Below are 247545 nucleotides of genomic sequence, written 5' to 3' on the forward strand. Positions count from 1 at the left end.
ACTCTGTTAGGGGAGACAACATCCTTCTAGAAAAGTCTACCGCATGACAGAATACAAGAAGCATTTTATCATGGAAAATAAGTCACCGTGGCAAAGAGGACAGGAACGTTTCAGTTGGTCCTATAAGGATGGGCAGGATGTTAGCTAGTAGAAGGGAAAGAACAACCAGGCCAACATAAAAAATTGGATCTCTGCTCTCTGAGAACTATGCCTATGTCTAAAAGTAAAAGATACTTGGGGATACAAATCAGCAACATGAGAGGAGCCTAAGGTTCAGGCCCTGGTATGAAAAAAAAAAAAAAAAAGCAAGAAGACAAAAGCCAGCTTGGAGGTGCATGTCTATAACCCCAGTAACTTGGGAGGCAGAGGCAGGAGGATGGCTGAGATCTCAAAGTTGGCCTGGTCTACTTAGTGAGTCCCACGCCAGGAGCGGCTACAAAACAAGACCTTGTCTCCAAACAACATTAAGGGATGAAAGGAGAGAGGAGAAGAGGGAAAGAGGCTATAGAAGGAGAGGAAGGGAAAAATTCCTTCCTAGAGCCCGCCAGGGTGATTCTGTCCTCTAGTCCTGTGATGCCGCCTCCTCCTCTCAGGAGCCTGAGGCAGGAAGATCACAAATGCAGGGCATCCCTGAACAGCTTAGGAGACCTTGTCTCAAAAATACAAAACAAAACAAAACAAAACAAAACAAAACAAAACAAAACAAAACAAAACAAAACAAAAGAGTCTCAGCTGTGGTTTTCTTGCCTGGTTCATGTGAGGCCTTGGGTCAACCTCGAACTCCTGGTTCATCTTCAACACTAGCGGCACTGGGTTTATAATTCCAGCGGGGCATGTCTGTAATGGTGTATCCAGACAGGATTAACTGAGGGAAGGGAAAGGCACTCTGAATGTGAACAGTACAGTCACAGGCGCAAGCATCTTACACTGCTCACGAAGGGAAAAAAGCAAAATCTAGATGAGCATCGCCATTCATTCACCTTTGCCTGCTTCCTGACCATGGATACAAGGCCACCTCACACTCCTGCTGCTGTGCTGTCCCTGCCGAGACGGACTACACTGAAAGAGGAAGTGAAATCTGGACGACGGAAGTCAGGGAGGAAACAGAAATGCAGGGACATCTGGAGAGGTTATCTCACGGTTATCTGGTAAAAACAGCTGCCAGCAATTATCCTGTTTTACAGAAAGGAGAGATACCATGACGTCGACATTCCTTTTCTGCGTCTGGAAAAGTGTCTGGCCACAAGAAAGGAATTTCTCCTTTGATCCCAGTCTCGGGATCCCCTTAAGGCTGATAGGAAGATAAGTCCACCAAACAATGAAATCGCTGGAAGTAGCGCTGGAAAGCCCTAAGTACCAGAAAGCCTTGTGCAGTTGCTCAGTTGCAGAGGCAACGCCACAGAGCCCATCGACTGAATAAACTTCCTAATCCTCCACTCCATTTCTGCTGGTGAGCGGGGCAGCTTCCCTCTGTCAAAAAACACCTTAAACCATGAGACAAGCTAACCCTTCCTTATACTTTTGGTTGTGAGCCTAGCCTTTAACGGCTGAGCTAACCCTTCCTTAAGTTGCTTTCTTCAGGTAAATGTTATTATACCAACAAGAAAAGTAAATCACCCCAGAACAACAGCGACAATGACAGAAGACTGAGAACAAGGAGGAGGGAGGAGAGGGAGAAGGAAGAGAAAGGGGGGAGGAGGGGGAAAAGGAGGAAAAGGAGGGAGATGAAGAGAGAAGGAGGGGAAGGAGAGGAGGAAGGAGAGGAGGAGGAGGAGGGGGAAAAGGAAGAAGAGAGGGAGGAAGAAGAAAAAGCAGAAGGAGGAGGAAGAAGAAGAGGGAGAGGAAGATAAAGAAGGGAAGGGATAGGAAAAGGAGATAGTAATTCCTGACCTAGAACCCAGAATAGTCCAGGGAGCCGGGCTTAGGATTGAAGGCCACTTCTAAGTTGTACCTTCTGCATGGCCTTCAGCCCTTGCTTAACATCCTGATCAGTTTTCTCATCTGTAGAATGTGCTAATAATAACTGTGACTTGAGACTTTAGGGATAAATTGATGAAAAAAATGTCAGTGGCAGCCTGTCATTGGACCTTATAACATGAAAGGGAAAGCATTTTTAAAGCGGGTGCAGTTTGTGACATGATCCACCCAAGCCCAGTGACCTGAGTTTGGTCCCTGGGACCCACATGGTAGGAGAACTCCCACAAATTGCCCTCTGATTTCCACACACACACAGACCATGTATGTTTGTACATACACATGCAATAAATAAATAAATGTAATTAAAACAAAAGTTAAGCAGGAAAGTCTTTGCAGGTATAGCATCTGTGTCAGTTACCTGTCTTGTTTCCGTGACTACAGCCATTCAGGAAGGAAGGGTTTTATTGGGACTTGCAAACTGAGGGTATAGTCCATCACAGCGGGGAATGCATGATGGGAGGGAGAGGCAGCTGGGGAGAGATGCCTGCTGGTGTGCGGCTCACTTTCTCCTTTGCAGCCACTCCAGAGCCCCAGCCCACAGTTAAGATGGGTCTCCTCACCGCAACCTAATCTAGGCATGCTGTCATTCATGGGCTTGTCTCCTACGTGAATCTAGGTTCTGTCAAGCTGATAATATTAAGTATCACAACCCCAGACCAGATGATGTCCAGGTATGTTGCATATGTTTATAAACACACTGTGACTGCAAAAGTCAAGCTACCATTCAGCACTCTGGGCCTGCCTCACAAGTCCAAGCATCCTTCCTTGAATGGGTACCCAGTCCCTGTCTCCTTGGTCTCTTTGGCATCCCTGCCTTTTTTCTTTAAACTTCCTTCTACCAGGTCCTGATGTCTTCCTGCCTGTGCCCACAGAGTCCCTATTTCTATATATTTCCACTATAGATAATGCGCCCTCCCCCCAGCTTATGAGATGACCGCATTGTTTGTTACATAAAAATTAGGGAACATCTCAGAACATAATGAACTCACTTTAAAATGTAACAAAATTGTCTGCAGGCAATGAGGAGGAGAATGAGGAACTGAGGATGAGAGTGCCTGGTCCCTCCTGTTCCCTGTACACACCAGGAGCTGATCTCTGTAGGTGCTCCAGAGTCAAGCCGAGTCACATAGTTACTGCATCATTACAAATCTTAGTTTCTTCACTGCTAATGTGAGAAAAACAGCAGTGTCTACTGTGTAAGATTATTGTGAGGGTTAAATTAAGTCAGTAATCTAAAATCCTCGGTGTCCCATATATTATAAAGATATTGGAGCTTGAGAGATGGCTCAGCAGTTAGGAGCACTTGCTGGGAAGTGGACCAAAGGACCCAAGTTTTGTTTCCAACACTCACGTCAGGTGTCCCACAGTCTCCAATAACTAACTCCAGCCCCAAGGGATCAAAAGCCCTCCTCTGGCTTCTGATAGCTCCCACATAATGTGGCATGCACTCACAGAGACACACAGACATACATTGAGAAATGTAGGGGCCCTACTGACAAGTGTCCATAGTTTCTGAACTTCCTCTTCCCTCTGTCCGATTAGCCAGTCCCATCAGACTGGAGAATTTTCATCAATAGGATGCCTCACTGGGCTTACTATCTGGGTTTGGGTCCTGATGCGCCCACCCTTTTCACAAAAGGAAACTACCTTGCTGAACGACTCCAGTTTTGTTCATATGTGACACACACATAAATAAAAATAAATCTTTTAAAAAGTTGTTAGTGTTCCTGTTTGGTGTTTGTGAGATTTTTGTTTTGTGATAAGGTCTCTTGTAGCCAAAGCTACTTCCTTGTCTTCTTGCATCTACCTCCCTCCTGCTGGGTTTACAGGCCGGCAGCGGCACTATTCTTACTATTATTGACATTGTTTCTACCTATCAACATTTTCATCCCCCAAAGAGGCCGAAACCTAAGAGGAAACACCTTTGTTGATAGCTGCAGTTTCCAAGACACCATGGTTAGTAGAATAGGAAAGCATAGGTGAGCTTCCAGGGGAAGTCCTGGGTGCTCTAACCTCATTAGGTCACGCCAGGCATCAGACTCCCTCCCAGAGTGAGGACTTTGCCCAGACATGCACCAGGGCATAGCAGAGAGGAGAGAGCTGCTGTGGGGACGGGGCAGGGGCAGTGGAAGTGACTCAGGTTTTTGAAAGTGAAAGAACAGGAATTCACCTGCCAGCTTGTCCTTAGGGCTGCCAGCCTTCTCTGACCTTCACCATGGCTATGCCCCGCAATGAGCAAGCTGGGACCCGCTTCTCTGTGACACACCTACTACCCTGCCTTTTGCCCTTCTAGGCATTGATTGCCCACAGGACTCTCCTTCCACCTGCCTCCCCACCTCTGATGTTCGTGTTGAGCAGATTGCTCCAGGGCAGAGTCCACAGGTGAAGGAGGCGCTCACGCACGGGGTGACTGAGCGGATTGCTGGGTGGGGTGACAGGATGCATGGCTTAGACTTTTCAAAAACTGCCTGGGAGTTCCACTGTTGACACCATCACCACATGACACAGGGAGAGCTGGCAGGATTAAAAGAAGTTTTCCATATGACTTAGCACCTTGTGTATCTACCGCTCCTCACTTCTGCTTCTGGGGATCCATCCATTAAACGGTTATCATTTTACAATACTGTACATGGCAGTGAAGAACTGAATTTTGTCATGCTGAATGAGTGTGTGTGTGTGTGTGTGTGTGTGTGTGTGTGTGTGTGTGTGTATACACATGTAAACTGTGTTAACATGAGGCAGGTATGTAGCTCAGGGGTAGAGTCCTTGCCTAGCAAGCTTGAGGCCCTGGGGTCCATTCTCAGAACAACAAAGTGTTTGACTATTACATTAAATATAAACTGGAAAAAGGCAGAGGTTTTGTTTTTGGATTTTTTGTTTGTTTGTTTGTTTGTTCGTTTTTGTTTTTTGAGACTGGGTTTCTCTGTATAGTCCTGGCTGTCCTGGAACTCACTTTGTAGACCAGGCTGGCCTCGAACTCAGAAATCCGCCTGCCTCTGCCTCCTGAGTGCTGGGATTAAAGGCATGCGCCACCACGCCCAGTGAGATTTTTTTTTAATAATGTTTTATATAAATTCTCTAAAGCTGGGTATAGTGGTGCACTTTTTAAATCTCAAGTCTCAAGCTCCAGGCCATCCTGGTCTATGCATTAAATTTCAGGTCAGCCAAGGGCTACATAATAAGATCTCTCTCTCTCTCTCTCCATATATATTACACATGTGTATATTTAAAGATTGTGTATATATGTCTATATATATGTATATATATGAATTCTCAAGAATTTATTTTGAATATATTCATCACTCAGGTCCTCCCAGATCCTACTCATTCAACTTCTTGCTGATTCTCTCTCTCTCTCTCTCTCTCTCTCTCTCTCTCCCTTTTCCTCTCTCTCTCTCTCTTTCTCTCTCTCCTCTCTCCTCCCCTCCCCTCCCCTGTATCCCTCCCCAGTTTCTGTTGCCTGCTATTCTTGCATGTGGAGCCTACCTAGGGTATGGTCGCTATACCTTGGGGTCCAACCATGACTTAACCTCTCCAGGTAGCTATCAACCCCAGTGGTTCCTCAGCTGGGTGTGACCTTCCTGTCCACCTCCCTACTCCACGCTGGTATTGTGTCTGCTTTGTCTCGCTCACTGTGGTGTGCAGGCTGTAAGTGTGGGAGAGCTTTTGTGGTGTTCTTGAGTGGATCCCTTGTCTGCTCAGTGTCTGAGGTATAGAGACTCAGTTAATATTCACTTAAAGAAGAAACAGGCCAGGCAGTAGTGGAGCACACCTTTAATCCTAGCACTTGGGAGGCAGAGGCAGGTGGATTTCTGAGTTTAAGGCCAGCCTGGTCTGCAGAGTGAGTTCCAGGACAGCCAGGGCTACATAGAGAAACCCTGTCTCAAAATAACAAAGAAGAAGAAGAAGAAGAAGAAGAAGAAGAAGAAGAAGAAGAAGAAGAAGAAGAAGAAGAAGAAGAAGAAGAAGAAGAAGAAGAAGAAGAAGAAGAAGAAGAAGAAGAAGAAGAAGAAGAAGAAGAAGAAGAAGAAGAAATAAAGGTTGCATGAGTGCATTAAATAATCCAGCATTTAAAAATAATCCACTAAAAATTATATACTTGCATACTGTGTGTGTGGCAAGTGCCTATACCTGCTGAGACATTTCCCAGGCTAGCCTGGAGTTTACTATGTAAACCAGACGCTGCTTCTGACTCCCGAGTACAACCAATCACCACTCCGGCAATTTTTTGTTTTTTCTAAATCCACTATTTTTTTTAAGGGATTCATTATACTTTTTTTAAAAAAGATTTATTTATTTATTATATGTAAGTACACTAGCTGTCTTCAGACACACCAGAAGAGGGAGTCAGATCTCGTTAGGGATGGTTGTGATCCACCATGTGGTTGCTGGGATTTGAACTCAGGACCTTCGGAAGAGCAGTCGGGTGCTCTTACCTGCTGAGCCATCTCACCAGCCCTAAATCCACTATTTTTGTAACACTGTCCACTATGTCTTAGTTAGAAGAAAATACTGAAACCTGCTGGAAAGGACCGGCCTGAAGATCCCCTCAGCTCTACAATGCGTGGTAATAGGACTTCCGTGGACAGTGGACTTCATTTAGCGTCATCTGATCTTAATTATCAGCTAATTAGTTCTCAGCCTGGAGCAGTTCTCCCTCCAACCAGGGAGACATTTGGAAACCCAAAGGGGTGTTTTTGGCGTCACAGTGATGAAGGAGGTTGTTGCTGGAATGTGAGGCTAAGGAGTCAGGGATGCCAGGCGACCCGCCAAAGACATGCTAATGAGCCTCCGGAAGAAACACCACCTGGGTGGCCAAATCCCAAGGGTTCTAATTGTGTCTCCGGGACTCCACCCCCGTACTGGTACAGACAGGGTTGTTACAGACAGGTCAGCAGAAGGTAATGGAGGCATCAGAAAACCAGGGAAAGGGTGGGAGGTGACGTGAAGGACTGCTGATAGGGATAGGCATCCCTGGGCTTGAAATAAACCCAGTCCGTGGCATCCTCGGATGCTCCCAGGGTGTTTAAAGGAGAAGCCACGCCAGACTAGGGCGTACTGAAAGCTGACGGTGGAAAGGAAAGATCCATGAGCCCTGCCAGGAAAATCCCAGGGTGGATCCCAGGTCAGAGGCCCAGACCTGACAGCTCCTCCACGCCTCCAAGAAAAAGTACAACAAATTCCGTTCCCCACGCTCCCCAAGGGGTGAAGGTGGTGCAGCCCAGGCCAAATCTGCGCCCCCCCCCCGGGCTCCGCGGTGTTGGAAGCCACCAGCGTGGGAAGGCCCAGCTGCATTTCCGCCCTGCACTGCGCTCGCACCTCCCAGCCCCTGCCCGCGCTACCATCTTACGGCCACTAGGTGGTGCCTGCGCTCTAGTGGCGCCTGTCTGGCGCCGGCGAGGGAGACAGATGGAACCAGAGTCCTAGGGTTCCGGGGACTGGAGGACAGCGCCGGCAGCTAAGGTAAGGATTCCTCGGGCGTGTCCCTAGAATGTCTGAGGCTGGGGTGGGTTGGCCGCCGCGCAACCTCGTTTGTGGTTTGCATTGATGACCAACGAGGACAGAGCGGCCACATGTGCTGTTGCCCCAAGAGGACCTGGAGCCCCGCTGTCCCAGAGCTGGGCCTAAGCTGAGCAGAACCCCAGGTCCCTGGCTCGCACTCAGACATCCTTCACGAGCCTGGGCCTCCGGAAGGCACGCCCAGCCCCCACACAGCAAGTCTTCAACACAGAAAGGTGGGACTGCTGTCCTAGGGTGCCTCCAGTTGAGCTGAGGGGAGAACAGGATCGCAGCACTTCTCAAACTTGGGCATGCATTGATTGTTGGTTAAGGGATAGTAAGGCATGCTGCTGTCTGGGTTCCATGCCTCCACCCCCACCCCGAGCCCCAGATGTAATTGGTTTGAGTTGGACGTGGGGAGCTTTTATTAAAAACTTCCCCCAGGGGATTCCAGCTTGCAGCCAGATTCAAGGGCTCTTTGACCAAAAGAGTTAGAGAAGACCCTATTACAAGCCCGGAAGGCTTCTCTTCCCTCCCCCTCCCTCTTGCCTTTTCAACCAGCAATTGCCTCTGCCTTTGGGCTGTCAAACTCAGTGTGACAAGCCAACACCCTACCCCAAAGGGTGGAACTCAGAAGTGCCAGAGAAAAGAGAGCCAATCAAATCATGTACAGTATGAAAGGGTTCCCCAAGTGGATAGGAGGAGAGAGGGGTTCTCCCCCACTCTAATCCCAGATGAGTGCAGGAGTGGATCCAGGCTGCACTCATCCTTCTGATCAATGGAGCCAAGCACACCCGGGGGCGGGGGGGGGGGGTGGACGACGACTTTGTAACTAGTAAAAAATGGCCCCGTGAATCTTATGTAACAGCCAAGTGTTAGCAGCAGGAGCCTGGACTCTCCAGAGCCAGCCCTCCCTTATTTGTGTCTTTAAATAAACTCACTCAATCACCCTCACTTTCAGTTTCCACATCTATGGAATGGGTACAGAGGTATAAAACTCTCAAGAGTTGCTATGGGAACGATTAAGACTGAAAGCCTGTGTTTACAGATAGTAGTTCTGTGCCAGGCACAGTTCATCCTGTGCACCATCACAACTCTTATCATAATCCACAGAGTAGCAGGTACTGTAGACAGAAGTAACCCATCTGGGAGCTAAGATACCCCACTTTGATGTCCCAAAAGCTGGGACTTAGGAACCAAAGGGCTTGCTGGAAGTTATCAACATGATCAGAGGCAGACTAGGAGCTAGGAATGTGGCTTTGTTGCTAGAGTGCTTGCTAAGTATACATGAGACCCTAGGTTCTCTCTCTCTCTCTCTCTCTCTCTCTCTCTCTGTCACACACACACACACACACACACACACACACACCACACATACACACACACACACACACACACACACACACACCAAGCAGATACCTAGTCCAGGGGTGAACCCATGGTCACGAGCATGACCCTTCCACTGAACTTCTTCAATCCATCAATGGAAATATAATCGTTATCCAGCACGTACTGTGTGCCAGGTAGGCTTCCTGACACAAACCATAAAATGTGGGCAAGACAGAGAGGGGTAAATCAGCCCTCTATGAACTCATACACAACAATGAAAACAGCTAGGAGTTCACGAGATCTACATTATATTTAACAAACTCAAAGACTTGCTAAATTGGATTGTGTCTCCCCAAATCAATACCCCTGGTACTTTGACAGTCATATTTGAACCTTTCAGAACATCAAAAATATTGTCGCCTGAGTTCAGTGTGTTAGTGCACACCTTTAATCCCAGCACTCAGAAGGCAGAAGCAGATGGTTCTCTAAGTTCGAGTCCAGTCTGGTCTACAATTTGAGTTCCAGAACAGCCAGGGCTACCCAGAGAAACCCTGTCTTGAAAAAAACAAAAACAAACAAAGAAAAGAAAAAGTTGTCAACCAATGTTCCTGTCCTGAGCTGAGGTCAAACAAGAAAAAGTTTTGTCATCTCTCTTCAGGTGTCCATCTGCAAACAATGGCTGGCTTCTATTCTAATAATGGCTTCCTATTCTATTCTATTTCTATTCTAATGGCTTCCCTTCTGGCTTTCGGGCTTTACTAGGGATACGAAAGTCACATGCGTTTTGTGCAAGGTGAACTTTACTGTCAATCTTGGTCTTTCCCTGGACCCGCAGTTTGTAGGAGGTCCCTTTCTTGTTATGCAGGGCAGCAGCAATGAGCTGCCTCTCTCAGGCAGCCATGTGATCAGAAGGGGAAACACCTACAGGCTCCGACGTGCCCTGTTGCTGAAGCTAGCACGTTCAACAGGTTGGGTGCAAGCAGTGTACCTCCAGCCTACAATATTTTCTGCTTCCAGTAGGTTTGTGGGTATTGAGGGCCATCATAATGTAGAGGCTATTTGCATAAACGAGTATCTGTTCTATGGTCTAATGGGTACCACAATTTTGTGTGTGTGTGTGTGTGTGTGTGTGTGTGTGTGTGTGTGTGTGTATGTGTTTGTACTTTTTCTTGGTGACTTGGCTGATAACAATGGTCCCTGATCCTGATGCTGCCTGATGTCCCTAAGCTCAGAAGTCAGTTATGTGTTTTGTGGTAGAATTCATGTTGGAAAATCTTTCTTCAGACAAAGGTTGTGGTGCTGTTGGTGGAGAAACAACATATATTAAATATGAAAGTAGACTGGTGGTGGACTTTACCTAGCATGTACAAGGCTCTGGGTTCCATCTTCAGCACTATATACACACAGATCTTTAAACAGGTAAACATAAAACAAGACTGTGCATTGACCTTGGGTATAGATAAAGTGCGAGATAAGGTGTCCTAGATACAAAGCACAAATGTGTAAAGGTCTGGAAGTGGCCAAGATCGGGGTAAGGTTAGAGATTTCTGCTGACCCAAGGGCCGGGGACTGTGGTGGTCAGAGGGAGCTACACTAAAATAGTAATATGCTGGAGGGAGCTTGGGTCAGGTGGCACTGTGTTTGGTGGCCAGATCTTATTTCATCCAATTAGCACAGTAATCCTGGCAGGCTGGCCAGGATCTTTTCCATCTTTGACAGGTTGATGTTATCAATGTCCTATGCTATGAAAAGAGTTGCTCACCTAGTGTGATGGCATATGCCTTTAATCCTAGCACTTTGGAGACAGAGGCAGGTAGATCTCTGTGAGTTTGAAACCAGCCTGGTTTACATAGCGAGCTCCAGGACAGCCAGGACTACATAGAGGTTCTGCCTCAAAAGTAGGTAGATAGGGGGCTGGAGAGATGGCTCAGTGGTTAATTCAGGAGGTCCTGAGTTCAATTCCAAGAACCATACAGTGGCTCATAACCATCTGTAATGGGATCAGATGCCCTCCTCTGGTGTGTCTGAAGACAGTGACAGTGTACTCATACATAAAAAAATAAATAGAGGATAGGTAGATAGATAGATAGATAGATAGATAGATAGATAGATAGATAGATAGATAGATAGATAGATAGATAGATAGAATAAATATTCAAAACTTACACAGCTGGGGTGCCTGGAGTTAGGATTTATGAGTTTAATCCTTGGCCTTAGGAGGCAAAGGCAACAAGGTCACAAGTTCAAAGGCAGCCTTAACTACGTAGGAAGTTAGGTAAACCTGGACCATATAGTGAAAAAATGTCATTAAAAAAATTTTTTTTTACTCTGGTAATAAGTAGCAATACCCTAACACACACATACACGTACACACACACACACACACACACACACACACACAAACACACACCACCTCACTCCCACCCCTACAGGCTGTCTTGCATAGTGTTCAGCAGACTTTTGGGGCAGATTTTAGGTACTTACTGCTGGTGGTTTGGTTTGGCTGGGACAGACATCAATGACTAAGCTGTAGCAAAGCCACCAAACATGAATGAGATTACCAGGGCCCCAAGCAGGAAACTCACATATATATATATATTTTTAATAAAAGTATTCCTCATATAAAGCTATCAGTGGCTCACTGCAAGCTTCTGTGATAACTGCCTCAGGCATGGGACACTGGCACACAGCTATGCCAACAGGAAAGGAGAAACTGTGATCCCAGATGTCCCTGAATTGCCTGGGCTTGGCATTTAGCACTCCCTTCCATGAGGAGCCAGGCCTGAGCCTGCCCTTTGTCCCTGATTATGACCCAGGAGTCAGCCAACCTTTTCTGTGAAGGTCATGACCTCGGCAAACCACATGACTCTAGCTGCAGTTATTCTGCCGCTGAAGGATGAATGTAGTTCCACTGAGGCGGGATGAGGAAGTGAGTCTAGCTGTGCTCCAGGAAAGCTTGAGAGTCGCTGAACTTTGCATTTAGTATAATTGAAAAGAAGGCTTTAAAAAAATTGCAGGGATCAGGCTGGAGAGATGGCTCAGTGGTTAAGAGTCCTGGCTGCTCTTCCAGCAGTCCAGAGTTCAATCCCCAGCAACCACACAGTGGCTCACAACTATTTGTAACAGAACCTGATACCCTCTTTTGGTGTGTCTGAAGACAGCTACAGTGTACTCATATAAATAAAATACATATTTTTTTTTAAAAATTGGGGGTCTGGGGTCTGGGCATGTTGGCTCATACCTATGATCATGATCTTTGCACCCAGAAAGCTGAAGCTGGAGGATCCTAAAAGTTGAAGACCAGCCTCAAAATCAAACAACGTGTGTGTGTGTGTGTGTGTGTGTGTGTGTGTGTGTGTGTGTGTGTGTGTGTGTTGTTAGGAACAAATTCAGTGATTTTCCTGTGCTAAACAAGCCCCCTACCACTGAGCTACCAATGTCCTCAAACCCCTTCCCCCGAGAGCCCTTACCCACAACCCCATTGTCATCAGATGCTTTCCCTGGCCCAAATTCCTGGGGTCAGGTGACCTTTCTGTTTCAGCTTCCTAAGTAGCAGGAACTGTAAGCATGTGTCATCCACCAGGTTGGCTTCATGGAGTTTTAAAAATACATCTTAAACTATTACCCTTTAATTTTTATTGTTTTTTTTTTTTAACCTTTGAGATGGAAAAAAAATCCTTCTGAGCTCACAGGCTGTCTGTATGAGGATGGGCAGTGTGCAGATATGAGTCGGGATATTTTGCAGGCTCTTGATCCAGAATTTTAAGGAGCTGAAAGGAAGAGGGAAGTGACCCAGTGAAGAGGCAAGGTCACCTAGGGTGTTTCCCCTGGAGTCTGCCATTGGCTTAAAGTTACTGCTAAGCCATCCTCTTGGACACATCTGGCCTGAGCAGCTGCTAGGCGTACTTTGTGGCTAGAAAATGACCTATGGCAGAAGGAAGTGGGAGGCACCACAACCTCTGGCTGCTCTGGAAGAAGGCACGAGCCAGCCGAAGCATCTGCCACACAGGGATGCTTCTCGTTGGCTAGGTACCTTGTAAGATGATTTGGGTGGCACTGGAGATGGTGAGCAGGATAGGAAGGGCTATCCCCGTCCACAATCTCCCTCCTGCTCTGCCTGCTTCAACAGCACCCTCAGGACACCTTTCTTGCAGGACCATGTGCTCTACCACACAGGCCTTTCTTTCACTTCCTGGGCTTAGCAATTTTTTCTTTCTGACGGCTGAGGGCAGTCAGTTAGTAGACGGCTCAGGAAAGTGCTAGAATGTTCTAGGACCTCACACATGTTAAGCAAGTGCTTACCCTCCCAGCCCTCTAGAATACCTCTGTGACACATGGCTTTTCTCCTTTTTAATTAAGACAATACTTTTCCAGTTGAGTGTTTAACAGGCAAGAGTAAATGTGGTTATTTAATAACATTGCTAAACTCATTACGATTTCCGCACAAGTCCCAGCACCTAAGCAAAACAAATGTAACCCAGACAATATCCTCCTCTTCAAACCCATGATGTGGAAACACTGTTTCAAGAACAACAGTAACAACTGAACTAACTCCCTTAAGAGGAACAATTTTAAAACATTGTTTCATCTTTATCTTTGCGGTTACAATCCACACAGGCCAAATGTTACTGAGATGTGAGTATAGAAGTATTACAAAGTTTCCTTTGAGATAATTAATAGGGGTGAGTGAACTCTGGCCTGAACACTGGAGTTCAGACTGGCATCTCTTTAGTCCCAGCACTGGGGAGGCAGAAGCAGGTGGATCTCTTGAGTTTGAGGCCAGCCTGGTCTACGAGGCCAGCCTGGTCTACAAGGCCAGCCTGGTCTACGAGGCCAGCCTGGTCTACAGAGCCAGTTCCTGGCCAGCCAAGGAAGGCTACACAGTGCAACCAGTCTCAAACAAGACAAAAACACTGGGCAAACCTAATGGCCTTGTGTAATCCTAGGGTTCTGGAGGTAGAGACCTGCACCAGGACAAGCTGCCTAGCTGGAATCAGCAAATTCCTGTTTTAACAAGAGATTTCACTTCAATAAAGTGTGGTGGTGGTGGTGGTGGTGGTGGTGGGTGATTCTGAAAGACACTTGAGTTCAACTTGGGTATGACATGCCATACAAGCACATGCATGAACCCCTGCACACGTTTGAACATGTATACCCATGTGTACATGAAAACCTCAATTAATGAATTAATCCATTGGAATTAAGGAATGATGGCCATGCCTGTAATCCCCATCCCAGGGAGGCAGAAACAGAAATACAGTGAGTTCGAGACCATCCAGGATGTATCAAGACCGCCAACACCCTGTCTCAGTTTTTTAAAAAGCAACAAGAGGGGCTGGAGAGATTGTTCAATAATTGTGAATACTGCACTTTCAGAGAAATCAGGGTCGATTCCCAGCACCCGTGGGCAGTTTATTACCACCTGCAACTCCCATCCCTGGGCATCCTAGGGCACCTGGCCCACACATGGTAGATAGAACCCAGACAGACCAAACACTAATACAATGAAATGAACGATTAAAAGAGCAACAAGAGCTGGGCGTGGTGGTGCACACCTTTAATCCCAGCACTTGGGAGGCAGAGGCAGGTGGATTTCTGAGTTTGAGGCTAGCCTGGTCTACAAAGTGAGTTCCAGGACAACCAAGGCTATACAGAGAAACCCTGTCTCAAAAAACAAACAAAACAAACAAACAAAAACAAAAAACAAACAAACAAAAAAGGGGGGGCAACAAGAGTCGGGCAGTAGTGGCGCATTCCTTTAATCCCAGCACTTGGGAGGCAGAGGCAGGCAGATTTCTGAGTTCGAGGCCAGCCTGGTCTACAGAGTGAGTTCCAGGACAGCCAGAGCTACACGGAGAAACCCTGTCTCGGAAAAACAAAACAAAACAAACAAACAAAAGAGCAACAAGAGCTTGGTGAAATTAATCTTTAGAAATTGTGTGTCATTTAAGGAATAAAGGATTAAATAGTAAGAAGGGCAGGGTAGTGTCTGGAGAGACTGCTCAGCAGCTTAGAGCGCTGGATGCTCTTGTAGGGGACCCGGGTTCAGTTCCTAGTGCCCACATTGCACATCACAACCATCTGTAACTCCAGTTCCAGGAAATCTGACACCATCTGTAAACAGTCTAACATCTGTAAGCATCAGGCAAGCCGTGCACAAACATGAGGCAAAACTGTTCATATGCCTAAAATAAATAATTTTAAAAAAAAACCTTTAAAATGATAACTGATATCAGTCTGCCAGGCTCCGGGTGTGGTGGTGTATGTCTTTTCACCTTCTTCTTTTTCTTTGTTATCGTTATTTTCTGGGTTTTTGTTTTGAGACAAGGTGCCACTATGTAGACCAGGCTGGCCTCAAACTCACAGAGATCCACCTACAACCACATCAGTTCTGATCTTCTTTCCCTCTCTCCCTGTCTCCCTCTCTCCAAGGTCCCCCATCCCTGCCCCATGGAAGCCTAGCCTGACCTTCCTTGAACTCAATCCTCTTACTTCATTTTTCTAAGTGCTAAGATTAGGCATGTGCCAGTTCACCTGCCTATTTAATTGCTACATAGTAACTGAGTGTGTTTATGAGACATGGTATACTGCTTCAATACTCATAGTATATGATGATTAAACCCTCTCTCTCTCTCTCTCTCTCTCTCTCTCTCTTCTCTCTCTCCTCTCTCTCTCTCTCTGTATGTGTGTGTGTGTGTGTGTGTGTGTGTGTGTGTGTGTCTGTGTGTCTGTGTGTGTGTGTGTGTCTGTGTGTATATGTGTGTCTGTGTGTGTGTAATTTTCATCATAAGTTCCAGATCAGAGTGGATTACACAGTGAGTCCCTGTCTGTAAACAGCTGAAGAGCAGACCCTGTCTGAACCATGGTCCAGTGATTAAGAGCACAACCTGCTCTTTTAGATCATGGAAGCTGGGTCCCAGCACCCAAGCCACAGGGCTTCTTGCAACTGCCTCTGACCCTAATCACCAAGAGGACCTGACGCTTCCAGATGGAGGCGGACTCACGTGTACACACACACATGCACATACATAGCAATAAAATAATAAAAATAAATCAAAGGCACACAAAATGAACAAACCAAAAGGTGTGTGTCCTGTGTAGCTCTATTTCTGTATCCACTCTACCCTTTCTCTGACCACCCTGCCCACCTCACCAAAAAACATGGTTTCATACCGTGCTAACCTTTTTTTTTTTCAGCTTCCATATTCAAGTGAGAACACATAATGTTTGTCTTTTAGTATCCAACTCATTTCACTTAACATAATATCCTCCAGGCTCATCCACACTGCCACAGCTTGTAAATTAATTCATTTCAACTGGCTCTCCTGTAGCCTAGACTGACTTTGACGTCATCATAACCCAGATCCTCTCAAGAATAGGAATTTCAGTTGCATCCCACTCACCCAACAAGTAGCAAGATTTTTGTTCTCTTTTGTGGCTGAATAATATTCTACCACATTTTCTTTTTTGGCTTTACTTCCTGTGTGTCTGCCCACATTTCATTCACGCACTTTTTCACTGGTGGACACCGGGTTGATCCCTTCGTATGGCTACCGTGAATGATGCTGTAGGAGTATAGATGTCTCTTCAGCATCTCATTTCCCTTTGTTTGGATATATACTCCAGGGAAAGTTTGCTGGATCGTCTGATAAGTCTATGCCAGGCCTCCATACTGTTTTTCATAGCGACTGTACTAATTTACATTCCCACCAGCAGCAAAAGAGTTTCCCTTTCTCTGCATCCTGCTGGCCACCCTTCTAAACACTTTGTGCGTACAATTCAGTCCGTCTTTATTGCAGCCATCGGGGTTAAAGACTATTTAAATGAGATACTGTCCCTAGCCCCATTTCACTTCTGAGCAAACCAGCTGAAGGGGGTAAAAACTGTGCTTAGAGTTACAGAGGGAGGGAGGGACAGGCCGGGGATAAACTCAGGTGGTCTTCCTCCAGAACTGCAGGTTAAACACTGTTAACCTCAACCACACCTTACCACTGCGCTCACACTGGGGATTAAATATAGGATCTCATGCATGCTAGGCAGGAACTCTCCAGCTGGATAGATAATAATAGATATAATAGATAAATAGATAGATAGATAGATAGATAGATAGATAGATAGATAGATAGATAGATAGATAGATAGATAGTTAATCTATCCCAACTGATTTTTAAACATTTCCTAAGATAGGCTCTTTGAGGCAGGCCTCAAATTTGGAATTCTCCTGACTTAGCTTCCCCAGCAGTTGAGATTATAGGGCTACGCCACCAGGCCAAGTTTCAAACCTAGGGCCTCGGAAATGCTTGCCCATGGTCTACTCCTGAGCCGATCGCCAGCCTGAGACTGTGTGCTTAGTCGCAGTACTACACTGCTTTTCACACAGCTGACAAAGAGAAAGGGGGAAGTGATTCATGAATAAATGAAGTAAAATGTGATTTTTAAAAGCATTCCCCCTCTCTCTGCCTTCCTGCCCTCTGGGAGTCTGGGCACAGGAAAGGCCTGGCTCGCCTCTGCCCTCCCCTTCACCTCTCTACCAATAAACTCTCTCCTTTCTTGCAACTGAAAAAAAAATACTCCTTTAAAAAAAAAACAAAAACAAAAACAAAAAAAAATTAAGCCAAGAGGTTGTGGCTCATGCCATTAATCCCAGCAGAGGCAGGTGAATCTCTGAGTTGGAGATCAGCCTAGTCTACAGGGTTAGCTCCAGGACAGCCAGGGCAAACCAGAGAAACCTGTCTTGAAAAAAACTACAGCAACAATAGTAATATAATTTTGTTTTGTTTTTGAAACAAGGTCTAACTATGTAATCCTGACTGTCCCAGAAGTCGCTATGTAGAAAATGGTGCTCTGGAACTTGGTATGTAGATCAACCAGGCTGGCCTCAAACTCAGAGATCTCTTTATCTCTGACTCCCAAGTGCTGGGATTAAAGGATTCACCATCATACCTGGCTATATGTTTTTATCTTTATTTTATTTCTTATCATCATTGCATCTGTGTGGTGGTGGCAGTGGCAGGGTCTATGTGGAGGTCAGAGGACAGTTGGCTCTCTCCTTCCACCATGTAAAGCAGAGGCTCAAACTCAGTCGCCAGGCTTGCATGGTGGGCCCTAGTAGAAGATGCTGAGCAGTCTTGCTGGTCCCTTTTCTTGCCTTTTTTGAGACAGGAACTCATATTGTGGCCCAGACTGGCTTTGAACTTGAGGTAGTAGTCATACCTCTGCCTCCCAAGAACTAGGATTACACTTGTGTGCCACCAGGCCAGCAAGGCCCCTTGGGTTTTTGTTTTGTTTTGTTTTTTCCCGGTCGCTCTATACCTGCTACCTCTTGGCTGTTGTGCTTTCTCCTGGAGCCTCCTAGAATAATTTCTCCCCTTTCCATCACAGCAATCCTGATTGACAGTTGGCGACAGGATGCCAGGTCTTCCTGGATCTTTGCTTCTGTCACTTGAACGTTGCCATTTCCTTCAGTTTGCTCTGTAACTCATCCTTGGCACCTTCCCCCAAGCGCAGGGCCTCCTTCTTCCTTTTTCTCTTCTCTTAAACTTACAATGTTGGTTTTGTTATTGATTTGTTCTTTCTTTCACGGTCATTTTGGGTCAGGGCAGATGACTGTGGCTGGGTCATGGATGTACTGAAGGCTCACTGCTTAGTCAAGTCAAAAGGGAGGCAAGGCTAGGGAGAGGCTCAGTGGGAGAACACCTGCCTGTTGTGTGCAAAGCATTGGTTTCAGTCCCCAGCACACTCCTCACCCTAAAATAGGAGAAGGAGCCATGCTTACCCATAAAGAAGAAATCCCTCCTGGTCCAAATCATACTAGGATGGAGGGTGGAGGTCCAGAATCTTTGCAAGCCGGGAGTGGAGCTTCTTCTGTGTACTTGGAGATAATCCAACAGAAAGGGATGAACCAATCCAACTTGACAGAGGTTGGTGACTAAGCCAGACCACAAACATTAAATCACAATGGGAGAGGGAACTGGGAAACAGCCTGAAACCCTTTCTGTGAACTCCGTCAGCACATTCCTCAACCTCCAAGCAGAAGGCCACATGGAAAGGCACATTCTAGTTTGAAGGCTGGTATTCACGGAAGCAAACCAAGGTGGGCAAGATAAATGACTTCATATCCAGGAGAGCCTAAGATATTTGCGTCCACTAAAGAGAGACCAGAACTGCAGCTCCCCGGGCGGAATTCCCCACCCCTCTGCCCATGGCAGACATGACTGGTCAATTACCGACCTAGTTCCTTCCTGTTACTCCAGGTACCAGCCTGAAAAAAAACCTCATGAGTATCCTGAAGGGGCTGGTGAGGTGACTCAGTAAGTCAGGTCCTGGCCATGCAAGTACAGAGATCCGAGCTTGGATCCCCACACCCTCATAAAAAGCCAGACATTTTGTGTGTGTGTGTGTGTGTGTGTGTGTGTGTGTGTGTGTGTGTGTGTGTGTGTGTGTGTGTGTGTGTGCGTGCATGCACATACACACAGTCCTGGGGTCTATGGAGATGGGCAGATCCCTGCAGTTTGCTTCAGGCTCCAAGTTCAGGGAAGACACTGTCTCAGTTAATTAAGTGGGGAAGGGCTGTGAAATGGCTCAGCAGGTAAAGGTGCTTGGACAGACCAAGTTTGAGGAGATAAATTCAACCCGGAAACCCTTGTAAAACATGGAAGGAGAGAACAGACTCCACAAGGCTGTCCTCTGACCTCCACATGGTGCCATGGCATGCCCCCTCCCACCCACCAATGATGTTGTTGTTGTTGTTGATGGTGATGGTGATGATGATGATAGTTAAGATTAAAAAAATAATAACAAGGTAGAGATTGGTGGAGGAAGAAGACCACCAAGGTGGAGCTCTGGTCTCAGCAAGCACACACGCAGACAAGCACTCCTGCCCACATAAGCTTGCACACACATGAGCACAGGCATGTAACACACAGGAAACAAAACAAAACAAAACAAAACAAAACAAAACAAAACAAAACAAAACAAAACAAAACAAAAAAGGTAAGGAGGCTGAAAAGGGAAAAGAGAGAGACTTCCTGGAATCCCTGGCCAGACCTCAGACTTGCCAGTGTTGCTTAACGAAGTTTGCAGAGTTCCCATTAGCCTGGCCAACGAGAGACAACCCAGGCTCTCAGAGGCGTCCCTTGGCACTGCTCTCGAGCATCTACCGTATTATTTCTGTCTGCCTATTATTTCCACGGCATTCATTAATACAGCCTGCCCGTCCGTTTGCTTTTCTCTTTTCTCATTGTCAAGTCTTGATTTGATTTCCAGGCCTTGCTTGGCCCGCTTTGTCTCGAGACACATCCTGTTCCTTCCTTAAGGACTTTGGCAGATTGGTAACAGAGGATGTTGTATGTGGGGCTTCCACTGGCGAATCACACATTTTAACCAAATGTGTAACGTCAAGCAGCGACTTCTTGCAATCAGGAAGTGCTTTGCTGGCTGAGGGTGTAGCCCAGAGTGTCAGCCCATCCTACGCAAAGCCCTGGGTTCTATCCCCAGCTCAGCATAAAAACCATGTCTGTAAAGGAGGTGGGAAGATTGCAAGTTCAGGGTCATCCCTGCCTGTGAGTTCAAAGCCAGCCTGGCCACATTAGACCCTGTCTCCAAAAAAGAGAAGAAGCAGTTTAATGTGATGTAGACTTCGTTCTGCTATAGAAAGGGCAGCGTTGCAGGAAATTGAAGGGGTCTTGTTGTTTTCTTTTCTGTTTATTTGTGAGCAAGTGAGTGTGGGTGTGCATGTGTACGCATGGATAAGCCACACCGTAGTGAGTAGGTCTGTTGCAAGGCTGGTTCTTCCCTTCCACCTTGTTGACCCAGGGTGTCTGTTGTTTTTGTTGTGGTGATGTGTACGCTAGGCTGCTTCCCATCTCTACCTTCGGCCTCCCGGTAGGACTGAGTGTACAGATGTGCACCCACCTTTGGCTTCTGGTTCTAGGGCTCAAATTCAGGACCTCAGACTAGCCTGGCAAATGCTTTTACAGAGCTATCTCACTGGCCATGCATGACAGTTTTAAGCTGTTTATGGCTGTTATCTTTCTGCTTGGACCTAGGTATGATGGGCAAGGGCTGCTTGTTTGTTTGTTTGTTTGTATGTTTTCGGTGTTGTTGTTTTGTTTTGTTTTGTTTTCAGTGGTAGGGATTGAACCTCAGGCCTCACACTTCCTAAGTTGGCTGCTGTTGAATATTGCGTTTGACTCACAAAAGAGCTAGCTAGCATTCTTAGCCAGGTATGGTGGTCTATTCTTATATTCCCAGGCTTTGGGGTGCGGAGGTCAGAGGATCTTGACTTCAAGGCTATTGTGTTCCGATACAGGGCAAGACCTTGTCTCAAAACAAAACAAAATCTAAAATACATAAATAACAGAGAATTTAAATTCCTATTATTTCGAAGCAAAAAGACTTTTGGATAACATTAGAAGGTGTTCAGAGGCTGGGGATGCAGGGCCCTGTAAGAGCATGTTGCTAGCATGCCTGAGGCCCCGCCTTCCATCCCTAGCACTGTATAAAAAGCACAAGCTACCACAGCTCTTCTTTTCGAATTCACGTTGAGAACCTCTGACCCAAAAGAAAAGGAAAAGCCACAGGGAGAACCTGAGTGTGTGGAGCTTCTGAGCCTCCTTGAGCGCCCTGAGAAGGAAGGTGGCCCCTTGGCCTAAGGGAGAGGTCCAGTCTAAGAAAGGAAACTTGGTTCTCACCCTGGGAAAGCTGCCAGTCCAATGGAAGAGGCACTGCTCCTAACCTCAGTGGGGGCTGGGGGTCTGATAGAGGAGAGTACACGCTTGGTCTGTGGTCCCTCTGCCAGTCAGCAGGCACGGTGGGAACTGGCATCAACCTAGCTCTACCGAACCTACGCGGATACATTTGGGGGCAGCTTCTGAAGAAGGACTCAGAGATTTTCTTTTTGTTTGCTTGTTTTGAAGCTCAATTTTTATTTTTAATTCTGGGTAGGTGTGTCTGTGTCAGCCTGTGGGCGTGTGCCTGTGAGTGTAGGTCTGACGCCGGAAGTGTCAGACCTCCCAAAGCTGGAGTTGCAGACTGTTGTAAACCTCCTGATATGGGTGCATGCTGGGAACCACACTCTAGTCCCCCGGGAGAACAGCAAGTGCTCTAAACCACTGAGCCATCTCTTCAGCTTCAAATTTGCTTATTTTTTAATAGAACACACACACACACACAGAGTTTTATTGCCTTATTTGGAGACAGGGTCTCCTTGGTTGGGCTGTCCTGGAACTTAACTGTATGGACCAGATTGGCCTCCAGCTCACAGGGATCTGCCAGCCTATGCTTCTTGAGTGCTGGGATTAAAAGTACCTGGCCTTATTTACCTTTTTAAAGATTGATTGATTTTGTGTGTGTGTGTGTGTGTGTGTGAGAGAGAGAGAGAGAGAGAGAGACTAATGCGCATGGGCTTATATGAGTTTATCTGTACTACATTTGTGCAGGAGTCCAGTATGTATGTGTTTTTAAAATTATTAAAAACAGTTTAAATGTACCGAATTGATGCAATAGTCCAGAGTTCTGTTTCAATATCTTACATTACTATAGTTCAGTTATCTTACAATTAGCCAACAATGACATCATGTGTGGTATATTTGTTACAAACTAGTATTAATACTCTCATCGGAACGGAAATGGTACAATGGTACAGGACTAAAACACATCCTCTCTAACCCCAAGGCCACACACTGACTGACTCGTTTGTTGTGGTTCTGACGACTAAACCCAGGTCTCATGCATGATAGGTGAGTGTTCTAACCACTGAGATACATGCCCCTTCCTTGCCCTTGGAAAGAGTTTTTAAAATGTATCGATGGGGGTGGGTGGGTATGGGGGACTTTTGGTATAGCATTGGAAATGTAAATGAGCTAAATACCTAATAAAAAATGGAAAGAAAAAAAAATAAAAATAAAAATAAAATGTATCGATGTTCAGAATCCCTGTAGGGCTGGTTCATATCCCAGATCCACCTCCTGCTGGCTGGCTGTGCTCCTAAGCAGGGCAGGTTGCTTCATCTCCTGATTTGCTTTTCTCAGCTAAAGAAGAGAACCAACATTGCCACATGCCACTGAAGCTCCTTGGGCGCTGTGCACATGATAAGCATCACTCCTCGCCAGCCTTACTCTGGCCTGAGCATCCCTTCCTGTTTCCCTTCTAAGGTAACAGGGCTCTCGTGACAGTGGATCAGCGGCTCCCTGGTCACCTCCTCTTCCTTCCCGTCCAGAATTCTCACCCACCTCCTGCCTCTCATAGCATCCTTCTGACAGAGTGTCTTCTCCTTGTGCCCCGCCAGCCGTCAGTTCACATGATTCCTTATCCTTACCCCCTCCAACCCACCAGACCCTCCCCTTCTGCTGTGACAAGCAGCATGTCCCCTTTCCCTCCTTGGAGCAGGCAGAGTCACTGACACACTCCTACCTTGCATTACCTAACCACCTCAGACCCTGTGACAGGCAGGGCTGCAGGCCTGCCCTGGGCAAGGCTCTCCCTCCCCTCTCATCTCTCTCTCTCCTGCCTGCCAGCACTGACCTCCTGGTACAAGCCTGTGGGGCTTGGCACCTGTGGTGAGCTTTGACAAGACAAAGACTCTGTGTCACTTCCATTAATTATGTTTGCGTGTGGCTATGAATTTTCTGATGGTAAAAATGGATGTCACAAAATTTACAATTTTAGCTTCTATTGAGGTGGCTCTCTTGCCTGAACCCGGGGAGTCGTCTGTACTGGGTATGTGTTCTGTGTCAGAGCTGTGTTGCTACCTGCTTGAAGCGATGATGTTTTTCTAATTTTTTTTTTGGTGTTTTGAAAGAGGGTCTCCCCCCAACTCCCCGAGCTAGGATTAGGGGTATGTATCACCATACCCCACTTCAGCAACCGAGTGTTTTTTCCATGTATTTATTTTCCATTTGAATTACATATTTAGAGACATGGCAGTTCATATCCTTTGCTCCTGTTTTATGGTGTGTGTGTGCGTGTGTGTGTTATGCATACATGTGTGGGTGTGTGCACATGTTTGTGTGTATGTGCATGCATATGGAGGCTAGGGGTTGACTGCAGGTGTTTGTCCAATCCTCACCTTCTTTTAGATTTATTTATGTTATGTGTATGAGTATTTTATGTGCGTGTAGCGGGTGTGTGTGTGTGTGTGAACACCACGTATATATCCAGTGCCCACAGAGATGAAAGAGGGATCCGATTTCTAAGAACTAGAGTTACAGATGGTTTCGAGCCACCACATGGATACTGTGACCCAAACCTGGGTCCTCCACAAGAGCAACAAGCATTCTTAACTCCCAAGCCATCCATCTTTACAGCCTTTTTATTTGAGACAGTGTCTCTGACTGACCCTGGAGCTCCCTGGAGCTAGATACGGTGGGGTAAATGCCAGACCAGCTTTTGCTTAGATCCTGGGGACCTACAATCTCATTCTTACAGGGCAAGCACTTAACCAAAAGAGCCACCTCCTCCTCAGCTACATTTGCCCGAGTTTTTTTTGTTTGTTTGTTTTTGTTTTTTTTTTTCCGAGACAGGGTTTCTCTGTGTAGCCCTGGCTGTCCTGGAACTCACTCTGTAGACCAGGCTGGCCTCGAACTCAGAAATCCACCTGCCTCTGCCTCCCACGTGCTAGGATTAAAGGTGTGCGCCACCACGCCCAGCCATTTGCCCGAGTTTTAATCCAGCTGGGTGTTCTGCCATGTGGCTATCAGTTCCTTGTCAGAGGTGTGAACCCATTCTTAGAGTTGCCTTTGCAATTTCTGTCATTTGAAACATACAGTTTTGTTTGTTTGTTTGTTTTTTAATTTGTTGTACTTGACTATTTTTGCTTATTTTGAGACAGGGTCTAACTCTGTAGCCATTGATGGCTTGCCAGGAACTCACTGTGTAGCCTAGGCATGCCTCAAGCTTTCCTTAGTCTTCCTGCCTTAGCTTTCCAGGGGCTGAGATTACAAGTATGTGTGCTACCACAGCAGGCTCAGAAGGTTTTGTTTTGTTTTATAGGCATTGTTTCTCTGGGTAGCTCTGGCTGTCCTAGAACTCACCCCATAGACAAGGCTGGCCTCAGACTCAGAGATCCGCCTGCCTCTGCCTCCTTCCTGCGTGCTAAAAGCATGTGATATCACACCTGGCTTAGAAGTTTTCAATTTTGATGAAGCTTCAATTCATCTGTTCTCTTCTTTTGCTGTCTGTGCTTTCAGTGTCATGTTTAAGAAGTCATCCCTGGCCAGGCAGTGGTGGCACAAGCCTTTAATTCCAGCACTTGGGAGGCAGAGGCAGGTGGATTTCTGAGTTCGAGGCCAGCCTGGTCTACAGAGTAAGTTCCAGGACAGCCAGAGCTACACAGAGAAACCCTGTCTCGAAAAACCAAAAGAAAAAAAAAAAAAAAAAAAAGTCATCCCCAAGTGTCAGGCCATGAAAACTTTTCCCATAATCTCCTTTGAGAGTTGTAGTTCCTGCGGTAGGATGCAGGCCTTTGATGTATCTGAGCTCATTTCTATGCATGATTAGCAATCAGGGCCCAGCATCAGTCTTTAGTGTGTGAATGTCCAGTTGCCAAATCATTTGTTGAAGAGCCCATCCCTTCTCAGAAGTTCTGGCATCATCCTGAAGTAGGTTGATCAAACCTGCAAGGGTTAGTTTCTAGGGTTGCTCTTTTGCTCTATTGGTCTAGGTAGCTTCCTCTACATCACTACCACAGTGTCTAAAGAATTGTGGTTCTGTAGTACATTCTGAAGTTGGAGGATACACATGAGCCTTCCAATTTCCTATCTTGATTATTTCAGCCACCAACTCCTCTTCTTGGATTCCTTATGAATTCTGGTATGAAATCTCTGTTTTTGCCAGACACGAGTGGGGCTAGTACACCTATATCCTCAGTACTTAAGAAACTAAGCCTGCAAGATTGGAATCCGAGGCCAACCTGGAAGCAAGAATCTGTCTTAAAATCAAAACTGAAAGGCATGGACATGTAGCTCAGGGGTACAGCACTTTCCTAGCAGGTACAAGGCCCTGGTTTGGAGCCTCAGAACTGTAAATCAAAGTAAAACATTATGCCTAGTGTCTTTTTTTAAAAAAAGATTTATTTATATGAGTACACTGTAGCTGTCTTCAGACACACCAGAAAAGGGCGTCAGATCTCATTACAGGTGGTTGTGAGCCACCATGTGGTTGCTGGGAATTGAACTCGGGACCTCTGGAAGTGCTAGCAGTCAGTACTCTTACCCGCTGAGCCATCTCTCCAGCCCTATGCCTAGTATCTTTATGAGACTCCATCTGTAGATCACTGGAAGTCAGATTGGTATCACATATCAAGTCTTCAGTGCCTGGAACATGGGATCTTTCCATTTCTTTCTGGGGTGGTGGTGGTGGTGGTGGTGGTGTGTGTGTATAGGCACACATAGACCAAGAGGAGGATGCCAGGTGCCATGATCTATCATTCACGTTGAAAAAGGAGGTCACTTCCTTTTGTGGGTGGCAGTGAACATGGCCAGAGTGGCATGAAGGCCTTGGGCACATTTCCGGGGTACCAGGTGATGGGGTACTGTTTGTCCACCCTGAAATGCCACACTCCACCATTGTACCGAATACGCATCTTTGCACTCACCTGTATGTTAGCCAAGTCCCGATGCTGGTATTTGTTGTCCCAGCCAAATAAGATAAAGTCATCAGGAGAGATGGTGGAGTCGGTGTAGGTGGGCTGGCGTTTGAGAAGCTGCTGTCTGTTAAGAGCTTCAGTCTCTGGCTGCGCTAGGACTCCCAGCATGGCATACACATGGACAGTGAGTACCGGACCAACCATTGCTGGCACCATCACGCCAAGACATGGGTGTCCAGCACAGTGTGCACTCACTCTGTGATCCAGATCATGAAGGTGAAAGAGATGGCAGCTACCCTGTGCTGCGGGGCCAGCCCTCCAGCAGTTTCAGGACTCCAAGATCAAGTTCTCATTGCCTCATCTGTGATGCAAGCGCAAGCTTCACCTTATACCAAGAGGTCAACGGCTTCTTCTACACTCAGAGACCTGCTGGATAAAACTCCAGAGAGAGAAGAGAAAGGGGAGGAAGAGGAGGAGGGGGAGACGGAGGAGGAGGGAGGGGGAGGAGGGAGAAGGGGAAGAGGAGGAGGCAGAAAGGAAGAGGGAGAGGAAGGAAAGAAGGAAAACTGTGTTCAGTTGGGGGACTGGAGAAATGGCTCAGCAGTTAAGAGCACTGACTCTTCTTCCTGAGTTCAATTCCCAACAACCACTTGGTGGCTCATAACCATCTGTGATGGGATCTGATGCCCTCTTCTGGTGTGTCTGAAGACAGCTACAGTGCACTCACATACATAGAATAAATTAAAAACAAAAAAAACAAAACAAAACTGTATTTAGTGGATTCATGTGTGTTTCCCAGCTACTTAGGAGACTAGGACCTTTTGAACCATGAGTTCAAGACCAACCTACCTACAGAGTAAATAAATTCTCATTCATTACCCCCGCCCTCATACACACACACACACACACACACACTTTCCTCCTTTTACTCTTCTCCTAGTGCTGGGAATAGAATCCTGGTACTTAGAAATGCTAGACAAGTGTTCTTCTACACAGTCACACCTCCAGCAACCCAGCTACTCTCTTTTTCAATGGGGGAGGGGGTGTAGTGTGTGTGTGTGTGTGTGTGTGTGTGTGTGTGTAGTGTGTGTGTGGTGGGGTGGGGTGGGATATGGACACCAGAGAACGAACTGTAGAGGGGTCTGTTCCATCCCATGGGTCTGGGGGATTGAACTTGGGTCCTCAGGCTTGGCAGCAAGTGCCTTTATCTGCTGAGCCATCTCAGTGGCCCCCTTCCCTATCTCTGGCAAAAAAAAAAAAAAAGGCAAAAATTCCAAGCTTGAGTTCATTTATTTTCTGAGGTTGTCCTGGCCACTCACTCTGCTCTGATTGTAAGAAACAGCCTGGGGATTTCTCTTCCTGGGTTAGGAATAGAGAGCATAACACTGCCTCAGGTAGACCCAGCAAAGGGACTGCAGAGGCCCATCCCTGCTGTAGGCCTAACCAGGCTATCTCTCTCCAGCACGTGGCATGACAACAGTCAGAGCCCGGAAGCCTCTAGATCCCCCACCCCCACCTAAGTCCCCATCATGGAGACCTCCCACCTGCCACAGGCACTGTGCGTTAGAGAACAGAGGAAGGAGCAGAACCAGGTCACCTGTACCCCTCCTCTGTTTGATGACCGCTCTGGGGACAGAGTCGAAGGACAGTGCTTCCAGCGCCTGTGCCTGGGAGGTGTCCTCTTGTGTCTCCAGTCTGCGGCTCAGTGACAACAGACACTCTTCCAGTTATTTTCCAAGCCTTGGGTTTATTTTGCTTCTTGTTTTTCAGGCCTGTGGGACACTTACACGGCACAGACACACACAGCCTGCTCTGTGGCACTCCTGACGATTGCAGAATCCGTGGGATCCAGAGTCTGAGACAGCGTCTGTCTCCTTTCCTACCTCTTCCTCTCAGGTAGGTCTGCTGACATCTTCCCAGCTGGAAGCCCCCTCTGCCACTGCCACAGGGCCCAGCTCCCAAGCTGCCCGTTCCACCTCAGCTGCAGCTACTGCCAGCCCCAGCCAACACCCATTCCCATCTCCATGGCAACCGAAACCCAGTTCCCATCCCTGCCTTTCTACTTCAGAAAGGAAAGCTGTGACCCGTCTCCTGTCTGTTCTCCTGCTCTCTTTCTTTGCTGTCTTTTTGGCTGGCCTAGAGCCCACTATATGGACTGGGCTGGCCTCATATTTGTGCCATTTCTCCCACCTGGTTTCCTGAGTGACAAGAATACAGTCATAAGCCACCATGGATGGCTTTTATTTCCTTGTTGATTGTTTTTGGTTTTTTTTTGTTTTGTTTTGTTTTGTTTTTGTTTTTGTTTTTTGGTTTTTTGGTTTTTTGGTTTTTTTCCGAGACAGTCCCAGTTGTCCTGGAACACGATATGTAGACCACGCTGGCCTCGAACTCACAGACATCTGTTTACCACTACCTCCTGAATTCTTTCAGTTTTTATATGGTGAAGGATGGCTTTGTGCTTTGCCAGCCCAGAGCAGGGTGAGGACTTTTGTTACAATGTTCCCATGGTGCTAACTTGCAGCATGGGGTACCTGGTAACTTACCTTCTTGTCTGGAGAGGCCAAAGGTTGCCTGGAAATACATCGTCATTGTATATCATCTTTGAAAGTGAGCCCCTCCCCCACCCCAGGAACCCATGCTTTTTAGGTTGTTTGAGCGAGATCCGTTAAATAAATGCGCACTCCTGGTATTAGGTAGATTTGAGCTCTTTGGCTTGCATTAAGCTTGTAGAACCTTGATGTGTGGTGTAGAGGGCCTGGGAAAGCCTTTTCCTCAGGCGCAGCCTTGGTGTCACAAATGTCCTTATTACCTTTGTACTCCAGCACACGCTCAGGTGCCCCACATGGTGCATGTGGGTGTCAGAGGACAGTTTACAGGAGTTGGCTTTCCTTCTGCCAGTGGATTGTGAGGACCAGACTCAGGTGCCTTTACCCGCTGTGGTCCCCAATTGTCCTCCCACTTTCACATATGAACTGTGACATGCACCCCCGTTCACGTACATATACATCATGCATGAGTGCACACACTTACACACACACACACACACACACTAAATCCTTTTTTGTTTGTTTTTGAGACAAGGCTTCTCTACATAGCTCTGAAACTCACTGTGGAGGCCAGACTGGTCTTGAACCCACTGCCTCTGCCTCATAAATGCTGGGATTAAAGGTGGGCACCATCATACCAGGCTCTAAATACTTAACAATCAATAAATAGGAAAGGAAAGAAATAATAGAAAAAAGAAAGGAAAGGAAAAGAAGTGGGGGAACTGGGAGATTGCCCAGTGGCTAGGGTCACTTGTTGCTCTTGTGGACCAATCTAGGTTCAGTTTCCAGCAGCCACGGGGAGTAGACATACATCTTCTAACCTCTGCAGGGGGTAGGAATGCATGTGGTGCACATACATACATACATACAATCAAAAGATACACACAAAATAAAACACATGCATCAACAGTGTTATTATTATTATTATTATTATTATTATTATTATTTAAAACAAAACAAGACAGAACCCAGTGCAGACTTTGGGAGCACTCACTCACCTAGCATACACATGGCCCTGAGTTCTCTCTCTAGTACTGAGAAAGGAACATTGATGCTGAACCCTCTCCATCCTTTAGTGCACTGAGCACTTTACTTTTATTTATTTATTTATTTATTTATTTATTTATTTATTTATTTATTTATTTATTTTTGTATTCAATTCGTCTTCGCATACAATGTCTCCTCAGATGACTTCCTCTCCTGGCATCTGGGACTGTTGTCATGAGATGGGCATCTGGCCTTTGTCTTGGTCCCTAACACTAGAGAACTTAAAGCCTTGGGGTTTCCTGACCGATTGGCATTTGTTATTCTAATGACCCCTCCCCAATCAAACCTCGTTATGCTAATAGACCCAAGGTGAGGCCCCTTCCGAGTCCCTTGCTCTGCCATTCGCTTAAGAATGGAGAGATTAGAGGCTTGAAACTTTCTAGAGCAGTTCTCTCCCTCTCTCTGGGAAGGATAGAGGAGTGCTGGCAGCCTAAGAGAGTTAGAGACCTTGGGGTGAACTGACTGAGCGCCGGCTGGCCCAGAAGAAAACAAGGCTCTGCTCCCTGCCTCACCCCACCTGCCTGGTGCTGCATCTCTCCTATTTGGCTGTTGCTGACTTGTATCCTTTATTTAAAAAATTGGCAAATGGAAGAAGAGTAGCTCCCTGTGATTCAGGAGGCTGTTTAGCCAACCAGCCAACCTGAAGGGTGTCTTAGTTAGGGTTTCTATGGCTATGAAGAGACACCGTGACCACAGCAACTCTTGTAAAGGAAAGCATGTAATTGGGGCTGGGTTACAGTTCAGAGGTTTAGTCTATTATCGGCATGGCGGGAAACATGGAGGGCATGCAGGTGTGATGCTGGAAAGGTAGCTGAGTGTTCTACATCTTGATCCGCAGGCATAAGGGAACCATGGGTCACGCTGGGCATAGCTTGAGCATATGAGACATCAAAGCCCACTCCAGGGACACACTTCCTCCAACAAGGCCACACCTACTCCAACAAGGCCACACCCACTCCAACAAGGCCACACCTCCTAAAAATGCCACTCTCCATGGCCAAGCATTCATATACATGAGTGTGAATCCCAAAGATTCAAGGGGAAAGACTACCAACGCCAATCATCATGGCCATATTAATTAAACCAAGCTTTTCCATCCATGTACTTGGGCTGCAACACCCTAAGGTGGGGTTCAAGCAGTCAGCTTTTGGGAGGCTGGGAAGATGGCTCAGCAGCTAAAAGCACTTGAAGGCTTTTCCAGAGGTCCTAAGTTTAATTCCCAGGAACCTCATGGTGGCTCACAGCCATCTGTAATGGGATCTAATTTCCCTTTCTGATGTGCATGAAGACAGAACACTCATATGCATAAAATGCATGAATAAATAAATCTTTTTTAAAAGAGAGGGTCAGCATTGGATGTGGGGAAGATAAAGTTGTTATAGTTCAGAAGTAAGGGGTTTTCTGATTGGGGGATTTGGCAGGCAAATAGGCGGAGTTAGAAATATAATAAGGTGGTCTTAATACGTAGTCATAACAACAGGTAGCCATAACAACGTTTTGAAACAAAGGTAGGGTTTCAAGATGATTATAACAACTTTTTGAAAAAAAGACATGATTGTTGTTTCCTGGAACAGGCAGTATAGAACCATTTGTAGTTAAGGTTGCAGATGGGGCATAACCAAATCCTTGAGAAAAGAAATAAGCAGGAATGAACCAAATTTGTCTTTGCTAAAAGATAGCTTTCAAGTCTAAGATGGAGGCAATCTGGTTCATCGTAGGGTTTCTTTGTGTAGCCCTTCTGGCTGTCCTGAAGTTCACTATGTTGACCAGGCTAGCCTCAGATTTAAAGAGATTGGCCTGTCTCGGTCTCAACTGAGTACTGGCTTAAAGGCATGCGCCACTGGCTTCCCCTGAACATTTGCTAGAAGTCTCTGTCTTTTCGGTGCTGAATACTATTGCATTTTGATGTTTATATATTTAGAGACAGGATTGCTACATAAACCAGGCTACCCTCAAACTTGCATGGGTCCTGTCTCTGCTTCCCAAGTGCTGGGATTACAGGGCTGTAAACCATGCCAGCCCTACTCCATGTTAGAAGTACTATATATAATTTGTTTACCTATTCATTTCTAGGTGTTCACTTGGAGTGCTTCCATTTCTTTCTCTAAAAAATAATTAGACTTAATTTTTTTTTGTTGTTGTTTTGTTTTGGTTTTTTGTTTTGTTTTGTTTTTAGAGACAGGGTTTCTCTGTGTAGCCCTAGCTGTCCTAGAACTCACTCTGTAGACTAGGCTGGCCTCGAACTCAGAAATACACCTGCCTCTGCCTTCCAAGTGCTAGGATTAAAAGTGTGTGCCACCACTGCCCGGCTTGACTTAATATTTTTATGTGTTTGAGTGTTTTGCCTGTATGTTTGTATTCATATCATATGTGAACTTGGTGGCCAAGAAGAGGACTTTAAATCCCTTGGGACCAGAGTTACAGATGGTTGCAAGTCATTGTGTAGGTTCTAAGAGTCCTGCAGGAACAAGTGCTCTTAACTGATGAACCAACTCCCCATCCCTCTCTTTGTTTTCTTGAGACAGAACTTGTGACTTGGGTCACAGTTCTCTGGGATGTGTGTAACTTTTTGAAGTACAGATGGTCTCTGGGATCGAGCCTTCAACCTGTGGGCTCTCATGCCAACTGTAGGTAGTCACTCTCGGAACTGAATTGCATCGTAGGCACCAGCTGGTGTTGGAGAATTGGTTGGCATGGGAAATGCACGTACACACATTTGCTATTGGATGGATAAGGGTTCTCTGGGTAGAAACATTTGGGGGAGGGTGCATTTTGGCAAGAAGGCATTTTTAAAAATTAACTAACTTATTTCTGGCCCTACCTGTGCTCCTGACAGTGTAGATAAGGAAGAGACATGCGTAAAGTACTGAATTGGCTATTGGTATAGTATTTTGCTTTAAAAAAAAAAAAGAAGGGAAAAAAAGTGTGTGTGTGTGTGTGTGTGTGTGTGTGTGTGTGTGTGTGTGTGTGTGCGCAGGGAAAATAGTGTGAGCGCACCTCCAACCGGGAGACAATGTTTGTCTAAACTTGGGTCTTTGTCTCTATAGCATGCCACCCCCAACCCCTGCTGTCCAAGTGAGGAGGTGGGGCTTTTTAAGTCAGTTGTGATGTGCTTTTGAGCACAACATGGGGGGAAGAGACCCCACAGTCTGTTTAGCTCTCCTCATGAAAAATACAAGCTGGGTTTTGACTGAATGACAAAAGGCAAGCTTCGGAGGGAGCCAGGAAGCATAGTAAAGACCGTGACTCTCTGCAAATGTGCACAGCCCAAACAGCTCTTTCCAGTCTGGAAAAAATGAAGAGATGTGTCTGTGTCTGTGCGAAGCCAGCCAAGGCTCGGCCCCTCCTCCCGGGCTCCTGCCCCACCCCCACCTTCTGGCAAAGCCTCCCACCCTACCCCAGACGTGCAGTCATAGCTTTCATCCTGTGTGACTTGTAGTTGCCCAGGAAATAACATTGCCCAGGCTCTGGGGACATGCACTAGCCACTCCCAGGCCGCTTTCCGGGATATCTGTCTGGGTGGGGTTTGCCTGGCATCCCTGACCTTGGCTAAGGCTGGCTCTCGGCAGGGTTGTGTGGAAGGTGAAGTTGGTTCCGTCTTCTCTATGGTTTACTTTCTGCTCCCGCCTACCCCCTTTTCCCTTCCTCCTTTGCCTTTGAAACAACCTTTATCTCATTTCTACTTCTGTGCATTGGTGCTTGGAAGGAGACGAGCCAAAGGTGAGAGTGTAAAAGCATTCACAGTGAGTAAAAGTGGGCTGAGAAGGCTCCCATCCAGACGGGGAAGCAAACTTGGTCGGTGCTGCATCTCTATATTGGAGAGTCCTGTAAGGTCTGGTTCAGCACCGAGTGTAGGCATTACATTTGCATAACGATTACTGTGCTCTTTGGATGGTCGTCCCAGGGATGGTAGATTAATAAGGCACCAAGGCACCCAGGCCCCTGGAAATGACAAATCCAACCTGAGTGCTGGGTTCTGGGTGCTGCGAAGAGCCCTGGAATTGGGATCAGGGATTTTAATTGGTTGAAGGTTGAATAGGAAATGTCTGTGTTCCTCCCTGATGGAACCACAGCTCCTAGTTCAAGCCTCTTCAGACAGGTAACTGTGTGTCAGTGGGTGCATGTGTGAAAGAGCCGATAACCCTAGGTACTTTTCTTCCTTAGACTTCAGTTTCCTGTATAATAAAATTTAAAACTGGGCATGGTAATATATGCCTATAATCTTAGCCAGTGGGTGATTGAAGCAAGAAAATCGGAAGTTCAAGGTCATCTACGACTTTGAGGGATGAAGGTTGGCTTGGACATACTGAGATGCTGTCACAATAATAGTGCAAAGTGGGTGTGTCATATGGCTCAAGGAACTATGTTGATAACCCTCAGGAAGCGAAGGCAGAGGGATCCAGGAGTTGAAGGCCAGCCTCATCTCCGTGTGCTAGTGGGGTGCAGTAGTAGAAGAAAATGCCCAGGCGGGCATGGTGGTGCACGCCTTTAATCCCAGCACTTGGGAGGCAGAGGCAGGCGGATTTCTGAGTTCGAGGCCAGACTGGGGTACAGAGTGAGTACCAGGACAGCCAGGGCTATACAGAGAAACCCTGTCTCGGAAAAGAAAGAAAGAGAGAGAGAGAGAGAGAGAGAGAGAGAGAGAGAGAGAGAGAGAGAGAGAGAGGAAAGAAAGAGAGAAAGAGAGAAAGAAAGGAAGAAAGAAAGAAAGAAAGAAAGAAAGAAAGAAAGAAAGAAAGAAAGAAAAAAGGAAAGAAAGAAAGAAAAAAGGAAAGAAAGAGAAAGAAAGAAAGAAAATGCCCGAATGTCCTTTGTAAATGGGATCTTAATAGTCAGTTTGTCTTAGAGTCTGCTTTTGTTTGGTTGCATCAAGGTTTCCTGCATCTTCTGCTGGCCTTGACCTTACTAGGAACCAGGAATGACCTTGAACTCCTGAGTTTCTTGCCTCTGTTTCCCAAGTGCTGGAATTAGAAGATTTTCACACCTTGCTTCTATGATGTGTGTGTGTGTTTGTGTTTGTTTGTGCACGTGCTACTATAGAACAGATCTCACAATCCTGCCCCTGCCCCTGCCCCTGCCCCTTGAGTGTCAGGCATGACAGTTGCGACTGTTGGGCCACCATGCCTGACTCAGAAGAGATATTTTTTTTTTATTGAGGAGTTGGGGTTTCAACACAAGGTTTCTCTGTGTAGCCTTGGCCGTCCTGGAATTCACTCTGTAGAGCAGGCTGGCCTCCAATGCAGAGATCCACATGTCTCTGCCTCCCAAGTGCTAGAATTGAAGGTGTGAGCCACCACCACCCTGCTGAGAGAGGTTTTTTAAAATGCTTTTAGCTAAGTGTTTTTTTAACTTGAGAATGTTCTCAGCCTTGGCTGATGACCACTACCATGCTGGCTCTAGACCTGGACCCAGAAACCCCCCCCCCCAATCCCTCCCAGGTAGAACTTGCCTTAGCTAAAGCAATAGAATGTCCTCAAATGCTGGAGGACCCACCCTCCAGGTCTTTCTCAGCACCATCTCCCTACCTGATAGACTCTTCTTCCCTCTTCCCTATCCTGTCCCAGTGTATCGTTCAGTCTAGGATACAATCTCAGCTCCCTACTGCCTTTTAGACCCAGCTTCCCTTGGGTCCTCTCTGCTTCCTCTTCCAGAGTGCTTACTCTGCTGAATGGTCTTGCTGATTGCCTGTCAGCCTTCTTTGTAAACTGTGGGCCCCTGAGGACAAGCTAATTCCCTACCCCCACCCCACCCCCCTCTTCTGCTGTATTGCAGATTGAGCCTAGGGCCTTGCTTGTGCTGGGCCAGCAGGCTACCTGGAGAGCTATGTCCACAGCCCTTCCTTTTACTTCTCTTATTTTGAGACAGGGTCTCACTAAGTTGTCCAGGCTAGCCCCATACTTCTGATCCTTTTACCTTCATAGCTAGAATTATATTTGTAAACCATCAGGCCTAGCTTTTTAATTTTGGCATTGCATGGGATTAAACTCAGGCCTCGTGCATGCTAGGCAAACGTACCACTGAGCTACTACACCATTGCTGCAAGTTCCACTGCAGATCACAAGGCCGGGTAATAAAAAGTGTCCCCCAAACACATTTCGAATGCATATAGTTGGGAAATGGACAGTGGGAGGCTAGAGTCATAGAGATGGCATTTACTGAAGTATGAGAACCCAGCACATGTACCAAAGTGGCCTGCACACACACCGGAACTGTAACACCTGTGTGCACACACCCAGACATGCCTGCACACGAACCAGGACTGTAGTACCCTCGCGAACATACCCAGACATGCCTTCGTGCTCCCTGCTGAAGGCAGACGCTTGTGCAACATACTCTCCCTTGCTCTGAAATTTCATTCCTTGTCATCTCCCACTTATCTCTCTCATTCCTTAATACACAGAGTTTGGCAAAGCTAGAACAGCCTACCCGGCAGTACAACGGTAGCAAGTAATGACAACAAAGAAATAGATCACCCTGGCCTACTTGCCTATGGTTTTGCCTCATCCTCCTGGAAATCAGAACTCTGCCTCTACCTGCCTCTGCCTCCCCAGTGCTGGGATGGATGCATGCACCAGCCTACCCAATCTTATACCTTCTTTTTTTTTTTTTTTTTTTTTTTTTTTTTAATTAGGATCTCCCTATGAAACCTAGGCTGCTAGGAACTCATTATATAACTCAGGCCAGCCACTACTCAGGAGCCACCTGTCCTCCTCCCACTGTGTGTTTCACCACAGTATACCACTGAAGCTCCTACTGTGTGCACTGCCACAGTATACCACTGTACTTCCTACTGTGTGCACCACCACAATATACCACTGTACCTTCATACTGTATGTATTGTCACAGTATACCACTGTAGTGCCTACTTTGTGCACCAGCACGGTATACCACTGTAGTACCTACTGTGTGCACCAGCACGGTATACCACTGTAGCTCATACTTGTGCTCATTCATAGTCTCTCTCTCTCTCTCTCTCTCTCTCTCTCTCTCTCTCTCTCTCTCTCTCTCTCTCTCTCTCCCTGTTCTGCACTTTAAGTCCCAGCATCATTCTATTATAAAAACAAAGGATGGGCCGGGTGTGGTGGTGCACGCCTTTAATCCCAGCACTCAGGAGGCAGAGGCAGGTGGATTTCTGAGTTCGAGGCCAGCCTGGTCTACAGAGTGAGTTCCAGGACACCAGGACAGCCAGGGCTACACAGAGAAAACCCTATCTCGAAAAAACAACAACAACAACAACAAAAACAAAACAAAACAAAAACCCAAAGGATGGAACAGACAAACAAAACTTATTCTAGCTGCGTGTAGGTGGCACACACATATAATAACAGCATTCAGGAGGGGAGACAGAGGAAGGGGGAGCTCTGAGAGTTTAAGATCAGTCTTCTTTATATAGTGAGTTCCAGGCCAGCCAGAGTTACTTGGTGAGACCCTGTCTCAGAAACAACAACAAAACCCCCTTATTTTTATGATGTATACAGTTCAAGAAAACACCTGAATTTTTAAAAACTGAATATTGAGGCCAGAAGTATAGCTAGCATATATGAGGGCGAAACTTTGATCCTAATTATCTTTAAAGAGGAGGAGGAGGAAGGGGGAGGGGCAAAAGGAGGGGGAGGGGAGGAGAAAGCAGCTAACACTTTAATATGTTATTCCCCAAACTCTTTGCTTTGGTTTCCCTATTTACTCTCTCAGCTATGGGAAACCTTTTTTTTTTTCTTTCTTGAAACACATTCGTTTTCTTTTAAAAAATAGCCTGAGTCCTGTTGTGATGGTACATAGCTGTAATCCTCGACCTCTGAGGCAGGAGGATCTTGAGTTTAAGGCCAGCCTGGGTTGTGCAGCAAGAAAGATTTTTTGTCAAAAGAACAAAGGCAGAGCAGAGAGGGAAAAAAAAGTCAGCTCTTGGAATGTAGAAGGCGAGAAGGCGTCACTTGGCCCTCCTCTGTGCAGACAGATCTTATGGACGTTCAGAGTTGACTCTGGTCTGGTCAGCCAGCTGATGCTCTACCTGAAAGGAAGTGTTCGGAGCTGGCTTGGAAGAGGAAGGGTGCGAGGACGAGTTGGGTATCCTTGGTTAGCACCCACTGGTAAAGACAGTGTGAGGTCAAAACCACAGAGGCAGGAGCTTCATGGGTGAGATGGCGATAGGAGCCGGGCCTTTTCAGCTTGCTGCTGAGGACCTCACACAGCAGGGAGTTTTATTTGGCTCCCTGCTGGCCTCTCCCCTTGTATTCTCTGACTCCCTGAAGTCCTGCAGACCCAGCATCTAGGCTAGGCTCCAAATGGTAGGGTATTCCAGGGCATGCAGACTGCTATAGAGTTTGGTTTGGCACATCATGCCAGCCTTGGGAATTTCTTTCATTCAGCTCTGTTCCCCAACTGGGAGATGTTGTGTGCAGTCTTGCTCTGCTTTTGGGAGGAGATGGAGAATCTGGCAGCATAGCGCTTCCACCCTTCCATAGTGACAGTCAGTTCTTGGCTCAGAGGTCACTGCCCATCTTAGGTTTCTATTGTTCTGCTAGACTTCGTGACCGAGGGTTTATTTCACCTTACAACTCTATTTCACCTTACAACTCTGAGGTAACACCCCTTCCCTGAGGGAAGTCAGGGCAGGAACTCAAGGCAGGTACCTACAGACAGGAACAGAGACCAAGGAAGAACACTGCTTGCTAGCTTGCTTCCTGAGGCTTTCTCAGTCTGCTTTCTTATCCAATCCAGGACTGCTTGCCTAAGGCCCATGTCATCTCCAGTGAGCTAGACCCTCCAAAGTCAATCATTAATCAAGAAAATGCCCTGCACGATCGCTTTCAGGCAATCTGATGGAAGAAGCATTTTCTCAGTTAAGATTTCCTCTTCTGCTGGGCATGTTGTACCCGTTAGTCCCAGAACTCAGCAGGCAGAAGCATTCTGCATGAGGTCAGCCCAGTCTACAAGATGATTTCCAGGCCAGCCAAGGCTACATAGTAAGACCCTGACTCAAAATAGATAGATAGATAGATAGATAGATAGATAGATAGATAGATAGATAGAGAGAGAGAGAGAGAGAGAGAGAGAAGGAAGGCAGGAAGGCAGGAAAGAGGAAAGGAAAGGAAAGGAAGGGTAGGGAAGGGAAGGGAAGGGAAGGGAAGGGAAGGGAAGGGAAGGGAAGGAAAGGAAAGGAAAGGAAAGGAAAGGAAAGGAAAGGAAAGGAAAGGAAAGGAAAGGAAAGGAAAGGAAAGGAAAGGAAAGGAAAGGAAAGGAAAGGAAAGGAAAGGAAAGGAAAGGAAAGGAAAGGAAAAGGAAAGAAAGAAAGGAAGGAGGAGAGAGAGAGAAAGAAAGAAAGAAAGAAAGAAAGAAAGAAAGAAAGAAAGAAAGAAAGAAAGAAAGAGAGAAAGAAAGAAAGAAAGAGACAGAGAGAGAAAGAAAGAAGAAAGGAAGGAAGAAGAAAGGAAGGAAGGAAGAAAGAAAGAAAGAAAATAGATAGAGCTGGGCAGTGGTGGTACATGCCTTTAGTCCCAGCACTTGGGAGGCAGAGGCAGGCGGATCTCTGTGAATTCAAGGCCAGCCTGATCTACATAGTGAGTTCCAGGATAGCCAGGGCTACACAGAGAAACCCTGTATCAAAAAAAAAAAAGATAATGTAGATATAGATAGATAGATAGATAGATAGATAGATAGATAGATAGATAGATAGATAGATAAATAGATAGACAGATATAGACAGATATAGACAGACAGACAGATAGATGGTAGATAGATATATAGATGATAGATTGATGGATACATACATACATATATACATACATAAGATTCCCTTCTTACATATGTCTATGTCCAGTTGTCATAACCCAACCAGCACACTGCCTTTGCTGAGAGTACTGCAGCACTCTGTCTTTTATATCCCTTCCTTCCCTCTCCCTCCAGAACATTTACATGGCCTGCTGGATCCCTAAGGGCATCTGAGGCCTCTTGACCTCTGTCTGGGAGGAATACCTTCTGTCCCTAAGGCCCCTGGTGCTTGTATATCCTGTCTTCCATCCCCCCTCGCAGCTGATGTGTCTGGCCTTGTAGTAGAGACCTGTCTCTCTCTTCTTTGAGAGGAAAGTTGCCATTAGAAGAAGCAGCAGAAGGCCACAGGGTAAGAAGCAGGCAAGGACTTGCCCCTAGCTGCCCAAATGGCACACACCCACTTCAGCAGTAACCTTCTGGGAACTGTGCCCACGCCGTGCCCCCTCCCGCCCCGCTTTCATTAGTGATTTTCAAAGGGGAAGTTTCAGCCAGCCAGAAGGGAGCAGATGGCGGGGCCTCAGGCCTCCTGCAGCGTGAATGATTTGGGGGAGTCGAGGCTTTCCCCATGGTGAGTTCCTCAGGTTCCCCCAACCCCCACGCACCTCCATCTCTCAGGCTTGTTGAGTTGAAGCTCCTGTCAGTCACCCTGGTGATTGACAGCTCTTCTCCCTGCCCTCCTTTCACAAACAGGGAAGCTGGAACAGAGGTAAAAGGGGGCTTTTTTTTTTTTCAAGCACTTTGGGAAAGAATGAGCAATGGAAAAAGGAAATTGGGAGCTTGGGGGAGTTTACAGCAGCCCAGCGCTGCAGTTTGAAATAGGAGCTGGGAATCCATATGTTTGGGAAAGGAAAGAACGGGGCAGCCACAGGCGCAGAGCTTCAAGGGTATGTGCGGAAATGGCTCTGGGAAAGGGGGCAGGGAAGCCCACGTGGGTCTCCCTTTATCAGACCCAGATGTTCGTTCAGGCAGCAGCTCTCAAGATGCCTGTGAAAGGGTCTAGGGCCTGCTGGGCTGGACTGTGTTTTCTTAACTACCAAGCAGCACGTGAAGTCAGTGGCTGGGCGCTTTCCACTGTGCACTCAATGACTCCCTGGGGTCCCGCTGGGGTCTGTGCCATACCAATTAAGCAGAGGCCTGGCTGCCTAGGAGCTGGGCTTAGAAGTGGATAGTGCGGGGCTCCCAGGGTAATGACATGGCCCCTAGCAACCACAGGCTGCTCAAACCAACCGCCTCAGCTGCCTCTTGCCTCCAACTTATCTTGTAATTGGAATTGGGATCCCAAGGTTCAACTCGATTCTGTGTTGTGTCAATGACTTAGCCACTCTGAGCTTCAGTTTTGCTGTCTTTAAAGTGTGTGTGTGTGTGTGTGAGAGAGGGGGGGGGGCTGTGTCTGTGTGTATCTGTATCACTGGTGAGGTGTTTATAAAATATGTGTGAGAAAGGCTTTTTATAATAAATAAACATTGTATTAAAAGTATTCATCATAGGAGGTCATGATGACCTGAGCCTGTAGTTGCAATTTTTGGGGGAGACCAAAGCCAGAGGTCACTGAGCTCAGGAATCTGCAGCCAGTCTGGGCTCCCATCTCCAAACTTAGGTGGTTCAGTGGTTATCAACACTGGTTGCTCCTCTGACCCAGGTTTGATTCCCAGCACCCACATGGTGGCTCACAAGTATCTATAATTCCATTTCCAGGGGAATTGATACCCAGTCTGGCCTCCATATGGTGCACAGAGTTACATGCAAACAAAGCACCCAAACACATACATAAACTTTTTTTTTTAATTAAATTATTTGGAGATGGGCATGGTGGTGCATACTTTTAATCCAAGCACTCAGGAGGCAGAGACAGGTGGATTTCTATGAGTGGGAGTGGGAGGCCAGCCTGGTCTACAAGCCCAGTTCCAGGATAGCCAAGGCTATTACACAGAGAAACCTTGTCTCCAAAGAAAATTTAAATTATTTGGTACATCTTAAATTTTACACAGGATATAGGGCCAGTGAAATGGTTCAGCTGGTAAAAAGCCCTTGCCACCAATCCCCAGAACCCACATCATGGAAGGAGAGAGCCAACTCCCCAAAAATTGTCCTCTGATCTTCACACAGACACACACAGACACACACACACACAACCAGATAAACAAACAAACAAACAAAAGGAATTTAATTATCAGATTATCAACTATGCTCAAGTATGGCTGAACCTATAATGTAGCTTCAACTATTATTAACCTGTCCATTTCATTAGTGTCTCTGCCCACTTCCTTTATCTCTGGGCTATTTTGAAGCAACTCCCTAATATTCTATTGTCTTATCCCATTTTCAAAGTCATATGGCTTTGTGCTTGTCTTCCAAGGAAAGGGTATATGGCACTGAGAACACCAGAGCTCTATCCTTACCTGTGGCTTCAGGGGAGCCAGGGCTCTGTTTTCCATCGGGTTGAGCTAAGTAGGAGACTCCAGCCTCTTTCTAAGGTTCCTAATGAAGGGAAACCAGATTCAAATCCTATCTCTACTGCATAGTGCACGTGTCTCAGTTCCTCTAATTCCCAGTTGTTGAATGGATTATACAGTAGCCAGCCGTGGTGGTGCATATCAGTAATTCCAGGACTTAGAAGGCAGAAAAAAGAAAATCGTAAGTTTAAGGCTAGCCTCAGCTAGATCATAACTTTGGGCCAGCCTGGGCTACATGAGACCTTGAGTCAAAAATAAAAGAGAAGCATCTAATGAGGGCTGAGTTGTGATCTGATCTAGAGGTATAACAGTATGTCTTTGGGAGTTGTTTTATTGCTGTTTCTTTAATAGACTAATAATAGTTAACTTTTCCCCTTGAACCTATGATGTATCTAGTAGATTTTGGCCACTTCAGTATTGTCAGGTAGGGGTTCCATAACATGAAGTGGACCTTGAATTCAATCGAGTGGTTGGTTCCTACCACAGCATTTATACACTACTGCATCAATACATCTTATAAGGCAGTTGCTGTTACAGGTCACAGGGTTTGTGGCTGAGTAATACTCATGGTGACGTTCTGCCCTCTTCCTGGCACAGTGAGCAACAATGGAGCTTCTAGTTGGGCACCAGCTCAATTTCTCAAATGTTCTGTGGCAGCAATTATGTCTTCGGTAATAGAAAGATTGCCATCAGATTACAGAGAGTGACCAATAGCCTCATCAATAGGCTATGATGTTCTTGAGGGGTGCTGATGGAACTCCTCTGGTCCTAACCCCAGACCGAGCACTGAAGGTTTTACCTGGTGCCATGAGACGTCTTGTTGGGCATTCTCTCAAACATTATATGGTGACTCCATTTAAATACTTTTCATGTTTCAAAAGCGTCCATTCGGCTTTTCAAATGGCCTTTCCTGTTAGTTGTCCCTTCCCATATTGCCTCCTGACTTCTTTACCCTCCCCAAACCCCTTTCCTATTTAAAAGAAGGAGCCTTAGCAATTTCTCCCCAGGCCACAACTGCAGCTATGTAAGTCTGCCTGCATTCCCGAAAAGCATGCTTTTCTGAACACGTTGGGCTTCCTTACTCTTTCTCTAAGTCCTCCCTCACCGACATGTGTGTGCTTGCCTGCCATGTGTCTCACCTCCATGGCATAGAGCTTTTCCATTTTCTTCTCCAGACTCCTCCTCTGGGCAGCCTCTGAGGTTCATGGCTGACCTGCCCTCAGGGTTTTTTACGCTAATAAGATTATTCTTGAACTCCCAAAAATATAATTAAAAAAAAAAAAGTAAAGGGTTAAGGTGGTAACCAGCAGGATTCATTTGGTAGAAAGTGACAGAAAATTCAACACAAAATGTCTTTGAGCAAAATGTGTCAGCCGGGAACTCATTTTAAGAAGGGGTGTAGAGGCAGGCATGGTGGTCCATGCCTTTAATACCAGAACTCAAGAGGCAGAGACAGGCAGAAGAGGCTAGCCTGGTCTTCACGGTGAGCTCCAGGACAGCCAGTGCTGTGTATAAAGATCCTGAGAAAGAAGAGAGAGGAGAGAGAGAGAGAGAGAGAGAGAGAGAGAGAGAGAGAGAGAGAGAGAGAGAGAGAGAGAGAGAGAGAGAGGATATTTTGGTGGAATACTTACTTAATGTTCCTGAAATCCCCAGGTTCTAGGTTCTATTCAAAACAAAACAAGGGCTGGTGGCAAGATGGCTCAGCGGGTAAGAGCATTGACTGTTCTTTAGAAGGTCCTGGGTTCAATTCCCAGCACCCACATGACAACTTCTCTGTAAACCTGGCAGTGGTGGCACATGGCTTTAATCCCAGCACTCGGGAGGCAGAGGCAGGCGGATTTCTGAGTTCAAGGCCAGCCTGGTCTACAGAGTGAGTTCCAGGACAGCAAGGACTACACAGAGAAACTCTTGTCTCCAAAAAGACAAAAAACAAAAACAAAAACAAAACAAAAAACAAAACAAACCTTCCATGGGTGGATTCTGGGTTCAGATGCTTTTTTTCAGAACTTGAATTCTTATTTTCATTTTCTTTCTTTCTTTCTTTATTCTTTTTTTTTCTTTCTTTCTTTCTTTCTTTTTTTTTTTTTTTTTTTTTTGGTTTTTGAGGCAGGGTTTTTCTGTATATCCCTGGCTGTCCTGGAACTCACTTTGTACTGGCCTTGAACTCAGAAATTCACCTGCCTCTGCCTCCCAAGTGCTGGGATTAAAGGCGTGTGGTGGCACACATCTTTATTCTTATTTTTATTTTCTTGTCTACTAATTCTAGTCTTGGGCAACTGTAACAAGATGACAGCATCAGTTTTAGGATGTGTGTGCCCTTTCAGGTTTCAGCTACAGAGGGGTTTTCTTTTGCAAGAGTTCTAGAGAAAGGCTCATTGACCATGACTAGGTCCCATGACCTTCAACAAAAATGAAACCCATTTAATGTACGTTGGTTAGGTTTACTGGCTCTTCCTGACTGAGAGACTGAGGGGGGATGGGTGTATAGGTGTATAGATATGTTACAACTTAAACGTCCCTTCCAAAACTCATGTTAATTGTATTTATTCATTATGTATGTATGTATGTATGTATGTATGTATGTATGTATGTATGTATGTATGTATCTACCTACCTATCTATTTATTTTTGTGGTGCTGGGAATGAAAATTAGGACTTCATTCATGGTGGGCAAGTTCACTGCCGCTGAGTCACATTTGCATTTCCAACATGTTGAAGTTTAGTTGCTACTGTGACACTTTTAAGAGGTATGACTTTGAAGAGGTGATAAGGGCTCTGTCCTCCTAATGGATTATCAGGGGAGTGGCTTAGTTATGAAGGCTTGGGCATGATGATATTTTTAGTTTTAGCACTCAGGAGGCAAAGGTGGGTGGATCTTTGTAAGTTCAAAGCCACCAGCCAAGACTACATAGTGAGTTCAAGGCCAGCCTGGTCTACATAATATAAAAAGCAAGCATTAGACCAACCAGGGCTACATACTAAGACTCTATCTCAAAAAAAAAAAAAAAAAAAAAAGTAACTTTAATGGGGGTTTTCCTATCTCCCCTGCCCTTGTCTGCCCACCAGTGATCTTACCACAGCACAGAGGCCCTTCTCAGAGCCTTAGTCTTGGGCCTTTCATCCTGCAGAATCAAGAGCCAAACAATCAAACAGATAAATAAATACCCTTCCTATTGTTTATAAGTTGCCTAGTGCTGGGCAGTGGTGTTGCACGCCTTTAATCCCAACACTTGGGAGGCAGAGGCAGGCGGATTTCTGAGTTCGAGGCCAGCCTGGTCTACAAAGTGAGTTTCAGGACAGCCAGCAGGGCTATACAGAGAAACCCTGTCTAGAATAAAAAAAGTTGCCTAGTCTATGGCACTCTGTTACCCAGACAGCTATCAGAATGCAAGTGGGTGGGTATAGCCATCTAAGATGGAGATGCCTAATAGCTCCTCATGAAACACCACCTGTCCTTGCTCACCTTTGTCACTTTGTCACTTTATCACTTTGCTTTGTATTTCAAAGCTGTGTCTGTCACCCTGGTTGGCCTGGTCCCCATTCTCTCTTTCAGCCTCTCCAGTGGTGGCGCAGAGAGGTGTGCCAAGGAGCCCAGCTCATAGTTAGTCACATGGCATTGCTGTAACAACTGCCTGGCAAAACCAGCTGAAAGGAAGGTTCTTTTATCAATTGTTTTTGTCTTGTAATACTGAGGATTGAACCTAGGGCCTCACACATGCTAGGTAAGAGCTTTACCACCTACATCCACCCCGAGTCTAGGAAGCATTCATTTTATTCATAAGTTATAGTTCATAGTCAGCTGTCTCCATGACTATTGGCCTGAGTAGCATGGTGAAGGAGACTGCTCACCTCAAGGAGACCAGAAAGCAGACAGACAGACAGGACAGGTCAAGGCCAAGATATAACTTTGAAAGGCACTTTCCCTGGGACCTCTTTCTGAAGCTGGCACCACCTTGGACAGTTCCACATCCTCACTAATCATCAAGGTATTGTGGGGAGGGGGAAGGACATTCCAAACAGAACAAGCGAACAAGTTCCGGTATGGTGGTGCACACTTGTAGGCTCCCGTCTCTCCTTCCGTTCACCCCCCCCCCAAAGATTATCAAGTCTGTTGAAACTTTGAATCCATCAGTGAATTTAACAATCGATTACACACACCCATCATAATCCACTTGCCCCTGGAAATGCCCTCTCATGGAAATGACTTGGAGCTGGGCTTCATTAGCCCAGCAGGTGTTCCTCTATTCAGGCAAGTTGACACTGAACATTACCCATCATGGGCATGGAGCACTCTGATCCTCTGATCCATCCTATCAGCCAGCCCCGCCGGTCTTTCCATTTTGCAGGAAGGAACTCAGAGCACAGATCTGTCATACAAAGGACAGTGGGGACTTAGCCGGCAGTCACCCAGAGCTAGAGCTGGTTCAGAATTCCCTGCAGATCTGATGGGATCTACAAGGCCTGACTTTGGGTTTAGGGTAGTTGCCAGGGTGTGTTCCTAAGTAAGCAGTCTGGGTTGGTCACAGTCGGTCATGTCAAAGTCCCATTGTTGATACCCTGACAGGTAGTAAGGGGAAGAGCTGGTGTATAGGCAGGACACTGTCACCCCAGAAACACCCCCTCATGACTGGCTCCTTTTATTCCAAGTACCGAACTTGGCTTTCCTTGTGGAGTGGGGGAGGGGCTTGCCAAATAAAACAAGCAAACAGGCTGTGGTGTGGTTGGTGGTGAGCACCAGTGGGCCTAGGTGTACTCTTGCGGAAGAAGCAGCAGGGAGGGGGTGAGTCGTGAGTTTATAAGGAGACTCTGTCCAAAAGTACACAAAAGAGGAGGAGGAGACAGAGTTGCCTTCTGCTGGCTCCCAAGAGAACATTGTCCTGAAGCCAAGAGCATCCTTTGCCAGAAGGTGGGAGGTTAGATGGAGGTGGTTCGCACAGAGCTTAAAACATCCTCCCAACTATGTTTGAAATCTCCAAAGAACCGTTCAGAAAAGCCAGCATCCCTCTTCTATATCCAGGATCTGAACACATAGAGAAAGAAGACTAAGGGATGGGAGCGAGCCAAAGTACACCTTAACAACCACTGACCTAGCGTGGAGAAGGGAGTGTGCTGTGAGTGCAAAATTAGCCTCTTAGATGAGAAGGATGGAGCTGAGATCATTCCAGAGGTTCCCCAAGTTCTCCAGAAACTCAGAGAAAATCTTCCACTGCCATATATGGGAACTTGAGATGGAAAGTGTGTCTAGGGAAACCCCTTTATCGTGGGAATCAGAAGCAGTGAGCAGTGGCTGGAGTATGTTGTTAATCTTTCTGCCCATTATGAAGATGGGACCAGGAATATCCTCTCCCTACCGAGGAGGTGGGGAGGGTTCAAGGATGATCTTGTGTCCCACATCTGGGTGGGTGGGAAGGCAGGCAAGGCCCAGGGAAGGCTGACTGTTTTTGTGTCCAGTTCAGTTCCTAGCAGGTGGCCTTGCCTCTCTCCAGGCATGAAGCCCGGGGCCCCAGAGTCCTCTCAGCTTGTGTGTTGCTCTTCTCTCCAGCTGTAAAAATTCAGGAGAATGTGGGTGTATAGCTGCTTTCTGGTTTCTTGGCTGCTTCCCAGTCTGTGTTCTCCCACTTGGGGGGTAGAGGAACGGCAGACTTCCTTTTCATGGTGGTGAGTGCCACCCTGTCCCAACCCCCATGCCCTGTTCCTGCAGAGCCTGGCTCAAAGTTCAAAGCTGAGATGGCTCTGTTGAGTAATTCAGGGACACTGCCCGCCCGCCCGCCTGCCATGTAAGGGGTGAGTCGCACTCCTACACGGGCATTTGCGGAGCATCTGTTGCCCTGTGTTTTGTGGCGTATAGCCTGGGAACAGACTAGCCACCCCAGCTGACCGCAGTGGGCCTGCGCTTCCTTCCTTTCTCCGCTGCCCCTGGGCTCTCTGGGTCTCACACACAGCTCTGTGCTGGGCAGGTTTCAGATCCACTCCCAGGCCACTCGGCGTTGACTGCATCTGGATTCACACCAACCCCTTCCTCCCGGGAGTTCAGAGTGTTCTTGGAAGGGAGCCTGGGAAGGGAAAGGCCTTCCCCAGCATTCCCCAGCCAGGGGTTGGCTGACAGCACAGAGCAGAGCTGCCAGGAGCTCTGCAGTCAGACGGGGGATGAGTTCAAATCCCTGGGTGACCTTGGCCGAGCTGCTCTCTCCACATCAGTTTCCTCATGTCTTAAAAATGTGACAGTAACAAGACCCGCCTCCTGGGACTGTCATGGGAATTTAACGAAATGCTAATTGGCCCACACTGCCCCTGCATCTGGCCAGTGGGAGTGTTTGAGAACGGGTACCCTTGATCTTCATGGAGCAATTCCTTGCTTCCCAGGGGTGTGGTCACAGGGAAGAGAGTGAAGATGCCCTCCTCTGCCCCTCACCGTCCCAGACCTACCATCGCGTTTCTAACCTGACCAGGATTCAGTTCTAAACAAGGAGTCTTGCTTCCGGTCTCTTAGAGCTCCTTTGCCTTGTGTGCTGGCGCTTCGAAGACCTCAACTGCTTGGAGCCATTAAGTATGGGGGGGGGGGGCGAAGAAGCTGAAGAGTCTGGCCCATAGTGCGTTCTGGAAGGTTTCCTGAGCTCTCGGCAGTCATTTCTGCTCCTGCGTTCTCCCTCCCAATTGTTCTCCCTCACTTGATTTCTTCTTTCCATCCTCCCTGTTTTCCTTTTCACCTTCTTTTTCCAGAACCCCCACCCCCGTCCGCTAAATGGAGATTGCATCCTTTTCCTTTCCTTGTAATATCCAAGCTGCTAGACCATCCCTTGAGAGCCCTTCACCCAGCTCAGAGAAGCGATTCCTCTTTCAAATTGAGTCTGTCCCCTGACTCATTCATTAAAATGCATAGGGCGTGTGAGCAAACTGCATAATGACTCTGCTAAGGAAGGCTGGGAGGCAGGCAGAGCTGCCAACCGCCAAGGCAAATACTTGCCCCCAGCTGCGAACCAGGCTCATTGGCTGTCATGCCCTGCCCGGGAAAGTTGGGGGGGGGGGCCGCCGTTCATCTCCAGTAAACCAGCCAAGCCCTGGAGAGCCTCAGCCTGGCTCAGGCTGTCGTCTTGGAAGCTGTGTTGTCAAGGAGAGTCCAGCCTGTGACCTTTTCTCAACCTTCCTCCACCCCCCACTTCACTTGTTTCATCCATTCATTCGTTTATTTTAGAAACAGTGTCTTGTTTTATGGTACAAGCTGGTCTTGAACTCAAGATCCTCCTGTCTCGACTCTTGAGTGCTGGGATTATACGATTGCATCATTACTTACATATTTTTAAAATATTTACTTCTTTCAGTTATGCGCATCTTTCTCTCTCTCTCTCTCTCTCTCTCTCTCTCTCTCTCTCTCTCTCTCTCTCTCTGTGTGTGTGTGTGTGTGTGTGAGTGTGAGTGTGGGTGTCTATAGAGGCCAGTTTGATTCCCTGGAGCCAAAGTCACTACTGGTGGTTATGACCCACACAATGTGGATGCTGGAAACCAAACTCTGGTGATCAATGGCAATAGAGGTTATTTTGTAACCATTGAGTCATTTCTTCAATCCCTTACATATATATTTCAATAATGTAAGTAATAGGCAATGCATTCTTCTTATTGTTGTTCTGGTACTAGTAAGAACATGCTTCCTTTTATTTTAAATTTTATTTTATGTGTATTTGTGCATTTATGTCAGTGCACCAAGTGGATGCAGGACCCAAGGGAGCCAGAAGGTGTTGGATCTCCTGGAAACATGAATCACAGAAAGGTGTGAGCTGCCATTCGGGTCCCAGGAACTACAGCCAGGTCCTCTGAAAGAGCAGCCAGTGCTCTTAACCCCCAAGCCATCTCTCCAGCCTGAGAGTGCGTGTTCTTATCATGAGAAGACAAACAGCAGTGGAGTTGGCAAGCTGCCTCAGTGGGTAAAGGTACTTGCTGCCAAGGCTTGCAGCCTGATTTCGATTCCCAGAACCCAGAGAATAGAAGTCGAAAACCAACTCCCACATGTTGACCTCTGACCTCCACCCAGGTGCACACACTCGTACACACACACACACACACACACACACACACACACACACACACACACAGACAGACACAGTTCTCAGCAAAACCACCAGTGCCCACCTTGGCTATCTCTATGCATCCCTATGTCTAACAGATGTCTCACATCTACCCACCAAGGCAACCCTCCTCCCCCTCATGCACACTGTGAACCTCATTCTTTGAAAAGAGCCCTACTGGCTTTCTTAGAAAGCAGACAGGCCAAACAGATTGCTTCCTGCATACAGATTGAAATTAGTTTCCCAAGGCGTGTGCCCTTTCTTTCTGCAGGCTTCCTATGAGGAAGATACCAAAATCCATTGTTTCTTGTGGCTTCCTTGGGCACCAGGTCCATTTGTGATCCACTTTTAGATTCTGGACCTAGGAATTTGCCAATTCATAAAACTTGGGTAAGAACCTTTTTAGTTGGCTGTGTGACCCTGGGAAAATCACAGACTTCTCTGGATTGCAGAACGAGACTAATAATCATAGCATTTCTTTCAATGAGTTGTTGCCAAGGCCTGATATGGGATTATCCATATAAGGCCTAATCACAGCCTTTGGCAAGATACAGTATCATCATCATCATCACCACCATCATCATTCTTGTCGATTTATTAAGTGCCTACTATTTCCAGCACTGTCCTTGGTCCTGGGGGTGAAGCAATGAAGGGGTTAGGCAAGGCATCAAAGGGTTTCTCTTCTAGTGTGGGTGTATTGCACCTTTGGCTTTATTTATACTTACTGGTTGGTTGTTTGGTTGGTTGTCTGGTTGGTTGGTTGGTTGGTTGGTTGATTGGTTTTGTTTTTTTTTGAGACGGGCTGTCTTTGTATAGTCCTGGCTGTCTAGCTCTTTAGACCAGTCTGGCCTTAAACTTACAGAAATCCTCCTGCCTCTGCCTTCTCCACCATGACCCTGCACCTTTGGTTTTAATAAAGCATTTGTTGCTTCCCAGGTGCCACATGATTCTCACTGGTGCATTTTACTGAATAATGGGCAAGACAGTGAGTGGCTGCTGTTGTACAAATAGGAAGTAGAGTTTCCACTGTTAAGCTAAGGGAGGCAGTTAGACGCTGACCAGGGGGTCTTCCTGGCTCTGGTCCTCTCCAGATAGGCACAGAGGATCGTTTTGGGTACAGAAGCAGCTCCCAGAGCCATGCAAGCCAGGGCCCAGCAGAATCAAAAGATGTTCCTTGCTTGCCTCAGAACCCCACCTCATCTTGCTCATGAAGACTGTCCATTGGCAAGAACTGTCAATAAGATCCTGTGGTCGGGGCTAACTTTGAAGGTCTGGAGGAACCTTTCTTGCAAAGAGAACCAGGGGGGCAGTGTCTCTGGAACAGCAGGCAGCTGGCTCCCTGAGAACTCTGCCCCCTGGCTGACCAGAACAGGAGAGAGAATGGCTAGGGCCACAGGCTCTAGCCACTGCATGATTCCTCATGGCTTCTGCTGGAGGGAACCCCACTGTCCACACCAGCATCCCCCTTCTGCAGTGCCGGGCAGGATGAGACTGGCCCTGGCTGAGAGTCCCACTCAGGGGAAGTGAAAGTCCTGCCCAAGGGAAGTGGCCGGGGGCAAGTCTGGCAAAGGCCAGGGTCAAATACTATCAAGAGAGCGGTGTCCTGAGCATGATCAGGCTAAGGCTTTCCTGACCCATTGCAGTAAAACTCACCCTACCCCCTGACCTCAGGAGACAATTCGGAAGCTTCATAGCATTTTGTAGCTGATGAAGGACCAGCGGCTTCTCCATCACTAGGGTCAAGTTTACCCAGTTCAGAGATGCACAGTCCCTGTTCCCTTTCTACCCTTTTTTTTTTTCTTACCTTTCTTGGTCCTTCAAGCCAATCCAAGAGTAAGGTATTCTTTTTGTTGTTGTTGGGGTTTTTATTTGTTTTTGGTTTTTTTCCTGTCTCATTTTTATTGAACCCAAATGTTCATTATGTCTGACCCTTGACAGCCTTCCATTTTTTGTTGAGCCCTGCACCATTCATATCAGGTCATTTGGCTTTGGCTGTATTTATCTGTGTGCTTGGAATCTGCTGAGCCCACTGCAGATTTCCCCCACCCCCACCCCTCTACTACCTTGCCTGTCCTACCCATCCTTAATCTTGCCATTCCTTCGCTTTTATTTCATACATTTCCCAAAAAGAAATAGGGTTTTGGGTTTTTTTTTGTTTTTGTTTTTGTTGTTTGTTTTTTCTCACTTCAAAGAACACCCTGTTACATGTAGCCCTCCAGAACCTACAGGTAGCTTTCTGGAACCTACACGAAGAGTTCTGGAACGCACTGCTTCCCTTATACTTTTCGGCTGGTAGCCTTCACGCGTGCTGTTGTGTATAGCTGTGCTCCAGAGTTTGTCTCTGCAGCTGGGTTGCTGTGCTTTCTCTCGAGTTCCATGCAGAGTTTCCCTCCCACCCATGGACTGTTGGGCTGTTACCAGCTTTCCCATCACACTGGATGAGGTGATCTGGATCTCTTCATACAGGTCTTCTGGAGAAACCAGAAATGTACCCATTCACCATTCCAACAGCCATGACCTTGATGATGACCTGTATCCCTTCATTGCTGGATAGTCTTCCCCACTGGAAGGATGCAAATGGAAACTCACTGTGTTCACTTGGAGCTTATGTACTGTCCAAAGGTGTTTTACAGCTGTGGGTAGTTCGGCGGGGCCCTTGAGGATCGAATGAAACACAGTATACCTCTGAAGTCTCCCCCAGTTAGCACTGCATTATCCTCTTATTTAACCTGATTCCCCATTATCCACTATAGTGCCTGGTAGCTCATTATCATCATAAAAACAACAATAACACAGTAATTATAGATAACATTTATTCAGTTAACTGAGTGCCAGGTACTATGCTAAACAGCACCTCTTCCTTTATGATTATAATATCACTCACCCATTCATAAACCCTAGAAGGTAGGTTCCATGTCATTTCACATTTTGTAGATAGGGATGGAAGTGAAGACTCTGCCCCAAAATCACAGAAGTAGTAAATGATGACGTCGGAGTCTACACCTGACACTGAAGCTCTTAATACCACATCATAGCTGCCCAATAAAATCCTTTTTCAAATCTTTAGTTAAGTTTTCTATATTTGTTTTTAATTTATTTAGGGGCAGGGTTTTATAATGTAGCCTTGGGTGCCTTGGAATTATGTAGACCAGACTGGCTTCAGACTCACAGATCTGCCTTCCCTTGTCTCCCAAGTGCTCGTATTGAAGGTGTGCTCCATACGTATCTGTGTGTATGCATATATGTGGCGGGGTGCATGTGAAGACAGGAAGAAGGCATCAGATTCCCTGTAGCTGGATAAAGGTGGGTGCTGGAAACTAAACTCAGGTTCTCCGCAAGAGCAGCAAGTGCTGTTAACTCCAGAGCCTTCTCTCCAGCCTCCCCGCCCCCCAGTAATTTCTTTAATGAAGTTTCTTCTGTCCAGAACCTTAGGAAGTACTTTTGGCTTTTTTGACTTTATAACTCATCAATTATGGTTTTTTGTTTTTGTTTGTTTGCTTTTTTGTTTTGTTTTTCAAGGCAGGGTTTCTCTGGCTGTCCTGGAACTCACTCTGTAGACCCGCCTGGCCTTGAACTCAGAAATCCCCCTGCCTCTGCCTCCCAAGTGCTGGGATTAAAGGCATGCACCACCACTGCCGGGCATCAATTATATTTTAAATGTATCCATGTTTTGCTTACGAACAAAGCTTAAAGTAATTTTAATATCTTTAAATGTAACTCACGTAAGTCATAATTAGTTACGCTTTCTCAGTAAGCACTGTGCTGACTTGAGAACTCACCATGAGAGAGAACTAACCTACAGATTGTTCTCAAATGTCAAGAGGTGTTCACAGTTCCTTCTTTATCAAAAAAACAAAACAAAACAAAAAAAAACAAAAACAAAAAACCTATATCCTGTTACTATATTTTTTTCTGGCATTATTCACACTTACTACCCCTAGCACATCATCTAAGTAACATGTTATTGTGTCTATTACTGACCTGTATAACTCTGTCATACGATGTTCATTTACTAACCCCATGTGTTCATGATGCCTGGCACACAGGCTGCCCCAAATGTTTGTGGGATGTCTGAAATCCGAGAGTGAATGAATGAATGAAATGAACAGGAAACCGAACAAGTCGTGACATTTGCTTTCGTATTCAGATTTTGTGCTTTTTTTTTGTTAAAAAAAATAATTTTTTTTTTAGCTGACTAGGTTTTCATATTTCAGACATTCCTTTAGACTGGTCAAGAAGCTGAGAAACCGTGATTTCGTACCTATTGTGTGCCTAAGAGATCAAACAGGCATAACCTGGACACCCAAATCAATGCTTTACTGTCGTTTCCTTTATCTCTTATAAAGCAACAGTGGGCGGCCTGCTTCATCAAGTATAGACTCTGGCAAAAAAGCAGAACGCCTTTGTTTTCTAAACAAAAAAACTCCTGGCAGCTCTCATATAGCTGTCTGGATCAGCCTTGGGTATTCCAACTCAAGGCACCCATTACACACACAAAACATCTGATATTTGTGTAACAGGTCCTTAACCCCTGGCCGTGGTGCTTATTGCCGAAGGGGCGGTGGTGCACTAGATAGCTGCAGAACTCAGTAACTTCCCTCCCCGTGAAACAGTCTGTGGCTCAGTTCTCAAAGCTGGGCCAAACAAGTAATTATAGCTTCCCTCTGTGGTGTGCAGGGCAGGAGGCTGATTTAATAAAGGAAGCCTGCTGTCTGTCTCCAGCCTGCTTGTGACTCATGGAACCCGGGAGTCCCGGCAGCACTACCCGAAGAGGGTGGTGAGCGGCTGGGGGTGGGAGGTAAAGGGGTAGCCAGCTCAGCTAGCCAGAGCCCCAAGAATGAGGAAACTCCCCGCTTGGCGGGTAGGAACCAGCAGCTGGAGCCAGAGGAAGTGAGGCTGGGACAGAGCAAGCAGCTGCTGCTTCTCCCCGGAAAGAAGGCTCGTGCCATGTGGACATCTACAATAAAATGGGTTAGTGGTTTTTATATTCAGAATCGGGGCGGAGGGGGCACAATCAGATTGCCTCTGTTAGGGGTGGCTGCCTGCCTGCCTGACTCTATGTGATATGCCAGTGGCCTTGGTTTCTCTGGAGGTCTGGGTGGATGGAGTCTGGATTGATCCTGGATGTTAATTTGGTTTCTCACTTTGGCAGGGAGGTGGCTAATGAGGTGTTCACAGCCGCAGAGACAGTGGGAGGGGGTGGTTTTAGCTGCTCGTGGGCTGACAGCTGCTTTGGAGAGGATTTGGATGCCACCTCCGATAGGTCACCACAGGTCATCTTATCCTTCCTACGGTCTCCAGCAGCTTCTTCCTCCTTTGCTGACAATCAGCCAGACAGGCAACTTGACCTCCTCTGTCTCCTGCTGGCCCTGCCGGCAGGGAGATTCCAGAGTCATCCCTCCCTCCCTCCCTATCCTTCCCGCTGAGTCACCACACCTCCCGGTCAGGTGATCCTCCCCTGGGCCCTTCTGAGAGCACCTTGACCTATATTCCGAACTCCGTGACGGTAGATTGTAATTGTCCCGAGACAAGGCCCGCCAGGCAGCGGGCACGGTGCCCTGGTAGCCCCGGCTGCAGACAGACGCCCCGGGCAGCGGGAGGGGCGCTCCCTCCCCCGGAAGCCAGCAGCGAGAGGCCTGGAAATGGAAAGTTAAGAGGCTGGAGGCTGTGTGCAGGCGGGTGGCAGAGGAGGGTGGTGGCAAGCTGAGTCAGCTGGGAAAGCCGACAGCTAGCCACTGGGAGCTGCAGGCTCACCCCTGCCCCTCCCCAACCCCCTCTCTGAGGGATGCCAGCTCAAGGCCAGATGCGGGACAAACGCCATTGTGGCTGGCGACATGACCGCCCACCCGAAGGGGAGAAGTGAGTTAAGATGTCAATAACGGGACAAACCTTGATGTTTCATCTGGTCAGTCAGCCTAGGAAAACACACACAGGGGGCAAGCTGTCATCCCTACGTTACCCACAGAATGGCCTCTACGTGTCTTGTGTATGGGTTCTTTGTGCAATCCTGTGCAGTCTTTGTGTCTTCTGAAAGAGAGGGCAGTGGGGGTGCTGTGGGAAAAGGGACTGAGAGAGGAGTCAGAGTCAAACTTGAAGCCCCGTCCCCGGGCATAGTGCCTGAAAAAGGTGACCAATAGCCAAAGATCACAGTCCCCTTTGAGTTGGAAAGAGCTCTGAATTCAGAGGCATTCTTAAAATCTCCCTTCAACAGCCAGCAGTACTGTGTGTGACCTTACAAAGTTAAGTCCATCAGTCCAGTGGGGATTTTAGTAGACTGCTTCTACTGAATCTCAGGGTCCACATTAAATCCGATGACTAGAGTAAGGTTTATTCGTTATGTATAAGGGTGCATACCTGAGCCCGCACTTGGTGGTACAGGCTAGGAATCTCAGGTAACTGGTAGGCTGAGGCAGGGTGATCAAAACTTCAAAACCAGCCTGGGCAACTTAGTGAGACCTTTTGTTCAAAATAAAAAGCAAAATAAACAAGTAAAAAATAAATAAATAAATAAATAAATAAATAAATAAATAAATAAATAAATAAATAAAATGAGGAAGGGCTAGAGAGATAGCTAAGAAGCTAAGCATTGGCTGCTTTTCCAAAGGGACACAGATTTGATTCCCAGTAACCACTTAACATTACATCATTTCCAAAGGTGTTTCTTCAGGCCTCTGGGATACCAGGTACATGCACGAGGCATAGACATACGTGTAGACAAAAATGCCCAAACACATAAATCAACAAAAATAAATAAGTAAATAATAAAAGACAAAGAGCTGAGATCCAGGTATGGTGGATTGCACCTATAACTCCAGTACTTGGGAATTAGAGTCGGGGAATCAGAAATTCACAGTAATCTTCAGCTACATGAGGCGAAAATCTGAGGCTAGCCAGGGCTGCGTGAAACTGTCTCAGGAAGGGATGGGGGAGGGAACAAGAGGCGGAGTCACCGCTGACTTTAGGGTTATCTACCTTATCAAGCAGACAGCCCCACAAGTTAGTCTTACTTGTTTTATTCCCTTATATAAGAAAAGATACATGTTTATCATAGTTTAGGTAAAAGCCTGCAGATGAGGCACACTTTTCAATGTTGCTTTTGCTTGTTTCTCCCCTCCCAGGCTCAAAGCCAGAATGATACTAAGTAAGCTCTCCATTACCAAGCAACGCCCTTAACCCCAGCACAGTTTTCATTTATATTTAGACAAGGTTTCCTGTCTGTAGGTTTCAGGCTGGGATTGAACTCACAATGAGCTTGACCTTGCACTTTGGTTCTTCCTATCTCCAATTCTCCAGTGCTGGGGTGACAAGCACAAAAAGTAGGGTTGCACCACAATACCTGGTTTATAACATGTTCAGAATCAGACCCAGGGTTTCTTGCATGCTAAGGCAGCACTCTTAGCAACTAAGCTATACCCCCCGCCTCCAGCTTCTTTTTGTTTTTTAAAGATATATTTATTTTTCTTTTAGTGTCTGAATGTTTGCCTGCATATGTGTGTGTGTGTGTGTGTGTGTGTGTGTGTGTGGTATGTACCATGTGTATGTTTGGTGCCTGAGGGGGTCAGAAGAAGGTATCAGATCCGATCCCTTGGAACTGGAGTTACAGATGGTTGTAAGCTACCCATGTACTTCCTGGAACGTAAAACCCTTCCTGATCCTCTGCAAGAGCAGCAAGGACTCTTAGCCACTGAGGCATCTTTCCATTTGTAAGTAAGGATGTGAATTTTAGACGTACCGCCTCAAACACAGTGTGTGCTGGATGGTAGGTGCTGGTTACCTGGATTGAAGGGAGGAAGGGAGGAAAATATCAGGACACCATGCCAGAAGCCCAGGGTCCTTCCGCTGCGTGTCTTCTTTCTAAGATCACAGTTCATTGTTGTTGTTGTTGTTGTTGTTTAGTTTAAAGATTGCTGGGCTGGTGAGAGGGCTCAGTAAGTGTCTAAAAGAGTTAGGATTCTAGTGCCATGATAAAACACCACAGCCAAAGCAGTTTCGGGGAAAAAAGGATTTATTTCATCTGTTTGTTTGTTTTTCAAGACAGGGTTTCTCTCTGAAGCCCTGGCTGTCATTCATAGAGCTCCCTTTGCCTCTGCTTCCCAAGTGCTGGGATTAAAAGTGTACGACACCACTGCCCGGCTGGTTTATTCTATTGTATACTTGCACATCACAGTCCATCCCGGAAGGCAGTCAGGGCAGCTCCCCGAGGCAGGAACCTTGAGGCAGGAGCTGAAGCAGACACCCTGGAAGAGCGCTGTCTTGCCTCTTGCTGCTTATTCAACCTGTCTCCTTAGAGCAGCCAGGACAGCCAGCCCAGGGTGGTATCACTGGACCCTGAGGGAATGGACCCTCCCACATCAATCACCAGTCAAGAAAACACCCCATAGATTTTTCCACAGGCCAATCCATCAGGGTCATCTTCTCAGCTGAGGTTTCTTCTTCCCAAATGACTGTCGCTTGTGTCAAGTTGACATAAAAACCAGCCAGTGTGGTAGCTATAGTGGCTTGGTGCCAAGGCCGATGACCTGAGTTTGATCCCTGGAATCCAGATGGTAGAAGAGAAACGTCTCCCAAAAGTAGTCCTCTGACCTCCACCCCCACCGTTTGCACAAAATAAATAAATAGTAAATAGCCTAAATTTTAATTTAATTTAAATAATTTAATATAAGAATTATGCAAATTTAATACAAAAATGAAAAATTTCAGGGGAATGCAGGGTCTTATACATGCTAAGTAGGTTAAGTAACTTCTCTGTCACTGGACTGCAACCTGAAGTTGGCTTGTTTATTTTTGGACATAGGATCTTGCTCATATAAGTCTGGCTGCTGGTACTCATACAACCCAACAGCCCCATCTTCCCATGTCCTGGGATTATGGGTATGGGTTAGTATGCTCAACAAATAATCTCTGTCTGTTATATAATTTTTTATGCCCTTTCCTAAAGCCAGTCCCCAGTATAGTCTGTACTTCACACCTCCCCAAGACACCCCATGCTTGTTGGAGATTCATGCACAGCAATGCCAATGCTAGTGGTTTAAAGGGCCATGATACTTTCTCATTAGCACCATCCTGCCTTCCTGATGTGATGTTTGTAGAAAGACTCATGCATAGGCCAGGCAAGGACAACATTCTAAAGAATGAAAGCTTGGAGAGGGTGGGGTTCAATATCTATGGAACTGTTGGGCTAATGCCAGTGGACTTCTAGAGTGTACTCTGATACTACAGAGAGCTCTGTAGTTCCCAGGCGGCCTGGATCTGGCTGTCTCTGGATGCTGAACAATGGAGAAGTGGTGGTTTCTGATCTGGAGCTGTCAATCATCCTGGCTGGTCTTCACTGATGCAGTGCATAGTTTCTGCTTTGTTGTCTTAGTTTGTGTTTCCATGGCTGTAAAGAGACACCATGACCAAGGCTACTCTTACGAAGGACAATGTTTAATTGGGTCTGGCTTACTGGTTCTGAGGTTCCATCCGTTATCATCATGGTGGCGTCATCCAGGCAAGCTTGGGCTGGAGGAGCTGAGAGTTTTACACCTTGTTCTGAAGGTTATCTCGGGCAGCTAGGAGGAGTGTCTCCAAACTCACCCTCACACTGACATAACTCCTCCAACAAAGCCACACCTCCTCCAACAAGGTCACGCCCACTCCAACAAGGTCACACCCACTCTAAAAAGGCCACACCTCCTAATGGTGCCCCTCCCCCGGCCAAGCATTCAAACCACCACTCTTGTCAGCTTTTATATCTTTTTTGTCCAATCTCTCCCACATGCCATTCAAATGTAGAACCACAGTAGCTGCCTCCCTAGCAGTTCATATAATTTATTAAGTCCTAGTTTGTCTGCATGTAGGATAAGTAGCAGGTGATTTTTGGCCTATTTCTTACGTTTAGTGATTGGAAGGGACCAAAACCACCCTGTTCACCTGTGGGTTCCCATTTTTGAGTCCCCTGTCTCTGATGATGTTCATAACAATTGCTATTGTTTCCATTGTTATTCAATTTTTGTTTTGTCTTTTAAAAGGTTCTCTCTGTGTTGCCTGCCCTGGCTGTCCTGGAATTCCATATTTAGAACAGGGTGGCCTTAAATCACAGCGATCATTCCATCTGTGCCTCCTGAGTGCAGGGTTAAAGGCCTATGTCACCACCCTGGGTTAAGGGTTTCGCTTTTAAAACAGTTTATTTTGAATTTTGGTCTTTGGGACAGGGTGTAGTCCTGGCTTCCCTGGAACTTGCTCTGTAGACCAGGCTGGCCTCAAACTCACAGAGATTTGCTTGTCTCTCCCTCCCCGGTGCTGGTATTAAATGCAAGCACCAGCACACCTGGCTTAATGAAGCAGGTTCTATTGTTTGAACTCCATCTCGCTGCTTAAGCCTACCTTGGTTTTCTACCTTTGGTCATCTTAACTCAGCCTCCTGAGAGCTGGGGTTACAGGTGTACATGATCAAGCGTGACACTAAAGCAGTTCCATTGGACACTGAGCCGTGGCACATGCCTGTAATCCTAGCATTTGGAAGCTGAGGCAAGAGAAGCACAAATCCGATGCCAGCATGGCCTACACAGTGAGACTGTCTCCAAACACCCTAAGGGATAAAATAAGGGCGTAGCTTGGTCGTTCACTTTTCCAGCGTGAGCAACCCAGCGTGGAAAGAAGGAAAAGAATGACTGGCAAGACAGAGAGTGCTTCATGATCACAGCAGTGAAGCGACTCTATGCCCATCTGTCCCAGACTCTGGTTCACATGGACTGAGGAGGGCCCGCAGAGCCCCCGTCCGTGGCAGATGACCAAGGCTCAGGGAAGGGAAAGCCGCCTTGGGAGTTCGCTCTGTACACAGCACGTTGTTTAGCTGTTCTTACTTAATTCTCAAAGTGTCCTGTAGCTAGCGTTAGCCCCACATTTTCAGGCAGACAGCTAAGGTGAGGGCACCTGCTAAGTTATCCAGCAGGTAGGACTGGAGATGGGACCGGAGTGTTCTGATCTGTTTGATCTGAATGATTTTATTTTTGCTTCTGATCACAGTTAGGGTGTGCTGGCTCTCGGCTGTGATCATAGCACTTGGGAGGCTCATGTAGGAGAATCATAGCGGATCTCTTAAGTGTTCAAGGTCTGCCTGGTCTCCACAGTGTGTTTCAGAACAGCCAGGGTTGTGTAGAAAGATCCTATCTCAAAACACCAAAAGTAAATAAATAAAATAAAAAATGATTTTTATTTATTTTGAATAGGAATTATATTTGCTTGCTTTAAAATTTGAAAAGATGACAGGAAGATATCTCCCCAGACCCACTCCAGTTATCTAATGCTACTTTTTGCAAGCAATCATAGGTCGTTGTTGTTCACAGTTTATAAATTCAATTAAAATATCATTCACCTTCCTCATCCTCCAACCCTCCTTATGCCTGCCTCTCAAAATCGGGTCATTTTTTTTCTTTCTTTCTTCTTATTATATATGGTGGTGGTGGTGGTGGTGGTGGTGTGTGAAACTATAGAGGCTAGAGGGATGGCTGCTTTTCCTGAGAACCAGGTTTCAGTTGCTAATACCCACATGGCAGCTCACAGTGGTCTCTGTCTCCAGTTGGAGGGAATCTGCCCTTTCTTCTGTCCTCCATGGGCTCCTGCACACATGAGCACATGCATACACCCAGGCACACACACATATGCTAAAAATTAAAATAAATATTAAAAACATACAGCTAGGTATAATTGTGCACACCTTTAATCCTAGTATTCAGGAGACAGAGGCAAGCAGATCTCTATGAGTTTAAGGTTAGCCTTGTCTACACAGATAGTTTGAGGCCAGCCAAGGCTATATACTGAGTCCCTGTCTTTAAAAAGAAAAAAGAAAAGAAAACAGGCAGTGGGAGGGAAGAAGCACACATATTTATTTATTTATTTGTGTGTGTGTGTGTGTGTGTGTGTGTGTGTGTGTGTGTGGTGTGAGCATGTATGGGTATGTGGGTATATGTACTGGGTGCATGCTCTTGTGGAGGACAAAGGGGGACATCTGGTGTAATTTTTTGTCAGTCTATCCCCTGGAGGCAGTGTTTCTCACTGAACCTCAGGCTCTTCTCTTGGTTAGGCTACTGGCTGTTCAGCAAGCTCTCAGGATGCAGTAGTCTCCATCCCACAGCACTGAGGTTACAAATGTGCATGCCCCTACCCCTGCACATGCACATACCCCTGTTTTTTTATGTGGGTGCTGATACCTACACTGGAAATCTTGTGTGATTGTGACTCTGTAGGGGTAGCTCACAACTTTGGCTGTATTTTGCTCTCATTTATTTTATTGTATTGGGTGGGTGTTTTTTGTTTTTGTTTTGTCTTTTTTTTTTTTTTTTAGACAAGAGTCTCTCTCTGTGGTCTTGGCTGTCCTGGAACTCAATATGTATACCAGACTGGCCTTGAACTCAAGAGATCTGTCTGCCTCTGCCTTCTGGGTGTATCACCATGCCAGTCTACTTTTTTTATCCATCCATCCATCTGTGTATGTATCTATCTATCATCTATCCATCGTCTATCTATCATCTATCCATCTATCTACTTATCTTTAAGATCTCATAGTCCAAACTGGCCCAGAACCTGTTGTGTCTCCCAAGCTGGCTGGAAACTTTCAATCCTCCCACGTTAGTCTCTAAAGTACTGGGATTCCAGGCATGGTCCACTGCAACTGCCTTAGCTCACAATTTTTTTTTTGTTTTTTTTTGTTTTTTTTTTTGTTTTTTTTTTTTTCTTTCGAGACAGGGTTTCTCTGTGTAGCCCTGGCTGTCCTGGAACTCACTCTGTAGACCAGGCTGGCCTTGAACTCAGAAATTCGCCTGCCTCTGCCTCCCAAGTGCTGGGATTAAAGGTGTGCGCCACCACGCCCGGCTAGCTCACAATTTTTAAGAGAATAGGTTTGAGGTTCTGCTAAAAAGGCCATGTCCAAAGGGACTGGGGGTCTCCCTCAATGTCTCGTTCAATGCCTGCCATATGTGAAAGAGGGTCTTGCTTAGCCTGCGCTGGGCCTGAGTTTGAACCCTAGCAGCAGCAGAAGCAACAGCAACAATGACAACGACAACGACAACAACAACAAACAACAAAGCAATGCAGGAAGTTTCATAAGTGCAACTATCTCAAAGAAAGGTCATCTCTTGAATTCTAAAGTCTTTTGATATATTAGGCTCTGGGTTTTAAGTTTCAACCGGCAATGTCTGTCACTGGTTTCAGCAGAACTCAGCAGTTCTAAATGGGGAGTTTTCTTTGTGTTGAAGTGATCTTACGGTTCCTTGCTGTCCATGGGTGTCACATATTCATCCATACTAGCCTGAGGATTCTTCAGTCACGTTTATCTGGCTGAGCTTCCTGCTATGCTGGGTTAGGACACTGGAACCACAGGTTCTGGCTTTCTGAGCATTGTGCTTGGGAAATGAAGCAGAGTCCTCCAAGTGTGACTTTGAAGAACTCAAGCATAGTCAAAAAGCATAAACACCAACAGAATAGCACAGTAAATAACCACTGCCCAAAGGATGGCTGGGGGTGGTACTATACAGTAGTTAGGAACATCCTTTGCATATTCTGCAAATCGTATCTCAGTTTGGAGACAGGATCTCACTATGAAGCCACCCATCCATGTTTGCTCCAGGGGAAGGAAGAGAGGCTCACAGTCTAGGTAAAGATATTCTAGGTAAAGAAATGCAGGCCACAGCATGTGTGTGGGACAGCTCTGTGTATCACCCTTTACCCCTACCTCTCCCCCGGTGCTAGAGATATAGTGTAGTATTTGGGGAAAAAAGGAAGGAAGGAGCCATCCCATTGTTGGTTCTTCAAACTAACTGCTGCTGCTGCTGGTGCTAGTGCTGCTGCTTCTGCTGTTTCCTCCTCCTCCTCCTCCTCCTCTTCTTCTTTTTCTTCTTCTTCTTCTTCTTCTTCTTCTTCTCCTCCTCCTCCTCCTCCTCTCCTCCTTCTTCTTCTGCCTCCTCCTTCTCCTCCTCTTTCTTCTTTGTTTTGTTTTTTAAGACAGGGTTTGTCTGTGTAAACCTGGCTGTCCTAGAACTCACTCTGTAGACTATGCTGGCCTCAGACTCAGGGATCTGCCTGTTTCTGCCTCCCAAGTGCTGGGATTAAAAGAATGGGTCATCACTGCCTGGCTGTAAAACTCTTTGACATCTTCTTTTAAAAAGTATTTTTAGGGTGCTGGAGAGATGGCTCAGTGGTTAAGAGCACTGATTGCTCTTCTGAAGGTCCTGAGTTCAAATCCCAGCAACCACATGGTCTCTCACAACCATCTATAACAAGATCTGACTCCCTCTTCTGGAGTGTCTGAAGACAGCTACAGTGTATTTACATATAAGTAAATAAATCTTTTTTAAAAATTATTTTTATGGGCATCGGTGTTTTGCCTGCATGTATGTCTATGTGAGAGTCTCAGATCCTCTGCAACTGGAATTGCAGATAGTTATGAGCTACCATTTGTGCTCTGAGAGTTGAACCCAGGTCCCCCAAAAGGTCTTAACCACCAAGTCATCTCCCCTGTCTGGAGCTGTGTAAATTTATTGCAAAAGATATGTACACAGCTGGACCTAGTGATATTGAAAGACCCCACCATAAGGCTTAGCAAGCTAGCTGCAGTAACGCCATTTTGCAAGGCATGAAAAAGTACCAGAGCTGAGTTCTCAAAAGCTACAAGGAAGTTCAGTTAAAGATTAACAGCTAAAAATCAAGGCTGAATAATACTAGGACAAGGGCCAAACAGGATACCGATGGTACCCACCTGGGCCCCGGCTCAAGGCCAAGAACAGATGATACCCACCTGGGCCCCGGCTCAGGGCCAAGAACAGATGGTTCCCAGACTCAGCTCGCTTCTCGCTTCTGTACCCACGCTTTTTGCTCCCCAGCCCCAGCCCTATAAAAAGGGTAAGAACTCCACACTCGGCGCGCCAGTCCTCCGATAGACTGAGTCGCCCGGGTACCCGTGTTCCCAATAAAGCCTCTTGCTGTTTGCATCCGAATCGTGGGCTCGCTGATTCTTGGGAAGGTCTCCTCAGATTAATTGACTACCCACCTCGGGAGTCTTTCATTTGGAGGTCCCACCGAGATTAGGAGACCCCTGCCCAGGGACCACCGACCCCCGCCGGGAGGTAAGCTGGCCAGCGGTCGTTTCGTGTCTGTCTCTGTCTCCGTGCGTGTGTGTGTGTGCCGGCATCTAATGTTTGCGCCTGCGTCTGTACTAGTTAGCTAACTAGATCTGTATCTGGCGGGTCCGCGGAAGAACTGACGAGTTCGTATTCCCGGCCGCAGCCCTGGGAGACGTCTCAGAGGCATCGGGGGCCATCTTTGTGGCCCAATCTGTATCTGAGAACCCGACCCGTCTCGGACTCTTTAGAGCCTCTCCTTTGACCGAGGGATACGTGGTTCTGTTGGGCGGCGAGGGGCCGAAACGCTCCCCTCCCCCATCTGAATTTTTGCTTTCGGTTTTACGCCGAAACCGCGCCGCGCGTCTGATTTGTTTGTTGATTGTTGTTCTTTTGTTCTTCGTTAGTTTTCTCCTGTCTTTAAGTGTTTTCGAGATCATGGGACAGACCGTAACTACCCCCCCTGAGTCTAACCTTGCAGCACTGGGGAGATGTCCAGCGCATTGCATCCAATCAGTCTGTGGATGTCAGGAAGAGGCGCTGGGTTACTTTCTGTTCCGCCGAATGGCCAACTTTCAATGTGGGATGGCCTCAGGATGGTGCTTTTAATTTGGGTATTATCTCTCAGGTCAAGTCTAGAGTGTTTTGTCCTGGTCCCCACGGACACCCGGATCAGGTCCCATATATCGTCACCTGGGAGGCACTCTCCAAAACCCCCTCCTTTACCGACAGCTCCCGTCCTCCCGCCCGGTCCTTCTGCGCAACCTCCGTCCCGATCTGCCCTTTACCCCGCCCTTACCCCCTCTATAAAGCCCAAACCTCCTAAGCCCCAGGTTCTCCCTGATAGCGGCGGACCTCTCATTGACCTTCTCACAGAGGACCCCCCGCCGTACGGAGCACAACCTTCCTCCTCTGCCAGAGAGGACGATGAAAAAGAGGCGGCCGCCACCTCCGAGGTTCCCCCCCCTTCTCCCATGGTGTCTCGACTGCGGGGAAGGAGGGACCCTCCCGCAGCGGACTCCACCTCCTCCCAGGCATTCCCACTCCGTATGGGGGGAGATGGCCAGCTTCAGTACTGGCCGTTTTCCTCCTCTGACTTAAAAATAATAACCCTTCCTTTTCTGAAGACCCAGGTAAATTGACGGCTTTGATTGAGTCCGTCCTCATCACCCACCAGCCCACCTGGGACGACTGTCAGCAGTTGTTGGGGACCCTGCTGACCGGAGAAGAAAAGCAGCGGGTGCTCCTAGAGGCTAGAAAGGCAGTCCGGGGCAATGATGGACGCCCCACTCAGTTGCCTAATGAAGTCAATGCTGCTTTTCCCCTTGAACGCCCCGATTGGGATTACACCACTACAGAAGGTAGGAACCACCTAGTCCTCTATCGCCAGTTGCTCTTAGCGGGTCTCCAAAACGCGGGCAGAAGCCCCACCAATTTGGCCAAGGTAAAAGGGATAACCCAGGGACCTAATGAGTCTCCCTCAGCCTTTTTAGAGAGACTCAAGGAGGCATATCGCAGGTACACTCCTTATGACCCTGAGGACCCAGGGCAAGAAACCAATGTGTCTATGTCATTCATCTGGCAGTCTGCCCCGGATATCGGGCGAAAGTTAGAGCGGTTAAAAGATTTAAAGAGCAAGACCTTAGGAGACTTAGTGAGGGAAGCTGAAAAGATCTTTAATAAGCGAGAAACCCCGGAAGAAAGAGAGGAACGTATCAGGAGAGAAACAGAGGAAAAGGAAGAACGCCGTAGGGCAGAGGATGAGCAGAGAGAGAAAGAAAGGGACCGCAGGAGACATAGAGAGATGAGCAAGCTCTTGGCCACTGTAGTTAGTGGACAGAGACAGGATAGACAGGGGGGAGAGCGAAGGAGGCCCCAACTTGATAAGGACCAATGCGCCTACTGCAAAGAAAAAGGACACTGGGCTAAGGACTGCCCAAAGAAGCCACGAGGACCCCGAGGACCGAGGCCCCAGACCTCCCTCCTAACCTTAGGTGACTAGGGAGGTCAGGGTCAGGAGCCCCCCCCTGAACCCAGGATAACCCTCAAAGTCGGGGGGCAACCCGTCACCTTCCTGGTAGATACTGGGGCCCAACACTCCGTGCTGACCCAAAATCCTGGACCCCTAAGTGACAAGTCTGCCTGGGTCCAAGGGGCTACTGGAGGAAAGCGGTATCGCTGGACCACGGATCGCAAAGTACATCTAGCTACCGGTAAGGTCACCCACTCTTTCCTCCATGTACCAGACTGCCCCTATCCTCTGCTAGGAAGAGACTTGCTGACTAAACTCAAAGCCCAGATCCACTTCGAGGGATCAGGAGCTCAGGTTGTGGGACCAATGGGACAGCCCCTGCAAGTGCTGACCCTAAACATAGAAGATGAGTATCGGCTACATGAGACCTCAACAGAGCCGGATGTTTCTCTAGGGTCCACCTGGCTTTCTGATTTTCCCCAGGCCTGGGCGGAAACTGGGGGCATGGGACTGGCAGTTCGCCAAGCGCCTCTGATTATACCTCTGAAGGCAAGCTAACTATGGGACAGCCGCTAGTCATCCTGGCCCCCCATGCAGTAGAGGCACTGGTCAAGCAACCCCCTGACCGCTGGCTATCCAATGCCCGCATGACCCACTACCAGGCAATGCTCCTAGACACTGACCGAGTTCAGTTCGGACCAGTGGTGGCCCTCAATCCTGCCACCTTGCTCCCTCTACCGGAGAAAGGAGCCCCCCATGATTGCCTCGAGATCTTGGCTGAAACGCATAGAACCAGACCGGATCTCACCGACCAGCCCATCCCAGACGCCGACCACACCTGGTATACCGATGGGAGCAGCTTTTTGCAAGAAGGACAGCGAAAGGCTGGGGCAGCAGTGACGACAGAGACCGAGGTAATCTGGGCGAGGGCCCTGCCAGCTGGAACGTCAGCCCAGCGAGCCGAACTGATCGCACTCACCCAAGCCCTGAAAATGGCAGAAGGTAAGAAGCTAAATGTTTATACTGATAGCCGCTATGCCTTCGCTACGGCCCATGTTCATGGGAAAATATATAGGAGACGGGGGTTGCTGACCTCAGAAGGCAAGGAAATCAAAAACAAAAGCGAGATCCTAGCCTTGCTGAAAGCCCTCTTTTTGCCAAAGAGGCTCAGTATTATCCATTGCCCGGGACACCAAAAAGGGAACAGTGCTGAAGCCAGGGGCAACCAAATGGCGGATCAAGCAGCCAGGGAGGCAGCCATGAGAGAGAGCGCAGAAACGTCCACGCTCTTAATAGAGGATTCGTCCCCGTATACTCCCAGCTACTTCCACTACACAGAGACTGACAAAAAAGACCTTCTGAGACTGGGAGCCGTATACGATGAGGACAAAAAGTATTGGGTCCTGCAGGGAAAACCTGTAATGCCTGACCAATTCACCTTTGAGCTCTTAGATTCCCTACATCGGCTCACCCACCTCAGCTATCAGAAGATGAAGGCACTCCTTGACCGGGAAGAGAGCCCCTACTACATGTTAAATCGGGATAGAACTCTCCAGCACGTAACGGAATCCTGTACAGCTTGTGCTCGAGTAAATGCTAGTAAAGCCAAAATCGGAGCAAGGGTGCGAGCGCGGGGACACCGACCCGGCACCCATTGGGAAATCGATTTTACCGAAGTGAAGCCAGGGCTGTATGGATATAAGTATCTCCTGGTGTTTGTGGACACATTCTCTGGCTGGGTAGAAGCATTTCCAACCAAGCGTGAAACTGCCAGGGTTGTAACCAAGAAGCTGCTTGAAGAAATTTTTCCAAGATTCGGGATGCCCCAGGTATTGGGGACAGATAATGGGCCTGCCTTCATCTCCCAGGTAAGTCAGACAGTGGCCGATTTGTTGGGGATCGATTGGAAACTGCATTGTGCTTATAGACCCCAGAGTTCAGGTCAGGTAGAAAGAATGAATAGAACAATCAAGGAGACTTTGACCAAATTAACGCTTGCAGCTGGCACTAGAGACTGGGTACTCCTACTCCCCCTGGCCCTCTACCGAGCCCGGAATACTCCGGGCCCACATGGACTTACTCCGTATGAAATTCTGTATGGGGCACCCCCGCCCCTTGTCAATTTTCATGATCCTGAAATGTCAAAGTTAACTAATAGTCCCTCTCTCCAAGCTCACTTACAGGCCCTCCAAGCAGTACAACGAGAGGTCTGGAAGCCACTGGCCGCTGCTTATCAGGACCAGCTGGATCAGCCAGTGATACCACACCCCTTCCGTGTCGGTGACGCCGTGTGGGTACGCCGACACCAGACTAAGAACCTAGAACCCCGCTGGAAAGGACCCTACACCGTCCTGCTGACCACCCCCACCGCTCTCAAAGTAAAATTGTTCGAATCAGGACAAGGGTGGTTTGAGGGACTGTTTAACAGGTCCCCATGGTTCACGACCTTGATATCCACCATTATGGGCCCCTTGATAATACTTTTATTAATCCTACTCCTCGGACCCTGTACTCTCAACCGCTTGGTCCAGTTTGTAAAAGACAGAATTTCGGTGGTGCAGGCCCTGGTTTTGACCCAACAGTATCACCAACTCAAATCAATGGATCCAGAAGCAGTGGAATCACGTGAATAAAAGATTTTATTCAGTTTCCAGAAAGAGGGGGGAATGAAAGACCCCACCATAAGGCTTAGCAAGCTAGCTGCAGTAACGCCATTTTGCAAGGCATGAAAAAGTACCAGAGCTGAGTTCTCAAAAGCTACAAGGAAGTTCAGTTAAAGATTAACAGCTAAAAATCAAGGCTGAATAATACTAGGACAAGGGCCAAACAGGATACCGATGGTACCCACCTGGGCCCCGGCTCAAGGCCAAGAACAGATGATACCCACCTGGGCCCCGGCTCAGGGCCAAGAACAGATGGTTCCCAGACTCAGCTCGCTTCTCGCTTCTGTACCCACGCTTTTTGCTCCCCAGCCCCAGCCCTATAAAAAGGGTAAGAACTCCACACTCGGCGCGCCAGTCCTCCGATAGACTGAGTCGCCCGGGTACCCGTGTTCCCAATAAAGCCTCTTGCTGTTTGCATCCGAATCGTGGGCTCGCTGATTCTTGGGAAGGTCTCCTCAGATTAATTGACTACCCACCTCGGGAGTCTTTCAATATAGACCTGTGATCCCAGCTGTTTGGAAGGTTGAAACAGGTTTGGGAAGGCTGATTGGACTAGAACACGGTCCAGACCAGGCTGTGCAGTTTACTGAGATCCTGTCCCATCATTGGAAGCAGGGAGAGGTCTGTAGGGGCCTATGAAATGGTGCAGCAGGTAAATGTGCTTGCCACCAAGCCTGACAACCCGAGTTCCATCCAACCTGGGGAACTGTGGTGACAAGAGAAAAGCCAGCTCTTGCAAGTTGTCCTGTGACCACCTCTTTACAACAAAATAAAAGGGTATGCACACCTACACACACCCCAAAATATATGCATGCATACATAGGTACATACATACATACATATGTATATACACACATACATACATACAAATGCAATAAACATGTACTCACCACCACCACTCAGAAAGCTTACTGAAACTTTTCGGACATAATAGTCACCTTGTCACCTGGGCTTGGGTAGGACAAGTTCATTTGTTTAACAAACATTTACCAAGTACGTACTGTGATTCTGAGTTCTGTAACATGGCAATGAACAAATAGAAATGTTTATGCCCTGGAGCTCCTGTTCCAGAGGAGGGAGAGGGATCAGAAAGAGCAATAATAAAAAGACAATCCTGGAACTCAGCCTCCTCTCTCCACAGCACTGAGACCTGAGTGCTGGGGTGCAAGAAACTGGCTGCGGGTGGTTTGGTTTCAGGAGAGATCAAACACAGCAGCTTGCATTGCACAAGCTAGGTGAGGGTGCAGCCCTGAGCTAAGCCCCACCTCTCTGCTGTGTGGTTAATGATGCAGCTTGGAGAAGTGAGGAGGAGTTGGGCCTGTTAGGAATTGTGCTGTTATCTGGGGACAAGCAGAGAGCGGTTCCAAGCCCCGAAATCTGACTATGGTAACAGCCTCAGAAAAGCACACAAGGCGGGAAGCCTGAGAGTTGCCGCCTTCTTTTCCTTCCTTCCCTTTTATTTGCTTTTGTTATTATTGCTTGAGTTGTTTTTAGGAGTTGGCTTAGCAGTGAAAATCACTGTCTTTTCTTCCAGAGGACCTGGGTTCAATTCCCAGCACTCACATGTAGCTAGCTAGCCTTCTGTGATTTTCATTCCAATGGAACTATCTATCAGTTTCTTCTGGTCTCTATGGGCCCTGCATGGACTTGACGCCCAATCATACATGCAAGCAAAACATCCATATGCATAAAATAAAAATAAATATTCATGCTGGCCTGGAACTCACTATGGAGCCCAGGCTGGCCTGGAAATTGCTTATTTGGTTTGCTTTGCTGGATTTGTTTGTTTGTTTTCCAGGGGAGGGGGTGTTCAAGTCAGGATTTCACTCTACAGCTCTGGCTGTCCTGGGACTCACTATGTAGACTAGGCTGACCTAAAGCTTACAGAGATCTGCCCACCTTGGCATCCTGAGTGCTGGGATTAAAGTTGTGTGTTGCTTGCCCTTAAACTCACAGAGATCCTTCTGTTTCAGTTTTTCACGTGTTGGAATTACAGGCATGTGTGTCCACCATGAAGTTTTCTTCTCAACAGCACATGAAAACAGCAGTGTTCATGACAACATCTTCTCCATCTTGGAGACTGGATGGTTCCCTCTGTATTCTTGACTTATCTTTGTCCCTAAAACCTCACTTCTTCCACCAGGCATGGTGGCGCACGCCTTTAATCCCAGCACTTGGGAGGCAGAGGCAGGCGTATTTCTGAGTTCGAGGCCAGCCTGGTCTACAGAGTGAGTTCCAGGACAGCCAGGGACACACAGAGAAACCCTGTCTCGAAAAGAACAAAAACAAAAAAAAAAACAACAACAACAACAACAAAAACCCTCACTTCTTCTGAAAAGCTTCTGTGGCCATACACTTTAGACCAGAGTGACAAGCATAAATGTTCATAGGGAATAAACAAAGTGGACCCGAGCAAGTGTTTTGCTATAGGGACACGTGGGCCGTGACATTTGTAGAGTATATACTTCTGCTTGGCTCCAAGATGGTAATGAACACAGTGGAAGACCTCAATGTTACTGAATCTCTAAAAATTTAGGCGTCTAAACTGTTAGGTAAAACATTTTGGCTTTTAAATGTTGGCAAGTCAGGAGTGCAGGTAAATTTATAGTCTTTGACAAGAACAAATAATTTTTGCATAGTGAGGGCCATGTGTAAAAAGATAAACAAAGACCTACGGTGGCATGTGCCTCTAGTCGTAGCTCCTGAGAGGTAGAGGCAAGAGAATCTTAAGCTTTATGGCCAGCCTGCTACATGAGGAGACCCTACCTATCTCACAAGACAAGAAGAGTAGAGCAAAGTCAGCCCGCCGCCAAGGCTCTGTGTCATCTGCTTAGTCCTGGGTTATTTTGGAGAAAGTAGCAGTATCTGAGTCATCTTGGCAGACTGGGAAAGATGTGCCACTGTGGGTAAGCCCCTCCGCCCAGAGCTCCGATTTCCTCTTCTGCAGACTGGGATGCACTCAAGGGTTCCCAACAGATGTCCATCTAAGTCCAGCACAGCTTCAGAAATGCTCTCTGGAGCTGGGGAGTGGCGGAGGGACCCCGAGGCTTGCAGAACGACAGCTGAGCCTTTGTTCTGTTTTCCTCCCTGGGATTTTTCTTTGCTTTTTCTGTTTAAAATCCTGGACTTCTGCCAAAAGTTTAAAAATAAAATCTGAGAAGTGTGTTTTCGTAAAGTTTGACGATCTGCGTTAGCTGCACAGCTCCACTGTAAGGTGTTACCAGCTTTTCTCCGTTTGTCTAAAGCTGCTTGTTTGCTCCCAGTTGTCACTGGGTCTCTACAGATAAAGGAGTCGTCCTCAGACATTACAGGGAGGGCCTACGGTACAGTTGAGTGTTAGAGCAAGGGCAAAGACAGGATGTACGCCCACATATACAGGCATACATGCACCCATGTGCATATACCACACACACCATGTGCATACACTACACACACCATATACACATGCATCCTTGCACAAACATAAACATGTGCACACAGACACACACAGAGAATTATAGAAAGATTCTGATACATTAGTTTATCAGATTTTGTTTTTACATCTCTTTTTTACATTTGTTTGTTTATTTATTTTTGAGAGGTCTCATCATGTAGCCCTGGCTGTCCTAGAACATCCTATGTAGACAAGGCTGGCCATGAACTCACAGAGATCTGCCTGTTTCTGCCTCCCTGGCTCCCCAGTGCTGGGATTAAAGGCATGCAACTAATATGCCTAGCCTTTTTTTTTTCCGGTGAACAGATATGTTCTTATTTCTAGTGTTATAGTCCTTATGAATAATGTAATCATATCTGCTACCGAAAAGCTTTCCTGGCCATTTATGGTGATGTAGCTATAGTTCCTGTTACTTAAGAGGCTTAAATCCAGGAGTTTGGGGCCAGTTTAGGAAACAGCAAAACCCTGTCAAAACAAACAAATAAAACCCACCATCAACAAAAGAAAAACAAACTCACTAGCAACAGAGCCTTGTTGAGTGTGTATGACTTCATAAAGCCCACCGACATTGCCCAGGGACCTCCAACCTCCAGTCACTCAGCTCAACTGACACGAATCTGAGTACAACTAATTCATTTCAAAGTGTTATCTTTGAGGTCAGATGTAGTGGCCCCTAGCCTATAATCCCGGCACTTAGTAGGCCCACAGCAGGAGCATCTGAAGTTCAAGGCTCATCTAGATTACACGTTTAAAAAAAAGAGCTCTAATTCGTTGATGACAGTATATGATGATTATGTAGAAGATTCAAAATAATAACCACAAAAAAAGGCAATTTTGTCTTTTTGTTGTCAAGGCAATTTTGTCTTTTTGTCGTCGTCGTTGTTGTGATAATAGAGAAACTAAGTCTGAGTGAGGTCCAGGCTAGCCTGGACCACTGAGACTGGTCCACCATGTGTTCCTCAGGCTCCCTCTAAGGTTGCTGGTAACTTTGAGAAGTCAGGTGGCCTGAGGACTCCTGTTTGAAGCTGTCTTCAGATCCTCTAGCAAACTGCTTTCAACTCTGGCTTTCCAGAGCTTCTTAGCTACAGAAATTGCCTTGAATGGAGGCTGCTAACACACAGCTCTTATTGTTCGCTGCCCTAATCTCAACCGATCAGAGGATCCGTGAATTTAAATTGCCCTTTCGAATGACCTGGATTTTTTTTTCCAGTGGGAATAAAAGAACTTCAGATGTGGAATGGAATCTGTTGATTTTCTAATGTTCCTGCTGAGTTTCTCCTGATGTAAAGAAACCTGGTTTTCCACACCTACTTTAAGGGGTTCAGGGTCCCTAGTGGGACTATGTGTGGAGACAATGCAACACAATTATTGATTACAGGACTTTTTTTTTTTTTTAACTTAGCACCTTGCTGAGGAATAATAAGCTAAGGCTGGGTGAGGGAAGCCTACCCAGTACCTTTCTCCAGCTGCTAATCTCCTAGCATGTAGCAGCCCTAGGTAGGGCAGGGCGATGCAATTTGCTTTCCAAATTATTACCTTCCATTTCATCCAGTATCTTAATTAATGTGCTACACACAGAGACAAGGGTCTCACTATTTAGCCCTGGATAGTCTGTAGCCTGTTATTTCAACCAGGCTGGTCTCAAACTTACAGAGTTCCATCTGCCTCTGTTTCCCAAGTGCTAGGATTACGGTGTGAGCTATCATTCCTGCCTGAGATACCCCTATACCACCATCGTAACTTTAAGGAATGTCCTTTGTCCTGTTGGTTGCAGTTGGGTCTTCACTGTAGTTTAGTTTCTTCCCTTGTGAGTGGATGGTAACATCAGGGGCTCAATGAACTGAAGAAGCCTAACCTCACATCCAGCAAACCCAAATTCCAGCCCAGTTTTCTTTCCCACTTTTATAAAACACTGCTGTTGGGTTTTCCTTTAAGTTCATCTCCAAGACAGAAGACTACTAATTTTCACTTGCACACTCTAGTACTTTCAGGGAATACTTATAAGCGTGTTTATGAGGAGCAGCGAGGCAGACAGCATAGGCGCTATTCTCACTTCCAGCGCGAGAAAACTTGCTGAGCAGTTAGTCAGTGACAGCTTGCGCTGTGGTTCAGCTAATGGTCTTTTCATCCTATAGCCTTTGCATTGCATTGCAATCCTCTGGCCTTTGGGGATTTGTTAGTTTGTTTATTGTTGTTTTGAGACAGGGTCCCACTGTAGGAACAGATAGGCCTGGCTGGCCTCTGAACTCAACCTTTGGCTAAGGCTAGCCTAGCAAAGCCTGAGACCCGTGATCTTCCTGCTCTGAGCTGAGGGATACCACAGCAGATTTGTCATTTGACCCTGCCACTCAGAACAGGAGAGTGGCTTCCAGTTTCTTTCCTTTGAAAGTCATTTCCTCCCTCCTGCCTCCCCCCTACCCAACTCCCTTTTGTCCTTTAGAATCAGGGTCTCATTCCGTAGCTCAGGCTGGCCTGAAGATCACAATCCTCCTGTTTGAATCCCGGGATGATAGACTTGCTTCATCTTGTGGAACACGTGGGACAAGGGTTCTGCCTGCCACTCAGCGACAGCCCTAAAGCGGCCTAGAGTAGTATTTTTCTCTCTTGTCTGCACAAGCCACTACATGCAGAGTTTTAACATCCTTATGACAAGGCCCATCACCCCTAGGTGTGGGTAGGGCATGAGTAAGGACAATTTTCAAGGTTCTCTGGAGATGTTATTATGCAGTGTCTTCATCTGTCTTCTGTTGCCATGGCAAAACATCTAACACCAGGTAATTTAATTTATGTAGAGATTTCTGTAGCTCAGGGTCCTGGAGGCCAAAGGCACAGCACTAGCCTACTTTGCCAACTAGCAAAGGTCCTCTTATATCATGATGTGGTGGTGGACATCACATAGAACAAATAAATTGGTCCATGTCTTTCTTGTAAAAACATCAACACTGTCATGGGGGGGTCATCCCTAAAACCTCATTTCATCCTACTTTTTTTGTTTGGTTGTTTTCCTTTTTGTTTTTCGAGACAGGGTTTCTCTGTATAGCCCTGGCTGTCCTGGAACTCACTCTGTAACCCAGGCTGGCCTTAAACTCAGAAATCCACCTGCCTCTGCCTCCCAAGTGCTGGGATTAAAGGTGTGCGCCACCATTGCCTGGCTCAACCAAATGTTCTTAACCACTGAGCCATCTCTCTAGCCTTTGTTGTTTTGTTTTTTGTTTGTTTGTTTGTTTTGTTTTGTTTTGTTTTGTTTTTGTTTGGTTTTGGTTTTTGGTTTTTTTAAGACAGGGCTTCTCTGTGTAGTCCTGGCTGTTGTGGAACTTGCAATGTAGACTAGGTTGGCCTCAAACTCAAAGAGATTAATTACCACTACCACCCTTCAAGAACTTTCAATAGAAGTGTCCAGTGTCTAGAGCTTGTTAAATGTCGGATATTTAGTTTTCCCTGATTCTGTGTCCAGAACATCAAACACGTTAGGCTTGTGCTGTGCCACCCAGACATCTCTCCAGCTCAGTGGCAGCAACGGCTGCTTCTGCTAGAACACTACCCATGTCTTAAGGAACAACTCATTCTGTGTAAAATACACATTTATGGAGCACCCGGGTACTGGGAATACTGTGAGAAACCACACCGGACCTGTTTATGCCTCCAGCTAATTTCTTTCTAGTAGATAGAGACAAATAATAAACAGATAATTAGGATGTGATAAGTATAACAAGGGACTAGGGCAAAGGAAGGCTAGTACCAAGTTCCTCCTAAGACCCAGGAGGTGGAGGAGGGGCGTCTAACGCTTCTGTAAACAAAGGAAAGCAGAGGAAATAGGTGGAGAGGCCCAGAGGAGACAGGCTGTGTACCTAAGGAACAGAAAAGACACAGGCTACTCTCCGTTATCTAGAAAGAGATTGGCAGATTGTGAGAAGTGGTAGCCCGACCTTTCTTATCATTTACACAAATGACTCAGTGTGTCCTTGCCAAACAATACACACTCTGCAAAGGAAGAGCACGAAGAAGCATCCTTCAGGAATCAGGGTACTGTGTGGCAGACAAGGACAATGTCGCCTTACTAGCCTAAGATTGCTGCTTATGAGAGACGTTTCGACATTAGGCTAAAGGGGAAAAATGCATTAGAAACTTGATACTCAGAGGATTTTGTCTAATCCCTTAGTCTTTTATCCTCTTGCCAACCATCACTTGAGAATAAGCTGTTAGTGTATAGGTCTATGAAAATACATGCTACCAAGCGTTGGGAGTATACCTCAGTGGTAGAGCACCTGCCTAGCACATATAAGACCCTGGGTTAAATTGTCAGCACTGAAAATAAAAAGTAGAATCCAGATTGTCAGTGAGGCAAACTGGCCCTAGACGTTAGGTCCTCTGATATAGATGTAGGTGATATAGATATATAGATGTAGATATAGATGATATAGATATATATCATCTATATGTACATATATGTGTATACATTCTCTCTGTGTATGTGTATATATATGCATATATATATTCCCCCCTCTCTCTATATATATATGTGTGTATATATATGTGTGTGTGTATATATATATATATATATATATATACACATCACCCCCACCAAGTTTTCCCATATCCTAGACTGATCTAAACTCCAAATGTAGTCAAAGTTTATTTTGGGCTTATTACCTGCCCCAAATTTCCAAGTGCTAGGATTATAATAGGCACATATCACTGTACCCAGTTTATGTAATGCTGGGGAATCTAACCTAGGGCTTCATGAATGCTAGACAAATACTCTACCAACTCAGCTATATTACTGGCCCCCTCAGGTATTCCTCCATCTCTGTCTTCTTCTACCTGTTTTTCTGTATTTCTGTGTCTCCATCTCTCTCAATCTCTCTGTGGTGAAAGCGGTTTTGGTAGTAGGGTCTCATGTATATGTAGCTCAGGCTGGCCCTTAACTTGCTAAGTAATTGAGGCTGCCTTTGAACTTCTGCTCCTCTCTCCTCTATCTCCCAAGTGCTGAGGTCACAAGCATGCACCTCCATATCCTGCTACATTGTAGTCAAGATAGCCCTTCTTTTTTGGGGGGGGGGTTCAAGACAGGGCTTCTCTGTGTAGCCCTGGTTGTCCTGGAACTCACTCTGTAGACCAGGCTGGCCTCGAACTCAGAAATCCGCCTGCCTCTGCCTCCCCAGTGCTGGGATTAAAGGCGTGTGCTACTACCGCCTGGCTTTTTTTTTTTTTTTTTTTTTTTGATAGCCCTTCTTAATCTACTCCATTCTAGAAAAAAATCCTGAAAGGACACCAATGGGACTTTTGGCTGTTTTCTTTAAAAGTTTATATTGTATCTTTTTAAATGTTTGTCTTGCCTGCATGTATGTCTGTGCACCACTTGTGTGCCCGGTGCCTACAGAGACAGAAGAGAGCATCGGATTCACTGGGACTGGAGTTATAGGAAGTTGTGAAGTACCATGTGGGTGCTGGAAACTGAACCTAAGTCCTTGGGAAGAACAGCCAGTGTTTGCTTGCTTGCTTTCTCTCTCTCTCTCTCTTTCTTTCTTTCTTTCTTTCTTTCTTTCTTTCTTTCTTTCTTTCTTTCTTTCTTTCTTTCTTTCTTTCTTTCTTTCTTTCTTTCTTGGGAAGAACAGCCAGTGCTTGCTTGCTTGCTTGCTTGCTTGCTTCCTTCCTTCCTTCCTTCCTTCCTTCCTTCCTTCCTTCCTTCCTTCCTTCCTTCCTTTCTTTCTTTCTTTCTTTCTTTCTTTCTTTCTTTCTTTCTTTCTTTCTTTCTTTCTCTTTCCTTCCCTCTCTCTCTCTCTCTCTCTCTCTCTCTCTCTCTCTCTCTCTCTGTCTTTCTTTCTTTGTCTCTTTGAGATAGGGTTTCTTTGTGTAACCCTGGATGTCCTGGAACACACTTTGTAGGTCAGGCTGGCTTTGAACTCAGAGATCTGCCTGCCTATGCCTCTCTAGTGCTGGGATTAAAGGCATGCATGTGACACCACTGCTCCGCTCTGAATATATGTTTCTAATCAGCTGCTTTGTATTATAGTCATTTTACTTTTAGGGGAAAAAAAAAGTCCTGGGTTTATATGTTTGTCTATTATTGAGACAGGTTCTCATATAACCCAAGCTGTCCTCAAACTTGCCATGTAGCCAGGATAACTTTGAATTTCTCATCCTTCTGTCCTCCTGGCTGCATCTTAAGAGTGTTGCAATGGCAGGCACGTGCCACAATGCCTAGCTGTATTAGGCAGTAGGGTTCTGGTCGAGGGCCCTGTGCAAACCAGGCAAGCATTCTACCAGAAAAATAAATTCAGTTTCCTTTAGACTTTTGCTTTGTTTGTTTGTCTATTTAAGAGCTGTCACTATGTAGCTCTAGATGGCCTATCTAGAACTTATTATGTAAACCAGGCTGGCCTTGAACTCACAGAGATCCTGCTGTCTCTGCCTCCAGAGTGCTGGGATTAAAGGCCTGTGCCACCAGGACCAGCTCCATCAGCTCTGGACCAAGTGGGTTAGATCACTTATGTTGTTAGTGATGACTCTTACCAAAATTAACTTCCAGGATGAATGAGCTGGTGTTTGCCTGCTTCATAAGATTATTTGCCATGAGGTCAGAGGACAGCATCTGTCATGCCCATGGTTATATCCCTGGCACCTAGTACTGCATCTGAATTACTAATAGTTGTGTTGAATGCATTCATTTCTCAAATTTCAGCCCTATTTTATACATCTAAATTCCTCTCTAGATGTAAATGCAACTTTTCCAACAGGAAATATATGACCCAAGAAGTATGTATGTGGTCTTAGTTGAAGCAAACTGCATAGGCAGGGAATTGGATACTCAGGGACATTTTATCAATGAAAGCAACCAAACTTCATTTTCCTGAAGACCTTCTAAGGGTAGGTAGGACAAGCAGCTGTTTATAGAAACTCAGAGTGTGAAATTTGAACTGTCACGCAGGATGAGGCTTTGAAGTGTATTCCTAGATAGAGGAAGGGATAAATCTAAATAAAGCTTAAGTGTTCTAAGATCTGTTCCTGATCAAATGGGTCTCTGAGCAAGAACCAGAAAAGCATCTCTCTGGCTGGACACGGCTTTTGGGTGTTGTTATTATCTTTCCACTCTAGACTAGAAAATAGCAACGCTAACTGTGCATGCTGGGTAATATGCTTAATCTACAGCTAAAAGTTTGTCTGCCCTCTGCTAGCTTATAAAAAAGCCTGGAAACAAAGTCCAAAGAGCTTTCTAGTGATATCCTTCAGTTCTGTCTAAGAAAAGCCCCGAGTTCCTCACTGAGTCAAGGCAATTTTACAACTCCCAGGGAGCTACTGGGAAATGAATGTTTAGTCACTGATGAGTCAACCAGACCCCTTTTTGGGTTCTTTCCCTGGCATAGAAGAATATGTGACTTGCTTTAGTTTAACAGATAGACATGATGTTATCTCCTATAATATAATGGAATAATATATTCAAGTTAGGACTCTACATAAAATATATATGAAGCATACTTTTATCATTAGTCAGTACTTATTATTAAGTAAAAGTACAATTTTTTTTTTGTCTTTTTGGGAGCTTTGGGATTTTGTTGTTGTTTTAAAATTTTTATTTATTTTATGTATATGAATGTTTTGGTACCTGTGGAGGTCAGAAGAGGAAGTCAGATCTCCTGAAACTAGAGTTATAAATGGTTCTAAGTCACTTTGTGGGTACTGAGAATTGAACCATGATCCTTGTTGGAAGAACCGCAAGTGCTCTTAACCTGCTGAGACAGGATTTGTCTGTAATCCAGGATGGCCTCAAACTAACTGCAATCATCCTGCCCCAGCCTCCTGTGGGTTCCAGGCTGCTTTTACCTGTGAGCATGAGACTTCTGGAGCCCATCTTTGGACGATGTACCAGGACTTTAGTTCGTTTGTTTTTTATAGCTGGGTAATGGATTGTATATACATTACCTCCATTTGTCTTTCCATCAGGTAGTGGGTGGTTGGATTATTTCCACTTTGGGATTATGTGAGTAAGTCTGCTGTGGACACTTGTGAACAGGTTTCTTGAGGGTATTTTTAATTTCTTCTGTATTGCAGGGGTCACATCATAGCTGTGTTTGGCTTTGGAAAGACATGTTTGGCAGAGTGGCTGCATCATTTACATTTCTACCAGCAGCATAAGCCATGCTGGTTTCTCCAGTGCTCCTGGCTCTCTTTATGATCATAGCCATTCTAGTGGGCGAACGTGGTTTTTATTTGCATCTCTCCATCATTAGGCGTATTTCTATGTGCACATTGGCTGTTTGTGTATATTTTTGGAGAAATGTGTATCCAGATATTCTCACCACTTTCCAATTCGGTTTCTGTATTCCAGGCATCCTCAAACTCACTATGTATGGAAGAGAGTCCTGGAGGTTCCTCCTCCTCCTCCTCCTCCTCCTCCTCTTCCTCCTCCTCCTCCTTCTTCTTCTTGTCTTGCTAATTGTTTCCATGGAATCACTAGTTAGATTTAATCATCCCACCACTTGGGTTTAAGGAAGAACTTCCAAAACTCACCCATATTTGCCAATACTAAAACAAACCTGAGCTGGGGGTGTTGCTCAGTGGTATATTACCTGCCCAGAGTGTATAAGGCCTTGGCTGTGACAGGGTTTCTCTATTTAGCACTGGTTGTCCTGGAATTTGCTATATAGATGAGGTTGGCCTCAAACTCACAGAGACCCTCCTGCCTTTCCCAAAAACCGTATTCCTTACTCCCATCAGCTTCTTCCAAATTACAGGTTTATCTCTTATACGCAGCATGGTCCATTAGGGTTCTTGGGTAGTTTGAGGTAGGGTCAACTTTCTTCTGTGAACCACACATGGTAGGGTTTATTTCTGGGCTTCTTGCTCTTTTCTGTTGATCCTTACATCACTACCACACTCTTTGTTTGTTTGTTTTTCGAGACAGGGTTTCTCTGTAGAGCCCTGGCTGTCCTGGAACTCACTTTGTAGACCAGGCTGGCCTCAAACTCAGAAATTCGCCTGCCTCTGCCTCCAGAGTGCTGGGATTAAAGGTGTGCGCCACCACGCCCGGCACTACCACACTCTTAATTACTATATCTTTAGAGAAAGTTTTGAAATCAGGAGTCTGGATTCTCTAACTTTCTTTCCTTTCACTGTTCCGCCTATTCCATAGTATGGAATATGACCTGTCTCAGGTCATATTTGCTTCTAGTCTGTTTTTCCTGCCAGGTTCTTAGCAAACTGTAGAAGGTAAAATCATTAGAGTCATGTGTAATAGTAGAAGACCTTCCTTGTCCCCTATTAGTGACACTGAGAAATTTATGTTTATTAATAAGCTCCGGGCATTGTTTCTGGGCAGGTTTTGAGCCTATTCTAACCTGACAATGCTGGCATGACCTACTTCCCAGCCATGTGGCCCAGTACCTGCCATCTTGGTCTGCCCCTGGCCTTCTTCTTTATTCCTGTGTGGAGACTCCTTGGCTACCAATTGAGACCCTCCCCCTGGCTGGGGGTGGGGGGCAGAAATTCCCCCCTTTTCCTCTCCTGCCCACTATCTGATGATCTTCTCTTACTGACCAACCAGAAGATGATGGCAGGAGAACAAGGTTTTACAAAATAGGGAGTCAGGAAATACTTCATAATCATGACAATACCAAACTCCCAACTGCCACCCGATCTCATTAGCAATTGAATACATAGTGCACCAAAACATCCCCCAACACTGGGGCCTGGGGCTTTAGCAGCTCTGACTTCAGGGATATTATCTTTAGATAAGCCAGGTATATTCTAGCCAAGATGTAGTCACTTTTCTCTTAACCTATAGAACATTGTTGGGGGTTGGGTATGGAGGCTCACACCTGTGCTTAGGAAACAGTACTTAGGAATCAGAAATTCAATCATCGTTAGTTATAGAGTGAATTTGAGTATAGCCTGGGTCAAGAGCATCTCTGTTTCAAAGAACTAAAAATTTGTGTGTGTGTTTGGGGGGGGGGGAACCCAGCTTTCTTGCTTCTGTAGGCAACTTTCCCAATATATTTCTCCCAGCAATGTAAGATCTGTCTTAGATCTATGTGTCTCTCAATCTTCGTTTCTATGGCAGAATGGGGCCCATCCCTGTACTCGAGCACTGGGGCGCTGGAAACATGGGCATCTCTTCTCAGGGTTTAGTAAAGGAAGTTCTAAACCTGCGTTTTCAAGTTTCCAGTGTGAGTGTTTCGGTTTACTCCAGAGTGAACGGGTCCTGGAAGGAGTTGCTAATGAAATCAGTTATATGTTTTTTCTTTGTCATTTACATTTGGGGAGGGTCAAGTCAGAGAAACCGGAAGTCTGATATGGAAGAGGTACATCTAGAGGATAATCGCTTTTCAAACTTACAGAAGAAGCTCACCAATTTGCATGGTGAGATTGTCTTTTGGAGACCTAAATTGAAATGTCGCTGTAGGAAATTCTACCTTCTAAGGTGTCAAACTAGTTACGCACTCCTTCAAAATAAAGGATTTTATAAACATAGAATAGGAAACTCAAGCTGAAGGCTGGATGCAGTGTAATGGTTTAGAAGTGTAGGTGTTGAGACCAGATAGTTCTGTGTTTAAATATTTCTGTCAATGACGCTGTAACCATGACAAATTCCAAACCTTCTTTGTGTATAAAATGGGAAAAAAGAATCCTTTCCTCATTGAGCAGTTTTAATGTCTCTCTCTCTCTCTCTCACACACACACACACACACACACACACACACACACACACACACACACACACAGTGTCACTGCATGGGCTTCCTGGCAATTTGGATCACTGTGTCCATCGCTGTGAGGCCTTTTTGCTTTGAGACACTGCTTAGGAATGTAGCTGTTCCTTCTTTTGAGTGGGAAGGGGTTCCTGTCCGGATCCCTTTTGACCACTACTTGGCTTTGGACATTCATGGCCTGATAAGAACGTTTTTTACTAGATTTTGATGTTGTTCGTGAGATGGCTCATTGCTAACATCAAGAGACCATGTTGTTTCACAATCATCCTCTGCTATATTTTGGGGGGAGTTCATCCCAGAAAGATCACTGACAGTACCACCAGGATTTAGTAAATAGGTGACCCTAGTTGTGATCTCAGCACTTGGGAGATAAAGGTGAGAAAGACTACAAATTCAAGGCTAGCCTCGCATACATAGCATAGCAAAAACCTGTTTCAAAAAACTAAACCAGAACAAACAAACAAAATCCAGACCAACACCACATTGAAAACCAGTCACTGAATAGCCAAACTAGGTATGAGTAGAACCTGTTGAAAAAGTTGTGGAGAGGGTGAACCCCATCAAAAGTTAATAAAATCCTGAAACCTTGATAGTTTAAGGCCAGCAAGGTAGGTGGTTCAGTCAGGTAAACATGATTTCTGACATGAGGTGGCTTCCCAGGTAGGAAAGAAGTGACATCCTGAGCTGGCTGTCCTGTGACTGCTACACACATGTAAGCTAATGTACACAAGTATACGCACACAAATATGTGTAGTGAGTTTTTTTTAAATTTGAACTTTAAGTTCACATATCATCAAAACACCAAAAAAGTAAATTAAAAAAAAAAAAAAAAAGCAAAACCAAAAAACACCAAAAGGAACTTGTTTGGTAAAAAGCATTGCAAAGTGTCAGCCTTACTGTGATGGAGACATAGAAAAACAGCCATAGGGATCGTGGGGGCTTTTATTACGGGAATAAATTCTACACATTTTTGAGGGCACTCACAGATTGTGAGCACAGTAATGTTGATAATTATTGATGTTTCTTAATTACTAGCTATACATAATTACCAGAAAGCTGTGTTCAAGAGACCATGAGTTTTCCATCAGATCATGGGAAGGAAAGTTTTCCTTTTCAAGTAGCTGAAAATTTTCATCTATATGGAGTAACTTTTGCAATGCCAGATAAATGGTACTGGCCTTAAATTTGACTCAAATTAAGTTCGCAAAATAGAACACAATACAAATAAGCAATGTAGGGAGTTGAGAGTTCCAAGGGCGTGACTGCGCATCTTAATTCTCCTTCAGTGAGGTTCTCGTTACTAAGTATCCTTTAGAGTAAGCACAGCTGTAATTGTAACCTTTCTGGCACCTTTTTCTCCCAGCTCCATCAGTATCTCAGCTAGGAGAACCATCTATTCTGGAGGTCATGAGTTCTCTCATTTAAAGAATGAGATTGCTTAGGTAGAAGATGTAGCTCTCGGTAGTGCCTGGTTAGCATGGGGAAGACCCTTTAAAATATTGGCTTCCGTGTTGACTCAGTTGGCAAGAGTGCTTGAGGCCCTACTTTGGCCACCAGAATCCACATGTTGAAAAGACAGAACTGAATTCTGCAAGTTGTTCTCTGACCATCACATACCCCCTCTCCCATAAAGAGATGTATATAACATTTTAATTAAAAAATTAACCAGTTCATCATGTATACCGCAACCGATTCTGGTTATGTACAAACCAGGTTGACAGTGTTCCTATATGGAACCTCAAATTCAGGAGATTTTGGTCCACTAAAGGATGCATGGTAAGTCTCACCCACACTGGATTTGAAAACACTAAGCAGCTTTGAACGAACATAGAGAGGTAGGTTTACCGAAGTTCAAACCTTCAGCATTTTGTCTATCTTGAACCTGAATAGTGATTTAAAAAATTAATTAGGTTATAAGGTCACTTCTGGGTCTGAAAGTAGAGGCTGATGGAATTTTAGAGCCGGAACGCTTTTAGAAGATCTGTCCAGCCTCTTCGTTATACAGAAGAGAAGACCAAGGCCCTGGGATACTTCGCGACAATGTAGGTCAGTCAGTTAATTAGTGACAGAAGGAACTCCTGTGTCCCAGCGCCTTCTGAAGACAGTGGTTTTCAAGTGCATTCTCAATTCCTGAACCAGCTTAGCACACCTGTCATTTATTTATGCAGTCCCTCTTTCGTTTCCCTTCCCCTTTCTAATGGCGATCCGGTACGTGAGCCCTGAACCTGGGGCAGTCTTCCCACTCGAGGCACGCTGTCGCGTAGATCAGGACTCGGTCCGGGCGCCTTTTCCGCAGCAGGTGCTCCGCACCTAGCTTTCTTTAATCGCTGCATCATCGGCGGCGGCCTTCGCCGGGCTCCCGGTTTTCACAGTACACCGCGTGTACCCGGGGACGTGGAGAGCACGGAGGACGTGGTGGGTCAGAGCCACGCCGCTCAGAAGGGCTTCCAGAGCCCACGGGAGTGACCTCGGCGCCGACCCCGCAAGGCCTCGGGCAGCCGGGGCGTGCCCGCGGGGCCTGACGTGGCGGGGCCTGACGTGGCGGCGGGGGAGCGGGTTCTGCACTGCCCCACGCTCCGGCCAGAGGGCGCCCGGCCCCAGCCCTTCCCCGCCCCGAGGCCGCCCTGGGCTGCGCGTGGAACCGCGCGGACCGCCCCGGAGCAGGGTAGCAACCCCGCCTCCTGCTGCCCTCCGTCGGAGGTCGGGCCAGGCGGAGGGGCGCGGAGCCGCGTGGGTATCCTCCTTTCTTGGGCAGCCCTAGCCGGACCGAGCGACGACCCGAGCTGCACCGGTCACGGCCGCCCCTGTGCGCCCGGGCCAATCAGCGGCGCGGTCACAGATATGCAAATGAGGCGCCGGTTGCTGCGGGAGTGCCGCTCGCAGGGGCTGGTGGGGTCGCGCTGGGGGAGTGAACCGGGCCAATCAGGCGGGTGCGTGGCGCGCGGGGGGGGGGCGGGGGCGGCGCCCCTGCTCGCCTCCCTCCTTCGCTCCCGGCCGGGCGCTGACAGGGGGGCCTGGCCGAGCAGCCGGTAAGTGCCGCCGCTCGGCGCTGCCGCCCGCCTCCTCCGGCGTGGGGAGGACACCCGGGGCGCAGCGGGACAGCAAACATTGCTCAACTGGTGGAGACTGGCGGGGGAGGGTCTGGTAGCCCGGTGGTCGCTGGAGGCCGCCCCCGCCCGGCCGGCCGCGCGTGTCAGTGTAAGAGGGCGAGGCGGGGGGCGGCGGGGAGTCTTAGCGGTGGCGGTGAGTACATGCGCCTCCCCCCACCCACCCGGGGACCGGGCTCCCCGCTCTTAAGGGGCGGATGATTGGGGCTAGGGGCCGGGGAGGGGGGCGCTGCCCGCACGTGCAGCCGGGCACACCGGGGCCCGCCCGCCCGCCTGTCATGGCTGCAGCGGTGCCCTCGCCCCTAGTCCGGTACCCCGGGTCGGGACCCGCCGCTGCGCCTGTTGCTTGGGCCGGAGGTGAACCCCGGTGGGTCGGGCGCTGCTCCTGGCCTCCCCCAGGGTCGATCCCCGCCTAGGCGCGGGCTTCCCTCGTCTGGCAGCCTTGTCCCCCGCCCGGTGTCTCGCCTCGGTTACTCGTGACAGGGCGTCCCGCGCGAACAGTGGGGTCCCGGGAGCACAGCACGCCCTCAGCACTACCCTGAGCTTTGCCTCTGGGTCCCCTTTACCGCCTTCCCCCACGCCCGGGAGGCCACCTTGAGGGCCTCTCCGCGTCTGCAGCGGGTCCCCGCCTGCCAGTGCTGCTGCTTTCTCGGAGTCTGTCAGGGTGTGGGACGTGTTGGGTGGTTCCAAGGCTCTCCTCGCGGACATCCATCCCGAAGCCAAGCACGGACCCGGAAAGCCTGTGTGTCTTCCTGGCCTGTCACAGCTGCCAGCTCATAGAGTGATTTGCTTGTTCCTTTTTTGGTTTTGGTTTGCCTGGTAAAAAGGGAAAGCAAAAACTTTTCAGGACAAAGTAGATGCGAATTAAAGTTGTGACACAGTCGAGGTATTAACAGTGCTGCACGGTTACTTTTCTGGGGAGCTTGCTCCTGACCCTAAGGTGACTTTTATCCATTTACCTGATCTTGCCCTATGCAATAAAGTTTATTAATAAAAACCACCATCACACTGGGTTGGAGAGATGGCTCAGAGGTTAAGAGCACTTACTGCTGTGTTTGTACCAGAGTTCAGATCCCAGCACCCAAATCAGGCAGTTCACAGACATGTGTAACTCCAGATCGATGTTGATTTGTGGACACCTGCACATGCAAGTGTACACACACACACACACACACACACACACACACACAAATAAATATTTTAAATATTTTTAAAGTTTTATTTTATGCATATGGGTATTTTGCCCGCACAGACACAGATAGATAGATAGATAAATAGATAGATAGATAGATAGATAGATAGATAGATAGATAGATAGATAGATATGCTCGTGCAGCCTTGCCCCCTGTCTGCTGTCTCACTTTGGTTACTTGTGACAGGGCGTCCCGCAAGAGCAGTGGGGTCACTGGAGCACAGCATGCCCTGGAACTGGAATTACAGACAGTTGTAAGCTGCCATGTGGGTGCTAGGAACCTGGCTCCTCTAGAGCAACAAAAAGTACTCCTAACCCCTGAGCCACTAGAATTACTATTGGGAGTTAGTTTTCCAGTTTTGATGCCACTTTTTATGACTTCAGTTCTCTAGTCCTTTGGCTTATGATTTGAACAGAAAATAGGGATTGTTTTATGTAATGTTACTCTACCTAAATATAACTGTACAATCGTTTTTGAGAGAACCAGGAAGTCTGCAAACACGTGCATACACAGAATACAAACTTTAGAGGATTTCCCATTTGGAGAATCGGACAATGTTTTCAGCTAAAGGATGCCCACAGTGTTTCTCTTGAATTTACAACACTTGAATTTAGATAACCCCTTTTGCTAACAACAGGTAGCATAGAGCCTTAGGCTGGATGTTGGATAAACGTTTCATGATATTAACCTATTCCTCTGAGCATCTTAACCTATGTTTTATGTTCCAAAAGACTTCTGTTTCTAATGTGGCTTTAAGAATTCACACTAGCCGGGCAGTGGTGGCGCACGCCTTTAGTCCCAGCACTTGGGAGCCAGAGGCAGGCAGATTTCTGAGTTTGAGGCCAGCCTGGACTACAAAGTGAGTTCCAGGATAGCCAGGACTACTCGAAAAAACCAAAAAAATAAAAAATAAATAAAAAGGAATTCACACTAGCTACAGTGAACAGAACTTTAATTTTTCTCACTGACTTTAGTAATTCACTGGTTTGTAAGTGGTGGCATGGGCCTGTAATCTTAGCACTGGAAGGCAGAGGCAGCAGGGTCTCTGTAGATGAAGTGGGTTCCAGCCTAACTAGGACTACATAGCAAGACCTTGACTCAAAACCAAACAACCCCAAAATTTCCATTAATTTCCAAAGTATTGTCATGTGTCCTTTTAGTTTCCTTTGAACTACAGACTATGTAACAGGGACATGAAATGCAATAGGGAACGAATTCAGAAGTAGTTAATAGTAACTTTATCATACTGGAATAATAAATATCTAGGGAAAGTGGATAGTGTAGTAAAAAGACATGTCGCCCCACCCCCACCCCCAGCTCTCCCACATACCATCCTGTGATTGAGTAGAAGATGGTGTTTTAAAGGCTATTAGAAAATACCAGGGAGCTGGGGTGCCAGTAAAGTCCTTTTCTTGGAGGACTTGTTGGGGAGAATGAGTTTATTCTGTCTTAACTAGCTGTGTGACTATAGTTAGGTGTCTTGACTCCTGTCATCTCTAGTTTCTTGGATGCCACAAGTAGTAGCATAAACGATTAACTCTCAGAACTCAGGTGGTAGAGACAGGTGGATCTCTGAGTTTGAGGCCAGCTTGTTCTACATAGGAGTTCTAGGTCAGCCAGGGATACATGATGAGATCCTAAATCAAGAACAAAGAAAAAGCCGTTTCCCCTAGCTTTAGAAGTTTAGGATTCTGTGTATCTCATGACATCTATCATCTGAAAACACACACATACATACACACAAACACACAAGCAGAGAAAGCATTTTGTGTTAAGAAAAGGCAAAGGTTTAAAAACAGATAGTATAGTTGGTTTTCTCACACACACAATTTTTTTTTTTTGAAAGAAAACTCTTGCGTCAGTAGGTATGCATCAAGGTAAGAAAGTATTACCTTTAGCTGGACGCGGTGGTGCACGCCTTTAGTCCCAGCACTTGGGAGGCAGAGGCAGGCGGATTTCTGAGTTCAAAGCCAGCTTGGTCTACAAAGTGAGTTCCAGGACAGCCAGGGCTACAGAGAAACCCTGTCTCGAAAAACAAACAAGCAACCAACAACAACAAAAAGTATTACCTTTGATAAAAACTATAGAAAAACATTATGATGAATGAAATAACAGAATTTTCACCTTAGAAGTGTCTTGGGTGACTTTTATCTCAACTTCAATGCTCACCCAAACAGGATCTTACTATCTGTCTGTCTGTCTACCTGTCTGTCTACCTATCTATCTGTCCTAGAACTCTCTAAGTAGACCAGGCTGCCTCAAATTCACAGAGATCTGCCTACCTCTGCCTCCCAAGACCTGGAATTAAAGACATTCGATACTATACCCAGCTTCAACTCTTCATTTAAAGCAATTGAATGCACTGTAATAGAAGTTGTGTCCTGGGTGGTGGCGCATACCTGTAATCTCAGTGTTGGGGAGACAGAGGCAGGCATACTTCTGAGTCTGAGGCCAGTCTGGTCAACAGAACAAGTTTCAGGGCAGCCAGGGCTACACAGAGAAACCCTGTCTCAAAAAGAAAATGAAACAACTCCCCCCCCCCACCAAACCAAAATATAGCAAATCAATAAATCAATAAATTGGCAATTTGTATGTCCTACTTGTGTATGTGAGTACATGTATAAAACTGAGGTTTTCTATATTATCCAAACTAAGTTCAAACCCATGATTTGCTTGAAATAACTGGCAGTAGTGTCGTGTGCCAATGTGCCAGGTTTCCTACAGATTGTGTGTGTCTGTAGTGCTAGAGATCAGATGGGCCTTTTACATACAACACATGTACTGTACCACTGAACTGTTATTTCCTAACTCAGTCTCCTCTTAATTTTTCATGTTTTGAGACAGGGTTTCTCTATGTGCTGGAATTTGCAAGATCCACTTTACCTTTGTCTCATAAGTGCTGGAATTAAAGGTTTATGCTACCATGCCCAGATAATAAGATACATCTTTAAAAGATACATTTTTATTATTTCATTTGTTACAGAATCTCAATATGTAATCTTGGCTATGGGGGAAACTCATTATATAGACCAGACCGTCTTGAACTCTTCTTTCTGCCTCCCAAGTGCTGGGATTAGAGGCCCAGGATCATGCTCATTGTGTGTGTTTAACTTTTAATTTTTACTTGGTGAGTATGAGTGTTTTGCCTATATGTTTGTATGTGTACCATATGGCTGGTTGGTGCCTGTGGAGGTCAGAAAGCATTGAATCTCCTAGAACTGGGCTTGTGGGTGATTGTGAGATATAATGTGTGTGCTGAGACTCCAGGTGCTCTGAAGGGCAGCAAGGGATCCACAGTCATCTCTCTATCCCCTTTAAACGATTTTAGGTTACATGTATGAGGATTTTTCCTTTATGTATATTGGGGTACCATATGTGACATGGTAGCATAGGTGTCTAGAAGAGGGAGTCACATCCCCTGGAACACTGAACTACCCTGAGGATGCTGGGAGCTGAATCCAGGTCTTAAATTGCTGCAAGTGCTGTTAACTACTAAGCCATGCATCTCTCTAATGCTAAGATTTTTTTAAAAAATTTTTTTGTTTTGTTTTGTTGTTTTGTTGTTGTTGTTTTTTCAAGACAGGGTTTCTCTGTGTAGCCCTGGCTGTCCTGGAACTCACTCTGTAGACCAGGCTGGCCTCGAACTCAGAAATCTGCCTGCCTCTGCCTCCCAAGTGCTGGGATTAAGTGTGCCACCACTGCCCAGTGCTAAGATATTTTTTAAAAGGAAATAAAAATAGCTGAAGTATTTGATCTAGTGGAGATTTATTTTTTCAGGTAACATATAATAATTAAAAGTATATAGATAAGAATATAGAAAATGAGGCAGTTGGTCAGAGTAAAAGTATGTTGATGAGTGTTTGAAAGGTTTAAAAGAGAAATTGAAGAAGAAGAAAGTTATCAACATTTTACAGAAAGATTTGAACCCTTTAAAGTTTTTAAATTATAGCCTCAGCACAGAAGATAGATTACTTACATGATACAAGATTTAGCCTTTTTACACGAACGTCACCAATGAGAGTTGCTGGTTAACTATCTTTATAACTATTTTTGAGAACTTGGTACCTCTGTTTACTTCCTTACAGGGGAGGACAGAAGATGGCTTCATGTTATAGCTTTCCACCTCTTGGAACTTAACCTGTGTTGAATACTCAGGTTTGAATCTACCTTATAAACAGAATCATCTCTTGTTATTGTGACTCTTGAGACTTCTTCCTATTATACATCCTCATTATACAAGTGTTTCACTTGCTGGATGCACCACGCATGACCTCTTGACTTTGTGGTAGCTGTAAGTTTTCAGGAACGTTTTTGTTCCTCCTTTTTAGAAACAAATGGCACTGGGAGAAAGGGGGAATGGGGGGCTGCTGCTGTGTCTGTCCTTTCCATGCCAGTGGATTTGTGTCCACTCACTCATGCAGCAGGTTTATTGTTCTCCCTTAATTCACCGAATTATCACATTAAGCAATAATATACTAAGTGACTCTTGCCTTCATGAGACCTACAGTCTAGTAGTGGTACATCATTGTAAAATGAAAATTGTTTTGGTGAACCCAGTGAAGAAAAACATTGTTACGAGACATGGTTATAAAGGATCTTAGCGTTTGTAGTTACAGAGTGTTCCAGGTAGTGGCAGTTAACTTAAGCCATTAAAAATGAGGAGCCAGAGGATAAAAAGAGAAGAAACTTTCTATGAGAAGGAAAAATGTGCTTGACGATTATGAGAAAAAAAAATTCTTTTTTTTTTCTTTTCTTTAAATACTGTTTTGGAGCCAGGTGTGGTAGCATATTCCTGTAATCCCAGAGCTTGGGATGTGGGGACAGGAAGATCCAGAATTCGTGGCTAGTTTTGACTCCATAGAAAGTTTGAGACCAGCCTGGGATGCTACATACGTGAGACCTTATTTTAGAAAGTCACTTTGAAAATGTGTTTGTTGGAGGAAGGCAGTAATGAAAGCAATGACATTGTGTGACTAGTTGTTGAAGTGAAGCAGCCTGGTGGCTGCTACTGTGGTAGCCGGTGTATAAAGATGCTGTAAAGTAAAAGGCTATACACCTTCTAAGTGTGTTATAAGTGTTCTTTACTGATGCATGTATTTGAGAGAAATGGAACAGCTGATAAACTTTGGGGTGGGGCAGGTCGGGAAGTTTCTTGATGTTAGGAAAGGCATCAACAATCGTTTCATTGTCGATTTCTGGCTTAAGGAACAAGATGATGGTGTGTGATTTGCTGAGATGAAGATGATGAGTGGAAGAAAGGGTTTGGCCAGAAATTGAGTTTCGAACATCATCTGCAGACCAGTGCTTCAGAAGGTTGAGTCTGCCTTTATGTGAATGGCAGGTGCATAGGGACAGGTCTAATGTATGTGTGAGACTGCAGTAAGAGCCCATAAAGGGTTGGTTTGGGTTTTTTGTTTTGTTTTGGTTTGGTTTTTTTGTTTGTTTTGGTTTGGTTTTTGTTTTTTCTGTTGCTTGTTTTTGAGATTTGTATATTAAGACAGTCTCATCTGACTGGCCTGGAACTCATTATGTAGACCAGACTGACCTTGAATTCACTGTTTTAGCTTCTTGAATGTTAGGGTTACAGGTTTGCACTACCACACTTGGCTTTTTCAGAGAGTATGTTTTGTAGAAAGAAGAAGCAACATTCATACTTATATTAAAACTTGATAACTAGGGCCTGGGGACATGGCTTAGCAGTTAAGAGCACTTACTACTCTGCCAATGTAGTTTGGATTCTAGTACTTACATCAGGCAGCTCACAAATGCCTGCAACACCAGCACCAAAGGAGGCTGGCCCACTTCTGGCCTCCACGGGCACTTGCATATACACGTGCGCACACACACACACACACACACACACACACACACACACACACACAGAGAGAGAGAGAGAGAGAGAGAGAGAGAGAGAGAGAGAGAGAGAGAGAGAGAGAGAGAGAGAGAAAGAGAGAAAGAGAGAAAGAGAAAGAGAGAGAAAGCTAAATATATCCTAAAATAAATTCTTTTTAAAGAATCATAACTAAGATGATCTCTAACAAATATACTATAGTTCTTGAATGCTTGCTTTAAAAAAAAAATATATATATATATATATATTTTTTTTTTTCTGAGATAGCATTTCTCTGTGTAGCCCTGGCTGTCCTGGAACTCACTGTATAGACCAGGCTGGCCTTGATCTCAGAGACCTTCCTGCTTCTGCCTCCCTAGTGCTGGGATAAAAGACATGTGCAACCATCACCCAGCTGAACATTCTTTAAAAATTTAAATTATAAGATTATATTAAATATGAAGTTTTGAGGGCTCAGTGGATAAAAGCACTGACCACCAAAACTAAGAACTTGGATTCAGGCCTCCAGAAGGACAGACTCTTGTGAGTCACCTTTTGCTTTCCATCCTTGCCTAAAGTATAAGGTGGACAGCAATAAATGAATACTTGAACTTCTAACCTCCATACTTGTACATGTGAGTATGCACACACACACACACACACACACACACACACACACACACACACACACACACGTATGAACATACACATATACATCAATGATTAATAAAATTATTATGAGAATGTTTAAATGTTATAGCAGTCCTGTGAAAAATTTATTATTTGTGTGTGTGTGTGTGTGTGTGTGTGTGTGTGTGTACATGTGTACCTTTGGAGATCAGAGTACAGCTTTGTGGAGTTAATTCTTTCATTACACCTTTATATGCAAGCCCACCAAAGAGATTTCAGACTAGATTTGACATCCCTCTTCAGCTTTCCAGTTGAACCAACTCTGAGATACAGAAAAATTGCTTTGCTTTAGGTCTAGGTATTAGGGAAAACTTTGAGCTATTTTTTAATTTAATGCTTCCTCTGTTTATCTAATATACAGTATATTTACTGGTTTTATCTAATATACAGTATATTTACTGGTTTTATGTTGGTGAAAGTATCTTAAAATCAGCAGTATGAAGCCATTGGGAAGTCCGACTGTAGCCCAAGCTGTTTGCCCTTTTTTGTTGAGTGACATCCATTTCTGTTATTTACAAATGTTCCTGCATACTTCACCATATTACTTTGTTGTTGTTTTGCTGTTTTGAGCTTGGCCCTGGAACTCACTCTGCAAGCTAACTTGGCTCAAACTCCTGACACTCTTCCTATCTCAGCCACCCATGCCTACAATTACAGACAGGAGGCACTCGGCCTAGCTCAGTTAGGTTTTTAAAAACGATTTTTGTTAAATTATGACAGATGTGCAGAAAAGCATATAAATCACATATATACAAGTCTGTGTTTATTACAAGGTAAACACATCTCTGTAACTACCACCCAGGTTAAAAAAAATAGAACATTATCATTAGCAGTCCGGAAACTCCCTGCATAGGCCTTTCTAATTACCACCCCCTTTCTGTCTTTCCAGAGGGGGCCATTATCCTGACTTCTGTAACCATAGACTAGTTTTGCCCGGTTTTGAACTTTATTAAGTGGAATGATATACTATATATTTCCTTTCATAGTATTTATGTGATTCATATGTCCATATAGAACAGTTCTGTATATATTTTCATTGTGTTTATTCTGATAGACACAGTTTTAGTTTTGGACTATAATTTATCATACAGATATATGAGCATTTATGTATTATAATGAATGTGCACATATGGGTATGTTTTTCTTTCTTTTTCTTTTTTTCTTTCTTTTTATTTTATTTTATTTTATTTTATTTTTTTGGTTTTTCAAGACAGGGTTTCTCTTTGTAGCCCTGGCTGTCCTGGAACTCACTCTGTAGCCCTGGCTGTCCTCGAACTCAGAAATCTGCCTGCCTCTGCCTTCCTAGTGCTGGGATTAAAGGCATGCACCACCACTGCCCAGTGGGTTTGTATTTCTAAGAGTGGAAAACTTGCTTACAGATACGTGCTTGCTCAGCTGTCAGTAATACCGTCTTGGATTCCAAATTTGTTCTAATTTACACATATAAAAATGCATAAAAGCACTAGTTATCAACTCAGTTATATGGATTTATTGACCTACTAATGCATTTAGTAAGTCTTCATTATCTTCAGAGGTTAATATTGATCATAGATTTGTTTATTTACATACATTTATTTTACATATATGTAAGCTACTGGTAGTTGTAAGCCACAACTAAACCTGGGTCTTCTATAGAGTGGTAAGAACTTTTAACTGCTGAGCCATATCTGCAGCCTGACACCTTGTCTTTAAAAGTTTTTTATTTTATTTTATTTTATTTTTTAAAATAAGTCAGGTGTAGGGTCGCATGCCTTTAGTCTAAGTAGTCAAAGGCAGGAAGATCTCTGTGAGTTGAGGCCAGCCTGGTCTACAAACTAAGTTCCCGGATAACCAGAGCTAGCTACACAGAGAAACCTTGAATTCCAAAAACAAACAAAAAAAAAAAAATTAAAAAAAAAAAAAAGAAAGAAAGAAAAAAGAAAAAGAAAAAAAAGGTTTTAAAACTGGAGATTAGCAGGCAGAATTTCCAGAGCTATTGACGGGACGTATCTATCCTGAAAGCAGGCAGCTCAGTCAGTCTTCTGTCAAAGCATAGGCCAGAAACTGCAGGAAGGCCACTGAGGCCTTGATGCTGGCTGCCTCAAAGAAGCATGAAGTCGGGCTTTATATCTTTAGTAAGAAATACATCTTAGAACAATCATTTATAGTATTTCAAGAAAAATGTAATTTCTCGAAGATTTGAATGTGAAATGGCCTTTTAGAGGTTGTTTGAAGACCTGACACGGTTTTGAAATGCTAAGTGAATTTGGTAGACACAATGAAGTCCTGAATAGAACTTGAATGTCTTAAATTACTTCAAGAAAACTCCAAGAAGGAAAATCCATGGCAGTGTGGTGTCAGAAGAACCAAAGGAGTTTCTACGAAGAGAAGTGGTCAAGTGGACTGGCCCTAGAACACATTTCAGCAGTTTTCTTTGTGGGTTGACCATTGTGGTAGCCACACCAGAGATGAACTACTCAGCTAATCTTCCTGTTTTCGTACTCCCTTGTGAGTGGTGTAGATCACCAGAATCCCAAGAAGCTTAAATGTAAAGCATGAAGCATTTACATAGTGTCTTACTTGGATGATCTAACAGCCCTCCTAATACGGTCACCCTTCCCCATCTTTCAGAGAAGAAACCGAGCTCCACAGTGATGCTCCTAGGATTCCAGAGCAAAGTCAGTGATGCAGCTATGGCTCCAGTCATGCTAGCCAGTTCCCAGAGGACACAGAGCCATCATTCAGCACAGTGTGGCTCACGTCCCTAAGCCCAGCACTTGGGAGATGAAGGCAGGATGTCTACCATCAGTTAGAGCCTGGGCTGTGGAGTGAGTTTCTACAGAGACCCTGTCTCAGAAAGCCAAAACAAACCCCACAAGACGGCTGCACTACAGGCTGTTATGTAGAGTTGTTGATGGAAAGTGTTCTTCTGATAAGGGGTTTTTGTGAATTTATATCGGATCATTGGGCTTTTTTTTTCATGTCATAAAATATCCATAACTGTTTTCCATCTGTATTCCTCAGGCTTCTCTGAGAGTAACAGGGCTTATAGAATGAGTCTCTCTCCGTATTAAAAAGGGGACTTATTAGAATGGCTTACAGGCTGCAATCCAGCTAGTCCAACAATGGCTGCCTATGAGTGGAAAGGCCAAGAATCCAGTGGTTGTCCAGTCTACAAGGCAGGATGTCTCAGCTGGTCTTTATTATATGCTGGGGCCCCAAAGGAGTGTGCTACAGTGCCAGTCAAGAAATGGACTTGATAGCAAGGCGTGAGCAAGCAGGCCAAGCAAAAGTGTCCTTCTTCCATGTCCTTATATAGGCTTCCAGCAGATGCGTGGCCCAGATTAAAGGTGTGTCTTCCCATGTCAAGATCTGGATTGGATGCTGGTCTAACTACTTCAAATTAAGCAAAAATCTCTCACAGGTTTTGAACTTTAGTTAATTCCAGATCTAGTCAAGTTGACAACCTAGAATTGCCATCACCCCACCTTAACAAATCATTTAGATTTTTTTTATTAAGATATAGATTTTTAAAGTTTTATGTGTATGAGTGTTTTGCCTGTTGCATGTTTGTGCACTATGTTTATACCTGGTTCCTGTGGAGGTCAGAAGAGGGCAGCAGATCTCCTGGAACAATTCAAAGTCACAGATGGTTGTAAGCCACCATGTGTGTGCCACGAACCAAACCTGGGACCCTTGCAAGAGCAACAAGCTCTTAGCTGCTGAGATACCTCTTCAGCTCATGACACTATTTATTTTTTATACCTTCACCTTCATTACACTGTATGTGTGGAGGCCAGAGGATAACTCGTAGCAGTTCTGGCATTAATGAATTTCTGAAAGTATGTACTGACTACGGGCCAAGAATTTATAATAGATAGTAGGAATGAAAAGACCTGCTCGTCCTGTTTAGTAGAAAGGACAGACAAGCAGAATGAGAACGAGAACACTGTGTGTAAGATACTGGATCCTAGGATGAAACTCGGATCATCAACCTTGGCAGTATGTGCCTCTCCCTGCTGGGTGAGCTTGCCTGCTTCCATTTAAATCATTTTTGTTTTGCTTTTAAGAAGGGGTCCTGTGTTGCCCTGGGTGGCCTCACTTGAATTTTTGATCCCTCTCCCTCTGCCTCCCAAGTGCTGGTTTTGTGGTACAGGGTAACAATGTTTAAATATATGTATCAGTAGGGGCCCTATAAAGCCAGGAGAGTGATATACTGTTGTTCGAACAAATGCTTTTGAATCTCAGCATTTGAGATAATTGCTTAAAGATCAACAAATTTTGTTATAAACACTGGCATTATTGAATTTCTGAAAGTATGTATTTACTATAGGCCAAGAATTTATAATAGATAGTAGGAATGAAAAGACCTGCTCGTCCTGTTTAGTAGAAAGGACAGACAAGCAGAATGAGACCGAGAACACTGTGTGTAAGATAGAGAATATATGAAGTTAATGCATGCGCTCTCTCACTCTCTCTCTCTCTCTCTCTCTCTCTCTCTCTCTCTCTCTGTGTGTGTGTGTGTGTGTGTGTGTGTGTGTGTGTGTGTGTGTGTAAAACCTTGCAAAAAACAGTATCCAAGTTTAGTCTTAAAGATATTTAAAATATCAGGGGTAGAGTGGTGATTAGACATGCATGCAAGCAGCACACTCATAGACAGAAGAACACATTATACGCGGTGAGTTCAGTGCAGCCGTGATGCTATTTCAGGAGCGCATGAGAAAATTCTGACTTACCCTTCTAGCTCTCCAGGCCGTGAGAGGCTATAGTTACCGAGTCACTGCGCTTTAGGACAGTGAGTATATTCTGTCTAAATTCTGTCACCTGTGACTTAGACGGTCAAATGAGGGGACGGACTGAGGGATTTATCAGGTAAGAGCATGGCAGTGAAGATTTGAACGCAATGACTGACTTGTATTTAACAGATAGTCTTTCTGAACTTTTGGTGGAATCTATTTTTGTTGCCATTGTTGTTATGAGGCAGGGTCTTACAGTGGCTTGAATGTAATTTCTATTTAATTTTTTTGAACCCATCCCTCTATTTAATTTTTTGTTTGTTTGTTTTGGTTTTATGGAGCCAGGGTTTCTCTTTGTAGCCCTGGCTGTCCTGGAACTCTATCAGGCTGGTCTCAAACTCAGAAATCTGCCTGCTTTTGCCTCTCGAGTTCCAGGATTAAAGGAACATACTACCACAAACTGATGAGTCCAATTTAAAATTTTTTTTTAATTTTACTTTTTTTTTTCATTTTTTATTAGGTATTTAGTAATTTTACTTTTTTTAAATGTGGATTTATACTTGAATCTGTATGTGTGCCTGAGAAGATCAGAAGAGGGCATCAGATCCTGTAGACCAGTTAGGAGCCACCTTCACATGGTGTTACTGAAACTTGAGTCCTCTGGAAAAGTAGGATGAACTCTTGATCTCCGAGCCATCGTTCTCTGACCAGGAGTGAATCTTACATTTGACATTAATTAATGTGTTTGTTTGTTGCTCTTGACCTCGTGACGTATGTTTTCTGAGACACTTTCACTAGTTAACTCAGACTGGCTGGCAACTTGCTACCTTCTCACTGCCCCCCCACCAAGTGCTACTTATAATGATAATGATGTGTGTGTGAGAGAGAGAGAAAGAGAGAGAGAGAGAGAGAGGGAGAAAGAGAGAGAGAGAAAGAGAGAGAGAGTATTGGTGCATTGGTGCCACGTCACACGCATGAGGAGGTCAGAGGTCAGCTTCTAGAACCCATTCTCCCCATCCATTATGTGGTTTCTGGTACTGAATTCAAGTCAAGTGGCATGGTATCAAGTGCCCTTTATTTGTTGAGCCATCTCTCAGGGCCACTTTTGAATTAAAGAGTTGAAATTATAAGTAAAGTAGATTATTATCAATATTTCAGGGATACATAGAACAGTTATATAGTTCTAGAACATAACGAATTGTGTTTTGTAGAGGGAAAAAACGATCACACTGTCCAAGTCCTGACACTCATCCTTTACCATGGTGCTAAGTTCATGACTCCATCTTTTTCTTTAAAAAAAATTTTAATGTGTAGAAGGCTTTTGCCTGCGTATACGCATTTGCATAGGACATCGGATCCCGTCCTGGACTTACAGATGCTTGTGAACCACCATGTGGTGCTGGGAACAGAATTGGAGTTAAGAGCATGTGTTGTTCTTTCAGAGGACTCAAGTGTGGCTTCCAGCACTCACACAAGGCAGCTTACTGCCCCTGGGATCCAATGTCCTGTTCTGGCTCCTTGTGTACTCTGCATGTAAGGATACACAGACCTCCATACATGCACACTTAAGACTATTTTTAAGCCAGGCACTGGTGGCGCACGCCTTTAATCCCAGCACTTGGGAGGCAGAGGCAGGCGGATTTCTGAGTTCAAGGCCAGTCTGGTCTACCGAGTGAGTTCCAGAACAGCCGGGGCTACACAGAGAAAACCTGTCTTGAAAAAAAAAAATTTTTTTTAAAGTTCTTGTCTTTCATCTAGTTTGGAGAGTTTTTAGTCACTTTGTGTCCCCTTTCCATGGTTGCTATTAGCTCCCTCAGCATATTTAACAGATATTATTAATTATTTGTCTGCTATATTCAGTAACTTTCTTAGGGTCAAAATCTATGTCCCCGTCCCCCATACCCCCCCCCATGTGTGTGTGTGTGTGTGTGTGGTGTAACAGCAGACATATTCAGCATTTGATATTGCAAATCTGTAAATAAGATTATTTTACGTCTTGCTCCAAAATGTTCTGGAGACTGGGGTCATTCATTTCTGAGTCCTCTTTCTAAGCACCTATGAAGTGTCTGCATTTCTTCTGAGTGGTCACCGAAGTCTCCTCTTTAGCTTGGGTTCAGACTCCCATTTTCCATTGTTTCTCTTTTAGTGCTGTGGCTGAGTCCAGGTTCTCTTCCTTCATCTTAGACACCTTCCCACTGCTCTTTGCACGTGTTAACAGGGATCTCCTTTAATGATAAGGATTTGCTTTCTGTTTCTTAGTTGTAAACCCTTGGCTGGCTGTTTTCCAGGTTCCTGCTTGTTCTTTGTTGTTGTTTTTGGGGTTTCTTTTGTTGTTGTTGCTTTGTTTTGTTTTGTTTTGTTTTTTTGAGAAGGGTTTCTCTGTATAGTCCTGGCTGTCCTGGAACCTGCTTTTTCTTTGAAACATTGGAAAGAAGGGTATTGGAGGCTTCCTCCTGGGGCACTCTCTCTCTCCTTACCTGCCTTTTTAGTGAACCAACTAGCTTTGTGGCCAAAGCAAGTGGGAGTGACCAAGAGAGGAGAGCAGGCTGAGAGGGCAGAGAGCTGTTCAGGTGGGAGTGGGGGGACTATAGTGCAGTCAGAATGGGGAGTGCCACTTTCATTATGGGTGTAATACAGAGTCACTGAAGAACTTTAAGCGAAGTGACCCTGAATAACTTCCATGAGATCACACCTGCTGCTTACTGTGTTGAAACACAGCCAAGTAAATAACAAGGTTAGTGTCATAGCTATACATGGGAGAAGAAACCAAGTATTTGTTAGGTTATATGGGTTTGAGGTGGAGATATAATATATAACAGATATAAACTAGATACAAATATATATTTATAAATCTAAATAGATATAAATAAGACATATAATAGATATAAATTTGGAAATTACCAACATATGTGGCATTTAACTTCATGAGACTAGTTAAAAGTATCTTTAGAGTCAATAGAGACAGAAATGAAAAAAGATTAGAGTACCCCTAAGTACCCTCAACATTTAGAGGTGAGAGTATTCTCAAGTATTACCAACATCTAGGTCAATAGTTCTCAACTGGTGAATCAAGATCTCTTGGTAGGCGGTCTAACAGTCCTTTCATAGGGGTCTCCTAAGACCATCCTGCATATCAGATATTTACATTATGATTCACAACAGTAGCAAAATTACAGTTATGAAGTAGCGACAAAAATAATTTTATGATTCAGGTGTCACCACAACACAAGAAACTGTATTAAAGGGTTGCAACATTAGGAAGGTGCTCTAGAGGAAAGAATCATTTATAGAGTCTGAAACTGAACATTAAGGAAAAGGGAGAAAGTGAGTGAGTTTCTTGTTTGTCATTAAGCATTTAGGAGACTCCTCCCAAGTAGCTGTAACAAATCCTGGTGATAGATAATTGAGTAAAGAGTGAACAGTGAAGAGAGCATCAGTATGCCTTTGTTTGGGTCAATTTAAGAAGACAGTGGGGATTATGAACTAACCAGTACCCCGGAACTCTTGACTCTAGCTGCATATGTATCAAAAGATGGCCTAGTCGGCCATCACTGGAAAGAGAGGCCCATTGGACTTGCAAACTTTATATGCCCCAGTACAGGAGAACGCCAGGGCCAAAAAGTGGGAGTGGGTGGGTAGGGGAGTGTGGGGGAGGGTATGGGGGACTTTTGGGCTAGCATTGGAAATGTAAATGAGGAAAATACCTAAAAAATAAAAATAAAAAGACAGTGGGGCCGGGTAGGTGGCACACGCCTTTGATCCCAGCACTCGGGAGGCAAAGGCAGGTGGATTTCTGAGTTCGAGACCAGCCTGGTCTACAAAGTGAGTTCCAGGACATCCAGGGCTATACAGAGAAACCCTGTCTTGAAAAAAAAAAAACAAAAAAAGAAAAAGAAAAAAAAAAGAAGAAGACAGTGGGTGTAAAACTGATTTCAAGAGATAACGTGGGCATGGTGGCACATGTATATAATTTGGATACTCAGAAGGCTGAGGCATGATTGCCTGAGTTTAAGGTGGGCCAGAGTGGCTTAGATTCTGTCTCAAAAGTTTGAAAGAAAGAAAGAAAGAGAGAGAGAGAGACAGAGAGACAGAAAGAAAGAGAGAGAATTAGAAATGTGGTTATATTACATATATAGTAAGTCCCTGAGTTTATTCCCCATTAGCACACACATAATACTTGTTGGATTTTGTTTGTTTGTTTGGTTGGTTGGTTGGTTTTTCTTCTTTTTTGAGACAGAATGGCCAGGGGAAGGTATAGCCTAGAGTTCACTGTGCAGCCCAAATGGGGTTTGAAGCAATCCTGCCTCAGTTTTCTAGTGCTGGGATTATAGGTGTGAGCTCCCATGCTTAGGGGAAGAAATTCCAAAAACGTCTCTAATGGTTTAGGAGGTTCAGTTGGAATACTTCAGTTTGTAGGCTAGAGGCTGTTTTTGTGGAATATATGTATCTAGTCTAGCAGGTAAGATTCCCCAGGAAAGGAAAGAAGACCAAACTAAAAAGTAAATAGTAATATCTTTATGGGTAGAATACACGATCTTATATATGTTAATTCTTAATTCTGTGCACATTTTAGTAGTCCTTGTTGCCATTTAAAATGTCTAAACAATGTTGAGACAATATTGATTCCATTATTTGTATATTTACACATTTTCATGTAATATTCATTGTTCAAAACTCTGTGCTTCCTGTTTTGAATATAACATTGTAAGGGCTAGAGAAATAGTCCAGTGATTAAGAGCACTGCCTCCTTTCCCAGAGAACCTGAATTTAATTCCCAGGACCAGCATGGAGACTGCCTGGCCCTTAACTCCCGTGCCAGGGTATCCTGTCTTCTACCTTCTGCAGGCAGTACATGTATCTGGTGCACAAACATACATGTAGTTTAAACACATATGCACATAAATTCATAAAATGGTTTAAAATTATAAATTACATTTTAAGATACATAAAGTCTCTGTCGTGTGTTCTTAGTAATTGTAGTAAAGGTGACATCTTCCTTTGATGTGGAAAACATTTTAATATGTATTATAAGCTTAGTCATCCTATCAAGTACTTAGGACAGGTGGTAGGCTTTTTGTTGACTTTTTTGTTTTTATTTACTGCTACTAATAAGGAACCTTGTAAATGACAATACACTATCTTTTAGAGTTTTCTTTTATGGCAAAGTAAGACTCATTGTTTTTTTTGTGTGTGTGTGTGTGTGTGTGTGTGTGTGAACCAAATGCTGGTGTGTTTTTATTTGTTTTTTGTTGTTTTTTTTTTTTTGCAAGGTCTACCTGTGGAGCCCTGACTGCCTTAGAACTTACAGAGTTCTATCTGGTTTGGACTCCAGAATGCTGGGATAAATGTCTTTTTTTTTTAATTAAAAAATTAATTATTTATACATGTATGTGTCAGAACGTAGATTTGTGCGCATGAACTGCACTCAGAAGATGTTGTTGGATCCCTTGGAGCCAAAGTTAGAAACAGTTGTGAGCCCTCTGATGTAGGTGCTAGGAACCAAGCTGAGGTCCTCTGAAAGGGCAGTGCATGGCTCTTACCAGCCAAGTCATCTCTCTGGTGCCCCGTGGAGCAGAACCAATAAGCACACTTGAAGTCATTTAAAGATACAGAACTCTATTCAGGACTGCATCAGATGTCTAGCTCTTGGATTAGTGCGTGTCCCTCAGTCCACGCCCAAGTAGAAGAAGTTAGGTTTTATTCCTTCCTAGGCTAGAAAGGTCAGATGGATTAATAAAAAGGTAGAATACTTTGGATTTTTCCAGCAAGGTACCATGTCTCTAAGAATTAATTACTTTAGCCTTACTGCTCGACTGTGTGTGTGTGTGTTGGGGTGAGTTGTTGGGGTTTTTGTTTGTTTTTGCTAGAGTCTTATGTATTTCTAGCTGTCTTAGGATTTGCTCTGGGTGCTGGCCTTGGACTCACAAATATGTGTCTGCCTCTTGACTCTCTTGCATTAAGATTAAAATCATACACTACACCCAGCTCCACAGAGGGTTTCTTTCTAGCATAAAGAAGAATAAAGTTGTATTGTTTTAAAAAAAAACAGGAAAGCGGAGGCGAGAAAGAGGCTGCTGCCTGAAGTGATATGCTTAAGTAAACTTTATACTTGTATAACCTTATGAAGCCTTGTAGTGACTATACACCAATTAAATATATTTAAAATACTTTAGTGATACAGTTTACATACTATATGATTTAACTCATATAAATAATTTACCTCATTTGTAAAAATTTTATTACTTTCGTGTGTGTGTCTGGCTGTACATGTGTAAATAAGTATGGTGTGTATGTGTGCTTGCACTTGTACTGTGAAAGCAAGCGGCTTTATCTGCCAGGACATCTCTCTGGCCTCACTTCCCGCTCCCCCGAATCCTTTTAATTTTAAGGATGTATTTGTATATGTGTGTGTGTGTGTGTATGTATGTATGTATGTATGTATGTATGTATGTATGTATGTATGTATGTATGTCACATGTTTCATGTGCCCATGGAGGCCAAAATAGTGTCAGGTCAGAGTTTCTGGAGCTCATGAGAGCCACCCACTGTGAGTTCTGAGACCCAAGCACAGGTCTTCTGGAAGAGGACTGAGCACTCTTTCACCTGAGCCATCTTTCCAGAGCCTCTTCTTCCTTTTTGATGACAGAGTCTTTCTTTTTCAGTCTAGGCTGACTTCCAACCTAAGACTCCTTAGATTTGCAGGCGTACATCACCACACCCAGCCATGGTTTCTGGTAATCACAGAGTTGTTTAAATATCACTGGAACCAGTTTAGGCCATTTTCATCATCTCAAAAAGAAACTCCATAACCTATGGCCAGTATTCACTGCTCACCAGTCACACCACACACTCATCCTGCCTTCAGCTTTACAACCACTAATCTACTAATGGTCTCTATACATTTGTTAGGGAGATTGCAAGTTTGAGGCCAACTTGAGATACATATTAAAACTGTCTCAAAAAGAGGAGGCGGTGCAGAGTAAGCCTCTGTGATTGTAAGGTTTTCACAGTTATGAGCTGTGAGTCAATGTTTCATTTTTGTTAGATACTTAGTTTTGTAATGCTGGGAGTTGAACCTGGGTCCTTATACATCTTATAAAAGAATTCTACTGCAGCCCTTATTTTAATTTGAGACAAGATCTCAGCAAGTCATGTAGTCTGCTATGAACTCAATCTGTAGCCCAGGATGGCTGAATTGAATTCATGATTTTCCAGTTTCAGTCTATAAGTAACTGTGATTATAAGCCTATAAGATTATCAGGTCCTAGTGAAATAGATTCACTTCTTTTTATTACCTAATAATACTTCATTACACTGATATATCATGCTTTTATTTATCTACTTATCAATTGTTAGACAGCTGGTTATTTCCCCTTTTTAATACTGCAAATAAATACTGCACTGAGCATTGACATGCAAATTAGCATTGAAGTCTCTGCTTTCAATTCCACTGGGTATTTACTTAGTAGTGGAATTACTAAATGGTACAGAAATTCTATTTTCAAATTTTTGAGGACTTACCAGACTTTTCTACAGAAGCTACACCCCCATCACTAATGGCATGTTCAACTACTCTTTATTTTTTTGCTTAATGCCTCCTGCATTCAGGTATTTTCACCTCGTCTTCCTAATGGGTCAAGAAGGGATCTTTTATTGCTTTGGTTTATAGTTCAGTATAATTAATGAGGCTGGATTTTTTTTCATGTCATTACTAGAGATTTATATATCTTTGGAGAAGTATCCAGATTTTTTAAAAAAAAATTATTTGACCTATTTTCCTTTTTCTTCCTTCCTTTCTTTCTTTCTTTCTTTCTTTTCTTTTTTTTTTTTTTTTTGAGACAGGGTTTCCCTGTGTAGCCCTGGCTGTCCTGGAACTCACTCTGTAGACCAGGCTGGCCTCGAACCCAGAAATCCGCCTGCCTCTGCCTCCCAAGTGCTGGGATTAAAGGCATGTGCCACCACCGCCCGGCTTGACCTATTTTCTTACTAGAAACTTGTTAAAACTGCTTTATATGTTCTCGATATGTTTTTACATGTTTTACATATAAGTTCTTTTTTGTTTTGTTATATATATATGTATTTTTTTTAAAGATTTATTTATTTATTACTTGTATGAGTACACTGCTGCTGTCTTCAGACACACCAGAAGAGGGCATCGGATCCCATTACAGATGGTTGTGAGCCACCATGTGGTTGCTGGAAATTGAACTCAGGACCTCTGGAAGAGCAGTCAGTGCTCTTACCCGCTGAGCCATCTCTCCAACCCTGTTTTGTTATATTTTTTGAGACAGAATTTTTCTGTTGAGTAGCCCTGCCTACCCTGGAACTCGATCTGTAGACCCTGAACTCAAAGATCTGCCTGCCTCCACAGCTGCCTCCTTCTCTTCTTCTTCCTCTTCCTCCTCCTCCTTGTCCTCCTCTTTCTCTTCCTGCTCCTTTTCCTCCTTCTCCTCCGTCTCTTCTTCCTCCTCCTCCTCCCCCCTCTGCATGCTGGAATTAAAGATGTGTACCACCATTATCTGGCTGGATATACATTGTTTATCAGACACATCATTTATCCAAGTTTTCTTCTTTTCCCTATGGGTGGTTTGTCTGCTTGCTTACGACTTCCTGGTTTTGTTTGTTTGATGAGGTTTCCCTGCTCAGGTTGGCCTCCTGAAGAGCTACTATTGCAGACATGTGCCCAGGGGTCTCTTTAGTATCCCCTGGGTTATTTCTTCTCTTTCTCCTAGAACACATCTGAGAGCCAAGGGTCCCAAGAGGGTGGAATTTACATATTATTACTGGGGACAATGTGGACTATCTCTTTGGAAGATAATCTGGCAGCTGCTGAAGGTATCATTTGAAACACAAACTTTTGTTCTTACTTATTTTCCAAACAGTCTCTCAGCTGGCCTCGAACTTACAATCCTCCCTTCTCAGTATGGGAGTAGATGGGACTGTGTTTTTCAAAACCACCCTGGTTGTTTGTAGATTTTGATTTTGTTTTTTTGAGACAGAATCTCACCATGTAACTCTGGCTGTCCTGAAACTATATAGACTTAGAAAGATACTTCTGCCTCTGCCTCCTGAATGCTTAGATTACACATGTGTGCTATCATGCTTTGCCACATAGTGCCTGTATACTTTTCACATCAAAACTTTTCATTTTGCAGAAGTAAAAGCTAGGTTTTCATCTGACATGTACTGTAGATGTATTTTGCATCATCTATTGCCACATAGTGCCTGTATACTTTTCACATCAAAACTTTTCATTTTGCAGAAGTAAAAGCTAGGTTTTCATCTGACATGTACTGTAGATGTATTTTGCACCATCTATTATAGTATATTATAATCCTGTGAAATCCTAAAGTCACATAGTATTATGGTCTTTGTACAATTGTTTTATTGTATCTACTTTTCCTAAAATCAAGTTAAGGGTGAACAAATCACTGTTTGCTATTGCTTCCATTTCCCCTTATGATTTGTGCTTAGTGATTAATATTTTGTTATATGATTAAAGAACAGCTATAGTACCTATATTTTTTTGGTTTTGTATGTGTGTGTGTGTGTGTGTGTGTGTGTGTTTTAACCTCCTTAAACTTCTTCATTACACTCAATTTCTTCCCATGTTACAAGATAGTTTTTCCAGTTGGTTGGAATACAAAGTGCTTGTTTTTTGTTATGTTTTGAGACAAGGTTTTACACTTTAGTCCAGACTGTCCTTGAAAATTCGTTATATAGTCTAGATTGTCTTCACTGGATCTTTATGCCTAACCATCTAGGTGCTGGGAGTATAGGCATGCACTGCCAAATGTGGCTACATGCTGCTTATTAAAGCAAGAGATACCATTGTGACCAAGAATACATTAATATTTGGGCATAAGTTATTTACATTTGGTAGTTGAGCCAGGTGGTGGTGGCTTTAATCCCAGCACTCAGGAGGCAGAGATAGGAGGGTGTCTGTGATTTTTGAGGTCAGTCTGATCAATAGAGTGAGTTTCAGGATAGCCAAGGCTACACAGAGAAACCCTGTCTGAAACAAACAAACAAACAAACAAAACAAACAAACAAAACAAACAAAAGTTTGATAGCTATTACTTTTCAGAATTAAAAAAAATCTCAACAGTTGCACAGTTAGTAAAACTTTTATCTAAAGGTTGGGTTTTTCTTTTTTTCTCTTTTTGGTTTTCTGAGACAGGGTTTCTGTGTAGCCCTGGCTATCCTGGAACTCACTCTGTAGACCAGGCTGGCTTCAACTCACAGAGCTCCACCTGCCTCTGCCTCCCGAGTGTGGGTTTAAATGAGTGAGCCACCACAGCTCAGCTTATGCTTTATGTTTTTAAAGATTGTCTTAAAACCAGTTTATTATTTCTTTATCTCAGGCTCCTGTTTGTTTCTATGTAGCTTGAATTTCAGTATTTGCATAGTTTGGTTAATAAAATATGAAACATGCATAATCCTAATGATTTAAGCAGTTTCATTAGGGAAGGAGTAATAAACACAACTGACTATAGGAAGATGCTTGCATTCGCTTCACAGATACCTAAGTTATTTGGCTGCCAGGCTGGTTCTGTGCTAGAGAAGCAGCGGCACCGTGTGAACTGCATGAGGCTAGGTGCCAGCATAGTTTGCAGCAGATTCAGGCTAGTGCTGTCAGCTAACCAAACCAAATGAGTTTCACTTTATTCTGGGTCACCTTCTTGTGACATCCTGACAATTATGCTTCTGGGTTTTCTACATATACCCCATGGGATCTGGAGCAGGTGACCACAATCCCCTAACTAACCCAAGAATATCTGACACTAGCTCTCAAACACACACCATTTTGGAGGGCAGTGCCTAGATAACCTACTCACTGCATGGAGGTGCTGGGACTGTGAGACATTTTACCCTGGAGTGTGACATATATATATATATATTTTTTTTCCAAGTAAAGGGATGTGCACTTTTACCTGTAAATGAATAGTTGTGCCCCCCACAGGAGCCTGTTTTGTTCTGTACAGAATATTAATAACCTGTTTGCAATGACTTGTCACACACAAACTACTCTGTGTACGTTTTCTTGATAAAGGCTTAGTGAATACTTACTACTAAGTTTAAAATACTTTTGTTGTTATTTTCCTAGGATTCTGATGCTTCATGACATGCCATCATGTAGAGCAATAATGAACACTGGCCTATTTTGGACTAGCCGACAACCCTCAGAAATGATACCGTAATAACCTACCGCAGGGAAGCTGAGCATACTCTATTTGGAGTGGACAACTCAAATTGTCACGGGAGTTTCAAAATGACAGACCCAATGATGGACTTTTTTGATGATGCTAATCTCTTTGGCGAGACTTTAGAAGGCTTGTCGGATGATACATTTGTACAGCCCGGACCTGTCTCACTGGTTGATGAACTGAACTTGGGTGCAGAGTTTGAGCCTTTGCACATAGACTCACTAAACCATGTTCAAGGTACTCCAACACACCAGAAGATGGCAGATTTTGAACAGTTAAGTCAGTTTGACTCGATGAAGTTTCATCCAGTTAACCAATCTTTCGGCAGCCCAGTTGAACACGTGTTATCTCCACACTCTCAATTTAATTGCTCTCCAATTCATCCCCCAAACCAGCCCAATGGCTTGTTTCAAGATGTAGCAGATGGCAGTCCAATGTGGGGTCACCAGACAGCTACTGGCCTCGCTAATCAAAATGGATCCCCCTTTCACCAACCAGGACATTCACACTCTCTGCATCAAAACAAAAGCTTTGTGGCGCACCCTGACTTTGCCTTATTTCAGGCCAGTGAACATCAAACACAGTGTTCTTCCCTTCACTCACAACAAAGCAGAAGTAACCTTAACCCAGGGCAAAACTCTCTTGGCCAGGCTAAAAATTTTCTAGACGCTAATGTTTCCGGCGCACACAGAGTTAACGTTAACCACCTCGCCACTGCCCCCTCCTCACAGCAGACTCTTCCAGTGCAGTTTTCTCCGACTGCAAACCCTCCTGCACACTTCCTCAAGTGCAGCAGTCACCAGGAAGGCAACTATAACAGACCTTCTCCAAGTATGACTTCCTGCTCCGTGAGTAACTCGCAACAGTTCCCTTCACACTATTCCTTCTCCAGTGGTCACGTGTCACCAAGCAGTCTCCTGCAGTCATCTGCAGGTCTCGCTCCCGGTCATACAAATCAGGCTTTATCTGATTTTGCTGGAAGTAACTCCTTTTCTCCTCATAGGGGAATGAAGCAAGAACCCACTCAGCATCTCCTGAACCCCACTCCATCACTGAATTCAAATAATTTTCAAATTTTGCATTCGTCACATCCTCAGGGTAATTATAGCAACTCAAAATTATCGCCCGTGCACATGAACTTCCCAGATCCTGTTGACGCAGGACCTCCAGTGGGTCATTTCAATGACCACGCGGAAACTAATGGTTTCTCATCTTTAGAAGAGAATTTACTTCATCACGTAGACTCTCATGCAGAACCATTTGCAGGACTTGACCCTGAAGACCTCCTGCAGGAGGGTCTCCTCCCCCAATTTGACGAATCACCATTTGGACAAGATAATTCAAATCATGTTTTAGATCATGACCTGGATCGCCAGTTCACTTCGCATCTTGTATCGAGGCCTTCTGACATGGCTCAAACTCAGCTGCAATATCAGGCTCGGGGCTGGCCTTCCCCACTGTCTACCAACCATCAACATTTACATAGCAGAAATCATCTATGTTTACAGCGGCAGGTATGTAGCCCTCTGTTTTTACTTTGGCAGTGCAAGTGTGGGTCAGCTACTATGCAGTTCATTTTAAATGAGACCTTTCAAGAGTTCTTAAAGATCAAAGTTGTACTGAGCGTGCCTATTTCGACAGGTTTGTCTTGCTGTTGACTCTTACTGAAAAGCAATTCTTTTTATTTTGGAGCTGTGAGATTTAATATGTCTTACTGCTTTTGTGTTTACTTTATTATAAGACTGTCTTGTTAAAATTAAACCTTAGTATCAATAAGTAAGTAGGAAACAACAGTTTGGAGATATTTTAGTATGACTCTGATAGGCATAGAATTGATGTACAAGCCCAAACAGACTTATCAGTAACCTAACATCTCCTTGATCCCTGGGTAAAGTACACAGGAGGAAACTCAGAAAACAGGTCCTATGGAGCTCACCTCTGTGGGCTTATCACCTCTGTGCTCTTGGCTTTCAGCTGCCTGAGGCAGGGTTGCAAGTTTAGGTTGGTTTGGGTACTTTAGAGGAACTGTGGAAAAGCTAAACACATATCAAAGTCCAGAAAGTCACAATTGTAAAGCCAAGGTAATGTGGAACGTCAGTTAAAATTCAGTGTGTTGTAAAAATCATAAAATGTACATTTGTTTTACTTATTAGAAACAATTTTTGACTGTTCATGCTTTCAAAAAATGTTTTTGTTACATTTTTTAATCTCTGTGTGTGGATGTATATGAAAGCATTCAGGTGCTGGTCGAGGTTGGGACCATGGTTTCTCATTCTAGAAATGGATTCTGGTATCAAACTTGTCACCAGGCCTTGCAGCAAGTGCCCTTACCTACTGAGCCAGCTCACCAGTCCTGATGTCCATGCTCAATGCTGGCATATTTATGGGGAAATTAATAATGTGCATGACTTTTTAACTGATAGACTGTTGAGAAATATGACACAAACATAGCAAAAATAATACACCCAAAATACATTTTTAAATTTATTATTTTATTTTATATGTGTGAGTATTTTGCCTGTATGCATGTCTGTGTACCGTGTGCATGCCTGGTGCCCAACAAAGGACAGAAGAGATTGTTGGATCCCCCTTGGATTTCAGTTACAGATGGTTATGAATTGTCATGTGGGTGTTGGGAACTGAGCCAGGGTCATCTGGAAGAGTAGCCAGTAGCTTTTAACTGCTGAGCAATCTCTCCAGCCCCCAAAAGGTGTTTTATGTTTATAGCAGGGAACTGGAAATACCACACCTTATTATCATATACCAATTTAATGGATTACTATAAACACTAAAAAGATCTTGAAGGCTAACACTGAGAAAATGTTAATGATACCCCAGGAATAAGATATAACTCCAAATTATGATCATAGTAAGATAGTTCAGAGTGCAGGTAGTGGAACGTGACTGGATTAGACTCTTGGCTCCTCATACTTCAGAGGTCTAACTTTGAGCTAGTTATATAATTTCTGTATGTCTCTGTTTTTTCATCTTTTTTTCTTTTAGATTTATTTTATTTATAGCCAAGTGTGATGACTTACATTTTTAATCCCAGCACTGGGGAGGCAGAGGCAGGCAGATCTCTGAGTTTGAGCCCAGCCTGGTCTACAGAGCAAGTTCCAGGACAGCCAGGGCTGTGTGTGTGTGTGTGTGTGTGTGTGTGTCTGTGTGTCTGTGTGTGTGTGTGTGTGTGTGTGTCTGTCTGTGTGTCTGTCTGTCTGTCTACATCTGAGCTATACTCTCAGACCTCCTTTTAGTCTTCATTTCCAAAAAGATTTTATTTTGTTTTGTTTGAGTCAGGGTCTCTCTATGTCATCTTGGCTGGCATGTAACCCAGAAGTCAGAGATCTGTCTCTGTCTTCCAAGAGCTAAAATTAAAGGAGTGAGCTACCACATCTGGCTCAAGGTAGGTTCTTACTACATTGTTTAGGTTGGCTTTGAATTAACTCTGTAGTCCAAGCTGACACTAAGTTTATAGTCCTCGGCTCAGCCTTCCACATACCTGGGATTGCAAGCCTTCGCCACCAAGCCTGGCTTTGTTTTACTTCAAATAACATTTTCAACACATTAGTTTTTTTTTTTTGCATATGTTAATTATATATAATAGAAAGCTTTGTTGTAACCTTTTCATACACATAATGTGTATATGCATATAATGTAGTTTGATCATATTAACAAGCACTATAATAACTTCTTTTGTCTCCTCTTGATCCTCATCCTCTTTCCAATCAGCCTTCCTTTTGCTTTTGCTTGTGGTGTGACCTAATGATCTTCATCACAGTGGCTTACAGGAGTACGGGTGAGGGGCTGTTTATAGGGACCAGAAAGAACACCTTGCCAGTAGCTACAACAGTGATGGAAGTGTCTCTCCCTCCCCTAACTACTGCCTATAGATTCTCAGAGAGGGGCAGGACCTTGTGAACCTGTCCTGCTTCCATGACTGAATGTTGGTGATGGATCCAATCGTGTGCAGGTTTTGAAGAGGTGTGCAGAGCTGCAGTAGACACACTATGCCCAGGTGACACATTTCACAGCACTCTACCCCTGCCTTCCACTATGATGGTCTTTATGCCTCCTCTTGTGAAATGTCCTCTGAGCCTTGGTCCCGCCACTTCTGAGCCTTGGACTGGCCATACAGATATTCCAGTTAGAGCAAAGCATTCAATGTTCACGTACCCTCAACACTTTGACCAGTTAATTGCTGTCCGCCACAAAAATAATACTTCTCTGACATAAAGCTGACAGCAGCTGTAATCTAATGGCATAAATGTGATTATTTAGAAGGTACTTTGGTAGGCATATCATATCCACTTAGCAAAACAACAGTAATATCTTCTCCACTGGGCCTGTGGGTGGTCTTCCCAGGTGTAGTCTCTTTTGACGGGGTCTACAGTACCAGATGTGGGGCATCTCAAATCCAGTCCAGCAGGCTGGTTATCCTCATGACAGGCTTGTCCCTGCTGCACCAGTGGCACCAAATAATTTAGTGGCAGATAATAGTTTAGCAGACAGGATTCACAGCTGAGTAAACACTGCCCATGACAACTCTCTGAGCACTTTCTGCAGCTATGGTTCAAGTTCTGGAACCTGAGTATCAATGCACAGGCTTGGAAATGTCTAAGATGGACGTACTGAAGATATGCTTAGGTAGTCTTTAAAGGCACAGACCTAGCTCCATTCTACTTGTTGAGTGTAGGATATTGCTCCCTCTACTGGAGGGAGGGTCAAGCATGGAGAAATTCTCCAATGACAGAATTTAGTTTAGTCTATTGTTTGTATATAGTCTTTTACTAATTGCTTTGTCCAATGTAGAATTCAACTATCAACCATTAAACTTATTTACTTTCTTGCTTTGTTTTTCTAAGAAGGAAGTGTTTTGTTGTTTGTTGTTTTGTCTTCTGATTCATTTTTTTCTAAAGATGTTTCCAACTTTGAAAGTAAGGGCTCACTTTTGTAGATTTGCAAGTGATGTGGCCTCCTCCATTGCTAACATATAAACATACAGACATTCAAGAGAAATTCTTTTAAAACTCCATTTGTAAATCATTGTGGGCTGGAGAGATGACTCAGTGGTTAAGAGCACATATTGTTCTTGCAGAGGACCCTGGTTCAATTCCCAGCACCTATATCACACAGCTCACAACTGCCTATCACTCCAGCTCCAGGGGATCTAACATCCTTCTCTCTGCTCTCATATGCAGATATGTATACATACATAATAATTAAAATCATTTTTAAAACACATTTTCTTGTTCTGGACTGATAAGTTAGTGAAGTTTAAAAGCTACTAACCTTTTTTTTTTTTTTTTTTTTTTTGAGACAGGATTTCTCTGTGTAGTCCTGGCTGTTCTGGAGCTCACTTTGTAGACCAGGCTGGCCTCGAACTCAGAAATCTGCCTGCCTCTGCCTCCTGAGTGCTGGGATTAAAGGCGTGCACCACCATGCCCCGTGCTTTTTTATTTTTTGAAATGTATGTGTATAGGTGTTATACTTGTATATATATATCTGTACTGCTTGTATGCCAGGGGCCTAAGGAGGCTAGAATTGGGCATCAGATCCCTTGGAACTAGAGTTAGAGATGGTTATGAGTCCCTATATGGGTAGTGGGAATCAAACCTGGGTCTTCTGGAAGAACAGCTCCTGTTTTTAACCACTAAGCCACCTCCAGCTCTAGTGCTCTTAGTTTGTTTGTTGTTTTGTTTGTTTTGTTATTGTTGTTTTGGTTTAGCACAAGTTTCTCTGTGTAGCTCTGACTGTCCTGGAACTCACTCTGTAAACCAGGCTGGGATTAAAGGGGACCTCTGCCTCCTAAATGCTAGGATTGGGATTAAAGGTTTGCACCACGCCCAGCTTTCCTTTTCTCGCTCTTGCTCGCGTTCTCTCTCTCTCTCTCTCTCTCTCATTTTTAAAATCAGGTTTCATTAGCTCTATCTCTTGCAATAATTTTGTTTTGGATTAAACTAGCACATACTATTATAGCCATTTATGAGCGGTGTTATAGAATATGAGCGGTGTCCAATTTTCCTTTCTTGATCAAAGCTAATTCTGCCATAAGCCTGGTGATACAGGGCAGCGAGTTAAAGCTCTCGCTGTGCGTGGCTGCCCACCTGAGTCTGAAACAGACCCCTAAAGCAGTTCTCCACATGTGCTCTATAGTGAGCAGCTGTGTACACATCCCAACAAAGGAAGTTCTGAGACAAAGCTTATACTGTGGACAAGATTACTCTTTGATCTACTTCCTGAAAAGTCACTGTGGTGCTTCCCTCAAATGGACAAGACTGCTGAGAAAGCTGACTGTTTAAAGAGTATTTCTATGCTTTGCCTTTTCTCTTCCCTCAATGGTAGTCATGTGGACAAATGTCAACTAGCTTATCACAAGGTTTCACTATGTACCAAGGCTGGCCTGGAACTCTCTGTGTGGACAGGGTTGGTCTCACACTCACAGTGAGACCTGCCTCTGTCTCCTAAGTGCTAGGATTAAAGGCTTGTATGCCATCATGCTTAGTTGCTATTTGAAAAGGAGAAAAAGCTAAGGAAAGAGGCCTGCTTATAGATTAGTGGAGCAAAGGGGTAGGAGAAGCCATAGCGAGTGTTTCCAAGTGATTCTTTACAACATTGAAGCAGAAACAAAACATTCACCTTCATCTTTTGTTTTTGGAGAAAATAATTTGACAGACAAACACTCTAGGATTTTTAAGCTCTTTTATAACATATTTTGTTCTATTATAACAGTCTCTAGTTTTTGTCTTTGCAAAGTGAAAATGACATATAAGTTAAATTCACTGTACACATTCTATAGCAAAGTGATGTAGGGTGGCTTAACTGTCATTCGAAACAGGAAATGCTGGTTTAGATGTGCTTATATATGATGCTCTGTTAGCTTTTCTGATAATTTTTGTATTGTTTTATTTTGTTTTGTTTTTTTCAAGACAGGGTTTCTCTGTGTAGCTAGCTATGGCTGTCCTGGAACTCACTCCATAGACCAGGTTGGCCTCGAACTCAGAAATCCGCCTGCCTCTGCCTCCCAAATGCTGGGATTAAAGGCATGAGCCACCACTGCCTGGCTCTGATAATTTAACATTGCTTAACTTCTCAATGTTCTTCCCTCTTAAGCTACAGTGATACATACTATTTAAACACATGAAAAGTGAGATTGGACAGCCTGTGCAAGGCACTTTTGCTGTGTTTTGTTTTGCGGTTTGTTGTTTGTTTGTTTGTTTTAAGACAGGGTTTCTCTGTGTAGCCCTGGCTCCACTGGAACTCACTCTGTAGACCAGGATGACCTCTTAACTCAGGGAATCCTCCTGTCTCTGCTCCTACCCCTCCCCTCCCCAGTGCTGGGATTATTAAAGGTATGCACAGCCACATCTGGCTACAAGGCATATTTTTAAGATAATATTTTCTTAATAAATTTAATATAAGGTTGTTATAAACATTGATTATTTAAAAGACACATATGTAAAAAATATTGCTATGTGTGATACAGAATAGATATGGGATATGACCATGATTTCTCATACTCTAGAGATTGAGGCCAGAAGATTAGACTTCTCAGCAAGTTTGGAAAATTTAGTGACACTCTGTCTCTAAAAGCAAGAACAAGGAGTGAAGGAGCAGAGGAAGATAAGAATGAAATTGGAACTTGTGAGGTTGTTAGGAAAGATAACCACTGTTGACATTTTGTTATATAAGTAGCCAGTGAAGTCTGTTGTACAAACAGTGTTGCAATTTTAAGAAACAAAGTTAGAATCCAAGTGTCACTGTTGACACTTTGTTACGTAAGTATCCAGTGAGACAGATACCCTATAAAGTCCTCACTGGCCTGGAACTCACTTTACAAGCCTGGAAGCCCTCTACCTCCCACTTGCTACAGTCTTCCTGGCTCTGTCTTCTAAAGCCTACAATTAACCAAACAGCCACACCTCACAGCCTCCTGCTAAGAAAGTGTAATAGCTAACAGGACAGTGCTTGGCAAAAAGTTTAAGTGCTGTATCTAAATACTTGACATACATTTATCAACACATTGGGCCATCACAATGAACACTTCATTTGGATTTGATCCTTTGCTTTCATTTACATGAGAGGAAACTGAGGTTTGGAGAGGATAATGAACATCAAGGTACATAATAAACAGTTACTGTTAGTTCAACCCCTCCTAGTTTGATTCCATTATCACTTTGGGTAAGTATGTTAATGGTTACATACTATATAACAGTAATATGCTAATTTCCCCCTCTTCCCATTCAAAACTCGACATTACTAGTGCTGGGGAGATGACTCAGTGAGTAAGAGAACTTGCTGGGCAAGCATGAGGCCCTGAGAGCAGATTCCCAGCACCCAAAAGCCAGGTGTGCTGTTGCACTAACTCCTGCACTGTGTGGGACAGAGACAGGAGGATTGCTGGGACTTGCTAGTCAGTCAGTCCAGCCAAAAGATGCTGAGCTCCAAGTTCAGTGAGATACTGCCTTGAAGAAATAAGGTGGGGAGTGATAGAGGAAGTGGTCTAGTATGCTTTGGCCTCTTCCAGGGTGTAAGCACACCCCATCCCCCATCCCTAATCCCCCATACTGTTGAGAACCTCCAGCTATAGAAAACTATGGATTTCTTCAGGCAATGCTGGTAATAGATTATCCATTACCAGAGGGAGAACAATCCCAGGGCAAGACAAACAAAAAACTTAAAATATTGTATGTATGATAACACCAAATGTCCCAAAGGTAAACCCAATAATTATCTTCAGATGTTTGAAGGACTTCAGAGGCCAGAATAAAGCCTAGCAAGCAGAAATGAGATCATGGAAGAAGTTTCCAATAAAGCTCTTTTATTGAAAGTGGAGAAGTAGGATAGTAGCCCAGAATTCATTCTCTCTCTCTCTCTCTCTCTCTCTCTCTTTCTTTCTTTCTTTCTTGTTTTTTTTTTTTTTTTTTTTTTTGAGACAGGGTTTCTCTGTGTAACCCTGGCTGTCCTGGAACTCTCTTTGTAGACCAGGCTGGCCTTAAACTCAGAAATCCACCTGCCTCTGCCTCCCAAGTGCTGTGATTAAAGGCGTGCACCACCACGCCTGGCCTACCCAGAATTTTCCTAAGAGAATTTCTGTAGGTGGGTAATGGACTAACTTGTTTATTTCAACTCCTAAAATTCTATCACTGTAGTTTTAGAATATATTATTTAAATTGTCTATGTAGCTTCTGTGTAGCAATTATAATATTCTATTTTTTTAGTTAAAGTAGGGCATTTTAATCTAGAAGATTTGACAGGAATATCAAGCATTTATCCTCTAGCTGTAGATAAATTGCTAGACGATTTCTGTTTTGCACTTTGGCTTACTCAGACAATCAAGATTTTTAAACTATCTATTTTATAATAGTGAACTGTGACTGACGAGGCTTCTCTATTTGAGTAACCTGAAAGTATCATAAATGAAGAAGTGCTTTACTACGATGTGGTAGCAGTGCTGTAGGGAGAGACATCAAGTGCACAGCAGGAGCTTGCGCTACAGCTTTCAGTCAAGTGCACCCCAGGGAACTGTGTAGACCACATTGTGTGCATTTACTGTACAAGGAGTGCTTTATAATTCGTGGAAAAAGGACAGTCTGTGAACAGGTATTGGTTCCCCACTTGAATATGCATTTGTATATCCTCATTTCTATAGCTTCATATACCAACAGTAAGATGAGTTAGAAAGGCCATGACTTGCTTATTGTTACAACTTTCTTTCATAAATAAAAGTCTGTAGTGCTTTTACAGGTAACCAAAAATGAGAGCAACACCCTTCTATGTGAGACATTATATTCAAAACACTGTGTTACAGAGAACAGTTATAATTTATTACCTATAATGTGCAAGTATTTATACCATTTTTTTAAATATAAGGGACTTAGATAACTACAGATTTTGATATATTGGGGTTCTGGAAACCATCTTTTGTGGTTTCTACTTTATCTTGTGCTTTCTACAGCCTCTTGATGCTACTCATTACTGCTATGTTTCTTCATTCAGGAACTGGGCTTTAGTGACCAGGAAGATAAACTGGTCATCAGTCTTGCTATTTGCGAAGGAAAATAATAAATAATTTTTCTCTTTATCCTTAACAAGTTGAGTTTTTATTTTATTTTAAATATTTATCTATTGCTGGGCTTGGTGGCACACGCCTTTAATTCCAGCACTTGGGAGGCAGAGGCAGGTGAATTTCTGAATTCGAGGGCAGCCTGGTCTACAGAGTGAGTTCCAGGATAGCCAGGGCTATACAGAGAAACCCTTTCTCGAAACCCCCCCCCAAAAAAAAACCCCAAAACAAAACAACAACAACAAAAAACTCTCTCTCTCTCTCTCTCTCTCTCTCTTTCTCTCTCTCTCTCTATCTGTCTATCTATCTATCTCTATCTCTCTATCTATCTATTTATGTGTGTGCATGCATGCGTGCATTATTTGCCCACCCTAGGAAGCCAAAGGCATCAGATTTTGTCCTGGAGTTTGAGTTAGGTATGAGTGCTTGCAAGCTGCATGCTGTGGGTCTTGGGAGTAATACCCTCTTAAACACTAAGTCATATCTCTAGCTGACCATGTGCTAACAGAATGAACAGTTTGCTTAGTATTCTTAAAGAGACAGCAGGCTGAGCTATAATAAGGATACAGTCTACTTAATTTTAGAAAAAATCTCTTTAGAAGAATTTAATACTTTAAAATATATATGTATGTTTACACATGCACACACACACACATTAATTTGGAGTATAAGAAAGAAAGCTAAGCCAGGTGGTGGTGGCAAATCCCTTTTAGTCCTAGCAGCCTCAGAGGCAGGGGGACATCTGCGAGTTTGAGGCCAGCCTGGTCTACAGATTTAGTTTCAAGACAGCCAGGGCAATTACACAGAGAAACTCTGTCTAGGAAAAGACAAGAAGAAAGAGAAAAAGAAAGGAAAGGAAAAGGAGGAAGGAAGGAAGGAAGGAAGGAAGGAAGGAAGGAAGGAAGGAAGGAAGGAAGGAAGGAAGGAAGGAGGGAAATTAGTCTAATTAAATGAAGTAGTAAAAGAAGTTAAAAAAATTATCTTTCATCAGAATTTACTGTGTGGAATTGGAACTTCCCAACAAAATCAAGTTAACATCATTTTTATGAATATGTAAAATGTATGTATTATTTTAATTTAGGTAAGTAGCTCACAACTGCTTGTAACTTCAGCTCCAGAAGATCAGACATCTCAGGTCTTTGTGGTTACCTGCCGTCATGTATGTATACCTATACAGAAAGAAGCATAGTTAAAAATAACTCATTTTAAAATACTGAGCAGATTTGTTTATCTTTCCAAACTCAGTCTCTTTTTCTATACAGTGTGACTAACATTGGCACCAGTCATATAAAATTATGTTCTATATTGACAACTTGCTGCAAAAGAAATCAAGGAAAATACCCACTTACAATAGTTTAATATCCACAAGAAATGCAGCCAGGAAGGTAAACTATATCTGTGAGGGTAACTTCAGGACACACACACACACACACATAGGAGGAGGGGGAGGGGGAGGAGGAGGAGGAAGAGGATGAAAGAAATTGAAGAACGCACCAGCTGATCGGAAGATCGCCTCTGTGTGTCTAGAACTGATAGGGGGTGGTTTATATAGACATCTCACCAGTGGCTAAAAGCTCACAGATGTTTGCTTCAGCAGTTGAGGCTCTGCTTTAACTCCTACCAACTCAAGGAGCTTCTCTGAACTAGGCGTGGTGGCATGGAGGAGCTCTGTGAGTTCCAGGAAAGTCAGGGCTACATAGAGAGACCCTGTCTCAAAAATTAAAAGAAAGCAGCAGCTTCTCTATCCAAGGTTGAGAGCATCATAAATCTGTGGATATAAACACAAAGTGTTTATCCTTAGTTTATCATAGAGAGCAAGTAAAACTGCTTTTCTATTTCATCTCTCCTATGAGGATTAGGTAAGAAAGCAAGTCACAGCAACTTCTGAAGAGCATATGGAGAGAAGGGACCTTCATTACTATTGATCAGAGTGTCAGCTGCTGTGGCACTGTGGAAATCTCATAAAAAGAACAAAACAAAACTAGTTCGAGCTGTCATCTGACCCAGCTCTACTTCCCTGGGCATACACTCACAAGACTCCCACCACAGAGATGTTGTGACCATGTGGTCTTAAGTTGCTCCTCCTGTATTTCACCGTGAGGCTTGATGCTCGTTGTGGGGTTTGCATAGATGTCCTATTTAGCAAATTGTTGGCTACTCCCTTCTAGTCTTAATTGCTGCATCATGAGTAGTTACATCATGAGGGATAGTGAATTTGAGTATTTGTTTTCCTTTATCACAAGATAGGATATAAAGCTTTCATGAGGCTCTTGCTAAGCTGTACTCTGTGAATTAATTTTCAGATAGTAAACTAGGCTTGCAGGTTGGAGAGATGGCTTAGTGCTTAAGAGCACTGGCCACTCTTTCAGAGGATCAGAGTACAGTTTCCAGGATCCCACATGGTGGCTCACAGCGATCCTGAACTCCAGTCCTGTGGCTTCCAACACCCTTTTCTGGCCAGGTTTGTACAGACATGTATACAAACAAAACACCCATATTCATAAAATAAATCAATAAAATTCAGAAGCAAAACCCAAACAAAATAAACAAAGTTCTAAAAAGGAGGGGATATCTCTCCTTTCCATTAAGAGAGAGACAGAGACAAAGACAGACAGACAGACAGACAGGTTAGGCTTGCATTCCTAAACTCTATCCTCCATGCTCAGTCTTCCTCCCTGCTCTCCATGCTCTATGTTCTCTATCCCCCATGCTCTCTTCTCTCTCTCTTTCCTCTATTAGCTGCTGGTTTTTGGTTGAGAGTAATTTGTGTCTACAGTTGACTTTTGGTCTGGAGTTTATTTGATTTTGGTTTTGATCTGTGACTTTAGTTCATTAGTTGTAACTGTTTACTTTTCTTTTGTTTTAATAGGCCATCTGGATGAGTGTATTAGTAAATGATGCAATTAATTAGAAAATATTTTTTAACCTCTGGCCAGAAGTTAGTTGGAGACTTTCCCTCATATCTTACAGCAAAGGAGAAAGATATGTTTTGCTTTTAATAAGTAACATCAACAAAGTAGCTTAAAATTTTATATTGCACACACACACACACACACATTCACATACATCTTCCTCTTGCATCTCCTATTTCTGTTGTTGTTTTGAAACAGGGTCTCTCTATGTAGCCTTGGCCATCCTAGAACTTAGTATGTAGACCAGGCTAGCCTAGAACTCACAGAGATATGCCTGTCTCTGCCTCCTAAGTGCTGGGATTTAATGCAAGCATCAACACATCTGGCTGTAGTATGTTTCTTTTAATGCTGTGTGATACCAAATTGTGCTTAATATAATGGTTTAAAACAACACACTTTTTATCTCATTCTTTACTTGGGGCATGTGCCTTGTCTTTTTTCCTCCCTTCCTCTTTTATTTTGAGATATTTTTAAAATTATTTTGCTAGACCATATGTGTGAGCATGTGCATGCACATGTGTTGGATGGGTGCATCATATGGCATGGTGTGGATATACAAGACAAAGGACGACTGTGTGAGTTGGTTCTCTCCTTCCACCATGTGATTCTGGGGATTGGACTCGGGTGTTCAGGTCTGGCAACAAGTTCCTTTTAACTCACTGGGTCCTTTTACCAGTTCTTTTTTTTTTTTTTAAAGATTTATTTATTTATTATATGTGTGTACACTGTAGCTGTCTTCAGACACTCCAGAAGAGGGCATCAGATTTTTGTTACGATGGTTGTGAGCCACCATGTGGTTGCTGGGATCTGAACTCAGGACCTTTGGAAGAGCAGTCAGTGCTCTTAACTGCTGAGCCATCTCACCAGCCCCCTTTTACCAGTTCTTGAGATATTGTTTTTAAAGATAATTTAGATAATTGTAGATTCATATGCAATTTTTAAGAAAAAGATACAGAGAATTCCAGTGTGCATTTATACTCAGTTTCTACAATGGTAGTTTTTGTTTGTTTGTTTGTTTTGTTTGTTTAAGATATGGCCTTATATGGCCCAGGACGGCTTTGAACTCCTTCACGTCATCTTGTCTCTACCTCCAGAATGATGATCTTATAGGTTTGCATCATCATGCTTGGCTAATGGTAGCATCATAAAAGTACAATATAATAAAGCAGAGCTGGCTAATAGACACAGCCCATTAATTTTATAGACTGTCTCAGTTTAACATGCTATCTATGATTGATTGGGTGACTTACAGTGCTGGGGACCAAACTAAGGCCTGATGCATTTTTAGGCAAGTTCTCTACCACTAAAGCTGTGTTTCCAGCCTACGTCATGGATTTCTATAAAGCTTTAACATTTGTAAATGAATGAATAAATTCATTGACTTATCTATTTGTAGTCACTCATTACCACCAACATCCTTAAGAGCATGCTTGTTATAACCATACCTCTTTCTCCTGTCCCTCATCCTTAGCAACCACTAATCTGTTAATTAATCTATTATATAGTTTTGCTACTTCAAGGAAGTTATACAGGCTGGGCAGTGGTGGCACACATCTTTGATCCTAGCAATCAGGAGGCAGAAGCAGGCAGGTCTTTGTGAGTTAGGGGCCAGTCTGTTCTACAGAGTTAGTTCCAGGACAGCCAGGCTTACACAAAGAAACCCTGTCTCAAAAAGACAAGAAGAGGAAGAGGAGGAGGAGGAAAGAATAAGAATGTTGCACAAATGAAGTTATATAGTATGTATTTTTATAACCCAAATCACATAGTTTTTTTTTTTAAAGATTTATTTATTTATTATATATAAGTACACTGTAGCTGTCTTCAGACACACCAGAAGAGGGCGTCAGATCTCGTTACGGATGGTTGTGAGCCATCATGTGGTTGCTGGGATTTGAACTCCGGACCTTTGGAAGAGCAGTCGGGTGCTCTTACCCACTGAGCCATCTCACCAGCCCCTAAATCACATAGTTTTGATGGCTAACTTTTTTTTTTTTTTTGGCACCAACTCTACCTAAAAGTCCAAGATGTCTAACCCCTATCTGAAGAGAGGCAATCCTTTTAAAACATGAACTACTCTAGAAATCACAGACGGAGCAAAATTGATTGAATCCTGACCTTCCTCCTCTATCTGCCAGTTGCTTGGATTGTAGCCCAACATGGCCAACAAGGCCAAATTTCTTACACAAATTGTGTAACTCAGAATTAACATTTAAGGGTTAAAAAGGTATATAGCCTTTGACAAATTGATCCACCTCATCCACTCGTTCTTTTACCACATATCTTGTACCACATATCTTGTGGTATGTGTTGCTTCAGGTGCGTAGAACACAGTTCTCCAAAGAGCTCTCTTCCCTGATGTAAAACTTAAGCTTTTCCCCTTTGATTCTGCAGTGATCTTCTAGTCGAAATTTCCAAACTACTAGAGAACAAAATAGCCTCTGCTGAGTTGCCCTGCAGCCTTCCTAGTCTCCTGGTTTCTGTCACTATTGCAATGATGAAGTGCCATGCCCACAAGCAGCCTGGGGAGGAAAGGGTTATTTGGTCAGTCATCCAAAGAAGTCAGGACTGGAACTCACACAGGGCAGGAGCCTGGAGTCCGGAGCTGTGCAGAGCCCATGGAGGTGCTGCTTACTGACTTGCAAGTCCTGCCTTCTTATAGAACCCAGGACCCCCAGCCCAGGGACGGCACCACCCACAATGGGCTGGGCCCTCACTCATTAAGAAAATGCCTTACAGCTGTGGCTCTCAAGCTTCCTAATGCTGCAACCCTTTAATACAATTCCTGGTGGTGTGATGTCCCCCAACCATAAAATTACTTCATTGCTACTTCATAACCATAATTTTGCTACTATTATGAAGCATAATGTAAATATCTGATATGTGACCCCCAAGGGGGTTGTAGGTTGTAACCCACAGGGTTACAACTGCTGCTCTTCAGGGTTGTGACCAGCCTGATTTTATGGATGCATTTTCTCAATTAAGGGTCAGACAACTGTAGCTTGTGTCAAGTTGACATACAACTGGCTAGTACACCTCTAAATGCAATGAACGCATTCAGTAACCTTTTAGAATAAGTTTTCAAAAATTTTTGGACTAGGATCAATGTTAACTTCTGAACATATTCAGTAAATATTTCTGAACATGTATGGAAGGGCTTGAGAGAGATGGCAGGATTTCATCAGGGGTGATGGCTTGGTAGGTTAGAGCCCTCGATGTGCAAGTATGAGAGCTGGATTCCAATTCTCAGCACTCACAGTGTCTCTTTATAGCTCAGTGTGACTATTCTCACCTGTAACCCCAACAGAAACACATTTGGCAGGGCTTACTGGCTGTCAACTTTGTTGAAAAATGATGAGCTAAAGTTTTATTTTAAGGTAATAAGGCAGAACATGCTAGAGGACATCAGACATCTTCCTCTAACCTCTACAGATACATGCATGCACACATAAAAAGATAACACCAATGTCTGACAAAACACCAGTCTATTTTGTTTATAAAGAATGTTAGTTACTATTTTAAACTGATAGTTTATAATGAGATGATAGCTCAAACTTAAACACCCTCGTACACAGGCAAACCATGGAGAATGATGACTATGATCTATCAAGGAAAGGACTTAGCACTCAGGAGGTGGAGGCAGACAACTCTCTGAGTTTGAGATTAGCCTGGTCTACAGAGGCTACACAGAAAAACCCTTTCTTGAGAAACCACTCTCAGGCTGGCCTTGAACTCACAGAGATCCACCTGCTTCTGCTCTGGAGGGCTGGGATTGAGGTTGTATACCACTACGTGCAGTTACTTATTCTTTTTTATGTGTTTGTGTACCAGCATTATGTATGTATATTGTTTGTGGGATGTGCCCATGGAAACTAAAAGAGGGTGTTGAATTTTCTTTTTTTTTTTAAAAAAAGATTTATTTATTTATTTTATGTATATGAGTACACTATTAGGCACACCAGAAGAGGGCATCAGATCCCATTACAGATGGTTGTGACCCACCAGGTGGTTGCTGGGAATTGAACTCAGGACCTCTGGAAGAGTAGTCAGCGCTCTTAACCCTTAAGCCATGTCTCCAGCCCAGGTTGTTGAGTTTTCTGTAATTAGAGTGACAGACAATTGTGAGCCATCATGAGGTTGCTGGGAACTGAACCCAGGGCCTCTACAAGAGCACCAAGCACTTTTTTTGCTTGTTTGTTTTTGGTTTTGTTTTTTAAGACAGGGTCACTCTGTGTAGCCCGTGCTATCCTATAACTTGATCTGTAGACCAGACTGGCCTCAAACTCAGAGATCCTTCTGCCTCTCAGCCTCCTGAGTGCTAGGATTAAAGGCATGTACCATCACCACACAAGCACAACAGGCACTCAGCCTCATAACTTATTATTATTATTGTATAAGAATAGCTTCTTATGTTAAGGATGGGTTAATGGATTCAGAATTTTTTGAATTTATTCTTTTCAGCAAGTAATGAACTTGATAAGTTTTTGTGACTTAATGTAATACATACTCTTCATTGGACACATTTAAAAAGTGATAGAAACAGTATATGAGATATATATGGTAAGATATATAGGGTGACATGTATATATAGTTTTATAATATGCATGGCTTGTCAATGAAAAATTACAGGATTCTGGTATTGCAGTTAGCTGTACGTACTGTTCTTTCTCATCTCTCTTCTTCTTCCTTTGCTCCTTCTTTCCTCTTTTCCATCCTTACAAGTCCTTTGCCTTAGTCTTCTGAGGCACGCAGACTTTTATTTTTAAAGATAGGCCATGGAAAGAGTTACAGAGACAAAGTTCAGAGCAGAAACTGAAGGAATGACCAACCATCCAGAGACTGCCCCACCTGGGGATCCATCCCATAAACAACCACCAAACCCAGACACTATTGCAGATACCAACAAGAACTGGCTGACAGGAACCTGATATAGCTGTCTCCTGAGAGACTCTGCCAGTGCCTGACAAATACAGAAGTAGATGCTCACAGCCATCCATTGAATGGAGCACAGGATCCCCAATAAAGGAGCTAGAGAAAGGACCCAAGGAGCTGAAGGGGTTTGCAGCCCCATAGGATGAACAACAATGTGAACTAACCAGTTCCCCCAGAGCTCCCTGGGACTAAACCACCAATCAAAGAAAACACATGGTGGGACTCATGGCTCTATCTGCATATGTAGCAGAGGATGGCCTTGTCAGTCATCAATGGGAGGAGAGGCCCTTGGTCCTGTGAAGGTTCTATGCCCCAGTATAGGGGAATGTCAGAGCCAGAGAGCAGGAGTGGGTGAGTTGCGGAGCAGGTGGTGGGGTGGGGGGAGGGGATAGGGGATTTTCAGAGGGCAAACTAGGAAAGGGGATAACATTTGAAATATAAATAAAGAAAATATCTAATAAAAAATTTTAAAAAGATAGGCCTTACTACATAGAAGTTGACAGGGCTGGGACTTTTACATAGACCAGGCTAGTTACAAACCTGTCTTTCCTGCCTATACCTCCATGTGCTGAGATGATAAGTATGTACCAGCATCCTTGGTTCCTATCATTCTGTAATCCTTTATTGATTCTTTCATTCCCTCTGCATAAGGACTAGATATATTTATCATAACACATATCACTTGATTTAACAATTTTTATTATTTTCTATGTGTTTAATTTCCTTGCCGTAGTAAACTACTTGCTATTTTAGAATATAACTTAAAGTGTAATTATGCTGTCATCTCACAAGTACACAGGAGTCAAGAATGAAGCCAGCCTTAGCAGCCTCCTATCATCTTGTACCAGTATCATCTTATCCTCCCATCGGCTCAGACTTTAGATTTTCTCAGGTGCTTAAACTGTCTTCTCAGTTGCCTTAAACTGTCTGCTCGGTTGACTTGCTCAGATCAATAGACAGTGCCCAGGAGCTCACTGCATTTGGTGGAGAGCTTTTTAAAATTTCTCTTATTTCTTTTATGTTTTGTCCCCCATAGATTACTCTTCCAGTTGAGTCTGTATCCCTCCTTCACTTTCTCTCTTACAATTGCTTTGTGAAAGACACAGATTCCTTGAATAGTTTTTCCAAATCCCAGAATGCGCTGATTTGTCTGGATTTTACTGGTACATCTATCATGTTCTTTTCCTTTGATTTTTCTTTCCTAAAGTTGGGCAAAATACTGTTGTCTTTCATAAACACGTTTAAGACTACTTGCTTGAGCTACCACATTGATAATTAAAATATAGACACTACTTTAAAAAGTATTACTATATCACTATAAACTCAATGTTCTAACCCTAACAAGAAAAAAAAGCAATGTGATTGTTAGCTACTAGGGAAACCTGGATACTCCGATCACAAGATTAGCATTTGAACTTATAAATATGACAGTTCACAGATATGAAGAGAGGAAAGTGAAGTGATCGCTCCAGACAGAAGCTCTGACAATAAATCAACACAAAACGGAGGGAAATATTAGACATAAGTGTAATTTTTTTTCCTTGTTTAAAAGCATGTCTCAGCTGGGTGTGGGAGTGTGGCACACACCTGTATTTCGAGCTCTGAAGATGTCTAGGTAAGGCTAGCCTTGGCTAAAAATGAAAATGAGGACATCAGCTTACTGTTAACAACTAAAATCCCTTTACATTTTGGCACCAAGTTATTATGGAATATTTGCTTTATATATTTACCTTTTGTGGCTGGAGAAATTAATTAATTGGTTCTTTCTTTCATAATTTCACACTGGAGATTGAACCCAGGACATGAAGTACACTAAGCAAGGACCGTGCCACAGACCTCCAGAAAAACTGCAGTGTATTCAAGAAACTTTACCTTATCTCATGGAACAAAGATTGCAGATCCGATGTTCCATATCCGCAAATACTTTAAATGACGACATTTTCCCACATGATCCCACTGTAATCATGGGGGGCTACTACAGCAAAGGTTGTAGAGAGGAGGAGAACAAACTGTAACTGAGGGGAGTCTGAGAGGGTTTGATCAACGCAGACTGAGAAGTAGACAAAAATGATAACATTGTGTTAGTATTTTTATATAAATTGGAAAATTACTTCCACCTTATGGGGATATAATATAAAGTCTTAAATTCCAGTAACAGAAGAACTGCTTGATCACACACTATCCTACTGATAAGATTAATTGTTAAGCAGTTATAATGTTTCAGTAAGATAGTGGGGATTGCTAAGAAGCTTGTCAGAAAAGTTAGATGGCTTGGAAATTGTCCTTGATCTGTGACGAGAGCCCTAAGGGGAATAAGGGGAAGAAAGACAGCAGCAGGGGATTCACTCTGTGTGTGTGTGTGTGTGTGTGTGTGTGTGTGTGTGTGTAGAGTTCAAATATTGCCTTGCTCATGTTGATTAGGTTTTGAGTCATGTACCTAGGATCAACCCAGACTACTGTTTATTTAAGGTTCTAGTTCTAGTCTCCAGATCTTAGTGCTCACCATTTGAAACTCAGCATGAAAAGAATTACATTCACATACATTTTCTCTACTAGGTTTCCCATTTCTTTACCTTCTCTGATACCAGAGCTTGGTCCAGAAACCAGCTTTTGACTCTTCTTGCAGCTCAACCACATTGCATCCTTACCTAATTGATCTCTGCATCTTTAAAAGGGCATTGGAAAGAGTTTTGTTTTGTTTTGTTTTTTAAATCCATTCTAGCTTCATTATTACCAATCTGATATTTTGAGAAGACTGCTCATTTGTATTTGTTTTTTTAAGTTGATCTCTATAAATTACTATGATTGAATTATTTCCCATATAGCATAGCTAAAAAGCATGGTCTCTTTAAAGAGGATGTCTTGTCTTCTAATCTATGTCCCCCTATCCAGTAGCAATGAGATCTTTACATTTTTAAATTTTATTTTGTGTGTATGAGTATTCTGCGTGCATGCATGTGTGTGTACTGTGTACATTCCTAGTGCCTAGAAGCCAGAAGAGGACATTAGAGCTTTTAGAGGAACAGGCTGTTGTGAACTGCTAGGAACTAAGTCAGAGTCCTTTGGAAGAGGAGTCAGTGAGTGGAGCCAGCTTTTAAATGCTGAGCCATCTCTCTAGCTCCTCTCAGTGGGACCCTTAAGCAAGTCACTTCTTTCATACAAGTGTCCCTATCTATAAATTAATAATTAACAGCAGTACAGAACCTAAACTGATCAGTCTTAAATGTCAACTGGGTCAATGCATGTGAACTATTAGGAACTGAGAGAATAGTACTTGATGCCAAATAAGAAGTATTTTAGCTTATATCAATATTTTTGTGGTCATTTGCTCTTCTGTCCCTTCTGTCCTTCTTCTGTCCCCCTGTCCTTCTGTAACAACAGCCGTGTCTGTCCTCTCCAGTTTGCTACCTCCATCTCTTTGTTAATGTTATTACCTGTTTTTTTCTTCAGGATGAAATGAGTTAGTATCCACAAATACTTAGAACACTGCCTGGCACTAACTAATTACTAAGTGAGACTGGGGTTCCTCTGCCTTGACTCTGCTCTCAATGCTGTCCAGATTGGTTCTTCCAGGGCAGTTTGGAGAGTTTCATTTCTCTTGTAACCTTTAGTTTTCCCAACAGGAACTATGATAAAACACTGCTTTCACACCAATATCAGATGACTTTTAAGGAACAGCTGTAAAGGGGGCATTAATGCAAAGATAAAGCCTGGCAGTGGTGGCACACATCTTTGATTCCAGCACTTGGGAAACAGAAGCAGGTAGATCTCTGAGTTCTGGCTACAGAGCAAGTTTCAAAACAGCCAGAGCTATACAAAGAAAACCTTTCTTGAAAAAAAAAAGTAAAACAACAACAGAAAAATAAATTTGGGTTATGAAGTAGTGAAGTTTTAACTATTTAAAGACAGATATTGCTTACTAAGATAGTCTCTCTCTCTCACACACACACCTATATAAAACTTTTATCAATGATCAAATTCAAGAGTCAGGTGTGGTGGCATATGCCTCTAACCTCAGGCACGGTAAGGCAGAGGCAGGTGAATTTCTGTGGGTTCCAGGACAGCAGAAGTTGACTCTGTCTCAGACAAGGGAACAAAACCAAAACAAATTCAAGTCAATTTATTTATTTTAACAAGACATTAAATTTAAATTTCATCTGTCATAGGTTTAAAACAGAATATGAAGGGGAAAGGCCAAAGAGATTGAGATTTTTGCTGGAGAATCAATAGGTTCATGGAGATAATAAAAAGAGTTTTATTTCTCAATTTAAAAAGTAACAGTTGTTTGGTTATTGCTGTGAAAAGAGACTTAATTGTGAACTAGTCACTTGTGAAGTGGTCATTTGCATGACCTGCTCTTTAACCCTTTGTTTATTGGCAGCTACTTTTTGTAGTTTAAATGTTTTATTATAATTTTGTGAAGAAAAGTATTTTTCTCTGCTAAAAACTGCATTGGATTAAAAAAAAATATTCAGCCACATAAGGCCATTTCTCCACTGTCTTAGTTCCCAGATGTTTTAAAAAGAAAGAAAAGAAAAAAAAACCATACTTTCATGGGTATTTTTAATGCGTTACTGTAGGGAGCGGCAGATTGAGAGTTAACGCCTTTCAGAGGGAAGAACAGTCCATTGGGGGTTAAACTGCAGAGTCTAATGGAATAATAACTGGTAGCACCATCTGCTGGCCTACTTCCGCAGAAGGAGTCAGTATTTTTAACGACATCTCTAATATTCATGCTGATGCGTTTTGATGCTTTGTGCATTCATTTCTTTCTGTGCTTTGTTGGAATCTGCTTACAGCTATTGAGGCAAGAGCTCGTAGGAGGGCTTGCAGCCTTTATCCTAGCTAAAGAGGATGAACAGCAGACGTAAACTTGCCAAGGCAGGAATGTGTTGATAAATCAAAATGTGTATTTGTGGACGGCTGTGCATCTCTCGGTTGCAGCTTGCTAAATAGGCCATTTAGGAGTCTTCTTTCAATGCTTTTTCCTTGAGCACTGCCTGGGGTGGTGAAAAAGCAGAGGGCAAGCCTTTGTCTGACGCCAAAAATGTCTTCAGTGAAGAGGCCAAGAGGAAGGGTAAGTGAAGCCTGAATGAGTGGGAGGAGGAGGGGTTCTTTGGGCTAAAAGGCTAATGGGATTGAATAACCCTCCTCGTTACTGGCTGCTGCAGCGGCGGCAGGAGTCGCACTGCATCGCCATCTTGAGCTGGGTGCTGTTTTCTCAGCCTGGGCTATTTGTTGTCGTCTGTAGGCCTTAAGGTGGCATTTTAGAGACCGTGTCCTTCTGTCCCCAGTGCTGTGACACTGCTCTGACATCTTGATGAGGCAGGTATAGAAAAGACACCCAGTAGAACACACTGGAATCGGCATGAAAATGTGCTTGGAAATTCCTGGGTTTTTTCTCTGCTGTAGTCACAGTCATGTTTACGGGTAAGAACCTAGCAAAACTGATCTAAGCCTATATGGACGAATGTGTGTTTGGAGAGGAAATTCTTTTAAAATGCTCTTGGTCTGTTTCCTGTGAGACTGCTAAAATATTAATAATTGTAATATAAAACTGAAAAGCTTGCTTCTTTCTAAAATAGCTTGAGTAAAATTATAATAAAGACAAAAATCCACATTTAACTCTTTCATGAGAAAACTAAAACTTTCTTTGATTTTAGATAAGAGAATGCCTGTTTACTAACTAGCTAGCTATGCTGCTGCATTAAAATAATTTTGTGTTCTCTTTCTTGTCTTAAAACAGGGTTTTTCTTTTTCTAAGGAGAAGTGATTCTAAGTTACAATAGCTATTTTTTTAATTTATTAATTTTGAGTTTTGGAAGAAAGATGAAAGAAAAGACTTTCATCCTAAGTGTAAATAATAATCACAGGACAAAATCTGAAATAACCACATTTCTATGCATTAGGAGTATCAACCGATCTGTCTCCCCTTAACCTGTATTTGCAAGTAGCTGAGCTGTGCTCTGTCCTAACTTCCAGGTGAGCAGAGCCTCACTACCTTTGTTTGTGTCACTCACATGTCGGCTCTGTCATTTTACTGCTGTTTAACTTAAATTTTTCAGACATTATGTCAGTTTTTTAAAAATATACTTTGGTATATTCTATTTATAATTTTTCTTTTCTTTAGCCTCCATCTTCCAAGAAGAGTGATGGTTCTGGGACATACACTAAGCTGCAGAATACCCAGGTGAGGGTCATGTCTGAGAAGAAGCCACGAAAAAGGGTGGAATCAGAAAGCAAGCAAGAAAAGGCCAATCGTATAATATCAGAGGCCATAGCAAGAGCAAAGGAGCGAGGGGAACGTAATATCCCGCGAGTAATGAGCCCTGAGAACTTTCCTAGTGCTTCAGTCGAAGGGAAAGAAGAAAAGAGAGGTCGGAGGATGAAATCTAAGCCAAAAGACAGAGACAACAAAAAACCAAAAACGTATTCTAAGTTGAAAGAGAAGACAAAAATTGGGTAAGTTGATTATTAATTAAATGTAATGTTTTCCAGGTCCTGCTGAGGTCCAACCTCTTTCTGCTGTTGGTTTGAGTGTGGACTCCATTGCTGTCTACCGTGTGCATTTTATTTCCATTTTCAGTGAATTAGGTAATAGTCTAGGGTCTCCCAATATTACTTTTCTGTTAACACAGTGTTTTGTATTAATAAAACAAAATGTGCAAGGGAAAGGACTAAAAATTCACATTTTTTGTGACAGTTCATTAGTCACTTTCTTTAAAGACATTTGAAATTCTTCCACTATTTCTTTACTTCCAAGTGGCATTGTAACTCACATGGCATCTAATAGTTTAAAACATAATAGAGAGTATTTTCTCAGAAAACCCAACCGCTCAAAACTCTGGACTGTTGGTAGGGAGTTACAATAGGCGTTTACTGGTTTACTTTATGTCATAAAGAGGCCAGGTGTTAAATGCTCCAGGAGAATCCATAGAGCAAAGAAGTGCTCGCCTCTCCCAGTTGTCTGTTGAGTCTTATTATTCTATCTGTTGTAGTGTTAGGGATCGAATCCTCAGACTTAGTGTTTTGTCTTAAATTTTACAACTGAGGTTTTATACATGCTAGACAAACCCCTCAGTGCCAGAGCCGATTCTATGTGTTTTCATTTGACTGTGTGCACATTTTCAAAATATAAATATATGCAGGCTTTGTATGTAAAGTTGAGCATAATGTAAGGCCCTGCTAGCTCACGGTTGTTCTCACAGGACTAGTCATTTTTTGAAGCTTTCTGTAGAATTTTTCATAAAGTGCTTTATGTAAGCTAATGTAGGATTTTTGTTGTTCACTTACACAGAGAACAGAGAGAGAAGCCCTCTGACCAGAGACTCTTCATTTGCTTGCATTATTGCTGTTTAGTTACCAGCACATTGAACTCTTTATTTTCATCCCGATGTAGTCAAAACAAATGCAGTCTGTTCGTGTATAATGCATCAATAAATAATTATTATTGGTAATACACTATTTGCAGACAAAGTGGAATTCAAAGTTCAATTTCTACCCCTTTGTTTTTCTTTTTAAAAATATTGTCCTTATGTCAGCCATCTTCACAGACAGCATAAATTGTGCTGATATTCTTGATTTAGATTTATTTATTTATTTACTTTCTGTGTATGCCAGAGAGTATGCATGTACAGCCAGCTATGAGCCTCCATGCAGGTTCTGGGCACAGAACCCAGGTCCTCTCTAGGAGAAGTAAGTACTCTTGCCTGCAGAGTCATCTCTCTGGCCTTTATTCATTCATTTTTTAAGAGTTTTTGTTCATTTGTTTTTAATGAAAGTACCTGTTTTTCCAAAATTATATCTATTTTTAACTTAGGAAGCCTATACTTCACATTACTAGAAGTTAATATTATTAAGATTTTCTAATTTTAACTTGTTCAGAGATATGGACATAGAAATGTGCCATTAAGAAGGACAATACTTTGAAAACAGTGACATTAAAATTGGTAGAGAGCTTCAAAAGCTATAATAACTATTATTTGCTCTAAGTCTGAGGATAAAAGAGACCCAAGCACCTAGAGACAAGTAATACCAGACCTAAATTGGACTGATGAGAAAAATTGTAACTGTTTATAGAAAGTAAAGATGGGAATAACTAAGTCAAAGGGAAACATGGATTTTTAAAAATGTGAATTAGAATTGTTAGAAATCATAGTATTGCCATGGCTGTCTGGAAGGAGAATGGGTGGTTTCTTGGTGATGTTGTTGATGTCCGTTTTCATTTTTATTTTATGTTTGATACTGTCCTGGAGCCCATTATGTAGAAAAGACTGGCCTCAAACTTAGTGAAGTCCTTCTGCCTCTGGCTCCTCAGTTCTAGGATTACAGGCAATGCCACCTTATTTGGCTCTAACTCATTTTCTCAGAGTTGTTTGTTTGCTTGCTTGTTTTTAAGTAAGTATTTAAAATAAAATGTTTACTATATTACCAACTGCTTTAATACTTTTTTCTTTTTTTTTTTTTCTCCCTGCCCCTCAAGTATGCCAGTCTCTAGTAAGCAGAAAGGAATGGGCTACATTTCTCTGCCCATATCTCTGAACAAGTTAAAATTAGAAAATCTTAATATTAACTTCTAATAATGTGAAATATAGGCTTCCTAAGTTAAAATTTGGAGGCAATTGTATTGGAAGCATTGGTTTTTTTGTTTGGTTTTGGTTTTAGTTTTTTGTGTTTTGCTTACTCTCTGTCTTGGTTATAAATACATGTCAAGACATTAATTAGGTTGCTACAAGGAAAAAACTTGAAAATGTATGGGCTTTGCTGGATGTAACCCAAGCACTGTAATATGTGGCGTGTGTGTGTGTGTGTGTGTGTGTGTGTGTGTGTGTGTGTGTGTGTGCCCATGCACACGTGCATGTGACCCATGGACATCAGCTCTCTCTTCTCACCATACGGGTCCTAAAGTTCAAACTCAGTTACTATTCCTTGGTGGTAAGCAACTTTATCCACTGAACCATCTCCCCACTATGGACTATAAAATATATTAATGTGGACTGCAGAGTTCCTCTGTTAGCCAATGGGAATATTTCTTTATTGTGCCTTTAATAAGGCCGTTTATCGTTTCGAACTTGTTGATTCTCTGCACCATTATTTACTGCAGGGCTAGAGGTCAAGCCCCTCCTTGGTGTGCTAGGCAGGTGCTCTCCCACTGGACTGCATCCCAGCCCTAGTTTGGTTGGTGCTGTGGGGTTTCTGGTTGTTTTTGGAGGGGTGGCTCTTTGTTTTCTTGAGACAAAGTCTCACTGTGAAGGCCTGGTTGACCTGGAACCCACAGAAATCTGCCTCCCTCCACATCTCAAGTGCTGGTATTGGAGGGTTGCTGCACTGTGCCCAGCTCCCAGCCCTTGTTTTTAATTGTTATGTGAGAGTCATTTAGGTGAGGATCATTTCGTGTTAATTTAAGTAGCATTTTATGATACGTAAATATTTCCTTTTTTAAAAAAAATCAGATTTTCTATGAATTTTAGACTTGTTCTAGTAGTACCAGATTATTGATACCAATAATTTTGAGAACAGTATCTTAGTGCCTTCCCCATGCCCACAGGGTTAAGTATAAATGTAAAAAGCGCATTTGGAGGTTGGAAAGATGACTCAGTGGGTAAGCTTGGGCACTACTAAGTTGCAAGTGCTCTTTCCAGTCCCACATCAGGAGGCTCACAACTCTTGTCACTCTGCTCCAGAGGATCTAACGCCCTCTTCTGGCCTCTGTACACACAGCCCTCATATGTGCATAGACACGCACATATAATTTTAAAATAAATAAATCTTTTTTTTTTTCCGAGACTGGGGTGGGAGGTGGGGGTCTGTATAGCCCTGGCTGTCCTGGAACTCACTCTGTAGACCAGGCTGGCCTCAAACTCAGAAATCCGCCTGCCTCTGCCTCCCGAGTGCTGGGATTAAAGGCGTGTGCCACCACCGCCTGGCAAAATAAATAAATCTTAAAAAATTAAAAAGTACATTTGTAAACCATAATTTATTGATGATGTCCAGTCATAATTAATATTTATTTAATGTATACACGTGACTTGATATAAACTAGGAATATTACTCTGAAGAAAAATCATTGCTTTAGTGTGTTTGAAACTTTTTCTTTTATAGCTTGATGTGGTGTGTGTGTGTGTAGTGTATGTATTTACATAGGTGTGTGAGGGAGCATGTATCTACACATGGAGGCCAGAGGTTGTTGTCTGGTGTCCTCCTGAGCCACTCTCTGCCTTATTTTTGGAGACTAGGTTCTCATTGCACCTGGAGCTGGGTGACTTGGCCAGCCTGGCTGGCAGGGCGTGTCAGGGACTCACCTGTGTCTGCAGGTGAAGCTGCAGTGCCTGCTTTTACATGGGTACTAGGGAACAAATGTACGCCCTCGTGCTGTGCAGCAAGCACTCTAGCAACAGAACTGTCTTCTAAGTCTGCGCCCCAGATTGATGTTATTGATTTATATGTGTGTGTGGTAAGTGTCTGTGTGGTAGGTACGTTTGCATGTTGTGGTCACACATGTGCACGGCATGTGAAGGCAGGGTTGATGTCATGTAACTCTCCACTTTAAAGCAATTTTCTCACTGAATTCAAAATTTGCCAGTTCTGCTGGTCTAGCTAGCCAGATTGCTCCAGAGATGACCTGTTTTCTGCAGAGCTTAGGATTGCAGTCAAGCCCCTGCTCAGCCCTGCTTTTTAATGTGTAGCGACTGAAAAGACTCTGGGCCTCATTGTGTATGGCAGGCATCCACTGAACCATCTCCCACGACCCTCCGTTTATGTATGTTATGTGTGGCTGTGGAAGGTTATTGCAGCACACGAGTGCAGGTGCCCTCAGAGTTTAGAGGGCATCAGACACTAGAATTAGTGTTATAGGCTGTTGGGAGCCATCTGGTGAGGGTACTGGGAACCAAATCTGTCTTCTGCAAGAGCAGTTTTCTCTTAACTGTTGAGACTTCTCTCTAGCCCCTAGATTGATACTTTACTATATATATATAAGCGGTAGAACGTTCTTCTCAGAGCACTTAATATCATCACATTACATTTTTGTAAGTTTTTTTGATTTTGGAGCCAATTTCATTTAGTTACAAGCAGTGTAACCCTGTACAGATTCTTATCTGCTATCTTTAGAAGAAGGAATAATCGTATCTATGTCTCATTGTATCATTTTGAGGAGGAAACATGTTATCATTTAAAACAAACAAGATAATATCTAGAATATATGCAGTGATCAGCAGATGCAAGTTATTATGGTCTTCTGAAATCCTAAATAACATGCAGCTATTGAGGAAAGCTGGGGCTATACTACATAATCTTCATCGTCCACTACCTGGGTTCTCTCTTTCTCTCTCTCTCTTATGGCTTTGCCCCTAAGTAAGGTCAGCTTAAAACCAAACAGAAAACACTAGGGAGAAACAACAGCCACAAAACTGAGTTAGTGCCTTCTAGTTGTGTGAGTTTTTCTTTGGTGGTGCTGTGGATTGAACCCTGCGTCTCCCACACGCATGTGTGGTAGAAAGCTGAGCCGACAGAGCTGTCCTGGCAGCCCAGATGTTGCTGCTCTCTAAGGTCTTCTTCCTCAGTCAGGACTTCCTTACTGAGCAGTTAGCTGACTCAGCTTTTGATCTCGACACAGTCTCAAGAGTTGACTAAGTTCAGTTCCAACCTTGATGGTTGAGCTCTTTGGGTCTGGATTATTTATAGTTACTCTACTGGCAATAGGAATATGGTTTATTATGTGTTTGAAGTAGTTTTCTGTTTAGTTTTACAAAAATACTTAAATTTCGAGATACTTATCAAATTCAAATAGAAACTAAATTTGAGACATTACAGTAGAAAGCAGTAAGACGTTAAACTTCAATTTTTTATAGTCTTGTTGGTGTGATTGTGTGTGGTTTGATCTGGTTTGGTTTTGGTTCTAGGGGTCCACAGTGTCTTGTTTAATGCTGGCAAGGGCTCTCTACCAATCAGCTCTATCTCCAGCCTCTTTAGGACTTTTAAGAATTTGATAGCAGTCTTCTCTCCCCTTCTTTTCTCTCTGGCACTCCCTTGTCTCTCCCTCTCAATAAAACCTCTTCATGTGAAAAAATTTTTTTTGATAGCAGCTTGTGCTTCATAGAGAGACCCTATATGAAGACATGATAATATAATGATATGTGAACTATAATTTTTGTGGTTCAAAATTATAAGAATTTTGAAATGGTTTTATCTTCAAATATATAAAGGGCTGAATTAGTTGTTTGGCATGTGCTAACTAAAATGGTTATGGTATAAATGTGTTACACCTTCTTATACCAGTAAGATGCTGTGTAAAGGCAAGCAGAGAAGTATAGATTCTCCAGAGAGACAAACATTTCTTCAAGGTTTAGACAGTCTCATAACAATTTCTCTGCCTCTCCCGATTGACCCAAACACAGCAAAGGCTTTGCTGAAACATCTTATTTAAAGCCAGACACAAAGGCTTTAATATACATTTCACTACAAATGCTTTTCTAATGTTACTGTTTAAATCTAAATTCTAAACCTCAGGTGATGTGAAGCAGCAATTTTCAGAGCAAGTAGGTGAATGAGATACCTAAGAATAACAGTTACACTTTGCTCTTCCATGAAGTATTATGTCTTCACAAGGCTAGCCAGGTTTGTCTTTCTCAGAAAGGGGTGTCCTACTTCACTGACTGCAAACTCCTATTGACCATGAGGCATTCTCCTCTTGTGTGTCAGGAAGAATGAAATTAAAACGATCGCAAATTACTGAGAGAATTCTGGCTGTAGAGATGTTACATGTGCTTTTTGTTTAGTTTCCATTTACATGTGTGTGTGTGTGTGTGTGTGTTTAGTTTTTCGAGACAGGGTTTCTCTGTGTAGCTCTGGCTCTCCTGAACTCACTCTGTAGACCAGGCTGGCCTCGAACTCAGAAATCCGCCTATCTTTGCCTCCCAAGTGCTGGGATTAAAGGCGTGCGCCACCACGCCAGGCTTACATATATATTTTTAAGAGTTAAAAGTCAGCTCTGCTGTTAGTCAGTGCATGCTTTAACTAACCCCAGGTCTTAAGAGAAAGAGGCAGACAGATCTTTGAGTTCGAGACCAGACTCTTCTATATAGTGAGTTCCAGGACAGCAGTGCTACATAAAAGGATCCTTTCTCAAAAAATAAAAAGAAACTGGACTCAGACATATTGGATGATTATGTGGATTTTTTAATAGTTATTTATATGACACACTCTGAGTGGGGGAAAGCAACATTCAACTCTGAACAGGAAATAATAAAAAAATTAAAGTTACCAAAAGTTATACTACAATATCCTTTAACATATTTTGGGATACTGTTGTAACTAAGATAAAGAGTCCCATTTAAATCTTGCTTGCTTTTTCTTGATGAGATTAGACTGAGATCTTGAATTGACTTTTTTAGGCATGGGTACTGTGATCCATACTCACACCTTTAAGCTTGTGCTGAGAGAGAGAGAGAGGGAGAGAGAGAGAGGGGGGGGGGGTGTTTTTGTTTATCAAGTCTGGATTGGTTTCTCTGTGTAGCCCTGGATGTTGTAGAACTCTGTAAACCAGGCTGGCCTTGAACTCAGAAATCTGCTTGCTTTTCCAAGTGGTGCTAGGATTAAAGCATTGTGTCCACTGTGTCCAGCTAGAAAAATAAATATTTTTGATGCCTTTAAATATGGCCTCATTTCTTTTTCTTACCTGGCAAAAACAAAATATTGTAAAATAATATTTTTGCCTCTTTTCTATGCATAAAATTATGTGGGTAATTCTTGTTTTGCTTTGGGCTGATTGAGACAGGCTCTTGCTGTGTAGTTCTGGCCAGCCTTGAACTCATAGTCCTTCTGCTTCATCTTCCTACATGTCAGAATCACAGGCGTGATTCATTTATACCAAGTATGATGGGCGTATTAATTACAGCATATGCACTAATTGAATAAGATTCATTGTCTAATTATTGTAATGAGAGAATCAACAGGGGGCAGTTACAGCTTGACACAGTGTAGAGCTTAGCCTGTTAACAGTGTACAGTAATGAATGGGCTGGCTGTAAATGAGTGCATACATTACACTCAAAATCAAAGTACACACATCAGGGATAGACACTGGACTGAGAGCTAGTGAATCAGTTAATTTCATAACATCACTCCAAATTGCTCTTTTCTGTCAGAAACTGGATATTTTGAGATATTTGGTTGGTTTTGCCTGAATATCTCTTACAGCTTTTTGACATTAATAACAGATACTTTAAATACTGTTGTTGGGAGAGTGTCTCACCATGTGGCTGGTTGCTGTGTAGACCAAGCCGGCCTCACACTCGCAGAGAGCTACTTTGCTTCCTGAGTGCTGGGATTAAGGGCACTGGTTCCTTTAATATTTTTTAAAAATCAAAAATCACATAAAGAATTTATTAAGTTGTTTCATATTGCTATGTTACTTTATTTTGTGAATATTTCTCCTTGAATTCATTGTAGTTCAAGAATGCATTTACAAGCCGGGCGTGGTGGCGCACGCCTTTAATCCCAGCACTCGGGAGGCAGAGGCAGGCGGATTGCTGAGTCTACAAAGTGAGTTCCAGGACAGCCAGGGCTACACAGAGAAACCCTGTCTCGAAAAAACCAAAAAAAAAAAAAAAATGCATTTACAATGAAAACTTATTGTTATTTAATTACAGTTTTATTATTTGGTGCTGACCTCTCCCTGTCTGTTGGACTAGGACCTGCTTGGCCTGTCTTAGATAATTTTCTCAGAGTTAACAACCCATATAGGCAAATGAACTTTAAAATTTTAGTGTAGTATAAATAAAAAGAAGTTTAGCGTTGTCTTGACTCTTTATTCCTAATTTGCTGAGATAATAGAATCTTTTGGGGGAGTTATTTAAAGTGAGGGCTAGCTGGGCTGCTGCACATGCCTTCAATTCCAACCCCAAGAGTCTGAGATGTGAGGAGTGCAGGTCAGAGGCCAGCCCAGGCAACTCAGAGGGGTTCTGTCTCAAGATAACAAGTTTGACGGGGCTGTGACACAGCTTACTACAAGTGCTTGTGTGGAGCCTGCGTTCAATCCCACTATAGGATTGGAATCCACAAATCTGATCTTTCTTTTTGTTTTTGCTTGTTTTTATACATTTGTAGTAGTTCAGATTTTTTTTTTAAAGATTTATTTATTATTATATGTAAGTACACTGTAGCTGTCTTCAGACACTCCAGAAGAGAAAGTCAGATCTTGTTGCGGATGGTTGTGAGCCACCATGTGGTTGCTGGGATTTGAACTCTGGACCTTCGGAAGAGCAGTCGGGTGCTCTTACCCACTGAGCCATCTCACCAGCCCCAGTAGTTCAGATTTTTACTTTTTAATTTGAAATAATTTCAGGCTTGCAACATTAAGTTACAGTTTTTAGGCTTTTCTCTCAACTTCCTCAAATGTTGACATTTTATATAACCACAGCACAAGGGTTGAAAATAGGAAATAAACATTTGTACACTCCGATTAACTAATCCACAGGCTTCATTTGCAATATTGTGTTTTTACCTCCTTTTTAATATTCACTGGAGACAGGGTCTTGCTATGTAACCAGATTTGCTTTAAATTGCTTCCAGTCATCCTGCCTCTGTCTTCCAGGTATAAAAATCACAGTGACATTCTCTCTTTGACTCTCACTGTTCGGCCCTTCCTAAGCGTGCCTCTTTACTCTCTCCGCTACTTCTCCTTAGGAGAAGTAGAAGTACTTTATAAATAGACCGCTTTCTGCTCAAGCCTAGCCTATGCTAATCTAACACCATGCTAGTAACTCTTCCTCGTAGTAGTCCTATAGATGACCTTTTAGAACAGAAAGCTAACCAACCGCTTCCAGTGTTCCATGAAAGTAGCCATGGCTTTACATCTTCACACATATACATACATGCTCCAAACCTGCCTAGAATTAAAACAGTTAAGATGATGTCAACTATCAAAATAACTTTCTATGACACATGAAATTGTCATTTGTAGATAGAAAAGATATGTAATATTCTGGACTTAAACTTAGTAAGCTACTCTATCTGAAATATCTGCTACCACATCAAAGTTTTATTTTCCTTCGATGCCAGAGAGTGAATCTAGGGCCCTGTACATGGTCGACGAGCAGTCTTCTGTGGGGCTACGCTGCTCTTACAAAGTTAGACTTTCAAGTGGGATGTGGTAACGTATGTCTCCGAAGCCCAGCACCCAGGAGGCCAAGGCAGGATTCATACTAAATTCAAGGTAGCCTGGCCTTCACAGTCAGAACTTGTCTAAAAAAAAAGGCAATGAGAATTTGAAAAGGATTTTTGCCTGTGTAATTAGAAATTATCAGCAAGCTTATAAAATAAAATTGTATTTTAGTTCTATATTAAAAGAAAAATATAGGCTACATAAAATAAAATTTTAATTTATTTTTTAAGAGATCTATTTGTTTATGTGTATGGATGTTTTTGTCTGCATATACATCTATCTGTACATCAGAAGAGGGCATCTGATCCCATAGGACTACAGTTATATATGGTTGTAAGCTGCTGTGTGGTTGCTGGGAATTGAACTCAGGACCTCTGGAAGAGCAGCCAGCATACACTGAGCCATGTCTCCAACACTATAAAGTTAAATTCTAAAATCTTAGTTTCTTTTAAAGTAAAATTTTAAAAGTTTTTTTTTAATTTTTTTTTTGTCTTTTTAAAATTTATTTATTTTGAAACAGGGTCTCATTATGAAGTCTTGTCTGACCTAGAACTACCTGTGGTGTGAATATCTGGCCCCAAGGATGTCTGTCTGTCTTGTCTGTCTGTCTGTCTGATTTTTATGTGTACATGTGTTTATACATGTACATGCGTGCTTACAGAGGCCTGTGAAGAGTGTCGGCTCCTCCAAAACTGTGGTCCTCGGTGGTTGTGAGCCACCTGAAGTGGGTGCTGGTGACAAAACACAGGTCCTCTGCAAGAGCAGAAGTGCTGTCATTGCTAAACCATCTCTCCAGCTCCTTAGTTAAAGGTTTTCTTAAAAAAAAAATAAAAAGATTTATTTTTCTTATATACAGGTGCTTTGTCTGTGTGTATGGCTGCAGACCAGATGAGGCATCATATTGTGGGCCACCATGTTTTTGTCTGCATATACATCTATCTGTACATCAGAAGAGGGCAACTGATCCCACAGGACTACAGTTATAGATGGTTGTGAGCCACCATGTGGGTGCTGGGAATTGAACTCAGGATTTCTGGAAGAGCAACCAATGCTCTTAACTGCTGAGCTATCTCTCTAACCCCCTTAAGTAAATTTTAAAAAAGTAAAAAATTATATGTATGTGTGTGTGTGTGTGTGTATATATATATATATATATATATATATATAATTTTTTAAACCTTTGTTAGTGACACTTTTGTTTGTTTCCACTACCAAAAACAGTTGGTGTTAAGATGGAATTGGTAGTGCATAATGCTTAATAATGATTATTTAGATATTATTTACCTGTAAAAATCATTTTAAACAGCTAGTACTTTGAGAATCTTTTAAAATCTCTTATACTTTGGAAAATGGCTAATATTACCACTTGATAGTCATTTATAATTTAAAAAAATGATTAAATGTCTGTTTTGCTTTGCCCCAGGTTTTTTGTAGCTTTGATTGTTTGTTTGTTTGTTTGTCTTACATGTAGCTGTGCCTGGTCTGAAACTTACCATATAGCCCAGGCTGGCCTCACACTTACAGAGATCAGCTTGCCCTTTGCCTCCTAAGTGCTGAGATTAAAGGTGTGCACCACCTCTCCTGGTTCACTACGGTTTCTAGAGACTCATTAAATAAATATGAGGCTGCTGCTAACATTGTATATTATTTTGTAGCAAATATGTTATTTAGTTATGTTTGGTCATTTATTGTATGTATGTGAGCATGTGGGCTACAGCACGTGTATGGAGGTTGAGAACAATTCAAGAGATTCAGTCTGTCCTTCCACTGTGTGGCTCCCAGGGACTAAAGCCAGGTCGCTAGGCTTGTCAGCAAGTGGCCTTCATTCACTAAGCCATCTTGCTAGGACACATTTTTTTTTTCCTCAAATAAATAGAAGTATACTTAATGATTAAAAAGTATCATAAATGCATAATCAATACTTTTTGTTTTTACTGCTGCAACAGAGAATTGTGTTTTGTGCTTCATCACAGTGTACTGCAGTGCCGTAGCTCAGTCACAGTGCACTGCAGTGCGGTAGCTGTATCTTAGTGCAGTACAGTGAGGTAGCTGGATTGCAGTGCAGTGGCTCAGTCACAGTGCACTTCAGTGAGATAGCTTGGTCACAGTGCACCGGAGTCCAGTGGCTCTATCACAGTGTACTACAGTGAGGTAGTTCAGTCACAGTGCACTGCAGTGCAGTCGTTTGTCCACATCAGCACCATCTTGTGTGTCAATGCAAAGACCTTTTACATCAATATGCAACAGTAGTACTTCAGCTGCTCTGTCACCTCTGTAATGTCACATGGTTTGTGACTAGATTAAATGTAGATTTAACAACTTGAGAAGGACCAGTTTCCAGGGCTGGCAGGGAAAAGTGGACAGGGACTAAATCTCACTGAGATCCCATATTCAAAGGGGAGGTAAAAGGACAGGAGCTAGTAGCTACTCTTATTATTATTATTATTTATGTTCATTCTTTATTTGATGGGAATTAAAGTGTCACATGGTAATTACAGTTGAATAATTTGAACTGTGAATATAAGTTTTTTTTCAAGACATCAAAATATAAAAGTTAAATGCCTCTTAAATATAGATGATATCTTCTGAAGCTAGAAGTAGTATGCACTCAACCAGTTTTAAAAATCTATTTGGAACGTTAAACATGATAGAAGTAGAAAAAAAAATCTCTTATGTAGTCCTCTATGAAAGGAAATTGGGACAAGTTCCTGAAGACAGAAACCATTCCATCTCCAAGGGAGAATACACAGTGTAACTGTAGCTTCATAGAATGAATTGGGTAGTGTTCCTTCTGTTTCTATTTTGTGGAATTGTTTGAAGAGTATTGGTATTAGGTCTTCTTTGAAGGTCTGATAGAATTCTGCACTGAACCTATCTGGTCCTGGGTATTTTTTTGGTTGGGAGACTTTTAATGACTGCTTCTATTTCTTCCTTCCTTCCTTCCTTTCTTTCTTTCTTTTTTTTTTTTTTTTTTTTTGGTTTTTTGAGGCAGAGTTTCTCTGTACAGCCCTGGCTGTCCTGGAACTCACTCTGTAGACCAGGCTGGCCTCGAACTCAGAAATCTGCCTGCCTTTGCCTCCCAAGTGCTGGGATTAAAGGCATGCGCCACCATGCCCGGCACTTCTATTTCTTTAAGGGTTATGGGATTGTCTAGATGGTTTATCTGATCCTGATTTAACCTTGGTACTTGGTATCTGTCTAGAAAATTGTGCATTTCACTCAGATTCTCCAGTTTTGTTTAATATAGGCTTTTGTAGTAGGATCTGATGATTTTTGGATTTCCTCAGATTCTGTTGTTATATTTCCCTTTTCATTTCTGATTTTGTTTATTGGGATACTGTTTCTGTGCCCTCTGGTTAGTCTGGCTAAGGATTTATCTATCTTGTTGATTTTCTCAAAGAACCAGCTCCTGGTTTTGTTGATTCTTTGTATAGTTCTTTTTGTTTCTACTTGGTTGATTTTTTTCAGCCCCGAGTTTGATTTTTTTCCTGCCATCTACTCATTTTGGGTGTATTTACTTGTTTTTGTTCTAGAGCTTTCAGGTGTGCTCTTAAGCTGCTAGTGTATGCTCTCTCCAGTTTCTTTTTGGAGGCACTCAGAGCTTTGAATTTTCCTCTTAGCACTGCTTTCATTGTGTCTTGTAAGTTTGGGTATGTTGTACCTTCATTTTCATTAAATTCTAAAAAGTCTAACTTCTTTCTTTCTTTATTTCTTCCTTGATCAAGTTATCATTGAGTAGAGCATTGTTCAGCTTCCATATGTATGTGGGCTTTCTGTTGTTTTTGTTGCTGTTGAAGACCATCCTTAGTCCATGGTGATTTGATAGGATGCATGGAATTATTTCAATCTTCTTGTATCTGTTGAGACCTGTCTTGTGACTGATTACATGGTCAGTTTTGGAGAAGGTACCATGGGGTGCTGAGGAGAAGGTATATTCTTTTGTTTGAGGATGAAATGTTCTATAGATATCTGTTAAATCCATTTGGTCCATAACTTCTGTTAATTTCAATGTGTCTCTGTTTAGTTTGTGTTTTCATGATCTGTCCATTGATGAGAGTGGAGTGTTGAAGTCTCCTACTATTATTGTATGAGGTGCAATGTGTGCTTTGAGCTTTAATAATGTTTCTTTTATGAATGTGGGTGCCCTTGCATTTGGAGCATAGATGTTCAGAATTGAGAGGTTTTTTTCTTGGTAGATTTTTTTCCTTTGATAGTATGAAGTGTCCTTCTTTATCATTTTTGATAACTTTTCATTGAAAGTTGCTTTTATTCAATATTAGAATGGCTACTCCATCTTGTTTCTTGGGACTATTTGCTTGGAAAATTGTTTTCCAGCCCTTTACTCTGAGGTAGTGTCTGTCTTTGACACTGAGGTGCATTTCCTGTATGCAGCAAAATGCTAGGTCCTGTTTATAAATCCAGTCTGTTGGTCTATGTCTTTTTTATTGGGGAATTAAGTCCGTTGATGTTAAGAGATACTAAGGAATAGTGATTACTGCTTCCTGTTGTTTTTGATGTTATTTTTACGTTTGTGTGGTTATCTTCTTTTGGGTTTGATGAAAGAAGATTACTTTCCTGCTTTTTCTAGGGTGTAGTTTTCCTTCTTGTGTTGGCGTTTTCCATCTATTATCCTTTGTAGGGATGGATTTGGGGAAAGATATTCTGTAAATTTGGCTTTGTCATGGAAATCTTGGTTTCTCCATCTATGGTAATTGAGAGTTTTGTTGTATAGTAGCCTGGGCTGTCATTTGCATTCTCTTAGGGTTTGTATGACACCTGCCCAGGATCTTCTAGCTTTCATAGTCTCTGGTGAGAAGTCTGGTGTAATTCTGATAGGCCTGTTTTTATATGTTACTTGACCTTTTTCCCTTACTGCTTTTAATATTCTTTCTTTGTTTTGTGCATTTTGTGTTTTGACTATTATGAGGAGTTTCTTTTCTGGTCCTATCTATTTGGAGTTCTGTATGCTTCTTGTATGTTTATGGGCATCTCTTTTTTTTAGGTTAGGGAAGTTTTCTTCTATAATTTTGTTGAAGATATTCATTTACTGGCCCTTTAAGTTGGGAATCTTAACTCTCTTCCATAAGTATTATTCTTAGATTTGCTCTTCTCATTTTGTCCTGGATTTCCTGGATGTTTGTGGTTAGGAGCTTTTTGCATTTTGCATTTTCTTTGACTGTTGTGTTAATGTTTTCTATCGTATCTTTTGCACCTGTAAGTCTCTTGTATCCCTTGTATTTTGTTGGTAATGCTTACATGTGTGACTCCTGATCTCTTTCCAAGGTTTTCTATCTCCAGGATGTTTCCCTTTGTGATTTCTTTATTTGTTTCTACTTCCATTTTTAGATCCTAGATGATTTTGTTCAATTCCGTAACCTGTTTGGTTGTGTTTTCCTGTAATTCTTTAAGGGATTTTTGTGTTTCCTCTTTTAATGTCTTCTAGCTGTTTACCGGTGTTCTCCTGTACTTCTTTCTTTTTTTAAAGATTTACTTATTATATGTAAGTACACTGTAGCTATCTTCAGACACTCAAACGGCAGGATCCTGGAGACAGGAACTGATACAGAAGCCATGAAGGGTGCTTCTTACTGGCTTGCTCTTTGTGGCTTCCTCAGCCTGCTTTCTTTTAGGACCCAAGACCATGAGACCCTCAGATGGTAGCATCCACCATGTGCTGTGCCCTCCCCCACTGACCACTAACAGAGCAAATGCCGTACAGATAAATCTCATGGATGGCTTTCCTCAACTAAGGCTCCTTGCTTTCTGATAACTCTAGCTTGTATCACATTGACATATAAAGCTAGTCAGTACAAAGAAAGGGCAAGAGAGATCAGGCAATTTGCTCAATGTTGAGGGTATAATTCTCTGAATCTGTGATTTTTTTTTCATGCTCATAACTTCCAAAATTGGCTAAAAAAGCAAATTGTTAAGGATTTAGATCTATTTGATATATTTACTACATATGAAAACATTGGAAGAGTTTTTAGTTTTGGAAATAGAGATATCCCATTTTTGCTAGTTAGTAACATGACTTATGATTAATACGGTACTTTAATAATGGCACCGTTGAGACAGATAATGAAATCCAGAATTCTTGTACTTACCTCTGAAGCAAACAGACTTTTAGTTTAGAGATGTATGTTTGATATGTGTGTAATATTAAATGTAAAACCAGAAAGTTATACTGACACATACTATAAGAATTATATAAACAGTATTTCTTATTTCTAGGTACATATGGTAAAGGTCCAATAAGCCTTGACATAAAATTAAGGTATTAACAAATGACTGGTTGTCAGGTCGTCTGCACCACAGAAGATAGTACTGGGGTGGGAGAGTTAGAGGGTTAGGGAGTAGAGTCCTCAAGTACTCAGTAGCAGGCAGGATATAAAGGACAGTCCCTGTCTCTGAATCTGGACAATAATAAACTATTTGTACTGTTAAATAATTGCATGACTTAAATTTTTTTCCATGAAAAGTACATTCAGAGCCTAAGAAGCAAGCAATAGGACTCGACTCCTCCCTGGGCTGCAGGCTGCAACCAATCTATTAGAAGAGTTCATATTTTGAAAACATCTATATGGATTTCAGGATAATTAATGTATTTGGCTACATGTATACACTACAAAATTATGTTTTCTCATGGCAATCTTAACCCATCAAATAGAAAATGCAAAGTTCTGAATCTTTATTTCTTTCCTCTTGAAACAGCAAGCTCATCATTACATTGGGTAAGAAACACAAGAGAAGGAACGAGTCTTCCGATGAGCTGTCCGATGCCGAGCAGAGGTCCCAGCACACGTTCAAAGAGCAGCACTCTCAAGTGAGTACTCACTTCTCTTCTGAGAGGCGAGACACTGTTAGAAATTATTTAGGGAGCATAATGTTGCCTCATGGATACTTAAGCTCTATTTGAGTGATAAAAGTACAATTTATATATAGTAAATACAGTAGGATAGCATTATTCCAAAAGTCTAAAATATTACCATATAATATTAGATGTGGGAATTTTACCTGCCCTCCTTAAACCCCTCATTTTTCAGTAGTGGAACTGAAACTCTGAGAGGTCAAATAACAACACGAAGTCCTGGATGGCTTTTAACATGAAGCAGTATCCAGTGCTATCTTGGACTTAACAGAATGCTTTCAATGAAATAGATGGTCAAGATTATTAATTTTAAAAACCATACAAATTGCAGAACAAATGAATTGACTCATTCCTAGAGTCAGTATTTTTTGTCTGCTTATGTTGAAAAAACATAACCTGTGATACTAAAAATCCCAACAGACATAAATATTGTACATTTTGCCTTTAAAAAATAGATGTATACTCAAAATAATCTTACGGGGAAATATATATACATAATCTACTATAGTGAAGGTCATAATAATTCAGGCCACCCTCTGCTTTCTAATATTTAAAATACTACTATAGGCCGTAGGGGTGGTGGCAATTGTTGAATTATGGGGCCAGAAAGCCCCTGAATGGCCTTTCTTCTTCCTTATGCAGCTTCTTATCCAATGGGAGAGTAGTGGCTCAAGGCTCCTGGGCTGCTGCAAGAGTTGAGGTAAGGGCAGTGACCGAAGCTCCTAATATCACATGGCCTGGCCTTTTCTTCATTTGCTATCCATAACTTAGGTAAATCTATACTTAACTTATTCAATATCACAGTTTTTACTTTAATTTTCACTAGAAAATTAAATGCTGGCCATTTTTCCATTTTATAATTTACCGAACAGTGCAACAGTAGTACAGTTCTTTGTAAACATATTTTCCTTTTTTCACTATAGCGATAGGTTGCTTTGATAACTGTGTTGCTTTAACAAAACAAAAATAAAAAGTATTTCTAATAAGTATAAATCTCTACTACAGTGTATCTAATTATCATTTTAGACATGAGAGAAAGGTCCACATAGCTTTCACTGACAGCAGCGCTTGTCAAGATGGACTCTTAAATCCAAACTAGATTTTAGAGACAGAGAAATCTACAATTGTGAATATGATGTTTAATTTTATGCCTTTAATCGTGATAAAGAGTGCTTTCGTAGTTAGATTATATTTGGAGGCCTACATGTTTTTATAAATACCCCTGCAGCAGATTAAAAATAGTTATAGAAAACTAGTTTTGTCATAACAAAGTATTAGTCACTTAAAAACATAACTCAGCGAGTGCTTCTTTTACTCATAGTGCAGTGAGCTGCTCTCCCGAAGCCTTTCGTAGGGGAGGAAGGATATAAGCCTGAAATAAACCAGCAGAGAGAACGTGCTGCTGTTTAAAAAAACATGGAGACAGCCAGAAAAAAACACATTTCCAATTATGTGGATGTCAGATTAGTTTATATACTTTTAAAACTGGTTAGAGATATTGTATGATAGAAAATGTAACTGCAGAAGTGACTCAGCTTTGGCCTTACCTAATGTGCTGCTGTATGTGATGTAGGTTGAGATTATCTGCAGTCTTCTATCCACAGACTTTGACGTCAATTAATTAGGCTGATAAACTCTTCCCAGGATGAAAGAACAGTTGGTAATAAGTAGCCCTCGTTCTGTCTTGTGAAGTTGTGCATTTTTGTGAGTATTGAGGAAATTTTTACACCACGTATTTACGTTTTACTAAAGATAAGTGGGCATTTCAGGGTACCAATAAGAGGCCAAAGTAACCAGAAAGGAAGCTATAAGATAGCTGAAAATATATCTTAGAATCTTATACAAATATATTGCATGACTCTCAAATTTAGTTATTTAGAAATCATGAATAATGAAACTTAAGTAATACATATATGTTTTATTACAGTAAATGTCAAGTTGAGTGCAAATTTAAACAATGTAGAACATTAAGATCTATATGATGGTTGTAATAGAATTCTAAGCATATATTTAACCTACATATATTCACAGAACTTGCCCTTTAGGGAACAATAAATGTTTCATGTATTTTTCAGATTAGTATGTGAAAAGGTAGATTTCTTATCGTCTTTTTTATTATGGTTATATATGGTTATTATGGCAGAGGTAGAGGCTGAGGCGGGCAGATCTCTTGAGTTTGAGGCCAGCCTGAGTTCCAGGACAGCTAGGGCTACACAGAGAAATTCTGGCTCCTAACAGACAAGCAAACAAACAAACAAACAAAAATGTAAATGCATTTGTGTCCAACAGAATGGCTGGAAGTTGTTGCTCAGTTGTAGACATCAAACCTAGACCCCTTCTTCCACTAACAGAGCAAGTATTAGCAGATGGTGACCATCCTAACAAAAAGACATGGGATTTGGCCCTCCATATATTGCCTTTCTCTCTTGCAGTATTGCTCAGCTCATAAAACAAATGAAGCATAGTCATAAAGGCACAACCACTGCAGCCTTAGTACAGTAACAGCTCGGTGCCTCACTGCTACACAGTTTCAGCTGGTTCTGTTACAGCTGCGTTTGTTATGTTTGTGAATATAAGGAAAAAGCTCCCACATAGGTAATACCGCAGGAGCCATAGGTAGAACATATGGGCTGTTTTCTGAGACCACTTCTGGGGAATGTCAGGAAATAGAACAGGAAAAGCAAGAGTTGGATTCATGCAGTAACTGCTATTACTCAGTAGAGAGCCTTCTGCCCTGAATGAAAGTGCAAATACCTTTAAGAGCTCATGTATTCTGAAACCAACCTAAGCTTTGGTTTTTCTTTTCTTTTTCTTTTTTTTTGGGGGGGGTGAAAACATGAAAAATTGTGATTAGGGAGGTATGTAAAGCCACGTACATTTGGTTCTGATTTAAAGTTAGACTATTAAAAAGACCTGTTACTCTAAATAATACCTTTAAAAGGCTCTAGTTTTATGGTTTTTGTGCTTTTTTTAACATTAAGGAAACTATTAGTACTAGTGAACCACTTTATTACTTCATCTAGATTTAATTAAAGGGAATCATTTTATGTAGTTATTCTAAAAGATTTCATATTATTTCTATCTTAAACATTTTTACATACTTTAGAGAACATTTAATTTCCTCCACATTTATCCCCAAATAATTATCTAACAGGAACCATTTGATGTAACTTTTAGGTTTGGGACTAATGTGTGAAACTGTATATAGTTTAAAATGTGTGTTGCCTAGGGAGTAAATCAATAGCTAAATAAAATAACCCTTCATTTTCATAATTGTTTCTAAAGAAAACTCATCCAGCAATAAAGGTATTACTAATAGAATATTGCATTTCTAAGCTGTGAACTAGTTCAAAACAAAAGCAGATCTTTTTAGCCTTAATTTATAAAGAAAAATAAATAAAGGTGTCCCTCAGCTCTCATATTTGAAACTGGGCCAAGTGAAGCTTTGGGAGGATTGTGAGCTCACGGCCACGAGCATGCTACAGCCTTACTCAGAAAACCATGAGAGACCAGAATGGGATATACTTTCAAAGGTTTTTGTCCTAAGACATCACCAGCATAAAGGGTAACATTCTTTAAATCCCTGCTAAATATTTTTAAAATAATTTATATAAATCAGATCCTTGTGATTCATTACAGAAAAGAAGATCAAATCGACAAATTAAGAGGAAAAAATATGCAGAAGATGCAGAAGGAAAGCAATCTGAAGAAGAAGTGAAAGGCAGTCTGAGAGTTAAGAGGAACTCGGCTCCTCCGCCTGGAGAGCAGCCTCTGCAGCTGTTTGTGGTAAGACTAAGCCCGAGCCAGCCACCAGGAACTCAAGAGCCCTTGTTTCCTGGGCTTCCTTGTCTAACTCAGCACCAGAGTCTGTATTTCTACTTTTACTTTTTCTCTTATGCACTGTGAGCCAAACATTCAGCCACTGTCAGTTTGATTTGAAACCTCAGGCAAATGTTTATCTTGATTAGCTCGAGGCTCCAGTTGGCCGCAAAAGCGGTGATAGTAGAGGTTTTGAAATGAAGGAGCGCAGCATGGTTAGTAGTGGCCATGCAGATGATGTCAGGGCAGTGAGAATAAGACTTGTTTCTCGTTCCTGACATTTCACATAGTGCTCAATGTGAATGCATTCTTGTTTGTTAAATGACAACCTTTTGAGAATATATTCATTCCATCATAGATTTTTCCCTCTTTCTCCTAGGAAAATCCAAGTGAAGAAGATGCTGCAATTGTAGACAAAATACTAGCTTGTAGGACTGTAAAAAAGGAAGTAAGTCATGGTACATTATACCTTACATGGTGTAGTTTCTGCCCTGCTTGAATCACAGTTGTTCATTTTAATGTTTTAGGTATCACCTGGAGTTATGCTTGATATAGAAGAATTTTTTGTAAAGTACAAAAATTAGTAAGTATTTAAATTAAAAATTATGGTGTAACATTATGATGTTTAGTTAAATATAAATTATCTAACTTGTAAGTATATTGAGTTACAATTAATATACTTGCTTTTTAAAAAGATTTACTTATTATATGTGAGTACACTGTAGCTGTCTTCAGACACCCCAGAAAAGGGCATCAGATCTCATTACAGATGATTGTGAGCTATCATGTGATTGTTGGGATTTGAACTCAGGACCTTCAGAAGAGTAGTCAGTGCTCTTAAGCACTGAGCCATCTCTCCAGCCATACATTTTCATTTTATTTACATTTTAATAAAAATTTGTATTATTTATAATTTCAAGAACTCAATCATTAAAAAGTAAAAAAAAAAAGTTGTATTTGAAATCTTTTGTCACCAGGCAGCGGTGGCACACACTTTTAATCCCAGCACTTGGAAGGTAGATTCAGGCAGGTCACTGAGTTTGAGGCCAGCCTGGTCTATAGAGCTGGTTCCGGAACAGACAGGGCTGCACAGAGAAACCCTGCTTCTAGAAACAAAAAGATAGAAAGAAAGAAAAAAAGGAGGAAGGAAGGAAAACCTCTCATGTTAAGATTGAATATTTGAAATTATATGAACATGCAAGAATATTATAAAATATGATTTTATAAACTATAGGTACTTATCCCCTTTCTGTTTTGAGCTCTTTAGGTGTTATTATGTTTATACACAACAACTGATCTTTCGGTTGCTGTGTCAGATGTATTCATTGATGACTTCACTTTAAGGTTTTCCATTTTTACCTTGGTTAAATCAGTGGAGTGACCAGTTGTGAGGAAGTGGATTCCTTTTGTATAGGTTCCAGCTTTTCTTCATACATTGACTAACTCTTTCAAAAAAAATTGTGTGGGTTTTAATGCACATGACTTTGATCGTGACAAAAATCAGTATAATAAAAAATAAGTCATGTTGTAGAAATAGCTTCCGGACAGCTTATCAAACCATGGAGACAAACCATGACTCCTCAGCTACAATTTCTTTAGCATTCCAGGATCAAGATGGCTGTTTTAGAAGTCTTATGAAATTTATTGAAATTGAATGAAGTGATTACCTATATGTAAAATGAAAACTAATATTTTTGTATTGGATAATTTAATGCAAAATACATTTGGAGAAACATAGTTTTCTGTATCATTCTAATGTATTGTTTTTCTATAACTTCTAGCTCTTATCTCCACTGTGAGTGGGCCACGGAACAGCAGCTTTTGAAAGATAAAAGGATCCAGCAGAAAATCAAGCGATTCAAGCTGAGACAAGCACAGAGGGCACACTTTTTGGCAGATGTAAGGAAAAAACCTTCACCGCATTTGGTATTCTTCATTGAGATTTTAAGGATGGTGCTAGGAATGTGGTTCAGTGGTAGAATATTTGCATAGCATACACAAATCCCTGAGTTCTGGTCTCAGAACGACAGAGCAAAACACTACTTTTTCACATTACTAATGTTAATAGTTAATAATACGTGTTATCAAGGGGTCACTCTACTTATTTAACTAAGGTCAATTCAAAGCCTTAAAGTGAATTCATCAATGTATACATCTGGCATAGCAACTGAAAAAACTATTGTTGTATATAAACATAATAACTCCTGAAGAGCTCAAAACAGAAAGGGGATAAGTACCTACAATTTATAAAGTCATATAGTATTTTTCTCTCTCCTAATTACCTTGACAACTCCGGAAGTAAGAGTTCTAATAGGTTGCATAGTGGTGCATGTGTTTAATCTTAGGAAGCAGTGACAGATCTCTGTGAGCTGTGGCCAGCCTGGTCTCCGTAACAGTTCCAGGCTAGCCACGGCTGTCTAGTGGATGCCTGTCTTTTAAAAGATAATACAAAAGTACTGGTAATTCAGTGCCAGTTAATGCTTATGATTTTGAAGTAGCACGCGGTTTGTTGATTATAGTTGAATGTGGATCTGTCTGTTAATATCATAAGGTATTTTTCAGTGTTCTTCAGGTAATGGAAGTAGCAAATAAGTGGGAGACATAATTTTTAGAATATGAAACATATCCCTTATTTGTCATGAACTTTGGTGTAAGTGTATAGCATTGAAAAGGGTTTGTTCATGTCTAGGCCTCACTGAACAGCCTCATGTCCTTTTCTAATTTTTTCCCGTATCTTTGATGTACTTATTTTTGGTCAGGCTTCACTATGCTGCCCCAGCTAGCCTGGAGCTCACTCATAACTCACTGGATTATGAGTGGATCAGGATAGCCCTGACCTTGGTGCGGTCACCCTGCCCGTTTGCAGACCACTACCTTGTAGTTTTGTGGCTTTTTTTCTTTTTTAATTTTGTTTCAGTTTAAACTTTTACTTGAGCAAGATAGTTATTAAAATATCACAACAAATTTTCACATTTTAACTAGATTTTTTTTCATATTTACCCTATTTACTTTAATTCTAGCCATTGTCTCAACTTTTTAAATATCATACATATAATTTTTTTTCTAACATATATTTATAGTACTTGGTCTCTTACATAACCATAGTACAATTATTATTTTACCAATAGGCCTTATTTGTTTTTCAGAAATCATTGTACCAGAATTTTTATATCAGAAATGTACCAGAGCTCAACGTTGTGTGTTACTTTTAGTTGTTATGTTTCCTTTAATTTGGGTCTGTTTTTCCACTTTGTATCTTTTCCATATTTTTCTTTTTTTTCTTTTCTTTTTTTTGTTTTTTGTTTTTTGCTTTTCAAGACAGAGTTTCTCTATGTACCCCTGGCTGTCTTGGAACTCACTTTGTAGACCAGGTTATGCCTGCCTCTGCCTCCTGAGTACTGGGATCAAAGGTGTGCCACCACGCTCGGTTATTCGTGACTTGTAAACGCCAGGGCAATGACTGTGCTTCCTTCTTCGTGGATCGTATTCACTGTGTATGGAACTTCTTGCTCCGTGTTATATCTGGCCAGAAGGCAGCTGCTTAGTGGTGAAAGTTGGTCCCTGTCACATCTGTTCCGTGTAGTCTTGGCTGACTTGGCGCCTGCTCTGTAGACCAGGCAGGCCGCTCACATGTCTTGACTTCACCCTTGAGGGTTCTGGAGTTCATGTTAGCCACTGTACCTCGGTATATCACTCTTATTAAAATTGTATAACAATTGGTTACTCTGAAGACGTAACACTTCAGGTGCTGGGAGTTCTTCCTGTTCCTCCAGAGTCTCTGACTTGTTCAGGTTGGAAATTCCCCTGACTGCCTGTCTTATGAGTATTTGACTATCACTGCAGTTTTTACAAAGATATTTTTTCTCACCTGACTCAGGTGTATCATAAATAAGACCTATGTGATTTTTTTTTCTTTAAAGCCCTGAAATTTCTTTTTATCATTGAACTACATTTGACAAAGATTGCACGGACTTTGTGTCCACAATTTGATTTTTAGTTACATGTAAACATCATGAATCATGTCAAATGGATCCATCTATCATCAAGAAATAGTTACCACCTCTTCTTTTCATTTCATTCTGAGAATGCCAATGTTGGGTTATGCACATTGTTATCAGGTAAATCCAGTATCAATAGTGGTGTGGTATTAAATTAAGACATAGCATACATCATACCACTGATAGGCAATTAGAGCTAAGCTGGCTGTGGAGAACAGGCTTTCAAAGATGTGTAGGAATTGCTCAAGCAGGGGAAAAAAGCAGCAGTCTAGGCAGCAGAGAGAAGCTGAGGGTAAAATTATGAAGCTGTGACAGGATACGGGGTGTTGCAGGTCTCTGGAAATACTGTGTTGCCTTCTGGAGCATGCAGTCTCGGTTAAGGTTGTGTTACGCTTCGGGAAACGATGCTTCTCGAAAAGGGAGAATTCTGTTCTTCCTCGAAAGCAAATATGGAGGAGTGAGGGGAGGACTTCAAGCAAATATGGACTTCACCCACAAATAGGAAGAGTGAGGGAAGGACTTCAAGCAAATATGGACTTCACCCACAAATAGGAAGAGTGAGGGAAGGACTTTAAGCAACGGGGTGATCTGTGAAGTTTGTCCTTGAGAAAGATTAAGTACATTGGGGACAATAAAAACACTATTTTAAGAATTCGAGGCAGTAGTTCAGGGACTCCGTAGAAGGGATTGTGGCATTGGTATCCACCTCAGGGGCTGGAGAGATGGCTCATTTATTAAGAGCACTTGTTGTTCTTGCAGAAGAACAAGTTCTGGAACCCACATGATTTCACAACTATCCTTAGCTCAAGTTTTTGGGATCCGACCCCCTCCTCTGTACCTGCAGACACCAGGCGTGCACATAGTGCATATAAATATAAGTATATGCAGGCAAAAGACTCAGGCATACAAAGGACAATCAATAAATCTTTAAAGGATGTATATAAGTGAGACTGGTCCCAATTTAAATTAGCTTTTAAGGAGAGACTATACCCATGTGATGGTAGCACACACCTTTAGTCCCAGCACTCAGGAGGCAGAGGCAGGGGGATCTCTGAGTTTGAGGCCAGCCTGGTCTACAGAGAAAGTTCCAGGACAACCAGGGTTACACGGGGAAACCCTGTGTCCAAAAATAAATAAATAAAAAGCAGAAGGCGAGAGTGAGGGCAATCCATACAGTTCAGTGGTAGAGTGTGTGTACTGCATGTCTCAGCACCACACGCACATACACTGAATTTATATCAAACCCAACACACTGGCACATAACAGTAATGTCTGTTATTTTAAGACAATCATGAGTTTAAACTCAGTTTGGGCACTATAGTAAAAAACAGTTTTTTATATTACACATGTATGTACATGTCTACACACACACAGATGCAGTCTCACACAGATTGTACAAATTGCTGATTTGTTGATTGATTTACTTTTAATCTTTATTTATTTATTTTATGAGCATTGGTATTTTGCCTGTATGTGTGTCTGTGTGAGGGTGTTAGATCCCCTAGAACTGGAGTACCCGACAGTTGTGAGCAGCCATGTGGGTGCTGGGAATTGAACTCAGGACCTCTGGAAGAGCAGACAGTGCCCTTAACCACTGAGCCATCTCTCTAGCCCCCTGTTTTGTTTGTTTTGAGACAGGTTTCTCTGTGTAGTCCTGGCTGTCCTGGAACTCTCTAACTGGACCAAGCTGGCCTTGAACTGAGAGATCCATCTACCTTACCCCACCCCGAAAGGAACAGGATAAAAGGCATGCGCCACTATGCTTGGCTCCAAATTGCTGCTTTATTAGGTATCACAGGGTTAAGGAAGGAAAAGAAATCTCACATCACTTCTGTTTTGGTAACTCAGTGTGGAGCAGGGAGAGTGAGGGTTTCCATTTATCCAGTTAGAGAAGGTAGGAGGCTCAGAGGTGGCAGAGAAGGCAAGTGCGTCTGAATGTGAAGTACCTACGTAGTTAGCTGGTGCTCAGCCAGACAAGTGCATAGGAAGACAGGCCATGCATGAAGGTGACAAGGATGACCAGGATGACAGCTGCCAAGGGGGACAGCATGTGGAGTCCGTGGTCTCCATGTCTAACTACCATACAGAGTTGCAAAGGCAAGATGCATAGGTTGCATTTAGAGCTTTAAACAAATCTGCTAGAGTAGGTTACCTATCAGGAATACAGTATTTTAAGTTCTATTAGTTTGCTTGTATTACTTACAACATGGTGGTTCATAATATCCTTTATAGCTTTTGGAAATAAAATTGGAAGAATTTGTATATTGTACATGTAATTGCAGTTAACAGATGTATTTGTTTTTATTTATGTCTTTCCATTTTTTGTCAGATAAGATACCATGAAATTTGCTTTTTAATTTTAGATGGAAGAAGAACCCTTTAACCCTGACTACGTTGAAGTAGACAGAATATTGGAAGTTTCTTTTTGTGAAGATAAAGATACTGGTGAGGTAATTACTTAGTAAAATTAGTCTCTAAGGGGATGGAGTTCAATTCCCAGCACCCACGTGGCAGTTGTGGCTCTCACTGTCTGTAACTCCAGGTTCAGGGGATCTTACACTTTCTTCTGGCTGCCAAGGGCACCAGGCGCACACATGGTACACAGACATTCCTGTAGCCAAAATATACATTAAAATAAATAAAAATTGGGAGAATGGTTCTAAGGCTTGGAAATAAAACTGGTAGGTAAGAGCACTGATTGCTCTTGCAGTGGACCCTGGTTCTGTTCCCAGAACCCACACAGCAGCCAATAGCATCTGTAGCTCAAGTTATAGGGAGGAAATATAATTTTTTTCTAAGAAATGCCTTAAAAATGTCTAAATACTCAAACCTAGTACACTTGTTAAACAAACAAACAAAACAAAACAAAACAAAACAAACTCTAAGGCCTAAGCCTCGTTTTAAAAGGCCGGGTCAGTTCCCAGCACATGTAGTGCCTCAGTGCTGCCTGCCTCCAGTGACAAGGCATCTGGCGCCTCTTCTGACACCTGGAGGCACCTGCTGGCAGGCACGTGGTACACATATGCACATGCAGGCACCCCAACATACTCATAAAAGCTTTTAAAAAATGTTTCACTTGTTTTTAGTTTCAAGCTATTTTATAAACATTTTCTAATTGAACTATTTACTTCTTTCCAAGTGGGAAAATGAAAAACAATTTCTCTTTTAGTCTGTTATTTACTACTTGGTAAAGTGGTGCTCACTGCCATATGAAGATAGCACCTGGGAATTAAAAGAAGATGTAGATCTTGCAAAAATTGAAGAGTTTGAACAACTGCAAGCTTCACGGCCTGACACAAGACACTTGGTGAGAGCCCTTCGTAAACAACTCTTAAGGTCTTAGTACCTTGGATTTTAGCAGGTTTAAGGTTATCTTTGTCTTTGTGTTTGTGGCATATATGCATTCACAACCAAGGCTTTTTGCATCTAAGCATGCACATATATTTCTTAGATCCACGGTCATGAATTTAAGTTAATATAGTCCTTGGTGTACAACTGATATAGTATTCTTTTAAATTGCTACATAATATCCCATGTAACTAATTTAGCTTTTCTCTATTGCCACATAGTCCTGTTTTTTTCTATTCTATATAATGCTTCACTAAATATTAAGTCCTTGCATAGTTTTTGAGAGATTCGAAATTAATTTATCTGAGTAATTGTATATACTTAAGATTGCATTAAGTAGCTCTTTATAAATCCCACTCTCACTGATATGTTCCAGTTAACAATTCACCATGACTGGGTGGTGTGGAACCTTTAGTCTTAGCATTTGGGAGGCAGAGGCAAGTAGATCTCTGAATTCAGGGACAGCCTGGCCTACAGAATGACTTCCCAAACAGACACGGCCACACAGAGAAACTCTGTCTTGGAAAACAAACAAAATGAAACGAACCTCCCAGTTGTCCCTGTCTGAGTTTGTCTCCTGTTGTCTCTTTCAGATCATTCATATAAATTTTACTCTCAACTTCTCTAACATTCCTAAATCGCCATTGTATGAAAAATTCAAACCAAGCCTATGTTTTCTCTAAGCAGGTTATTACTCATAAGTATACAATTCATCTGTTTCCATACTACGCTTTATTTCCTCTTAGGAACTTAAAATGCTTTTATTGTATGGATTACATAAATTAACTGTGCAATGTCTGTATTATAAATAGTGGAGCTAAGGCTGGACTAATGCTTACATTGCCTGTATTATGAAAGTAGAATCCTTCTCAGGAGCCGTCCACATTATTCTCCTGCAGTCTGCATTCTTCCTCACTCTGCTCACACATGTGGTAGTTGAGGTACTATGTGCACAGGTTGGCAGTGCAGCCTTGTGAGGGAGCCCTTACTGACTTTCCTAGGCCTTGGAAGCAGTCACAGAACTGTCTGTGGGCCAGCTAGTCAACATTCTGTGAGTCCCATCTGGATGACATTTTTCTTTTCCTTGCTTGATGATACTTCCTTGAGCCTGCAATGCAGTGTTGATAATAGTTTGTTACAAAAGAATATTCTCTTTTTTTCAGGTGCCTTTTTCTATACCTTCTAAAATTCTCTTTATTTCCTTTTGTTTTTGTAATCTGTTTAATTTAAAACTTTAAGCCTACATGACTATTCCTTGTAAAAAACCTACTTATAATGTGTCCCTTTTTAAACTTTGTCCATGTAGTGAAAATCCTGCTAAGAACATTTAAATACCTGTCCATGAAGAAGATGGGCGTGGGTTCCTTTTTCTGTCATAGCACCTGTTTAGCATCAGGGCTTCACAATGAGTTGCATTGTGAGCCTTACTGTTACATTCTCTGGAGGAGTTTAAACAGAATTAACTTGAGTTTTAAATATTAGGTAAAATTTCATCACATACTGTGTGCTTCAGCTTCTAGGTTCTTTTAGAAGCGAGGCTGCTTGCCATGAGTAGTTGTATGGAAGATCCGCATCTGAAGGGCATCATTCACTTTATTTTTTGTTCACAAAGGACCGTCCTCCCTCTAACATTTGGAAGAAAATAGAGCAATCCAGGGAATATAAAAATGGCAATCAACTCAGGGAATATCAACTAGAAGGACTCAACTGGCTCTTGTTCAATTGGTATAATAGGTATGTAGTATATCGTAAGAAAAGATTTTACTATAGCCAATTTTTGTATATTCCAAAATATGATAATTAAAAATTGGTACTTACATTGCTCTACTGTTAGTGCCAGGAAGTCTTTATTATTTAAAATGATAATACCTCAGGAAAATAATGTGAATTATAATTTTGGATGCCAGTTTTACCTTTGCTTCCTATAAGTATCTATCACTCACATATTTGTTACTAATAGTCAATTTTGAAATAACTTTCTTATAGTCCCAAAATACTCACTGTGTTTTAGCTTTTCAACAGGCAATTTATGTCAAGAATTATATCTGTTGGTCAGTATGTTAACATCTTTGAAGTTAGGTAGAGCATTAATATTTAATGTAAATTTCAAATGACTTAGACTACAAGCAGATAATTAATTGAACATAAAATTATGGGAACATAACATTAATTTCCTTTGGCTATTGTTCATTTTTTAAGTTGTTCAAAATGCTTTATACAACATATCTCAGGTAATTTATTGAGGTAAAAAGATAATTTCACAGGAGTTAAAAGGTGGTACCATAAATGAAAATGAATGTAAGTACACTTGTATGTACAAATATCAAATGAAATGCTACTACTAGACATGACAGCAAGAATTTAGTGATACTTCTTTTGAAAATCCATCTTTTTGCTGTTTTAATTCTCAAATCACTCTTCTGAGTTGTTATGATGAGTTATGAGGCTTAACTAGGAGGAGTGAGAATGGCCTGCCGTGTGTCTCTGACTTGTGCTTGATAAATATGAATCATTATCTCCTTCAAGGGAATCACTCTGGTAGAATAATACACTTTAGAAATTGGCACTTTTTGTATTACCTGGTTACATTTTCTCCGTTTTCCTCTCACCTTTTCATAACTCTGTCCAGGTCTCTGTAGGACTGCTTCATAAAGAAACCAGAGACAGTAGGCTTCGCATTCTCAAATGCGTGCCCACCTTCATGCCCGGTCCTCCTAGCACTTCTCCAGATTCATAGCACTAACCTCATGTCACAACCACGATCACACCATGCTGCCGCAGCTCTACATGTCTGTGTCCAGTCTTGAGTCAGCTCTCCTCTTTTATACCTTCAGGCCATGCTGGAAGACTCCTTGGTCTAAATCTATGAACAATTTGGGTATTTATTTATAAAAGTGAAATAGAAAAGTGTATGTCTTTTGACTCTGCTTTTCCCTCTAGCTTCCTCCAGCCCCTTTTGTAACTTCTCTGCAAAGCTCGAGCTCCCTGATCCCTGTTTCTTTTCAATCTGTTACAGTCAGGATTTCTGTTGTATGTTCACTCTTGAGCCTATCCTGGTACAGAACTCACTGTGTAGGCCAGGCTAGCCTCAAACTCATGGTCTCATCAGGATTACAGGCATGCATCTCTCTAGCCAGCTTTGGACTTTGTTTCCATTGCTTTTCTGAAGTTCTCATTTCCCTGTTAATGGAATATTCTTAGCCTTAATGGAATAGTCTTTGCATTCATCTCTCTTGCATTGAACATATACAGATTGCTATTTCTTCCTTTAAAATCTCTTTCCATTTCTATTGCCAACCCCTTCTACAGCAGGACTCTCTCCAATCTTTATAGCATCTCTGTGATTAGGACTTCTGTATTTTAGCTCTTTCTTTTTTCCTCTTGCCCTAGATTTTATCTTCAATTAATTAGTTAGATTCTGTATATTTTTCCTTAGCCATCTCAGCAACCTGCTCACTCTCCATTTTAAACTAACCAATATTTTTATGACTCCATAACTTTGTTCTTAAGGCCTTGAATTATGGTTCCATATTTATTTTTGTCTTTAGCCGCCTGAGTATGTGATTCAAAAGTTTCCTTAGATGCATCATAGATTTAAAACTAACCTTACTTTCTATGTTCAACATATCAAGCTTTTTCTTTCCAGTATTTCCCATATGGTTAACAACACAATTCATTTACTCAGCCAAATTAAAGTCTGGCTGTTACCCCATACATGGAATTGGTGACCAGGGCAGGTCATCATAACTCTGGCATGCTCTGCTGTCTTAACAGCCTCTTTAGTGCCTGTGCCCAACCTTCCTCCCCAGTATTACTATACCAGCTTTCCAGTGAGTGCCCCAATCTCTACTCGCTCATTCTTTGCTTTCTACCTATCATAGCACTGAAGTAAAACTTACAACGCCACACTAGTCTCATCGTATTTTTATATGATTTTTAGTGCCTTTGTGTAACAGGATGATGTCTAATCTCTGAATCACCTCCCTGATCTCTTCCCTTCTTTCCTTTAAGCAACTTTTGGTCCCCTAGTTTGTTCAATCATACATATACATATACATATACATATGAATGAATATGAAAAATATATATTTTTACTTCTCCTTTGTTCTAGTCGGTTTATTATTATTATTACTTAGATTTATTTATTGTGTGTAAGTACACTGTAGCTATCTTCAGACATCCCAGAAGAGGTCATCAGATCTCATTACAAACGATTGTGAGCCACCATGTGGTTGCTGGTATTTGAACTCAGGACTTTCAGAAGAGCAGTCAGTGCTCTTAACCACTGAGCCATCTCTCCAGCCCCCGAGTTTATTATTTATTATTATATTCCTCTGGTTTTCCATAAGAACTTTTACTGTTTATTCTTCACTGGCCACATAACAAAATCATCTGTGGAATTTATTTTTTAAAAATGTAATTCCTTAGATCTCATACACACTGGATCAGAATGTATCAAGAAAAGACCTAGTCTAGTTATCTGGAAATTTGGGTTCCTGTTTGTTCTTCTACAACAAAGCCACAGGTGAATGCTAGGAATCCATTCTTCTACAGTGGCACATTTTGCAGGACTACTTATTTATGTCTTTGCATGTCTGTGTCTCTAATAGACACACACCCCTGGACGGCAGAGACCATGCTCTGTTTCTTTTGTATCCCATCTTCTCACACTGTCCTGAGATAATGGAAGGGATTTAATAAATGCTTCCTGAATATTCGACATTCCTTATTCTGGCCTTTTCACTCTTAAAATCAGACACTTACAAGGCAGTATCTTCATTTGAAGCTATAAAAATCTTTAGTGTTCCTTTACTGGATTATAGTAAAATAATTTGAGCTTACTCTGCATTTCAACAACTTTTTATGTTTTTATAAATGAAAGTTTTTTCATTGGATCTTTGCTTATTTATGGATATTTATCTTTTAAAACTAGTATTCTGAAAAGCCCGATGTGTGTATGGATAATATATTTATTTATTTCAGACGAAACTGCATTTTAGCAGATGAAATGGGTCTTGGCAAAACCATTCAGTCGATTACATTCCTCTACGAAATCCTGCTGACGGGTATAAGAGGACCTTTCCTGATTATTGCACCGCTTTCTACCATTGCAAACTGGGAAAGAGAATTCCGAACATGGACTGATATTAATGTTGTCGTTTATCACGGGAGCCTGATTAGCAGACAGATGATACAGCAATATGAGATGTACTTCAGGGACTCTCAGGTGTGCTGTTACTGATTTTGTTTCCTTTTTAAAGACTATGGCTGAATGCGACTGTGTTACATGTCAACAATTTGCAATTTTTTATTCAGATTTTAATTACATACTTGAGGCTCATTTGTATTTATATTGTGCTAAGATTTAGTAGCTGAAAAGCAGCAACTAGAGCCAGTTTAACATTTCTAGTTTACTATAGCACAGAATATTGATTATAAAAATGTGTAAGTTTAGTATAGTCTATGGTTCCTAACTAAATTTATTTATATTAATTAATTAATTAATTAATTAATTAATTAATTAATTAATTAATTAATTTTGAGACAGGGTTTCTCTATGTAGCCCTGGCTGTCCTGGAACTCACTCTGTTTGGCCTCAAACTTAGAAATCTACCTGCCTCTGCCTTTCAAGCGCTGGGATTAAAGGCGTGTGCCACCACTGCCTGGCCTATTTTTATTTTTTAACTTCTCTTAAATATCCATTATTTCTTGATATAACTGTCTTTGCACCTTCTTGTTCCTGCACTATCCTCTTTCAACACTGACTCCTCAGTGACTAGGAAGACCGTAAATGCATACTGAAGTGAACCTCAGTCTTTCTTTCATGGTCAGTGTCTTTTGATTTTAGTGTTGTTTGTTTTTCTCTTTGGTTTGTGGGCTGGCAGGGACAGATCCACAGTAAAGCCTCTGCGTAGCATGATTACCTCATGATTCTATAAGAGAGACAGAGACAGAGAGAGAGATAGACACAGACAGAACAAACTGGAAAAACATAAAACTCCAAGTTGTAGTCTTGAATGTTAATATGATTTTTCTGATAAAAAATACTTTTTTCAGAAATAAAAGCAAAATCAGTAAACACAATCCAGGCAGCATTATACTGTTAAATTGCAGCAGGTTTATTGTCTAGCTGGCCACCTCAGTAGCTCCTAAATATCCTTTCTTTCATTTATTGCTTTGTCCTTTAAAAAAAAAAAAAAACAGTGCAATATGGCCTTGTGATGATAGCAGAACTCCAAGCAAGAAGACAGAGGGCATGGACTTGTGTTCTTGGTTCCACTGTAATTGATTCTTGTGTTATAGTTCCTGCTGAGGATGAGTGTGCAGCCGTGTCTGTGTGTGTGACATCACTTTCCCTTCTGTTCCCAAAGCTGACAACATTGCCTGTGTATGAAATTGAGCATATGCACCACCATGCAGTCCTCACGTATAGAAAACCCTACCTCTGCACCTTTGTGATCACTATGGCGTCTTGAGTTCTAGTGTGATTTCCTTTATATTGCTCCCTATCAAACATTTGCAGGATTGTAAAGCCCTATGGTGTCATAAACATAATTATGTAACTGTTTTTTTTTTAAGCTAGAGGTCTTGCTGTGTAGCCCAGGCTGTCCTTAAACTCCTGGGAATCTTCCCTCTTTAGCGTCCACCACATACTGGGATTACAGCCCTGTGCCCCCATGCCGAGCATCTGAATTCACTTTTTATAGAAAACTCAACTAAAATTATGAGATCTTAAGAGTTTTTTTTTAAATCTAAGCTGTAACTTTAATGTAATACTATAGTTTAGTATAAATGATAGTCCGAAGCCAAGAGATTCTTTATATATAATTAAACTGAATGTTATATATTAAATATATTTTATGAGTAATGTTGAGATTTCTAACATCTTAGCTAGAGAATTTTAATTTCAAAATGACTGAAAATGAACAAAATATATCTGTACTATAAAGTAAATACAGATACAACTTTCAGAGTTAAGTCTTACAAATGTAATTTAATCAGTTAGTTGGATATTTCCTTCTATGTTTTCAAGTTATTCCATAGTTTAAGAATTATAGTAGTAGCAAACCTTGCTATTTTTTTTTTACTCAGGAAAGAGTACCATATAGAAAGAATATCCATAAGCAATTTCTTGTAAACAACTTATATATACTCTTTTACTTAATCTTTATAATAGCAACCTTGAAAAGTAGATTTTATTGAATTAACTTTGTACTTGAGTGAAATGGGTCATAGCAAAATTTATGTAGATCACAGTGAAAGAGCAGAGCAAAACTATTATTAATCAGACCCAAGAGCCCTGGCTATAATAGAAATCCTGTTTGCAAAGCCTTGAAATGACATGAGTTTGTACCGTGCATAGTAATAATATTCTTCTGAAGCTGCTGTGTAGCTCAGTGGACAGTGAAAAGACAATATGTGATCATCTAAAAGCAATCCAAAGACACAGTTCTTCTCAGCCTCTCAGTCTTAAAAGCTAGGGTTTGTGTCTCACTTGCACTTAGGGTTGTTAGCTTCTTAACCTCGGTGCTATAGCTGTCCAGTCTCCTCGGCCTCTCTTCTTCTCATCCTCTTTCATTCACAAGCATGACCTTAAGTTACTCACATGCTGATAGAAACTCCTCAAAACCACATCAACTCTAAGTTCTTTCCTAAATTTCAGAGTCCTATAAAATGCCTAGTTAACATCTGCAGTTATGTCCGTCTTAACCTTAACAGGACAGCGATCATTAGCTTCCTAGTATTAGTGAACGGCCTCTGACAATCCAAAGCCAAAGCTCTAGAGGAGAGGTTCCTAGCCTTCCCAACAGTTCCTCCCTCATACTGTGACCCCCAACCATAAAGTTATTTTGTTATTACTTCATAATTGTCATTTTGTGACTGCTATGACTTGTAAATACCTAATATGCAAGATTTCTAATATGCAACCCCTGTAGGGGTTACAAACAACCCCCAGGTTGAGAACCACTTCTCCTGCGTAAAGTCTGAGTCTTTTCCATATCTCTTTCCACACTGTAACTTATGAAACCTGGTGCTGCTGCCGTCAAGATCTCCATCAGAGTTGGCCACATCTCACAGCACTGTGATAATGCATAAAGATTCTTTTTTTTTTTTTTTGGCTTTTTCGAGACAGGGTTTCTCTGTATAACCCTGGCTATCCTGGAACTCACTTTGTAGACCAGGCTGGCCTCAAACTCAGAAATCCGCTTGCCTCTGCCTCCCAAGTGCTGGGATTAAAGGCGTGCGCCACCACTGCGTGGCCCATGCGTAAAGATTCTTATGAATCCTGTCCATGGCATCTAGAGACTATTTCCACTTGAGCAGCCACAGATTCTTTTTTTTCATTCATTCATTCATTCATTCATTCATTCATTCATTTATTTATTTATTTATTTATTTATTTATTTATTTATTTATTTATTTATTTAATGTGAGTACACTGTAGCTGTCTTCAGACGCACCAGCAGAGGGTGTCAGATCTCATTACTGATGGCCGTGAGCTACCATGTGGTTGCTGGAAATTGAACTCAGGACCCCTCGAAGAGCAGTTGGTGCTCTTAACCACTGAGCCATCTCTCTCCAGCTCCCATAGTCAGAGATTCTTAACCTCATCCTGTCCCCTTACTAGCTTCGTGTTGGGAGTAAGATGTTACAGTCATTTTCCAGATGCTTTGGTGTCTGCCCCACTCCCTCAGCCTTCTTCACTGATTGCAGCTACTCTGTCCTTGATGCCATCTGCATGCTATCAAGCATCCCTTAGGCCCTTGGTGCTGGCTACTTTTGCCTGGGACGCATTCTTCCAGATATACAGATATCAGCACAGGTCTTTGCTTGTGTGTCATCTCCTAGCACATTCTCCCTGTTGTCCTTTGGAAGACCACAATGATGTCACGGTACTCACTGCTTTCTTACTAGTGGTGTCCTATAGTAGGAGCATGAGCATCTAGGTCCCACGTGGATAATACTTTGTTTTACTTTCCTTTATATCTCCAGCAACTAGAAAAAGACCAGTACATAGATAGTCAATACTGAATAAATTATTTACACAGCTTTTATGATACTCATTAATTGTTTGCTTTTGTAAATGTGAATTCATGTATATAAATATTAAACATTAGTACTAAAATCTCCTTGGCCAGATTTTATAATGATCATATTTAAAATTGACTTATTTTCCCCTCACTCCCTTTTAACCCTGAAACAGTCTTACTATGCAGCCCTGCATGGTCTGGAACTTATTATGCAGACTAGTATGGCTTCTAACCCACAGAGATCTGCCTGCTTCTATCTTCTTGGTGCTGGGGTTAAAGATGTCTGCCACCACACCCAGCCTCTATTCTTTTCTTGAGACATTCTACTAGGATATAGTTATTTGTGCTTAAATAATACACATGTGTAGTCATGCCGGGGCGGGCGGGGGGAGAGGGAGACACATCTTAGATTTCACTCTCAGGAACTCCATTCAACCTTTGAGGCTAAGGTTTGTCTTTATCCTGGAGCTCACTTAGGCTAGACTGCTTGGTCTTCTGTCCCCAGGCCGCCTCCTGACTCCACTGCCTGGTGACACCACACTGAGCACCTACACTTTTTATGTAGGTGCTGGGAATTGAGCAGAGGTTCTTTCTGAAGCTTACAGAAACAGCCCTCTACCAACCAAGTTCCCCTTCCAGCCTCATAGGCAGTGTTATTGAACAGCTATATAATATATTTCTAGTAATGAATGTTTTAAGTGTCTGTGTATGTAAAAATATCAATGAAAAATAGCTTATAACCCGTTCTATTTTTATGCCATAATAAAAAAAGTGGACTTAAGCCGGGCGTGGTGGCGCACGCCTTTGATCCCAGCACTCGGGAGGCAGAGGCAGGCGGATTTCTGAGTTCGAGGCCAGCCTGGTCTACAAAGTGAGCTCCAGGACAGCCAGGGCTATAGAGAGAAACCCTGTCTCAAAAAAACAAAACAAAAAAAAAAGTGGACTTAAGGCATTCTCACTGCATTGTTTGGTACCTTCTAGGGGCGCATCATCCGAGGAGCGTACCGGTTCCAAGCCATCATCACTACCTTTGAAATGATTCTTGGGGGCTGTGGAGAACTTAATGCAATTGACTGGCGATGTGTGATTATTGATGAAGCACACAGGTTAAAAAATAAAAATTGTAAACTCCTGGAGGGTTTGAAACTCATGAATCTGGTAAGTAACTTAAAGTATCATTTTGACTTAGTTTTCTAGCTAGGTAGAAAAGGACATGGCGATTCAAAACTAATGCTAAAATGTTGTTTTGAATTTTTATAGAACTGGTATTTTAAATGCTATCTTGCTAATTGAGATATTTTGCTTATTTGGCCTTAATTAGCATTTGTTGTAAAGCTGTACCACTTTCTAAGATAAGATTTAATTATTTATAAAATTAAAAGAAGAGGGCCTGAGAGATGCTGCAACAGGTAAGAAAGAGCACTCTGCTCTTGCAGAGGAGCTGTTCGGTTAGCAGCTCCCACATGGGCTCACAGCCATCACCAACTCTAGTTCGGGGGCCTCCTACCTCCTATTGTAGCCTCTGTAGTACTAGAGCTGCATTTGGTACACATACACTCAGGCAAATGCTCACACATAAAGTCAAAATCAATACAGGAGACCTGTAGATATGAACCATTGAAAAGAAAATAAGGCCACAACATTTCAAACCTTAAATTCCTTTATAAAAAGCCATTTCTCATGCTACATCAAGGAAACGTCTCTTTGCAACAGATGGAGACCATTACAGAAAACCATAACCTATCAAAATGCAGAATTGCGGAGCCTCAACAGACCCATCTACAATAGAACCCCTGAATCTGAGGCTCAGAGATCAGTGTGAAAGAGGGGTTGGAAAAATTGTAAGAGCCAGAGAAACAGGGCATTTGCTTTAAGATTGTATCTCCTAGGAATATCAGAAGATACACCTGAACAGCCTTACCAACATGACTGCCAAATCGTGAGCTGAACAAGAACAACACTAGGCGTGCTAAAGCAGATGGGGAAGGACCCCAGGCCTCAACCATACACGAATAATTATAGGCAACTAAAGAGTGGTGAGGGTGGGAGCAATGGGAAGAGCACAGCAGTTGGTTCTCCTGTACCAAGTGGTCAGCCCAGAAAACATGCATACAAGTAGCATTAGATAGAAAAAGCAAATTGTATAATGAAAAAATTGGCCATGGATTTGAAGAAGAGCACAGAGAGGCATGGGAGGGTTTGGAGAGAGGAAAAGGAATGGGAAAATGGTGTCGTTACTACTTTATCTCAAAAAATAAAGGAATAATTTAAGAGGAAGTCAATTCACCAAACTTCTCATGTCATCTATGATAGAAAACTGAGCCTATCTTTCTCCATGACATAGAATCAGAGGGCAACCCGGATGAGTTAGTTCTCGCTTTCCATCATGTGGATTCTAGGGGTCGAACTCAGGCTGTCCACTAGGCTTCAAACACCTTCACTCTCTGAGCCATCTGACCAACATAAAAGCCCAACTTGATATGTTCATGGAATTGCTCTAAATAATAGTGTCCTTAAGCTCATATTACTGTTTGCATGTTTGCTTCTTTAAAATGCAAGTGTTTGCAACCTTTTAAAAATTACTGTCACATAATTAGTGCATCAGGACTAGAGCAAATCAGCATAATGACATCCAATAAAAACTAGAGTCTCTTTTTCCTTGTGTATGTGGACCCCAGGTCATCTCCTCACTCCAGTATTTACATTTATTTGTCTGTCTTTTGAGACCAATCTTATCAGATATATAGATATTATTTAGATATAAATATATGGAGATGTGAAAATAAATTTGGGGGATTGTTATCAAATCACATTTTAGTATGTTATTAAAATTCTTATTTTCTCTTAAATTTTGATGTAGTTCTACAATCAGAAGTATATTCAGCCATTTATTTATTTGGATTATAAAACTTCAGTGACTCAACAGATGCTTTTCTGTGAAGAACTGAATATCAATATCTAGATTTCAAAAATGAACTTCCTTTGTTTCAAAAGTTTCCACACTGGTGATTGAGTTCAAAGAGACAGATAACTGTTTTGTTCTTTGAAACCCATAAAATATGGTTCTTCAAATGTTTAGAACTTTTACAACCACAAATAGGTAAAAAAAACAAAACAAAACAAAAAACAAACCAACAAAAAAAAACCGCAGACAGTGGTCAGTTGCAAGATTGATTAAAAATTGTTTTGATTTACTGAATAGTACATTGCTGAATATCATGGGAATATTGTTACATTTGAATCAACTTGTGGTCAAAAACTACTTACTTGCTTGTAGTACAGTCATCATGAGATAACCTATGTCAGCTTCCATTTCATTTTAATCCCAAAGCATTTACTTAGTTGTTCTTATTTTCTGTAGGAACACAAGGTGCTCTTGACTGGCACTCCTCTCCAAAACACAGTCGAGGAACTGTTCAGCCTTCTTCACTTTCTTGAACCCTTAAGGTTTCCATCTGAATCAACATTCATGCAAGAGTTTGGAGACCTGAAAACAGAGGAACAGGTGTTCTGTTGTTTTTTGTAAATAAGTACAAATCTTATTATACTTTCTATGATAATTAGATGCATATGTGATATTTCTCTCATGCTCTTTCAGGTACAGAAACTTCAGGCTATCCTTAAACCAATGATGCTGAGACGATTAAAAGAAGATGTGGAGAAGAAATTGGCACCCAAGGAAGAGACTATTATTGAAGTAGAGCTTACCAACATTCAAAAGAAATACTATAGGGCTATTTTAGAGAAGAACTTCTCATTTTTATCCAAAGGAGCTGGACAAACAAATGTACCTAACTTGGTCAATACCATGATGGAGCTCAGGAAATGCTGCAATCATCCGTATCTTATCAAAGGTAGCTAGGAGGAGCCACAGCAGACACCCCTTTCCAACAGTAATCAGCAAAAACAAAGCTCTCCTGTTTGCAGCCCCAGGTGTCACTGCTTTCTTAGGCTGTTCTGAGAGCTTACAAGCATCTCCGTCTGTGTCAGAGGCAGTGTGATTCTGTCCACTTTGAGCACACCAAGTCACGACGTTGAGTTCACTCTGTCTTGGAGAATCCTCCCATCAGTGGTCATAAAGACAAACATATGTTTAAGTGTCTGCCTTTGCAATGTTTTCCTGGTTTCTTTCCAGTCTCCATATTCTAGTTAGTGTTTCAGATTTTTGTCCTAATGATGCTTTGCACGGTCTTGTTGGGTTCTTTACCAAAGTTCCCTTTGTACATGTTTGAGTTTGTTCACTTATCCTAGATAACTGACAACACTGTGGAATCCTTATACTGCCGTGGCTATAAAGGCTGGGGAAAGAACATAGAAAACTCCTTGATTCTTGTCTAGAGTCTAAGGAGGAAGTGTAGCAAAGACCTAACAGGGCTTCCTTTTTGATATTTTCCTGTTTCTTTATTTTAGTGGCTAACATTCACATCCAGATCAATTATAATCATCCTTTAGTTATACCCCAAAATTAAGATTTTTTTTTTAAAAATAGTATCCATTTGTTTAAAAATACATGCATGTTTCAAAGTATATGTATTTATTTCTTTGCTTTAGAGCCATGATTATTTTGTTTTATTTTGGTTTTGGGGGTTTTCTTGTTTCTTGTGTTAGGTCTTGGGGTGATTTGGGGTGAGGTAGGAGGACATGGTAAGGTCTTCTGGTAGTGCTTGGCTGGATCAGACTCCCAGCCATCTTCCTGCTTTACCTTTCCATGAGCCTGCGTGCCCTGCAGACAAGGAGTTCTGTTGCCCCTTCCTAGAAGCACTCATTAGCAGACACAAATCTATATAAACACTTTAAAAGACGCTTAAGACACTATCTATATCTTCATGAAAGTAACTGTGTCATGATAGTGGAGGGTAAGATGCAAACTTAAATGATTCTAATCGAAGCAGAGCAATGTCACTGGAGAGTTGTGCATTACACCCGTCCAGAAGAGTCCCAGTTCTGAGTTAACCTGCAGTGGCTGGAAGCTGCAGATAGTTTTTATTGCTCTCTTCATGGCTTCCTTCCTGCACAGGTGCTGAGGAGAAAATACTTGGAGAATTTAGAGATACATACAATCCATCTGCCTCTGATTTTCATCTGCAAGCAATGATCCAATCTGCTGGTAAACTGGTCCTCATTGATAAGTTACTTCCCAAAATGAAAGCCGGCGGCCATAAAGTGCTCATCTTCTCTCAGATGGTCCGCTGCCTCGACATCCTGGAAGACTACCTTATCCATAAGAGGTACAGAGGCACACTGTGTGGTTTGCCTGGCTCATAAACTTTGGGGCCACGTTTGTTTCTGTTTTATTTCATAGAAATAATTAGAACTTGCTTACACTTTAGTCTTTTCTGATTGTTTAATATTGATTTGTTATTCTGTTTCAGTTTTTGGTTCATGACAATATGAACATTGAATTTAACTTAATCAGTACTTTATATAAACAAATATAGCATAGAATATTTTATGAAAATATCAGAGATTCAATTTCATAGCAGTATATTATAAAAGGAAATCAGAAATTTCAGTTGTTGATTTTGTTTTTGTTCTTCCATCCTTCCTTGTTTGTTTGTTTTGAGACAAGGTTTCTGTGTAGCCCTGGCTGTCCTGGAATTCACTCTGTAGTCTAGGCTTACCTCGAATTCAGAGATCTGCCTGCCTCTAGAGTGCTAGGATTAATGGCATGTGCTACCACCATGTGGCTTTAACTGTTGATTTTAATATGAAAGATTTTGATCACTTTACCTAAATAAAGTGATATTAGTTGAGATTATATGATTATATAGTTCACTGTTATTGCTGGTTACTTTGTGTAGTGTGTATTATGTATGTGGGGGTACTCACTGATTGTCTAGAGTGCCTGGCTTCTTAGCCCCAGCCATCCTCCGGTCTCCTCCTCCCAGCCCTGATCACAGGCACACGGTGCTATTCCTGGATGTCACTTTCCCATAGATCCTGGGGATTGAAAGTCAGGTCCTCGAGTGTGCATGGCAATCACTTTCCTAACCGAGAAAGCCTTCCAGGCTGCACTGTGACTCTGTTTACTCCTTGGCAGTGCTGTGGTTTGAAGTTGAGGTCCTGCATTTCTGGGCCGTATTTCCACTTAAATGAACTCATAGTAAAATGTGTACTGCTTTCAACTTTACCACATGAGATTATTAAATCACAATATTGCCTTTAAAAATTCTTACATTTTCTTTTTAATATTTATTATTCGTGCATATCATCTGTGTATGAGTTTATGTGCACCACATGTGTGCAGGCACCCACGAAGGCCCTGGAATTAGAGGCACTTGTGAGCCCCATGATGGAGGAGGGGTGCTAAGAATCAAACCTGGGTCTTCTCAAAAAGCAGCCAAAGCTGTTAACTGGGGGTGGGAGGTGGGAGGTGGGAGGTGGGAGGGACGTGTCTCCGTTTTCTTGATTGCCTTGTATAAAGAACTTTTATGAGGAGATAAATCTGTGAAAACAGTTTCAAATGGTGAATTTTATGGCAAATCCTCAGGGTTTTTTGTTTCTTGTTTTTTTAACATTATGAGTAGTTACACTAGAAGTTATACTGTTTTATACTAAAACACTAGAAAATATATAGAAAGAAAGAAAGCATAGGAAATAAATACCATTTACGTCCCTGTGACAGCCTCTGAAATGATATGCATATGTCTTGCAATTAAAAAGTTGAATGTTGGCCTGGTGATGGTGGGTCACACCTTTAATCCCAGCACTTGGCCGGCAGAGGCAGGCGGATCTCTGAGTGCAAGGCTAGCCTGGTTCCAGAACACCAGAGCCACACAGAGAAACCCTGTCCCAAATAGTAAAAACAATCCCCAATGAAGGAGCTAGAAAAAGTACCCAAGGAGCTGAAGGGGTTTGCAGTTCCCATAGGAGGAACAGCAATATGAACTAACAGCACCCCCAGAGCTCCCTGGGACTAAACCACAAATCAAAGAAAACACATGGAGGAACTCATGACTCCAGCTGCATATATAGCAGAGGGTGGCCTGTTGGTCATCAATGGGAGGAGAGATCCTTGGTCCTGTGAAGGTTTTATGCCCCAGTATAGGGCATAGAATGCCAGGGCCAGGAAGCAGAAGTGGGTGGTTTGGGGAACAGGGAGGGGGGAAGATGATGAAGGATTTTCGGAGGGGAAACTAGAAAAGGGGATAACATTTGAAATGTAAATAAAGAAAATATCTAAAAAAAAATTATATTTAAAAAAGTAAAAACAAACAAAGTTGGAAAGAGTAACAGACATTTTTATTGGGTATTTTATTTATTTACATTTCAAATGTTATCCCCTTTACTGATTTCCAATCCCAGAAAACCCCTATCCCATTCCCCCTCCCTCTGCTTCTATGAGAATGTACTCCCACCTACTCCTGCCTCTCTACCCTTCCATTCCCCTACACTGGGGCATTGAGCCTTCACGGGACCTAGAGCCTCTTCTGCCATTGATGCCCTACAAGGCTATTCTCTGCTACATATACAGCTGGAGCCATGGGTCCCTCCATGTGTACTCCTTGGTTGATGGATTAGACCCTGGGAGCTCTGGTTGGTTGATAGTGTTGTTCTTCCTATGGGGTTGCAAACCCTTTCAGCTCCTTCAGTCCTTTCTGTAACTCCTGCACTGGGGACCTCGTGATCAGTTCAATAAAAGACATTTTAAATGGTTGCTTTGTATAAGGACTGTAGAGACTTGTACAAGACTCCAGCGTGTCCTCTGCAGACACTGCTGTAGTAACTGAGAGGATTCATGGGGGACACTCACAGCTTCCTGTGTAGTCCTGTCAAAGTTATCATTAAGTGACATCAGCAGCCTAGGGATGTGAGTGGTGTCTCATTTTGCAGATTTTCTATTTTGTTTGTTTTTGCAGCAGTGTAAATCAAATCGGTGTTTCTGTCCACACAAATCAGTGTGCAAGTGTTCGACCCTCGTGCCTCAGTCCCCAGGTTCCAAAATGGGGTTTTAGCAATAGAAATATGCACATCTAGGAATGCAGACATTTGTATCTTTATGTTACCATGAGTTTCAAATGTAGAAAATATTTATGATGCTGTTGCTTTTTAATTTTATAGCAATACAGGGATGCTGACTTTGCCATATCTTCTTTTTCACTATACTCAACATTTAAACTTCCTGCTTTTCATTTAAATAGATATTTATATGAGCGAATTGATGGTAGAGTCAGAGGAAATCTTCGACAAGCAGCCATAGATCGATTTAGTAAACCTGATTCAGATCGATTCGTTTTCCTCCTGTGTACCCGAGCTGGTGGTCTGGGCATCAACCTAACTGCAGCAGATACATGCATTATTTTTGATTCTGATTGGAATCCTCAAAATGACCTCCAGGTAATAAATTTCTTGGTTAACAAGGAAGGTAATTTTTTTAAAAATCCATGTTACTTTTTTTTTGGTGATCCTCATATTTTTATATAGACAGATCAATGTGTTTCTCTAAGAAACACCTGTGTATAATGAAATTATTTTAATTGTCATTTAATGATAATAAAATACACCTTTTAGTGTTCCTTACTAACTTATGAAAATATGTAATAATTAAATACAGTATTTGTCTTCTTTAAAATATGGGGTAGGCCATGTGTGAGTGTGCATGCTTCTTAACCCAGCTCTTCTGAGGTTGAAGCAGGGAGATTTCTGAGCTTGAGGCTGGCTTGATCTATATAGCCAATTCCAGGCCAGTCAAAGCCATGGAGTGAGACTTTGCCTCAAAATAAAACAAAACAAAACAAAAAAAACCCTAAATCCCACAGTAATATAATAAAATAATACACGGGGGAAAGTAAAATATGGGCATGATCCCCTAGCTCAGTGAAAGGATTCCCTCTAAGAGTGATGTCCTAGGCTTGAGTTCTATCTCAGCCTCCCCAAAAAGATCATATACACATGAGACTTAAACTCTACCTCTAATTATAACTTAGAATAAAAGTAAAATTTCAGAATTTACATGTTTATCCTAATGTAATATGGGCATCATATAGTATATGTAAAATTGAGCCATAATACATCTATGTACAAAATACTGTAGACATTGAAGGCATGAAAGCTACGCCTTTCTATGGGCTTCATAGAAACAAGAATATTAAGAATGTTTGGGGGTCAGGAGATAGCTTGGTGGTTAAGGTTACTTGCTGTTCTTCCAATGGACCCGTTTTTAACTTTTATTAGCCATGACATCTTATAATTCTCTGTAATAGTTCCATGGAAACTGACACTCTCATTTGACCTCTGAGAATAATAGGCATGTACATGGGGCACAAACACACACAAGCAAGTAAAAACATACATATATAAATAAAATAGGGGCTGGTGAGATGGCTCAGTGGGTAAGAGCACCCGACTGCTCTTCCGAAGGTCCAGAGTTCAAATCCCAGCAACCACATGGTGGCTCACAACCATCTGTAACAAGATCTGACTCCCTCTTCTGGTGTGTCTGAAGACAGCTACAGTGTACTTACATAAAATAATAAATAAATCTTTTAAAAAAATAAAATAAAATAAAATAAAATAAAATAACCAATGGTGAGAGCAATGAAGGCTGGGTTTGGCTACACACATCTTTCATCTCAGCACTCTGAGGCAAAGGCAGGCAGAACTCAGAGTCAAAGGTTAACCTGATCTACACAAGTCCCAAATAGCCAGGGCTACATAAAACATGCCATCTCAACAACAAGAAGTGACGAAAAAGGCTCAAATTTTGCTGAAAACACATATTTAGGAAAGGATATGAAACGAGAATAAATTATACATGAAACTTCTTTTTTATTCATGATAGTCTTAATTATTCTGTAATTTGTAGTAATACTTTAAATAGCTATGAAATATAATAAATTATTCAGGATACAGTAAGCTTAATAAGAGATAACTTTTTTAGATTTATTTATATTATTTTATGTGTATGAATGTTTGCCTCTATGTATGGAGGTATACCATATGGGTACCTGTGCTCTCAGAAGAGAGTGTGGGATCCTATGGGACTGGAGTTAGGGGCTGCTGTAAGCCATCATGGGACCTTGGAAGGTCCTCTACAAGAGCTTCATGTGCTCATAGCCACAGAGCCATCTCTCCAGCACCACGGTAACATTTAAAATTGATTGTTTTTTTGAGTAATCTCATTCAAAATATCAGAAATGTATTCAAGATTAATGCATAGATTAAATCAATCTCTTCATATAGAAGGACACAGTATTTTTCACTCTATAGGTTACATAGTATTTCTTCCACACTCATTTTAATTAGCTTACATTATACACAATCGGCTTCCATATGGCAGTCTCATACATGGGAATATAAAGTGGGTTTTGTGTTTTGGTTGTATTCATCCCCCAGGGTTCTCTGTTGTCTTTCTCCCTCACTGGGACCTTCGTCCTCCAGCCAGACCCCTCTATCTTCATAGCTTTCTGTTTTGTTTTTGGTGATCCAATAAATGTAATGGGTGAAGAGTGATCTACAGGATCATAACACCTTATCAGTAGCTATATCAGAGAAGAAAATGTTTCCTCCTCACAGCATCCTTAACTTGCTTCTAATCCTCAGGGAAGAGGGGAGCCTCAGCCTCAGGGAGTTGCTTCAAGCAGCTTGCTTTGCCTAGAGATCCTTGGGGAGGGCTGAGGATGCCTGAGTTCCTGCTGCTTCCTTGGGTAAATGCTAATGGGCTCTGTCACATGCACGTCTGCTGCAGTGGTTGCACCTACACTGCCTTCACGAGTCCTCCTGCCATATCAAGCACAGAAGACAGTGGTCTGCAACACTGTACTCTGTCCAAACTTCTTATTTACAAGCACAGCATCAATATCCGCAGAAGTTATCCATTTTATCTCTGCATTGCACTGTACATGCTAGGCCAGGGCTGTGCCATTGAGCTGTGCTCCTAGTCCATCGATTCCCTTGAGATGGAGGCCTCACCATGTTGGCCTCAAAGCATTTATAACTAACTGCTGTGCCTTTGAGATGAGCAGAATGGGGCTAATGTTGAGGAGATAGACTATATATCCCATAGACTCCTTTAAATAAGAATTTATTCCAAATGTCAAGGTTAGCAGGAACTCAGTGTATGTATATATATATAAAATGAAGCTCCAGTCTCCTGTCTCCACTTTCCACACTGTAATAACATGAGTTCTTCACTAAAGTCACCCAAGGCTGCGGTCACCTCAGTCTCCAGTTCAGGGTTTTTTAATTCCAGGGTGGATATTCTTTATCCACACTTTTGGGACCAGAAATGTTCTAAGTTTCAAATATTTTATATTTCATAAGATTTACAAAATTTGGGGGCCTAAGTATAAATATTGAAATTCATCTCTATTTCAAATATACCCCATAACACAACTCAAGGGTGGTTTTACATAGCTTATGAGTTTTGATACAGGGCAAGTGTAAACATTTCCACTTAGCATTTCATATTTATGCTCAGAAATTTTCAGGTTTTTAAATTTTATTGTTATGTCTTTTATTATTATCATTATTTTAGATATTTTGTTCTAGTTTGAGTCCTTCTGTATCCATGGTTGGTCTGGAACTCACTATGTAGATTAAGCTAGCTCACAGAGGTCTGCCTCCACTTCCCAAGTGTTGGAATCAAAGGCATATGCCGTCATACCCAGCATGATTTCTTCTTTATTCTGGACTTGTTTTGTTGTTTGTTTGTTTGTTTGTTTGGGGAGTGTCAGGGGTGGGGTAGGGGTGAGCATCCTAGCGTTGTGTTCAGACTGATTTAAAACTTGCTATGTAGCCTAGACAGACCTCAGACTGAAAGTCGTCCTGCTTCAGCCGCCTATAAGCAGAGATAACAGAGGAACTGCTGTACTCAGCTAAGATTTTGGATTCCTTAGGGTTCACCAAACCATATCCCCATTAAAATACAGTAATCCAAGCTGGCAAGATGGTTCAGTGGATAAAGACATTTGCTGCACAGCTTTGCAGCCTGAGTTTAATCCTCAGGGCCCACATAGTAGGAAAGAACTCTCAGAGTTGTCTTCTGACCTCCATATGTGATCCTTGGCACACCCTTGCCCACATGCGCACAGACACAGAAAAGTAAATGCATTGATTAACTTCCTCCAAAACATAATGACCCATAAGGAATCTATAAGGACAGTCTTAAAATCTAATTTACTGCCAATAGTGGGATGATTCTCCCTCATCATAGCAAAAAATTCCCATAGACTTTATTACTCTCTGTATATAGTTTACTCTCAATACATAATCTATAACTTTTTATTTTCTGTAGGCCCAAGCTCGTTGCCACAGAATTGGTCAGAACAAAGCAGTTAAAGTCTACAGATTAGTAACTCGAAACTCCTATGAAAGAGAGATGTTTGACCGAGCCAGCTTGAAACTGGGCCTAGATAAAGCCGTGCTACAGAGCATGAGTGGAAGAGACAGTAATGTCAGCGGTGTATGTATACTTTTTGTTTTAACGTGGGGTTCCGTGTTACTTTAACTTTCTCTCAGAGCTGTCTCACTCGTGTTTTGAGTACAGGAACATCTAACATTATTCTGTGCACAGGGCGTTTTCAGACTGGAGAGCTGCTTAGTACGTTTGAGTGCTGTTTGTTCTGTATGTGTAGCTTCAGAACTGCCGGACCTGAAGAGTTTCCAAGACAGAAATGTTTTACCATCTTCCAAGGATATCTGTATCATGACATAGCAAGAGAATCCATAAAGTTTTTCAGTTATTAAAAATGACTAGTTACCAGCACTGGCTTCATTCTTTTATTAATTTTGGGTTATAGATTTGTTTGCTATTGTTTGTGGTTTTTGCCTTAAATATTTTGCTTAATATAGAATCCTAGAACTATAATGGAGATTACTTGGCCATTAGGCATTAGTTTACTTGGAACCATTTTAGTTAAGTGGTAACCATATCCTTAAAACAAAAAAATAGTCAATACCTTCCAAATAATATTTTAGTTAATTTTTTTCTCACATGTGGCCCAAGCCCAAAATATGACACTGAATGTTTTTAGTATTATATAGGGGTAATTCCATATTTCATTTTGTGACCTTTAAAATACTATCAATTCTAAAATGACTTTTTTATTTAGATTCAGCAGCTTTCCAAAAAAGAAATAGAAGACCTGCTTCGAAGAGGGGCATATGGAGCCATTATGGAGGAGGAAGATGAAGGCTCTAAGTTCTGTGAGGAAGATATCGACCAGATTTTACTTCGTCGTACAAAAACTATCACAATTGAATCAGAAGGACGTGGGTCAACATTTGCTAAGGTAACAACACACAGTGAGGGTCTGCCAGAGGGTCCCTAGCACAGTGGTTCTTAACCTGTGGGTCACAACCCCCCACAGAGGTCACATATATCCTGTATATCAGATATGTACACTATAACTCATAACAGCAAAGTTAGAGTTCTGAAGTAACAATAAAATGATTTTATGGCTGGGTGTCAGCACATGAGGAACTGTATTAAAGGGTCACACATTAGTAAGGTTGCTTTAGAATAACAAAACTTATTGAATGCGTCTCTCTATATAGAAAGAGGATTTATTAGCATGACTTTCAGGCTGTGGTCGAGCTAATCCATTAATGGCTGCCTTTCAACAGAAGGTCTAAGAGTCCAGTAGTTATTCAGTGCATGAGGTGGGGTATCTCACCTGGTCCTCAGTATACACCAGAATCCCGAAGAAGTGGGCTCTAATGCCAGTGAAGGAATGGACTTGTAATGAAGGGTGAGAGCAAGCAAAGAGAGAGAGCTCCCTTTCCCTTTCCCTTTCCCTTTCCCTTTCCCTTTCCCTTTCCCTTTCCCTTTCCCTTTCCCTTTCCCTTTCCCTTTCCCTTTCCCTTTCCCTTTCCCTTTCCCTTTCCCTTTCCCTTTCCCTTTCCCTTTCCCTTTCCCTTTCCCTTTCCCTTTCCCTTTCCCTTTCCCTTCCCTCCCCTCTTCCAGAAAAATGTGTGGCCCAGATTGATCATCTAACTTAAAGATCCAGGTTAGAAGTGGGTGTCCCTACTGCAAATGATTAATAAAACAAACAAACAAACAAACAAACAAAACCCCCAGTTCCCCAGAGGTGTTCCCAGCCAGCCATTTGTGTTAACTCAGGATGCAGTCAAGGTGACACCAGAATAGAGGTCACAGGATCACGGTCCTCATGCATAACTGTGGCACTGGTGTTCACATCTTACTTTCCAAAAGTAATATAGCTTGTTTTTCATCTTAGAACATGCTAAATTAGCTGTCATAACCATGTGCAGGATTTTGTTTTATTTTGTTTTGTTCTAAGAGAGGCTGTCTTGTACCCAGAGCATGCTAGGCAAGCAACCCACTCATTGAGCCTCACATATATACATCCCCTCATATACATATTCACACCCACACACATGGTGTATTTGTAATTATGTAGAAAAAGTAATCATATTAACTTCAGTATAAGACAGTCCGATGCAATTGCTCAGTCGTTAAAGTGCCTGCTATGCAAGTGTGAGGACCCGAGTTCACATCTCCATTTTCTAGGTTACAAAAAGCAACAACAAAGCAGGGTAAAGTGACACACACTGTGACCAGTCAGTGACCTGTGAGTAAAAGGGCCCCCACATGCACACAACACACTCATGCACACACATGCATAACACACTACATACATGAAATAAGAAATATGTAATTTTAAATTTTAATTATTTATTTGCTAAAGGGGAGCACAAGTACTGTAGTGCTAGCCCATAAATTAAATTTTTCCATAATTTCTTTTCTTTCTCTTTTTTGCTGTTCCTTTTTGTTTGTTTCTTTGAGACAGGGTCTTTCTACACAACTCTGGCTGACCTGGAACTTACTAACTAGCTCAGGCTGACCTAAAACAGAGAAATCTGCCTGCCTCTGCCTTCTGAGTGCTGAGATTAAAGACATGAGACATCACACCAGGTTAATTCTACCATAATTTCTTAATGCTCCTGTAGTATTTTAGAAATTATGCCTTTGTCTCATGCAGTTTCCTGCTTTAAAAAAAAGATAATATCCTTGTTTATTGCAAGCTTTCAAGTTAACCCACAATAGTAACTTGCTTATTTTTGCTCCTAAACTCTAGCCCATGTTGGCATTAAAAACCTTTTGCCTTAACAAATGATGTTGTCTTTCAGGTCACTGTATTGGAGCACGGCTTAAGTACTTGTACATATGCCAGATTCAGATTCTGTGAACAGTAAATGAAAAGAGAGAATCGCTTATTTACAAATGTTTTACTTTTTCAATGTCTAAGTATTTTTACAACTTCTTTCTATATTTCAGGCAAGTTTTGTAGCATCTGGGAACCGGACAGATATTTCCTTAGATGATCCCAACTTCTGGCAAAAATGGGCTAAAAAAGCAGAACTAGATATAGACACCATCAGTGGCAGAGTAAGTATTTATGAAGGCGACATCAGGCTGGTTACTGTGTGTAGCAGATGTACATATGAGTTTGCATTTCTGTCATTTGGAAAGTCAACCAAACGTTAAAAGATGCTGAGAAAAATGCACCTTAAAATTATTCAAACACAAATCATTTAAAAAGAAAAAAAAGAAACATGGGGGAAATTTGACAATTCTTTCTTACAAATTTCAATTACTACATGTAGAAGATATGAGGGAAATGTAAAGTCACCCCTAATCCACGATGATAATAATTATAGCAGGTAAATCCTTTAAGGAATTTAAAAATTAATGGGTTGTTTAGAAAAAAAATGGGACCGGCGAAATGGCTCAGTGTTTGAGAACACTGGCTGCTCTCCCAAAGGTCCTGAGTTCAATTCCCAGTAAGCACATAGTGGTTCACAACCATCTACAATGGGATTAGACTCCTCCTCCTGGCATCATGCAGGTGTACATGCAGACATAGCACTCATATACATGATATATGTATATATAATCTTTATAAAACATACAATCTGGGTGTTTCTGTGTTCTCAGTATATGCCTTCTAAAGTACATTAATTAGACAAACAAAAATCTTAGCTTTATACCAGAGACACTTAAGATTACTTGTCTATAAGTACAGAGCACTGTGTATAAAATAGAATAATAGAATACACCAGGACCTGTCTTCTCTGACCCTGGCTTCCTCTGCTGCTGTGTATTATTTTCTGCCCTGGGGCTTTCCTAAGCATCTGATGTCATTCGGGGCCCCTTGTTTACTTGTAATGATATCTCCTACCTTGCAAATTCGAATTCTTTAAAAATTCTTTATACCTTAACTCCCAGCCAGCTTTTGTACTCTTCCTCCCTTGTTAAAACATTATATCCTGAGTAACGTTTATTTTTAACATGTTTGTCTGACTGCCAAACTTTGGATTCCTTTTAAACAGAAGCTATCTTAATGATCTTTGTTTCAATAGTACCCACAGTAGAGAAGCAGACACACGAGTTACAGAGAATGAGCTAAACTGAATTGGCCAGTGGGATCCAGACACTGCCTTGTCTTTACATATTAACATAATGATTTTGTACAGAACTAACTTAATGTTTCTAGACAGGAATTGATTTATAACATTTGACCAGCAATTCAGTTCCTGTGCATTTCATTGCTCTTTTGCCTTTAAAATAAACTTATGTCAAAAAGATTTCTTTAGCTTTATTTATTTTAAAGTTGAAAGCAACCCAAATTAAGTTATTAATCAGCTTTAGGTAAACAAATTGTAAAGTTGAAATTGAGTCTAAAATATATTATGGTTATTGTAAATGCACAGTAATGTTTATACTAATGACAGAAAATCCCAATTGTTTTTAGTCTATGAATTTAATGACATGAATTATACATGTATCATAACACTTTTAAAGAGAATATTTTGGGGGCTGGAGAGATGGCTGAGTGGTTAAGAGCACTGACTGATCTTCCAGAGGTCCTGAGTTCAATTTCCAGCAACCACATGGTGGCTCACAGCCATCTGTAATGGGATCTGATGCCCTCTTCTGGCGTGTCTCAAGAGAGAGACAGTATACACACATGGATAAAATAAATCCATAAGTTCTTTAAAGAAGAGAGTATTTTAAGTTGACTTGCTAGGGTAGCAGGTCTGATAGTCACTCAATTTTTCTTTCTAATACTATTATTGTTTCTGTAATTTAGGAGTTGAAGATTAAAAGGCTTATTGTAAATAAAATGGTGGAAGTACCTTTCTTAATTGTAAAATTAAACTTTACAGAACAGTTTAGTTATTGACACCCCAAGAATTCGGAAGCAAACCAGACCCTTTAGTGCCACAAAAGATGAATTGGCTGAATTATCTGAAGCTGAAAGTGAAGGAGAAGAAAAACCCAAACTCCGGAGACCCTGTGACCGGTCCGGTGGCTATGGAAGGACTGAATGCTTTAGAGTGGAGAAAAATCTACTGGTTTATGGGTAAAATGTTATACTCGGTGTTTGTCATAAAGGATTATATATAAGCTTAAATACTTTCATATACTATATATAAAGTTACTTATGTAATACTATTTATAAACTTAAATATTTTCAATATTATCAGAATCAACAAAATCTATTTTAAAGTATGCACAATTTCTGTGTTAGCATGTGTTATTTTTCTGTGGTTACAGTGTTTTGAGTGAACTGTTCACATCAAGCTCCTCACTCTTCCATGTGCATATTTCGTAATACAAAGCAGACAGTGTCACTGTCCCTGAGTCAGACATACTCTAAGTCACTAATGCATTCTGCTTTTGCTCTACACACAAGAGAAACCATTCGTAAAACTGTATAATGGCAGAATTCTTGTAGTTCATGGCCTTTATGCATGAGTTAGGAGTTTGCTCAGACTTGAGTAGTATCCTAACTGTCCCTTTTCACCAGGTGGGGCCGATGGCGAGAGATCCTGTCTCACGGGCGTTTTAAGCGGCAGCTGAATGAGCACGATGTGGAAGTCATTTGCCGGGCCCTCCTAGCCTATTGCCTCATTCACTATCGGGGCGATGAGAAAATTAAAGGCTTCATATGGGATCTTATCACCCCCACTGAAGACGGCCAGACTCGAGAGCTGCAGAATCACTTAGGTAAGTGTATTTGTTTCCTTTTAAAAAAAGATCTTGTATAAATAATACTGTATTCTCATGTAAAATTTTAAAGTGACACAGATAGTATTAATGAACGTAATGTTTACACTCAAAAATCGAACTTCAGTCTATGCCAGTATTGTGGACTTGGGTGGGTGGGTGGGTACACGCGCTTATATTACTGTTAAATTTGTGTCACTTTGCAAACTCTTGACCTCACAGTGTATCACTGTGAGTCCACGTAGCTGTGTCACATTTCTCAACCCTTTCTTAATATTCCATGATATGGGAGTTTGATAGTTTGACTTGTAGCTCCTTTAATGATAGGCATTTTATCTAGTTACAGTTTGACACAGTTGAAAACAAGCATCAGTTAAAAAACAAAAAAACAAAAACACCTCTGTACACTCCTTCTATTACCTGTGTGAAAACCTTTCTCCATTGATGGTATCTGCATCTTTAGTGCCTTAGACATGATCTTTGGGTCAATCATCCCGTCTCCTGGGATACTGTAAGCACAGAATTTTCGGACCTCGGATGTACTGAATCACAGTCTGCTTTATAGCAGAGTATGTGAAACAGCAATAATTAGTTCATTGTCCAAAGTGATTGGCTGAAATGCTTTCATTAGTATGTGCTAGTGTATTTCCTCACAACTTTGCCTACAGAATGTTCATTTCTATATATAATACATTTCTCACCATAAAACAATTGCACTTTCTATAAAAATGAAAAAAAATACTGTGCTTTCTTACCGGTCGACTATATACTTGTCCAATGTATGCGGTATGGAAAGACTACAAAAGCTCCTGGAGCCCCACAGCTTTACATTCCGGCTGGGTAGACAGACCTGGGGTATAGATGAATTAATTAAACCGCTACAGCTTGTAAGCAACATTGTGAAATGATGCTGGAGTCATTATACACTTCCAAGTTAGCACAGCACCAAGCATCTGTTTTGGATGAGGAGGTCAGTATAGGAGACAAATCAATTAATTTGAGGAACTAGCATTTAGGTAAAGGTGAAAAAAAGAATCACACAAATACGGTTTCACTCTTCTCGTAAAACCCACATACAACATAAAGAAGGAAATGTAAGGTGTTAGGCTTGATGGCTCTGTAGAGCAGACGACTTCACTTTTCAACGACTTAACTGTAGGACTGGGAGCGCTTGAGGAGCTTGTCCCTGGGTCTCCACTGGAGAGGGAGGACCCTGTGCATCTCCACTTTGAGCATGTTGCTGGTATCTAATGGGTAGATTCTAGGTATACAGAGACAGTTCCTGTCCATGAAGAACCATCTGTCCCCAAATATTAGTAGAGTTGACAAACAACCCAGTGTAACTAAAAGAGATGTGTCCTAGCAGTCTGCAAACCCACTGTAACTAAAAGAGATGTGTCCTAGCGGTCTGTTGCATTTGGGGGCCTTACTTTATTTCATAACTAAGACAACCTAGGGAAAATTACCTGTCTTTACTAGATGATTTTACATCAGAATGTGCACTATGAAGAAATTATTATTCCCTTTCCAGACATGTGTAGTGACTCCTTACCTTTTAGATAAAGGTAACTAATAGATTCATGAATTATATGATAGCTATTTTTGACTTATGTCAAAACAATATATGAGTAGTTGAAGAAAAGAATATAGGTGGAACCAACTGGCCATGCATTAATGGTTAAGAATAGCAGAACATGGGCTGGTGAGATGGCTCAGTGGGTAAGAGCACCCGACTGCTCTTCCGAAGGTCCAAAGTTCAAATCCCAGCAACCACATGGTGGCTTACAACCATCCGTAATGAGATCTGACTCCCTCTTCTGGAGTATCTGAGGATAGCTACAGTGTACTTCCATGTAATAAATAAATAAATAAATCTTAAAAAAAAAAAAGAATAGCAGAACATGGGAATCCATGCTAGCATGTCATCTACTTCTGTATATTCTCATAGTCCACACTCAAAATACAGGCATGGGCCATCAAAAAGTAGGGAGACTGAGAGGGGAAATAGCAGTAACATTTTGGAACATGGAAGCAAAGAGAGGTGCTGACAACTTTATTAACCTTGAAACAGTTAATTCTTAGCTTATTGGTTCTAAAAGCCAAAAACTGTTGCATTTCACACAAGAATTTGTGATACCAGGGGCCTCTAAAAACAGACATGAAAGGATTCAGATAGTGATTACAGCTGCTTAAAGGCACTCAGGTCCCCAATACCTTCAGTCTCTCACAGCCGGAGTTAGACTGACAGATCCTTTCCTCTGGAGACAGGAAAAGATCAATAGGTATGAGGTGTAACAATTGTAAATAAGTGTGTGCACCGGTCAGGGCAATTCTAGGGGGGAAAACTGAAGATTAGATGCAAAGCTAAATATACTGGCTGCAAAAATTCCCACAAATGAACATCTTTTGATCCTATACTCACAAGCTCTGCCCATTTCTTCAAAATGAAGTGCATAATTTTGAATGCTAAAAAGTAATTTTAAAAAATAAAAACGAGAAAACATTCTTGTAATTTACTCGTTCTATTAACCAATGAGGTAAAAAAAAAATCAGATGAAGTAGTCAAAGTTGTATCATTAGTAATTTTCAAGAATTAAGAGTGAAACAAGTCTGATGTCTTACAGATTAATAAATTTGAGCTCTTCTGGTCACACTGTAATTCACTACACTCTAGTTAGTTAAAGCCGCTGAACTAAAGACCCCTGAGTTAGCATGGATATCCTGCAGATTCTATGACCAAAGAGTGAAGTACAGGAAATAAGGTCTGGAAACAACTCAGACACAGAAACAGATGCCAAGTATTTTAAAAGCACATGTAGTGTAACACACAGGAGTGGTTTCTGAAGTAGAACGGAGAGGAGTGTTTGATCTCTCTCTCTTTCTTTCTTTCTTTCTTTCTTTCTTTCTTTCTTTCTTTCTTTCTTTCTTTCTTTCTTTCTTTCTTTCTTTCTTTCTTTCTTTCTTTCTTTCTTTCTTTCTTTCTTTCTTTCTTTCTTTGGAGATAGGGTTTCTCTGTGTAGCCCTGGCTGTCCTGGAACTCACTTTGTAGACCAGGCTGGCCTCAAACTCAGAAATCCTCCTGCCTCTGCCTCCCAAGTGCTGGGATTAAAGGCATGCACCACCACGCCTGGCTCTTGATTTGGTTTTGAGAGTTGTGGTTGATTTCGTTTTCTGGAAAGCTGATCAAGTGTGGCGCATGTGGTCAACCTGAACAGTGATGGTCTTTTATTCTTTGAAGAAATTCATATAAAACTCTCAAGGACATAAAGATGACCTTAGCTGTCTTAAGGCTAAACCATTCCCTGTTATTAATAAAGCAAATTCTGGAGAGCAAGAGAACAAATACATGTCTCATATCTAGTGAACCAACAGTAACGGAGGGGGTAGCTTACAGCATCAGAGGACACCAAAGTGAGTATTGTCTCTATTTGTGAAATTGACTTAATTTTTATAAAGCCATCTTGAATTGTGTTTGAGTTGTAATTGTCTTAGCACTATTACGGTTAATGTACTAAAGACCCCTGTGTTACCTACAGAGACTCCAGAAAGTCTCCAGCAACCTTCTGCATTCGAAACATCTTTCAAATAATAGCTTTTTATAACAAGGTATTTCTGATTTCAATTGTACTTTTCATCTTTACAGGCCTCTCCGCTCCTGTGCCCAGGGGCCGAAAGGGGAAGAAAGTAAAGACTCAGACAAGCTCCTTTGATATCCAGAAAGCAGAGTGGCTGCGGAAATATAACCCAGAGCAGCTCCTGCAAGACGAGGGCTACAAGAAACATGTAAAGCACCACTGCAACAAGTAGGTCGTGGGGGGCAGCTTTGAGACACTCATGTTCCTGCGTGTGCCGGTGCTAACCGAGTCTAGTGAGAGCACAGTCTAAGCTTTTACCTCCATGTGGTGTCTTCACGTAGTCATGAAATGTCTTATGTAGTTCTATCAGCAATAAAATTAATCTCCAGATAAACTTGTCCCTTCCTGGGCATTTAATAATGACCATTGTAAAGATCTTTTAGTATCTTCTGTGTAGCATCAGTGATGGCAGTCACTTGATCATACTTAATCATTATTATTAAAAGACTCTGTATGAGCAAGGGGTAGTGCACACACCTGTTCTCTGTCTGCTGGGGAAGGCAATGGCAGGAGACGTCACCCATGAGTTCATAGTTTCAGACCAGACAAAGCTGCATAGCAAATCCTCTCAAACAAGCAGACAGACAAAACACACCAGAAAGTTAACAAAAGTCTATAGATAATCCCCCACCTTGACTGGTTTTTCCCTTTAGTGACTTAACATCTTTGTGTCTCCTGTAGTTGGTTGGTTGGTTGATTTATTTATGTATTTGTTTGTTTGTTTACCTATCTATCTATTCATAGAGTCCTGCTTCGTGTAAGGATGCTGTACTATCTAAAGCAAGAAGTCATTGGAAATGAGAGTCAAAAAGTCTTTGATGGAGTTGATGCAAGGTAACTTAAATGTTTTAATAACACAGTAAAGTGACAGAAAATCACATAGTCAGTGGAGGACAGTCCCCTGGATTTAGGGGTCCATCCCTGGCCTCTCCTCTGTTACTCTCATCCTTGGTTCTCTTATAAAATGCAGCAGCAAATGTGGGAGTAATGATTTGAAGAATTGTATGTAGCCAGATGGAATTCAGGTAGAAACCCATGAAATTGACAGTTAATTCATCTCTTCAGAAAAGTCTGTGTTATTTTGTCTTCTTTGTGTTATTGGTTCAAACCCAGGGAGTGTGCTTGTGCCTGCCAGGTGCACTTTACCACCTGTCTACACCTCCAGTCAGGACCAATTTTGAATACTCTCAGGCATTGTGAAACACTGAAGATAAAGACAAAATGAATATTTATCCTTAAGTAGTTTGTGGCAGCAATGAATAGGAATGAGACTTTGCTTTGCTGCATGGATGAGATGCAAAGGAAGAGCCAGGAGGAAGCACTCTAGGCTCATCTTGCTTCTTAGCTCCAGGCAGTGTGTTTCAGTCTCGTCTCTGCAGTGTCTCTTCTACACTTGTACACACCTTGACCACTCACTTAGCCCCAGAGTCTCAGGAACTAAATGTAAGCCAGCCATCAAGTACACGTAACCTCAGCTTCCCACCACCAAGTAGAACCTGAACTTTCCTGTACTCATTCTCTTCTAATACGGCAGCCACGTGAAACCCAACAATACCCTGGGCTCCCAGGCTCTTGACCTGTGTCTGTGGTACAGACACACGTGCACTTGTAGGCCCGATCCACCCTGTCAACCCCATCAGTGTGACTTTTGATCACTACTCAGCCTTTCCAACTCAGTTGCAGCTTGGGAACTTGTCCTTAGAATTCTGACCTCATTTGGCATCTTTGCACCACTCAGTCACTAGACATTACCTTTTTGTGTCCCTCCTTTTTTCCCTTATTATTTAGTTTTATTCCCTAAGATACTAAATTCCTCAACCCCATTGCTTGCCTGTCTCACTGTTTAATGCACCTAGTATAACTTCAGGTTGGGTAAAGCTAAGTTATCTACCTACTTCCTGCCTTCCTCTAAGCACCTGAACATGGCTAGGAAAACACCCATAATGGGAAATGAATTCATTTCAAAGCCATGACTATTCAAAATTAAAAGGAACGAACAGACTGTTTAACCATGCTGGCTTGGAAACTTCTTTTCTTCCTTACCTGTTTCCTCAAAGCACCCTTTCAACTCACCAACAATGTGTAAAAATGACCTGTTTCATTGAAGAACACAACCAGTCAAGAGCAGCCTGCATCCATGCTACCTACCTGCCTCTCCTTCGCCAATTCACAGCCTTGGAGCCCTTCTCTACTGTTCATTTAAGAGCCTTACTTCTGAAGTAATCTTTCTTTCCTGGGCCCTTCTCTTCCTCCTTCCCCATCCTTCCTCCCTCTTGCGTACACACGTGTTCATATTACTTATGATAAAAGGAAAAGAACTTCCATAGTGTCTATCTCTGTTTTAATGCTTCCCTTCGCAACAGGCTCCTGGATTTTCTGTTTCTACTTCTTTGTTTGCACTTTTTTTATCATCAGCCCATTCTAACATGATTGCACAAAAGTATTTCTTAGCATACACAGTTACACAGTCAACCAACCTTCCTTCTTTCTTTCTTTCTTTCTTTCTTTCTTTCTTTCTTTCTTTCTTTCTTTCTTTCTTTCTTTCTTTCTTTCTTTCCTTTGTTCTTTCTCTCTTTGCTTCTTAAAATGTTGTCTTTCATAGGTATCCATGGTGCTTCCTCTACCCACCAATTCCTTGCATTCTCATAAGAATTCTCCAGCATTACTGAATCCCGCTCATGGCTGTGATTCTCGAGTCTTCTTCCTCCTCCATGAAAGAAGACTTAACTCCTCGAGCTCCATGAAAAATGGGCCAAGTGGGCACCTTCCTTCTCTTCTCTAAACCTCTAGTCTAGCTTCAGTTCTCTTTGTAAATTTCTGCTGAGACCTACTCATTGACTATTCTTGTCTCCACAATCTCTCTACACTCTGTTCTTCAATCAGCAGCTAGAGTGATTTTTTTTCCCAAAGCATTGTTACATCTCTTCAAAATGTCCCCCTAAAGCAGAATCCAGGCTCTAGAACCTAGGAGAGCCCACACCTCTCTTACTCCCTTCACTCTGCCCCTTACTCTGGTTCCAGCCACTCTGTTGTTTCTGTTCATCCAACAGGTCAAGCTCACACTGTGTTGTTCTGGTCCAAATATGCTTTGTCCAGATCTCCCAAAGAACTGTCCATGTAAGTGGCTCCAGAGTTTGCTTAGCAGTTCTGTACACTGTCTGCTCTTCCAGAAGACCCCAGGTTAGACTCTCAGCCTTGCAGAGCAGCTACAGCACTCCAACTCCAGTTCCAGGGGGTCTGACACCTTCTTCTGGCCACCAAGAGCACACAAATGGTACACAGACAAGCACGCAGGCACCGATACACATATAATGGAAATTACAAAAAGAGAGCTATCCATGTGTATATTTCAAAGTTGAGCAGAACTGCTGTCCTCTCGAGTAGGCCTTCCTGCCATGCCATCTAAAGTACATCCAATCATCTATTTTAATGTCTCTTAATTCCTTTGCTATTCAAAACTTTTTCTTTCATTGTAATTCACTTCTGTCTTATTGATCATTGTATTCTCATACATTATCATCTGTGGCTGGGACTATCGATTTCTATAGAGCCCTTGCCTATCACATAAGGACCTAGGCTCAATCCTGAGCATTCTCCTCCCCAAGTAGAATGGAGAATCTTAAACTGTTAAGTACTCAATAAATACTTGCTGACTAATTGCCTCTTTTCCTCTGGCTATGACTGACCTACTGACCTACTTTTGGTATCCTAGTCAATGTTCTGTTGATTATTCTTTTTCTTTTTTAAAAATAAATACATCTCTTTGGATTTTATTAAGTTTACATCTCCTCCACCTTAAACACAAATTTGTACACAAAATGCATCACGTTTGAACACAGTGTCTCTTCCACCATATTAATACTCCTTTTGATGTCATAGACTCACTTCTTTTATGTCAGGAACTTGAAGCCGCTGGCCATGTTACTTTCTCAGCCAGGAAGCAGAGAGTAGTAAACTCCTGTGCTCAACTCTATTTCTTCTCTAGAGCTTAGGGTCCAGGCATAGGGAATGGTGCCCCGCAGAGTGAGTAGCTTTTCCCCTCTGTTACGCTAATCCAAATAACCCCTAACCCAAATGACTCCTCAGGTCATTCTAGAGTCACCAATGCGATGTTTGAGAACAACTATCACACATCACTTACCACTTAGCTTTCATTATTTGGGGTTGTCATCTTGGTGGCTTAACGTTTTATATCTATTCTAATGTTTTCAGATCTCTATCTCAAGTCTGTACCTCTTACTTTAATTTTACCTTTTTATACTTGCCACGATTGGTTACTATGATTAGAACATTTTCTTTTTCTCCTTTCTCTGCTAACCCCTCCTTTCCTCAGCTCTATGGACTAAGCCTGTCTTTCTGTGTCTCCAAGTCTGTGCTGGGCCACATAGGGCCACATATCCAATACTGCATCATGCTATTGGTCAGGAATTCCTGCAGGTGCCTCTTTACAAAGTCAAGGGCATCCGTTTAAATTCATTGCAGTTATTGGTACTAAGCATATTTTGAATGGAAGATTTAACCTAGGAAGTCTTAAAGGGCCTTAGGCAGGAAATACCACATCATTTTCAAGGCAGAAATCAATCACTTGGGAGGCTGAACCAGAGTGAACAAAAGTTTCCTGTCTGCCTGATCTGCATAGTGAATTCTAATCAGCCTTGCCTCCATAGCATAGCACAGCCTTCAAAAACCAAACAAAACACAATAAAGAACCAGAAAAACCCAGCAACACATGTGAGTCTGTCTTGTATCCCTTTTGCTAACAGTTTACAAACACCTCATGTTCCTGTGGCACTCGGTTTGAACTACCAACTGTATGTATACTGACTGATGCTTTCACAAGCAGGAGCATGGGCAAAGCTTTTCATCACAAAGAGCCAGGCTTAAAGCGCCACCTGGTGGTGGACAAGGGACATTGTTTGATCCCATTTCTCCTCCTTTTGAGTTAGAAACTCCATCAAAAAATAAGTATTTTGGGCTGGAGAGATGTCTCAACAGTTAAGAGCACTGACTGCTCTTCTAAAGGTCCTGGATTCAATTCCCAGCAACCACATGGTAGCTTACAGCTATCTGTAATGGGATCCAGTGTCCTCTTCTGGTGTGTCTGAAGACAGCTACAGTGTACTCATATACATAAAATAAATAAATCTTTAAAAAATATAAATAAATAAATATTTTCTTTAGCTAAGTTTCTTTATCTTTTTTTCAACTTTTGAAAAGTGCAGAAAAATCATTCTATTTCTCTACTCAGTCGAAACATTTTCAGTTTTGGTTTGTTTCATAGCGGAGATACAATGAAGTACCTGCTTAAGGTGCTAACAGATTATCAGTGTCGCATCCCCCGAGTTCTTTCTCCCCATGGGCTAAGCCCTTCTGAAGACAACTGCGAACCACAGAGCTGAGCCACTCATCATCCTTTATCTCCTCGGGAAACTCTTTGTATGTGCCTTCTCTCTCACAGCTGTTGCTGGTCACATGAAGGGGTCTTTGTCGGCTCCAGGAGCACATTTGTCAGCTTGTTTTTATATGACAGCCAAATTATTAAAGAACTTTTGGCATAGAACTTAATTATTACCAGGAAACTTAACAGTTAAGATCTAAATTAATTGCTAATTAATTTAGGAAATGATAGTGATCAGACAGAGATAGTATTACTTTGTATTAGATTAGTTTTCTGACTCCTTAAAAATTAATAGTGTCATGAAATCAAATAGTAAAATTCTTAGTCTATTTTGTTTTCTGTAGTGTAGTCCACTCAGTTTCTACCCTTTGACTACTGAATATCAGGAAACATGGACACATACAGGACACACACACGCTAGCTATTAAACATTAGGAATGTATCTTTTATCCTATACTTGTTCTAAATTACCATCAAAGAAATAAACAGGCCTACAGGTGATGTCACCTGCATCATTTGGAGAACGTTTCAGGGAGAATGGTATCATGGGGTGGGAGGGAGTAGACGAGTTATTGCCAGCTCGCTGTTATAAAAACAGACAAACTGCCAGGTGATGGTGGCGCACACGTTTAATCCCAGCACTTGAGAGGCAGAGGCAGGTGGATTTCTGAGTTCAAGGCCAGACTGGTCTACAGAGTGAGTTCCAGGACAGCCAGGGCTACACAGAGAAACCCTGTCTCGGGGAAAAAAAAAAAGACAAACTGACAAGGCATTATGGGTTTTTGTCAGAGTCTGTAATAATCTGAACACTGTCATTTTTTACTGAATAGTATGAATATATATAAATTAATATATATTTACATATTAATACTAAAGTAGTGCTTTGTATGATTTAATTAAATTATGAATTAAAACCCTACATTTTTAAGTGTGATCTTAACAAAGCTGATCTGAGATGAGCCATAGCGTTCTTTTGCACAAAGCACTTCCTTTGACCTCTCAGAACCTGGTGTTCTCAGCTGAAGATTTGTCTTACAATGCTATTTACTGCTATATTAACCCAGTGAGGTGCTCTGTGTGTGTGTGTGGGGGGGGGGCGACAGTGCCGAGAAGACTGCCTTAGGAGAACCAGACAGTAGCCCTTGCTGAGACGCATTGGCTTTGCTGAACATAATGTTAGTTCATTCTGTGAGATCTTTGTTGCTGTTAACACCACTTATACCTCTTGCCTCCTTTATACACATTTATAAAATTCATAATGTTGTGCTGTTTTTAAGTGACATTGATGTGTGGGTGCCAGAGCCAGACCATTCCGAGGTTCCTGCTGCGTGGTGGGACTTTGATGCTGATAAGTCTCTTCTTATTGGGGTTTTTAAGCACGGTAAGTAAGGAGTGAGGGGGAGAGCTCTTTCTGTGGATAATGGAATTCCCAGGTTTTTAGTTTATTGGTTTTCACTTACAGTTTTACTACACACACACACACACACACACACACACACACACACACACACACACACACGTGTAATCATTAAACCATAGATTGTCAAACTAAAATCAAATCCTCATGAGATGGTGGTATATGTGACTTGCCCTCTGGGCTTTCAGTGTTACACAGATTTCTCTCTTAGAAGAGTTGCATCGATTCTGTGTGTGATCAGTTTATTCTTTTTGATTGATAAGGTGTATTTATTGTTATTTTATACATTCAAATGCTTTTTCTCCGTGTGTGTGTATGCTCTGCATGCATTCCTGATACACTAAGATGCCAGAGGATAGCACCAGATGACCTTGAACCTGAGTTAGGATGGCTGGGAGCCACTCTGTGGGTGATGGGAACCAAACCTAGGTCTTCAGCAAGGTCAGCGGTGCTCTCAGTTGTTGAACCATCTCCAGCTCTGGTTTCATTGTTGTTGCTGTGGCATTTTTTTTTAAGATTTGATTTTTTAATGATGTGTGTTCACATGCGTCCAATGCACAAGTCATTAAAAAGAGAATGTTGGATCACCTGGAGCTGAAATTAAAGGCTGTGGTTAGCAGCGTAACATGGGTCCTGGGAACTGAACCTGGGTCTTTTACATGCGCAGGAACTCTCTGAACCACTGGGCCCTCCCTCTATTTTTCTTTGTAACAGATACATTAAAAAATTTGTGATATTGTTTGACCGTGTAATATTTAGTGACTATTTCAAGACAGCATATTTAGCATGTATTACTTAAATATAATGTTCCTTTAATCCCAGAATATCAGTATTGTGCATATAAGGAACCCTTGTGTTTTCACAACTTTTTTCTGTCCTCTGAATCATTATAACTGGCGGTCCTTCCAGGTTATGAAAAGTACAACACGATCAGAGCAGACCCAGCTTTGTGCTTCTTGGAAAGAGTGGGCAAGCCTGACGACAAGGCTGTCGCTGCTGAGCAGAGAGCCAATGACTACATGGATGGGTATGTGTGGGTCACACTTGGCTCCATGGGCTTGCTTTCCCTGTCTGTGGGGTTCATCTTTGTCTTTAGATTTGTTTACTGTTTGTTTTATGCAATTTTCCTGCATGTATGTATAGATAACATTTGCATGCCTAGTGCTCCTAAAGTCAGAAAAGGGCTTTGGATCTCCTGGGACTGGAGTTATAGAGAGTTGAGAACCAGTTTTGTGGGTGTCACGAATCAAACCTGGGTTCCCTACAAGAGCAGCAAGTGCTCTAATCCACTAAACTTACTTTACAACTCAAGGTTTATCTGTGTTGGGGGGGGATGGGGGGTGTTAGCAAGACCACGTGCATTGAGTGCATAGGACGACTGCAGGTGTTATTTTCAGCTCTTGCCAACCTTTTTTTTTTGGGAGAGAGAGGCCTTTTTTCAGGGAGTGGGCAAATCTGGTAAATGAACAAGCTCCAGGAACCCCCCATCTGTACCTTCCTACCATTGGGCTCATAAGTGTGTACCAAATCGCACTACTTTTTCTGCAGTGCTGAGAATCAAATTGACCTCTAAGACAAGCCGAGAAATCATCAGTCTATTACAATAATGAGAACATGTGTTATTCTAACAGGGATGTGGAAGATCCAGAATACAAGCCTGCCCCAGCCATCTTTAAAGATGATATTGAGGTATGTTTTGGATCACATTTTTTAAACTTCATTATTAGGTATTCCTTATAAGTAAGTGATCAATTTAAATTGATGAACATCACGAATAATCATTTAGGATTGCCCGACATCCACTGCTAGATTAAAACTGGCTTGGACATGGAATGCAGTTTGCCTATATTTCATACTTCTTAGAACCAAGAAGTATAGCATCTTGGGACAAAACTTGAAAACCAAGTAAAAGCAGATACTCAGGTAAACACAAAAACATCGAAACTATACCTCCATTGAGAAGGACTGCATGAAAGGAAAGCATCTAGCAAGATCCTAAAATGCCATCGTAATTTAAAGAAAGCAAGACAGTGTGGAGAGTCACTGCTACAATCGTGGGGTTTCAGGAATGAGAGCTCAGCTTAGAGTGCAAGGAACGAGGAGACATCAGATAAACTGAGATGGCTCAGCCTGGGAGTATGCTCGCTGCCAACTCTAAAGACGAAACCTCAATGGTGGTAAAAGAACAAACTTGAGGGAAGTGTTCCTGTGGCATACCCATATACACCGTGGCTGGCATGCACACATGCATGCATATATTGATGAATAAAAATAATGCATAAATAAATGTAAAAAAAATTAAGGGAGAGGTAATCTAACATTCCCTGTACTCAGAGCCCCCAAGTAGGGTTCTCCTCCTGGTATGGTCTAAACTCCAGACTATAGTGGGAGTACACGGCCAGTGTGTGCCCACACAGGAGTGCCTTCCTAGAGACCTTGCTGCACGTGGCTGGAAGTGTGATGTACAGTTGCCACGGACACTTTCCCCGGAAAAGTCTTCCTGTAGGGATTCTTCAGGAAAGCACTCAGGCAGAAACTGGTCAGAAGAACGGTTATGTAGCAGGAGCTGGGCTTTGGACAGGACCGTGCTGAGAGCTGAGCAGTAGAGGACTTCCCAGCAGTAGGAAGTAAAAGTTTTCCCTTCCCTTCTATGGCATCTGTCTAGTTTCTTCTCCTGACAACCCTTACATCATAATGACTGTCAAAGGAAAACTAAAACTTGAGAAGTGGGATAGCATGACAGCACCTGCCATCTGCCTGGCAGACGTTCCAAAGGAACGAATGGCTGTCATACAGAAAGGACACTATTTGAATGAGGTATCAGTTGAAAAGCCATGAATCCTCAGTATTAGTAAAATGAAGTCCACAACTGGATACAACTGTAGATGCTCCAAAGGCAACCATAGCGAGGCTCCCCGGCAGGTTCCCAGCTGTGACACTTTCCATGGCCGTAAGAACATGGTTCTTGGAATACACTGCAGCAGTCTAAATGAAGGGCAGCGCTGGGATGCCCAGCTGCACTGCTCTGTTGTTAGGTAAAAGGCTCAATCCACACACACAGTCCGAGCTGAAGAAGAGATGTACCGTTTGGCACATAGGAATAAGTGTACATCTTTTAAGTGATGCACAGAACGTGAAAAGCAGCTCAACAGAGAAACATAAGGCAGCTCAGGGCTAAAGAGGATCAAGGAGGGCAACTAGTGACTGATTCAAGCCATCAGAGGCAATAGGGAGAGATGGTCATTGTGAATTGTGAGAACTGAGCCAAAAACTTGTGTTTTGCTTTTGCTACATGGATCGGTACAAAATCTTAGTTGAGTAAGTTCCTGGGTTAATTCATAGGTCAGGTTTGGTTTTGTTTTTTTTTAAGGTGTTGAGAGTCTCTTATAAAGAAGTTTTGTTCGTTTCTTTCTTTCTTTCTTTTTTTTTAATTTTAATTCAGTTACTTTGTAACAAATGTCTGTCTCTTTAAAGGATGACGTTTCCTCACCTGGCGACCTGGTCATAGCTGATGGAGGTAGGCTGCACTTCTTCACTTAGCAGCGCTGGGAATTCATTTCCTCAGGAAGGGGAGATGCACAAGGCACACTGTTGCCTCTCTAATCTGCACGAGTGCTATGGGACTGCTGTGCTTGTGGTAGAAACTGTGTACTGAGAATGTGACAGTACTGTTAGGCTTTGCAAAGCCTTGACTCGGAACTTACAGACTAGACACTTTGACTATGGCTTGGTTAAATCATTAGATATTAGTGTAATAATGATGCATTTAATTTCTTATTATGTCCATATGTGCATCAGGGAACAGCCTTTTACTCTCTACAAAACAAGCTGAGAAAGTTCTGCTATTACTGTTATTTTGGTTTTGTGGGATTTTGCTGGAATTTTTTTAAGTAATTGTTTGTGGTTTTACACAGGGTCTCCTGTTACCAGGCTGACCTTAAGCTTACGACATAGCTAAAGATGACACTGAGTGTCTGATCTTCCCAAGTGCTAGGGTAGCGGCATAGCTCATCTTTGCCAGTCTCACACACTGCTGGTGATAACAGACCCAGGACTTCATGCTTGCTAGGCAGACACTCTTCAACTGAGCTACATCCCCAGTCTTCACAGTGGGTTTTTTAAATATATATCTAAATACACAATTTTCTGCCTAATGGCTTTAAAACTGCTTTGATTGTAAATTAATATAAAGTCAATAAATAATTTTATATTTCCTAGGTTTACAGTATGAAGCATCCCGTTGATTTTTGTTTGGCTTTTAATGTATTCGTGTCATTGAATAATTGCAAAGCAGCATGATATATTAGACCTGGAATTCCAAGAGTTGTATTTTCTGTGCAAGAAAAATTCCATTCAAATAGCTAACATCCTGACTCCACTTCCACCATACTCCTCTTACTTTGAGTAACTCTTCTATTGTAATGCTTTTTAAAGATATAAACTTATTTTTTCTTATGAGATAAGGTCTCACTCACTATGTAGCCCTGGTTGCCCTGGAACTCACTATATAGACCAAATTGGCCTTAAACTCAGAGATCTGGCTGTCTCTCTGTGCAGAGTGCTGGGATTAAAGTGTGTGCTACCACACCCAGTGGCTTTATTTGGGGGGGGGGAGGGGGGATGAAGAAAGACTTGGTTGTTTACTTCCTATAATCAGATTGAAAGAAAAAAAGCAAATACAAAGTTTTGTCTTTTGTGAGTGTCGTACAATATCTGCTTAGGTTTTTGTCATTGTTATTAATATAAGTTTTCTTAAATACAGAGGGTCAATTGATGGAAGGGGATAAAGTGTATTGGCCTACCCCGTCAGCTCTGACCACACGGCTAAGACGTCTCATCACTGCATATCAGCGAACTAATAAAAACAGACACATCCAGCAAATGCAACCCACCTTCTCATTGCCTGCCAATGCCATGCAGCCTCTTTACGAAGAAGCTACCCTGAATCCTAAAATGGCAGCCAAGATCGAAAGACAGCAGAGGTAAGACCATAGCAGTTTTTGTTGTTGTTGTTGGGTTTTTGTTTGTTTGTTTGTTTGTTTGTTTGTTTTTTGGCTTTTTCGAGACAGGGTTTCTCTGTGTAGCCCTGGCTGTCCTGGAACTCACTTTGTAGACCAGGCTGGCCTCAAACTCAGAAATCCGCCTGCCTCTGCCTCCTGAGTGCTGGGATTAAAGGCATGAGCCACCACGCCCGGCACCATAGTAGTTTTAATATACAGTATCTGTGGACGTGTGTTCACTCAGACGATTATGAAATTCTTAGATTATCATCCTGATTGGCCAGAACAAAAGGCTCACGTACATATATGTATATACTCATTCACTTACAGAAGCAGAATTATGAAAAAACTAGGAAAGATTATTGTCTTATGTTTACAATTCATATTTCATTGATGTTTTTACTAACATTGAAATATTTAATAAAGGCATAGATAACATCTCTTTATACAATTTTAAATTATCAATAGATCCAAAGCTGAAATTTGATAGAGCCTTGCCTATCTCATTTCACAGTAAAACATTGCTAACATTTAAGAATGAATGGAAAGCAAACTCACTTCTTTATAAAAGGGTGAATTGTTGGAACTGCTGTTGTTGAAGGGAAAATGAGAGACGTTAAGACAGGGGAGCCAGGCACTCTGGAGTCTGAGGCAGGTGGATCTCTGTGAGTTCGAGGCCAGTCTGGTCTAAAAGGGAGTTAGTTGCCAGAGAGTCAGGACTGTGTCGAGAGAGACACCCTGTCTTAAAACAGGACAAAGCAAGACAGGGAGGTTTCTCAACCACAGAAGTTCCAACTTCTTTCCTTAACGTGTCTTTCCAAGGTTTAATCATGCATGTTTTTCTGTGTGCGTGTTTTACCTACATGTGTGTATACGTATGTTCCTGATGCCTCGGGAGGTCAGAGGGAAAGCACTTTACACACTGAGGTATTAATAGTGTCTAAGCGTCTATTGCACAGAAACTCTGAACTTTACAGAGCTGCTCCCTTGTCAGGAGACACTAAGCTGATTCCCTTTCACTCTGGTGTACAGCACCTAAGGGGTTTTTAGTTGTTATTTATATTTGCACAGACAAATGTATCCTACAAAGTAAACAGTGATTAAAGTGTAAGACTTCTCTTTGTACTGGGTGTAGTGTGCTCCATTGGTTGCCAGGATATATAATAAACTGTCGATGAGTTAGGTATAGAGGTTGCTGATTTCTTAAAGTCTCTTCTTAATCAGTTACAAAATGTCATCCCGCCACCTTCCTGTGGTCAAAATTCTCACAGAACCAGCGTAGACTAAAGGGAAGAGAAGCAGATTTCATCTCCACTGGTAATGAATTATAGACACTGCTAATGTCCTCTGTGCCCACCCTTTAGTCTGTTAGATGTGGATTAATTTTCATGAAATAGTAGGGTTTTTATGACATTTGATTGCTCATTGTTTTGCATAGGTAGAGAATGTTATGTCCTGAAGTCTGAGCTCAAAGATTCTTACAGTTAGGTTGGGGTTTTTAAAGATTTGGGGTTTTTTGTTTTTGTTTTTGTTTTTTTAAATTTGCTTCCTATTACTATTACCTTGTGGGCCTGTCCAGGGGAATGAAGGTGCCTGAAGAGGCAAGGCCTGTTGGATCCCCTTGGACCAGGAGTAAAGGCACTTGGGAGCCACCTAATATGGTTGTTGCAAGTCAAAGTTGGGCCCTCTGGAAATGCACGTGTTATTAACCACTAAACCATCTTTCTAGCCCTTATTATTATTTTTTGTGTATTGCATGTGTGTCTGAGCATCATGTGATGCAGTGCCCGCATACATAGGCCAAAAGAGGGCATCAGGTGCCCTGGAATGGGAATGGAAGCTGCGTTCTCTGTGAAAACAGTCGGTGATCTGAATGGAGGAGCCCTCTTCTGCTATGCTTTACTCTGCATTTCTAGCCTTACTACAGTTATCTCCAGTCAAGAATGCCACACTTAGCTTTAGTTCCCCAGTTTATTTTTGTCTCTGTTACCCAAAAAACTCTTCTTCTCATTGTCTGGTCCATAACATAGCCCATGTGGTTTGCTCAAGTAGACATTAATAAGTATTAGATAACATCATTTTCCCCTTTTCTGCGCTCATATAGCATTTACTTAACAAAATTAAGCCATTACAATCGTGCACAGATGTTGTGATGGCATGTGTTTCTGTACCTCGGTCTCAGTTGCAGCGTTTGTGATGATGATCACTGCCATTTTTAATGTCTCTTTCTGTTCTGAATAATCTTCTAACAGGACCTTCATTTCCCAGTGTGTTCTTTGCACCCAGGTCTACAATCCTAACTCAGTGTCTCAGGCTGTATTTTATTTTACATCATAGCTACATTACTCCCCGCTCCCTTTCATGTGTTTGAGCACTGTGCCTGCATATATGAGTGTGTCTGTGCCCACAGACGTCAGAAGGCAGCATCCGATCCCCTGGAACTGAAATTACAGATGATCGTGAGCTGCCATATGGGTGCTGGGGACTGCAAGAGCAACAAGTGCTCCAACTATTAAATCATCTCTCCAGCTCCCACATTAAACGTCTCACATGGGTTCTGAGAATTGAATATTATGAACAATTATGTGTGACTATGATAAAATGAGCCATTGACATTATTTGAAAGCCTTTGCCATTTTTTTTTAACACAAAAATTGAATGAGTTAAGCAAGGACACTAGTGTGCAGATGGATACTGTAGTATGAAATTTTGTGACTCTGATGAAAACTTACCCTCTCTCAGTGTCAGAAGCTTTCCCCTGAAAATTGCATTAGGTGGGCCTTAGAGCTTTGTAATTAGAGCCCAACTCTTCTTTGCTCTGTTCTCAATACAAGCTATACCTGTGTCAACCTGGACAACCTGTGAGCCCTTGAGGTGCAGAACACTTTCTGTTTTACTTCTCCCATGCCTCTCCCTCCACCCACAGTGTGACCTTCACCCGTCTTCCTCTCCAGCGCCACCACTCACCCAGGATGCCTTTGCGGGTTGGGCTGTTGGTGCTGTTTTGTTTGTTTGTTTTTTACATTATTTTATTTGTGTGGGGGTGAGATGTGTGTGCATCGGAGAACAGCTTGCGAAAGCCTCTTTTCATTTTTCACCATCTGCATCCTATAGCAGACTTGGTGGCAAACAGTGCTTTATCTACTGAGCCATCTTGCTGGCACATTGATTATTTTCTTGATCACTAAAGTCTGTCTTTCTGCCCTCCTAAAATTCTTTCTATAGCACATACAATAATAGCATTTCATACTGCAAATCTGTTTAAAAACACTTTATCATTTTCTTTAAGGACAGGGTCATATAATTTTGTATTCTGTGCATATTTTCTTATTTAGTAAACATGCAGAAGCCAGTTGGCAGTGACTGAAGGCACAGACAGTATATATCAATTAAGTTATGGATGGATAAGTCAACTAGAATTTTAAAATTATTTCAAGGATCAAATCTGGCTTTGATCCTGTAAGTCATTCAGTACTATAAGCATTTTAAATTATGTTACAGCCATTATTTTCACCATTAATAAATATTTTAGTGATGTGTGCATGTATTTTTTAATCTCAATCTGATTCATTATAGATGGACAAGGAGAGAAGAAGCTGACTTTTATCGAGTTGTGTCTACATTTGGAGTAGTTTTTGACCCAGACAGAGGGCAGTTTGATTGGACAAAATTCAGAGCTCTGGCTAGGCTACACAAGAAAACTGATAACAGCTTGGAGAAGTATTTGTGTGCATTCATGTCCATGTGCCGGAGGGTTTGCCGTCTTCCTTCCAAAGAAGGTATGTGTAAGGTTTCCCCTGTAGAAATCAAAGAAACAATAATAATACATTTAAGAAATTCTAACTTTTTAGAACTGTAAATAAATTATACTGATAGACTCCTGTCCCTTGGCCCTATTGCTGCAGTGAGATAAAGAGTAAAGACACCCACCAAAGATTAAGAAAACAACTTGTTTAATTCTAGCATCAGGAGGCAGAGGCAGGTGATCTTTGAGTTCAAGGCCAGTTTGGTCTACATAGTAAGTTTCAGGCCCGTCAGGGCTATGGAGAAGAGGCCCTGTCTCTAACAAAAACCAAAAAGAAAGTGAATTGTACTGTTTCAAGAAAACACTACTCCCTTGTAGCCATCCACTGCCTCTGGCTCTTACAGTCTTTCAAGTCTCTAAATCGTTACAGCATGTAACCCCAACTCGGAGAGGGCATGGACAAACATCCCATCCTAGCTAAGGAGCTTTAAGCAATTGAGCTTTCTTTAAAGATGTAGCCCCTGGTCAGTCCGCTGTGCTCCAGTGCTGGCCATGCCTCCATGTGCCTGATGGGCTTCAGGTAAAAACAGGACACAGAACTGGATGGACACAAAAGCAGGGTAGGGCTGGGCTTGTGGTTCTGCTTTTATTTCCTAACAGATTTATTGCCAGTTTGCCAAATCATGAAGCAAATCTCTTGATTATCCAGTGTCAGGAAATTCAGGGTAGTTTCAATCTGCTTTATTCATATGTATAGTGTAGGTACTAAATAAATAGTTATTATTCTGTGTTCCTAGAAAATAATGGCAAGAAAAACAATTGTATATATTCAGTACAGATACAGTTCAACCTCCCAAATAGTATGCTCACTGAATCCTTGGATTCAGCTATTCGAATTTTACCTGTTTTTTTGTTTGTTTGTTTATTTTGTTTTGATTTGTTTTTTACCCCTATACATTTCAGGAGGGAGGAAATTGATGCTTGTTCTGGGACAAGGTCTTGCCATATAGCTCAAGTGGCCTTGTCCCCAATTGTAATTCAACTTGCCATGGGTCACAGTACTCCTGCCTCTTTCTCAGGGCTGGGATGACAGACATCTCTCCCACACTTGGCTTCCCTGACAGACATCTGTGTTCTCAGACCCCCAAGTGGTACTTGGATATTCTCATTGTTCCTTGTTGTACAGGACCTAAGTCTCTTAAGTCATTTTGCTATCTTTCCTTCTGTTCCAATTTGAGTTTTCATAGGATTGGACAGTGTGTCATTTTCTTTTTTCTTTTTTTCTTTTTTGAAACAAGTTCTTGATTGGCACAGTGTTGTAGCCTCCATCTCACAGAGATGCACCCCCCTCTGCATCCCCACTGCTGGGATGAAAGCTGTGTGCCCCCATGCCCACTTTGTTGCAGGTTCTATGTCAATAATGTTGTAAGGTTTGTGCCGTCAGGGTGGTACTCCTATGGATCACTAAGCCAAGGTAGTTTATGATGTATTTCTCTACTTTATGTTTCCCATGTAATTAATAAGTAGCTTGGAATCTCACAAATCCTATTTCTGCTCAAACTTTAAAAAATCTGTTTGTGGGCTTGGAAGATGACTCGGTGGTTGAGAGCATGGGCTACTCCTTTGTTGGACTCCGATTTGACTCCTAGCACCCACATGGAGGCCAACAATCGTCAGGAACTCCAGTTTCAGGAAACTCACCAACCTCTCCTGGCCCCCTTAGGCAACAAGCACACACATAGTTGCACACATGTGAGTGCAGGCAAAAAAATCTAGATGCATAGAATAAAAAATAATAAAAAAATTAATCTATTGTTTTTAGTGCTTTCTGTATACTCAATCTTGTGAGTAATAGATTCTCTCTGAAATTCCATTGTAAGGAAGAAGTCTTCCTCGTTTAGAGTCATTTATATATTAACCTATAAACTATAAACCCAATACTTTATTTTTGCTCAAACTTTGTACATGTTTTTATTATGAGTTCTACAGGTTGGTTCTTGCATTAGTGTAGTAACACATTATCTTTGTAAGTGACTTCCAAGAGCCATTAACCAAAACCAAAGGTAGGACTGCACAAGAACAAATGTCCTGTGATCTAATGCTGAAGCTGAACTCTGTTCCCTAGTAACTCGTGTCATGTTTCCCACAAACGTTAAAAATCTAAAAATCCTGTTGTTGCCAGGCATGGTGGCATGGCACATGTGGGTTGGCAGAGGCAGGTGGATCTCTAAGTTCAAAGCCAACCTAGTCTACACAGTGAGTTCCAGGCAGCCAGGTATATAGACAGAGACCTTGGTTTAAAAAACAAACAAACAAAATGTCTTTGTAACCTAAGTTACCTTATGCGTTATGAAATTTGCATAAGGTAACAGGTTACAAAGACATTTTGTTTCTAATAAACAGATTTCATTTGTTTATTGGGTATCACTAGATGTATTTACAAGTAAGGTTAGAAAAGTTCTTAAAAACAAATTCCTATTTATGGCAATATACTTCTGAAATGATCATGTTACTCATTTTAAAATATAGATATTTTGTCTCATGATTTTAGTAATTTTAAAAACAATTTCTACATTTACGGTCCTAGAAATTATAGTGATACTGTGTAGAGGCTTTTAAAGTTATCGCGTGTTAAATCTTCCATAAAGCATTTTTGAGATTAACATTTTGGTCCTTGTTTCAATATAGAATTGGTCGATCCAAATATTTTTATTCAACCAATCACAGAGGAACGTGCTTCTAGAACTTTATATCGCATTGAACTTCTAAGAAAAGTACGGGAGCAGGCCCTTCGTCACCCACAGTTGTTTGAACGCTTGAAGCTTTGCCATCCAAATCCAGACTTACCTATCTGGTGGGAGTGTGGCTCTCATGATAGGGATTTGCTCATTGGTGCTGCCAAACATGGGGTCAGCCGGACCGACTACCACATTCTCCGTGATCCTGAACTCTCGTTTATGGCAGCTCAGAGGAACTACAATCAGAGTAAGGCGGCTCACTCAAGGACTTCTGCCCCACTTTTACAGCAATACCAAGTAGCACTTTCTGCTTCTCCTCTTACCTCTTTGCCTAGACTGCTAGGTGCTAAAGGTACTCTTCTAGAGGATATGAAAGTTAAGAGTGAAAGCCTCACAGAAGAGCCCCAGTCCTCTGAAGAAGAATCTATGTCTTCTATGGAAACAAGGACACGAGTTAAATCTGAGCCTGTAAGTCCAAAGAACGGTGTTTTATCACAGGCTACTGGAGACCAGAAGTCTGGTGGGAAAAGTGAAACAGACAGACGCATGGTTGCAGCCAGAACAGAGCCCCTAACTCCAAACCCAGCTTCTAAGAAACCGAGAGTCCACAAAAGAGGATCCCAGTCCAGCTCTGATTCTGACTCTGACTCTGCGCGCTCATCGTGTTCTTCCAGATCCTCTTCCTCCTCCTCCTCCTCCTCCTCCTGCTCACACTCTCGGTCAGGCTCTAGCTCTTCGTCATCCTCATCTTGTTCTTCGGCATCTTCCTCCTCCTCCTCATCTTCCTCCTCCTCCTCCTCATCTTCTTCATCATCATCAGAAGAAAGTGACAGTGAAGAAGATGTCCAGAAGCGAGGTACATGCACACATTTGTTATCTTTATGACCGCTTTTCAAGTGAAAATGTAGAGAACTTGATTTACATAACTGAAGCATGCTTAACTTTGTAAGCTTAAACTTTATGCTTATAAATTGTCTTAGAAAAGCATAATTGAGGAGGAAACTGGAGTTCCTTACATAATCCTGTTCTGTAGATTAGTTGAACAGGGGAGTCTGAAGTTTTGCGTAACGGCTTGCCTTCTTTATGACTGCCTTAAATTTGCTGCTTTCCCCAGAACAAGTTTATTATGAGCAAATAATGTTTACAGCAACCACCAGGAACCTTAGATTAAATAGACAAACAAGAGTACCATACTCCATACTGCCGCCTACAGTCTGTAGAAGGACGCACAGGAAGAGCTTACGCCCCTCAGCAGAGTAGCCTCAGGTGGCTTTTTTCTGGGGTGCCTTTGCAACAGCAGTTCAGGTACAAGGAAAGGAGTCAGCATCGAGCTTGTGCAGGGATGGCTCTGGCAGTCCTAAAGAGCCCCATCTTCCCCAGGGCTCTGACATCAAGCATGCTAAGAGTTATCTTACTTGGACACTTGTGGGGAATTGAAGAAATTACATAGGATTGTAAAAGTATGCATAAATTGTTTGATGTAGATTTAAAGAGTGACTGTAACTATTGTCCTTAGAAGGCACGCCTCACAGGAAAGCCTATGATGAGGAAAGTGTCGCATCACTGAGCACGACCCAAGATGAAACTCAGGACAGTTTCCAGGCAAACAATGGAACGCCAGAGTCTGCTTACCTGCTACAAGGTGGATATATGCTGGCAGCCTCATATTGGCCAAAGGTAAAAGAAGAGGTTACTGCTGAGACATGTCTTCTTTTCTCTCCTCTCCTCTCCTCTCCTCTCCTCTCCTCTCCTCTCCTCTCCTCTCCTCTCCTCTCCTCTCCTCTCCTGAATAGCTTTGATGGTAGACATTCTTTTGTATTTTGTTTGTTTTGTTGTTGTTGTTGTTGAGACCAGGTCTTACTGTATGGCTCTGGGAGTCAGACTGAACTTCTACTCTGACATCTGTCTGCCCCCTGCCCCTGCCCCTGCCAATCTGGGATAAAAGGTGTGACCACCACATCTGACCTAATGGTGGATAGTCTTAGGTGAAAAAATAGGCCACTATAAATTTTTTTAAAGATTTATTTATTTATTATTACTCATTAGTACACTGTAGCTGTCTTCAGATGCACCAGAAGAGGGTATCAGATGTCACTATGGGTAGCTGTGAGCCACCATGTGGTTGCTGGGATTTGAACTCAGGACCTTTGGAAGAGCAGTCAGTGCTCTTAACCACTGAGCCATCTCTCCAGCCTGGCCACTATAAATTTATGATGACATTTTGGTGTTTGCATCAAAAGGTTAAATTATTACTGCCTATTAAATGAGTTATACATACATGTGTATGCTTCTCGGTGTAACTTTAGAATGTTTAGAATGAAGGACGGTAAATACCGTTTGTAGTTGTAACCTACCAAAAAGCTCATTTTAAATAGGTACATTCTGGGGTACAAGCAGCTCCAGCTGTATGACTGTAATCCCCATGTGTGACTAGACTAATACAGGGCGCCTTTGGAAATGAGGTTGAGAATTTAGAAATGGACGAGCCTGTTCTCTTTCTATATTCCTACGTGTTACTTTTGTACCCTGCATCTGTAAAGGCAGCTCCACTAATAGAGCACCGTGCTAACATGCACAGAGCCTCAGGTTTAACCAACCATTGTGGTTCACATTTATATTCCATTTCTATAATTCAAGCAAGTGGGAGGTCCCTTGGACTGTTTAGTGACTTCAAGGACAGCCTACAATGCGTAAGACTTCGTTGAAGGAATAAAATATTAAAATAGTAAATATATCTTTGTGGTATAATGCTTTTGAACTTCACCAAAGGGAATTTGTACTTAAATAATGTACAGAATTATAATACATATGAGAATATATAAGCATACTACACACACTGTTATACCTGGCTTAAACCATCAAAGCTCTTAGGTTATTTGGTCTGCAAAGGTCTGGCCTAAGTACTAAAGAGTACCTTGATGTTCCCTGCTTTTCTAGGACCGGGTAATGATCAACCGCCTGGACAGTATTTGTCAGACAGTTCTGAAAGGGAAGTGGCCGTCAGCTAGAAGACATTATGATGCTAACACGGTGGCGTCCTTCTATACCACCAAACTGCTGGATAGCCCCGGAGCAGCTACAGAACGCGGCGAGCCCAGCGTCCCCACACCCCCAGCCGTTGCTGTCAGAGAAGAGCACGAGCAGTCAGCACAGATGTCAAAGGTGAAGAAGCATGTACGAGAAAAGGAGTTTACAGTGAAAATCAAAGACGTATGTGCATTTTTATTGCCCTAGGGCCTGGTTGCGATTGCGGTGTGCAGCATGCTTTTCTGCAGTGGCTGCCTGCTCTCACTCTTCCTTCCTTCCTTCCTTCCTCCCTTCCTTCACATCCTTGTCTCAGGGTACTGCAGTGCTTCCTTCCTGTAGCTAGGCTGTTCAGGGTGAGCATCCCATTAAAGCGCTCATCACTAAGTAGGCCTCTCTCCTGAGAATGGTTCTGCACAAGGTGTTTCCTGAAGCGTGTGACTATTTCTGTTCTGGCATTTTAAAATATTTATGTGGTATATCAATGTACGTACTTTCTCAAACACTTAATGTGTCCCATTATTAGGAATGCTTTTTTAATATGATCTTTGAAGTTTAATTATTTGTTATCAAAAATATGGGTGAGCTTTAGTGTGGAAGACAGACATGTAACACTGGCCCTTTAAGGCTAGGAAGGCGCAGGGAGAGGGGGAGGCACATGGGAAGACCGTATGTCATACAGGGAAGAGTCATGCCAGTATATGTGTGTGTGTGTAAGAGTGATGTCGCTAAAAGTGCCATAAATAACGTGCCTAGCGATGTCTGTCTGCCCTGGAAATGTTACAGTCATGTGCTTCCCACGTGAAAAATGTTGGTTTGTAGTCATAAAAATGATGAGTGTTTTTCCTGTTGATTGGATTGAATGGGAGAACCTCAGGAGTGTCAGGGACTTTGCCTTCCTCTTTCTAAGTAAAATATCTTTCTTGATATCCTATAGTAAGGTTTTTGGTAACATTTTCTGTCTTGATAATGGTTCTGAATTTTGTTTTAATAGGAAGGTGGCTTGAAGTTGACATTTCAGAAGCAGGGGCTTGCCCAGAAAAGACCATTTGATGGTGAAGATGGCGCCCTGGGTCAGCAGCAGTACCTCACTCGCCTTCGGGAGCTTCAGAGCACATCAGAGACTAGCCTTGTTAACCTCCCCAAAGCTGTGCCAGCGTCAGGTAAATGTGCAAATGGGAACTCGGTATTAACAAGATATTCCTTGCCATTTCCAAATTTTCTTTTATACACATTTGACATAAAAACTCATTTTCTCTTTAGTGTTGGGGACCTATTTAACACCTACAAAGTAGTCAGCATAATATTAAATATTATTATTTCCTAGAATATGTGTATATGATGTGTGTGTATCTGTGCGTATGTGTCTATCAGTCTGTGTCTGTCAGACTGTGTGTGTGTCTACCTGCCTGTCTGCCTATCTGTATCCGTATCTACCCCCCCCCGCCTCTGTCTCTGTGTGTGTGTGTGTGTGTGTGTGTGTGTGTGTGTGTGTGTGTGTGTGTGTGTTCTGGAGATCACACTCAGGACTTTTATGTATGCTTAGCCAGTCACTTTACCTCTGAACTGCACCACCAGCCTTGTTGAACTTTAGTATGACATTTTGAATTATAGCAGTTAGTTTGAGAAGTTTAAGTATTTGAATGGAGATACCATCTTGTCAAGTAGCTTTTAACAGATAAAAGTTATAGTAGTTTTGGGAAGGTGGTATATTTTGTGCTTCAAACAGTAATTTAAGTCACATGATAGTGGTTGTTGGTAAAAGACTAAAACTTAAGAGAGTGCAGGGGAGCCAGGCGGTGGTGGCGCACACCTTTAGTCCCTGCACTCGGGAGGCAGAGGCAGGTGGATTTCTGAGTTCAAGGCCAGTCTGGTCTACAAAGTGAGTTCCAGGCCAGCCAAGGGCTATACTGGGAAACCCTGTCTCAAAAAACCAAAGAGAGAAAGAGAGAAAGAGAGAGAGAGAGAGAGAGAGAGTGTGTGTGTGTGTGTGTGTGTGTAGGGGCACACTTTAAAATGCTCCAAGCAGACATGATTATTTCTGACTAGTCTCTTCAGTTTCCACAGACCCTTTCAAGACAAGACTTCTTCCACTTCAGATAGCCCTATGCCAGGCAGGTCTAAGTTTCAGGGAAAAAATATCTTTTAATTTGGAAGTACATTTTCCCTGATCTGTTTTGTTTCTTTTCTCAAAGATTGGAGTTCTACCTCTGAAAGCACTATAGACTTAGCTTTGCCCTTCCTTTGTCTGCATGCTAAATCATAGCATTTTGAAAACAATTACCATATTAATATATTTCCCCTTGAGTCTCTGTTTCTTCTAACCTTTCTGGCCACTTGAATCAACACATTTATGCCATGTGTTGCATGCCCTTCAATCAACGAAGAATGATTTCCTGGTGCTGGAAAGTGGTTCAGTGGGTAAGAGCACTTGTTCTTACAAAGGACCTGGCTCACAACCATCTGTTCCACTTTTAGGAACATTCCAACTCCTCTTCTAACCTCCATGGGCACCAGGTATGGAGATGGTGTACACACACACACACACACACACACACACACACACACACTCACTCTCTCTCTCTCTCTCTCTGCAGGGGCAAAGAAACATATCCATAAAATAAACACTGTGTTTTGTCTTGTCTGGCTACCTTCCACCTGTGTTCTTCTTAAAGTGTCAAGAATTGAGAATGATGTTTAAGATCAGTTGAGTCTCAGGAGTATTTACCACCCTGTACTTACCCCCAAAATACTAATTTCCAATCAAAGAAAGTGAATGGGTTGAATTGTCTTTATACCATCTTTATTTTGCAAGGCTAAGGACTCTGCTTTAGTAGGGACTGTGTCTGGTTGCCACACGATACCTGGAAGCTTTTCAGAATTGTCACTGTGCATGAGCACAGTGCGTAAGAACAGTAGGTGGGACTCCTACAGTTCGGGGACTGATTGCTGCTTTCAATCGCTCCTATCTCTACTTTTTAAATTATCAGTTATTTTATTTTCACTGGCATCAGTTTGGTCTTCTGTGGATTCATTAACCATTCTGTGTAATTTTCTACTTACTGACCCTGCAGTTGAAAGGCTGGGGATATAACTTGGTGGCTAAAGCATTTGCCATGTGAGCCTGAAGATCGGCCTCAGGGTGCTCAGTACTTCATAAGGGCTGTAATCCCAGTGCTTGTTAGCCAGCAACAGGGCATCCTTGGGGCAAGCTGGCGAGCTAGACGAGCCAGATCAATGAGGTCTAGATTCAGTGAGAGACCCTGCCTCATTAAATAAAGTGGAGAAGTGGAGAGCAATTGAGGAAGACACCCAATGACAGGCAATTTCTGTCCTTCAAATATACATGCAGATGTTTGTGCACACGAGTGCACTCATATCTACCATACACACACACACACACACACACACACACTCATACGCTCCCCTGACCCCTGCAAGAACATCCCGTGTGAGTGTTTCTATTCGTGAAGTATCCGTCTCCCAAATCATTCTTCTTAACGTGTTAGCTCTATGGTTAAAGAGCTCTCTTTCGCACTAAAATATGAGGACAAATGGAGACCAGCTGTGGGCTCTCTTGCCCACCCAACGTGAGTTTACTGTTCTCATCCTTAACCCGAAAGCTTCTCTAGAAGATACAGTCAGTATAAATGAGGTCGTGTGAAGGGTTCAGTGGCTTTGCAGCTGAAGATTGTCCAGTTGTCACCTATAAGTAATTCTTTGATGAATAATACTACACATAGTGTACAGTAACTACATATAAAATACTGTATGTTATATAGCAATGTAGTTTATGTAGCTGTTACTATTATGCTTCTTTATTATACCAGTGCTTTTTATATTAACAATATAAATATAAGGGCTGAAGGGGTGGATCAGTGGATAAGAATGGATACAGCTCTTGCAGAGGACCTGGGTTCAGTTCCTAGCACCCACTTCAGGCAGCCACAGATGTCTCACCTCTAGCCCCAAGGCTTCAGTGCCCTCCTCCGAACTCCACAAGCACCTGCACTTATGTATACACATACACACATACATAATTTCAAATTAATAAAATCTTAAGCAATATAACAACAGTGATATGCATATTATGTGATACCAATTATAACGCTAGTTTTAAAACTACATAAAACTATGTTAAAGTCTCAAGTACTATTAATACTATGTAGTTATCTCATATCCTTTATAGTACACTTTGATAATTATAAATGTGAAATCTGGATCTGCCTTCCTTCTTGGGCTTGTCAGAAATTAGTTACCATTAACATTTCTGAGCCTTGTCATTGTGTGTGAGATGAAGTGAGAGGAGCAGGATGTGACACCTCTGTGAGGAGTTAAATAAAACAGGATGCCGAGTGGCCAGTAAAGAGTTGACTACATGTGAGGTAAGGTGATTCACACCAGAATCCCAGAACACAGATGGAGAAAGCAGGAGGATTGGGATGGGAGCCAGTGGGAGCCACCGAGTGACAGAGATCTAGATTACCAGTCCCCAAGTCTTTAAACTGAGAAACGGGCATGTTTTTAATCCAAGAACTTCTTAGTTTGATGTATAAAAGAACTAACTTCAAATCCATTTAGAGAAGTTGTGTTGTTTAAGTTTTCAGCCACTGTTTTGCATTTCTAATTGATTAGGTACTTCCATTCAGCCAACCCTCGGTGCCAACGGAGCGATACTCGACAGCCAGCCTATAGTGAAGAAAAGGCGGGGAAGGAGGAGGAATGTAGAAGGTGCTGACATCCTCTTTTTGAACAGAAATAAGCCACCTAATCATGTAAGTAAATCTATTGTAAAGTTATTTAACCTTAAGCCTGAAATTCAATCTTAATAAGTACACACTTATTGTTTTATATTTTTAATAAAATAAATAATAAGGAAATTAGTCTTCCATACTCTTAAATTGGATCTTAATAATATTTGGCACTGGCAGAGAGAGTTATAAAAACTTTAACTTAAAAAGGCTTGGCAGGGGCTGGCGAGATGGCTCAGTGGTTAAGAGCACAGACTGCTCTTCTGAAGGTCCCAGGTTCAAATTCCAGCAACCACATGGTGGCTCACAACCATCCATAACAAAATCCGATGCCCTCTTCAGGAGTATCTGAGGATAGCTACAGTGTACTTACATATAATTAATTAATTAATTTTTAAAAAAGAGGCTTGGCAGAATTTTATACAATGCTTTCTTCTTCTTCAAAAAGAAAGTGACTGTTGAATCTGGACATGAGAGAGTACTTGTGTGACCCCGGTATGCAGGAGGCAGAGGCACAAGGATCACTGCCAGCTTAGGCCATCCTGGTGTGTATGTCATGAGCTCCAGGGCGGTCAGGAATGCAGAGCAAGGCCTGGGGCAGGAGGGGCCTCGAGAAAATCCTCTGTAGAACTAGAGTTAGAATGATGATAAGCATGGAAATGTAAATCGTATCTGATCAGTTCCCCTCCCCACAAGTTGACGTTAGACTTAACCGCCTCACAGCTTAGGCCATCCTGGTGTGTATGTCATGAGCTCCAGGGCGGTCAGGAATGCAGAGCAAGGCCTGGGGCAGGAGGGGCCTGCCTCCTCAGAAAATCCTCTGTAGAACTAGAGTTAGAATGACGATAAGCATGGAAATATAAATCGTATCTGATCAGTTCCCCTCCCCACAAGTTGACGTTAGACTTAACCGCCTCACAGATTCCCACCGGGATGAACCCAGCACTGTCCTATCCTCAGCCTCAAAGAATTCCTGACACAGAGAGTCCTGTTCCAGTTATTAATCTCAAAGACGGGACAAGGCTCGCAGGAGATGATGCGCCGAAGAGAAAGGACCTGGACAGATGGCTTAAGGAGCACCCTGGTTATGTGGAGGACCTCGGAGCCTTTATCCCAGTAAGTAGACTTTAGAGTCTCAGCAGTTGTTGTTCTTTTGAGTCATCAAACATTTACTAAATATCCATTCTGCCTAAGATTTAGGAAAAGTATCAAAAAGAAATAATTGCCATATTTCCTAAAATATAATTCTGTATTGCTTTTCTTTCTGCATTTAATAAATATTTAATTATAAAAGTCACTTCAGGCCAGATACAGTGGCACACACCTGTAATCCTAGCGCTCTGAAAGATTTTTTTATGTTCAAAGCTGTTTTTTGTTTAAAAAATAAATTAAAAAAAAAAAGACTTCTGATGTATTTTATTATACCCTTTGTATATTATAAAGACTGCAGTGGTATAAAACTTCTAACTCCAGAGCTCTGTCATTTGCTGCTGTGTACAGAATAGCTGGCAAAGGAGCACAAGAGTCCTATTAAAGTTTAAGACGTTAAATGGACTAACTAGAGAGTGAGCGCTTTCGCTCCACACAGGCCTGAGCTCCTGGGGTCAGCTCACTTGCACCATTCTGAGAAGTGTTGAACAAGGCCACGGGCTTCAAGGTGTTTCTCTGTGTGTTTTAGAGGGTGCAGCTGCACGAGGGAAGACCCAAACAGAAAAGGCATCGATGCCGAAACCCAAACAAACTAGATATCAACAGTCTGACTGGGGAGGAGCGCGTGCAGCTGATTAACAGAAGGAATGCGAGAAAGGTATGTGTGGGCTTGCTACGCTTCCACTGGCTATGCCGTTTACCTAGGCAGTGCTGTCTAACAAACTAGAGAGTGGGAAACCTTGCACAGCTGTGGGAAAAGGCGTGCATGATGATTTCATGTAGTCTGATACCAAATCCCACGTCGCTGACAGCGAGTGAGTGAGAGAAGCAGGGCTGCTATGTATGGCTGCACACTGCATGAGGGCCCTCTGTCCCATGCAGAGGTTCCCTCAGGGGACATTAGTTGCTGTCCCTGGCTGGTTCAGTTGCCACAGTCAGCACAGTGAGGGAGGGGCGAGAAGGGGGAGACCGCTGCCTTCAACTGTAAGGAAGAGGTCATCCTTCTTACAGTACCTGAGGCCCCAACCCACCTGTCTGTGCCAGAAGTCAAGAGACCTTACTCAAGGTGACAGCATTTTCATTATCACTGTGATAAATGTGTTGCATTTTATCAGGGTAACATTTGTCAGATAGTGCAAGTTAATCTTGTTTTCTCAAATAGGCATATTATATAATTTTTGATGGAAATAAAATGTTTCAAAGCTGACTTTATAGATGAATGGAACTTCTATGCTTAGCTTGTGCTAACTAGTCACAAATTATTAATAGTTGAGCTTTTTTCTTGTTTATATATCACAATTAATATTAACTTTGGTAGGCCTACCAAATAATTGTTTCTAATGGCATTTTCATTCGTGTATATCACTGTCCTGTGCTCATTCACCTATGTGTCACTCTTCCTTGTTCAGTGTACCCTCTAACCAGGCGCGTACTTGCTGCACAGACATTCGTGCAGGCAAAGCACTCATCCACGGAAGATGGTTCTTACTAAAAGAACAACCACCTAAGTTGAAAACAGCAAAAGTGTAGGGAAAGGGGACACAGTGTCAGCAGCCACCGTACTCTCTGGAGGAATGGCCTCTGTCTGCTCCTCCAATATCAGCACTGCTGGGTGGTGGCTTTGGTCACGTTGGAGTCTTCTCTTACTAGGCCTTCTGTGACTTGAGCGCCTCATCATCTCAGTGTCTCTTCATCCAGCCCTAGTGTGTCCATTACAAACTGCCCTGAGCGCTGAGGCTGGATGTCCCCAGGCTTCCTGACTTCTAGTTGTGCCTTATTACCAAGCTCAGTCTCATGATGGTGCATGAATAAAGCCATGTGGGGTTTGCAGACTCCAATATTGACTTCTCCCATGATGGCTTGTTATGCAGGAGTCCCACTGAATTCCCCAACAGGGCTTGAAGACATGGGAACTCATTCTGTGGTTAGGAAGAACTAAATGCCAGTCTCTTTAAACTAGAACAGACTAGATTACCTTCTAGAAGGTTCTTTGGTTCCTCCTCCTTGCAGGGAACCACATGAACTGATCCTCGGTTACAGTGCTTAGCTGTTCTATTTTTCTAGGTGTTTCCAACTATCATGTGATCCTTTTCATACCTTCCGATGCTCTTCTCTTGTTAGAGTCCAGCTTTTGCTTCCCTGACTTTTCTCAACCTTAGCATCAAACAATGGTTGCTTCTAGTCCTATGAATTCAAGTGTTGTTGGGTTTTGTTTGTTTGTTTGTTTGTTTTTTCTAGACAGGGTTTCTCTGTGTAGCCTTGGCTGTCCTGGAACTCACTCTGTAGACCAGGCTGGCCTTGAACTCAGAAATCCGCCTGCCTCTGCCTCCCAAGTGCTGGGATTAAAGCCGTGGGCCACCACTGCTGGCTTAAGGTTTTTTTTTTAAATATATATATGTATACTTATTTATTTGTACATTGTGATATGCATGTAGGATCCAGCTGTGGGGCTGAATGGGGTCTGCAGGATTCTGGTTCAGCTGAGGGTGGAAAGAAATGACTTCTCCAAGGACCTTAAGTGCCACTTACAGCAGCTCTTTTAGATGAAGGCCTTCTCTGACAATTTTCAATGAAACGGCTCTCTGAAGCAATCTTGGCTTGAGCACATACTTTGATTTGGGGTGGGGTTGTATGCGTATACTCCATTTGGCGTGAACCAGGGCTATATGTGAATTTTGGAGAGTGGGAAGGGGTTTTTCTTAGAGTGAAGTTTCATTGGCTGAGGCTTAGGTTAGTGGGGATATCTCATTTGTATTGGAGAGGCTTTTCCAGAAGTTGAACCTGTAATTTCACAAGGGTTTGGGTTGGGCTCCCCCGATCAGACAGAGAAGAGAAAGCACTGCATTCAGTTTGCACCAAGCTCAGGAAAGCTGTCTGGACATACAGCCTTAGCGTTGAGGTACGGCACCAGTGCATGGGGGGTAGGGGTGGGTTGGCTGTGCCTGCAGAGGACAAATGAGGGTGCTGGTCCCCTGGAAATGGAGTGCAGCAGTTGTAAGCCTCTTGATAGAGGTGCTAAGAACCAAACCCAGGCTCTCTAGGAGAGCAACAAGGACGTTTACCCACTGAGCCATCACTTTACCCCCAAAATAAGGTTTTTCTACAGGTTATTTCTGAGCCAGGTATGATGTGATATTTGGTAAAATTCTCATTCTATGATGATTTGTCCTTTTTTCCTTATAATATAAAGGCCAGGTGATTTGTGATATCCTTTGTATATGCAGCTGTAATATGCTAGCGTTTGCTGTCAGCTGAACAGTAAAATGGGTGAGAAAAGGTGACAGACATCAGGACAAGACTCAGCTCCCAGACTCACTTCACCCTGGATGTTCCTTGTTTTGCTTTCTGTTAAATGACCTCCCTGCTAAGATAGCAATACGTAAAACCATTTTAACTTCTCTTAAGAAATCCCACATTGGGGAGTGGGTGGGTAGCGGAGTGGGGGTGGGTGGGTATGGGGGACTTTTGGTATAGCATTGGAAATGTAAATGAGCTAAATACCTAATAAAAAATGGAAAAAAAAAAAAAAGAAATCCCACATTGAAACACCATTTAAAGTAATTAGGCACTACTAATTTTCCCCAGTCTGGTAGATGTAGTTTATTCAACCTTTGGTAGTGTATTGGTTTGCTACATGGTGCTAAAACACTGACCTAAAGCAAATTGGGGAGAAAGGGGTTTATTTCATCTTATATTCCCAAGGGACGCTGAGCAAGAACTCCAGGCAGGAACCTGGAGGCAGGAACTGAAGCAGAGACCGTACAGGCATGCTGCTTACTGGCTTGTTCCCAGGGCTTGCTCACCCTGCTTTTTCACACATCCTAGGACTAAGGACTGTAGGTCTTCCTGTGGAATTCCTATCCCCTCAGAGGCTGCTATTCTCCCATAAGAGTCCAGTGTTTGGCTGTGGGTGTCTGCATCTGGGGAAGACTCACTTTTAATCTGAATCTTTTGAGATGAGAAAAGTCCATGTTTAATCTGGGGCACACCTTCTGACTGCAGCCTATCTGTGAGGTATAAAAGAAGGAAGCTCTCTCTGGCTGCTTGCTCTCCCTCTCACTGGCAAGCCCAGTCCTTCACTGGCATTAGAGCCTGTTGCTGCTTTAGGATCTCTAATGTACACTGAGGCAGCTGACAGACCCAGCCTTGGAGACTGAGCAACTGCTTCATTCTTGGACTTTCTGTTGGTTGACAGCCAATGTGGCTAGGCCACAACCCCCATTCTAATATATCGTGTGTGTGTGTGTAAGTGTCTGGTGTGTTTATAAAGGTCAAAGGACAACATGCACAAATCGGTTCTCTTCTTCTACCATGTAGGTCCTGGTGATTGAATTCAGATTGTCACTTGGCAGCAAGCACCTTTTTCTGCTGGGCCATGTCACTGGCAGTAAATATTCTGAATATTAATGTCGTAAACTTCTGGAATCGTTCTCATTTCCCTTGATTTGTAGAGTTCTCAACTATTGGCTTGTCTCTAAGATATAGATGAATTACTAAGGAAAAGAATCTTCCTACAAAGTCCACTTAATTATAAGGGAGGAGGTTATGTTATACTGTATTATATTTTGTTTTGTTTAAAACAAGGTCTCACACTGTAGCTCAGGCTGACCTGGAACTCACTAGGTAAGCTGGACTGTCCTCAAACTCAGAAGTCTTTCTGCATCAGCCTGGAGATTAAGGTCCAGGTTATAAGTTCATTTTACCCTGAAGGTTCATAAAGAATGGAGTGCAAGAGAAGTCATAGAGACTGAAGAATAGAAGGATATTAGATGAAAATGCTTAGAGGTATGCATGATACACTTGCTGTGTGATGAGTGAATGTGCATCCTATCAAGACACAGTATAGATTTGCCAGTTGTGTATGTAGCCAGGGACAGAATGCTTATGGAGCATTCACAAGCCCTAATTCAGTCCCCAAGGTATTACTCAAGAAGGAAATATGTAAAGCATATGTATTCAAGAGAGAAGAAAGAACTGCTCAAAAACCAGCTTTTAGACTGCAAGGAAACATTAATGATAGGCCAAAATCATTGATATCAATATTATTAATTTGAATTCTGATTTTTTTATATTTGTTCTTTTTTTATTGGTTATTTATTTCTTTTACATTTCCAATGCTATCCCAAAAGTCCCACACACGCTCCCCCACCCACCCACTCCCACTTCTTGGCCCTGGCATTTCCCTGTACTGAGGCATATAAAGTTTGCACGACCAATGGGCCTCTCTTTCCACTGATGGCCGACTAGGCCATCTTCTGATTCATATGCAGCTAGAGACACGAGCTCGGGGGGCGGGGGGGTAGGGTATTGGTTAGTTCATATTGTTGTTCCACCTATAGGATTGCAGATCCCTTCAGCTCCTTGGGTACTTTCTGAATTCTGAATTTATCATATACAAAAATGCTTACAACTTAATGGTATGCAATGTAGTTAATATGCATAATGAATAAACAACAGCATGGAATTCTGAGACCTGTGTTTTCTTGCTAACTCTTGACATTATTAGATGGCTTTATAAAGCTAGCTATAACTTGTCTGAAGCTCAGGTCCTTCAGTTTGAAAACAGAAATAGTATCTCAAAAAGATTTTGTAAGGACTAAAATAAAATATATATGTAATGTTCTAAGCCCAGTATTTGATATATACTTACTGTAAGCCAGATATTTTTATAAGACACTTGAACTGTTTCATTTTCTGTTCATCAGACACTTTGAAGGAAATATTATTGTCACCCCATTTCATAGCTCACAAAAGAGACTCAAAAATATTTATTGATTTACCTGAGTTTCCATAGCTCAGAATTATGACTCCAAAAGGTATACTTTCAGGTGGGCTAGCCTCCCTGTCTTGCCTCCTATGGATACCATGAATAATAGTTCATTTTCTGTTCCAGTTATTTCACTTATAACATTTAAGATTTTTTTCATTCTTTTAAAGATTTATTATTATACATAAGTTCACTGTAGCTGACTTCAGAAACACCAGAAGAGGGTGTCAGATCTCATTATGGGTGGTTGTGAGCCACCACGTAGTTGCTGGGATTTGAACTCACGACCTTCGGAAGAGCAGTCAGTGCCCTTACCCCCTGAGCCATCTCACCAGCCCAACATTTAAGGTTTATATAATTTCTGTTTCAGTTCATTCCTGTCACTGTGACAGGTACTGTGACCCAAAGCAATGAGGGAAGGAAAGGTTAGCTTTCTGGTTCCAGGTTCATCATCAAGAGAAGTTAAAGCAGGAACTCAAGCAGAGCATGAAGGCAGGGCTGCTTGCTATCCAGAGAGTGTCATCCCTGACCACGAATCTCATACCCAAGGAGCTACAGCATGAACTATGGAGGATGCTGCTTGTTGCTTCAGTCCTTGCTTACTAACTTACTTGGAGGCTCATGCTCGGCCAGCTTTTTCTATAGTTCAGGGTCTCCTGGCTAGGGAGTAGTCCCACCTACAGTGGGCAAGGCACATCTACGTTAATTAGCAATCAAGACGGTCCTTCCATGGACATGCCCTTTAAGTCAGTCTGATCTAGGCAGTTCTTCAATAAAGTTTCCAATTCTAGGTTGCATCTGCCAAGTTGGCAGTTACAAATAACCAGAGGACAAAAGCTAATGTGTTTATTTAGTATTTCGGTAGCCCAGTTAGATTGGAGTGACCCTTTTTAAATATAATTACGCATATTGTTGCAGATTGCTCAAAAATACATATTTTAAAGAAATTCTATATCAGAAATCAAATAAACAACTTCATACTTAATAGTGTTAACGGTCTAACTACCTTTGTTTGTTTGCTTACAGGTTGGAGGCGCATTTGCTCCTCCTTTGAAAGACTTATGTAGATTCCTGAAAGAAAATTCAGAATATGGAGTGGCTCCTGAATGGGGAGATGTTGTTAAACAGTCTGTGAGTATCTCACAAATACGTCATGTTAGAGAGTAAACCATTTGATTCTGCCTTAGATTAAGCTCTCTTGCCAGGATAAGAATTCCATGAACACCGACAATAGCTTTCAGTTCTCAGTCTTGATTTTTCAGAGTGTGTAATTGATGATAGGATAGCATTCAGACCAGGAATGCTTCCCTTTTTATTGCAAACATTGTTTGGATACTGCTACAAAGAATAATCAAATAGGTATGCAAAGAAACTCATATAAAAATAGTCACCATGGAAGGGTCTCTGTAGATAGCTCAGACTGGCTTTGAACTCCAATTCTGCCTCAGCTCCCTGTGCACTGGAGTTATACTACTTTGGTAACTTTCTATATATTGGAATTCTGTACAACTATTTAAAAATGATGTCTTAGAAAATTATCTGGAATCAAGAGGAAAAATGTTGGCAACACACAAGTATCTTCGTAGTTCAGATCTTGGGCTGTTAGAGCCTAACTACATAATAAATATTCTAAATATTTATTATTTCTATAGGTAGTCAAATGGAAAAGGCAAGTTGTGAGACTAAATTCATTGTAACTATGTTTTTATTTTGGAAAGGAGTAAGGAGAGTCATAAAATAAATACAAAACAATTGATGCATTGGGCAGTCTAAATGCTAGCAGTGCTGGGCTGAGTGGCGAGAGGAACATGGTTTTGTTCTCTGTATTTATTGCTGTACTTTCAGCAGTGAGCCACAATGCTTTTGAAGAGAAAAAAAAAAAAAACAAGCAAAAAGTAGTGCCATTAGATTTCACCTTAGACCATAACTTACATCTGCACTCCACAGACAGTGGTCAGCCACTAAGCGCACGGATCAAGGTGTGCTCAGGCTACAAACTGTACTTTCTAGGAACTTGGAGGCATAGTTTTAAAAAAGAATATAAGACATCTCAATCTCTGTACATTACATAATAAAATGAATACTTTTAGGTCATATTTTATTTAATTAGCCTACATTACTAAAATTCATGTGGCCACTAGAAAATTTTAAACTACGTATGTGACATTTCAACTGGAGAGTGCTGTTGAAGAGGTTATAAAATAAAACTGAGGAATTTTGCATCCCAGAACGCCCTAGGAGAATGCCATGAAGGCAGCACAGACTTCATTTGTCCTGGGCGTGGTCATGCTAGTAGCAGGTTCCATTTGAACTCCAATTCAGCCAGCTGGAAGCCCTCATCTTTCCTCCTTTGTTTTTAATTTTTAATTGCTTATCACAAATATGTAATGTGAGTAATTATATAGCAAATGCAGAACCAGATTTTTTCATATAATATTTCATGAAGCCCCCTGGCTGTCATAAACATTTACAAATGATAGAGATGTATACACATGCACTCAAGCCCCCATTGCATCCAGATAATAATGGGTAGCAATGTCTGTCCCCTTTTGAGTGTGTCGTCTGTATCTTGGCCCTGATTACCTTATTTACAAAGTGATAGTCAAGAGTGATTTGAAGCTTCACAAGTTAACCTCAGCCTTTGTGGACATCCCCTGCCCTTCCTCCCCTGTACTTCCCAGGGAGGGTCTGAGCAAGTGCTGATGCGCACAGAAAGGGTTATGAGAACATCTTGATAACATTTCTTTGGCCCTTAAATTTTCTGTCCTACAAACTTAAGCTTCATAGTATAAATAAAATTAAATGTCTCTTTCCATTCTCATTTATATGATTTAAAAAAAAATGGGCATGGGAATAACTAATTGAAGTCACCACTTAGGTTAAAGTTATGTCTTTCATAATTATTTCATATCAATTCTGAATAGGTTTGTCAATAACTACCTCTTAATAGGCTATTTGATAAGCAATTTGGTACTGATTTTATCTTCACGTAGCTGTTATTAATGAATATATATTTTCTCTAGGGGTTTCTTCCAGAAAGTATGTTTGAACGTATTCTCACTGGTCCCGTTGTGAGAGAGGAAGTAAGCAGGCGGGGGAGAAGGCCTAAAAGTGGAATTGCCAAGGCTACCACAGCAGCAGCGGTTCCTGCTGGCAGTGTGCCAGGCAACCCTTTGCTGGCCAATGGATTGCTTCCAGGCGTGGATCTCACAGCTCTTCAGGCCTTACAACAAAATCTGCAGAACCTGCAGTCGCTGCAAGTGACTGCAGGGCTGATGGGCATGCCTGCCGGCCTCTCTTCTGGAGGAGAAACTAAAAACATGGCTGCTATGTTCCCCATGCTGTTCTCAGGAATGGCCGGGTTACCAAATCTGCTAGGCATGGGAGGACTCCTGTCAAAGACTGCAGAGTCTGGGGCGGAAGAAAAGCGAGGAAATGACTCGAAGGAGCTAGAAGGAAAAAAAGAAAGGACAGAGAGCCAAAGTCCGGAGAATGGAGGAGAACGCTGTGTGCCAGGTTCTCCTTCGACTTCCTCCACGGCTGCATTGAGTTCAGCTGCAGCTGCCAAGCCCATAGCTCTTAACCCACTGTTGCTGTCTAACATACTTTACCCAGGGATGCTGCTCACTCCAGGCCTTAATCTTCATCTTCCAACCTTGTCTCAGTCCAATGCTTTTGATGTACAGAAAAACAAAAGTGATGACTTAGATTCATCTAAGTCAGTGGAAATAAAGGAAGAGAATTCCAGAGTTAGAGATCAGGAAGAGAAAGGGGGAACTGAGCCTAGTCCTCTCAACGAGAACAGCACAGACGAGGGTTCAGAGAGGGCGTCCTCCGGGTCTGATAGCTCATCTTCATCCTCCGAGGACTCAGACTCGAGCAATGAAGACTGACTGGGGCTCTGCAACCTCCTCCTGAACTGGTTTTGCCTTCTCTTTAATTACTAACTGTAAATATCCCAGTGTTGAGTGCATCAATAACTTACTGACAGAACATTTCAGTTGTTTGTTTAGAAGTGCAAACTGCTTTCAGAGATGTTTTGCATGTCCTCTTTCTTAAGATCCATACGTTTCTGAACTCGATGTACTATCAGATACATACACGTATAAAGTTACAACAAAAGGCATTATAATTTTGTTGGGGGTTAATTTTATGAAAATGATGCTCAATAAGAGTTGTATATTTAATATATTTGCAGTGAACACAGAATACTTTATGCATATTACTGATTTAATTTGAATATAGTTTTACAGCCTCCTTGACACCTATAATTTACAGATCAAAACTCAGCAATAATTTGGGCAGCTAATGAATGTCATGAAAGCTGTAGCCTCTCCGTCACCACCCATCGCTTTAATTACATGACAACGCTCTAGTGTCACGATGCACTGCTCACGTCTCCAATTCAGGTACAAGTATGTTTTAAAGAAGAAGTAAGTTTCCCAATCAGCCAATTTATCTGGCTACCTGTTACCTCAGCTGAGTTAGTTTAGGAAGTTTACATTCGTTTCTAATTCTGTGCTTGTTTTCAGGGGTTTTTAAACACATCCTCTCTATCATGTCAATTTGGCCAGGACCGTGACTTGCATTTTGCTGAAATTAACTCAGAAATCAGTAAAAATGAAGTCATAAAATAATCATGTGTCATATGGCTTTGGTACCCTGTACACATACATTAAAACTTTTCGAAGTTTGGCCTCCTATTAAAATAATTATGTCTCAGATGAATAATGTCTTGTTTCCAGGGTTCAGAAAGGCAAACTCATGAAACGCCACTGAGAACTTTGAACACAGCACCCTTCACGTACAGGAAAGTGTGTGTTTGCTTTATTTGTATAGGTTTCTATTTGTGTCTTATGTCCTGGAAATATTCCAAAATAACAGGTAATAGTAGTCAAGTAAAATGCAGATAGTCTGAATTAATTGAGTTTCTAGAAGTAAGAAGTCAGCATGTTACCCAGAGTCAGTGTTGGGCTATCAGTTTATAATAAATGCTGAAATATGCCCACTTTGAAAATGCACTTTGACTAATCTCAAAATGATGTACAAATTATACCTATGAAGTCCAAGGCTTCTGTTCTGTTTCTTACAATCCTTTGTCATGTACAATTTGTCTGGTATTTGATTTGTGATATCATTTCTCCTGCTGAAGCTGCTATCATTCTGACAAGGTAGAGGTCCAAGGTTTACCTTCATATACATTGGAAACAATTAGAACAGACTTAGACATTCTAAGGAGAGGTAAATCTTAGCATTTTCCTCGTGTCTCAATCATGCTAAAGTTTGCAAGGTGGTAAATTTGGGAGGAGTACCCCAGTTCTTTCCTATGGGAAAACTGACTTCCAGTATGTTTCAACAGAGCTGTTGTTGTCCTGGACTAAGCGATTGTACTGGGTTTCCCAAGACCTTTACCAGTAAATTATGTTTCTGTATGTAAAAACGTAACCCATTATTAGACAATGTTATATGTATTTACCAAATTATGTAAGTTCCATTGGGATTGTATTATTAATTTTTGTATTTTCTCAAAATAGTACTTTGAATTGATAGTTCTTTATGCAATGTCTTAGCAATAGTCACTGTAATGCCCATCCAGGAGCAGTGGGTAGTAATCCTTCATCATGAAAATGATATACTACATATTTACTGTGTTCCCTTTGCAGTATTGCACTTTTGTTTAACTAGAACATACCTGTGAGATAGCCAAAGTTTTTCAGACCGTTACCTTGGTTTGCAGTGGAGTGTTTCAATACCACCCGCAGCCCACTCTTCCTCTAGGCCTGCCCATAGGACCTTTATTCCTCTTTCCCAATTAAAAGAAAATGAGGTTAAAAAGAAAACCTTAGATCTTGTCATTAAAATCTAATTTATAGCAAAATCTATGAGATAAAGTATTTTCCTAATTATGGTCTAATAAATTTGGATAACATCCTAGTGATTCTTTCTATATATAAGTTAGTTACCGTTTTCAAAGCATAAGGCTAATATTAACTTTAAACATTCTCTTGGGTTTCAAGACATGCCTTTGTAGATTGATTGGGGGAAGGTGGTCCAGGAATCAGCTAAGAAAACCATGCAGATCTGGAAATACAAAGTTAAGGGTTATAGGAAGCAAGTCAATGCAGTCCCACTTACTCAAGCTGCAGCTGAAAGGCTATCCCAGTACGTGTTGGTAGTTCCTGAGAGAGTTATAGCTGGTGTTGCCTTGTGGTCTACCCCTTGTTTCAGGCCTCATGACTCAGTCTTAGTCCAAGTTTTCTTTTGGACATTTGCAATATTTACCAGTTGTGTTTTGTGTAGTCTAAATTTGCTTTCTGTAGTTGAGCAAACGTCTTAAAAAGTCATTTGTAATTTATTAAATTACTTTCTATGATGTTCTATAGAGCAAATGGAAGTTTAATTATTTTTTATTAAACATATTCTTTGACTACCCATGATGTCAGCCTCCCTCCGTACCTGACACTACTTTTTCACTTGAGTCTTAATATAATTTATCTCACTCAAGTTATAAAGGAAACCATAGCTATAAATCTTCAACAGCACTGCGTACTTTAGAAGAAATGCGGATGTTGGTCTTGGTGTAGTTTTTCACTGGGTATTTGTCACCTAGGCTGGCCTCAAACTCGGGGCTCAGTGATACTTAAGGGATTGAAGTTTTCTATATTTATATATAATTGCCTTTTAAATGCCAGGTTTTTGTTTTCAGTTCATTGATGGTTCACTGATATTGATGTCTGCATAAATAGGAAATAGCTCTTTTGGAGTGTTGACTATTAAAGCCCATATAGATATGCCTTATAGATAAAGCAGCCTCCACCTTATGCCAAGCACTGTGTTTCCTTTCTTCCCCTTCGGTCCCTAAAACTTCCAAGACGACTAAAAAGACAAGCCTCACCTTGCACAGGACCTCATTTTGGAAATCAATAATTAGCTCTCTGCCCTAAGAATTTCTTCTGACTCAGCACCAGTTTTGGCTGTGTGTTTTGGAAACATTTAGCAAACAGCTTCTCTCATTATGGGGGTAAAACACATCCCCCCAGCACCTGGAGCTGTACTGACTTGGGTATTTTTGAGAAAACACATACTGTGTTTATATGTATATGAAGTGACATATTCAGACTTTGTGAAGAAAGGAGAATTGTGATTAAATAGTGGTCATACTAGTTTAGGGTGTCCTTCCAGGAAAAGGACAGGACAAAGACAACCATGGAAGATGGCCCTGTAGCAGGCAGTAACGGGAGAGATTTTGGTGACTGCCAGCCGAGGAACACCCAGGACAGGGACCACCGCTAGGGACAGGAGAGGTGCCGACAGAGCAGACTGCTTCAGAGCCTCTCTGGGACATGCCACCAGCATCTCCATGGGCGTTTACTTTCAGCCTCAACTCTGAAGAACATATTCCTCTTGTTTTAAGACCTCCTCTTTGTGGCATAAAGAAAAAGCATACATTTTCATATTAAATTATACTCCATAATATTGGTATATGTACAAATACTGAATCCTGCAGTGTAGAAATGAAACTCTTGCACCTATCCCTAAAAAGTTACTTAATTTCACTAAGTGTGCCTCTTTTTTTCTGTTACATAAGAGGCTGAGAACTGAACCCAGGGCCTCCCACCTACTAGGCAAGCACTCTGCCACTGAGGTACACGGAGCACAATTCCTGGTTTCCTCCATATGTAAGGATTTTCATTTATGTTGCTGAGTTCAAAGAGAAACTTTTACTTCAAATTGTTCTTGTCCTTGGTGAAAAATAAGATATCCGTACCGGAAAAATCAGAGGAGAGACAGAGCATAAGGCAAGAGTTGCCCAGAGTGCTCACACCGATGGAGACGCCTTGGTCCTTAATGACCTTCATATTCAGAGATGAGTGCTAACCTTTGCTTTCTGTGTGCATTTACAGACTACTTTAGTAAGAGTGGAGTGAGGGATAGTTGCATGTGGTAACTCATGCCTATAATATTTATGTCTGCATAAATAGGAAATAGCTCTTTTGGAAGTGTTCAGTATTAAAGCCCGTTAAAGAAGAGAAGGCAGGGAAACGGTTATATTCTATTTTGCAGACTGCTTTTTTTCTGACCTTTAAAGTCAGTGTCTCCTGTAGCCCAGGCTGGCCTGGAGCTTACTCTGCAGGCAGATATAAACTTAAATCTCAGAACTTCCCACCTCTACCTGCCAAGTGCTGGGATTACAGGCGTGTGCTACCACAACTGGTATAGTTATGCTGTGAACTGAACACAGGGTTATTCCTGCATGCCAAGTGAACACTCTACTCTAACCACATCTCCCAGCAACCTACTTATTGCATTTACTGTATCATGATTATATCTCCATGCCATTGAAGAAGCTTACACATTGTAAGGGCTTCTACTGTCCCACCATACTGTTTAAGTAATGCCTACTTATTGAACATTTAGTGTGGTTTTAGTACTGGGCTAGTTAAACATAGTATGTTAATAGATCAGTGTTTAAAGCTTTGTTACCCCTCTTGTGTTTCTTGGTTCTGATTTGCAGATGTTTTGGAGGGTTTTTTTGTTGTTGTTTTGTTTGTTTGTTTGTTTGTTTCGAGACAGGGTTTCTCTGCATAGCCCTGGCTGTCCTGGAACTCACTCTTGTAGACCAGACTGGCCTCGAACTCAGAAATCCGCCTGCCTCTGCCTCCCGAGTGCTGGGATTAAAGGCGTACACCACCACACCCGGCTAGGTGTTTTGTTTTTGAAGGTGCGAGGGCTCATGGCTGGGTCTTTATACAACATAAGCAGCCCCCTACTATGGATTGATGTCAGTAGTACGTATGGCAGATGCTGCAGTAGGCAGAGAAGCTCACCAAGGTGCTAAGCCTTCATTTCCTGAAGGAGCAGAGGGCTTCAGCCTCTTGGATTGACACCCAGCTTGTTCACTCCGGTTACTTTATTCAAACATTGTACACATCGTTAACTGGGGCTGGGAAAGGTTCCAGCTACCAAAGTCATCTTGGCTTTGCTGCCCCTGAGAGCAGACCACCCACATAGATCCCAGTCCCTTTTGACCATGGCCTCCCAGGTTTGCCAGGAGTGTCTTAGGACCTAGGTTCTCCAGAGAGACAACATTTCTTCAAGGTTCAGACAATCTCATAACAATTTCTCAGGCTCTACTGATTAACTCAAGCATAGCAAAGGCTTTGCTGAAACATTTCACTAAAAGCCAGACATAAAGGCTTTACTATACATAACACTAAAATCCACCTCTGAGCTCCATTCCCAGTGCCTTATAGTTAAATTGTTGTGTAGTTACTTTGGGGAATGTGTTGGGTTTGTTTTGTTGTTGTTGTTGTTGGTGGTGGTGGTGTGTGTGTGTGTGTGTGTGTGTGTGTGTGTTTATGCTACTGGCTGGCTTAATACAAAGTGTATATAGCCCAGGCTGAGTTCAAACTCACAGTAATCCTCCAGCCTCGGACTCCCCACTTTGTTCCTCGTTTTTTGAAATCCTTTTCACTAGGTAAAATATGTTGATTCATAATGATCTAAGTTTCTTTCTCCTGCTGTGGGTTCACTGTCCAGGGTCTGTGGCACTGTTCTGCACACGCGATGTCTTCTAGCATCAAGCCTCTTTATTGTTAATGTGCAAGTGTTTTGTTTATTTTCTGTTAGCGTTTGGGAACAGTTCAGTAGGAAGCCTATACTACAAGTACATGTAGAGGTCTAAGATTAATGTAGGCTGTTTCTAAACAATCCATTCTCTCTCTCTCTCTCTCTCTCTCTCTCTCTCTCTCTCTCTCTCTCTCTCTCTCTCTCTCTCTCTCTCTCTCTGTGTGTGTGTGTGCGCGCGCGTGCGCGTGCGCGCGCATGTGCAGGTGAAGGCCAGAGGTCAATGCTAGGTGTCTCCCTTGATCCCTCCTCACATTCTCTTTGAGACAGGGTCTCTCACTGGTACTTGCTGCCTAGATCGCAGGCGCTAGGGAGCTGCCACTCGCTGCCCTCACTGCACTAGGGTCACAGAGGCACAGAACTACGCTGTCTTACTCAGTGTTTCTACTGCAGCAACGAAGACACCATGAGCAAAAAGCAAGTTGGGGAGGCTTGCACTTCCAGATCATTGGAAGAAGTCAGGACAGGAACTCAGTCAGGGTAGGAACACGGAGGCAGGAGCTGATGCAGAGGCCAGAGAGGGGTGCTGCTTGCTGGCCAGCTTCCCCATGACTTCTTCAGCTTGCTTTCTTATAGAACCTAGGACTACCAGCCCAGGGATGGCACCACCCACAGTGAGCCCTGTCCTCACCCTCTGCTCACTGATTGAGATAATGCTCTACAGCTGCATTTCACAGAGGCATTTCCTTAACTGAGGCTCCTTCCTCTCGGATGACTCCAGCTTATGTCAAGTTGATCCACAAAACCAACCAGTGCATATACCTAACTTTGATAGCTGCTGGGGATCCAAGTTCAGCCCCTCATGCTTGCTCGGGATTATAGGTGGGCCCAGCTTTTTACGTGGGTGCTAGAAATTCAAAGTCAAGTTCTTTCACAAGCACTTAACTGAGTTATCTCCCTGACCCCTGGGTTTTGTGGTTATTGTTTGTTGGATGTTGTTGTTTGTTTGTTTGTTTCTATTTTCGTTGGCCTCTTTAGAAACGGGCCCTCTTGTGCATACTAGTCTGGAACCCAGTTACCTCAGCTTCCACAGAGCTTGTGGTTAGCTTGATACAGAATCTCATGATTTTGTCCAATCTGGTCTGGAACTTGGGCTCAGATGATCCTCTTGCCTGTGCATCTTGTAGTGCTGAGAGTATATGTATACACCAGTGCTCTCAGCTTTGAGGTGTGCAAGTTTTAATATTTTTAAGAAAACTTTTTCTTGGTTCTTTGTGAATTTCACATTATGCACCCCAATCCCACTCCATCTCTCCCTCCACCCATACCTATCCTCCGCCCATGCAACCTCACCATAAATAGAAAAAATAAAAATCTCATTGTGGAAGCTGTAATGTGTCAGTGTGTCCCACAGTGTACCCTTTTGTCCACACTTCTATTGCAAATGTTCATTGTAAGACTTGGTGGCCTGGTACAATGCTGCCTGCTTCAGCTGCTCTATCAATACTGGAACTTCACTGAGAGTCCTCTCAGATATCCTGTTGTTGCTGTGTCATGGAGATCCTGTAGTTTTGGATCTGTGAGACTGGTCCCTTCCAGCAGTTCATTGATGGAATAGATGTTGGCACAGGCCAAATCAAAGCCCTGGATCTGGGCCAGAGAGAGAGAGAGAGAGCTGAAGTGGTCAAACCACAGGCTCTCCTGCTCTCATGCCCTTGAGGCTGGCTCACCAGAAACCACCACCACCAGGACCAGTTCTACCCTGCTGCCCAGGTGAGGAACAGAGCCTGCTCTCTCTAGGGTTGCAGTCATTGAGGGATATGGCCAGCTCTCCCTCCTGCTATAGATGTGAAGGGATGAGGTAGAGGGGGAGGGCATCTCCTTCATCTAAGCCACTGCCCAGCACAGAAGGGCAGGACCAGTTCTCCCACATTCATGCCCTTAGGACTGGCTCATCCACAGCTCCCACGTCCAGGGCCAGCTCTACTGTGTTGCCCAGGTGAGATACAGGTACAGCAGGTGAGGGGCAGAACCACATCTCCTGCTCTGATGACCTCTGAGCCAGCTCTCCTGCCTGCCATAGGTGGTGAGGGGCACTGTGTGTGTGTGTGTTGTGGGGGTCATCTCTCCTGTTGCAGGATACTTGATCATAGTGTGAACTCCAAGATTGTATTATTTACTGAAAATACCTGTTTCAAGTTGTGGTGTGGCTCAGCCTTTAGCACACACCTTTAATCCCAAACAAGGAAGATAAATTAGGTTTGTAGAAGGAAGCACCCATGTTTGAAAGTGATGTCTAACTGAGTGGCAGGCAAAGTGACAAATCGGAGAATGATATGACAGAATAGGATCTGCCCAGCTCTCCTTGGCCTGGGGTGGGGGAAAGGGAAGCTACTTAAGGGGCAGTGGATAGAGACAGAGAGAGCGTGAGAATGCGAGAGCGCAGTTTTACTGGGATAGTTGTAGAGAGACTGGTTGACGAGAGAACAAACCTGACATGAGTGAAAACAGAATGAGTCAGAGAATGAGAAGGTGTCTGAAGATTAGAACAGATTGCCAAAGTTAGTATGAGGCCAAACAGCAATTCAGTAAGAAGCTGAGGGAAGTCGGATTGAACGCATCTTGGGGAAGAGTTTGAGTCTCAACAGCTAAGTGGAACCCAGCCAGCCAGAGTTCAGAAAGAGCAAGAGAAGGTCAGCTTATTCAGCAGTTTAAAACTCAGAGGCTGAAAACACTGTAAGCCTAGATAAGACTGTGTGGAGGCTAGAAGCTTCTAGAACTAGGCCCAGGTTACCAGATGAAAGCAGTAAGTCTCAGAGACCACATTTATGTCAAGTGAATAGAAATTAAATGTATACTCTCCCTCGCCCAGGTCACCTCACAGCACACAAGTTTCTAGTCCAGCCCTTTAATGCTCACACACTTGGATCTGGCTTGACTGTGTTCCAACCACCAGGATCAGCTCTATTGTACTGCCCAAGCAAGGTCCAGAGCCTACTCTCCTGAGTGCTGAAGCAGGTGAGGGACAGGGCCACCTCTCCTGCTCTCATTCCTTCAGGGCTTGCTCTCCCATGATGCTCGGGTGAGGGGCGGGGCCAGTTCTGCACAGCCCTCGGATATCTCCGGGCGGCAGCCCAAACCAGAGACATCTGCCTGGCTTTCTGTGGTAACAGACCCTGCTGCTGCAGGTCCCTGGACCCAGATGTGGCTCCTGGTGGGAACACAGACCAGGACCCCACCATGATCTCAGGCGGCATTGCCGGCTACTAACATTAGGCTGCTCCTTACTACCTTCGAGTCTCCAGTTCTACCTCTCGTCACTGTGCCTGCCCACATCCTTCTGTGTCTCTTTCTCTCCCTTTTCCCACCACTTACTTGCTCCTCTTACTGGTTGCCAGGGTCTCGTGAGTGAGTGTCTGGGGACATCTCCAGAGTGGTCTCAGGAATACTATGCTTCGATGGTAAGTTATGGCACTGGGCAGGGGTCATCTAGGGCGTGGGCTGCTCCCCCCAGGCCTGCATGGCACCAGACTAGTGGTCTTCTCAGGTTAGCTCCCTGTCTGAGCCCCATGGTACCAGGCTGATGGTAGGCTCAAGCTCGCGTGTTTTAGAGAGTGTACGGATACTACTAATCAACCGTTCAGATGTTCGCAGGTCAGAGCACCGAGTGTAGACATAGGCTTGCTCCTCTCAGCCTCCTACTGACCGTACATGTGACATAGCCACACCTGCAAGGGCTCTAGTGGCAGAAGTTTTAAATTTTTAGGTGGACATTTCAATCTTCCCTCCTTTATGGTTTCCACTATTAATATTTTTCTCATGCAAAAATATTTCACACCCAAATCACATACATATTTTCTTTTGTGTTCCTTATTAAAAATATTTAATGTCTTTTTTGGCTTAGAATTTATTTTTGGTAGCATAGATTAAGATAGGAATCATAATTAAATATTTTCCAGATAATTAATGCCTTAGCATTGTTTATCTCTCCTGATTCAACATGCAAGCCTTTGTCATAATTCATTCACACATTATGAATTATTTAAAACATATACGCATGATATGCAATTCTTTTTTTACAGTGCTATCAACACTGCAAAACTAAAAAGTACCAACACAATGAAAAGAAAAATGCACAGTGAAACAAGAAATGGTGGACCTTCTAATATCCAGTGTGATGGTTTGTGTATGCTTGACACAGGGAGTGACACTATTAGAAGGTATGGCCCTGTTGGAGTCGGTGTGTCATTGTGGGCAAGGGCTTTAAGACCCTCATCCTAACTTCCTGGAAGCCAGTATTCTGCTAGCAGCCTTCAGATGAAGATGTAGAACTCTCAGCTCCTACACCTTGCCTGCCTGGATTTTGCCATGTTCCCACCTTGATAATGGACTGAACCTGTAAGCCAGCCCCAATTAAATGTTGTCCTTATAAGAGTTGGCTTGGTCATGGTGTCTGTTCACAGCAGTTAATCCTTAAGACACCCAGGCATAAATCATGACTATAACACGGAGGCAGAAGGCCAACAAAAAAGAAAGTGCAAGCTTTGAACAACACCCTAAGCCCCATTAGCATAGACCATGGAGCATCAAACAATCTCTCAAAATGTAAGAGTAAAGCAGAAAAGGTACTTTCTAAACACAGTAGAAGTTAGAAATCAGTAATAAAGCTTTGAAATTCACAAATATGAGCCAGGTGGTGGGAGCGGTGCACGACTTTAATCCCAGCACTCAGGAGGCAGAAGCAGATCTCTGTGAGTTCAAGGCCAGCCTAGTATACAGGTGAGTTTCAGGACAGCCAGGGCTACACAAAGAAACCCTGTCTCAAAACAAAACAAACAAACAAAACAAAAAAGAAATTTACAAATGTGTAAAAATTAAACAATATTTTCCTAAATAACCAATGAATCAGAGAAGTGATCTCAAAATTAAGAAAAAAAATGAAGCCAGGCGTGGTGGCGCACGCCTTTAATCCCAGCACTTGGAAGGCAGAGGCAGGTGGATTTCTGGGTTTGGGGCCAGCCTGGTCTACAAAGTGAGTTCCAGGACAGCCAGAGCTATGGAGAGAGATCCTGTCTCAAAGAAAAAGAAAAAAAGGAAAAAAAAAAAAAGAATGGAAATACAACATAGCCAAAGTAAGTGGAAATACATAGCTTTAAACATCCACATTAAGAAAAATGGGGGAAGGTTGGCTCTGTGGATAAAAACACCTGCCACAAAGGCTGATAGCCAATCCTGGGACCCATGTGGAGAGAACCAACTCCAACACTTTATTCTCTGACCTCTGTAACTCACGCATCCTGAGTTATTTACCTGTAAATAAACATAATAAAAGAAAAACAATAAGGCTCCCAAGATATTGATCTGCTCTTGGTAGCATTTACAAAACTGGTTTTTAAGAAAACAACAATAATGCTTTGTCATAATTATATTATGGGCAGCAAAGTTTGTCAGGCTTTTAACTATGTATAGAATTGAGTCCTGAAATCAAGTCATTAGATTAGAAAGTCTGTTTTTGACTAAACAATGTCTGAATGTTATACAAAAGCAAAAAATAAAATCCAACACTTACTCAAGACTGGTAAAACTTTCCTTCTGAGTGACAGCCAAAACTTAGAGCCCTAAACCAATGAGGACTGAGAGCTAAAAGGCTAGCCAAGAGTTTGACCCTTGCCTTCCAAGGGCAGCCAAGAACTAAGAATGACGGGAAGCTTTCAGAAGGGAGTCACCAGAGGAAAAGGTCCCCTGTTTCCAAGGGAAGCCACATGGTTAGCAAAACCCTTGCTTGTCCATGCAGATGGAAAGGCTGGTAGAAAACAATGATAAGAACCTAGGGGGCTCTTCAAAATTTCCTACCACTAACCCCTGTGGAGCTCAAACCATGTTCAAATGACGGATCAGTAGCAGAAGGTTGACTTTTTGGTCACCTTGTCTTGGTTAGGGTTTCACTGCTGTGAAGAGACACCATAACCACAGCAAGTCTTATAAAGGACAGCATTTAACTGGGGCTGGCTTACAGGTTCAGAAGTCCAGTCCATTATCATCATGGCTGGAAACATGGCAGTGTGCAGGCAGACATGGTGCTGGAGGAGCTGAGAGTTCTACACCTTGATCCAAAAGCAGCCAGCTCTTCCTCACTGGGCAGAGCTTGAGCACTAGGAGCCCTCAAAGCCCACCTACAGTGACACACTTCCTCCAACAAGGCCACACCTCCTAATAGTGCCACTTCCCATGGGCCAAGCATATTCAAACCATCACGAACCTATGTGCTCTTAAACACCCAATAGGAAAGTATTAAAAATGACATAACAAGACCAAGCTCTACAGGAAGCAGTTAACCTGTGTTGGCTCTGTGAAGGTATTCTTGCAGGTGAGCAGCTGTAGACTATCCAAAGGAGACTTAACCAGGTCTTATTAAAAGTATTTCAACAATTGTAAAACTCCAGAAATTTACTAAAGTGGTTTCACCTGTCAAAGATAAACAGTTTCTTTGTTGTAGCAATAGACAGCCACTTAGGGGGCTCCATCATTAAGAGCACTGGCTACTCTTCCAAAGGATCTGGGATTCAATTCCCAGTGCCCACATGGTGGCTCACAGACATCTGAAACTCTAGTCCCAGGGAATCCAACAAGGTCTTCTAGCTTCCAGGGGCACTAGACATGCATGCAGTGCATAGATATGTATGCCGGTAAAACATCTAAACACATAAAACAAAGATTTAAGTAAATTAGGTAAAGCCAGGCAGTGGTGGCTCATGCCTTTAATCCCAGTACTTGGGAGGCAGAGGCAGGCAGATTTCTGAGTTCGAGGCCAGCCTGGTCTACAGAGTGAGTTCCAGGACAGCCAGGGACACACAGAGAAACCCTGTCTCGAAAAACCAAAAAAAAAAAAAGAAAGGTAAATTTTTAAAGTAAATTAGCTTTCATACCTGCTTCTAGATTAAGAACTCTGGTCACCCAACCACAATGGCCGTAATTGTATCCTTATACTCGTTCCTCTTGCATCATGATTCAAAGAGCTCAGAGATTCCTTCATGGCTGTCACAAGTTACATGTGCCTCACTTGACTCTCTTCTACTGTCTTGTTCCCTTAAAGTCTGCTTCAGGGAGCACTCTTGTCTACCCATCTTTACTTCTCACAAAGAGAGCACTCCTCCAACCCTTGGAACACTCTCTAGACATCACCCTTTGACCTCTGCCTTATGCACTTACTTGGAAGCTTTGTTTAAAGAAGCCAAGAAGTCATTAAGAGCCGAGTCCTCCAGATGTGTAGGTTTGCCTGTGTCTGTGTCTTGATGTATTTTTGTTACATACGTGTGCTGGTTGGGTTTTGTCAACTTGACCCAAACCTCAATATATCTGGGAATTGCCTCCAGAAGACTGTCCTGTAGGCAAGTCTGTGAAGGCATTTTCTTGGTTGTGGATTGATGTGGGAGGGCCTAGCCTAGGAGTGATACCAACCCAAGGAAGTAGTCCTGAGTTGTATAAGAAAACAAACGGAGAAAACCAGTAAGTAGCATTCCCCTGTCCTCTGTGACTTCTTTCTCAGTCCCTGTCCCCAGGCTTTTGTCTTGTGTGGGAATCCAGACAGACTCAAGACTTTCTCAGAGGCACTGAAGGAATAATAAAGGGAGTGTTATTTCTGTGTCTTTGTCCAGAGGTGGAGTTGGCAAGGTCATTGTGAGGCCGGAGCCAGTGCCTCAAAGGTTGTGGTTTCTGAGAACCCAACTCCTCCCCCTGGGCTGTGGTTATGAGTCCTAAGACAGCCGTGTCTGAAGTACCACATGTTCTCTTTGCCAGTGTTGTCTGACTCCCTCCTGACCTCGGGCCATCTCTCTGATAAACAGTTTATAGGATGCTGTACTTCTTAATAAACTTGCGTGGCATGAGCTTAGGCAAGACCCCCTGGTCCCAGCTAATGCCTTTGTCTTCCTTATTTCTCATTCCCTGTCCTCTGAACTCAATACCTCACCATTCAGCACACTTATTCTTGTGGGTCTGGGTCAGTCTCGAACTCCTGCCTTGGATTCCCTCAGTGAGCTGTGACTAGGGATGTGTAAGCCAAAGAAACCCTGTCCTACCGAGTTGCTTTTGGCCATAGTGTTTATCACAGCAACAGAAAGCAAACTAGAATAACACCTTTAGACAAATGTTCTGTCACATGTTTTTATGATAAAGTCCCCAAAAAAGGGTTTAATGAATTCTGATTCAAAAATGTAAACAAATGTGAGAAGTTAGTGATTTTAAATTTATGGGGGGAGGGTAAGGTTGCATTATATGAGAATATCATCAGGCAATTTAAATTAAATGTTAAAAATAACAATATACACTTTGGCACTATTCTCTAGCTATATCTACTTTATAAAACACAAAAAGTAATTAAGTGTGGCCTATGTCTTTTCGAGACAGGGTTTCTCTGTGTAGCCCTGGCTGTCCTGGAACTCACTTTGTAGACCAGGCTGGCCTCGAACTCAGAAATCCGCTTGCCTCTGCCTCCTGAGTGCTGGGATCAAAGGCGTGCACCACCACACCCGGCTTATGGCTTTAAAATAAAAGTCTAATATTACATCAGGAATTTCCTTTTGAAAAGCTAGTCGGAATTGTATTCTTTAAACATGAATTTTAGGTATCCAAATAATAGAGTGTCAAGATTATTAGAAAGATGTTTAAAATCATTATTTTGAATTTGCATATTCTAAGGAATGCTGATTTATTGACCCTGAATCTCAAAGAGAAACTTGTTTGTTTTCACTGTGTATTATAATTCTAACTATAATATAATAGGGGATCATTACTGCTTACTGAAATATCACATTAAAAAGACAAAAAGGAACCATTAAATGTATGAAAGAGATATACAAGTATAGAAACCTGTTGTTTTTTTAATTTATGTGTTTTATTTACAGAGGATCTGAGCTCAGTTCCCAGCACCCACAGCAGGCAGCTCGCAGCCCCTGTAACAAGCTCTAGGGCGCTCAATGCCTTGTTTTGTCCTCTGTAGGTACACACAGTCACCGGCACACACCTACATACAGACACACACAGAGACACAGATACAGACAGGCAGGCAGGCAGACAGACACACACACACACACACTTCAAATCAAAATAACTCTTTTTAAAAAGAAGAAGAAAGAAATAGTAGCCTTTGTAACTCCAGTCCCAGAGGATCTGACACCCTCTTGACCTCTATGGGCAACAGGCACACATACAGTGTACAAACAAACACACAGGCCAAACACCCATACACATAAACTAAATTAATTGATACATTTTTTAAATAAAGCAGATACATTTTATGCACTCGCTCATTCTCCCTGAGACAGGCCATCTGGGGTGCAGCACACTAGGTTCTCATTGCTTGTGTGAGGCCTTGAGAGTCACTGGGTCAAGCTCCAAGCTGTTATGGCCCAACTAATAGAGAGTGGAGAACTTTTGCTTTTCTTTTTGGTCATTGTTATTTTGGGGTCTTTTTTTGTCTCTACACTTCCCCCTCACAACAGGATATCCAGGTAAAATCTTCTTTTTTTAAATTATTTAATTTTATGTGTGTGAGGGCATCAGAACCCATTACAGATGGTTGTGAGCCACTTTGTGGTTGCTGGGAATTGAACTCAGGACCTCTTAACCACTGAGCCATCTCTCCAGCCCCCAGGTAAAATCTTTGGCAAAGGAGTTAAGCTTGCTTTCTTCTGAAACTGCTCCGGAGCAGAAGGGGGAAGGTGCTGCTCCTCACTGCTGGGCTGTCCACAGAGTGGACAAATGTAGGTTGCATTTGGAGGAGGGAGGTGATCACAGGAGGTTAACGGTCGGACTGTGACATTGCTCACAAACTAAGAGGGCCTCAGTGCAGCGGGAGACAGCATCAGCAGAGATGATAATGGTTGCTATTTCTGTGGTAAAAAAAAAAAATGACCTGAGCTTAATGGCATGTAATCAAGAATATATCAAACATGCCACTGGGTTGGGTGTAAGAAGGGGCCAAAGACAGAAAGCAAGAGACATCAAGAGCAGGGCTGTGGGAGCTAAGGCAGCCCAGACACCTGGAAAAATCTGCCCAGAAGCCATCGTCCTCTGTAGGTCTGCTCACCAGAAGGCAGCATGCAGCAGAGTAGTAGTCTTTCAGTTAAAGGCTGCTAGGAGTGAGGGGTTCACAAGACTCCACTCTCCCCAAGGCATAGCCACTGCTAAGTTTCTCCATGTTCCTGTAAATAGTCCCTCCCTCTCCCCTCCCCCCACCTGCGAAAAGCCCTAATTAAACTCACTGAGTCATGAAATAAATAAATGCATGAAAGAGAAAAAAGGTTAGTTGGGGCATGGAAGGGGATCAACAGGAACGCTAGGAAACAGAAGAGTAAATGGGGGGAATAAAAGATTAAAATATAAACATGCATGGAGGAATCATATCCATTAAGTGTAATTAATATGTATTAACACACAAAACTGTAAAATCCCACTTATTTCAAAGTCTTGAGGCAAGATAGCTAATTATGACAGAGAGGGGACATTAACGCAGATGCCACGAGTCTAGAAGAGGGTGTAAATGCCCTTGGAACTGGAGTTCCAGGTGGTTGTGAGTGTGACATGGTTGTCTGAACTCGAACTCAGGCCCTCTGGAAGAGCAGTCAGTGGTCTTGACGACTAAGCTATCTCTCCAGCCTACAAAATTGTCAAAATAGCTAATGGATGATGACTTCAATCCAATGTCCTCATGGCCTAGAACTAAGTATCTTTTTGGTCAGTATTGTTTGCGCACGTGTGCATTTGTTTGAATACATTGGTGTGTGTCTTCAAGCCTGTGCACACTGTGTGTAGAAGCCATAGAACAGCCTCAAGTGTTATTTCCCAGGCCCCTCTCTTTTTCAGATCCTGCCTCTCACTGGCCAGCAAGTGAGACTCTCCTCAGGACTCCACCAGCTTATGTTCTCCCCCCCCCCCGCCCCCCTCCACCCCCCCCCACCCCTCCACCTCCCCACACACCTCCACGCCCCCCCCACCCCACCCCCCGCTGCTGAGATTACAAGCCAACCCTCCATTCCTGGCTTTTAACACCTGCTCCCGCAACACATGTGAGTTATACAGGTTGATCTCAGGTGAGGGATTTTTTTTTTGCCACTGAGAATCTCCCCAGCCCTTTTCAATCAATGTGTTTATCTCCACTAGATTCTCTTCACCACTTAAGCCCATGCAATGTGCCTTAAAAGTTTCTTTTCCGTGAGCAAATTCTTTGAAATTCCCTTCATATCTAAGCTTAGTTAGAGATTCGGTAGCTTTAACACCTCAAATCATAAATATAGGAAAGTTTCAAGCCCGGGGACAAAAGGCTGAGGTGCCTATTTAACATATCAAAGAGGACCTGGCTGCTCTGTTCTCCTG

General features: G+C 42.4%; 1 protein-coding gene, 1 long non-coding RNA gene and 1 other non-coding gene across 20 annotated transcripts, besides 1 other annotated feature; 2 read left to right on the forward strand and 1 right to left on the reverse strand.

The window, feature by feature from the left end:
• The first annotated feature begins 6827 nt into the window (after positions 1-6827).
• Chd9 (chromodomain helicase DNA binding protein 9) lies at positions 6828-233042 on the forward strand. 18 transcript variants are annotated; one of them, XM_011248272.3, is made up of 42 exons: positions 7063-7440; positions 22480-22544; positions 22836-22958; positions 28160-28285; positions 110775-112388; positions 134909-135240; positions 151651-151762; positions 155447-155593; positions 156006-156074; positions 156154-156209; positions 157408-157525; positions 161988-162074; positions 162794-162931; positions 164585-164706; positions 167956-168199; positions 172986-173162; positions 175366-175509; positions 175603-175858; positions 177022-177232; positions 180146-180341; positions 184240-184407; positions 185057-185236; positions 187246-187356; positions 189138-189334; positions 189782-189981; positions 193625-193784; positions 194361-194450; positions 200292-200395; positions 201341-201458; positions 202063-202120; positions 203906-203948; positions 205194-205413; positions 209008-209210; positions 211865-212770; positions 213431-213591; positions 214852-215124; positions 215933-216101; positions 219574-219713; positions 220611-220805; positions 221368-221496; positions 227632-227736; positions 229629-232987. In XM_011248272.3, exons 5-42 carry the CDS (start codon positions 110940-110942, stop codon positions 230496-230498), a joined length of 8658 nt encoding a protein of 2885 aa, XP_011246574.1. In that variant the 5' UTR covers positions 7063-7440; positions 22480-22544; positions 22836-22958; positions 28160-28285; positions 110775-110939; the 3' UTR covers positions 230499-232987. The 18 variants fall into 18 exon arrangements, with proteins under 18 accessions (XP_017168006.1, XP_017168008.1, XP_006530633.1 ...); XM_011248273.3 differs by lacking the exon at positions 22836-22958; XM_017312517.2 differs by lacking the exons at positions 22480-22544; positions 22836-22958 and having other exon boundaries at positions 6828-7440; positions 229629-233042.
• Positions 39497-42016: an enhancer, noted in NCBI's record as "VISTA enhancer mm1483". NCBI's record gives its function as "enhancer in: hindbrain (rhombencephalon)[6/8] | midbrain (mesencephalon)[6/8] | dorsal root ganglion[7/8] | forebrain[6/8] | limb[8/8] | trigeminal V (ganglion, cranial)[7/8] | cranial nerve[6/8]" and the evidence as "EXISTENCE:transgenic organism evidence [ECO:0001131][PMID:17130149]".
• Positions 233043-237876: 4834 nt separating the features above from the next.
• On the forward strand, positions 237877-240911 carry Gm39221. Its single transcript, XR_879085.2, has 3 exons — positions 237877-239190; positions 239571-239633; positions 240255-240911. It is a non-coding gene; the product is annotated as a predicted gene, 39221 (long non-coding RNA).
• On the reverse strand, positions 239786-239922 carry Gm22428. The gene has a single exon (XR_003947720.1). It is a non-coding gene; the product is annotated as a small nucleolar RNA SNORA17 (small nucleolar RNA).
• Positions 240912-247545: the final 6634 nt, after the last annotated feature.

Source organism: Mus musculus, chromosome 8 (genome assembly GCF_000001635.26).
Source record: "Mus musculus strain C57BL/6J chromosome 8, GRCm38.p6 C57BL/6J".
NCBI classification, from domain to species: Eukaryota; Metazoa; Chordata; class Mammalia; order Rodentia; family Muridae; genus Mus; species Mus musculus.

Bases quoted from the DNA above. Each gene is read 5' to 3' on its own strand.
- Chd9 (XM_017312517.2), top strand. From the start codon at position 110,940: ATGACAGACCCAATGATGGACTTTTTTGATGATGCTAATCTCTTTGGC. The intron at 156,210-157,407 runs GTAAGTATTTAA...TATAACTTCTAG, and splicing joins TTTGTAAAGTACAAAAATTA to CTCTTATCTCCACTGTGAGT. The intron at 184,408-185,056 runs GTATGTATACTT...TTTTTTATTTAG, and splicing joins GAGACAGTAATGTCAGCGGT to ATTCAGCAGCTTTCCAAAAA.